Genomic DNA, 248,849 nt, shown 5'->3' with positions numbered 1-248,849 from the left:
AACTTACTTTTTAAGGCTTTTTTTCTGTCAGTGCAGCTCTGTTCTCAAGGTTTTTAAATAGGTTTGTTTTAAAGCTGGGCCTAAACAGAACCTCTGGATCTGAACCCTCTCCCTGCACTCTGAATTCAAGGAATGTTTGGGTCCAGGTCTCCACTCCAGAGCCAGCTCCTACTTCTCTCATGAGCTAAACCAAAACCCCAGGTCCAGATGACCTCCAGACTCTGGGCAAGTTCAGTTCCGGATCTGGCGGGGGATTTCCTGGCTTGGGCTATGTCTAACTTTATTTTGATTAAAAGGAAAGTCTGGGGGGAAGTCTCTTACAATGTGAATGTCTTTGTTTTGCTTGCCTGTCTTTGTTACAGACAGATGCTTAACACACTAAGGCAAGATACTTAAGCAGGTCCCATTGAAGTTTATGGAACCAGTTGTGTGTTCAAGCAACTTGCTGAACCAGGGCCTAAAGTGGTGATTTTCAAGCCATGGTCTATCTGTGATCTGCCAGGCCCTTCCTGCTGGTCCTAGGTATCTCCTATGGTATTTATAAGGACCCTACCCTCTTTGTATTTATGCACCAGGAACGATTACAAAGAAGCCAAATTGCACTGGTGGTTGGAGGGTGTGGAGGGAGATGGGTCTATGGGAGAATCTCGTCTCTCTGCTGCATGAGACGTTTATATATTTCCCCAGCCCTAAAGCACACCCAGTTCTTTCAGGCAGGCTTTCTGGCAGTCTTTGTTGGTTTTTAACAGTTATGGCCTTTGCTGTATATTAATTTTAAAAACGCTGTTGGTTTTGTACCCTTTTTTTAAACGAAAGTCACATATTGTTGTGCATGATACATCATAAAAAATGAGTTTCTTTAACCTTTGGATAACAAATGCAACTGGAGAAGAGACTCCGTCGGGCTGTGGGGCAGGGACTGTGGGGGTAATTGGATAAAGCTGTGATCAGGGTTGAACTGGCTGTCTGAATTCAGGGCCCCAACCCTGGTTCAGTTGGCTCAGATGTGTGAATTTAGAACAAAAGCACCCAGTATTAATTTCCTCCTTTCATGATTCCTGCTGTACCACCTCAGAACTGGAAGTTGTTTGACAGTCACTTTGCTCAGGAAACATGTCTTTCTGTTTTTAAATGCATGTAAGGATTTAACATAAAACCAAATAGAAGCCGAGTGTCTTCACAGCTGCTACATAACCTACTTGCTGCAGTTCAAAGTGCCATCATTTCTGTCTGTCACTGTTAGCATAAACCTCCTTTAAATGGAATGCCCTTAACTTTGTTACTGCTAATGCCTGAGAGGTCTAAACCCAAATGAGAGAGAGAAGGTCATTTACTCTTTACCGTTTACCTTTCTGCACTTTGCTGAGCTTGGAAGGAGAGGTTAGTGGTTGGAGTGGGGGATTGGGTGCCAGGACTCCTGGGTTCTATTCCCTGCTTTGCCACAGGAATCACTGTGAGACCTTAGGAAAGTTACTTCACTTCTCTGGGCCTTCATCTCCCCATTTGCAAAAGCGGGGACCATGATATCATCTACCTCACAGGGATGTTGTGAGGCTAAACTTAACCTTTGTGAAGTGACTTGAGATTTGCTATCGAAGCGCAAACTGTCTTCTAATAAAGAATTGAACAGTGAAACTAGACCGGCCTATTTCACTTGCCGTTTATAGTCTGTTAGTGGATGAGAATCAGATGTGGGAGACAGCAAGGTAGTGTTAGCATTTCCAACCCAATCCCACAGTCCTTGCTTTACGCTCACGTCCCTGAGAAGCACAGTGCAATGAAGGTTTGCTCTGAAGGGGGCTGTTTCACTCTGACCCTCCTCCCCTTTTCTCCTCTCTTTTATTGGAAAGCTTTTAAATGAATGGATACCTACTTTAAAGTGTTAAAGAACCCCAGCCTTTGACCATAAGCCAAGTGACCGAGGAAATTCCTATTGAACAATGTCAGATGAAGTCCATGTAAGGCTGAGCCTTTCCCTAAGGAGCTAGGTCTCCTGGTCGCTCAGGGGCAAGCCATCTCCTTGCTCCTTGGTATTTCCCCTACTCCCCACTATGTTGCTTGGACTGCCAAAGACACTATTTCACGTCTTTGCTCTCAGTCAGCAGCATGGTGCAAATCTTAAAGCCTGGAGGGGTCTAGCAGGGCACCTCCCAAGTAGATGCAAGCAAAGCTGCTGTGATCAGTTTAAGATCCATGGAGATAGTTGAGGTGACTTTTCTGTAGTAAAGTGGTATGTGGTGTTTGTAGAGTGGAGTGAATGGATAATGAAAATGTTAGGGTCCCTGGCCCCTTGTAGGAACGAAGGAGCAGATGCTTGTCTCCTGGTTCTTGCCAGTCCCATAACGAGAGCTGTAGCATGGGGAAAGGCAGTGTATGAACTGAGCAGCCCACCAGAAACACAGTTGAGGTGCTACTATTTTCTCACCGCGGCATGCGGGTTCAGCACGCTGCCCCTCTGCTCTGCAGGGTGGGGAAGGAATGGAATTGGAATGGACCTAGAGCAAGGTGATTGGTGGTAGTGCTCCCACCCTATGTGGGGCAGAGTGGAGCAGATATGGTCCCCAACCAACCCTTGCTGCCAGGGGGCTAGGGTGACTGCTGCCTCCACCAAGTGCGCTCTATCAATAGCGGAAGAGGGTGGTAGTGGAAGAATTGGTGGCTGCTGGTAATCTCACTCCCCTTGAGGGCAGGGGTGCTTGAGAAGAGAGGCAGCAAGCAGAGCGAAAGGATGACATGACACAACTCTTGCAGAGCAGGGTCTGATCTAGCATACGCCTTGACAGCAGCCCCCGTTCCTCCATAGCAGAGAAATAACGTAAGTCATTAGTGTCTTTGGATGGGGACAGTGGTGATAAATGTAAACCAGCTTTCAGTACCTCTGCCCATGGCTACTCCTATCCTCTTCCGTCTCCCCCCCCTCTGCTGGGCTCACTGCCTCTGATGACCCATTTGCCAAGAACACCCACTCTCCCTCCTCTGTTGCTCCAGCCTCCACTCCCATCTGCCTGTTCTCTGTTTCTCAGGCCAAAAGCCTGGTGAGGAACTAGTAGCAGCAGAGATGGATGTCATCAGGATCACAGGCTGGAACTCATGATAAGGCAGGGCTCTTGGGTGGATCCCATCCTAATCCCAATCTTGCCTCCCAGCTACAGGAAACACTTCCATTCCCCCCACTCCACCCCATCCCATCCCACCCCTCCCCTCCGGCCATGGACTCCACCAAAAATCCTAGAAAATCACACCACTACCAGTTTCTTAAAAACTGGCAATTCCATTTTGCCCCGTGGACTGCTGTAAAGTCTTGTTGGCATAAATTTATTTAAACAGTAACGATAAAGAAGCCTGAAAGATCACAAATTTGTTTGCCCCACTTCACAGGAAGATTTATTCAAGTCAATTAAGCTAACATAGCTATCACATTAAAAAAGCCTGCAAATCTGTCCTCCCCTCTTAAAAAATATAAATAAAACTGACTTTGGGTCTTTGGGGAGAACTGTATTCTGGCTCCAGACTTTATCTTCAAAATGTCCTTAAGTTTTCAGTCTGCCACGCAATCAACATTTAGATGAATAGGAAATGAATGTGCAGGTGTCTGTTGTTTTCACATTCAGCTTGTATTTGTACGTGCTGTCTCTTTGTAGGTGTGTGCATTATTCCTGTCTAATGCCTGAAGCCAGGGGTGGTTGTTCAGTAATGCCCATTAGGACTGTATGGAGAATGAAGCACTCTTGGGACTGAGTCATAAAATTACTTCTGTCGGGGGGCTGTGTGGCTGCAGGTGGGCAATGGGATGGATACACAGCTCCTTTCGCCTGCCGTTGGCTGGCTCCGACTCCATTAAAGATGATGACCAAAAGTTACCGTCTGACAGGTGGTCAGTAACCTGTGCAACTTCCGTGTTGATCTGTTTGGTTCCTCTTGGGCTAGGTCTCCACAGCACCATGACTGCCACGAGCATGGCCTCTCCGAGAAAGGGGCCAGTTAATAGAGACAGAATTTTCACCTCACATGGCAGGGCAGTGTGTAGGGGAAGCGTTGTGCCTCTGCCACCCGTGCCTGTCCTGTGCATAGAGAGTACTGAATTCTCTAGGACTGTTGATCTGGCACCTTTCACCAGCACTAACTAATTCACTTGGGAGCCACATACACACGTGTGTTCATTTTGCTGTGGTTCGCTGCCTGCACGGAGATCTATCTGTGAAGGATTCTTACACTCCTCTGTGCCTGTATCTTGTAATGAATAAACGTTATTGTGTACTAGGGGCCAGGATCTCCTGGCTTCCACACAACTCTTCTGATCACTGTGTAATGTACAGCCTGATACTTTTTTCTACACAAACTGCATATAGTACGGTGGGTTCTGCTGAGGTTTTCTAATGAATAGACACAAACCAGCCTCTTGCTGCACATGTGGCTTTAACTGCAGTGATATGTGGTCTGAAATAAATTCTGAAATCTGTTTTTGTTTCCCCTCCCCCGCCAGTTGTGAACTTGAGTAGCAAACTCCTGGTGTCTGTGATGTTCATGCACTGTGTGTCTAGCAGAGTGAATTGTTCTGTTCCAAGCTGGGTTCTCTTAAGTTATAGCTTGATGGTTTTGTTTTTGAACTGAAACATGAAACCATTTTACACTTTGCATATTTTGTACAGTAAAATTCTGAAAATAAACTGAAACCAGAAATTCTGTGCTCCTACGTAGTCTTCCTTTGATTATTTCAGCCTGGGAAACGTCTTCCCCCCCCTCTGAGCGTTCTTTACACCTCGAGAGTGGTACCCTGTAAACAAGTGCCATAGCCTTTTCAGGCTAAACCTCCAATCACCCTCATTGCCCGATTCTAGGCCTCTTCCATCTGTCTTGCCACAACAGGGGGCGTGCTCATTTATCACTCTTGAACAATGAGACCTGTAGGAGGCTGTGCTGAATGCCTTAAATCTCAGATTTGTGGGAGGAAATGCAGGAGGAGGGTCTGGAGCTAATTGGCAGTGGGGGAAAGGAGTTAGAATTCAGTAAGTAAAACTACCTGCTCCCTTTTATTTACTTTGAGCTCACGCCACCCTGCACACAACCAAATCATGAAGTACCAGAGCTGTTCCTCAAACTCGCTGGGACTCCTGAGTGGAGTCTCACCTCCACAAGAGTCCGAGGGGGCTGGGGAAGCAGCAGTTCTTTGGGGTGGTGCCTTTGGTGTCTACAAACTTCAGGCCGTGTTATATTCAAACAGACAAACCAACATAGCTCTCAGGCACTTTATCATCAATAAAGCAAAAAGGCATTGTTACCACCACTCTGGTTACATGACCCAGCTAAAAGAGACTCAGCTCTCGTCTGTTGCCAGAATCAAGATGGGGAACAGCCTTCCAGCATGTCTGGTCACCAGCTCGACTTGTACAATTTTCTTGCAGACTGTAGGAACAAGAGTGTGGAGTGATTCCATGGGCACTGCAAACAGTGGTGCCGATGCGCTAGGCCTCCCAGCTTCATCCCCACAAGCTGTGCCCCCACCGCAGGCCAAGCATTTGCCAGGCTGCCGTCAGCACTGCTGTAGAAACGGTTGGAAAAATCCACAGGATGCTGCCGTGCTATGAAAAATACAATGCAACAGTTGCAGAGATAAGAGCAGTTAGTGGATAAACATTAGTGCAGAGAGCCTCAGAAGGGGATTTCTCCTCCTGGGATTACCAAACAAGGTTACAAAGCATTAATCTCAAACCAGTAGGAAACAGGAAGGGTGGTGGGGGAGCACTTGGCACTGCTCAACACCACTCCCCCCCCCTCCACCCTCCCAGCTTCCTGATCCTTTCCCCTTTGATTGGTGTATCACTCTGGGAGGTGCCATTTGTGGTGCCCAGCGCTGGGAGTTGCCTAAGGATCAGTCCCTGGTGATCTGAAAGAAATAGTAGAGGGACTGCAGTGAAAAATAAATTACAGGCACAAATGAGAGCAAGCTACTCTATCCCTCCAATAAATAATAAACCTCAGATTTACCTGGTGGTGCTCTAGTCACTGCTGGCCACTCCTTATGCCCTGAGAGGAACTGCTGGACTGGATCAATCCCAGTGTCCATCTACTATCCTGTCTCTGGTAGTTGCTAGCAGCAGGTGCTTGAGGAAGGGGTGAGATCCCCACAGCAGGCTGAGGTGGGACAATCTACCCCTCATGTTACCCACTGATCATGATGGAGTCCCTAGTCATGCCCTCTGGCCCTGCTCCCCACCCTCCTGGCTCAAGGAGCAGAGGTGGTGGAAGGCACTGGCTTGCCTGGAGGTGCCTGCTCCTACTGGCCTCTGCCTGGCTGAATCCTGTGTCTGAATCATAAGGGGAAGCCATGAGTTCATTGGAAATATGGGGCTGAGGCTACAGCTCCCGTTCACCCAAACTCCCATCAAAGTCACGAGGGTTTAGCTTTGAGGGTGTGCCCTACGCACAGGATCCAGCCCCACGACTGGTAACTTATAAAGCTCTGCCAGGCTTGTTTATCACCATTTGGGGAGTTTAAAGTGCCTTACCTCGCAGCTGGAGCTGCCGGCTGGGATTGCTTCAGGAGCACGGACCTCTGGCTGCCCTTGCCCATGGTGCCCTCAGCATGCAGGGAGGAGAGTTTCAGGGGCTGTCCTTGGGCAGGGCGGAGCCAGCTGTTGGAATAGTTTCTTGACTCTGAATGAGACCAGTTGGTCCACTGATGCATTGGGACTAGACCCAAAATCCATGGCCGGTCAGAAAGCGGCGACTCTGGAGAGCTGTGCGGGGAAGTGTGGGGTGGGGGGTCCCATCACTCACTGGGGGAAAAGCTGCGTGGGGGCAGGGTCCACCGATTTTACATGAGCTGGGTGTACAGCATGGGTACTCTGAAGCACTGCAGGGAGTGATGGCGCCAGGGCCGGCTCCAGGCACCAGCTTAACAAGCAGGTGCTTGGGGTGGCCAATGGAGAGGGGCGGTACCTGCGGCAATTCGGGGGCGGCAGGTCCCTCACTCCCTCTACGAGAGAAGGACCTGCCGCTGAACTGCCGCCGCCGCCGATCGCGGCTTTTTTTTTTCCCAATTGCTGCCGCCGATTGCGATCGCGGCTTTTTTTGCTTGGGGTGGCAGAAATGCTGGAGCCGGCCCTGGATGGTGCTAGCAAACATGGCTGCTGCATGTCCCTCTGTCCTAGGGTCTGAAATTAATGGCTTGTCATTTTCAGCTGGCAAAACACCTTGTGTTGGCTGGGTAGAGGGGTAAGGTTTCAAGGCCACAGAACCAACCTTCCGGCTTATGTCACTGGCCTTTATTGCTGGCATTGAGCTACCCTGGCACTCGCTCCAGAATCCGAACCAGCAGTGAGATTTCTCTGGGGGGTGGGAAGAGCCTAAGCTTGGGGCCGGTCACAGGCATGTGTGCTGAGTATTTGGGCCCTGAAGCACTGGAAGGGGTGGGGTACCTTGGGGAATAGGATCCCTCTGCAGCAGGTTATGTCACATTAGGTATGCAGGAAGGGCAGACCTGTTGTTGGGATTGGCCAGCAGAGCGTGGTGTTGAAAGATTGATCTGAGTTTATCTTGGACTAGGAAGGCACTGGGCTTGGGTTACAGCCCTTTCTGGTACTGACAGATAAGCCAATGGGGGTGTGTGTCTTGCCTCTTGTCATGTGTGCATGCACACACACACCCCTTTGTCTGCTACACAGGTGCACACGTGTACACAGCATGTTCGTGGGAGGGGGAGGATGGTGTGATTGTGTGTGTGCGTGAGAGAGAGAATCCTGCTTGTGCATATTCTCTCTCTATCAGCAGGGCCATCCCTAGGGGGGTGCAGGACCCAGGATAAATCAGCCTCCCCGCTAGTCTCCTCCCTGTCCACCCAGATCGCCCTCCCACCTGCCTGCTGCTCGCCTCCCTGCTAGTCTCCTCACTGTCTGCCCAGAGCACCCGCCCCTCTGCCTGCCGCCGCCTCCTCCCCGTCTGTCCGGCGGGCCTCTGCCCCGTCCGCCCACCTGCTGCTCTCCTTCTCGTCGCCTGCCTGCCAGCCTCCTCACGCCCCTCCTCACCTGAATATCGGGGGGAAATAGTGTCCCGATCGTACATCGGTTGGGACAAAGGGCTAAATATCAGGACAGTTCCGATTTTATCAAAGTGCGCCCCCCCCCCCAAAGCACGGGGCCTGAGGCAGTTGCCCCAATTTGCCCCATCCAAGGGATGGCACTGATTATCAGTTACTTTTACAGAGGCACCAATGTCTGTTTCAGGTCCCATGCCCCATACCTATCTCATAGAGCCTTGATTCATGTATACCTGTTGGCCTGCAGTAGTAGATTATCAATAATGCTGAGGTGCTGCCCTAGCATGGCAGGAAGGGGCGTTTGTCCAGGTTTCCCGGCTTTCTGAGAGTAATGGCAGCCCTGTGAAGAGGGCTTTCTCCAGGCACCCAATAGATACTGGTCCCTAATCAAGTGGGTCTATCAGGAAATACCATCTCCTCCCTCCTATGTGCTTGTACCGTCATTGGCCTTAAATCATAATCCCCGACCTGTGGGAAATTCTTTCCCAATCCCACATATGGCAATTGGTTAGACCCTGAGTCTGTGAGCAAGAACCAGCCAGGCAAGCCCCTGAGAGACAGAATACTAGGTGCCACCTCAGAGCCCCACCCCATCCAATGTCCCTTTGCCAGTTATGGCTGTACATAATACTTGAGAAGGAAATTAAAAAAAAAAACCCAAACCCTCCCATGTTACATTTGGGGAGAAATTCCAATTCATGCTTCAGGGTTTAATTGAAACCCTGAAGCATGAGCTTTTAGGAACACAAGACACTTGTTGCTTGTTCCATTTGCTATACATGGAGATCAGCCAGAGACCATGACCCTGAATTACTTTTATTTAGTTTAAGGGAAACAAGAAGGAAAAGGCAAGTCAGTAAGAGAGAGCACTGTGTGTGTGTGTGTTCGTTCTTCTATCGATGCACAGTGCAGTGCACCATGGGTAGGTATCTCACTGTGCAACTCATCGTCCAGCGCACCATGTTTTAGGAAGTTCTGGCGATACATGCTGGGGCAGAAATGAGTCACGCAGGGGTTGACTGGTACTGCAGGGTCAAGTTCCCATAATGCAACTTTCTCAGCCCCATAACGCCATCTCTATCTCATGACTTTTGCACCGAATTTGAATATCCCATGAATCCAAGCAGGACTAGTCGCTGTCCATCATCTCTGACAGAAGCATGGAGCCTGCACAGCTCTGCACTATTATCATGAGCGTTGCAAACACAGGGTGCACGATCCACTGGTAGTTGCAGCACCACAACAAGAGCCATGGGGAACATGATGATTTCCTTGAGGGCGGACTGCTGTGGGACATAGCAAGAACCAGTTCAAGATTTTTGGTGGTGGTCATGAAGCAGCTGCAAATCATGGAGCACCACTTCTGTGCCTGAGAAATGAGCTCTGACATTGTAATGCAGGCTTGGGATGACGAGCAGTGGCTGCAGAACTTTTGGATGTGCAAAGCCACATGAGCAGCGTGTGAGCCGCCTGTTTGGGGAGACTGGCCCCTGCCCCCTCCCGTTCTGCCCAATGCCCCACACCTTCCCTGCCTCTTCTACCCCCCTTCCCCACCAGAGCCCAGACCCCCTCCAACTGCAGCTGCTGGTCCCCCAGCCCCGGGTTGCCCGAACACTCCTAGCCCCGGAGCACTGGGCGGGCGGTGTGGCCCCAGTGCCCCCAAGCCCAGTACTCCTAGCCCTGGAGTGCTAGGCAGCACAAGCACTGGCCCCAGCCACCCCGAGTCCCAGCCCCAGCCTGGGCCACAGGGGAAGAGCAGAAAGCAGGAGGGGTCTGGAGGTGGAGCATAGGTGGGGCCACACCTCGCTGTATGGGGAGGCTCAGCCTCTTGTGGCTTGTGAGGCCTACCACCCATGCAAGGCCACATTCCTGGATCTGTGTGCAGAACTCACCCCGGCCCTCCTGCACAGGGACACCAGAATGAGATCTGCACCGACAGTGGAGATGCTAGTGGCAGTCGCATGTGTCAACTTGCAATATCGTATTTCTACCAGTCCATGGGAAATCAGTTTGGAGTTGGAAAATCCACTGTGGTGGCTGTTGTCATACAAGTATGCAGAGCCATTCATCATCTCCAGCTTTGCAGGACTGTGACTCTCGGCAACATGCAAGACATAATGAAGGGATTTGCAGCAATGGGGTTCCCAAACTGTGGTGGGGTGATAGATGGCACACATATCCCTATTTTGGCACCAGCCCACCTTGCCAAAGAATATACCAACAGAAATGGCTACTTTTCGATGGTTTTGCAAGCATTGATGGATCACCGGGGACATTTCACTGACATCAGCATTGGCTGGTCAGAGAAGGTGCATAATGCTTGCATCTTTAAGAACATAGGACTGTTCAGAAATCTACAAGTAGAGACTTTCTTTCCTGACCACTGGATTATGATGGACAATGTTGAAATGCTAATAGTGATCCTGGAGGACCCAGCCTACTCCTTACTCCCCTGGCTCATGAAGCTGTACACTGATCACCTCAACAGCACCAAGGAGCAATTTAACTATTGGCTCAGCAAATGCAGAATGACAGTTGAATGTGCTTTTGGTAGATTGAAGGGATGCTGATGTTGTTTACTCACAAGCTTGGATCTCAATGAGAAAAATATCCCAATCGCTGTAGCTGCCTGCTGTGTTGTGCATAATATCTGTGAGGCAAAGGGGGAAAAGTTGCTGACGTGGTGGAGGTGGAGTGTCTGCTGAGTTTGAACAGCCAGGCACAAGGGCTATCAGAAAAGCTCAATGTGGAGTTGTACAGCTCAGGAAGGCTTTGAAAGAGCACTTTATCAGCAAGCTGCAGTAACGTGTTGTGATGGGCTGTGCTCTAACTGGCCCTGTACTTTGGGGCTCTGTTAGGAATTGTGTAGTGCTTGGTGCACATTTCTGAGTGTAGCACTGACAATGCACCTATTAGTTTTGTGGTGCATGCTGTACATTAATGGTTAGTAGCAATTGGACGTCAAACATAGTGAATGTCAGTGAAAATGAGGTAGGATCAGAGGGTAAAATAGGGAAAGAACAAGTTAAAAATTACTTAGACAAATTAGATGTCTTCAAGTCACCAGGGCCTGATGAAATACATCCTAGATTACTTAAGGAGCTGACTGAGGAGATATGTGAGCCATTAGCGATTATCTTTGAAAAGTCATGGAAAATGGGAGAGAATCCAGAAGACTGGAAAAGGGCAAATATAGTGCCCATCTATAAAATGGGAAATAAGGACAAACTGGGGAATTACAGACCAGCCAGTTTAACTTCAGTATCCAGAAAGATAATGGAGCAAATAATTAAGCAATCAATTTGCAAACACCTAGAAGATAATAAGGTGATAAATAACTGTCAGCATGGATTTGTCAAGAACAAGTCATGTCAAACCAACCTAATAGCTTTCTTTGACAGGGTAACAAGCCCTGTGGATAGGGGGAAGCAGTAGATGTGGTATAGCTTGACTTTAGTAAGGCTTTTGATACTGTCTTGCATGCCCTTCTCATAAACAAACTAGGGAAATACAGCCTAGATGGAGCTATTATAAGGTGGGTGTATAAGTGGTTGGAAAACTGTTCCCAGAGAGTAGTTATCAGTGGTTCACAGTCAAACTGGAAGGGCATGTTGAGTGGGGTCCTGCAGGGATCAGTTCTGGGTCTGGTTCTGTTCAATGTCTTCATCAATTATTTAGAAAATGACATAGAGAGTACACTTATAAAGTTTGCAGATGATACCAAGCTGGGAGTGGTTGCAAGTGCTTTGGAGGATGGGATTAAAATTCAAAATGATCTGGACTAACTGGAGAAGTGGTCTGAATAGGATGAAGTTCAGTAAGGACAAATTGCAAAGTCCTCCACTTAGGAAGGAACAATCAGTTACACACATACAAAATAGGAAATGACTGCCTAGGAAGGAGTACTATAGAAAGGGATCTGGGGAGCAAAGTGGATCACAATCTAAATAAGACTGTTGCAAAAAAAGCAAACATCATTCTGGGATGTATTAGCAGGAGTGCTGTTAGCAAGACACAAGAAATAATTCTTCTGCTCTACTCTGCGCTGATTAGGCCTCAACTGGAATATTGTGTCCAGTTCTGGATGCCACATTTCAGAAAAGATGTGGACAAATTGGAGAAAGTCCAGAGAAAAGCAACAAAAATGAGTAAAGGTCTAGAAAACATGGCCTATGAGGGAAGATTGAAAAAATTGGGTTTGTTTAATCTGGAGAGGAGAAGACTGAGAGGGGACATGATAACAGTTTTCAAGTACATAGAGGGAGGAGGGAGAAAAATTGTTCTTTTTAACCTCTGACAATAGGACAAGAGGCAATGGACTTAAATTGCAGCAGGGGCGGTTTAAGTTGGACATCAGGAAAAACTTCCTAACTGTCCAACATTGGAGATTTTTAAGAGCAGGTTGGACAAACACCTGTCAGGGATGTTCTAGATAATACATAGTCCTGCCATGAGTGCAGAGGACTGGCCTAGATGACCTTGCGAGGTCCCTTCCAGTCCTATGGTTCTATGATTATCACACTGTGTTTGTCATTGATCCTCTAAGTTGCATCACATTGTACAGTACCAATAATTGGGTACTTTTACTGCTGCCAGGCATCCTGAAGCATATGTTGGGAACTGATAAAGAAGAATTATTTCCCAAAAAACACAGTTTTATTGAATGATGAAAACACTTCAAAAAACACGTTGTGCTAGTTAAAAGCAAATACGTTAAAACCTTAATAAATTTATGGAAAATAGCTTAAAGAAGAGGAAGGAACATTCTTGTCCATTTTAGCTACTCATACATCAACCGTGGCTCTCCCAGGTCAGTGTATGTGAAGCTGTGCTTGTCCTTACTGTCTCCTGGAGTGGAGTGGTAGGAGTAGGGCTTGCAGCCCCTGATGCCATGTGGAATATTTGAGAGGGGTGATGTAGGGAGGCACTAGACTGGGGGGGGGGGGGGGGAGGGCTGGCTTGGGGACAGGGGGGAACCACCCCCCAGCACTCACTGGCGGCACAGCTGGGACCGGGCCGCTGCACTTCCCACTGCCGGTGAGTGCAGGCCCAGCCCTGCTGCAGTCCTCAGGGGCGGGGCTGGGGCAGGGCGGGGAAGGTGTGGAGCAGGGGCAGCGGATTTGGGGAAGGGGTGGAGTGGGGGCAGGGCTGGGGCAGGGGCCATGGGGAAGAGGTGGAGCAGGGGCTGGAGCAGCATGCAGCTGTGCAAGGCACCAGGGAATTTGGTGCCCCAAATTTCCTGGTGCCCTATGCAGCTGCGTACTTTGCATATGGGTAGAGACGGCCCTGCCTGGGATTGTTGGATCTGTAGGTCCTCAAGAGTCTGCTGCCTCTGTGTTTGCTGCCAGAGAAGCACCATTATGTCCTGGTGCATCTCCCTTTCCTTTTCCTGCTGGGACTCCTGGGCTGCTCTCCTGTCTGCTCTTTCCCTCTCCATACGGCTGCAATATTCACCCACCAGGCCCTCTGCTCACGGTCCAATGCCGCACTGGCTTGCGAGCTCTTTCAGAACGTGTCATCCCGAGTCCTCTTCTCTCTCATCTGTATCTGAGGCATTCTGTGGGTGTGGATAGGGAACCCTTCAAGGCTGCAATGGCAGCAGCTGCAGATAAAACACGCAGCGGCAGAGGTACCATTGTCAGTATAGTCACAATGGAGAGTGACAGTTAAGGTTCAGAACTCCCTTCCCTTGCTCCCCTGAAGTTTTAAATAAGACATGCCCATTGACATGTCTACTTTGGAGTCCTTGTGCCTGGCACCACTCAGCACCAGCCATTACCTCTTCTATGAAAAGTCAATAGCTATGTCCTGTTAAATTGAAAGGCACCAGCAGTACATCATTGAAATGGGAAATACATTCACACATAGGTGGCGACTCAGTGGGTGCTCTGGGGCTGGAGCACCAACAGAAAAAATTAGCGGGTGCTTAGCACCCACCAGCAGCCCAGCTCTCCCCTCCCCACTCCCCACAGCGCCTCTCGCTCGATTGGCTGTTTGCCTCCCCGGCCTTTGGATAGGCCTGCTGCAGTTCCTTCACTTTCATGCGCCACTGCTGCTGGTCCCTGTCATAGCCAGTCTCCTGCAGCCCTCATGCAATCTGCTCGTAGCTGTTAATGTTTCTATGGCTGGTCCCTAGCACAGCATCTTCTCCTCACAGGCCCAGGAGATCCAACATCTACTGTCTACTCCAGGCCAGAGCATGTATGGAGCGTGTAGCCGGCATGGTAAGCTGGGTGGCTGCATACAACACAGGAGAGCTGCTAGGTGTGCTTGCCACGCTGGACAATCAGGAAAAAGCATTAAAAAAATTCATGCGGTTTTAAAGTGTATGGGGGGAGGGGGCTTCCAGTCTACATGAGCCCTGGGCAGTGGAGTTCACAGTTGTGACCAGAGTGGTCAGTGCCGGGCATTGTGAAAGAGCTGCTGGAGGACTGTTAGGGTCAACATAAGTAACACAGTGTCTGTACTCGCACTGCATTGATCTCAGAACATCAAGCATAGCTCAATCCCACTCAGGGAATGGTGTTATTGCGTCGCCGTAACGGGGCGCTTACATTGGTGGGAGACACATGTAAGTGTAGACACGTGCACAAGTAAGTTGGTGCAAGGTAGCTTAGGTTGATTTAACTTTGTAGTGTAGACTACTCTACCAAATTAAGTGTAGAAACCAAAGGTGGTGGGTAGCATAGGCTGGGGAAGGCTATGGGTGGTGGGTAGCATAGGCTGGGGAAGGCTCCCCAAACAGCCTGGTGTGGCCCTGCCCACATTCTGCTCCCAGGCCCCCTCCTGCCTGTTTCCAGTTCTCTTCCTGCTCTTCCATGACGGAGAGCCTGGGGCAGGCTGGGCCTGGTGCTCACAAGGCCCGGGGCTGGAGGGGGCTGGTGCCACACCTCTAGCCCAGCACTGGGGTTGAAGGTGCTGGGACTGTGCCTCCTGCCCAGTGCTGGGGTTGCGGGGTGCTCCAGCTGCACTGCCCGCCCGGCACACTGGGGCTGGGGGCACTCCGGGCCTGGGATTGGGGACGCACGGGGGGGCCGGTGCCCACAGGGTGTGTGCTTGTGCTTTGGGCTGTGGCGGGGAGGGACGCGGCCTCTTGATAGCCTCCCCCAATGGCTCATTCACCGGCCGCCCATAGTAGCAACATAAACGTGCAGAGCACTTAAAACAAAGACATGACGGTTGTATTGCTACATGTACAACGCTACTCTTTAAGCCCTAATATTTTTCCTCCTTCTTTTACAAGGCGATAATCTGACTCCCAAGTGGATACATGCTTGTTCTCTGATTGAATTTTCATTTTTTACTGCTAGTAAAGGTAACCTCAGTGAAAAGTGGGCAGGGGGCTTCCTGGTAAAGTGCCTTTAATCATCTCAACAGTCTTTCAGCTTGCTCAGAAAATGTTTTATGGCCAGCACAGAACTGCTTAGCATGTTGGAACAGCATGAGCAGTACAGACGTACAACTTAAAAGAGAGGGGTGTGTGTGTGTGTTTTGGAGAGACAAGGTGGGGAAGCTGTAAATCTTTTGATTTGGTTTTTGCAAAGACCAGCCTTGAGTCCCTGGGCACTGAAAATACTAGGCCCAATATTTATACCAACTGTGTTGTTCTGTAACGATTCAGGGGGTGGCCATAACTAGTTTGCTGCTGCTTTGGAGTGCTGTCAGTAATGTGGTTTTGTATGAGGTTTTTTAAAAAAAAGAAATTCTGACTAATATGATTATTGGTTGCAGCTCAGTAACCTGGCTGCCTAATTGTGTGTGTTTCTATGGAAATAACTGGATGGGGGCCTATGACATTTTGGATTCAAAGCTTAAAACAAAACCTAGGAGCAGGTGGCAATGTGGTGTTTGGATTCATTCTCTGGCCACTGTTCAGCCACCCCCAGATAAAGACATTATTGGAGTACAAACTAGAGCTACGTCGCATCTTTAGTTACTGCAGGAAACAATCTGGGAAGAAACTCTGCTTTGCAACTGACCAGGGCTTTGGGACAACTGGAAAAGATCCTTCCCCATAGAATCCATCCCAGGTTTTACTCGCTGGGGCAGGTCTAGTCTATGGGAGTTTAGTGGGTGCCCATGCAGTGCGGATGGGAGCAGTAAAGCTCCCTCGTGATGGAGTCTGTCGGGGCCTGACAGTGGCTGTGCGTTCAACGGCCTGAATAGAATTTCACAGCAAAGGGAGCTCAGCGTGAACCAAGCTCACTAAGTGCCGTGCTCTAGGGAGCTTGCAGTGAGCTGGGACATTGCCCTGCACCATCTTGTCCCCCCCAAAGCAAAAGGGGATGTGAGTCCTGTTTGCCCTGGACTCTCCCCTAAGGAGGGGGAAGCTCTATTCTCTGCAAGTTGGCTCCTTGGGAGCAGCCATCTCCTCTCCCTGCTCTCAGCTGGGACTGAGTAATGAGTCCCAGACCCGCTTAGAGCAGTGGTCCTCAAACTTTTGAGGGTCATGCCTCCCCTTACCTCTGTCCCCATCCCCCCAGAGCTGGGGCTGGGAGCAGGGCCGCAGCTCCGGGGGGAGGGGAGGACTCAGACAGGGGTAAGGGGGCTGAGGCTGGGATTGCAGCTGGGGGTATGTCTGGGGTCAGGAGCAGGGATGAAGCTGCGGTCAGAGACCTAGGCTGAGGGCAGGAGCGGTGCCACAGCTGAGACCTGGGCCAGGTGTAGAGCCGTGCCAAGGCTGGGGACAGGGCTAGGCGCAAGGCCGGGAGCTGGGGCCATGGCTGGGGGTGGGGCTGGAGCTGGGTGGGGGCTGGCCCAGGCCCGATGCATCCTCCCCCCCAAAAGTTCCTTCACGCCCCAGCACACCCCATAGTTTGGGGACCTCTGATTTAGAGACAGTTCCCCTGCTTGAAGTGGATGGGGAGGCGGCAGCAGCAGCTCTGTGGGTGCTTCCCGGACCGGTAGGTTTGTGAGCAGCAGTGTGGTCACCTGGCAGTGACAGAGCACGGAGATGAGATGAGGTAGTAGGGACAGTTTCTAGCCCTGTCCTTAAATGGACGTTGACAGCAGATATTGGAGGGCAGGAGAAAAGGGAGAGGGAGGAGCAGGAGAAAATGGGCATCGGGAGAACTCAGGAGAGAAAGCAAGGGACAGAGGGAGATAGATGGCGAGAGAGAGGAAAAAGAAGAGGAAGGAGGCAAGGGATAGCCTGATTTCCTCCTCACACTGGTTTTCCCCTGGTGTAAGTCCATTGACTTCCTCCTCACTTACACTGGTGTGAGTGAGAGAAGAGTCAGGCCCAGAGCGAGAAGAAAGCATGGAGGTAGGCTACAGGAGGGAAGCTGAGACACTAGGGAAGGCTCTCTGCTTTCATCACACGAGCCACTTGTAATCTGGCTCCAGACACAGGTCTGTGAGCAGCAGGGAACCCCCGGAGCTTTTTATAAAGTTTGTCTTCACCTCTTCAGCCTTGTATTGAACATCTCCCGGGAGCTAGCTGAGCAAAGTGAGCCTGATTCTCCCCCCATCTCGTGCCTTGTAGCCTCATTTCAATCTGTGCAAAATGGGCGGAAGGAACCCTGAGTCACGTACACCACGTGGTAGTGTCTTACATCCGCTCTGCATAGATGCCAGTGGTGACAGGTGGCAGGCAGGCCCAGCACCAGCAGTGGAACACTAGATGCTTGTGGTATTAAGAGTATCAAAGCTCTGTGCCAAGCTCTGTGTGCACAGAGAGCAATCGGCTCTCCCACCGCGTGCTACCTGTTGGCCCAGTTCTCCAACTTCTACAGCCTCAAGAAGCCAGGCTCCTGTGTGAGGATGGCTGTGGAGTGAGCCTCCAGTAATAGCCAAAGCTAGCATGAAACGAAAATAATTGTAGCGATTCTGGCCTAATTTCAGAGGGCTGTGGGAGTAGGTGGCAGGATCAGATACATTTCAGTCCAACTGATTATTTCCAGAAATAAGTTCAGGCTTGATAACAAACCACAGAATCATTTTTTAGGCATGGTGTGTGCGGACAGTCAGCAAAGCACCCTGTATCCTGACTGAGCATGTCTGGCTGAGCAGCATAGCTCTGGCGAGGAAATCCTCAAGGGTGTCTTGAATACTTTATCCAGACATAGAAAAGGGACAGTTAAATCTCATGGCCATCATCCCTAGAGGCATCCTCCTGCACATCCAGAGGGTTACTGAGTCTTAAACTACTAGATAAACCATATGTTCCAATGTGTTTCTCTCCCTTTCATTTGGAAGCTGTCACTTAAATGGTTTGAGATCACCCAGCGTCTGGCTCGCTCAACCATTTTGATCCCTTCTCTTACAGCCATCTGAGGTGAACTGCAAAAGCAAGAGCAGTGGGCTTGTGCCCTTTTTTGCTTCTTTCTGATGGATAAAGAGGGCCTGACCAGCATGTTGGTTTTTAAAGATATTTTTTGCTTGTGTGCTACAGTGACAGTTCAGATCTTGCCTAGCCCAGAAGTCTCTATGGGAGAACCAGTGAAATGATGATGATAGAGTAAAAGTTGAATGCCTGAGGAGGGCTAGTTCTCTGAAAACATCTTCTCAATGTGCAGCGGCAGTCAAAAAAGCCAACAGAAAGTTAGGAACCATTAGGAAAGGGATAGATAATAAGACACTAAATATCCTAACGCCGCTATGTAAATCCATGGTATACCTTGAATACTGCGTGCAGATCTGGTCACCCCATCTCAAAAATGATATATTAGAACTGGAAAGGGTACAAAAAGGGGCAACAAAATTTATTAAGGGCATGGAACAGCTTCCCTATGAGGAGAGATTAATAAGACTGGGACTTTTCAACTTGGAAAAGAGATGACTGAGGGGTGATACGATACAGGTCTATAAAATCATGACTGGTGCGGAGAAAGTAAATAATGAAGTGTTATTTACTCCTTCTCACAACACAAGAACCAGGGACCACCCAATGAAATTAATAGGCAGCAGGTTTAAAACAAACAAAAGAAAGGACTTCTTCACACAACGCACAGTCATCCTGTAGACCTCTTTGCCAGGGATGCTGTGAAGGCCAAAACTGTAGCAGGGTTCAAAAAAGAACTAGATAAGTTCCTTAGCCAGGATGGGCAGGGATGAAACCCCAAGCTCTGGGTGTCCCTAAGCCTCTGTTTGCCACAAGCTGGGACTCTGGGAGTGGACGACAGGGAATGGATCACTGGATGATTACCTCTTCTGTTCATTCCCTCTGGAGCACCTGGCACTGGCCATTGTCGGCAGACAGGATACTGGGCTAGATGGACCATTGGTCTGACCCAGTATGGCCGTTCTTATGTTCTTAAGTGACTATTAGTCAGAGGGTTTAAAACAATATGGGGCATTTCCTGGCGAATGGCTCTTCTGCACCAGTTACAGCTTGAGGTGTAGAGGGGGAGGGGCACATTAAAGTGGCTTTAAAGCACTTTTATGTCTCGTCTATCCTGTGTCTATCAGGCTGGTCCTTAGGTGCAATTTAGAGCCACTTCCGGGCTTCTCTAAGCCACACGTGCTGGTAATGACTCTTAAGAGACTGCTGCAGCAGCCAGGGCTTGGCAAGATGTGGCGGCCTTCCGGACACATCCTTTCCCCCTATATCTGGGGACAGGGGATGGGGTGGCATAGGAACAGCCATGCTGGCCCTATGCCACCTGGGGAGTCCCCCACTATCTTTGGGTAGCAAGAAGGTAGTTTTGTAACTGCTTTGCACTGGCTGATGAACACAAAGGGACATCCATGGGGGTGGGGGAGTGTCAGGGCCTGGCCCTTCGTTTCTATTTATTTTTATTACCATCTGTTTAATGTAAATAACTAATCAACATTTTGGAGAAAGGGACTCTCTGCTAAGATGTAAGTGCTAACAAGTTGCATCCTGCGAGATAGCCAGCATTCAGAAAGGCCAACATTAAAAAACATTTTTTTGCTGGTCCCCTTTATAACTCATTGACTTTTTATTTTTAACTGAATCAGTGGCCCATGAAAGAAGCTAGATTGACGGCCCTCGGGACTGAATATGTCTCTTTCTCTCCTAGTGAATATGGGCCAGGTAGTGATGGATTAACCGCCAACACCCTCCCCCATCATGCTGCCCTCACAATGGTGCCTCCAGGCTAACAGGGAGGAACCAACTCGAGGAGTGGGAAGTCAATCTCCAGGACTCATTCAGTCTCTGCTGAGACTGACAACAAAGAGGCCAACTAGTGCCAACTATGGTGGCTTTTGGGATGTATGTCCCCGTGCTCTGGGAATGGGAGCAACACCAGGAATCTCATTTCTTGTAAGCCAAGAAGCCTTTGGTTTATAATGACTGAGAGGGGTTGCATTCAAACCAGCGAACTAGAAGTAAAAGGCACCATCCCCCATCAATCACTGAGCACCCTTCCTTCCATGGTTATTGCTATTCATTAGCAAAGTTGAGTGGTAGCTGTTTAATGCCTGACCAGTGACTGTAAGATGTAGTAGTCATAGGTCCCAAGAGACTATGGTCCACCAGTTGTAGCACAGAACCCCCAACATCCCACCAGTCACAGCAGGGAACACGGTAACATTCTAATCACCCCTTTTTCCCCAAAAGAGCTATTGCCCCATTCTGTAAAATCATAGCAGAAAAGGTACTGAAAAGAGACAGAAAACTACTGAGCATTTGGGACATTCCAAATGAATGAAAAAAACGCATTCGAATAAGCTTTCCCTCCTGCTTTCTTCATTGCCAGAACTGCCTCCTTCTCCCCTCCCTTAAAATTTTACTTATTTTTTAAAAAGGCAAAAAACGGAAGAGAATTAAATAGCTGTAGCTTTTTAATTAAGAGGTAAAGTTAAAAAGCTCCCAGATGATCTATGGGTGAAGAGAAGCAGAGAAAGCCATGTTTGAAGAATGGGGAGGGAGAAAGGATAGTACCAAAAGCAACTTCACAGGCCACAGGGATGACAGTTGCATATTTAACTTTTTATTTTATAATACAAAGAAAAGCTTTCTAGTCCAATTTATGAAGCACTGAAACCCCACAGCACAGGATACAACATCACCCACCAATTTCTGCATGGAACATATCCATGTTCTAAGTGTCTCTTTTCCCAAAATAAATATTGCCTGATGCTTTAAAATGCCTTTTTGTATCAGTGTAGCCTTACCAATATTGCTGCACCAGTGCAAGACACATGGTAGGTGGGGCTTGCACAAATGCAACTCACCCCATTTTACACTAGCACAGTGCATCTATGGGAGAGGTTTGCACCAGTGTAGCTAGTGATGCAAATATACCTAATGTAGCCAGGTCCTTAGAGCAGAAAAGACACTGAAAAGAGGCATGCAGAAAGCTAGTGAGCATTTGGGATGTCCCATTAGTGATAATGACCAGGAAAGGATAAAATAACTAATTTGTTTTTCTTCATGTTCACATAAATTAATTATACTTTCAGATTACAAATCTGTGTCTGTTTCAGTGTCTACTCATGTTGGAATTACCCTTCCATGAGCCAGTTCAGACCAATCGAAGAGCTGCTCAGTGTAGCTGATGTCACCCAAACAGCTCCTGAGAACGGATCATAATTTCAAAGAGAGAGAAGCAGATCAGGAAAATGTATAAATAACTAAAATGTGTTTTATAACAGGGATTATAATGCGGGTTGCAGCTAATGTTGTGAACGGTGAGGACAAAAATGCATGGGGTCTTTATTCCCTTGTAATCTGCAAACCCTTCTGATTAGCCAGGAAGGGTGAAACCCTGCTTGCCTTACTCATGTGTGTAGCCCCAAGGTGAAGGCAAAGCCGGCAGTCTTCCCACATGAGGATGCAAGCGGGATCTGTCCCTTAGTGGTGAACTGAGAAGAGAGACTGAAAAATGTTGGCTTTACCCTTTCCTGCACTTTACAATGCATAAAGATGTCCTCACACTTAAATAAAAATCCTGCTTGCTATTTACACGAGGTGTCCCAGGTCCTCACATCCCTCTCTGTGCTGGAGGATCTTAGGGTGACCAGACAGCAAGTGTGAAAAATCAGGACTGGGGTGGGAGGTTAATAGGAGCCTATATAAGAAAATCGGGACTGTCCCTATAAAATCGGGACATCTGGTCACCCTAGAGGATCTTGGGCAGAACTCTGGAGAGTCTGAACCATAAGGTTATCACTGGTGGTTGTAGACAGAGCTGTGACTCCCCCTCACCTCAACCAATGGGAGAAGGGTTAAGACTTAGCACCCCCTTTCCGGAAGCAGTAAGAAAGCAGGAGACAGCTCACAGCACAGCCTAGAGTGACATCATCCTTCAAATCCTCCAAAGCTCTCACCAAGTCTTCTAGAACAGAAAGGGAAGTGAGCGCTTGATGTTCCAAATGTAAATACATAGAAAATCCCCACCCCCACAACGCACATATTTTAAACCTTTGGGACAGAAGCAGGAAAGGGCAGGTTTATAGCTATATGTAGATATAGATAGCACTATAAAATTTTGCTTTGCAGTTCACTTAGACAGAGGCAGTTTCTGGAGTGTAAACCTTCGCTCTTGTTGGGCTAATTCACATTAATACAGTGACCTAATGAGTCCTGATTCTCATCTCACCTCCACCAGCTTTACATCGGTGTTAAGTCCATTGACTTCAATAGTTACTTCTGATTTGCCCCAGTGTAAACAAGATCAGAAGGCTGTGTATCTCTAGTAAGAGAGAAGAAACAGACCCTAACTAAGCTAATGAGGCAAGACAATTTGAGGATTAATTCCTACGGGTAAGAATGTCCTCAGATCGTCCTTCTGTTGCACTAAAACCTAATAAAGCAGGACAATTGAAATCTGCAGATGAGGGAAATCCATGAGCCCTAAAGATGTCAAGTTGGTTTATGTATGGATTTCTCACAGACGGCCCTGCATTCTGCAAGATCAAGTTTCTGACCCCTATTGTGAGTGACCCTTTGACTGCAGATGAATGCTGTGATGTCCTTTAGAGTCTGCAGCCAAAAGAGGCTGCACCCTTAGTACTAAGGGATGTGTGAACAATTTATGTGGAGTATAACTTTCAAATCCAGTCCCACAACTACTTAAAAGCCAGACAATTTGATCCTTTCACTGATGGTTACCACACCAAAATTATTCATCCAATGAGCTTGTCTAGTGAAGCTGAACAGACCGGTCCCCGTCTGGCAATTTGTTCACTGGAAAAGATGCAATGCAGGAATAAGGTTCAGAGAACTCTAGGGTTGTACAGTCATGCAGAATGGGAGGGCTTGTGGGTGGATTAGTATGAACGTTTCTTTTGATTTCCACGTATGGCGGGGTGTGCCCCGTATGTAATTTCAAGTTGTGTATTTCATGTGATCTCAATGCACAACAACAAATCAGCTAAGGATCCTTTAAAAGAAGAGATAGGCCTAAGACAGAGAGTTTAGATCCAGATTCAGATGTGGATGCAAACTTCCCCAAAATTCAGGTAGTTCGTATATGGTGCTCTGGTTCCACCCATCATACAGATGGATCAGAGTGGCAGAGTTCAGATCTGGATTATCTCAAAGCTCTGGGGTCAGGAATCAATGTTTCATTTTAGTCCATTGTTTCTGTACCTCAGAGTTTGGATTCAGACCTTGATTTGAACTCCTCAGGATCTTTCAGACCTGATGTTCTGACCCATCCGTATTTCTACTCTTTCACCAACCTTGCCTGAGTTTGGAGCCTGCAGTGACACACCAATCCAGGCAGGTTTCATGGGTTTGGGTGCAATTGTTTTGCACAGCTCTGCACGAAGGGAATGTTCTTTCATTATACGGATAATTGAGACTTTAATTACCACGGCATTTATGATGTCATCAGTGAAGTAGTACCAGACACCCAAAGCAGAGTTTGTGGGATATTGTGGTCTTTGCTGTGCTGTTTAGCTGAGCAGCTGTGAAGGATGTTTTGTTTAATGTGATGGGCAGTATTTTTCAGTGACCTTCCTGGTATCTTACAATGAGATTAGGTCTTAAAATATAAGAGGCCAATTAGCATGGAAATAGAAATTAGCTCCCCACGCCCTTTGGTGACATGGAGAAAGGCCCCCTACCATTTTCCCAGGAGTAACTCACAGAAACGTCAGGGGAAATTCCCGGCAGATTTCTGTTGTCCGTACTGGTGAGGCCTGATTTTCAGCAGTGCTGAGCATCTGCAGCTGTTGTTGATGTCACTGAGGGCTGTGGGTGTGCAGAACCTCTGGAAACCAGGCCAAGGAGTGTTTTTGGTGTTGGGAGCAGGAGGGATGGGAAAGGAGGAGGAGACGGGTATTCTGTGACCGTTGGAAACAGTCTTCATAAGGCCGAGTAGGCGGGACAGCCATTTAGGAGGCACGGCAACCTGCCCCAAGTGAAAAATGCTCACTGTCCGGAAGACAAACTGTACAGGGTCAAATCTAATCATCATCGTCATTGTCGTCGTCATCGTCATCGTCATCATCTTCGTCGTCATCATCATTGTCATCATCGTCATCGTCGTCATCATCTTCCGTGTTTATCTTCCCAGAGAGCACATCCTCTATCCAGTCTTCCAGCTCCTCAGCTGTGGGCAGGTCATCATCATCCTTGATTTCCATCCAAATACTGTCTGCCTGAAGGAACAGATAACACAGCAAGAAATCAGAGCACCTCCCTACCAGGGGCTGGCTGGTGGTAGGATTACTTCACCTCTCCAAGGAGGGGGTAGGATTAGCTCATTTCTCTAACTAGGTGCGGTGGGATTAGCTCATATGTCAAGCAGGGGCTGGCAGGATTAGCCCCCCCTTTCTAACAGGGGGACTCAGTACTGCTTTACTAAGGCCTGGGCAACATTTAAAATTTAGGTCAGCATAGCTACATCACTCAAGGTTGTGACAAATCCACCCGCTGTAGCCTGGCCCCTGGTGTAGATTCAGCGAGGGTGACAGAAGACCTTGCTTCTGTTGCTTGGGATGGTGGTGATCCTACACTAACAGAAAGACCCCTTCCATCGTTGTAGGCTGTGCCTATACTACTGGTTTATGACGGTATAGTCCCTGTAGTGGAGACATGGCCAAAGATTGTAATAGCTGTACTGCATGGAACTGATCATGTTCTTAAACTGACGGTTAGGAACTGGGCAGGTAATAGCATGCATTTTGATCACATTTTTCTCATTATTGGACCAGCTAGCTAATTATATTAACCAATAGTCCATAGGGAAGTAGCTCCGCTGGTTTTAGCCCATTTCACAAATTAGTTTCATATTCCTCTCCTTGTCTCCAACTATCTCCATGGATTTGTTCCACTGGATTTTCCAGACCTCATCATCTTTACTCATCTCCCTGAGCCTTCCACTCTTCTCCTGCCAGCACTCTCTCCGGCCTATCACACAGTCTGGAGGGACACTCTTGGGGTTACAGCAGCTCCTGCCATCTGGAAGAGCCTTTTCCCATAACACCTCTTTGCCTCACTGACTCCACAGTTCATTCCAAATCTGCAGAAAATACTGCCCATCCCCCTGGTCTGTATGTGTTAAACTCTTCTCTCTGCTCATATCATTTAAAGCTGCAAACCACTGTGGATTTCTGTCGGTATGAAAGACACTGTACAAAATAAAGTTGTGGAGTAGTGAGAGGAGGCATAGTCTAGTGGAAGGGGACTCAGGTGACCTGGGATCTATTCCCTGTTTAGCCACAGATTCCTTGCATGACTATGGAGTTTCCCTAGCTGTAAAGCGGAGATAATGACACTATTCGTTCATGCTTTGAAAGGCACTGGAGCAATGAAATCTCCAAAGCAAAGTCTTTCCTTGCCTGAGGGACCTAATTTGCTTGGGGTCCTGATGTATGTTTTGATAAAATGTCTGGTCACATTTCCGCCTCTAGGGAGGGATTAGATCCCCAAGTATTTCCTTTATCAAACAGGAAGCTATCAAAAGAGATACAGAGCTTGATCCTGATGCCCTGCGAGTAGTCCCATTGAATTCAATGGCACTGTTTGGGTGAATGAGGGCTACTCCTGTGAGTAAAGACAGCTGAATCAGACTCATTGCATGTGTGGCAAATATAGCTGCAGTATATTGCAATGCACAGTGGCAGGACTGATACACCGCCACAGTGAGAATAGGCAGTGGGAACCTGGAACAGAATGGTATTTTTATTGGCGGATTTCTAGAGAAGTGATGGGAACAGAGAGGCTACTCCCTCTGAAGTCAATGGAAATGGTGTTACTCCGTTTTATATCAGTGCATCTCAGTGGATTTACAACACTGTCAAACTGGAGCATTGCAGTGCTGAATCAGGCCCAACATTTTTCTTTTTTTATACCGCACCAAAATGCACCTTCCTTAAAACTTCCTTCTAGATAAATGGAAAACATACTGTGACAGTGTACCCCATAAGGCTTTATGGGGAGGGGGTGCTTATAAATGTATGTATGACATAACTGGAATATGTTTTGTGCTGCCTGTGCCATGTAACATATCTCCGTAAGGGTTATGATCTACTATATCTATTCATCCTATTTGTACATATATATCATTTTCTACTCGAGGTTAAGAATATGGGCTGTATGCTTGCCTGATTTCTAAGTAAGCTTTGTGAGGCATTTGGTCAGCTTCTTTAGGAAGGAATTCGCCAGGTTAAGTACCTGATCAGGAGACACTTGGGGAACAATGCATCTTGGAATGCTCCAATCCACATGAGAAGTCTTCCTGGAGACATGCAAGATGCCATGTGGACAATGGCGTCGGCCTGCAAAGACTGAGTCATGCAGGGGCATGTGACTTGCCCAGGTGACTCCAAAACTCCATCTTGGAGCTGGGCTTTGCATAGGAGGGAGGTCTCCACCCACAAGAGAGAGTCTACTTAAACCTGTGGGAGACCCCTCCATTTTGTCTTCAGCTGGCTAAAGAAGGAGCCTCTCCACCCCCCCCCAGGATACTTGAAGGAGACTGAAACAAAGGACAGTAACTGCAGGGGGTGTGAGTGATAGCTGGACCCAGGCTAAAAGGAGATTAGCCTGTAAAAGGGAGCACTCTGGAACTGGTGAGGAAATTATCTGTATTCAGTTTGATTAGGCATAGATCTGCGCATTTTATTTTATTTTGCTTGGTGACTTACTTTGTTCTGTCTGTTACTACTTTGAACCACTTAAATCCTACTGTCTGTATTTAATAAAATCACTTTTTATTTAGTAATTCACTCAGAGTATGTATTAATACCTGGGGGAGCAAACAACTGTGCATATCTCTCTATCAGTGTTATAGAGGGTGAACAATTTATGAGTTTGCCCTGCATAAGCTTTATGCAGGGTAAAACGGATTTATCTGGGTTTAGACCCCATTGGGAGTTGGGCATCTGAGTGCTAAAGACTAGCACACTACTGTAAGCTGTTTTCAGGTAAACTTGCAGCTCTGGGACAAGTGATTCAGACCCTGGATCTGTGTCTGGAGCCAAACAGGAGTGTCTGGCTCAGCAAGACAGGGTGCTGGAGTCCTGAGCTGGCAGGGAAAACAGGAGCAGGGGTAGTCTTTGCACATTGGGTGGCAGCTCCCAAGGGGGTTTCTGTGATCCAACCTGTCACACATACTTAGGAGAATGAACTAAAACTCTTATAACCCCTATGGTCAACAATCTAGCTTGTTTACAAAGAAAACTATAGCAAAGCTGTGGTCAAATGATGGGATTCACCTCTTCTGAAAGATCTCTAGATACATAGGCACCGACTTCTACGCTTTTCCCTGGGTGCTCGACCCCTTCCGCCCCCGCCCCCACTCCACCCCTTCCATGAGGCCCCGCCCCTTCCCACCCCTTCCCTGCCTCCATTCCAACCCCTCCCCAAAATCCCCACCCCAACTCCGCCCCCTCCTTGCCTCTATTCCAACCACTTCCCCAAATCCCCACCCCGGCCCCACCTCTTCTCCTGAGTGCGCCACATTCCTGCTCCTCCCCCGTCCCTCCCAGCATGCCGCCAAACAACTGTCCTTCCCAGGGCAGGAAGCGCTGGGAGGTAGGCAGAGGAGCTGGGACACGGCGCGCTCAGGAGGGGAGGAGGAGGTGGGGCGGGGGTTGAGGGGAGCTTGGCTGCCAGTGTGTGCAGAGCACCCACTAATTTTTCCCCGTGGCTGCTCCAGCCCTAGAGCACCCATGGACTCAGTGCCTATGTCTAGATAACCTCTGGATAGTAAATATGTTCCAATGGGTAACCGGCATTCATGGCCAATATCTCATTATGTGTCATGTTCTTGCTACCAACTGGTCTACTCCCATAAATTTCCATTGGTGTCTATTTAATATAACTTTAAAATTACTTAAAAGGCAAACAACTGCTGCAAATTCATTAACAGGACACATCTGGGACTAGTATCCAGGGCGCTGGATCCAGGGCATTGGGTTCTATTCCTACGTGACCTAGTGGGCAATCTTATGTAAGACATTTCATCTCTCCATGCTTCTGGTTTCCTTCCTTCCCCTGCCTTGTTTATTTAAGCCTGGTCCACAGTAGAAAATTAGGTTGGTTTAACTACATCAGTCAGGGGTGTGAAAAACCCACCCACGCTTGTCTATGCTGAAGCGCTACAGCGGCAAAGCTGCAGCGACACAGCTGAGCCACTGTGGTGCTCTAAGAGTAGACAAGCCCTTAGTCTGTAAGCTCTTCAGGGCAGGGTCCGTCCCTTAATATGTGTACATACAGGGCCTAGCAAAACATGGCCCCAGTTTCTGATTAGGGCCTCTATCCACTGCTTTAATATTGTTAAATGGCTTGGCTTAAACCTCATCTAAACTGTTGTGACCTCCACCCCTCATTTAAGGTTGCTCAGAGACAGATAAACAGCCCCATCTAAGACAAAGGGTATGCGAGCCCACTCAATGATTTGGATTTTGTGGGTGGAGAGCTCCATAAGGGATTGTTTGTGCATGTGTGTGAGCTAGTCTACACTTAAAATGCTTCAGCAGAGCTGCTGCAGTGATTCAGTGTAGACACAACCTATGCTGACAGGAGGGATTCTCCTGTCAGCATGGGTAACCCACCTCCCTGACAGAAAATGTATTCTGTTGACCTAGCACTGTCTACACTGGGGGTTAGGTCTGTATAGCTGCGTCTTTCAGGCATGTGGATTTTAGCGATATAAATCCCTAGTGTAGGCCAGGCCTCTGTGCGGGTGGGTGGGTAGGTGGTACAAAATGAACACAAGCCGAGAGACAACAGAAGAGAGAGACAGAAGCAAGACAGAAGTAAAGTGAGAAAGTCAAGCAGACACTGCCTGAAAGAACAGTAATGTGGCCCTGAAACAAATCTAAGAGAAAAGCTTTTTGGACACAGAGTTCTGGCTGGAAAGGCAGGCTTGGAACAGTGAACAAAGAAACCGTCTACTGCTATGTGATTCCTCCTGTGTTCAGAGAAACAGGACTTTGTCCATTCTTTGTAAATAAACAAGGCTGCGCCAAAGAAAACATCAGCCCCCATCACCAATTTCTAATTCCATGTGGAACACACACAGGGCCTCAAACTTTGATTAGCCACTTGGGTCAGAAGGGGTAACAATATAAATAATCATAATAGTAAATCAGCCACATCTGGTAATCTGTGTAGGTGCTTGATAACTTCTGACCCAAACTTTGCTGTTTTTCTACATTTCCAACTTTTCCACTGACTCCAGTAGGAGCAGGAGCAGGCCTGGAGTTACTTAATAATACTACTGGTTTGCCCTTCTACAGCACCATCCATCCACAGATCTCACAGCACTTGTCAAATAGGAGCAAATGAAATCTTGTAGTATCCCTCCGATACACATGGGTTTCATTATCCCTGCTGTAGAGAAGAGGAAACTGAAGGGTGAACTGATTTGCTCAAGGTCACAGAGGAAGTAGATGGCAGAGCCAGGAATAGACCCCCAAGGGTTGGATCCTTAGCTGGCATAAATTGTCATATCCCATTGAAGTCCCTCTTGACTCTCCTCTGAGGTCAAATTAACATTCAGATTTTTTATTAACAAAATTTCAAACACAAAAAGGATCGTTAAACCCAGACTCCATGTTATGAGTATTTACATAGTTGAGGGAATTCTGATTCCCAAGCTGCTGCGTTTCCAGACAGCTCCTTTTTATGGTTATAAAAGGTTACATTGCACAGCATCCAGCCATGAAAAGAAGAAGCCTGTAAATCTGGAGTATGTCTTAGAAGTTCTCAGATAATCTCGACGTTTCTGTCAGAATGAGGAAAATGTTTTTTTTTTTCCCTCCATTGTCTTGCCATTTGGCATGTTACGTGCATTTTATTTTCCTGACTGTTCCTTATGGTTAGTTGTTGCTTGGAAGCAGGACTGGGTCCCTCACCTGACTGTCAGTACATACATAGGGAGTTTGCAACCCGACATTAGTCCCACACAAGCCTGGTACAACACAGTGGAAATAATAGCTTTTTAATGGCAAGATTTACTGCTCATAAAACCCAGGCAGGTAGCACAATGGCAAAGTCTGAGTCACCCAGAGCCTGATCCTGGGATGTGCTGAGCACCCTGGACTCCAATGCGAGTTAGGACTCAGCACCTCTCAGCAACTGCACTGGTTACATGGGTATGTTTTGAGTTGATTTGCACTCTCCATGGTAACACAATGGCATGACTTAGAAACAGTTGCCAACCTGGGAGGAAAATTCCATGTGTTTGTGAAGTGCAATAGGACGGGGCTGCTTAGCTTTTGTTTTACTGTGCATGCATGTGAAACAGAGTAAGAGTTGAATTATACTCCCCAGATTGTGTGCATGGGTGGGGAGGGACTCGGGGAACCTCCCTCACTCCTCTGGTCTAGTTCACCCTCCCCAGGGCTAGGCTCACTGTGGCTCTCGTCACTAGGAAACATGAAGCGGGGATGGCTGGTCAGTGCTGCCGGCAGTACTGGAGGCCCAGCCTGTGTTTCTGGGCAGGGTGAAGCCAGGACTGTGACTCTTCTGCGCTGGGATGGCTGCATGGTGGAATGTATTGGATATACCTGTTGAACAGGTATGACAAGGGCTTCTCCTACCTAAGCAGTGAGAAGAATTAAGTCTTTCTTCCTCCTCTACCCCATTGCAGCTCGAGCCATGCAGGAGCCCTCACTGGTTTTGTGATCGAGCAGTGTCATGGCTAGAAAAGGGCCTTTGGTTTTAGACTACGGGGGTGTGCAGTTGGGAAGGAACGGCTACACTCACAGTTTGCGTAAGGCCTGGGGGAAAGTGAGGCGTAATTAAATTCCATTAAAAGACCTCAGAGAGAATATGCTAGTGTGCTTATTGTCAGCCAGGTGCCTATGTAAGAACAGCACCTGCTTATGGACCAGTTCTGCTCCCTGTACATTAAACCCAGTGCTGTGGTCTAAGTACATGAGTTCACCCTCATCTGCTTCACGGTGGTGAAGACTGATACATCCACTGGCACTGTGCTATGCCTGTGATCAAATTCTCCGTAGTGCCACTGAACACAATGGTCTCACAGTGGGCTGGAAGCCTAGAGGAAGCCCTGATATTCAATATTCTTTCCACGAAGTTCCCACCATTGTCAATTTATATTGCATCCTTCGGGTTTCTTACTGTATTTTTAATCTGTGCAGCTGCTCACTGTTGTCTGTTAGTGACTGTCTTTCCTCACACAGTCAAACTGTGCCCTTCTGGTTTTACCATGCAGCTACCCTCTTCCTTCTTTCAGTCCCTAAGCTATCTTTTGCTGCTCTGTTTCTCTGCTGAGACCTATAGAATTCCATGCAAATAAGACCCTACTGTGAGTGACTGACTAGGAAAGACCCCAGGGGAAGTGATGAAAACCTCATTGTACGAGTCATTTAAAATTAAGTTGGATAAAGCACTGGGGAACAGTCTGTAGGGAACAATTGCGCATTGGCCAGAGGTAGCCTACAAGTGACTCAGTAGTAGAACTGGGCCCAAACTGAAACTGGATCTGAACATTCCTGCACTTTGAAGTGTTGAAAATCCAGATCTAAAGGTAAATTTTGTGGCTTAACATTTGCTCTGCTCACCGGGGTGAAATTCTGGTCCCACTGACGTCAACAGCAAAACTTCTATTGACTTCACCGGGGCCAGGATTTTGCCCTAAGTCTTGTCCTTCTTAGCATCTCAGATTCTTACTGGATTTGCTGTGTTTGTCATACTCACATCTGTGACATTTACCACCCCGATTTGTGGCTTGAATAGGTCAATCTTGAAGATCTTCTCCCAATAGGTGATGAGCTGCAGCAATTGGGGGGGAAAAAAGGAAGCTAAGACAAAGGTATTTAAACAACCACTTCATATTAACACAGCCAGCTGGCTATTGAAGAACAAGCCATCCAGTGATCAGTCTGGTCCTGGAAATCAGAGATGAGCTGTCTTGTGTGGCAGTGTAAAGAGCTAACCAGTGGGCTGTCCCAAAAGCATCCATCTAATGGTGGCAACACCAGATCAGTTTCTTCTCCAGCACTGTCATGCAGATTTGACTGGGAGGTGTATCCTAGCTGGTTAGTTCCCAGTTTGCCATGTTATGTCTCAACTTCTCCCACATTTTCTCTTCTCTTCCTATACATTCTCTGTGTGCTCTGGTAGGATGAGTGCACACACACACACATACACACACACACCCCCACACCAACAGCCAAGGAGGGAAATGATCCTCTGCCACTCACCAGAGGAAAGTCATCAGGATCGATCCACACAATGCTTAGGTCAGGATTGTTGGTGTTCTCCTTGGCGACTTGCTTCAGAGTCTCCAGGAACTCAAAGCCATCTGAAATGATATATATGAACCTCCTAGTCTCTCAAACAAGCACCCCGATACACGCTCCTTGTTTTGTTGCAATGTCCAGGCTAAAGAGGGCGTACAAGGCTCCTTTTTATTTAAAAAGTTTCTAGCTAACCTCTGTTCCTTGTGATGATGGCTGCTACATGACACTTCTCTAGCAGCCTTCCTCCGAGCATATCAAAATGAATGAAATATCAATTAAGCCTCGTAATCCCTCTGTGAAGTGGGGCATTTGCATTATCCCCATTTTACAGATGGGGAAACTGAGGCACAGAGCAAGTGAAGGGTGGGATTTTCACTAATGCCTGAGTGATTTAGGACCACAAATTCCATTGACTTGTGCTCCTGAATCACTAAGGCACTTTTGAAAATCTCATCCTAAGTGCTTCACCCAAGATCACACAACAAGTCACTGGCAGAATTGGGACAAAAAAACTAACGGTCCTGAATCCTGTTCTCTGCTCACTCAGCTTGTGCAATAGGACTCTAGGAACTGCCATCTGAAACTAACTAATAGTTCATGCAGAATATTATTTTATCTCCAACAGCTGCCAGAGTCAAAAGCTTCTGAGGAAGATGTAAGCCCCTCACGAATCGCTTGTCTGTGCCACACTTACCAGAGAGAGGGGTAAATTTCTTCCTGACCCGAGCTGGTGACCAATTTAAGGCTTGGAGCATGAGGATTGATAATCCTTGCAATTTAATCCTAACTGGTGTAGTTGCTGAGGCTATTCTTATTCACTGGCTAAAAGTTCACACAAGCATCCTGACTCCAGATCCCTGTCTCCCTTTTCCCACTTTGTGTATGGGGTTCTCGCTGCTCGATGGAGGCAGGCCCTGCTGAACTGGTCTGACAGGCTTGCCAACTGCCAGACTGCATTTGCTTTGGAAACTTTCTCATGCCAGGTAAGGTATGGTAACTGAACTGCAAAGCAGCAGACACACCTTCCTTCTGGGCGACGCTTCCTTGTGGCTGCACTTGTGAAGGGGAGAGAGACTTCCCTTTAGAATCAGCACAGATCCTGGGATGCTCAGTGCAGGGATTGGGATTGGGAAGGGATTGGGAGGAGGAGAAGGTGTCTCCAAGATGTGGAGTCAGTTTAACAGAGTGTAAGCTGATGTAACACACACTGTGGGGCTGGGAGGCAGGAGTCTTGCAGGAAAAGCAACTAGCAAGAAGGGGTGAGGTGGTGTAAGTCCTTGGGGCTGAGAAGAGGGCCTATGTGTGAGGCTCATACCAGGTAACCATAATTCAAGTCAAAGCGGATCCTAGGTACAATAGATTTCCAGCTAGGTGTGGGGAGAGACAGGAGTTATGTGGAGGTGGGGAAGGGCCTCCTACCCGGGTCGTCTTCTTCGGCGAAGGCCACAATGTGAATTCCATCCAGGTCATCCTCCTGTGGACAAGAAAGCTGTTACTGACTGGTCAGGAGAGAGGAGGAGAGAGCATTGAGAGGGGGAGGGGCAGCTCGAGCGCAGGTTGCTGTTGGAGATGAGGAAAAACGGGGTGCCATGAGGAGAAGTATCTGGATGAGGAAGAGAGGGGCACTGTTAAGAGCGTCTGAGACTGAGTCATGATGTGACATTAGAGGGTGGGGCTTAGGTGGGGTGGAGATGTGGAGGTGATGGGTACCCCAAAGAAGAGTTTGGCTGGGGTTGCTGTGGAGTAACACACAGCATTGGATGGGATCTGCTGTGAAAGATGAGGAGGAGGCCACCACGCCAAGCGATAGGTTTGGAAGCGGGGAGAGAAGAAGGAGGAAGAGAGCACTTTGTAAGGCTTGGACGCAGTTGCTAAGAGAGATAAGGATGCTCCTGCAGGCCTGGCAGTGGTGGAGAGGCATTGTTCCTGTAGAAGACCTAGTGCCCCATGGGTGCTGTAGACAGCCAGCTGAGTACAGGGTCTTTCTACACTAGCTGGAGCCTGAACTCTCCAAAATGCTTCCCTGCTGCCAGTGCTCAGTGTGCAGGGCCATGGCCACGCCCCACCCCCCACAGACATGCCCCTTCTGGCATCAGCTGGTGTCCCTCCTCCTCCAATAATGGGAGCAATGAAGAGGCTCAAATGAGTCTCTGTAAGAGGTGAAGAGCACGAGGTTTTGGAGGGGGGTCACTGTGAGTAGTGAGGGGATCAGACGCGGTGGGTGAGAGGTAAGGGGATCAGACGGGGCGGGTGAGAGGTGAGGGGGATCAGACATGGTTGGTGAGAGGGGAAGGGGCTCAGATGGGGTGGATGAGGGGGGAGGGGGATCAGACATGGTAGTTGAGAGAGGAGGGGGCTCAGATGGGGCGGGTGAGCAGTGAGGGGCTCAGACGGGGCGGGTGAGCGGTGAGGGGCTCATACGGGGCGGGTGAGCGGTGAGGGGATCAAATGGGGGGGTGAGAGGGGAGGGGATCAGACGGGGTGGGTGAGCAGTGAGGGGGTCAGAAGGGTGGGTGAGAGGGGAGGGGATCAGACGGGGTGGGTGAGAGGGGAGGGGGTCAGATGGGGCGGATGAGAGGAGAGGGGAGGGGGCTCAGATGGGGTGGGTGAGCAGTGAGGGGATCAGACGAGGCAGGTGAGCGGTCAGGGGATCAAACGGGGCGGGTGAGAGGGGAGGGGGATCAGCCGGGGCGGGGGAGAGATGAGGGGGCTCAGATGGGGCGAGTGAGAGGGGAGGGAGCTCAGACGGGGCGGGTAAGCGGTGGGGGGATCAGATGGGGTCAGTGAGAGGTGAGGGGGCTCAGATGGGGTGGGTGAGAGGGGAGGGGGCTCAAATGGGGCAGATGAGCAGTGAGGGGCTCAGACAGGGTCGGTGAGAGGGGAGAGGCCTCAGATGGGGCGGGTGAGCAGTGAGGGGCTCAGACGGTGCGGATGAGCGGTGGGGGGATCAGACGGGGCGGATGAGTGGTGAGGGGATCAGATGGGGCGGATGAGAGGGGAGGGGGCTCAGATGGGGCAGGTGAGATGTGAGGGGCTCAGACAGGGTCGGTGAGAGGGGAGGGGGCTCAGACAGGGCGGGTGGGAAGGGAGGGGCCTCAGACGGGGCGGGTGAGAAGGGAGGGGCCTCAGACGGGGCGGGGGAGAGGGGAAGGGGCTCAGACCGGGCAGGTGAGCGGTGAGGGGATCGGACGGGTTTGGTGAGAGGTGAGGGGGATCAGATGGGGCAGGTGAGAGGGGAAGGGGCTCAGATGGGGCGGGTGAAAGGTGACGGGATCAGACGGGGTCAGTGAGAGGTGAGGGGGCTCAGATGGGTGTCTTTGTGAGATCTGACAGACTTAGATGAGGCTGATGTGAGAGGCTTGGGTGATTTGCTCCATGAAAGCTGTGGGGGTGCGAGTAGGGCTTGGCTAATGACATTGGCAAAAGCCAATGTATCAACCAGGCTGTTTATTGTGCACCTGCTACGAAAGTCGTCTTGGAATTATCCCACGTTAAAGCCTCAGTTTCTTCATCCTCTGCCGATCCCAGTTTTCATTTCAATTGATTTTAATGCAAGAAAAAATTCCCATCTAAATGCTAATTTCTTTTCCCCTTTGAGCCCAGAGGTGACAAAAACACTATCCAAAACTAAAAAGAACAACAACAACACAATAAAACAAGCTAAAGGATTAAATGGAAAACATTATCTTTAAAAACAAGAGATGGTGTCGGGCCTGTCCTAGCTTCTTTGGGGAATCCCATTTTTACAGGGATACTTAGGGCAGATTTGCTACAGAAATCAGACCACAAACAGATTGTGTAGCCTGCAGTTTTGTTTTTCCTTTACATTTGCCAGCAAGATCATTGCACAACATACTAAAAAAAAAATCTCTCTCTCCTTAGACAAATGGAGCCAGATTCTGATCTCAGCTGCACTTGTGTAAACCTCGAGTAATTCCAGTGATGCCACTGTGACTATTCTGAATTTACACCTCGGTAACTGAGATCAGAATCTAGCCCCTGATCTCTTGAGTATAAAAATCTCCTTACCTTAATGGATGAAAACCCTGTATTTTAACACTGTGGTTATTAGCAAACTTTCCAGCACTGACTATCCATGCTTTTTTCAAGACTATATTATGACATATTTAATATTAAATCAAAATCACTGTGGGTGAAATCCTGGTCCCATTGAAGTCAATGATAAAACAAAATGACCATTAACATCACTGGAGCCAGGATTTAACCCAATATATGAAAACCATATTTAAAAAATAACTGAAAACCCTGGGTCCAACAAGACATAAAGACTGAACGACTCAATCGTCAAGGTTTCGTTGCATCATTTCTTTCCTTATTGTCTCAAGGACTAATTCTGCAATCAGTTCTTTTGAAAATCAGGCCCAAGGTGTCTCAAATTGGGCAGCCAAGCAGACACTGTTGAAAATGTTGGCCCTGAGCTCTTTGGAGAAATAATCGTATCTTCTTCAATGTCTGTAAAGCACCATGGGTGGCAACGCCATGAATGAATAATATTAAGTGAATTTGTCAGAATGCTGGACACAATTGGAGCTCCTGACTGGCTTTTAATGTCACACCCATGCCTATTAGAGCTGAGTCATTTGTAGCAAATAACTCATTCTATGAATGTCACCACTTTTCCCCCGTTCACAGAACATGGAATTCTTGCCTATGTTCTTACATTTCAAATTGCTGGTGAATTTCTTCAGACTCTTTTAACTGCAGTTCATTCAAACTGTGGCTATTACAATCAATGTACAATTTGTTCTGTAACTCATGTGACTAACCTAACAATCCCAGCCTGAATTTCGAATTGGATATCTATTGTAACATTCACAATTCATGCTGTGTAAGTTCCATAAGTCATCCAGAAACAATACTACATGGCTGATCTATCTAATTAACCCTGTGAACACTACAGGTGAATAGAGGATTCCTTACCCAAGGATGTTGAATATGAGTATATTGTAGTCACCATTATAGGCTCAATAAGAGTTACATCTTGAACCAGCTAGAGTGGTTACTTAACACTGAAGTGAGAATATCTTCTCCTCTTCTGTACTCTAGACCCAGCTGCTCCAAGAAGCAATTATTTAAGGTGCTGGGAAATTGCTTCTTTAAATCTTGACCCAGAGTGCCATTTGACCAGTTTACGCGAGGAGATGAATTGTTATAGTTATTATGTTTTGATTTTCCTCAGCACTGTGCATTCAGCACCATTGTCCCTGATTCTGGCCCCGATTCAGCAGTCTATCTCCAAACAGCAAAGCACTTAAGCATGTGATTAAACTGTACACACTGGAAGCTATGGATGAAGCTGCATAATCATCCAATGTGCTCGTAAAGCTGCAGAGGCTTTGGGGGATAATGCTGCTGTCTAATCATCACAGCTTGGAGCTTTTCTCTAGCAATTCACGAGCCAGAGCAGATTTGTTTCTCATTCAAAGATTTCAGGGGACTAAAGGCTTCCCTCCCTTGCATGCTTACCCAGGTCTCAAACATGTCTTCTGGGCGCAGCTTCCTCAGGGTGGCTCTGGAAAGAAGAAAAGCACCTTCTCTTAGGATGCAGGCAGGTTATTCACATTGCTGGTGTGAATGGAAAAAGCAATCATGGAGCGGATACCTACCAGTGGGATTCACCTCTCTAGGCCCCTTCTGAGTGTGGACAGAAGGGTCAAATTCTGCTCTCATTTCATAGATTCATAGATGCCAAGGCCAGAAGGGACCATTGTGACCATCTAGTCTGACCTCCTGTATAACACAGGCCATAGAACTGCCCCAAAATGATACCCAGAGCAGATCTTTTAGAAAAAACATCCAATCTTGATTTTAAAATTGTCAGTGATGGCAATTCCACCACGACCTTTGGTGCATTGTTCCAATGGTTAATTACCCTCACTGTTAAAAAATTATGCCCTATTACCAGTCTGAATTTGTCTAGCTTCAGCTTCCCTCCATTGGATCGTGTTATTCCCTTCTCTGCCAGATTGATGGGCCCATTATTAAATATTTGGTCCCCATGTAGATACTTAAAGTCTACAATCAAATCACCCCTTAACCTTCTCTTTGTTAAGCTAAACAGACTGAACTCCTGGAGTCTATCGCTATCAGGCATGTTTCCGATACTTTAATCGTTCTTGTGGCTCTTTTCTGAACCCTCTCCAATCTGTCAACATCCTTATTGAATTGTGAGCACCAGAACTGTTTCGGGAACTATTTCAGCAGCAGTTACACTGGTGCCAAATACAGAGGTGAAATAACCTCTCTACTCCTACTCGAGATTCCTGGTTCTGCATCCAAGGATCACATTCGCTCTTTTGGCCACTGTACCGCACTGGGAACTCATGTTCAGCTGTCTTTCCACCATGAACTCCAAATTCTCTTCAGAGTCCCCACTTCCCAGGATAGACTCCCCCATCCTGTACGTGTGGCCTACATTCTTTTTCCTAAATGAATATATTTACACTGAACCATATTAAAACACATATTGTTTGCTTGAGCCCAGTTTACCAAGCAATCCAGATTGCTCTGTCTCAGTGACCTGTCCTCTTCATTATTTACCACTCCCCCAATTTTTGTGTCATCTGCAAACTTTATAAGTGATGAGTTTATATTTTCTTCCACGGGGTTAATAAATATGTCAAATAGTGTAGCACCAAGAACCAATCCCTCAGGACCCCACTGGAAACACCCATTTGATGATTCCCTGTGCACAATTACATTTTTAGAACTATTAGCTAGCCAGCTTTTAATCCATTCAATGTGTGCCATGTTAATTTAATATGTTTCTAATTTTTTAATAAAAATGACATGTGGTATCAAGGCAAACACTTTACAGAAGTCTAAGTATATTACATCAACACTATTACCTTTATCACCTAAATTTGTAATCTCATCACCATTATACTGGTACAACTCTGTTGTTACACCCTACTGGAGACACTTTGGAGATATGGTTCCAAACACCATGGGTTGTCCCATATGTGTGTAACTGACAGCATAATGTGGCCCATAAGCTTTTTGAGAAGACAAGGTATAGTTCTACAACAATCCAGGGCCATTTACACTCACACTTCCCAAATGAGCCACAATCTCCATTCACTTCTGCTGGTTTTACCTCAGTGTAACTCAACTGACTTCCATGGAGTTACTCCAGATTTACAGAAGAATTATGACCTATGGGTTTTATGTGAGTAATTGAGAGCAGAATTTGACCGAATATATCTACACTAGAGATAGCGGAACCCCCAAAGAACTGGGAGGTTAGATTCAAATAAACACCCTAAATTTTGGATGCTTATTCAAAATGTCTGAACTGCTTGGGGCTGTAAAAGAACTGGAGATCCTGAGAGAGCAAACGCCCTAATGAGAAGTCAGGTATATCAATTAAGGTTAAAAAATACCTTTCAGTCAATGTTGCTAAGCTGATTTACAGCAGCTGAGGATCTGGCCCCATACGAATAGTCTCTCTGATGGAATTTGGACACTAACCACTCAGAAGTAGGAAGCACAGCGACATGAAAGTGGGTATGGTCTAGTGGTTAAAGCAGAGTGGGCCAAATTCTGTTTTCAGTTAAATGGATGTAAAAATCCAAAGAAACATCTCTCAGTGGAATTACTACATAATTTACACTGGTGCAATTGGGAGCAGAATTCGGTCTGGTCTGGAAACCGAGAGTCAAATCTCCTGGCTTCCATTCCCAGCTCTGCACTAATCTGCTGGTGATCTTGGGCAAGTCACATCACTGCTCTATAGATCAGTTTCCTGAGCCATGCGCTGGAGATCGTACTGTCCTGCTGTAGCATGCAGGTGTAGTGTGAAGCTGAATTTATGAACCTTTACAAAGCCTTTGTATTTGGAGTTGAAGAATCAGGGTTCTAATTATGACTCCCCCAAGTGTGTGTGAGATTAGGCTAAGAATTATATACTCATAGAATCGTAAAACTGGAAGGGACCTCAAGAGGTCATCTAGTCCAGTCCCCTGCACTCATGGCAGGACTAAGTATTATCTAGACCATCCCAGACAGGTGTTCTTTAAAATCTCCTATGATGGAGATTCCACGACCTCCCTAGGCAATTTATTCTAGTGCTTAACCACTTTGACAGTTAGGAAGTTTTTCCTAATGTCCAACCTTCCTTGCTGCAATTTAAGCCCATTGCTTCTTGTCCTATCCTCAGAGGTTAAGGAGAATAATTTTTCTCCCTCCTCCTTATAACAACCTTTTATGTACTTGAACACTGTTATCATGTCCCCTCTCAGTCTTCTCGTCTCCCGACTAAACAAACCCAGCTTTTTCAATCTTCCCTCATAAGTCATGTTTTCTAGATCTTTAATCATTTTTGTTGCTCTTCTCTGGACTTTCTCCAATTTGTCCACATCTTTCCTGAAATGTGACACTCAGAACTGGACATAATACTCCTGCTGAGGGCTAATCAGCGCAGAGTGGAGTGGAAGAATTACTTCTTGTGTCTTGCTAACAACTCTCTTGCTAATACATCTCAGAATGATGTTTGCTTTTTTTGCAACAGAGTTACACTGTTGACTCATATTAAGCTTGTGATCCATTATGACCCCCCAGATCCCTTTCTGCAGTACTCCTTCCTAGGCAGTCATTTCCCATTTTGTATCTGTGCTACTGATTGTTCCTTCCTAAGTGGAGTACTTTGCATTCGTCCTTATTGAATTTCATCCAATTCATCACCATTTCTCCAGTTTGTCCAGATCATTCTGCATTTTAATCCTATCCTCCAAAGCACTTGCAACCCCTTCCAGCTTGGTATCGTCCACAAACTTGATAAGTGTACTCTCCATGCCATTGTCTAAATCACTGATGAAGACATTGAACAGAACTGGACCCAGAACTGATCCCTGCGGAACCCCACTCATTATGCCCTTCCAGCATGATTGTGAACCACTGATAACTACTCCCTGGGAATGGTTTTCCAACCAGTTTTGCACCCTCCTTATAGTTGCTCCATCTAGGTTGTATTTCCCTAGTTCGTTTATGAGAAGGGCATGCGAGACAGACTCAAAATCCTTACTTAAATCAAGCTATACCACATCTACTGCGTCCCCCATCCACAAGGCTTGTTACCCGTTCAAAGAAAGCTATTAGGTTGGTTTGTCTTGATTTGTTCTTGACAAATCCATGCTGACTGTTACTTATCACCTTATTATCTTCTAGGTGTTTGCAAACTGATTATTTAATTATTTGCTCCACTATCTTTCCAGGTTAGGGTGACCAGACCGCAAGTATGAAAAATCGGGACAGGGGTTCGGAGTGTGGTGTGGTGGTAATAGGAGCCTATATAAGAAAAAGACCCCAAAATCGGGACTATCCCTATAAAATTGGGACATCTGGTCACCATATTCCAGGTACTGACTGGTCTGTAATTCCCCAGATTGTCCTTATTTCCCTTTTTATAGATGGGTACTATATTTGCCCTTTTCCAATCCTCTGGAATCTCTCCTGTCTTCCATGACTTTTCGAAGATAATTGCTAATGGCTCAGATACCTCAGATATTCTAGGATGCATTTCATCAGGCCCTGGAGACTTGAAGACATCTAACTATGCCTGTTGCCTGCAGCACATGGATTCACTACAGACTCTCTCTGCTATTCCTTTCCCGCTCTTCTTTTGGGGTTTGAACCTCCACATCCCTGTTTCCTAGCCCACTTTCTCTTTTCTCTCACTGCTTAGGTGAAATCACAGCAGCATGCTCTGGGATGGTGGTGAAGTTGTGATTCAGCAACTCTTCACCACAGGGTGGAGTGCGTACCTAATGAAGATGTGCTGCAAGGTGGAGGAAAGCCCTTGAAGAGTCATCATAGCACATGAGAGGGAGTGGTTGCTTCTGTACATTTGATAGCTTTCTACAATGCCATGGCACCAATACAAAACAGTGATTCCAGGACCTGGCTAGTTCCCGAGTGGAGAACTCCAGACAACAAAATGTCTGAGGGACTTGTAGATGTCAGGTAGCAGGCACTAATGTAATACGTTCTTTCTCCCACATGGCCCCTCAATCCATTGCCACACTCCCTTTCTGAACTCTGTCCAACCTGCCTCTCTGTTGCCTGTTGCTGACTTGACCACTGAGAAACGAGTGAATGGCAGGTGGGTTGGATAGAAGGAGACGTGCATAGGAGTCGAGCAGGGAAATGGCAGGAACATACAGGAGGCTGTAGCTGGGAGATGTAGGGAACCAGCAAAAGGCCAGGTTAGAGTACTTCTGAGGGGTTGAGAGATGGCAAGCTGGGAGGAGTGAGAAATGAATCTTCAGCTGGGAGGGGGCTGTATTCCATCTGTTGGCGAGGAAGTGATATACTCCTCATCAGTTGTCTAAAGAGCTCAACTGCTGACTTAACCTCATGTTCCATACAGGGCTGGTCATTTCCATTTCCAGCTAAATGCACCTCCCAGTTTTGGCTTATGTAGTTGTATGCCCCAGGTCCAGAAGCAGGACAGGAAGAGCTTGTCTGTTGTGAGGGACTCAAAATGAGCTGCCAGGAACACATCACTGGGACCTGAAGATTTTCCTCATGACACAATAGGCTCTTGATAGGCTGGATGTTCACAGATATATGATTTCATTAAACCCCTTTTACCTCCCCCCCGCCCCAATCCTGGGTGCAGATGGCGTCAGTCGTCCCCTGCCTCCCACCAAACCTGCCGTATCATCTTGCAATCTGTGAGGGTCAGAGATTTTCCTTTGCCTTTTCATTGCTGATGGTTAGCAGCAGATGGAGAACCTCAGGGCCTGGTGTTTGGCTGAGTGTTTAATCAGCCTCCTGTTCCTGCTGTTTAATGGAAAGAATGTGTTGAAAAAGACAGGAAGAGCTGGGGGCCAAAGCTTCCCACATCAGTCCAAGAAGAGCAGGACACTGATGATGGGGATGAACCTACCTGATGGACAGGAGCTTTCTTCAACATTCCAGAGGAAAGTGAAACCATCTCCGAGTTCTTTGCCCACAGATCCAGGGGAAATTCCCTCCTGACTCTAAACCTCACAATGAGTTTAACCTCATGTGCATGAGCAAAAATCACCAATCTAATCCCATTTATGACCCATGAGACCGTTGGTGACCATGTTTTCCTTGAATCCTTTCTTGATCCTTGATAGCCTATTGGATAAATTTGGATATGTATAACTGTTGGGAAAAGCAATTTATATGTGCGGGGTGATGCCCTGTCTGAACTCCATTGCACTTTATTTTTAAATGCATAGGTGCATACATAGATTTAACCCCTGAGATGGGAATAACCTCGTTAGGCATGTCCAGAATCTTGGGCTACCGGGTTTTTTTTTTATTCCTGCCCCATCCCTAGTTGAATATAAAAGCTGGTCTGGAGCATCCACAATTTGCATTGACTTGAGTGGAAACTTCTCCAGACCCGGCCCAGTATAACCACATATGAAGTAGCTTCCTTCATCAGCCCACTCAGACCAAGCACACAGTACAGTATTATTCCTCTTATCCCACCTCAAATAATGCACCGTGGTCTTAGCTCAGTACACGTGCTGATGGGTCATTTCTAACATCAGGAGCAGAAGATAGTCAGGGGTGGGGTGGGGTTGGACTGCATTTAGTGCTGCCTTGACAGCCCTGGAGAACGAGGCCTTCTATTTCTCCACAAAGGAAGGAACTGCATGAGCAGTGCATGCTTTCCACACTCTGCTATCAGTATGTCTCAATCTGGACCTAGAGCAGTGGTTCTCAGCCTATTTACCATTGTGGGCTGCATAGGCAGGTCTATGTGTTATGTGGGCCACATCCACACAATATATATACTACCTGTATATCTACATGGGCCACAGCTGTGTGCTGATTGGGCTGCAAGCGGCCCATGGGTCGCGGATTGAGAACCACTGCCGTAGAGGAACCACCTCTGTGAAGAAGAGGGGAGTTCAATCTCCATTTAATCCTTAGTTCAGAATGCCTGGTTGTGAGGCACTGTAACCTGTACACTAGGAATTAGGCACAGTCTCACAAAATTAATGTCACATAGGCCACTGGGCAGCTAACAGATAGTAGTAACCTTCACTTACTATTGAGATGATTTGGACTGGCACCAGCAACCCTGAGGTGACATGCTTCCTAGGCAAGTCCCAACTGCCCAAGCCCCCAGTCCCTGAACAGCAGGCTATGTACCTTTTGTGCTCCTTCACAAACTCAACCAGCTCCTCTTCCGTGTAAGGCTTGTCGGGGACATGAACTGGCTCATCCATGAATGGCTCGTAGAAATCCACCTCATTCAGCTTCAGAGCTAGTTTCTTTGCAACCTATGGCAATCACAGAAGTTACAGGTGAATAGGTCTGACATACCCACCGGGGTTAGCAAATGTCTTCCCTATTGCAGAGGAGTGGTGAGTGTGGTGTCCTCTGAGCACACCTTGTAATGGGCATCTGTCGCACACATAGCCCAATCCTTCCCTTGTCAATACTGCTTTCTACAGTAATGACCTCAAACACTGTGTCAGAACTGGGCCCACACATCTCACCCTTTGGTTTTCAAATCCAAACCAGGATCTGCATCTGAATTGCAAAAATGGCCTTTATCCTTATAATAGGGACAAATTAAAACCTGGAGTAATCAAAATCCTGATCTGGAACCAAATTTTAGATATGGGACCATCTCTAGATCTTAGAAGCACTATTGCAAGCTGTTGCGTTTGCAGTGATGAACAGGTTTTTGATAAGCAGAATATTCATTTGTGTTTTATAACCCTTTTCCCATCCACACGTCTCTAAGGCCTTGGCTACACTTGCGAGTTACAGTGCTGTAAAGTCTCCGCTGTAACTCACTCCCCGTCCACACTGGCAAGGCATTTGCAGCGCTGTATCTCCATGTTTGCAGCGCTGCATGTACTCCACCTCCCCGAGAGGAATACCGTGTATTATGCCGCCGCTGCGGCGCCAGTGTGGCTGCCCAATGCGCTGTGACTGGCCTTCAGAAGTATTCTGCAGTATCCCACAATGCCTGTTCTAGCCACTCTGGTCATCAGTTCAAACTTTACTGCCCTGGCCTCAGGTAACCAACCATGTGACCCTCCCTTAAAATTCCCCAGGAATTTTAAAATCCCCTTCCTGTTTGCTCAGCCCTGCGTGGCGTGGAGTGCTATCAGCGAATCTTTCCAGGTGACAATGCCTCCACGCGCCAAGCGAGCCCCAGCACGGAGCAATGGCGAGTTGCTGGACCTCATCAGTGTTTGGGGGGAGGAAGCTGTCCAGTCCCAGCTGCGCTCCAGCTGTAGGAATTACGATACCTTCGGGAAGGTATCAAAGGACATGATGAAAAGGGGCCATGACCGGGACGCCCTGCAGTGCAGGATTAAAGTGAAGGAGCTGCGGAGTGCCTCCCACAAAGCCCGCGATGCAAACGGCCACTGGGTGCTCCCCCCGCAACCTGCCGATTCTACAAAGAGCTGGATGCGATACTTGGGGTTAACCCCACCTCCACTCTGAGCACCACCATGGACACTTCAGAGCCGGGGTGGGAGGAGGAGGAGGAGGAAAACAGGAGTGAGGGTGGTGGAGTGGATGGAGACACCCCGGAATCCCTGGAGGCATGCAGCCAGGAGCTCTTCTCGAGCCAGGAGGAAGGTAGCCAGTTGCAGCGGCTGGTACTTGGTGGAGAACAAACAGAAGAGCAGGTTCCCAGTAAGCGTTTTTTTTTTTCGGGAAGGAATTTTTTCGGTGTGGGCTCTCTGGGAGAGGAGGGTTAGGCATGCATGCCTAGATACCGAATAGTGCATTGATGTGATTTATCACATCGCGGTAATCGGCCTCGGTAATCTCTTCGAATGTCTCATCCAGAACGTGTGCAATGCGCTTGCGCAGGTTTATCGGGAGAGCCACTGTGGTCCTTGTCCCAGCCAGGCTAACGTGTCCGCACCACTGTGCCGTTAAGGGCAGGGGGACCATTGCTGCACACGGACAAGCTGCATATGGGCCAGGGCAGAAGCCGCATTGCAGTAGAAGACCCTCCCTTGCTTCCCAGGTCACCCTCAGCAGTGAGATATTGTCCAGGACGAACTCCTGTGGAAAACGTTGGGACAGTGTTCAGTGTAGGTGCCCCCTGAAGCTGTTGGCTCTCCCCTAGGCACAGAAACCTAGAGGACAGTGCAGCCCTGAAACAATCAGTCCCCCTTACTCACCATTTTGAGGCTCCCGTGGGTTATGTGTGCTCTGTTTGGGACGGGAAAATTATGCTATTGTGTAGACCCTGTGTATTTTCTACTCCTTAAGTGCGAGGGGAATCATTACTCTGTCTGGTATAAACAATGGTGCCTCTGTTAAATGTTGCATTTTGCCTATACAGCTGCATCAACCTTGAGACCTCAGCCGTCCCTCTTATCGCCTGCTCAGAGACTGCAAAGACTCAGGAAGAGACCGCGAAAAAGCAAAGAAGACATGCTGCAAGAAGTGATGCGGCAATCTATTAAAGAGAACGAGAAAGCACAGGACTGGAGGGAGAGAGAAAGCAGGATCCGCCAGGAAAACGCAGCGCACCAGCGGCAAAGCACTGATAGGCTCATAAGCATCCTGGAGCGCCAAGCAGACGCTATCCAGGAGCTGGTAGCCATGCAGAAAGAGGAGCAGTACCGCAAACGCCACCCCCCCCCATACAGCCCTTGTCCCAAAACTCTTTCCCTTGTGCCCCACTGTCACCTCCAACCCACTTTCCCCAACTTCCATGTTCTTCATGCCACCCGCTGCCTCCAACACCAGTATCTTCACCACCCAGCCCTGAAAACCACGACCCTTACCCTCTGCACTCAACCCCCATCACCATGCAGTATAGCTGTCCTGAAGTGCAGCACTCACTGCACAGCACACCAGACAGGACATACGCGAATCTGTGATTGTACCGTTCCCCACTCCACCCCCTTGCCCTTTCTGATTCCCAAGCAGTTGTGTTTCTTTTCAATAAATAAATTTTCTTTTCAATACATGGATTTTTTGGCTTTGAAAACATTCTTTATTATTGCATAAAATAAAGATTCCTTAGCCCAGGAAATCAACAGGCACTGCAAATCTGCTTAGCAAACACTGATTCCTAAAGATTGGAACTACTGCACTTCACTCCCGTGCAGGGCACCAGATATCACTGCTGGTTTTCAGCCTCAAATTGCTCTCTCAAGGCATCCCTAATCCTTGCAGCCCTGCGCTGGGCCCCTGTAATAGCCCTGCTCTCTGGCTGTGCAAATTCAGCCTCTAGGTGTTCAACCTCGGAGGTCCATGCCTGAGTGAAGCTTTCACCCTTCCCTTCACAAATATTATGGAGGGCACAGCACGCGGATATAACCACGGGGATGCTGTGTTCAGCCAAGTCCAGCTTCCCATACAGAGATCGCCAGCGGCCCTTTAAACGGCCAAAGGCACACTCCACAGTCATTCGGCACTGGCTCAGCCTGTAGTTGAACCGTTCCTTGCTGCTGTCAAGGCTCCCTGTGTAGGGTTTCATGAGCCATGGCATGAACGGGTAAGCGGGATCTCCAAGGATCACAATGGGCATTTAAACTTCCTCTACCGTGATCTTCCGCTCTGGAAAAAAGGTCCCGGCTTGCAGCTTCCTGAACAGCCAAGTGTTCCGAAAGCTGCGTGTGTCATGCACCTTTCCTGGCCAGCCTGTGTTAATGTCAATGAAATGCCCACGGTGATCCACAGGCGCCTGGAGAACCATAGAGAAATACCCCTTCCGATTAATGTACTCGGATGCTAGGTGGGGTGGTGCCAGAATAGGAATGTGCGTCCCATCTATTGCCCCTCCACAGTTAGGGAACCCCATTTGTGCAAAGCCATCCACTATTTCCTGCACGTTACCCAGAGTCATGGTTCTTCTGAGTAGGATGCGATTAATGGCCTTGCAAACTTGCATCAACACGATTCCAACGGTTGACTTTCCCACTCCAAACTGGTTGGCGACCAACTGGTAGCAGTCTGGAGTTGCCAGCTTCTAGATTGCAATAGCCACCCGCTTCTCCACTGGCAGGGCAGCTCTCAATCTCGTGTGCTTGCGCCGCAGGGTGGGGGCGAGCTCCTCACACAGTCCCATGAAAGTGGCTTTTCTCATCCGAAAGTTCTGCAGCCACTGCTCGTCATCCCAGACTTCCATGACGATGTGATCCCACCACTCAGTGCTTGTTTCCCGAGCCCAAAAGCAGCGTTCCACGGTGCTGAGCATGTCCGTGAATGCCGCAAGCAGTTTCGTGTCATACGCGTTACGTGGCTCGATAGCATTGTCGGACTCCTCACCCTCACTCTCACTATCACTTTAGATCTTAAGGAATAGTTTAACAGCCAAATGTGACGTGCTGGCGAGACTCAGCAGCATACGCCTCAGCAGTTCGGACTCCATTTCCCACAGACAGATCGCGCTGCACAGAAACCGTTGAAAGATGGCGCCAAAGGTGGACGGAAACAAAGGGATTTCTGGGATGCGAAGCGATGCATCATGGGGTGTTGGGACAGGACCCAGAATCCCCCACACCCACAGCCCCTTCCCACAACCCACGGCGCCAGAATGGGAAGATTTCAGAGTATATATATCTCCTCAATATATGTTCCATTCTATATGCATCCGAAGAAGTGGGCTGTAGTTCACGAAAGCTTATGCTCTAATAAATTTGTTAGTCTCTAAGGTGCCACAAGTACTCCTGTTCTTCTTAGAATGGGAAGAGGTGCTCTGTGGGATAGCTGCCAATAATGCACTGCTCCCAATGGCACTGCAATTGCCGCAAATGTGGCCACGACAGTGCGCTGGCAGCTGTCAATGTGGACAGACAGCAGCGCTTTCCCTACTCAGCTGTACGAAGACAGGTTTAACTCACAGCGCTGTACATGTGCAAGTGTAGCCAAGGCCTAAGTGCTGTACAACCATCAATTTCTTCAAACACCCACTGGGAGGCAGGTAATTTAATTATTACTATCTTCATTTTGCAGATGGAGACCTGCTGCACAGAGAGATGAAGACACTTGTCTAAAATTTCATAGTGACTCATGTGCTGAGCTGCAGACAGAACATAGTAATCCTGATTCCCAGGTCTGTCTCTAGAGACTGCACTTCTCAATGCCAGCAGGTGCATGACCTGCCTATCCACAAGGAGGCAAAATTTCCATGTGCTTCTCATCCTCTAGCTGATAAATGTTCCCTTTCTTGGGGTGGGCCTCATAGAATATCAGGGTTGGAAGGGACCTCAGGAGGTCATCTAGTCCAACCCCCTGCTCAAAGCAGGACCAATTCCCAACTAAATCATCCCAGCCAGGGCTTTGTCAAGCCGGGCCTTAAAAACCTCCGAGGAAGGAGATTCCATCACCTCCCTAGGTAACGCATTCCAGTGCTTCACCACCCTCCTAGTGAAATAGTGTTTCCTAATATCCAACCTGGACCTCCCCCACTGCAACTTGAGACCACTGTTTTTTGTTCTGTCATCTGCCATCACTGAGAACAGCCGAGCTCCATCCTCTTTGGAACCCCCCTTCAGGTAGTTGAAAGCAGCTATCAAATCCCCCTTCATTCTTCTCTTCTGGAGACTAAACAATCCCAGTTCCCTCAGCCTCTCCTTATAAGTCATGTGCTCCAGACCCCTAATCATTTTTGTTGCCCTCCGCTGGACTCTTTCCAATTTTTCCACATCCTTCTTGTAGTGTGGGGCCCAAAACTGGACACAGTACTCCAGATGAGGCCTCACCAATGTCGAATAAAGGGGAATGATCACGTTCCTCGATCTGCTGGCAATGCCCCTACTTATACAGCCCAAAATGCTGTTAGCCTTCTTGGCAACAAGAGCACACTGTTGACTCATATCCAGCTTCTCATCCACTCTGACCCCTAGGTCCTTTTCTGCAGAACTGCTACCTAGCCATTTGGTCCCTAGTCTGTAGCAGTGCATGGGATTCTTCCGTCCTAAGTGCAGGACTCTGCACTTGTCTTTGTTGAACCTCATCAGGTTTTTTTTGGCCCAATCCTCTAATTTGTCTAGGTCCCTCTGTATCCGATCTCTACCCTCCAGTGTATCTACCACGCCTCCCAGTTTAGTGTCATCTGGAAACTTGCTGAGAGTGCAGTCCACACCATCTTCCAGATCATTAATAAAGATAACAAAACCGACCCCAGGACCGACCCTTGGGGCACTCCGCTTGAAATCGGCTGCCAACTAGACATGGAGCCATTGATCACTACCCGTTGAGCGCGACGATCTAGCCAGCTTTCTATCCACCTTACAGTCCATTCATCCAGCCCATACTTCTTTAACTTGGCAGCAAGAATACTGTGGGAGACCATATCAAAAGCTTTGCTAAAGTCAAGGAATAACACATCCAGTGCTTTCCCCTCATCCACAGAGCCAGTTATCTCATCACAGAAGGCAATTAGGTTAGTCAGGCACGACTTCCCCTTGGTGAATCCATGCTGACTGTTCCTGATCACTTTCCTCTCCTCTAAGTGTTTCATAATTGATTCCTTGAGGACCTGCTCCATGATTTTTCCAGGGACTGAGGTGAGGCTGACTGGCCTGTAGTTCCCCGGATCCTCCTTCTTCCCTTTTTTAAAGATCCTCTCCACAGCTGAGTCTATTTTACCTGCCAACTTACTGTGTAACACTTACTGCACCTTCTTGTCTAATATTGCTCCCCATGTGTGAGGCTATTCACAGTTGCCCCAGAGTCCTGTATTATTCCTCGTCTGCCCCAGCCCATTAACTTGCTTCCCCTTTCAGCTCGTCTCTTTCCAAGGCTATTGCCTTCTGTCCCCGTCGCTCCTTCAGTACTCACTCTGCCCCATCTCCCTTCATCCCTTGTTATGCTAGCCTGCCCCCGTACCACAACCTATTCCTGCTAGAGAGGCACCGGGGCAGGAGTGATTCCACTCACCCACCTTCTGCTTCCTGCTCCCAATGGATCCTCACTGGCTGGGAGAGGAGGAAGAGAGACAATCTCCCTGTCCTCAGTGACAGTCTCACAGCTAACCCCGGGAAATGCCACTTGGTCCCTGCAGCCCTGCTGAATGGGGAAGTTCATTTCAGCAGGGCTAAGGAAATGCATGACAGAGTGGGAGGGCCAGAGACATGTGTCATGTCCAATGTATGACACTTGGCGATACTGAACAGAGGGAAATGGGGGTGTGGGTGCAAAGCCCCCACGTTTGCTGCCCCAGTCACCCCAGTATACTGCTGTGTGCAAGTCTGGAGTAGAAATTACTGGAGAATTGGGATGGTCTACTTTTTTCACATACACTAGAATTAATCACCGAATTATAGCTAAAGTGTTCACTTTACACATGCAACCCAGAATCAAGCCCCCCTCCCCCCACCCTCCCCGTGAGCAGGTTACACTTGTTTTATATACTCATTGAATGCCAAATTGGTTCAAGCTACATGACGTCACAGCTGTTTTCTGACTAATTTACACCTGATGTATAATGTACACCGCTGAATTTAGGTCAGAGACTTCTAGCAGAATTGTCTCTTTGGGACAAATTCATCCCTGGTCTAACCCCACTGAAGCCAACAGTCTCTGGAACCTGGTGCTTTGTGTTTAGACAACGACCTAGATCAGAGCGGTCACTGCTTTGTTTGGCTGGGGATAGAAGCCCCTCTTGTTTTCCAGTAAGAAGAGCATTTTCTTTGCCAAGGCCAAGTAATGCATCAGGGCTCAGGACGGAATTTAGAGTCAGGTTCTCAAAACCCTGACTGAAAACTCCCAATCTGCTGAGCTTTGGGAAAGTCCTGATCTTAACTTCATTGATTTCAGTCATTGTTAGCCTAATCCTGAACTCTAAGTTGAATTGCACTTTGGCTGTGCAGAAAGGAGACTGTGAGCTCTCAGGAGGGAGTTTCCGGATGCTTACCCCTTTGTCAAAGGTAGCAAAGAATTTGATGTATGGTTGGAAGTGTTCCGCTGCCTCTTCAAATGCCTTGTAATCTGAAAGGAGAAATGACAGAAAAGGGCATTAAAGAAAAGATTCCAAAGGTATCTGACCAAACTGTGCTCTACACAAACCCAGTGGAACTTGTCAGTCAGGATCCTGAGGACTCAAGTTAATACGCAGCAGGGAAGGGAGGACTTTCTTATAGCTAAGGAATGTGCCTTGAGGTCAGGAAACTGGGGTCTATTCCTGGCTCAGCTGCTGTGTGGCCTTACCCAAGTCAATTGACCACTCTGTGCCTCAGTCTCTCCATCGATAAAATGGGGATAATGGTGCTTACCCACCCCTCAGGCAGGTTGTGAAGCTAAGGTCATTGCTGTTTGTGAAGCGTTTTGAGATCCTTGGGCAAAAGGAGCTGGGGCAATGCAAAGTTTTGCTATTATAACATGTTGCAGATAATAACAGTACCGAGCCTTTTTCATCTTTATTGGACGTACAAACAAGAACTATTTGGTGCTGATTTATTGTTTGTATAAATGTTTGCAGGTTCCCAAGGTATCTTTGTAGAAGGGTAGCCCATGGAAACTACAGATCCCAGCAGGCAATGCTGCAATGCAAATACTTTTCCAAGCAGCCCTACGGAGCAAGGTAATTTCCTGGTCCCAACTCCTACCGATGACAAGAGTGCCCGCAGCCACCCTCCCACACCCAAAGCTGCAGCTCAGTCTGAGAAATGTACCATCAGCTGGAAAGTCCTGTTCAGCTGAACTAGTGGTAATGATTTCAGTGAGTTCCTGGATGTCCATGCAAGCTCCCTTAGCCCTCACTGTGGGGGTGAGGGGAGTTTCCGCTATGACAGCTGATATCAGCTCCCCAACTGGGGTCAGGAGCAGCTTCCTCACTACAGTATAAGCATTGCACAGATAGGTGCTTTGTTTTGGAGGGTTTTCATCATCCTCTGAAACATCTGGCATGGACCATTATTACAGACAGGATACAGGACTAGCTGGACGACTTGTGGCAGGGAGATAGGAAACCAGAGTAGATGGGTCAATGGTTTGTTCCGAAACAGCCGCTCCTACGACCCTACAGTGGGATTAGGATTGGAACACCTATGCTTTTGCTGTACAGTTTTTTGCTGTTTTATTTAACATGTGAATAAGCTCAAACAAAGAGAGCAGATCAAAATTTCCAGGTGCTCTCAGCTCACCTCCACCTGTTGACAGAGATTTTGATCCTCTCTGGCACACCTTCCCCTCTTAAGATCCCTGATCAGGAATCCCCCACCTTGTTCCTAGAGCCCAACCAGACTACAGCAAGGAACAGGTCAATCTCACGTTCAGAGTCTTCTCCTTTGAAGTAGCCAATGAGTTTGATCTCGTCCTCAATGCGGTCGAAGGCCTGTAGCTCCAGCTTGCTGTTGATGATTTCCACTGGGTCCTCCAGCAACTGCCATGACAAATGTATTTGATAAGCAATCCTACTTTTGCAGCACCAGCCTTCTACAGGCTACTTTTACAGAGGGCCTAAAGGGGAGGTCTTAGCATGCTTCCCTGTTGCCAGAAGCCTTACCCAACCCCGACAGTTCCCAACCCAGCCCTGAGGCAAGGAACCCGCAGTCGAGTTGGCTGAGAGCACCCTCAAAGGGAGCTGTCAGTAAGGAAGGCTGGACCAGGGAAGTGAATGGTTGACAGAGAGAAGGTGGACAGGGAGAATTTGGGACCTGGCCACAGAATGGGGCATCTCCAGGGGCTTTGTATGATGGTCAGATAGCTGGGTGAGGAATAGGTCTGCTGTGGGAAGACAGAAGAAGCAATCAGCAGCCCAAAGGATCACAGAGAACCTGGTGGGGTGGGGGAATGAGTGCTAGGAGGCAGGATGGTGGGTGTCTTTGGGTTGGGGGGAATGAGTGATCAGCAGCTGAGAGAGGCTGGAGGGGTGGTTGGGAGAGTAGCTGTTGATGAGGTTGAGTGTTGACACTTAAGATAGGCCAAGAAAGATTTTAAGGTTTGCCTGGGAGCAAGACTCCCATAGTGTTGCAGTTAAGATAACAATATCTAACAAAGACTGGAATTTTACTGTGCAGTAACCCTTCGCTTATTTTGAATGCTATTTTTAAGATCTATTCTTACAGTGTGCTAGCCACAAGATGTGTAACGGATGAAATTATCCAAAAAAGGGCATAGTCACTGACTAGCCACCAGGTGATGATACAGTTGGAAAGTTGCAATGTAACAAGGAACCTTGGAAATCAGGTAAGGAGATGTATGTACCAGAAAGAGAAATTAGATAAAGACCAGAATGACACACAATAAGGGTAACAAGGGTGTGATTGCTCCTAAATCAGAGGGGGAAGTAAGATCATCTGCAGACTGGATGTCAGATGTTAGAAACTACAGGGAAGGTCTTCCACAGCTATTGGTAATTGTATGCCTCCCTGTGTATATACTGTTTTTCTTAACTGTTTGATTAATAAATACAATCAAAGCTGACTTATCAGAGGTCTGTTATTATTAAACTCATCTGAACTGGAGAGAACACTTCTCACTAAATATATAATCACAGTTAAAATTCCTACCAATTATTGGTTATTGATTATTGACTGTAGCGGGGTGGTAACCCCGCTCCGGTCCAGAGGGGGCTGTGGCTGGAGAAAGCAGCCTTTAGGCTGAGCTGATTGGGGGAAGTGGCTGCAGCTGCGGCCACGCCCCAAACAGACTCATCTGGCCCTATAAAGGCCAGGGCAGCCAGATGCTTAGCAGTCTCTCTCTGCACTCAGAGAGAGAAGGGCCTGGCTGCAGCAAGCTAGGGATAGTATACCTGAGTGGAGCAGGGCTGGGGAGCTCTAGCCTGGAAAGCCCCAGGCTGTGGCCTAGTGGAAGGCCAAGGGGTACTGGGGGTTGCAGAGGGCAGTCCAGGGCAGCAGGTCCAAACCCCCCTTGCCAGTGATGTGTGGTCTGTCCTGCAGTCTGCCCCAGGGAGCGGGGGCTAGTTGGTGACTGGCAGTGGGCTAGTGCTGAGGCAAGGTGGGGATAGTGGGTGGGGGTTCCCCTGGGAGGGGAGACCTAGTGTGTGGGTACTGCCAGGGGGGCAGCACCCAGAGCAAGGGGCACTGGGGTCCTGGGAGGGACATGGGAGCTGAGAAGGAGAGGACAGGTGGATCACCATCCTGTAGAGGGTGCTCCAGAGGCTGGAGAGCTAATTCCCTGGATGACCAGCAGGAGGCGCCTGCAGGCGTGAGTCTGCTCCTTTACATTGACAAACTATTGATTATCAACATGAGGTTATTTGAATTCCTTTAGTGCAAATGGTTGAGGCTAAAGGGGGAAGACATTGTAAACAAATAAATGATGCTGGGTGACAATGTAATTTCAAAGGCAAGTCAGAGTTAGGCCTAACACTACCAGAGACTTCTGGAAAGTTTGGATCTGAATCTGAATTTTTATGGCTGACCCTATCTGTGCAGTGGGTTATATCAAATCAAGTTCTGAGGGAAGAAGGGGTTCCAGACCTGTCTGCAGCTCAAACCCAAGTCTAATGCATACCTCAGCCTTTGATTTCTTAAGCTGCCACAGACAAGGAAAGGATTGGTCTGATTGCCCTCTCAATGACACTGGTGTAAATCAGAAGTGACTGCACTGGAAATCATAGAATACCAGGGTTGGAAGGGTCATCTAGTCCAACCCTCTGCTCAAAGCAGGACCAATCCCTAGACAGATTTTTGCCACAGATCCCTAAATGCCCCCCTAAAGGATTGAACTCACAACCCTGGGTTTAACAGGCTAATGCTCAAAGCACTGAGCTATCCCTCCCCCCTTTATCTACTGAGAGAGATCAGTATAAAAGCTGTATGAGAGAGAATTGGGCCCATTTTCTTAAGGGACAATTCTGCTCACACACTAGATATTTTCTGTCATTCTTGTCCCTTGTTTGTTTGGGATTTTCTTTATTACAAGGCACCTCTTGAGAGAAGAGAAGATCTTTGTTCTCTTTTGTCACTGCATATGTTTTATATGCACATGTCAAAATACATCAAACAAAACATCATACCAAGCGACTTGTGCTACATAATGACGCTTGGGTGTACATCATGTGTGTTTGCTATCTCCTACTAGAAAGTAGCTGGAAAACCAGAACAGCTCCAGTGTTTGTTACTATAGGACCCTCTAGTGGTTGTCCGACAGAGGATATGAACCCTATAACAGCTATTGATGATAGCAAAGTGCTGGGGGGCCACAAAGTCGTTGCCATAGAATCATTATCACACCAAAGCAGAGACCCTGTCCCTACCCTGAGCCCAGCCCTGGAGCAATATCGGAAGTAGCATCCTTCTGGTGGGAAGCCAATATGCAGCATTGTTCCCTGCAAGCCTGTACTGATTAGAGTGACCAGACAGCAAATGTGAAAAATGGGGACGGGGGTGGGAGGTAATAGGAGCCTATATAAGAAAAAGACCCAAAAATCAGGACTGTCCCTATAAAATCGGGACATCTGGTCACCCTAGTACTGACTCAGTAACCCAGCATAATGCTGACGGATGTGCCATCTTCCAGATGAGAAGCTGAGGACAAGTGGGATGCACATATTGTGGGCCTGATTCTTGCCTAATTTACTTAATGTAAATTAAAAGTAGCTTCACTACCATCCATGCAGTAAGCTGTTATAAACCAGGCCCTGCACCATATCTCTTGCCACCAACTTCTGGTCTCCTGTAACTTACCCTGGTTTTAGGCAGAGATGGAGTTTTTCCTGCTATCCCAGAAAATTAGCTGCCAGCCCCCATTACAGTTTTATCTTTAAACAGGGCCTGCGGTTCAACTGTTTCCCCAACTGAAGTCAGGTCCCTCGTCTGTGACATACAAAAGGGTGTGGGGTAATTAAGTCATGTTTTCAGACAAGAAGGAGTTGCAAATAGGGCTGAAGCTCATTTGTGGCAAATATTTGCAAAAACATTTTGGAAGTATTTGCCCAGTTCTGATCTTATCTGTGCTTACGTCCAGGAGGAATTCAACCAAGACATCTGCAGCCAGTTCCCCGTCAAATTCAATCATACGCTCCTCTTTGAAGATATAGAGGCTTCCTTCTTCATCCAAGCCTGGAAGAAGGGGATGAAGAGACGCAACATGGTCAGTATGCTACAGAAAGGGTTAATGGTGCATTCTGGGAAAATATGGTTAGCAGCCCAGCTGCGTGTGCCTACTTGCCAGTGAAAGTTCCCTGTGGGAAACAAATCTGATCTATCCGCTGAGAGACGTCACAACTAGGGACAGGCCGGATCTGGAACCTTGGATCAGTTTTCTCTCAAACTTTGAGAAAGTTCAGTTTCTGATTCAGATGTGAGCTTCATGACTTGGGCTTCTTTCGCTTTAAAGTGCAAGAATTTTGCTAAGCAAATAATACAAATAAATAATCTTGGGCTCTAACTGGTGTTCCAAAACCAAACACCCCAGAACTTTCAGAAAATTGGTTTGGATTCAGATCTGGGATCTAGACTTCATGGTTGTGGGTGGATCCCTAGAGATGGTTGTGCCAAGTCTGTATAAAATAAGAACTAAGCAATAAGCCAAAGTGAGTCTCAAACTCTCTAAGACTCACCTCGGCCTAGCTTATGTTTGTGTGGCACCATGTATATAGATGGATTCCAAAGTGCTTCACAGACTAGATATAAAAATATCACCCACCCCTGAAATGCAGCCACTTCTGGGGTGGAATGCAGCAACCTTACACCTCTTATAGTAGGTCATCAGTTTGAATCCATTTTAGGGATGGCAATATTTCACAACTAGAGAGGCAAGCCCCTGTAGGGGTGATCACAAGTAGTCTAGGGGGCAGGGGACAGAGAAGAACACTGGGGGTGAAGAAAGTAGCATGACTCCAGATCTACCATTCCCAATATAAGTATGCTCCCACAACCATGAAGTAATGCAATGACTGGCTTCTTGAGAGCCCGTCCCGTTCCCTCTCCTCCCATAGTAGCCCCTAATGTAGAGAACCATAGGAGTGCTCACTTGTATAGAACTGCAGGCTCAAGAAGCAGGCTACAGAATCTAGCTATTCTCCTCTGCTCTTGTAACATTCAACTGAGCTGCAACCTGCCACCAGTGAATGCTCCTATCCGAAGCAGTTTGTAGCCTCCTGCTAAGTGGGGTGCAGGAAGGAGAGCCACAAAAAAAACCCAAAACCACCACCATGCTCAGAGGCAGAGAAAAAAGAGTTTGAAAAGAAAGAACAAGAGAGAGAAAATGGACAGGAAAAAAAAAGTCTAACAGTGCCTGAGCATAGTCATAAGTGGATGGGTGCCCATCTTCTTTGGGGGAGGGGAGGATCTTCCAGGAAGAGCTTGGGATGTATTAAGGGACTGGATGATTTCCTGGGGACTGGTGATATGCTACGGAAAGTTTCAGCTCTACATCACTACTTCAAATCTGGCTCAGTGCAGGACTGACTGCACACCACTGTGATATACCAGGGTATAGTCTGGATCAGTGGGGGGCTGTCACCCCTGCCCTGCAACCTGGGGTGCCTTACAATGCCTTGCTGAAGTAGCTCCTATCTGGGCTGCTCACAAACAGCCTTCCACATGCAAGCCACACCCTGGCTCTCACCAGCCTGGGTTATACTGCAGGGTGACCCCCACACGCCCCAGTCCTGCATTTCCCCCCAGAAATGGATGTTCTGTACTGCCCAGCCCCCTCCTGGACAGGACAAATATATTAAGTCCATTAGTCCTTTAAGGGAATTGGAGGGTTGTTACCCTCTGACAACGCTCTGTTAAATGAATTGTGAGTCTCCATCCAGCCATCACAAATAGCAAGGACTGGCTTCTTTGTTGGCAGTCTCAGCAAGGGAAGCTAAAAGGGGGAAAGGATCATGGATCCTGAACTCCCCTCTGGCCCTTACACAGTGAATGATTCCCTTAGAGCTGGGTGGGGCAGCATGCATGTGGAAAGCTGTCACTACCGTTCTGTCCTGTGGATAATGAGTTGGTTGCCCTCTCCAGGGCTGTCAGTGTGGTACCTTTCCCATGTGCTCTGTGTATGTTTTCAGAGATTTTAGAGATGAAACTTACCCAGCTTTTTGGCAACTTTTGCATCTTTCTTGGAATCCACAAACCCGAAGCCGAAACCTTTAGTTTCCAGGACCTGGGCAGCCAGCTGTAGGAGAACCCAGACAGGAACATAAATGCCATGAACATAGGCCACCCAAATACCCCGAGAGAACCTACTTCAATACCAAAATAAACCCCCATCTGACCGCACACCCCTAGTTGGCACCTACCGCACCATACTGGAACCCTAAGGGGTATCATCAAACAATTACAACCCATACTCAATGGGAACTCCATCCTGAAAGAAATCTTTCCTGACCCCTGTCTTCTGGCCTTCAAACAATGCCCCCCAACCTCGCCAAGCTCATCATAAGCAAGCTCCCCACAGACCAGGACACATCAATTCAAAGCGGCACGAGACCCTGCCAGAAAACGGATACAAAACCTGCAGACATATCTCCACTGCATCTGTTACAATGATCAACAATCCCCACAACTCATCTTTCAAGCTCCAGGGGTCCTACACATGTGGTTTACTTCATCCGTGCACTAAATGTATGGTGATGAGATATCCCAATTTTATATGGACAGTCCTGACATTCAGGGCTTTGTCTTGTATAGGCGCCTATTACCCCCCACCTCCTGTCCCGATTTTTCACCCTTGCCATTTGGTCACCCTATCTAAATGCCCAATAACAATTATGTGGGTGAAATGAGGACAATATGCTCTTGATGAACTCACACAGGAAAATGCTAAAAGACAAAAACACCCTATCACCTGTGGGTGAGCACTCTGTGTCTGACCTCTCAGGCCTCATCCGCAAAGGAACCCTGCACAGCACCTTCAAAAGATGAGCCTGGGAGCCTAAATTCATAACTCTGCTAAATACTAAAAATCATGGCCTCAATAAAGACACTGGATTTATGGTTTATTACAACGATCTGTAACCCACTAACTCCCCCTTTTTGTCCTATGACTACAGGACACTTCACCTTGAATGGTCCCTTAGAATATGTGTTAATTACTTATGCCAAACAGTCTGTTCAATCTTGTATTTAGCTGTGACGATCTAAGCACCTCTTCCAGGTGGGAGGAAGAGCTCTGTGTGGCTCAAAAGTATGTCCTTCTCACCAACAGCAGTTGGTCTAATACAAGATATTACCTCACCCGCCTTGTCTTTCAAATGAACACCAAAAGACAGTTAAAAGTCATCAGGACCAACCAGGACAGCACCATAGTGACAAGTGACCCACATTCTGCTTTCTGGGCAGAATTGATGTGTGGATCATATCACTTGCCATTTCTTGGCTGAGGTATGCTACCCATAGGGCACAGTGACTGGATCTCATCCCACTCGCTCACAGACCTGGGTTGGCTTAAGATAGTATCTGCTGCTAACTACTCTCAGATAGTCAGGTGTTGGGAGAAGGCTCACAGCCCGAATCAGGGAGGCACCGTTGAAAAAAGATCCATTTGCATTGATATAAAACACATAGTCCCCAGCCTATAGCACCACGCAGAGGGGAACCCACTTATTTTAACCCATACATTTCTACTCACAGTAAGCAGCAGATAACAATCGGAAACTTGGGGGCCAAGCTCACTGCAAAGACAAACTCTGCCCAAGTCATTGCTTTGCTCAGGACACATGTAGGGGAAACAGAGATGCAGAGAGATGAAATGACTTGCCTAAGGTCACATAGTAGTCAGTGGCAGAGCTGGGGCATGAGCTGAGAAGAACCCTGAAATACAGACCAGTGCCTTATCTCCTAGAATAGCTTGTATGGCTGTCTGCCTCTCTTGCTGCTCCTCTTGGTCACTAGGGGTTTTTCTTTTCATCTCCACTCTCTGCCCCCTTTGTCACTGTCTCTCCTGAATGAACCAGAAGCTCAGGAGTGTTCAACGCAAACATGCTTCAGCCGTTTGGGAGAGATATGGTGCTGTGGGAAGCAGAGAGCTATGATGTCACTGGATCCAGATTAGCCAGTCAGGCTGTTTCAATTAACTTCAGAGGCCAGCTGGATACTGGCAACAAGACAAACAAAATCCCAGTACAAATTGGCTGAGATAGCACAGGAAATGGCTTCTAATGACTAAGCATAGCTCGCTCCACTGCATGGCCACCTCCAGTCCCACCCAGTCCCAGCTCCCAAGTGACAAGCCTTTTTGACTCTGCCACAGAGAATGCCCCAGACCCTACCAGTGCCAATGACACGAAGAGGCTGCAAAGCAGCTGGAAAGCCCTGCCCCTGGAGAATACTTCTGGTGCATGGGCCTCTTTGCCTTCACAAGAGCTGCTGCTTCAGGGTGCGTGCTGAGGGCAGATCCGTGTGTATGTGTGTGTGTGGCAGAGGGTATGCCAGGGGAAGGAGGAGGCATGGCCAGGAATGTGTCACAAGGCAGCTCACCGCCACAAAACCCCACAGCTCTTTTTTCTGCATACTGGTATTTGAGGAACATTATGACCCAAGGAACGGAGCTCCATGGCTTGTAGGAAAGGGATGCCCCTATTAGGACATGGCTACATTTGGACGCCACCACAAGACTGGATGGAGAAAGAAAACCTTCAGGCATATTGTGGCATGATTTATGAGTGATGCAAGGCCCATTTCAGGGCCTAGCATTGTGGGCATCCTGTGCTCTCCACACCCCGCCTCCCGGCTAGTTTGAATGTCACACAATAGCTCTGAGCTGCTGCCGCCCTTAGAAGTGCAGCATGCTAACCTCCCTCCTATAAATAGCCTGTGTCTGAACCCAAGGGTGACAGGAGATTAAGAAAGATAAACGCTGGCTACAGAACCCGAGTCTCTCATTAGGGATGTGTGGTTAAGTCATCACCATTCATTGGCAGCAGTTAAACCCTTTGCCAAAATTTTAGGGCAAAACGAGGCACTTTAATGGCTAAGCTGTTAGATGCTTTGCTTGGACAATGGGAAATACAATTATTTGTGAAATTTTCCTTCTCTTCTCCCCTTCCACAAAGTAAGTGCTCCCATGCCTGCACCCCACTTCCTTACTCTTATGCTCTCCTTTCCCCCACAAAATATGTCCTCGACTACCACCCCACTCTTACAATCAGACTCCCCCTTGCTCCAAAGGACATCCCCTCCCCACACCCTGCCTTCTCACTCCCTTAACCCTAACAATGTGCCCCCAGGTCCATCCCCCCACCCCTCACACCTATGCTTCCCATTCCCCCAAAGCATATGTTCCCAGGCCTGCTCCAGTTTCTTCACCCCCAGTCCTCCCTAGGGTGACCAGATGTCCCGATTTTATAGGGACCGTCCTGATTTTTGAGTCTTTTTCTTATATAGGCTCCTATTACCCCACACCCCCATCCTGATTTTTCACACTTGCTGTCTGGTCACCCTAGTCCTCCCCTTTGTAGTGTAGCTAGTCATATAACTATTCTGATTTTGTTTCCTCTTTACAACTTCCTGGGGTTTGTCCTTGGTGAAGGAAGCTGCCATTTTGTGAGGCAGAGTTGATGCAGCATGTTACAAAGGAGACACTCACTGGGCTCTCTTTCATGGAGACTTTATTTTTGTTCTTTCTTGTTTTGTTGTTTTCCTTATTTAAGACAGATAGCAGACTGAAAGTTTATGGTTACCATTTGTATACAGAAAAACATAAAGAATTCTGTCATAGTGGAGTATATCCTTAGGGCACTTAATTCTTATTTCCCTTATTCTACCTTCCGCTATACTGGCTGAGAACATTGGTCTCACTAGCCAGGTGCCCCACCTCCTACCCTACTGGTTCAGACCATTTGTCCATGTAAACCCGCATTAGGCATCTGGTAGTAGCAATTGATAATTCAGAGGAAGATTAAACCCTCTTTTAGGGTACTTAGCCAGCTAAGCAGAGGTCTGTGGCGGATGAAATCCCTTCCTGTTCCATGTTATGAGGGGCTGCCTATCCAGAGAACCTCTTTGCTGAACACAGGAATGGTGAGCACTGGAGTGTATGAGGTTCCTGAGCAATACTCAGTATTGTAAGCAGATTGCCACAGTGAGGACGTTTGATAGACCAATAACAGTTTCTTCAGGCCCCGAGTCCAGCACTCGAGCCCCTGCCTGCCCTGTGACCAGAGGAGAGCACTGAGATAAAATATGTTCAGCCCAAGAAACTAAGACTATGGCTATTATCAGCCAAACACTCCTTGGCCCCACACACTGGGATCTGGGCTGGTGTGTCTAAAGGCCTTTAACTGGGCTCTGAAATGTGTCTCCATCTTTTGAGGTGTAAACACCTGCTATGTGCACATGGACGGGGGGTGTGTGTGAGGGGGTGTGGGTGAGCGAGGGTGTTTGCGTGATGGGATTGTGAATAGGCACATGTGTACATGAGCGTTCGGGTATAAGAGTGGTTGGGTGAATGGGGTTGAGTTTTTGTGGGGGCATGGCACAGGCAGCGGGGTGAGTGCGACTGTGAGCATGGGTGGTTGGGGTAAGTGTGTGTAGGAAAATGTGGGAGATGGGATCAGAGCCTCTGTGGTAGGACAGTGTGTGTGTATGTGTGTGTGTGAGAGAGAGAGAGATAGTGTGTGCATATGTGTTTGTTAGAGTTTGTGAGGGGGAAAGTATGGCTGGAGGTGTGTATGTGTGATAGGAATTCTGTGTGTGCATGTGTGTTTGGAGCTGGGTCTATTAGGGTATGTGTTGTGTGTGGGGGAATAGTTCTGGACGTGTCTCTCTCTGTGGGTATGTGTGTTTGGCAGTGTTTCTGTGAGGGTATGTATTAATATGCCAGTGTGCGAGCACTGAGCAGGGAGTTATGCAGGCAAACAGACTGCTCTGCTGGGACAGTCACACTGAGATAACGTCAGGTATGCTGTACAGCATGTGCCCATGTGCGGCACTCCAGAGTCCCGCACTGGGGAATCTCTCCGTAATGCCAGCTACACAGGAACTGACCAGCCTGACTGCCCTTGCCCTAACCCCAGCTGGTTGGGGGAGTCTGATGCATTGCCTAGGTATGGCCTTCTCCGTGCCACTGCATTTGATCCACCATCAAATATCAGAGCACAGAGAATGCCAGAGACACAGCACCTTGGCTGGCTGCCCCTGCTTTATACAGTATCTGGCATTTATGTATCCACTTACAGTATTTTCTGATTCCAGTGGGATTTGAATACAGATAATGTTTCTAACTTCGACAATCCTTTTGGCTCAGGACCGTGGGAGGGAGGGGGCTCTAATGCGCGAACACAGCCATCTCTGCCCTGCCTTTTAAAAGCAGATCCCTTGAAGGTTTGGCCCACCCGAGCCCTTGTCATGGTGTCTGCTTCAACAGCGAGAAATTTGGCTATAACAGCTGCATGGTCAGGGGGAGGAAAAAGGCTGTCTTGGAAGAACTGGACTTAACTGTCTTTAAATAATGGTTTGAGGATGTCAGTAACTCAGCCAGAAGTTAGGGATCTATTACAGGATTGGGAGGCATAGGCGCCGACTCTGTGGGTGCTCCGGGGCTGGAGCACCCATGGGGAAAAATTGGTGGGTGCTCTGCTCCCATTGGCAGCTCCCCACCCTGCCCCCCTGCCCCAGCTCAGGTCCGCCTACTCCCCTGAGTGCGCTGCGTCTCCGCTTTTCCCCCTGGCTCCCAGCACTTGCGCGGTGAAACAGCTGTTTTGCACGGGAAGTGCTGGGAGGTAGGGGGGAAGAGTGGGAACACAGCGCACTCGGGGAAGAGGTGGGGCCGGGGCGGGAATTTGGGGAAAGGGTCCAATAGGGGCAGGGAGGGGGCCGAGTTGCGGGGGGACTTTGAGGAAGGGGTTGGAATGGGGGTAGGAGGGGGCAGGGCAGGGGTGGAGTTGGGGCAGGGCTGGGGGGGCTCGAGCACCCACCGGTGCCGGGAAAAGTTGGCGCCTATGTTGGGAGGGTGAAGTTCTGAGACCTGTGATGTGCAGGAGGCCAGACTGAGATGATCATGATGGTCCCTTCTGGCTTTAAAGTCTATGAGTCTGAATCACTGACAGCTGGAATAACAGCAACATGAATCTCTGTCTCACGCAGGGAGAGGAAACATCTCCTTTCCAGAGCTGTTGGGGCCTAAGGGAGAGCTCTCTGTACCTACTTGGGCTTAGGCTTTGGAGCTGAAAGCTTTTGGGTGATTAATAAGGCCCTCAAGGCTGTTTCCAAAATCTCAGGATGTATAATAGCAAAAGTGAGGTTGGGTAGACTAGAGAAGGGGCAGAGAGGCATCCTGTCTGGGCAGACTGTGAGGAAGGCAGTTCTTGAGCTCTGCAGCTGACCATTCTCCCTTCACTTCGCAGAGAGGGATGATTATAATTCTGATGGAAATATTAATGCTCATGCTGAGGCTTGTATTTTATGTCAGTTTTTTTCGCAAATGGCAGAGAAGCCAAGGGAAGGTGGGGGAAGCCCTGGGGAAATCTCAGCTTTGTCTGCTTCCCATTGTAGGGTGGCAGCTTGTTTTGTGGCCTGAACTTCCCTTGGCCTCATGCCTGGCAGGGCCACACTAACTGTAATGCTAGCATTTCTCAGCTCCCCCCGACCGGCAGGGATGGACAGGGGTGATGAATTTGGACCTTCGGGGGAGTGTGATGGGGTGTTCACCCTACACTTACCCTGGAGGGGTTAATGGAGGCCAGCTGGGCCAATTAGCCTGCAAGCTGGGAGATTGAAGGCTGAGAGGAAAGCCCTAATTAGGGGAAGCTCACCTGTGTGGGAACAGGCCTGGCTTTTATAAAGCCAGGGAACTGATAGCAGAGAGGCTGCAGGGAAGTGTCTGTAGTCACTCCTTGGGAGGGATGTTTGATGTTATAGCAGCAGTTAGCCTATGGTTACTCTCTGGGAGAAGGGAGTTGTGATGAGGCTGGCAAGCACAGAGAATAGTGGAGAGCCAGAAGGTAAGGAAAGGCACAGGGAAAAGGGAACAGACCTTGGCTGCTGACTAGAGGCTCCCTGAGCTGGAACCTGGAGTAGAGGGCCTGGGTTCCCCGGTCAGCCACTAGAGAAGTGGCAGTGAATGGGAAGACTGCTGGTAATAAAAGACTTTGGTAACCCAGAAGGGGGAAACATGCAGTGACCTGACTGGAGGGTCAAGTCATGAAGAAGGAGCACTTGGAGTTGCAGAGAGAGTAGCAACAGAGAGCAGAAGGGGACCCCTGACCTGGAACAAGTGGACTCCCCAGAGTGGCCAGGAGGAGGTGCCACATGTGGTAAGTAGACCCTGTGAGAGGGAGTTGGCATTAATAGCTTCCTGCTAAGTAAGGACAGTTTCTTTTCTAGTCTGCATAGCTGGAAGAATAAGAGACTGGAAAAGAAGGAGAGAGAATGAAGGGAAACCTCTGCAAGGTGCTGCATTCTTCCTTTTACATTTCCCTGTTGTTCCTGCCCTTCCGGTGGCTCCTCTATGCTAAGGTGACTTAAGGGAATACAAATTTAAGGCAATGCTACTCAACTGTCTCAGGTCCAATAATCTGAATCCTCTTCCCCCTCTTCTCTCCCCCTCCCCCCTTTTCTTTTCAAGACCTCTGTACAGCTACAAGTGCACGCAGCCTCTGGGAGCAAAATCTACATCTCAGCCATGGGAGTCAACTGGAAGGCCCAGATGTGCTTCCAGCAGGGCACATTTGATAACCATGAGCTTTGGGATTGAGGATGGTAGGACGTTTCCCATTTTTAGCCTCCAGCCCATTTTAGAGTACAGGTTTATTAAACAAACTGATGCTTTGTCCTAAATGAAAGGCCAGCGAGAAATTCATTTTTTTTTTTTTTTTTTTTTTTAGGCTAGAAAGGGCCATTATGATCATCTAGTCCAGTGGTCACCTACGGGTCGATTTGTGATCGACTGGTTGATCCTGGAGAATCTCCCAGTCAATCATGAGCTCTGACAGTGTAGCGGGGCTAAGGCAGGCTCCCTGCCTGCCCTGGCCCTACGCCACTCCCAGAAGTGGCCAGCACGCCCCAGGGGTCTCAGCACATGCAAGCCTGCTGCTCCTGCCTGCAGGCGCTGCTCTTGCCTGCAGCTCCCATTGTCCGGGAATGGGGAACTGTGGCTAATGGGAGCTGTAGGGGCAGTGCCTGAAGAGAGGGGCAACATGCCCCTCCAGGGGCCGTAGGGACATGTTGGGCCCCTTCCTGGAATGGTATGGGGCTGGGGCAGGCAGGGAGCCTGCCTTAGCCCCACTGTGCTGCTGACTGGGAGCTGCTTGAAGAAAGTGCTGCCTGGTGGGAGCCCTCACCCCAACATCCAGCCCTGAGTCCCTCCCACACCCAAAGTCCTTCCCAGACCCTGCACCCCCTCTTGCCTGCTGCACCCCAACATTGCCCCAGCCCAGAGCCCTCTCCTGCACCCCTACCACAGGCTCAGCCCGGAGCCCCATCCCACACCGTGAACCCCTCAGCCCCAACCCAGAGCCCGCACCCTCTCCCAAACCCCACTCTCTGCCCCAGCCTGGTGAAAGGGAGGGAGGGGGGGATGAAGTGGGCAGGGCTTTGGGGAAGGGGTGGGGCCTCAGGTAAGGGGTGGGGTAAATCCTGGGTTGCCCTCAAATTCAAAAAGCGATCTTGGGCATTAAAAGGTTGGAGACCACTGCTCTGAGCTAAAGCATATGTTGATGGTCAGGAACTGGCTGTCAATGAGTGTCGAAAATGCTGGGAAATTGTTTGGAGCAGTGGCCAAAGACCTGGGTGTTTAGTCAAATGTTTTGAGTCCATGTGCAGCCTTGCAGGATAATAGACTGTCTCCCTCCCTGCACTTCCACCCAGTGATTAGCGTCCCCTGCCTTTAGCACTAGAGGTGACCTGTTGGGCAGAAGGAAACCCTCTTTCCCCTTCCAGCTGCAGCAATAGCTGGGTGGTGGTGCCCAGTTGCCTCTCTATTGCATCTGTTACCATAGCTCTGGTAGTGGCGCTCTGGGCTGTTGAGAACTTGTGCACCAGACAGCCCCACAGGCTTCTGAGATCTGAGTCTTGGAGTGTGTTGGTAGGGGTGAACATAGGTGGTGGGGCTCAGCTGAGTGTAGGGTGACCAGATGTCCCGATTTTATAGGGACAGTCCTGATTTTTGGGTCTTTTTCTTCTTGTATAGGCTCCTATTGCCCCCCACCCCGTCCCGATTTTTCACATTTGCTGTCTGGTCATCCTAGCTGAGTGGCTACTGGGGATCATACCCTCCGGCACTGGGACCAGAGGGGAGCCGACTTATCACCCAGTCTCCCCCTTTCTCCATTAGAACCAGATGGGGAGGCCATTCAGCACCGAGGCTCCCCTCCAGAAGGCTGCTGCCCCTCAAATCAGAAAGCAGGCCTTGAAAGACAAAACGCCAACATCAAAAAGTCACACTCTGGCTGAGCCCCTTCTCTGGCTGTCCCCCCACTGGAAGGTGGATTTCTCAGCTAGTGATCCTGGCATGCAGCTTTGTGGGCATTAATTACACACAGTGGAGTATCTCTGCACAGTGGGAACTTAATAGGCTCTTTAGATGCCTGACAAAAGGTTGAACATTATTAGGTTTGTATTTTTATCTGAACTGGGCGTTCCTAATTTGAAGTGTGCTCTCAGCCAAGGCACAAGTTTCCAACCATGAGCTAAAGGGACACTGATTGGGGTCCAGTCATGTCTCCGCATGATTCCCACACAGCTCCCTGGCATTTCATTTAACCACTGCTCAATGGCATCACCAGGAAGGTTATTTTGCTGACTGAGCTGGGCAGCCGACCCACTGAACAGCCATGTGGAGCTGGGCATGTCACTTATCTATGCTGGCCTGCCCCTCTGTTTGCAGTATTTGAAACTAGAACTGCCCTAACACTGTGCAACTGGCCCACAAAACTAAACTCCCCTCTGAAGAGAACTGAGGCAAGAAGGCACAGATGGGGAGGGGGGGGGGGAAAGAAGGTGTAAAATCAGTGGTGATGAGGCCATTTCTAATCCCTGTTTCCTCTGCCCTGCTTTGTCTAAGCATAAGAGCGTCTCCTTTTAAACTTCAGGCCTGATTCCATCATTAATGCACAGGTCCATGCTGAGGGCAGTGCAGTCACCCTGGTTCAGTGGGAGCTCAGGGAGCGCAATCCCTCCTCCAGCACCTCAGTGTCTGGGGGCTGGTGCATAAAGCACCATCCCCTTGGTCAGTGCAGCTTACCCTCTCTATTCTCCATGCTTGGCTGGTGCTGAGCAGGGCTCAGGGCTGTGACCCTCTGCCAGGTACAATTTGGGTTTTTGTGTTGATACCTGAAATGGTTCCAAGACAGATTCCTGGATCTGAAACTCCTGTAGACTTGGGAGAATTCACATCTGGATCTGAACTCTTCAGCTGCGTCTGGCATTTCTTGCCCAATTTGGGGAGGCTTAGCCTCTTGTACCTGCAGCCCATGCATGGCACAGATACATGTCTGTCTTTAACCTGTACACAACACCAGTGAAATTCATAAAATCAGAAAGGCTGAGCACTTAAAAACTGGACAGTAACTGACTGCAAATCACCAGGGTCAATCATCACTGGGATCTTCTGAACAAAAGGAGCTCTCCACCATGATTATAGCTGTTTCCATTAGTTCACACTGACTCAACAGACGTTCTAGGCTTCATTGACACAATGACAATTCTCAAATCTTGTTATATAGATGCTATAAGGGAGGACAATAAAAAGATGAAGTAATCCATATGGCTTAATAGGCTTGCATGGCAGCCTCAGAGTGTGCTTGCTGTCCAGTTGGGCAAACAGCACAGCTACCTACCCGGTGTTAGGATCACCTGGGGCTCCGTAGCAGCCCTGGCTTTGCATAGTGTTTGGATACTAGCCCAAGCCCTTCTCCCTTAGGGCTCTGTAGAGTCTCCATGTAGCAGCTGCATAGTGTTGGTTATATCCAAGGACCAGTTGATTGTTGAACTTTCTTGGAAAGAAGAGTTGTTCCCTGCTCCCAGAACAAACAGCTGTCATTTCTACTTTCATAATGCTTTAGCCAACAAGGAACTCTCACTGATGGCTTCTTGATGACATCTGGCCATGAACAGCTGGAGTACCAGAGGGTGATCTTAGCACACACTCTCCCTTTCAAACACAGGAATGGGGGCAAAGCATGGAGTTTTGTATTACTAACCCCTCACACCTAGTCAAAACTCCCTGCTGAGACTTGGTAAGGGTGCTTCCTCTTTTAAAGAGGGAAGATAGTCAAGTAGGTAGGGCACAGACCAAGGTGTGGGTAGACTTGTGTTCTATTCCTGACTCTGCCACTGACTTGCTGTGTGACCTTGGACAAGTCATTTGGCTGCTCTGGGCCTCATTTCACACAACTGCAAAATGGGAAGAATGATGCTTATCTGCTCTCTCTCTCTCTTTTTTTTTTTTTTTTTAAAGTGCTTTGAGCTGTACAGACACACAGCTCTAGGTGTTATTACTGCACATCAGTGCTCCTTCTCTGCTATGCAGTAGCTGGTGGATAGAAAGCAGCACATATGGCCCACAAGGCCAGGGTATTGGAGCATGATCTCTCTCTCCTCCCCCCCCCCCTTTTTTTTTCTTCTTTTTTTTTTTTTCCCCTTCATGAATTTAGTGCTGATGGACTTGCTGGCAGCCATGGACTCCGAAAGCTTCTCTTTATCCCCAGAACAGATATGGCAAATGGAGCCGTGCAAGCTTCCTCCATGCACCCTGCCCAACACATGTGCCTTATCTGTGCCATGGAGGAACTGTCCTTAGGAGTTAGAAGCATGTTCAATCTCTGTAGCCCATTCAGTCTTTGGCCTCTCTTGCTCATGCTGCAAGCAAGAGGGCCAATCAGTGCTAATTAACCTGGCTTGTGTACTGTGGATACCTGTCCACTGGGTGCTGGACTGAGGTCCCCATCTCATGAGCATATTTTCAGTGAAGAAGGATGACATCCTTTTCAGTCAATCAAGGAGACGGACCAAATGTACAACATGGGTGCCTAGAGAGAGTGGGTAGTTTTATGTGCACTAATACTGGACTACAGTTGTGCAAAACTAGATCCCCAAGCTCTAGCACCTTTGAATATCTGGGGTGAATCAGATTCAAAGCTGAAGTCACCCCTATAATTTCCATGTCAAAGCGAGAAGGCTCTTGTGGTGATCTGCGGAGTGTATGTACAACTTATGAATTCTGACAGGTTTCAGAGTAGCAGCCGTGTTAGTCTGTATCTGCAAAAAGAACAGGAGTACTTGTGGCACCTTAGAGACTAACACATTTATTAGAGCATAAGCTTTCGTGGACTACAGCCCACTTCTTCGGATGCATATGCTTATGCTCTAATAAATGTGTTAGTCTCTAAGGTGCCACAAGTACTCCTGTTCTTTTTATGAATTCTGGTTAATGTTATGAAATTGCTGTATTACTGAATGCCTCAATGTGTAGTGACTCAAATATGGGCCAACAGGGTCCCTGACACATCAGCATCGTGACCGCTCCCTCACTTGGACAAAGCTACAGAACAAACAAGAGGTTGTTAAACTTAATGCCTGTGCTCAGGCTGAACAGTGGGTATGCTGAGGGGGCTATCCGATCACCTCCCAGCTCATACCAGAAGTAGGTCTGGAGAGTGAAAAATCCCCAAACAGGCAAACAAAGAAACCAGGTGGTAGTGCTAGTTTTTAAAAACTCGGAATTCACAGAAAAGCTTAGGTGGGGGAGAGGAACAGAGGGGAAAGTCTTGGAAAGGACGCCTCTGCTCTGCTACAACTGCAGGACCAGCTGAGGAAGAAGGAAGCTGGCTGCAGAGGTTAGAGAGAAGACTCCTTGATTTGGAGAAGCCACGTGCAGTCACGAGAGGGGAGGGCAGATTCTGGACTCCTTAGAGGACTTTGACCTAAGCCCCAAAATCGCTCAAGAATGGTGAGGAAACTGAGGCAGGGAAATACTTCCAGGAGTTTATTAACTTGTCTAGCTAGCACAAGAGATATACAGATCTAATGTGGAGAATAATTGGTTTTGGAACCCTTTGCAAAGCCTCTGTTATGTGCTTCTACTGTCACATGTCCCTGAAGAGATGAACTGTAAAACCAGAGATGCCCATAAGGTTGGAGTGATTAACTCTGGGAATGCTTGGAGGGGATCAGCACTAGTCCTGGGGGCCTATGGCAGCAGGGCTGCAGAACCCGTTTCCATGAAGGAGTAGCAGACAATCTGTGTCCAGGAAGTGTGCCAGAGGCCGAGGAAAGAAACCGTGCTGGAGCTTACCCAGACTCAGACGAGCTTAAAAGCACACCGGTCCAGTGTATGAAGCCTGGTGAGTGTCTAGCAGTGGGAGCAAAGCCAGGGCTATGACAGGCCTATTTTCTATTTCAGATGCATCTGAGTTCTCGCACGAATCATCTGTTCTCAAGGGAATTCAGCCCAAATTGGTGGATCTATCCTGAGAATAGCTGATCTCACAAAATTTCCACTGTCCTGGCCCCAAATCTCATGAGAACAGCTGGTGAGATTTCAGTGCCATCTAACCCAAACACAAACTCTTGTCCCATTTGGGCCTTAAACCTGACCCCTGACTGCCATGTTAATCCTAATCCAGTGCTAGATGCAAAAGCTGCCTTTTCATCTCTAAGAACATTGGTCCTTATGTGCTAGGAGAGAGAGAATTCGATCTCAGGAGCTGATCTCCCCAGGTACGGAGGAGGAATAGCCCATTATCTAGAGTATTTCAGAACTGGCCAAGTATGTTATGAGCAGAGGCATTCTAAAGCAGCCTGTGTTGGCTGTTGTGAGAGGCAGAATACCAGTGTGCTGCTAGACCTCTTCTGGAATGGGAAGCACCAGCATGTTCCTCTTCTATTAACTTCAACAAGACTAATTTGTGCTAGGGCAATGCTTCATGAAACTTCAGCCTGCGGGTGCTGCTGCTTTGATACTTAAAATGGTCAGGCTAGCTCAGCCTCTTTTTATTAAGGATCTTGCACACGCCCACATGGCAAGGAACAAAGGAGGGGAGCAGGGATGTAGGCCATGTCTGATTGCAAGTTGCCTGGTCAGTATTTGAGAACCTGAATTCCTTTGCTAAAACCTTCCATTTTAGAAGCAAAGCCCCTAATCCCATAGATTATTATTGTCCCTAGAGATGGATGCTGTCCCACTGGAAGGAGGAATGATTCAATTTATATTTGCTGCAGAGATGGGTCCAGAGGCAGGTGTCTCAAAGGGGAGGGGGACTGAAAACACAAGAGCAGAGGAGGCAATGGGGAGGAGAAACAGGAGGAAGTGAGGTTGGGATGCCAAGGAGAAGGAGGGGGGGAAGGGAGAGTGCCAAAGGAAAGGGCAGGAGAGGGGATGTTTCTCCCTTCAGCTTCATTGTCTTGCACTTTGCCTATTTAGAGTGAGATCATCAGGGAACTTTTCTGCTGACTTATCTGTGAAGCACCTAGTGTAACCCAGTGATCAGTGTGTGTTGTGGCCCCAGGCCAGAGAGGACAGGGGTCTGGTCCAGCCTTGCTCTTTCACTTAGGCTGTAGACACTAATATTTTTAGCTCTGAAAGTCTCTGCTTCAATCCCCAGGATCAGCCAAGATGGCGGCTCTTATAGTAGCACACCATGGGTGGTGTACAATAACAATTAATGTGGTGGGAGGGGGAAGGGGAGAGCAAGAGAGAAAAGCCCTTTAGCCAGGGCTTAGAAACAGCTGGCACACACCCCTACCGTCACCACTCTGCTGCCATTTTGCAACACTCCCTTCCAGCCCCTAGTGGCACCATTCCACAATCAGAGAGAGTGGCACAAAATCAGAAATGCAGCTGCCTGAGGCTGGCAGAAGAGCCCCAGCTGCTGCTCCCCTACCAGGTGCCACACTGGCAGCCACTGCCATGGGGGAGCTGTGGGAGCCATAGTTCCTTTCCTGCCAGGCAGCAAATGCAGGAGCAGGTCCAAGGAACTACAGCTGCTGAGGAATACCTCCTCCCTGCCTGCACCTGGAAGGAGTAGCAGTTGCCAGAGAACAGGAGTTCACCCCTTTGCAAGCCAGAGTAGGACTCCAGTGCAGGATCCCAGACCCAGCGAGGAAGCCCAGCACACTCCAGACTCCAGCGCCGGACCCCAGTGCACAGCAGGGTGGGACCCTAAAGAGGGACCTGAAGATACAATGAGCAATCCCCATGCACCATCATTGTCAGTTATGGCATTACTCTTCTTTGCTCTCTGACTGTTTAAAGTGTGCCCATGCCCATAGTATCTGAGCACAGGGGCTTTGAGTGGTCGGGGTTTGGGTTGTGGGTGGCGCTGAGATCACCACTGCCGGTTTGACTCCTGCACTTCTAATAAAACAAAAGCGAACTGTGGAGGCTCCAATATACACTTATTGTCTTACTCCAGGCTCTGTCAGCCTCTGGGTCACTTGTTCCAGCCACAGTTACCTCTACATGTTCTACTCCAACAAGTCAATGGCTTGTTGACAAGGCACATTCTCTCACCACCCTGAAAATGAACGTGTCAGAGTGGACATATGTGATCACACTGTGCCGATGTCTTTGCAGGTACACATGAGGCTGCACTGCAGCTAGGGTGAGCAGATGTCCTGATTTTATAGGGACAATCCCCTTATTACCCCCACCTCCTCTCCCAATATTTCACACTTGCTATCTGGTCACACTAGCTGTGGCTTCCTTGAAAATGTATTACTCTCCAGTCTGCTCATTGTGGCCACGTTTCAGCAAAGCACTTAAACCTGTGCTTAACTTTAATGAGGTTAAGCTTACTTGCTTTTCTGAAGCAGGGTCTGTCTCTGCCCACCCCATCCCTGTGACACTATCTCATCTCCTTCCCTGTACACTCCTCCTCCTCCACCACAACGTCGTACGAGAAGTTGCTCTCATGCCTCAGAGTGCCCTACAGCAGGGGCTGTTAGAGAACCCTGTTTCCCCACTTCCCCCAACCAAGAACTCAAAACTAGCACAGGTTGAAACATAGATTTTCCATCTTACAAAAAAATTTGGCAATTTTTTTTTTTAAATCTCCAAGATGGACAAAAAGCCAACATTTTTTGCACATAGAAATTCGGGGGGTAAGGGGGAATTATTTAGCTAAACTCAGAATGTTTCATTTGACTTCAACCCTTCATTTAAATCTATTATATAAAATGTTGAAACAAAAAGCCATTTAGAAATGAAAAATTGAAACTTTCCATCCTGAAAAGGTCACAAGGGGAAGTGTTGACCTTTTCAAAACATTTTTTCTAATCTGTTTCCAAATGAAATTTTGCTGAAATTGAGCCCATTTCATGAAAAATTTCAGGTTAGTCAAATGGTATTTTCTGATGGAAAAATGTTGGAACAAAAACTTTCCAACAATCTCCGCTAAGAATGTCATGGCAGTGTGCCGCCAGGCCCCATCAACCTGTGGACACCAAAGCATTCTATGAACAGACAAACCCCACCAACGCACTTCATTCAGGCCAACAGGCAGATTCTTAGGAGTACATTTTAAGTGAGTTTTATTTTGGTAGCACCTTGAATGATAGTTCTATCCATCTGTGGTACTTCTATGGCCCCATAACAGTAGTGTCTGAGCACCACATGCACCTTAATGTATTTATCTCCACAACATCCCTGTCAAGTGCTATTATCTGCATATTACAGCTGGGGAACTGAGGCACAGAGAGAGTAAGTGACATGCCCAAGGTCACACAGGAAGTCTGTGGCAGAGCTGGGAATTGAACCCAGGTCTCCAGAGTCCAAAGCTAATCATATCCTAACCACTGGACTGTCCCTTGCAGGGGAGGGGGGGAATTCTCACATACACATTTAATAAGATAGCTAGTGACAGACTTTCATGGACAGATTTTTGGCAGGGAATAGCACCTGTAATATATAATAGATACCTTCTGTCAAGCCTCCATAAATATGTATTTAGTAATCGATTGCCATTTATGTAGCACATAACTATCCTATTAAATAACAATGCAATTATAGCATCAGTACAAACCTCTCGGCTAGAGATCTTCAGTTAAGTTACTCAGCTGATCACCCAGCTTTGCCGAGAACTCTACCTCCTCTTTCACCTGGGGCAAGTAATAGTTTTGATGGGCGAATAAAATCTCCTTAGTTTTTCTGTCACCTTCATTGTTAAGTTGTATGGGTAATTCTGAAGCTGGATTAACATGCTGTCAGGATAAGGAACCCTCAGCGGGTCTCTCTATTTTTCTAGCTTTCAATTGCCATGCTATTAGGATGCAACGCATTTAAACCCCAGGTCTGGGAAGCAAAGTGTAACTGTCCCTTCTTCTCTCCTTACTTTTTCTGAGCTGAGATTAGGGGAGCCTCCTCAACCCAGGTGGAAAATGAATCTCTAAATACACTTGCCTCCCCTCCTTAAATTCAGGTGCCCCCCACCCCAATATGACCCAGTAGTTTACAGGCACCTTTATGAGCAGGAGCCAGTGCTACAAATTTACCATGTAATTTTTACTGCATTTCCCTTTACAAAGGATCAGTTAATTAGAACCTCTCCTTGCTGGGAAATTAATCGCATATTCTCCAGCTCAGAAACCGATAGTTATATTGAAGAAACTAACAAGAAGCTACAGAAAGACTCCAAGCAGACAACTGAATGTCAGGGGAGCACAAAGGATTAAGCATTGGCAGGGACTGAGAGCTTTTTTAAAAAGGCAGCTAAGTATTGTCTTTGCAGCACTGTTTAGTAAGGGCTCCTCTGCTGAGCCCTCCTAGTGGGCTAGAAAATTGGGTTCAAGTCCAAAATATGGACAGGTGAAACAGCTTGGATAAAATATGAAGTGACCTGAAAATTTGCCCAGCATTCAAACTGGAGCCTCAACTCTTTCCAGAGAGTTGAGAAAGCTCAATCATCTTGTTTTCTGTTGGTTCTGTAGAAAAAGGTTTCTTGGTTTTGGATGGATGCAGAAATTCTAACAGCAGCACCAGAAAACCTATTCTCATGAGATTTCCAGACCCAAGGGTTTCAGCTGAATTCAACACCCAATACTTTGGGGATCTGTCCCACCTGAACCTTTTGAGTCCTTTCCCCTGGCTAGTCCAGATGGCCCCAAACTGCACTGCAGTAGTAAACCCTGACTGAAACAGCTGTGCAGCCAGACATGCACCAGCACTTACCTCCAGTACCATTTCTGTCATCTGGAACTGCTTCTGAGAGACTTTATCAGAGCCCACAGGCTCATGGAAGAGCAGGCAGAGCACGTCATACTTCTTCAGGGCCTGCTTGTAGTTCTTCTCGTTCAGGTCAAACACCCGATCCTTCCCATCGTAGGTGGGGAAGTCCAGTCCCTCTTCAGCCCTGCAGCAGAAGAACAGGTAAAAACCTGACAGTAGCCAGCAAGCTGTCTTCATTGGGAGACAGCGTGGGGTGTCTTTGCTTATATCTCTGAGAAGGGAAGGGAAAAGAGCCAGAAGAAACCAAAGGCTCAGGGTGAAGTTTGAACTGAGTGTAAGTTTCCTCTGCCTTCCTAATGATCAGTCCAGGCCAGTGGGAAGCAGCAAACTTTGCAGTCCTGGGCTGAAGACAAAGAGACAGACAGGAGAAGCTGCGAGGCCAAGCCCTGGATACCTTACATAGCTCTGCCCAGTTCCTGTGTCATTAGGAACTCCATTTTTAGGAAGCAGTTGTTTCAGGCTAAAAATAAACCCTGCAATGAATAAAAAGGACAGATATGACACCATTGAGGGACTTGCTGGCACTCCGCATCATCTAAGCGAGGGAGAGGGAGTGGAGGAGATTGAGATTAGGAACAGGAAGGCTTTATCAAGGGACAGGGTACAGTTATATGGGGCATCAAGACACAATCCACCTTATTAGGACTTTAAAAAATAGACAGTTCTCAGTACTGTGTGGTTCATGCCTAGATATCACAGTAGTTAGGCTTTAGATCAAGGGATTGATCAATCAATCTCCGAATATAAATGCAATTAAATGTTTCATGATAGTGATTCTCATTCACGCTGCAAGGAAGAATTCCATCTCCCCAGTCTCCAGGGAGTAGAGACAAGCGAGGACCTTGGGAGTTTTCTCCTCCTTCTGGGGATTAAGCAAGGATCATCACTGAGATTCAGATAGGCCACACACCTGACTTGTTTAGTTTCCTCCAATCTCCACAGAGATCCATGGTCATTGGTAGAGCTTGGTCCTTCCTGTCTCTATGTACCTGTGATCCTGGAACAAATGGAAACTGATCTTGCCATTTCTGACACCCAGAGTAGTTAACATGCATCCAGACCCAGGCATTATTGAGATGTGGCTAAAGCATCCCGATGTCAAACGATATGAGCGGCAGGTCTTACTGCCCACACTCTGTGTCCAGCAGCTGGGAGCTTTGGGCAGAGGTCAGTGATCTCGTCAGGACACTGGACAGAGGCCGGATGTCTTTGCTGATCCTCCTCAACTTCTGGTATCAGGGGGTAGCCGTGTTAATCTGTATCTACAAAAACAACAAGGAGTCTGGTGGCACCTTAAAGACTAACAGGGAGTCCCTGCTCTCCATGTGTCAGTATATAATGCCTGCATCTGTAACTTTCACTCTATGCATCTGAAGAAGTGAGGTTTTTAACCCACGAAAGCTTATGCCCAAATAAATCTGTTAGTCTTTAAGGAGCCACCAGACTCCTTGTTGTTTCTCAACTTCTGGGAGGCTGTTGATCACCAGGTGTTGCTCACACAGCTACACAATCCAGCAAGGGTGGGTGGAATCACTGTCGAGTGGTTCCCCTCATCCCTTTCTCTTCCTTGCCAGCAGGTGAAGCTGGCTGACTGCTCCTTTTCCCCAGAGACACTCAGTTGTGGGGTCCCTCATGGCTTAGTCCTGCTATCTCTTTTCTCTTCCAGCTACATGACGCTACTGAGAGAGACAGTGTGAGAGGCTGTGGGTTGGTAATGCCCCCCTCTTTGTGTCTTCCTCTCCTCTGACCCAGACAGCACTGCTGGCACACTCCCCCCCAGTGTCTGGCAGTAATTGGAAGCTGGAATAAAGCCAGCTGGCTGCAGCTCATCCCAGACAAGATGGTGGTGATGCTGATCTGCAGGGAGAAGTGTTTTAAGGGCCTGGCAAAATACAGTTCAACTGGGCATCAGAGGGGGGTTTACAACCCTTGTTCTTACTAGACTCCCCACTGCTCCCAGGTTCCTAGACTCACAGTTTGCTTCAGTCACCCACACAGCACTCCTTCCCCTACAGTGGTAGAGACTGTGTCCCTTCCTATTAGATACAGATCTCACCTCAACCATCCATGCCTTCGTAGCCTCTTGGCTACTCTACAGCAATAGGGTCCACATGAGGCTAAACGTGGAATTCACCTAGAAGCTCCATCTGGTGAGCTTCCTCTCTTCTGAGTGACCAGGATACTCTCCCTGCACTGACTCTGTTGTGCCTGTCAGATGAAATTCAAGGTGCTGGTTACCAAATGCAAAGACCTAGAAGGTAGAGGCCCTTGTTATCTTAAAAGCCTCCTCGCTAGTTCCTACCTCCCATACAACCGAAATTCGCCTGGAACTTGACATCCCAAGCCTGAAACTTGAGGGAGCTGAATACAAGGTGTTCTTTGTGACAGGCCTGCACCTCTGACATTACATCCTACTGAACCATATACTAGCACAAACCTGGCCGTTTTTAGAAGGAGCTGTAAGACTCCTCTCCTAGCTAATGAAACTCCTAACTGAGTGGACACATTAAAGTGATCATTCACTGGATACTTAGGCTGTAAAATTAGAACTCGGTTTGTCAGCTCCTCAGGGTATGGAACAGGTTGTTTATTTGTCTTTAACAAACCATATCCATTTCTGATGCTGTGTAAACCCCCATCAGTAACAGGATGAGTTTTAAAGCACACATAAACTAAACTGCATCATAAAATGAAACACTCGCTGGAATTTGTGTCCTTTGACTTGCCAAAATCAGGTTCCCAAAGCCTGCCCTCCTTTTATTTCAGTAGGTCACAGATCTTTAGAGAATAGTCCACTTTCAGATTTCTCGAGCTATTTTTAAGTTGTTTCTCTTCCAGAACAACTTTCTTTCTGAGCTGTTTAAAAATAGACGCAACCCCATTCTCTTTTACATTTTTAAATGACGTTAGTTCTGGTGAAAGGTGCTGGTTTATTAGCTCTGGAGAATGAACACCTCTGTTTATCTTCAGTGTGTATGTGTATATATAATGTATAATACACACACAGAGAGAGCATGGGTAGCAGCAGGGAAAGCTTCTCTCACTAGTGTGCCTCCGTGGAGGGACCTTCTGTAGCAGTGCCATTGTCAATGGTCCATTCATTTCTTAACCTTTCCACTGAGCGTGTCAGTGAGGCCGTGGGGCCATTTAGTGCCATTTATGATGGTCGTTTTTTGAGATTCTTTTCTAAATGTGCTCAACTAAAACTCTGGACACCTATCCACTAGTTCAGATTGGTAGAATCAACATGTCTCTTTGGAGGTGGAGTTTATGAATTACAATTAGCCAGGAGTGAATCTCCAGAAGGTTTGGAAGTTCAGACAAGCTCCCCAAATTCTTAATGATTGTCTGAACAAATCTGACTCCCGTGAGTCTACAAAGATGGGATGGAAATGTCAGCAGAACCGACTTTTCCTTGGTATTTTGTAAAGCTGGGCCTGTACCAAAACCCTGGATCCCAATTGTCCTGGTTGATGGGAGCCATCAAGATTCCAAACCACCATTAATGGCTCACACTTTGCATAATTACAATAGGCTCTCAGAGTTATATTTCATATTTCTAGTTTCAGATACATTATATTCACTCATTAGCATATATTTATAAGATCATATAGAGTGCAACTTCACACCCAACGTCCCTGAACTTTTGTGGAAGTTTGGCTGTAGTCCTTGTCTCTACATTGAGTCAAGTCAAAAATCCTGTGACCTTTGGGATATTCACAATCTCCGTGAAATTTTGTAATTTGACCTGACCTCTGTTATTTTAACTCTTCTACTTCCATGCCCAGCTGGCAACAGGACAAAGAGAGCAATGCAAAAATGAAAAAGTTAAGCTAACTGGTTTGAACTTCCAAAAAGGATTGTTTCAGGTAAGCTGGATGGCTCAGGGTACTGGTAAAGCAATACAGACAGAAGCAGAAAGCTAGTCTAATGGCTAGGTCACATAGTCTGTCTCTCTGTTCCCCACCTGTACAATGGGGATAACAGTACTGCCCTGCCTCAGCGAAGTCCCCAGACTATGAAGTCCTCAGATACTATGGTACTGGAAGTCATATACCTGGTGCCATCATTTTACATGCTGCGTTACAGAGATTAAACCACCATCCTTGCCCTGCTAACCATCACACCAGCCTTCCATCTGAAGGCTGTCCAGGGCAGGGAACCATGTAAAATGAGGTGCTAGGTCTCTGGTCCAGGTCCTTCTGAACAGGTGTCACCATCACTAAAACCACCATTGTAACTGGCACCAAATCTTCATGGAACAATTCACAAAAGAAGACAGAGACCTGAGGGAGGAGACGGGTGGGGGAATAAGAGCGTTCGCTGGGCCCCAACCCACTAGAGTGCTTTTTGGTGTAGTTTAGTGTATGTTCTCTGGGTGAAATCCTCTCTTGGTTGAAGTCAATGGCAAAGCCCCCATGGATTTCCATGGAGCCAGGATTTCTTCCTATGTCTTTTCTCTAGTTATGTCACTCTAGAATCTAAAGAGGCCAGTCTTCTCATCCCTCCTGTCCCCAGCCCTGCAGACATACACAGGGCAGGGCGCCTGCTGGGAAAGTGTAATACATAAACACAAGTTGTGTCTCTTCTCACCGCGTGGCTATTAGGAAGGAGTTTGGAATGTAAATTCTCTCAGCTTCCCCCCACTCCACACTGACATTCTCCCCTTCATTTCCCTGCTGGTCAGCACTGCAAATGAGCTCTCCAGCTACATCAGATACAAATGGCTCCAACGAATCTGGCTGGCTTTTTTCCGAGGCTTTGGGATTTAAAGTTCTGCCTTAGCTAATCTTGTTACAAGCCTCTCTAAGACCTTGTATGTTTTCCAAGATAGGAGTATTCAGAAAATGTGCCTTTTGCCACAAGCTGGCCTCATTACAGGGATGCTAGATAGTCAAGCAAGGTCATGGTTTGTAATAACTCACAGAATATTACTATTATTAGCACAGAAGCCTTAGAGAACCATTGAGACCTTATGGGAAACTGAGAAAAACATTCTCATTTCAAAGGCAGTTTTGCAGCTTGAGTCTCCACTGCCTTGCACCTTCCCTTGCATCATTTAGCTCTGCGCAAGCTGAATGTTAAAGGCTCCCAGTCAGAGCACTTTGCACTGGTGTCCATGATGACAAGTGCAAGGCAGCGAAGAATCAGGCCCATCGTATTTGCTGTTATATAGGGCTTGAGATATTTGCAACTTCCATCTGGCATCTGGAGGCACTTCATAAACTTGAATTATTTAAGCTTCACAACTGGCTCCCGTTTACTAATGGGGAAACTGATGCACAGAAAAGGGAAGGGACTTGTCCAGAGTCGCACAAAAATTGTAGCGGGAGAGCCAAGAAGAGAAGCCGTGTGACTAACTGTTGTCTCAGTTCACTGGCTGAACTAAAAATTTAAATAAATGTATTTGGGGCAGACCCGAAACTGAAAAATTCTGATTTTTTTTCAGTGAACCAAAGAAGTAGGAAAAAATAATCATTTGTTTGACCCAAAATGAAACATTTCATTTAGTTTTTGGCTATTTTTACCCTTTAGAAAAAGTGAATAAGCTGGAAGTAAATTTTGAAATGCTCAGTCATTCCAAATCAAAAACCTGAACCATTCCACTTAGAAAATGTCAAAATGAAACATCTTACTTTTTTTTCTGAATTTTTTTAACTGAGACAATTTGGCAAATTTACCATGGAGTCATGAAGTGTTTTGGTTGACCTGACTGCAATTTTTTTTTTTTTTGGCAAAACAAAGTTTTATCAGAAAAATTTCACCCAGCTCTACCCAGAAGCCCTCACTGCCTCTCTCTTGCTCTATGCATTAGACCAGATAGGGTCCTTACTGTACAGGCATTTAATAAGCAAAATTGTTACTTTAGAAATCTTGCCCTCCAGAGCTGTCAACATGTCACACGATTCGGGTGGCTGCATCTGCTTATCCTAAGCAGATACTCTGGAATTGTTTCAATGTCCCACCCAAATGGGATATACTTCAAGGGACTGGAGATGTCCCACTAGGGCAGGGTACTACCCCTAAGTCAGGACAGGGTGGCTACCCCAAAAAACCTTCAGTGGCAGCACTGCTCCCTGCTGCGGTGATGAGATGATGCTCTGTACTTTGTCATTGCTCAGTCAATATCACTGGATCCCTCACACAGAAATACTTCCACCTTCACACAGTATGATGAAAATCTTAACTGGGACTCCTGGTCACACCTTCCAAGCAGTGAAGTACAGCAAGAGACTTGCACCGTGCCACCTCATGCTGACTTGGGGCAGGAGAACTGAAAAAAATGGATCTGGAAATCTCACAGGAAAGACCCATAGGGCGCAGTTCAAGTTACCAGCAATTACAGCACAGTCTGTTCACAGACCTGTGTTCAGAATTCTCCCCTCCTCCTCCCCCTATGTGCTGTTGCCTGCAAAGATTATCCTTGCTAGAGGAGTAGTAGTCGGTGCCAGACCTGGTGGGTTGACCTGTGATGTACATGCTGCATCCCTACAGTGTCACACTTACAGTTTTTTTTCTCCTGCTGATGATAGCTCATCTCAATTGATTGGCCTCTTACAGTTGGTATGGCTACTCCCACCTTTTCATGTTCGCTGTATGTATAAATATCTTCTTTCTGGGGTTCCAGTCTATGCATCCGATGAAATGCGCTGGAGCCCATGAAAGCTTATGCTCAAATAAATTTGTTAGGTGCCACAAGTACTCCTCTACTTACAGTGTGTGACCACTACGGCTTGTGCAGAGCTGGGAATGGGTGCAAAGATTATGCATCCTGGTCCACTGGGCATCAGCTTTTCAGGCACGCATGAATTAGGCCTTCTTTTGGCAGATGTATGAGTTTTGGATAGTTTGGAAAAGATCCTCAGGCAAGCATCTAGACTTTTGGCTCTTTAGCTAATCCAGACCTGGAGAGGTTTCATTGACACATGACCCTTGCTTGTACTATCCTCCTCCGCCAGAAGTCATAGTGAGCCAGGGGTTCTTTGAATGCCCAATAGACCTCCTCTGACCATATCACGTTCAATTCAATGCCATGCATCACAAGTTCAAAGCTAGTCTAATTGCAAGAAAGGTTTCTGGCCATGTTTTTGTTTTTTGGGGAGCTGAGAGCAAGAGGAGGCAATTCATTTATTTAGAGTTGCTAACATCTGGCTCTGAACAAACTCTGTTCATCCCATGAAAACCTTTCCAGGTTGCTTCTTGCTATATCCAGGAGTGCATAATTTACTTTACTTTGCTCTGTTCACAATCACCTCCCTCCTCCCCCATTTAAATTACCTGGCAGTAGTGACAGTGTCGTGTGATTTTACCATCAAGTCATGCTGCTTTGGCTCGTCACTTTACACACGGGCACTGGCCATAGGGCCAGATTCTCTGCTGATGAAAATTAGCACAGCTCCATTGACTTCAAGTCACAGGATTCTGAAATCAGGGGTGCTGGAACAATGTGTATAGTGGGGGAGCTGAGAGCCATGAACCCAACTGTAAACCTTGGATATGATGGAAACCACTTCAAGCCAGAGGTGTGGCAGCACCCCAGGTTCTGATTTTTATCTGAATGTATGGTTTTAACTTAGTGATGTAAATCAGCATAGCCCTTTAATGGGAGCTCTGCTGAATTACACCAGCTGCGGATCTGGCCCTAGCAGCTGCAATATTGGCATCATTGGGCTGCTTTTCTCCTCTCGCTTCCTTTCCCCTCCCAGTGCACTGGCTTCTGTGCTGCCTTTTGAAATTTACATTGTGCCGTGACGTGAGCAGCCCAGGAACATGTTGTTGGTTGAATGCACCGGGCACATTCTGGCAAGCACAGCGAAGTGTTGGAGTGACCTCGTTCATCAGAGGGCATTTCATTCCATTTTGCTGATGATCTGCACAAGCTTAGAACTCTTCTTCACTTTACAGGGGGAACGAAAAGGATTTTCTGCTCTTGAGTTTCCCTTCTCTGTTAACCTCTCTCTCCCTCCTTCGCCTGGACTTCTAAAAAATCATGATTTTTGGCCATTATTTTTGAACGTTTGGTGCTAGCAAGAGTGGGGCCCTTTTCCCTGTTGGGGTGTGCTGGCTTTGGGGCTGCTTTGTACTGTTGGAGCAGAACCTGCTCAACACTTCACATGATAAGATCTTGTTTACAGCTGTTTATAACTTTGCCAAACTGTAACCGTTTCTGCTGAAATTTTCCATGCTGGGCATCTGCCGCAGGCTGAATGGGTTTGGAAAATTTCAGCCAAAATAGTACAGCTTTTCTGAGAGAGAGCCTAGGGGAAAATACGTTGTTTTGTCTATGTTAAAAAATTATTGAGACTTCTTTTAAAAATGTTCTTGCCCCCCCCCCCCAACCTGCTTTGGAGCAGGGACTTGAAATTTGGCAGTGGGGTGACATACGCACAAAGCAGCTGTGTTAAGATTGCACAGACAACCTTCATTCTGGCATTTCCTAGCTTTTGAGTGCTTGACTTTGCAGTCTTAACTATGTTCTTTTAGTGGGTTTGTGTGTAGTATCATTGAAGCCAAAATCTGATTTCTAGCTCAGTTCATACTGAATCGGTGCAGCGTGAGCTGTGACCTCTGATCTCGGAGCAGTTCACCTAAATTCAATCAGAGAGGTTACAATGTAAAGGAGTGAGAGGGCGACTAGGTTCAATATTCACTGGTCCTGAGTCTCCTCCGTCGTGCACCTTGTATTACCGTTTATACGTAGGGTGACCAGATGTCCCAATTGTTGGGTCTTTTTCTTATATAGGCTCCTATTACCCCCCTCATCCCGATTTTCACATTTGCTGTCTGGTCACCCTATTTATACATGTGCAATGTGAGTGAAGGTGAACATAAAACATTACCAGTCAGAATTCTCCACTCGCTCAGAGCAGTGGTCGTGTTTTACACTCATTTCTCTGAATAGGAGGAAATGACTAAACAAGGTGCAAAAGCAGTGAAGAATCAGGCTGTTTGGGCCAGAGGCTGGGGTAGGGATGAACTACACAGAGCATAGCCAAGGGGATGGAGTGGAAAGGTGGCTAAAAGCTCACGGGTGCTTTCCTCCCATCTTGCTGTGGCTTCTGTGCAGGGTTGGTGGCCCCCTTCCTGACCGCTGCTCTATCTTATGCTGGTTGCAAAGGAGCTGAAGCCACAGCCAAGAATTGGTATGGCTTGGGGGCATCTTAGCCATGGCCTCTTTCCTCTGACCACACTTCCTTTTCCCGCAGTACTGGCAGCAGAGACGGGTTATGCATAACAGACTGTACAGCGGCTCAGTGTCACTGCAGAATCACCTGTGCACTAGGGTGATCTCCCAAGGCAGTTAAACCAGCTATTGAGCCTAAGGCTGCAAATGTTGGCTGGCTGTATTCCTGGAGATTTCATCACCTGACATAAGCTTTAATTAAAAAATAATCATTAATTCCTGGGGACTCCAGGCCACTCCTGGAGGGTTGGCTACTCTAATTGAGCTGGATTGCACAGGCGCTGGTGGTGTAAAGGAGACACACCTCACCAGTGATCCTGGCCCTGTTTTTTGCTAAGCAAGTCTTAAGAGAAAAGAAAAGAGGGAAAAATAAATAGAAGAAAGTGAAAGCATAATAGCAGCTAATAGGAGAACTCATGCTGTGCAGTAACTGATGCCCATTGCTGTAGCGTAGTAAGCAGTCCCTTCTGTGACTGCCAAATCCAGGCCAGGATTCAGGTGCTCCTGAAAGCACAAGCGTGTTAGTCTGTTTTGGAGACAGAGTGCTAGAGAGACCCATAGGATCTGCTTGTGTCCAGCAGTCTCCATTCCCTTTATGTTCATTGCAACCCAATCCTGTGGCTTCTCTACCCTGGGGATGCTGCCAGAGATAGTAGGAGAGCGGGGGATATTAAACTGTAATATATATTTGTTTTTCTTTCTAATGAGACACCTGTCACTAAACAGCACATCAAGGTTGCAGGCTTTTTGAGGCTTCCATAAAGGGTTTCTTGGTTTGTTGGTATTTATAACACTTGCCTCTCATGCACCGTGCCAGCTTGGAGAGGTCAGCTATCTGCTGAACAAAGGGAAACAATGCCACTCAAAGGACAGGGTGTTCTGCTCTTTCAATTTACATGTTGCAAGTGGCCTCCCAGCTGTCAGCAGATCTGCCAATAGATCACTTGTGTCTGGGGGGCACTGAAGAATTGTGAGGGAATGCCCAGGACAGCAGGCATCAGGCAAGTGAGGCTGTAACTTCTAGTGCACACGCTGTGAAGTCATACCTCTTTCTAGCAGTATAGGCTAAACTTCGATTTACTGAAACTCCTGTTTTCCAATCTCTAGGTTATTAACCAGTTCTCTTCCCTGGAGTTACTCTCCGAACTCCTAAGTAGAACTGTCCAGGAGGTTAGGATACTTTGGTGGTGGGGGGTACAAGTCAGAGAGGTGTGGTGATGGGTTTGGGGCACCACTCATCGCTGGCTCAGACTCCTCTGTTCCACAGCACATACCCAGAGTCTCTCAGTCCAGCTCTGCAAATCCAGCTGTTCCATCTGCCTTCAGAGCATGAGTCTTAGTTGGGTGGAGCTTCTAAGCTCTGCAGGACTGAAACAAAGCTCCTGTGGAGCTCGTAAAACTTTGCAGGAGTGGGACCGCAGAGGAGGTATGAATCAATTTGCCCTAAAGTGAAAATTCTCTCAAGCAAACGTCAAATAAGAAGGTGGGTTAAGGATCTCAGATGAGCTGGAATATGTAGCTGCTTGGGAACCAGTTTGTACTGAGTGGGAGGAGAAATAGATCATTTTGTTTTGCTAAACATAATTGAATCCCATTCTCCCTATGTCTGTTTTTTGCTTTCTTTTCCATTTTGGTCTAATATAGGAGGAAAGATTCCAGGGGAATTATGCAGTTTTCCTATTATCTGTAATATCTAGGACATTTTGAATAACCTATATTCAGTGCCTGGTTTGCTCTGAAGTGATCTGTTGGTCTTTTTATATTACATTAGTAAATACTTGTGGACTTATATGAGCACAAACAACGGTGAGTTCAATTTTTCAGATGTATTAGTTCCTGTGTCTAAGTGATTTATAGGTGTAATAGTGTACGTAGGCATCTAGGGGCTAGGTTTTTAAACACATTGACCTCTCTTTTTGACTCTCCGTTATTTTCAGGCACGGTTTAGGTTATATAAGTACCAGATTGTGTCCGCAAATCAGGCACTTTAAACAACGAAAGGACTCGGGCCCTAATTCAGCAAAGCCCTTAAGCACATGCTTAATTTTAAGGCTGTACCTTAAGTCCCATTGAAGTCAATGGGACTTAAGTACATGCATTAAGTGTTTGGTGAATCAAGACTCAAACTGCATCTGCAATTATATGTACCTGAGCAATTGCACTTGTAATTATTTTTGTTTGCAAAATTGTTAGAAAAAGGGAAGCCCAGTTAAGGTTCACCTCTGATCAGAGCCAAAATAACCTAAACTGTGCCTGCAAATAATTGTAGGTGCAAAACTGTCCTTGCAATTATTTGTACCATCAAATTGTGGCGGGGAGACCACATCTGAATAATCTGTTCCTGAAAATCTAAGTTCCTTGGGGAAGTTGGTGGTGGAAACTGAATAACCCAGATCTCAGAGAAAAGAAAGGTCAGTGGTTGGGAAGTCTTAGCACTCTGATGTTCTGAGGGACTTCCCCTAAGTGGACCCTTCTGTACCAAATGCTATTCTCTGCCTTTGTATCAGTGACCAACTGCTCCTCTATGGCTATCCAATGACAGAACCCTGACTTGGGCTGCCAGAATATGAGTGAGCACAGATGGAGAGTTTAATATTATAAGAAAAAAAATCAGAAAGCAACACCTCGCCTTTTTCCAGCCTTATTTTGCAGCAGATACAAACACATTGTAGGGTATTGGCCTTCTCATAGATATTGGCTTATAAAGTCCTAATCCAGCAAAATGCTTAAATATATGCTTAACTTAGAGTCCCTTTGGACTGCTCGTGCACTGAATGTTAAGCACATATTTAAGTGCTTTGCTGGATCAGAGATCAGCTTCTGAAAGTCCTTCAAGAATATACCAGATAGAGTTGGTCAAAATTATTTATTTCAATTAATACTCGTGAATTCACCCTTTTTTTAATTAGCAACTGATTCATGAACTGATCCTGTCTCATGCCAGTGTTCAGAAATATTTATCCAATAGTTAGTGGTGGCACAAACTGCCCTTTCCCCTTGAACAATTCAGTTAAGTTCAAGAGACCAGGTGGATTTTAACCATTTATTGAAAACCACAATAGAACCCAAATGAATGAACCTAGGCTACAGTACAGCATGTAAAATAAGCAATCTCACTCCCTGATGGGTGGTCCGGGGAGGCGTAGCAGTTGCGGGCAGATGCAGTGGTGCTGGAACAATTTTTATAGTGGGGGTGCTGCAGGCGGAAACCATGTATTTGGGTACTTCTTCAAGCCAGTGGGTACGGCAGCACCCCTAGTTACAGTACCTATGGGCAGATGAACCTTCCTCTCTGTCCCATGTCTGTCATCTTTCCACACTGAGCAGCTCTTAACATATATGGGGGCAGGGGGTGTTAAGTTACACAAGCGCTTTGTGATGGTCACATGAAACATACACAGCTTGCCTAGACATATCTAACCACAGCTTTTCCTGATGCTGAACTCGAATATGTATTTTGACATTAAGCAAAACGCATGCTACAATGGTGATGAGATGAACATTAAAACAAGAAGGGAAAAAGTGTCACAGCCCCAGGACAGAGGAATGTCTAAGGATGCGGCCTTACTAAGTACTACTAGTTATTTGTAATGAATCAAGTCCCATCTGGGGTGCCATTTTGTAACAAATTATGGCTGCATCCTCTTACAGACACCAAGGGCACAGTGGAGATCCAGCTCAGGACCTTCACCACCAAAAGCATAAGCCTCTAAGGCAGCTAGCCCAATTGTGAGTAATTAGAAAACTGTTATCGCTGCTGGGACCAGCCACTAGAGGGAGCCATGATCAGACAGAGAAGGCTAGTCTACTGTATATTTGTAGTGTGTGATTGGTCTCCTTAAGTCATGTGGTATTGTTTCTGCTGCTTGAATAGATGACTGAAACTTTAAATATATTAGTACCATGGCCCAGGACCCTGTTTTGCCAGGAGCTGTACAAACACAGAACAAAAGTCAGTCCCTGCCTCAGTGAGCTCATAATCTAAGTAAATGGTAGAAAATGAACTGGGAATCACAAAAAAATGGACTTCCTGGTATGAATAATCATTGGTGCACATCTGTGGTGCTTTAAAGGTGCATGCACATTTTCACTAACACTGAACAGCAACCCAAATGCTCATAAATTACAAACAATGAGATCACAAATAATACCAAATTAAACTTGTTATATTTTTCCATACACAAAAAGCTACAGATACTTCCAGTCTGAATTTCCTTTAGTTTAGATTTGGAGAACCACAAAACTAAAAAAAAGAGTAAAGTCTCCATGAGAGAGACTGTGTGTATTTCCTTTGACAGTCTGTGCGGGATTTATCACAAAATGGCTGCCTGTCTCTGCAGACAGCATAGTACTTAAAGATATAAAGGTGCAGTACACAAAGAGTAAAGGCATAACAGTTGCATGGATAAATGCACCACAGAGCTCACGGCTTTTTTCAAAGGTGTATCATTTTTTTATGTTGTTGCTCCTTCTGATACCATTGTCCTTTACTCATACCAGTGTCATAACAAAGCCAGGTAGTAGCAGACATAGACTCATAGACTCATAGACTTTAAGGTCAGAAGGGACCATTATGATCATCTGGTCTGACCCCCTGCATGATGCAGGCCGCAAGACCCTTCCCTGGACTCTGCCGTTGAAGTCCCCAATCCTGTGTTTTAGTGACTTCAATCGGCTGAGACCCTCCTGCTAGTGATCCCTGCCCCATGCTACGGAGGAAGGCGAAAAACCTCCAGAGGCTCAGCCAATCTACCCTGGAGGAAAATTCCTTCCCGACCCCAAATATGGCGATCAGTAATACCCCGAGCATATAGGCAAGAGTCTCTAGCCTGACCCTTGTTGGCCATTATGCTATTCATGTACCATTGCTTGGTCTTCCTTGGCTACTATGTTTTACCATTAAACCATTCCCTCCATAAACTTATCCAACTTAATCTTAAAACCAGACAGGTCCGTCACCCCCACCGTTTCCCTCGGAAGGCCGTTCCAATATTTCACCCCTCTGACGGTCAGAAACCTTCGTCTAATTTCAAGCCTGAACTTCCCCACGGCCAGTTTATATCCATTCGTTCTCGTGTCCACATTAGTACTAAGCTGGAATAATTCCTCTCCCTCCCTTGTATTAACCCCTCTGATATATTTGAAGATAGCAATCATATCCCCCCTCAGCCTTCGCTTTGTCAGACTAAACAACCCAAGCTCCTCTAGTCTCTTTTCATACGACAGGTTTTCCATTCCTCTGATCATCTTAGTCGCCCTTCTCTGCACCCGTTCCAGTTTGAGTTCATCTTTTTTAAACATGGGAGACCAGAACTGCACACAGTACTCCAAATGAGGTCTCACCAGCGCCTTATACAACAGAAGCAGGACCTCCCTATCCCTACTAGATATACCTCGCCTAATACACCCCAAGACCGCATTGGCTTTTTTCACCGCCACGTCACATTGTCGACTCATAGTCATCCTGCGGTCCACAAGGACCCCTAGGTCCTTCTCCTCTTCCGTTACTTCTAACCAATGCGTCCCCATCTTGTAACTAAAATTGTTATTATTCGTCCCCAAGTGCATCACCTTACACTTTTTACTATTAAATTTCATCCTATTTCTGATACTCCAATTCACAAGCTCATTCAAGTCTCCCTGCAGAATATCCCTGTCCTCCTCCGAGTTTGCAACTCCTCCCACCTTCGTATCATCCGCAAACTTTATCAGCCCACTCTTGCAATCGGTCCCGAGGTCAGTTATAAATAGATTAAATAAAATGGGTCCCAAAACTGAACCTTGAGGCACTCCACTAGTAACCTCCCTCCAGCCCGACAATTCACCCTTTAATACGACCCGCTGCATTCTCCCCATTAACCAATTCCTTATCCACCTCTGGATTTTCATTTCGATCCCCATGTTTTTCATTTTAACCAATAATTCCTCATGGGGTACTGTATCAAACGCTTTACTGAAATCTAGGTATATTAGGTCCACCGCATTTCCCTTATCTAATAAGTCCGTTACTTTCTCAAAGAAGGAGATCAGATTCGTTTGGCACGATCTGCCCTTCGTAAAACCATGCTGTAATTTATCGCATTTGCCATTAACCTCAAGGTCCTCAACTAGTTTCTCTTTCAGAATCTTCTCCAGCACCTTGCACACTACTGATGTTAAACTAACAGGCCTATAGTTACCCGGGTCACTTTTTTTCCCTTTCTTGAAAATAGGAACCACATTGGCTATTCTTCAGTCTAACGGGACCACCCCCGAGTTTACAGATTCATTAAATATAATTGCTAATGAGCCTGCTATTTCCCGCGCCAATTCCTTCAAATAGGGGGCCTTGCAGGTTGGCTTCCTAGTGCAGGAGATATCAGTGATATAATGTGTCTGGGTATATTCCATGTAGGGTGATCAGACAGCAAATGTGAAAAATTGGGACAGGGGTGGGGGGTGATAGGAGCCTATATAAGAAAAAGACCCAAAAATTGGGACTGTCCCTATAAAATTGGGACATCTGGTCCTCCTAATTCCATGCGTAACTTGCTTTATTTACATACATACACCAGTCCTGGGACAGAGGTGGTCACAAACAACATGAAGGGCAATCCCTTCTTCCAGGAATCCCAGTCCAACACCAATGCCTGGTTCCCAGGAAGTCTCAGGTATTGACACTAATGAGCAACCAACATGAGAGAAGACTCTCCTGCTGCCCACACAGCTCCCTCTACACAGAACCTTTTATAACCCAAAACTAACAACACAAACATTCCTTCCAAGACCAAGAAGTTAGAAGACTATGTGTAACAGTGTGACCTGGCAGAGCTAGGTCTAGGGGTAGGTGAGCATGGCAGTTGCCCTGGGCACAGACTTCCAGGGGGCACTCTACCACTGGGCTACTTGGCTTTTGCATGGATGCACACACTCTGTTGATTGACTGGCGGAGGGTTTTTGTTTTGTTTTTTGCTCAGCTGCTCAGGGTGGGGACAAAATGGCTGACAAAATGGCTATGGCTGCTCCTGCCCCCTCTTGACACCTGCCATAACATAGTATTTAACCAGCCATCTGAGAAAAAGAGATGGGCCAGAACAAAACCTGGATCCAGATACCTCCAAACATAGGTGCTGGAACTAGGGGTGCTGCTGCACCCCCTGGCTTGAAGTGATTTCCATTATATACAGGGTTTACAGTTTGGTTCAATGGCTCTCAGCACCCCCCATACCAATTGTTCCAGCACCCCTGCCTCCAAACTTTAGAAGAACGTGGATCAGATATGAAACTTCTCCCTCTGCAGTAGAAACCCATCACTTTGATGATGACATACATCGTTTGTTTGGCATGTAGAAAACAGGTACCCTTTTTGTGTGTGAAGGGGCGAGGGACAGAGAGAGGGAAGTACAGCTAAAGCACTGGGGAAGGAGGAGGATAGGTAGGTCCCTGTTCACTGACATCTTTTTCTTCAGATGCTGGTTCTAACTGTGAGGAAAAATATCCTGTTCTGAATTTACTGCTCATTACTTTTACTGAATCACCTGATGTTATGGGACAGTGTACAAACAGGGACTGATCAGTTTTCACTGTGCCCTTCAGAATCTTTCATACTTTGACCAAGTCCTTGCTAACTGTGCCCTTTGCTAAACTAAACAAACCTGCACAGCACACACAGCTCTTGCTCCTGGCAACTGTTCTTTTCTTTAGCTATTGGTCTCTATCTGGTGGACAAAGGAGAAAATTGCTTCTGCCTTTACAAGCTGCAGACAAAGCTTGCTGAGAGCAAAGCCTTGGAGGTGCAGTGTGCTGTTTGCAGGGGAGAAAGGGAGCCTTTCCTATGGAGCAACAGAGAGTCCTGTGGCACCTTTAAGACTAACAGAAGTATTGGAGCATAAGCTTTCGCAAGACTTGCGTCTGATGAAGTGGGCATTCACCCATGAAAGCTTATGCTCCAATACTTCTGTTAGTCTTAAAGGTGCCACAGGACTCTCTGTTGCTTTTTACAGATTCAGACTAACACGGCTACCCCTCTGATCCTTTCCTATGGAGCTGCTTCTGCTTGTCACTAGATGGCGATAATGCACAATAATCTGAATGCAAACAAATACTCTGCTGAACTATTAGATCCCAGCCAAAATAATTAACATTAAAAAGAAAAAAAGCCTCTCTTAATAAGTCAGGAAGATTTTAATAGGGGCCAATGGGTGCTCAACACTTTTGGAAATCAGACTCACTTACATGTTCAAATAGAGACTTAGGGGCCTAACTTTAAGCACCTACTTGTGAAAGTCTTGACCAGTATGTGAATGGACCCTTGTGTTATGCTGGAGCATTAGGATCAGTAAGATCTTCAAGGGAAGAGCACCCCCTGCTGAGTTACCAATACTATTTCATTCAGTACTTGCATTTTCATAGGAAGTCTCCCATTCAAATAATGGTCGGACGCCACATCTGCTTAACTTACATAATACCCAAAAGGATCACAGTCCAAGGTAGTGAGGATACAGCCCTAAGATGCTCTTTGGCCAGGTTTAAAGTTATTTCACCTGCCTTTCCTCTGTTGTTGTTCTGTGCAGTGTAGATATAATGATACTTCATCCTTCTCCATCTCAAAGCACTTTACAAACATTAATGAATTTAGACTAAAAACATCCCTGGAAGTTTCTATGGATAAGACTATCCAGAGTTATAATAGTTCATGCTAACAAAAAGTATTCAGTGTGGCTAACTCTTGCAATTTTATCATGAGTCTCAACAGTCTATGTTTTTTCTTAAAGCCCCAGCTCCTGGAGTCATGTGATTTGTGAGAATCTCAGTTTTCCATTTTTAAAAATGATGTTTCTAGCCCTTGTGGTTTCAAAGAAAAGTTGAATATGTGACCCAACTGCATCCTAAGGGCTCAGAAACCAGAAGGCAAAGAAAAGAAAGCCCAAATATATTATTTTGTAAAAAATCTCTGACCTTAAAAAAAAAAAAAAAATTATGCCCTTAGCTCTGATGGTGTAAACCCAGAGTAAAGCCAGGCAAGTAACTCTGAATTTGTAACTGAGAGCAGAATCTGGCACCTCACACACCAGTCTCTGGCTATTTAAATAACAATGGCGTTTGTGCTGGTGTAGGTGCTGCAATGCTGCCCTATGAATCCACTGCTGCTAGCAGCTGCCGCGCAGCAGCCGTCTCCCCCTATCAATATCCTTTCCCCTGAGCTGGAAGGACTAAGGGATAATTTAGTTTTTATGCTAGTTTGGACTTTTGCTGATTACCAGCTGAGCCTGATTACACAGTCCATGTGGTCCTTCTGGGATACGGACTAGGCAGCACTGAGGAGACGCTGCGACTGCTGTTGAGACCATTTATTTCATTTTGGATTCTAAGATGAATCATTCTTTATCTCCCGTCCCCCCATGCACCCAGCCTCAGATGGTTAAGGGCCTTGGTTCTCATGAGTACTCTAAATTGGATTCTTGCAAGGCTGAAATGCAAAATTGCTGGTACAGATGTGACAGATCTGAACTCCTGTGACATCCGTGCCTTGGCATGACACTTAAGTGGGGTGAAAAACTTACTTTCAGACAGAGTTGGGCACAAGCGGCAAAGTCTAGATCCTAACTTTAGGGTGCTTGGATGAGGAAGACACAAAATTCAGGTCTGGCTCTAGATTGGCACTTCCATGGAATTCAGTGGATCCGGGCTTTGGCTTTGGGCTCATGGAAAGTTTTAAGTCTAAGGCTATGTCTATACTACGCATCTTTTAGCAACACGGCTGTGCCATTAAAAGGTGCACCGTGTAGCTGCTCTTTGTCGGCGGGAGAGAACTCTCCTGCTGACAAAATAAATCCACCCCCAATGCGAGGCGGTAGCTTTGTTGGCAGGAGAGCTCTTCGCCAACAAAACTCTGTCCACACCAGCACTTTTTGTCGGTAAAACGTTTGTCATTCGGGAGGGAGGGTTTCACACCCCTGAACTACAAAAGTTTTACCAAGGAAAGTGCAGTGTAGACAAAGCCTAATTAACAAATGATGTTCTCCCTCCTGTCTAGAGCTCCTTTGTGGCATGTTTCTAGCATGCCCAGCCAGCCAGGAGTGTGAACAATGCTGCAGCCGCTGTACATCAGGAACCAGGGTAAGAGCAGGGATATAAAGTTTAAACCATAATGTGACACTGTACCTTGGGGGAGCATCCTGTAACCCCCATATTCCTCATCTATATATAAGTGTAATACTGCATATAAAGCAGGCCGTGTGAGGTATCGGGAAAGTTATGATTTGCTGAAACTGACTGTTCCATCTAAATATATATATATATCATTAATGCATATGAAGTTAAGAGAATTGTGTTGTGTGTTCGTCACTAAAACATGCTGTGGGTTTGGGAAACGCCCAGATACTGCTCCCCAAAGACAATAAACAGGGGGATAACCAATGCCCAGGCAGGTGTCGAACAACCATCAACAGCCATTATCCAGCAAGGGAGCTACTTAACAATGCAATGACTCACTTGTCCAAGGCCATTGTGAGAGACAGCCGAGGCTGGAGAGTTAAGAGGGCACAGCAGTCCCACAGTCCTAGGTTGCACCCCAAGGATCCTGTTACACACAGTTCTCTTTCTTAGATAATGTGACGGATCCCCGGGGTCAGGGCCGGCTCTGGCTTTTTTGCCGCCCCCCCCCGTGGGGGGGGCAGCCGGAGCCCCGGGGGGAGGGCAGTGAGCCCCGGCAGGGGCTACGCTCTCCCCCCGGCGGCCGGGGGGGGAGGGCGGCCGGAGCCCTGGGAGGAGGGCGGCGAGCTCTCCCCCCGGTGGCCAGGGGGGAGGGCGGCCGGAGCCCTGGGAGGAGGGCGGCGAGCCCCGCCGGCGGCCGGGGGGAGAGCGCCAGGGGGGAGGGCAGCCGGAGCCCTGGGAGGAGGGTGGCGAGCCCCAGCGGGGGCTCCGCTCTCCCCCCGGCGGCCAGAGCGCAGGGGTCAGGGTGGCGAGAGGGCGGTGAGCCCCAGCCAGGGCTCGCCGCTCTCCCCCCCGGCGGCAGGGGGAGGGCGCCGGGGGGAGGGCGGCCAGAGCGCTGGGGGGAGGGCGGCGAGCCCGGCCGTGGCCCCGCTCTCCCCGGGGGCCGGAGCGCCGCCCCCCTCCAGGTGCCGCCGCAAGCACAAGCTTGGTGGGCTGGTGCCTGGAGCCGGCCCTGCCCGGGGTGCAGCCTGAGACTGTGGGACCACTGAGCCTCCTTAACTCTCTCCAGCCTGGGCTGTCTCTCATAGTGCCTTGCTAGTGACCAGCATAAAGCCCCTCCAGGCGCTATCACTCAGCACAACCTCATGTGGAGCCCCACACCCAGATAGATTGCATGAATGCTCCCAGAGCCACTCATGAATCACACAGAGAAAGGCACCAGACAAATCCCCGCAGCTCCCAGGTACCTCAGGAATATACCATCTTGCATTGCTCAAGATGGGCAGTGCAAATTTATCAATTGGTTCACCACTTCATCAATGGAAAGTGGTTATACACCAGCCTTTGCAAAACCTGAACTTTGCCACACACTTTATACAAACTCACTGGTAAAGATAAACAGTTAAACAAATGTATTGATTACAAAAGATAGATTTTAAGTGATAGGCAAAAAGTCAGAGTTAGTTACCAAAATAAAATAAAATAAAATATAAGCACGCAGTCTAAACTCTCAACCCTATTAGACTGGGCAACATCTAGATTAATCAGTTTCTCACCCCATTGGATATTGCAGTTCTTAATATACAGGTTTGTTCCTTAAACCTAAGCCAATCTCCTCTGCTGGAGTCCTGTCTTCTTCTCAGTGTCTTAGTTGCTTGCAGCATAGGTGGTGGGAGGAGAAAAGGCCTAGTATGTGTCTACTCTGTCTGTTTTATACCCTCAACCCATGTATTTGGAAAACAGCAATGCCCCAGACATGCCTGGACTTATGAGTCTCCCAGCAAGGTTGAGCAATTCCCCTGGTGTGGCCTCATGCAGGTGAGTCATTGCATTGTAGCTCCCTTGCTGGACAGTGGTTGTTGATGGGTTGATTGATACCCCACCCAGGTGTTGGTTACTTTCTTTGCTGTTGTCTCTGTGGAGTTAATATCTGGCTGATGCCCCAACTTACAGCATGTTTTAATGACCACCATACAACACAATTCTAATAACTTCATATGCTTTAATGATACACATATATGGATAGAGAAATGACTTTCAGCAGATCATAACCTTTCCTCTGATACCTTACAAGGCATGCTTTATATGTAAGATCACGATTCTATGAAAATGAGGAATATGGGGGTTACAGCACGCTCCATCAGGTATAGAATGTCACAGATAGGGCGAGGGTTTTTTTTAGCATGGCTTCAGCATTGTCTCATAAATGAAATTCTGTCCTTACAAACTCACTGAAACCAGTCTGTTGAGCACAAATATCAGATAAGTAAAGTGGCCATGAGTTGCCATCCAAGCTCATGGGCAACTCGCCTGAGTGAAGGGACAGAAAGATTTGCTTGTCTGCTTGGAATTCTTTCAGACGGATCAAGGCTCCCTCATGAAAGCTAATTAACTTTGTGTGAAGGAGAAGAATATCTGCTGTAGCGAGAGGCAGCTTAGAAATATGCAGGACACAAATAAATAGATACATAGACAGATCTCAGGGGTGTTCCCTGTGGTAAATATTGCCACCCCATGCAGCACCTTTGGGTCCATTGTTTTAAATGAGTGGTTTATATATGATTATGTTCTACTCCATGGGGGTGGGCTACCACAGCTCCTCCAGGAACGAAAAACAGTGTGTGGTGATTAAGGCAAATCAGCCGGCTTGTAATCCCCATAGGGAGGTAGCCTCTTTCCTGGTAAGGGTCACTTATACTAGTTCAAAACAGATTCTCCAGACACCAATAAAGAAAGAACTTTTGAATAAATAGCCTGAGTTTAAACTGATTCCGGGCCTTCTTATGGATCCAGCAAAAGGACAGGACTTTCTCTCCAAAAGGGGGTCCCCAATCTTTGTGGTAGGGTTGATAAGACTTGACCTATTAGGGCCCCATAAGTCTGATGGGTGACCCCGGTAAGCTGTTAGCATGCATATAGAAACTTTTATTGGTTTTAATATGCTTTTTTCTGTATCACTTTCACCTTTAGAATTAAGGTGCTTGCTTAGAAAGATCTGTATGGTAACTTATGGCAATTACTCTGTTCATAGTCCTTGTAGAGAAAGCAAAGCACAGATACTGGCCTGTTTAGGCAGTCTGGCTTGCTGGGAATATCACAATGTAGTCGGGGAATTGTGTCTCCTGGAAAAACCCTGGTCAGGAGGGAGGGAGACATGGGTCTCCATCCAAGAGAGGTGATGCCTGAGAGCCAGAAACCTTGAAGTGGGTGCCCTTGGTGGACCTTGGAGGGGGAACACAGGGGCAGTTACCCTGAAACTGAGACACTTCCTACCAGTTTCATCACATATTGCCCCTGAAGTAAACTCCCAGTGTGAGCTTTGACCACATTAAGTATCTTTGCAGCAGCATCAGTAACTACTGCCAACTGTGCTGGGATTTTCTTTGTAGATAGGGTTTCCTTGTGCATACTGCCATGAGCCTGGGTAGCCATTGGCGTAAAAAAGTGAATACATGTCATTGGTGACGAGCCAGAACGGGAAACCCAAATCTGAACCACCCTCCTGCTAAACTTTGGGAAAGTTCAGCTTTGTACTTTGCAGCTTGGACCCATCTCTCTGTTGAACCATCCCCCTGTGCCTCTTGATTATTGCTCATGCTCCATTCATGCTTATTCCAGCACAACCATTATCAGCCTGTCACAGTCACAGTAAAATTGCCCCCCATGGGGTCCCCCGGGATAAGCAGTTTAGCATTGTATGTTGCTAGCGCTTGTATATGTAGTGGAGTGTATTGTGGGAAGGGTTGAAGGTGTGAGTGTGGAATGAAACATTCCTTTGCAGGTTATGAGAGGCCGTAGAGGGAGGAAGGGAGAAAGGAACGGGTTAACTCGATGCTCCAGCTAGGTCCGAAGATAAGAAGCTAACTCCAGCTGCCCCAAGGCCAGTGCACACAAACAGACTCTCCAATGCCAAAAAGCCGGGAGCTCATATCTCAGTTCTGACCAGCTGTGAAAAAAGAAAAAGAATTGAGCTGAACAAAACTGCAGGGGCCATGAGTTGCGAGCTGGTGAGATGCGAAGGTCAGTGAGTTGGAAAACAACAGTCTTGCGTCCCTGAAGCCGGTGTGTTTTGGGAAAGTTGAGGAAGCTGCGGAAAGCTGTTTGGGACTGGTACAAAGAGCACGGAGGACAGAGGTTCCTGAATGAAACACCCCCAGAAGAACCCAGGGCTTAAAACCCTCCCAAGAGCTGAAGCAAGTTGGAGATCAACAGCGGACCCTGTACAGCCTGTGCACAGGACAGAACTCTTGTCCACCCTTCCCCCTCTTCTTCTTACGTTACACCCGGGCTCGGCCAGCCTTGGGTTGTGCATGTGTGAGTATGAAAGTGGGTTAGGGCACGGGCACTAACGCTTTCTTTCTTCCCCTGAGTGACATGGGGAGCACCCAGCACTCACTGCTGTTATTTTATTAATAAAGCTTTAACATTTAGTCACTTGGTGTGCTCCTTCATCTCCCCCCTAACAATCCTGCGGCCTCAGCCTGATCACCTGACGCCTCAGGCAGATTGGTAACAGAAATTTGTCACAAGCCAACTCCACAAATCTATCTACTCTTTGAGAAATAGCCTTTGTAGCCGTGCCGGTTGGAAAGCCTGTGAAGAACGGAATTCTTCTCTTTGCCATTGGCTTCTCCTCCAACATACAGGAGATGCTTCGCAGTGGAAGCCACATCAGTAGATGCATCAAACTGAATTGCAAAGAAACAGCTGCTGTGAACTAGAGTCATGATTGGTTCTGATACTTCCACAGTCCTGGCAGAGATTATTCTTGATAGTGTGTCATTTGGCAAAAGTACCAAGTCCAGCTGCCTTCTTTTCTTGTCACCAAACTGCTTTCAAACCATTTCATAGGCTGCTGGAAGATCTAACCTTTCCCATTATTATGAGCTTTTTCCAGGCTTTTCAATGCACAGACACACAATAAGACACCTCAAAGCTTTTGTGTTAAGGGCTGAGACTGACTGCACATTCTTTTTGTTGCCTCAAGCTTGCATGACAAAAAATCCACAAGACTTGTTTTTTTATATCAACATATTCTAACTCCAGATGTTGCTGAAGATTTGCTAGTTTGAAGTTTTCATTGGCCAGTGCTTTATAACAGATGACTCAGTGGAGGAGAGGCTTATCTGGGGAATCAAGCCATGGAAAAGCCATTTCTATATGTGTTGACCCACAGAAGTGGGCAAAAAATTTCTGATGAAACATTTTTCCATAGGAAAATGCCATTTCATCTAAATAAAAACTTTTAATGGGAAAACATGTTGTAGTGTATTGAGGACTGTGTTGGAATTGCAAACTATCAATTTAAGAGTGAGGGGGAGGGAGAGAAGTTCTTATACCTGCTTGCAGGCTAGGGAGTGCTGTAGCAAAGCATGTGATCAGACTCATTCAGGAAAGAACCAGCCTTGAAAATGGCGGGCTGAGTTGTGCCTCTCTGCCTTAAAGAGCAGCCTGCTTTGTCTCTCTCTGTTTTGGGGTTCTTGTGTGTTATTGTTCTGAATTCTAAGCAATAAAGTAGAGTTAAGTTGCAGTCTTCCAGCAAGAGTATTTATGTTGCTATGTAATTACTCTGTGTATATGCCAGAAACATAACAGGTGTAAATTTTTCAAAACATTTTGCTTAAAAAAAATCAAAATGAAGCATTTTGATAATGTCAAAATGGAATGTTTTGACATTTTCGGAGCATTCCATTTCAAATGACTTTTCATTTTGAAATTATTTCTGAAAAATTATTTCTGTTATTATGACACTCTACACCCCAGGGGAGTGTCATGTAATTGCCATATTCATCATTTGTATATAATTGTGATATTTCTCATTTGTATATAATTGTGATATTTCATATAAAGCGTGCCATGTGAGGTATTGGGAAAGGTTATGATCTGCTGAAAGCCATTGTTCTATCTAAATATGTATATCATTAGTGCATATGAAGTTATGAGATTTTGTTCTATGGTTGTCTGTAAAATATGCTGTGAGTCATGGAATTGCCCAGATATTAGATACCCACAGACAAGGAAAAGGTAGCTAACCAATGCCCAGGCCGGTGTCAAACAACTATCAACAGCCATTGTCCAGCAAGGGAGCTACAATTCATTGACTCACTTGCACAAGGCCCCACCAGGGGAATTGCTCCACCTTGCCTGGTGGTGACTCAGCAATGTCAACAGACATGCCTGGACTTAGGTTGTCCAAGCACATGGGACTAAGGGTATATAACATGGGGCCCCATGCTTTGCCTTTGCTCCTCCTCCGACCTATGCTGCAAGCAACAAGGACACTCAGGAGACTGAAGACTCCAACAGAGGAGACTGGCCCAGGTTTTGAGGCTGAAACCCATGTACTATGAACTGCAATATCCAGTGGGGTGAGAAAAACTGTTTCTCTTTACCAGTGAGTTTGTATAAAGTGTGTGGCAAATCTCGGGTTTTGCAAAGGCTGGTGTAAAACCACTTTCCTTTGATGAAGTGATGAACCAATTGATACATTTGCACTGCCCATCTTGAGCAGAGTATTCCTGAGGTACAAGGCTTGGAGCTGGGGAATTTGGCTGCTGCCTTTCTCTGTGTGATCCATGAGTGCAATCTAGCTGGGTGTGGGGCTCCACATGCGGTTGTGCTGCGTGATAACAGCACCTGCAGGAGTTTGCTGCCTGTCACTAGGAAAGCATTGAGAGAGACAGCCCAGGCTGGAGAGTTAAGGGGACACAGCCATCCCACAGTCCCAGGCTGCACCCTGGGGATCCTGTCAGTTATATTACAAATTATAATATAAAAACTTTTAAAAGTTTAAATTGAAGCTAAGCGTTTCCAAATTCCCAAAATGAATTTTTTCACCCAAAATTTCATTTCTTTTCAGAAATTTTGAAATTCAATGTTTTGTTCTAGTTTGGCATGGAAATAAATTTTGAAACTGTGGAATTTCCCACAAAATGGAAATGTGGGTTCCCACACAGCTCTGTTGATCTACTTTTTAACTATTCCTTTTCTTAGTCTATTTTCCCCTTGTAACTAGATTCTGTTGTTCTGGCTAGTGTGTAAGTGCAACATTGCCCTCTGTGGGATGGAATCAGAACTGCTCAACTGTCCATCATATGCCCTCTACTGCTAACAGCTAAAGGAATTCTTCCTTTCAAGTGTCTGGGGTCTGTGCTGTTTCTGAAGAAAAATCTGAGTTCTATCCCAGCTTCCATCTACACTTGTTAATGGTCACGGTGTCCCATATAGCAACGACTGTGGACCTGTTACAGCCTACTAGAAAGGCTAGTTTGTGACTTGATTGTTTAATTTAGCTAACTGTGTGCATGTAATGTATGTAGAGTGCTGTGCATTTAAAGTAATGGCTAGTCCACATAGAAGATAACTATAACTGTAACCTACTACTGCTGTCTGCTAATGAAGTACTCCTTTAACTCAAGGCAGTGATAGAGGTCTGTGCTTGGTAGTGAAAGCCCTGGGTTCTGGTTCAAACCCAGCTGTTGACCACTGGGGGAGTGGGTTGTTACATTTGCTAACTAGGTAACTGCCTGTGAAAAATTACTAACTGGTTGCATAACTGGCCATTTGCTGGAATAATTACCTGAAGTGCATGTGCAAGTGAGGTAACTGCACGCATATTAGATGTTTAGTTTTGAAACCTGTCTCTGTATGCCTGGAAAGTGCTCAGCAAGCAGTTGTGAGCAGAGGCAGTGCTCCTTCTCCATGCAGAAGTGCTCCCCTACCCAACTGGATTCTTGCTCTGAACATCTCTTTCCCCCCCTTCCCCCCCCCCCGGAAAAACATTTAATTTCTTATTCTGCATTCCCTACACTCAGAATACCTGGGAAAGAAAAAGTGACATCTCTCTCCCTCAGGGCCAGCATTTTGAATGCATGTGGCTGTGAGGAAATATAGATCTACCTGCTGCTGGACACAGCTCTCAGGTTTTCTTCCTACATACCTCAGACAAAAGCTTAGAATGTTCAAGGCTCGCAGTAGCATTTTGACCCCGAGGAAGAGCCATTTTCTGGCGTAGCTCACCTTTTCCCTCATACAGGTATTGTATTCACTAGGGTAGACTGAGACTTCCAGGGATATATGATCAAATGAACTGATTGTTCATGGACCTTAATCAAGAGTCCTGTCTGAAGGATCAGTTCCTGATTCCATCGATCTGCGGCCACTGTTAATATTTCAGATCTGCCAAGTTCTGCCCTCATTCTTCATTTTGGGATTCATTTTTAGGCAGTTTTGAAAGTCTCTCCGGCTCATACATCTCTCAGTTGTGGTCCCATTAAATTTAGCAGGGCTGGGTGGCTGTAAATGGGGCCAGAAATAGACCTCACTCTTAAGACGAAGAAAGTTGCCGTGAGACCTACAAAATCATACTTGGAATTGTCTGAAACCTCCTTCAATGACACAGATAATGAGAACATCCAGCATGGCAGTGCCATGAGGTGCATATCCTGGGTGCCTCACCATGTTCTGTGGCCACAGCAAACGCAGTCTGAATCTGAATTACAGGGCATCCCTTTTAAATACAAGAAGAAGGGGGCATTTGGTAAAATTGAGAGGTGGTAAATCTGAACCTGACAAAAGGAAAGACTTTTTCTTTCCTGCACAATTAGTCTGTGCCACTCAATGCCACAAGATATCACTGAAGCCAAGAGTTTAATAGCAGGAGTCCAACAGGGATTAGACATTTGTGTAGCTAGCAATATCCAGAGTTCTATTAGGATATATTAATAATAAACAAAATTTTTGGTGGAGACATCAACCCATATGCCTCAGGCTTAAATTGGCCACTCACCAGTGGGATTAGGAGGAGACTTTCCCTAAGGGCAGTTTATCCCATAGCTGCCTACTGCAGGGTTTCTAGTACCTTCCTCTGAAGCAGCTGCTTCTGGCCACTGCCAGAGACAGGAGACTGGAGTGGATGGACCCCCAGAAGGCTCCAGACTGGCAAGTCCTGTGTTTGGACTAAAACAACAACCAAAAAAAGAGTTTTGAAACATATAGATCCTCATGATTTGAGGCGTAAGCCAACCTCTAATAAAGAGGCATTAGGAAGGAACAGCTTACTCTATAGCTGAAGGGTCTCAACCCTCTTCCTCTGAAGCATCTGGTACTGGTCACTCTGAGACTGGATACTGGACTACGTGAATCACTGGTCTGATCTGGGCTGGCAATCCCCATGTTTGTTGTTCCTTCTGGCACAAACCGAGACAGCTCTGAATATTTCAAAGTTAAGAGCAGAATCTTGGAAATCCTTAGAGTTCATGTTTTGTACTGATTTGTTGTTGTTCATTTGAGACTTGACTCAACTCAGCCTTCTTGTTGGCGTTTTTAAACCACAGAGCTGAATGAAAATGAAATAATGTTTTTATTATTAAAAGAATAAACTAAAATAAAGATGTGGGGGAGCCTTCTTAGGTAGATGTCAAGTTGATGTGTATATATGTACAAGAGGATCACAAAAAGCCACCATGGCTAAACAACAGAGTAAAAGGGGAGGTTAGAAACAAAACAACATCTTTTAAAAATTGGAAGTCAGATCTGTGGTGATGTATCCCATAATGCTTTATGGGAATATGACATAACTGGAGTATGTTTTATGCTACATGTGCCATGTAACATATCTATATAAAGGTTATGATCTACTGAATCTATAAATCCTATTTGTATGCATGTATCACTTTTGTATTCAAGGTAATGAATATTGGCCGTGTACGAACTTGATTTCTAAATAACATTAGTAGAGCATTTGGTCAGTTCCTGGAGAAAGGAATCCACAAAGTTAAGTGCCCAATCAAGAAGTACTTAAGGAACAATGCATCTTGGAATGCTCCAATCCACATAAGAAGTCTTCCTGGAGACATTCAAGATACCATGTGGGCAATGGTTTCTGTCTGTAAAAACTGTGAGTCATGCATGGACATGTGACTTGCCCAGGTGACTCCAGAACTCCATCTTGGAGCTGGACTTTGCATAGGAGAGAGGAGGGGGTCTCCACCCACAAGAGAAATTTCAGAGTAACAGCCGTGTTAGTCTGCCTCCAGCTTCCATCCAGGACACACCACACGATCCATTGTCTACAGCCAAGCTCTAAGATATAACCGCATTTGCTCCAATCCCTCGGATAGAGACAAGCACCTACAAGATCTCTATCAAGCATTCTTAAAACTACAATACCCACCTGCTGAAGTGAAAAAACAGATTGACAGAGCCAGACGAGTACCCAGAAGTCACCTCCTACAAGACAGGCCCAACAAAGAAAATAACAGAACACCACTAGCTGTCACCTTCAGCCCCCAACTAAAACCTCTCCAGCGCATCATCAGAGATCTACAACCTATCCTGAAAGATGATCCTTTACTCTCACAGATCTTGGGAGACAGACCTGTCCTCGCTTACAGACAACCCCCCAACCTAAAGCAAATACTCACCAGCAACCACACATCACTGAACAAAACCACTAACCCAGGAACCTATCCTTGTAACAAACCCCGATGCCAACTCTGTCCACATATCTATTCAAGTGACATCATCATAGGACCTAATCACATCAGCCATACCATCAGGGGCTCGTTCACCTGCACATCTACCAATGTGATCTATGCCATCATGTGCCAGCAATGCCCCTCTGCCATGTACATTGGCCAAACCGGACAGTCTCTACGCAAAAGAATTAATGGACACAAATCTGACATCAGGAATCAAAATACTCAAAAACCAGTGGGAGAACACTTTAACCTGTCTGGTCATTCAGTGACAGACCTGCGGGTGGCTATATTACAACAGAAAAACTTCAAAAACAGACTCCAAAGAGAGACTGCAGAGCTAGAATTGATATGCAAACTAGACACAATCAACTCCGGTTTGAATAAGGACTGGGAATGGCTGAGCCATTACAAATGTTGACTATCTCCCCTTGTAAGTACTCTCACACTTCTTATCACACTGTCTGTACTCGGCTAGCTTGATTATCACTTCAAAAGTTTTTTTTTTTTTTTTTTTTTTTTTCTCTTAATTAATTGGCCTCTCAGAGTTAGTAAGACAACTCCCACCTGTTTATGCTCTCTGTATGTGTGTATATATATCTCCTCATTATATGTTCCATTCTATATGCATCCGAAGAAGTGGGCTGTAGTCCACGAAAGCTTATGCTCTAATAAATTTGTTAGTCTCTAAGGTGCCACAAGTACTCCTGTTCCACAAGAGAAAGTCTATTTAAGCCCCTGGGAGACCCCTCCATTTTCTCTTCAGCTGGCTCAAGAGAGAGCCTCTCCACCCCCCAGGATACCCGAAAGAAACTGGAACAAAGGACAGTAAAGGGGGTGTGAGTGATTGCTGGACCCAGATTAGCAGGATACTAGTCTGTAAAAGGAAGCTTACTGGGACTGGTGAGATCTTATCTGTATTCAGTTTCTTACTGTATTAGACATAGACTTACGTGTCTTATTTTATTTTACTTGGGCTTGGTCTACACTAAACCCCCAAATCGAACTAAGGTACGCAACTTCAGCTACGTGAATAACGTAGCTGAAGTCGACATACCTTAGTTCGAACTTACCGCCGTCCAGACGCGGCAGGCAGGCTCCCCCGTCGACTCCGCGTACTCCTCGCGGCGAGCAGGATTACCGGAGTCGACGGGGAGCACTTCTGAGTTCGATTTATCGCGTCCAGACTAGACGCGATAAATCGAACCCAGAAGTTCGATTGCCTGCCGCCGAACCAGCGCGGTAAGTATAGACAAGCCCTTGGTAATTCACTTTGTTCTGTCTGTTACTACTTGAAATCACTTAAATCCTACTGTCTGTATTTAATAAAATATATTTTATTTATTAATTAACCCAGAGTATGTATTAATACCTGGGAGGGGGCAAACAGCTGTGCATATCTCTCTATCAGTGTTATAGAGGGCAAACAATTTATGAGTTTACCCTGTATAAGTTTTATACAGGGTAAAACGGATTTATTTGGGTTTAGACCCCATTGGGAGTTGAGCATCTGAGTGTTAAAGACAAGCACACTTCTGTAAGCTGCTTTCAGTTAACTATGCAGCTTTGGGCAAGTAATTCAGACCCTGGGGCTGTGTTGGAGCAGACGGGCGTGTCTGGCTCAGCAAGACAGGGTGCTGGGGCCCCGAGCTGGCAGGGAAAGCAGGGGCAGAAGTAGTCTTGGCACATCAGGTGGCAGCTCCCAAGGGGGTTTCTGTGATCCAACCTGTCACAAGATCCTAGTGAGGTAAATAGGAAGAAGCATAAACTCTGGCAAGACAAGTGTAAAAATATAATTTGTCAGGCCAGGAAAGAATGTGAAGAGTAACTACCAAAAGACACAAAAACTAACAGCTAATTTTGTATAAGTACATCAGAAGCAGGAAGCCTTCTAAGTAATCAGTGAGGTCACTGGGCAATGAAGGTGCTAAAGGGGAGCCCTCAAGGGAAACAAGGCCTTTGTGGGGAATCTACATGAATTATTTGCATTGGTGTTCACTGCAGAGGATGTGAGGAAGATTTCCACACCTGAGCCAGTCTTTTTAGGTGACAAATCTGAAGAAGTGCCCCAGATTGAGGTGTCAATAGAGGAGGTTTTGGAACAAATTGATAAATCAAACAGTAATAAGTCACCATGATCAGATGGTATTCACCCAAGAGTTCTGAAGGAACTCAGATATAAAATTGCAGGACTACTAACAGTAATGTGTAACCTATCACTTAAATCAGCCTCTGTACCAGATGACTGGAGGGTAGCTAATGTAACATGATTTTTTTTTAAAAGACTCCAGAGGTAGTCCAGGCAATTACAGGCTAGTAAGACTAGCTTCAGTACCAGACAAATTGGTTGGAACTACAGTAAAGAACAGAGTTATTGGACACATAGATGAACATGATTTGTTGGGGAAGAGTCAACATGGCTTTTGTAAATGGAAATCATGCCTCACCAATCTATCAGAATTCTTTGAGGGGGTCAACAAACATGTGGACAAGGGTGATCCAGTAGATATAATGTATTTGAACTTTCAGAACGCCTTTGACAAGGTTCCATACCAAAGGCTTTTAAATTAAGCCGTCATGGGATAAGAGGGAAGGTCCTCTCATGGATCAGTATCTGGTTAAAAGACAGGAAACAAAGGAATAAATGGTAATTTTTCACAGTGGCAAAAGATAAATAGCAGGGTTCCCCAAAGATCTGTACTGGGACCTGTGCTATTCAACGTATTCATAAATGATCTGAAAAAAGGGGTAAACAGTAAGGTGGCAAATTTTGCAAATGATGCAAAATTACTCAAGATAGCTAAGTCCAAAGCTGATTGTGAAGAGTTACAAAAGGATCTCACACAGGGATCTCACAAAACTGGGTGACTGGGCAAGGAAATGGCAGATGAAATTCAATGTTGATAAATGAAAAGTAATGCACTTTGGAAGACAAAATTCCAACTACGTGTATAAAATGATGGGGTTTAAATTAGCTATTATCACTCAAGAAAGAAATCTTGGATTTATTGTGGATAGTTCGTTGAAAACATCTTCTCAATGTACAGCAGTAGTCAAAAAAACTAACAATGTTAGGAACCATTAGGAAAGGGATAGATAATATGCCAGAAAATATCATAATGCCACAACATAAATATGTGATATGCCCACACCTTTAATACCACGTGGAGTTCTGGTTGCCCTATTTCAAAAAAGATATAGTAGAATTGGAAAACATACAGAGAAGGGCAATAAAAATGATTAGGGGTATGGAACAGCTTCCATATGAGGAGAGATTAAAAAGACTGGGACTGTGCACTTAAAAAAGAGGTGACTAAGGGGGAATATGATAGGGATCTATAAAATCATGACTGTTGTGGAGAAAGTGAATAAGGAAGTGTTATTTACCCCTTTACATAACACAAGAACCAGGAGCCACCCAATGAAATGAATAATAAGTTTAAAACAAACAAAAGGAAGTAATTCTTCACACAACACAGAGTCAACCTGTAGACCTCATTGCCAGGGGATGTTGTGAAGGCCAAATGTATAACTGAATCCAAAGAAGAATTAGATACGATCATGGAAGATAGGTCCATCAATGACAATTAGCCAAGCTGGTCAGGGAGCCAACCCCATGCTTTGGGGTCTCTAAACCGGTGACTGCTAGAAGATGGGACTGGACAACATGGGATGGATCATTCGATAAATTGCCCTGTTCTATTCATTCCCTCTGAAGCAGCTGGCACTAGCCACTTTTGGAAGACAGGATACTGGGCTAGATGGACTATTGGTCTGACCCAGTATGGCTGTTCTTATGTTCTTATGTTTTTATATTCTGTCTTTCTTTGTGTGTTGGTACATATGGTCTCAATGGATATGGAGTGGAAGCGGTCCTATTTTGTAGGTCCCCAGTGCTCAGGTTTGTGTTTGTGTACTGGGAGAGTTAATGAGAACAGACTGCCTTTCTTTCCCTCCACTCCCCAATCCCATCTGTTCAAACAAAAGGCTGAAAGGGAGAGAGAGCTGAGACCCTGCTGGTCAAGAGGGGAGGGATAATAACACATATCCTTGGGCTACATTTCAGCACATGCAACCCTTTCATGCTGTGCTAAAGCTTTTATTCAGGAAGAGAAAGGGCGGCTAATACAGAGTAAGTTGTGTTTTTGTTTTGTTTCGTTTTGTTTTTTGTAAAGGATGCATCGAGCCTGGAGGATGCTACATTCCTTTCCATTCACATAACATTTATGAAGCTGGAATATCAAGCAAGAAGTCTAAAACATCATTGTTATAGAGAGAGCCATTGGGGTAGAATGTGCAGCATATGCAGGAGGGACAGGGATGGCTTATAAAGTCAATTTTCACTGTGTTTGCACATGGTAACAGTTCCAGAGCCATGTAATTAACAACACATCAAAAGGGTGTGAAGGAAGACATATTCCTCCCTACCTTGGGGATTCAGTGGGTACTTTGCAATTCATCATAACCCCCATTCACATATTTATCATCACGGTCATGCCAAACAACTCATTTGAAGATCAAAACAGCTTTCCCTGGGACTGTTACAGCAAGAGCAAGGAGAGAGATGGCACCTAGAATCCCGAAGTGGAGATAGCGTGCAATAGAAGGAAATAATGCTGGGAGGGTTAGCTGGCTCTCTGCTCTATGCCAGCAGTTACAGAGAAGTCGTAATGGTTTACAGGAGAAAAATGGTCTCAAATGCCATTAGTTTAATGCTTCATAATGTTGTCGTATCTGTTTTAAATGCAATCACAGAACTCAGGGGACACCAAGGATTAAAATAAAAGAGAAGGAAAAGAGTTTCCAGAAATGTAATGATGGAGAAGGAGACTGGGGATCTTTGTAGGATGGGGAAATGAGATTCAGTTATTTCTTTTGTTGAGTATGCAACATACAAGAAATTAAGTAATGACAGTGAAGGGACACTCGCTGTAAAAATGATTACTCCCTGTTTGTAATAAATAAATAAAAATAATAAAGCCAGAGTGGCTGGAGTGGGTGGAGATTTACAAAACATAAGGCCTAATCCTGCTCCTGTTAGAGGCCAAGAATTCAAAAAAATATGAGCCTAAAGCTAGGCTCCTAAGTCCATGTTTATGCATCTGCCGCATTTTCATTTGTTGAGCACCCAACTGCTCTCACTGAAGTTAATGGGAACTGTTGAGTGCACAGTGCTTTTAAAATCAAGCAGGTGCATAAATATTAAAGTTGGGCTCCAGTTTGTGAAATCGTGGCCACAGTTAATTGCCACTCTCCCATTGATTTTAACAGGAGCAGGGCTGAAGTCCTAGAAGTCAAAGAAATGTTTTCACAAAATTATTTTAGAAAATGTAAATGAGAGCTGGTGATTGCTTTGTTTGTTTCAGCTAGAGAAGTAGAGAGATCCAGAAAGTGAAAATGACCAGAAACAGCAAATGAAATTGTTGAGGTTGACCTGTCCATGCCAAGTGATGTGCAAAAAACAAGCAAGAAACAAAAATGTGAAATCCAAATGAGAGATTTAGGGCTGGTCTACACTACGGGGGAGGGGGGGAGGGGGGGATTCAATCCAAGATACGCAACTTCAGCTACGTGAACAGCGTAGCTGAAGTCGAAGTATTTTGGATCGAATTACCTGGAGTCCAGACGGCGCAGGATTGACGGCCGCGGCTCCCCTGTCGACTGCGCTACTGCCGCTTGCTCTGGTGGAGTTCCGGAGTCGACGGTGAGCGCGTTCGGGGATCGATATATCGCGTCTTAATGAGACGCGATATATCGATCCCAGATAAATCAATTGCTACCCGCCGATACGGCAGGTAGTGAAGACGTACCCTTAGAATTCATTTTTAACCAATCTCAGGAGTTATTAGCAACACAGGTGTAGGAATCTCCAATGTAGGAAATTCTCCACTGCCTGGCATCTTGTGTTGTCACTTACATCTGTGCCGAATGACTGCAAAGTGGGTGTAAAATGCTGCCAAACCAGAATTGTTCACTCACAGTGTTATACCTTGAATTTTTCACAGCTGTAAATAATTAAACAATGTGTGAGGCAATGGGAGAATCAGGCCCACCATACTTATCTTGACCATGCTCCTTTAATTTTCATCCTAATGCAAGAGAGTAACTATAGTTCCTTCAGATTGCAGAGGCTAATCTAATACTGGAGATTTGTTTTACCAAATGCCTCCTCCTCCTCCCTCTCTCCAAACATAATCAGATGGAGGATCCATCTAATATGGAAAGTGCACGGGATGGCACTTGTCTTGTATATCATTCAAATGCAGACCCCATGAGCCTAGGCTTACCATGTGTGTGATTGATATATTATCCCTACATGCCTTAGCTGAATTCATCTGTCAAGCAACCAGGAGAGGTGACTTCTGGGGATTAATGATCTGGTGGGTGATGTGTGGGGGTTGAAAGGAGAAGGGATGAAAGTGGTGATGGTGGCAGTGGGGAGTGCACTGAAGGAATAGAGGCCTGAATATTACGGTGAATAGCAATACCGGTGGATGGCTATGCTAAAAAATCCTCTATTGGCTTTCCACAACAGCTGCTTTTATAAAATAGTAGTACAGAATTACAGGCGGTGCAGGTTGCGATGCCTATGGTTATAGTTGCCTGATATTCGCCACTATAAAACCCTGTTTCCAGTTGGTTATTATCACTGTGCCAGACTTTAACAATTTGAGTTGAAATTTTCCATGCCTGGTGATATTCTTGTTTAAAGTTTTAGGTAAAATTGTTCAGCCATTTCTCAGAACAAGATTAGGGGGAAAAATACCTTGTTTTGCCCATGTTAAAAATTCCTTAAAATTGTTTTGTTGAACTTTGCTGGTAGGGTTGCCAATTTTGGCTGGACATATTCCTGGAGGTTTCATCACATGACATAATCTTTAATTAAAGAGTCATCTTTAATTCCTGGAGACTCCAGGCCAATCCTGGAGGATTGGCAACCCTATTGCTGGGGGAGAGGGAGATGGAAGGAGATTGCACTGGTATTAGGGATGGGATTTTTGCTTAGGGTTATGAGCCACTGAAAATCTCAGTTTGCACGTGCTCAGTGGAGACTTGTTAGCACTTGGCGCCTAAATTCTCCAAAGATTCTGTCAGCACTGAGCATTCTCTATCACCTCCCAGCTCCTGTCAGCCAGCTGGATGGTGTGTGTGCTACTCCACCAAGAAGAATTGAGCATACCCCCGCCCAGGACTGCAGGAATGGAGTAGGACTGTACTGGCTGCTTGATGCGGGGGGGGGGGGGGGGGGGGCGCTGCTGTGGCTCCAGGCACTTGGACTGAGAGCACAGGAGAATGTCTCCTCTGTGCTCTCAGTGCTCCCCCAATGGCACCTAGGCAACATGGAGGGAAAGGACTTCACAAGTGGCCACTAACTGTAGGTTCCTCATTTTCTGGATGACTTGAGACCCAGGGGTGTGAATGGCAGAACTGCAGCCGAGGTCATTGGGGACTCTGCTCTGAACATATAAAGTGATGTAAACATTAAAGGTATGTCTACACTGCAAAGAAAAACCCGTGGCACTGAGTCGCAGAGCCTGGGTCATTTGACTCAGACTTGCGGGACTAAAAATAGCAGTGTAGACGTTCCCACTCAGGCTGGAGCCTGAGCTCTGAGACCCTCCCTCCTCCCCAGGTTTCAGAGCCCAGGCTCCAGCCTGAGCAGAAATGTCTACACCACTATTCTCAGCCCTGCAGCCCAAGCCCTGTGAGCCTGAATCAACTGACCCAGGCTCTGAGACGTGGCACTGTGAGTTTTTCTTGGCTGTATGGGCACACCCTGATACTCTGAAAAGTCAGGCCCGAGGTTGCTCAGATTGGGCCCCCCAAATTAGTGGACCCTTTTGACAATTTTGGCTTTTATCTCTGTGCCTCAGTTCCCTTTCTGTAAAATGTGGATAATAATAGCACTTCACTGCACCAGGGTGTTGTCAAAATCAATTAATTAATGGTTGTAAATAACTAAGATCCAACAATGAGAGCACCATAGAAAAAGAAAGGAATAATTCCATATTCAGAGCAGGGGCTGGATTTCAGTGCTTAATTTGTAATGAAGGAGGAGCCAGGGCTCAAGCAATTCTTTTACTTTCCTAACTGATTCAGCAAGCCCAGAGCACAAACGCAGCACTGGTTGGATGGTAGGCTGTAAGTAATGCAGGGGGTGACATACACCAAATATGAGGATGAAAAGGAATAGTGAGTAGCTCCCCATTCAAAGATTGTGATGTCTGATTCACTGTGTTGTATGGCTCTGCTTTGTTTTCTGTCTCTCACTGTGGAGAGAGTCTCCAAGTGGGAAGATTCTCTGCTGCCCATCTCACGCTCTTCCTCTTTCCATTACTGCCCATTGTGCTAGGCGCACACAGACACAGAAAAGACACTGTCTGCCCCAAAACCAATTGGAGGGTGGAATAAGGGAAGGATTATTAGGCCCATGTTAAAGATGGGGAACTAAGGCATGGAGATGCTCCCCATTGGCTGCAGAACCAAGGGGAGCTAAGGCTTGTTTGTGTTGGTAAACTCAGAAGATTCAGAGACACACAAGGAGAAGAATGCATAGTAGGGCTGTTCGTATATAGACACTTCCCTGATTGTAACAGTGTTATAACTTTAACTTGGCAGAAATTCCCCTGTTGAAGGCACTGTTGTTTTCAATGCAATTATCTTTTACAAGGTTCTTCCAGTCCACCTAACCATCCTTATCTTAATGAGTCTTTCCTTTTAGAAGAAGCATTTCTATAATGTTGCATAAACTCAGTTTCCTTTCAGTTTGTTTCATATGTATCCACATCCAGATTAAAGTACAATAATTAAATGAGCTTCATCTGAGCAGGAAGGAGATGGATGCTATTAACAACTTGTTTATGCTAAAATGGAAGGCAGGTTTCCCTTTGCTGCTTCACCAACATGCCTTAACCCTGCCCTGGAGTGACTATATCTGAAGGGAAATGGGGATGCTCCACCATGCATTTTGTGCTTGGTGTGTCTGCTGAGATTCCCAGTTAGTGCCAATTGTAAAGGTGGTTTTTATGCGGTGTACACCTGTCTCACTAGGAACTATAGTGAACCCCAGCAACTCATTCCATGCAGGCCATCAACCATACTTCTGAGGGTAATGTATTTCAGACAGTACCAACCAGGGCTTGATTTGAATTGGTTCCACCTGCAGCCTCTTCTGCCTTTCAGTGCTTGAATGTTGTGCTCTGCTTTAATAACTATATCGCTGGTAGGACATGGCCCTTGGATCCAAACTGTAAGTGCTTTTGCCTCTCATAATGCTACTTTATTAAATACAGTCCCTTTAAATAGTGTATTTTCCATTTAATATGGTGCTGCTACAGTGTGGATGTTTTTTTACTGATTCATAGATTCCAAGGCCAGAAGGGACCATTGTGATCATCTGACCTCCTGCACAACTAGGGCCATACCAAATTCATGGTCCATTTTGGTAAATTTCACAGTCATAGCATTTAAAAAATCTTGAATTTCACATTTTTAGATATTTAAATCTTAAATTTCATGGCATTGTAATTGTGGGAGTCCCGATCCAAAAGAGGGTCACACGGGCGTCACAGTATTCCCACCATTCCTTCTGCACGGCCTTCAGAGCTGGATGGCCAGAGAGTGGTGGCTGCTGGTCAGGAACCCAGCTCTTAAGGCAGTGCTGCTGCCAGCAGCAGCAGAGAAGTAAGGATGGCAATACCATACCATGCCACCCTTACTTCTGCACTGCTGCTGGTGGTGGTGCTTCCTTCAGAGCTGGGCAGCTGGAGAGCTGAGGCTGCTGGCTGGGTGCCTGGCTCTGAAGGCAGTGCCATCAGCAGCAGCAGTGCAGAAGTATGGTGGCAATCCCATATTATGCCACCCTTCTGCACTGCTACTGGCAGCAGCACTGCCTTCTGGGCTGGGTGCTTGGCCAACAGCCACCAATCTCTGGGTGCCCAGCTCTGAAGACAGCACAGAAGTAAGGGTGGCAGTATCATGGCACCGCTACAATAGCCAGATTTCATGGAGGAGACCAGATTTCATGGTCCGTGATGTGTTTTTCATGGCCGTGAATTTGGCAGGGCCATATGCACAAGCCACAGAAATTCCCCAAAATAATTCCTGTTTGAACTATGGCCGATCTTTTAGAAAAACATCGAATCTTGATTTAAAAATTGCTAGTGATGGAGAATCCGCCATCACCGTTGGTAAATTATTCCAATGGTTAATTACCCTCACCGTTAAAAATGTGCGCCTTATTTCCAGTCTGAATTTGTATAGCTTCAACTTCCAGCCATTGGATCATGTTATACCTCTCTCTGCTAGATTGAAGAGCCCATTATTAAATATTTATTCCCTGTGTAGGTACTTTTAGATGTGATCAAATTACCCCTTAACCTTCTCTTTATTAAGCTAAATAGGCTGAGCTCCTTGATTTCATCACTACAAGGCATGTTTAATACTTTAATCATTCTCCTGGCTCTTCTCTGAACCCTCTTCAATGTCTTGAATTATGGACACCAGAACTGAACACAGTATTCCAGCAGCAGTCCTACCAGTGCCAACTACAGAAGTAAAATAACCTCTCTACTCCTATTTAAGATTCCCCTGTTTATACATCCCAGGATCACATTAGCCCTTTTGGCCACAGCATCAGATTGAGAGCTCATGTTCAGCTGATTATCCACCACAACCTCAAATCTTTTTCAGAGTCCCTGCTTTCCAGGATACAGTCCCCCATCCTGCAAAGATGGCTACATTCTTTGTCCTTAGATGTATAACTTTATATTTGGCTGTAATAAAATGCATATTGGTTGCTTGCGCCCAGCTAATCAAGCAGGTAAATTATTAACAAGTATGTTACTGACACGCAGGTAGGCAGAGTTTGTGTGTCTCAAAATCACACAGAAAGGAGATTATGAGTGTTTGGAGATCAAGAATGAATTGCAGTTCAGCTGTTCATTGGTGCTTTAGCGGTAACACAGAAGACGATCCAGTGGGATAAGGTTATCTCTAGAGGTCTGGGTTCAAATCCTGGGTTTTGTCACAAGGGAAACTTAGTTGGGAAGTCTTGTACCAGTCTGCTGTGTACATGTCACAAAAACATCATACAGTTCAACATATTTGGCGGTCTCTGCTCAGGAAAGACCTGGGAACTGAATTAGTAAGGGGGCTGAAGGTCTGGATGGGGTGCCTTGGCAGAGCTATGTGAGGAACTGAGGCACTGCAGGGCAGAAATGAGGTGCATCAGCAGAGCTATGTGAGGGGCTCCAAGAATGGAATATCAGGGGAGGTACTGTACAGGTCCCCAGTATAAAGCTGAATAGCAAAGAGTAGGCTTTGAGGAAGAGGGTCTGATGTCCATGTATAGGATGGTGATTTTTGCCTCCCAAGTTTATCTCTGAACCAGTGGGCCCAGCTATTTTCTTTGTCTCCTTGTCAAGAAAGAACCTCCCCAAAACTGCTCTTGGACGGACAACACGTAACTGCGCAGCAATGGCTGGCTCACATTAGAGATGGGCCCTGGCCACAAAGCTTGGGCCTGGATTTCCCAAAGCCTGGAGTGTTCATACTGGGCAGTTCAGTTTAGGCCCAGGTCAGGCTAAGGCTAGCCTCCTGCAATGTCATCCTGACAGGTGCCCATCTCTCCAGTGAGGCTACCACCAAATAAAACATGGAAGCATAAGGCAGACCCAATCTGAGCAGTTTGGAATATTGGGCAGGCTCAGGAGGGACAATTCAGTCCCCTCCACAGCCTGGTGATAGTTCATTTGGCCTGTTCCCTTTCTCACATCCTTTCTTTCACTCACATCTTCTCTTTTCCTTTCTCCATCTTGAGTTCAGTTTGGGGCAAAAGTTTGGTAGGTTCCTATTAGGAGGAGGCTGAATTAAAACCCTGGATCACCACCCCACTCTGGAGAGTTCAAAATCCAGATGTGAATTTTTTAGCTTGAGCCTATCTCTAGATTTTTTTTATCTGAACCAGTTTACCCAACCCTAGTTTTGTTTTGGATAATTCAGACAAAGTCAGAAACTGTGACAGTAAAAAATAGAATCTAGTGCTATAGAATGTAAGGTCTACTGGGAGTTCTGCCTGAGTAAAGACTCAATAAGAATGTCAGGACTGGATATTTAGGACCAGATTCTGATGAGGGCCCAATCATAATTGGGGCCTTTGGGTGCTATAGCATCCTCCTCCTCCTCTCAATTACTCTGCTGTAAATTGCAAGTAACTCTGGCGACATCAGTGGAGCTGCTTCGGATTTACACCTGTGTAACTGGTATCAGAACCTGAACCTTAGTCTTTAGGGGAATAAACCAGTGTCTTAATTTAATTAATTCAATTGATTAATGTTTGCTTCAGCCCCCATTGCTGGATGATGGCAGCAAAGTCCCCACAGCTGAAAAGTAAGGTCACACTTGGCTTGCCGCATTGATTCCAATGGGAACTCTTCATGCTGAGAGCTTTCACACTTGGGCCTTGAGACTGCAGCTTGAGGGAAACCACCGTCTGGCAAGGACACGATTTCTGCTATGTCCAGTACAGATTTGTGGCTATTCCTGTCGGAACTGATCCTTGGAAAATTTTGAAGCTTGTGTTTAAAACAGGGATGGATCCTGCAGTCCTTTACCAGGCAAAAGTCTGATTGATGTCTGTGGGAGTTTAGCTTGAGTAGGCAGTGAAAGCTTGGACTTTTCCCACTGTGTCTGCACAAGGAAATCCCTCCAAACTCAGCTCTTCCCAAGGTCATAGCCCCATAGCCCATCTCTACTCTTTCTTTCTTTCTTTCTTTCTTTCTCCAAACATAACTAGGTCAGATTGTTTATCTGGTTCATAAACCTTTGTTGTCCTTTGGCCCCCGAGGCTGCAGTCTTTCACCACTTATATGTGCAGGAGGATTTAGAAACAGACTGACAGCTCATTGAAAGAGTAAACTGGGGATAAAATCAAATCCTTTGTACTCAGACAGAATGTCCCTCTCTATATGGACACCATTAATATTAACAGAGAGTCCTGTGGCACCTTTAAGACTAACAGATGTATTGGAGCATAAGCTTTCATGGGTGAATGCCCACTTCGTCGGATGCATCCGACGAAGTGGGCATTCACCCACGAAAGCTTATGCTCCAATACATCTGTTAGTCTTAAAGGTGCCACAGGACTCTCTATTGCTTTTTACAGATCCAGACTAACACGGCTACCTCTCTGATACTTGACACCATTAATATTGCCATCCACTCCCTTCAGCAGTCTTTAATGTCTAATTAATGACTCCCTGTGGCTCCATCCTACATGGCATCAGTCTCCTCCTGATTTGAATTTCCTGTAATGACTACTTGTAATTCCCAAGATGACTGTTATCTGTGGCCATCCTGAGCATCTTCTCTCCTCTCTCATATACCTCCATCAAGACCCACCCACTCAAACCCTTCCCCTTCCTTATGCTTCACACTACTTTCCCTTCCAGTCTTCATCTCCTGCCTTCTCATATACTTACTCCCACTCACATACCTTCCTCCCTACAGATCCCTCCCTTCATATACACATTCCTCTCCCCCTCACACATGCCATCCATCACTCACACACTTCCCCTGCCACCCTCTACACCCCTCCCTTCACGTACATGTCTTCTCCCCCTAGGGTGACCAGATGTCCCGATTTTGTAGGGACAGTCCTGATTTTTGGGTCTTTTTCTTATATAGGCTCCTATTACCCCCACCTCCACCCCCTGTCCCGATTTTTCACACTTGCTGTCTGGTCACCCTATCTCCCCCTACATACACCTGCCCCCTACATCCCTCCGTTCACATACATATACCTCTCCCCCTCACACATCCCCAACCCTACACTTTCCCCCCTCCCCTACATCCCTCCCTTCACATACACATATATATACACACACCTCTCCCTCTCACACATACTCCACCTCTCATTTTACAGAATGGGACACTGACTGGGTTAAATGACTTGCCCAAGTCCACACAGGAGGTGAGTGGCAGAGCCAGCAAGAGCATCTAGGAACCCTGATGCCCAGGCATGCCTTCTCACCACAAGACAACTCTATTTAAATAAAGCACCCAATCTATGCCCACTTCATTTTGTCCTGGGATGATCCCTGTCTCTGCAGAGCTTCTCCCACAGGGTATCAGCCCAAAGGTGGATTAAGGCAGGGTATTTGAATCCTGGGGCTCCAGAGACAGTGTTCTGAGGGGAACCAGATGTAGACAAGACCTTCCCCAAACTAGTTCCTGGAGAGAAAATTGTGGGGAAGTCACTAGGAAGAAGAGCTTATCATATGGAGGGCTGAGGGAAAGTTCAAAGAGGTGGGGAGCTGAGAGAAGGGCCTGTTGAGTGGCCCAGTTTTGTTTCGTTTTGGGTTTTTCTTGGGGCAGGAGGGTGTGAAAGTTTGGCGGATGTGAACCCTGTTCAGTTTTAAGCCTGTGCTGTTCAAGCTCAGTATCTGAGTTCATTTCTATCTCTAATACTGACATTTCTCTCTCAGGTGGCTGCTGCTGCCTATTTTAGGGTGGGGCTGAGGGCTGGTGTGACTCATGTTTTCAGGCTCTTATCGGCATCAGGATAATGTTCTGCCTTTCTTTTCTGTCATGTGGCATCCTGCCTCCCTCCCCTCCTTCCCTCCCTCCGCCATCTCCCAGAGGAGGCGACAGACGGTCCTGTAATTTGGTTCCATTCGCTCGACTGGAGCAACACCTGCCCCCCTCCCAGGAGACGGGAGGGTCTCATCCCAAACCATACAAGAAGCCAAAGACAAATCTGAGGCCCACATGCAAATAAAACAGGATAAAACAGCATGGCCATTTTGGACAGAAAGGAGAAATCCAGCACCGGGAAAGAGGCAGGGGAAACAAAATCACTTCGGTAGGAAGAAACAAAAACTGCAGGAGAGTGCCTTTTTCTTTTGGGGTGATTATGATTGTGGTTATTGAACTTTCCTCCCTTAAGGAATAAAACAAGAGCATTGAAAAATAATGGCTGATATTAGATTATATCTATCCACACTAAAAGGGCTAGGTTACTTGGGTTACAGGATAGATAGATAGATTCCAAGGCCAGAAGGGACCACTGCGATCATCTAGTCTGATACACTGTATGACACAGGCCATAGAACTTCCCCCAAATAATTCCCAGAGCAGATCATTTAGAAAAAGATCCAATCTTGATTTAAAAATGGTCAGTGATGAAGAATCCAACAGGATCCTTGCTAAATTGACCCATGGTTAATTACTCTCTCTGTTAAAAATGTATGCCTTATTTCAAATACGCCATAGATAGATAAATAGATAGACTTAGACATTTCTTCATAACAATACACTGAAAAAGTGTCATTTCTTTGTTGAAGATCACACACAAAAAATAGAAAATCATTTCCTTCCTCCTTTTGTAGGAATAATGCAAGATATCAAATCACTTCAAACACCTTCACTATTTCCCCCATTCTGAGCACTGGCTACATAACATTATCCAACCTGAAGGCGCTATTTCTTGGTCAATAACTAAGTTATTTATGAATAAACATAGCATGTACCATGCTTAAAGGTTAGAGGCATGTTTCATGTCTGGAAATAGTTTACCTCATGTATGCCCGTCTGTTAGCAGCATAACTCATGTCTGCATGTTTTGTAGAATGCTCTATGCTTCTGACCCTGCAATCTCTTATGCACATGAGCATTATACACTGCACAGTGCATATGTAAGGAGCCCTTACTTATGCAAATTGGCCCTTTGAAGTCAGTAAGCTTACCTGTGTAAGTGACACTTGTGGATAAAGTGGTACAGATTTGTGCCCTATATCTTTATGTTAGTCCATTGTCTGTGTGCAGTAGTTTGAGCTCTGTCATTATGTTAGTAGCAGGATCCATTTCTGTGTTTCAGTAGAATGCCTTGTGTTTGGTGTTTGTTGCATGCTTCATGTCTGATGTTATTCATATGCACTTGTCAATATATTAGCACAGCATTCTTTGTCATATATTGGAAGTACTATGCCCCCGTTGCTATATGTTAGTGATATGGCTTATCTCTTTATATTAATGGCATGCTGGATATCCGTTAGTGGAATGCCCCAGGTCTGTACATTGGAGGCATTTCCCATGTATGTATGTTAGTGGTATTTTCCAGGTCTCTGTCTTATACTTTATATCAGTATTAATTAGAGAAGGACCTAGGCCATGTTGTTCCGGGCCAGATTTAGGTCTAGATTCAGAACTAAACTTTCCCGAGTTTTGAGCATGTTCATACCCATGGTTGCAGCATGGGATCACGTCTAACATTAAATGCAAAAAAACACATTAGTGCAACATTAAGGTTACAGGTTTAAACATTAAAAAGTCAGCAATATTCATTTTAAGTTTGCACTCTGCCTGCTGGTGGGCTTGCACAAAATGATATAGTCCTTAACATGGGACCACATCCTGTAAGTCGAATAATAATACATTTTGCTACTAACTTAGGTACAGTGTATCCAAGATCACCTATGAGCTGAGGATGGTATCTGTCTCATAATGCATAAGCACAAGGGGGTAGAGTTAAGGTTGTTTATTTGATCTTCATTTTGGCATTTCCTGGCTTTTGCATGTTTAACCATGCAGATTTCACATTGCACTAACTTTGTTTCTTGTGTTTATTTCCTCAATGATGATGATTTTGATTTTTAAGAAAAAGAAAGAAGTGGGGAGCAAAAGACTTAGTTGTTTATAATTAACTGGCATCAGCTATCAACTGACAACTGGAATTATCTCACTACGCAAGAGGATAAATGGACACAAGTCAGATATCAGGAATGGCAATATACAAAAACCTGTAGGAGAACACTTCAACCTCCCAGGCCACACAATAGCAGATGTAAAGGTAGCCATCTTACAGCAAAAAAACTTCAGGACCAGTCTCCAAAGAGAAACTGCTGAGCTCCAGTTCATTTGTAAATTTGACACCATCAGATCAGGATTAAACAAAGACTGTGAATGGCTATCCAACTACAGAAGCAGTTTCTCCTCCCTTGGTGTTCACACCTCAACTGCTAGCAGAGCACCTCACCCTCCCTGATTGAACTAACCTCGTTATCTCCACACTGATTTATACCTGCCTCTGGAAATTTCCATTACTTGCATCTGAAGAAGTGAGGTTCTTACCCACGAAAGCTTATGCTCCAATACTTCTGTTAGTCTCAAAGGTGCCACAGGACCCTCTGTTGCTTTTTACAGATTCAGACTAACACGGCTACCCCTCTGATACTTAGGATCTGATCCTGTTACTACCCCTCACCCCTCATTGACTTCAGTTAAAGCAGGAACTGGTCCACTTAGAGGCACCAGTCAGCCAAGGATTGATTTCTGTCTGTTAGTACTGCAGCCTATTTACACTGGTGGACTTACTACTGATTTACACCTGTGTAACTGAGAGTAGAATCTGGCCCTAATGTGCATTTCCACACTTGTCTACGGACCTTGTAAGTATGTGTGAATTAAGGCAGTGCCAGGGCTTGCTGAATGGAAATGTTCATAACTTCAAATCTGCTCAGTCAATTGTTATCACACTTGGCATAATGGATCAATCTCTGTGTGGTCTACAGGAAACAAGCCAGATTTGAAGAAAACTGGAGCAAAAGTTTTAAAATTACATGATCATTTAAAGTTGTAACATTTTGAAAAGGGTGCATCTGGCTGCAATATCTGTATATGCTGCACAGTGCATATGAAAATATGCGCCTTTAGAGTTAACATCTTCTACTGTACCTTCTCAGTGTACAGTTGTTCAGCTGGTCAGGACTGTGGTTAATCAAATCTTTTTTTTTCCCTTCAAACTAAGCAAAGCCTCTATTCATCAGTGAAGATTGTGGGCCTGATGATGGACATCATTACTACGGTGAAGGTTAAAGATGTGTCCTATAGTCAATGGGACTACTCATAGTGTAAAGCACTGTAGGTAAAATTCACCCCATGCAGAGGAGCCAGACAAGAGCTTAATTGTCAGTTAAGTGGTGCTTAGGCCTTGTCCGGTCCTCTGCACAGTGAGATTTTCACCCCGGTAATATACCTTTACAGAATCAGGTCTACGTTAATGCCACGTTTCAAATGTCAGTCATTTTAGCTGTAGCCCTGTCCAAATAAGTGGGGTTGGAGTTTTTATAAACAAGAAAATTGTATTTTTATTTCACTGAACCCGAATCAGAATTGGCAGAAGGGATTTTAATTAAACTTAAAAAAACTAAACACCTCACATTCAGGCAGGGACAAAGCATGTAAAATACCAGCCTCATAGATGAATGCGTCAGAAACAATTTGTAAAAACAGGTGGTTCTAAAGGTTTGATTTGACTTCACAGCCTGAACTTTAAAGTGTGCTACCCAGAGGCCCAGTGGAATGAGCAGGGGATGAAAGAAATGTCCTGCAGCTCATACACAGTTAGGCACCGATCCTGCAACTGAATCTGTTGAGCCCAGTTGTAGGATCAGGGCCTTATTTGAGGGATTTCTTTATTATCAGGTAAATTATTATCTTTAGTATCAGACAGAAACTGTCCCTTTTTATGCTACCTGTTGAGACTCTTTCATAGACAACTTTAGAAGGCTTCAAAAACCTCGTGCAAATACTGGCTGTGCATCCTTTCTAATTTCCATTTTATGGAAAAAACAAAGAAAAATAATTAGGAAAAACCAGCTTTATTTGATACTTTTATTTATATGCAAAACAGCGCACCATTCATGAGAGATATGAAAAACGCGTCAGATAGAAACCAGATTTATCTATTTTCACTACAAAATATTGCATTATATAAAGCAACAAAGACACACAAAAAAACCCTGAAAAAGATTAAAATCTTTGGATCGCAGACTTCTTTTTTCTTTTTTCTTGTCTCTAAAACGCGCTCCTTGTTTTGAGAGATTCACAGCAGAGAACATGAAACATTTTCAGGTTATAGAATTTTTTTGGTTGTTACAAAGGAAAGTAGTCCTGGATTTTTTTTTATTTTTATTTTTATTTTTATTTTTTTTTTTTTTTTTTTTTTTAGGAAAAAAGTCATTTCCTAAAAAAATACCACACACATACATACGCACGCACACATACACACACACACACACACACACACACGCACGCACACACAGACAAAAAACTACTTCCCTTATAAACTGTTTGTAAAGTACTTTTCAGACATAACTATAATTCAGAATAACAACAAGTATTTTAAAAAAAAAACCTCTAGTGAAGTGCTAGTGTTGATCCCACACAAAAAAGAAAAATCCTTCAAGAACAAATGTCTTAATATATAAAATATACTTAGAAACAGGGCGGAAGGGAAGGTTGTCATATACAAGTGCAATATAATTGGAGCAAAAAACAAATAACCACTGTATTGATCCCAACAAACACTTGAAAAGTTAGACATAATATTCCACAGGAGAAAGTGTAAACACTCGACTATATAAACCAATTGGCACAAAGTATCCAAAGTAAAATTGCCACCACTCAGAAAAATAAATAGGTCTTGAAAAAAATAAATTGTCTACTCCTTCTAACTTAAATAAAAAATAGTTATTTTTAACTGCACCCATGGGTCACATGTTTAAGGTCACAAGTAGATGTTTTTGGATATATAAAGGGGCACTTGACAGCCTGAAAAACAATCTGATTTTACATTTTCCTTCTAAAACTGGACTTTCTATATTTGTGTCACCAGACTGCTCTTCCACATTGCGGTATAGGTGGGAAATGATTTTAAAAAAGAAAACCTTGCAAAATATTCAGTATATTTTTATATACCCCCAGAAGACTTTGGAAATGCATCTGCCCTTTCCCTTTTTATGTTCTTTATAGCTTCCTTTTACCTTCTGAGTCGTTAATGTCCTCATTCAGCAAAGCACTTAAGCTTGCAGAACTTAGGCCCGTTTTAAAGTCCCCTTGACCTGGCAAGTGCTTAAGTGCTTTGCTGAATTGGAGGCTAATTGTAAAAGATCTCGTGTGAAAAACAAACTCGTCTCTTGCATTTTGTGTAGGGCACTGTGCGATTTTCATGGAGGAGAAATAAAAAACTCTCTAATTTCGGAGCTTTTGTCCCCTAGAAGCCATCAGAGCTCTGAGCTCTCCTTCAATAAGAAAGGGAGGACAATGAAATGTTACCTGCGAAGTCTGGAGTGATTTCCAAAGGAGCTAGCCCTGCAGGAGACAGCGAGTTGGCCTATTGATATGAATGATCTTGGCTGGTTATCACGCCCTACCGCTGTCTTGGAAAACGCAGATGCATCTGCAATGTCTGACCCGAAAGACTCTGGGGGAACCCCCCAAAGCTGTCCCGAAAGATTCAGATACACCCCAGGGTGTGCCAGGAAGCGCTCAGAGGGCCCCCAGGATGCCCACTCCCTTCCCCAGGTGGAATATGTTGCAAGTGTCTCCCCTTCTCAGTATCACCTCCCGGCAGTGCGCGTCGCCTCCTTCTTCTCCATCAGTGCTTCCGCGGTCCCTCTCTCCCGCGGCCCAGCCCCTACACGTCCAGCACGTGGTTGAGATAGGAGATGTAGCAGATGGCCAGGCGCAGGATCTCGATCTTGGAGAGTTTTTTGTCCGGGGGCAGGGTGGGCAGCAGTTTGCGCAGTTCGGCAAAGGCCAGGTTGAAGGCTTCCACCCGGATCCGCTCGCGAGTGGCGTGGGCCGAGCGGTACTTGGCCGTGGCCCTCCTCCGGCGCCGCTTTTCCTCGCGGCTCAGCTGCTGGGGGTGCAGGGCCGCCCGGCCGCCCCCCTTGCCCTCGCCGCCGCCCTCCTCCACCGGCTCCGGGTCCGAGACGCAGCAGCCTAGCAGCCCCTTGGCGTCGGTCCCCGCCAGGGACTCCGGGTCCGAGGGAGCCGAGGAGGGGTGATCGGAATCCGCCGCTTGGTCCGGGCTGAGCATCATTTTGGTGGGGTGGGGAAATGACCCTTCAGTGACACGGACAGGGGAAGGGGCGGGGGAGAAGAGGGGAGGGATAAGGGAAGGAGGAAGGCACAAAATAGAAAAGTCCACACTGTTACTGTTACAAGGCAAAGCCCCTTTCCCCTGGGCGAGGGTCTGGGAGCCCGGCCCAGCCCCGCCCCGCACGCGGAGCTCATCTGTCAGTACCAATCCGGGCTGGAATGACACTCCCTGGCCTTGAAAGTGTGCTCTTGACACGCGCTGGTGTACCCTGCTGGAGTCGTTCTAGCCAAGGCACGGGAGTGACTCCAGACTGACACCGTTGCAAGGGAGAACAATTTAGCCCAAGGAGAAAGAGACACCAGATCAAACCAGGAGACCCGCTAGAGATAGGGCCTGTTGATAACAACGAGACAACAATGCGTTTGGGCACAAAGGCAGGTTGGGTCTAACCAAACTAGACTGGGGTTCGATTCTCTCACTTGTGTCAGTTTTAGCTTTGTGTCATTGACTTCAGTGGTGTTACTGCAGAGTAGAACCATGCCCTCGAGCCTCTGATTATATCTCCCTTTACCTGGCTTTGAAAAATAACATTACATAATTATAATAAATAATTATAAATATTAATTACTTAATAATAATTACCAATGTCCTTCCCCTTGCCTGAGCCTCCTCCCTACTTCTCTCAAGGGGTTGTAAATCCCAACTAACTGGTTCTGAACAAAACAACCCCCATCTCGGTAAAATACAAAATACAAAAGATAAACATTAGATCTTACCTAGGTTATAACAGGGAGATTTCTATAGAGGAATCAAATCCATTCTTTTATTAAGTGGAAAGGGTTACTACCAATGATCACAGGAATAATAATAACAACAACAATAAACCATACTGTATAATTTACAATCTAACAGCTGTCAACAGCTTTTACAGAATATTCTTCCTCTGATCATTTTCCTAGTTTGTTTACTTGTGGAAACAGGCCCAGGGAGCAATAACAAAATAAAAGAATAATAAAACAATAATTCAGCTACTCTCCAAATATTAAATAGATTTTTCATTTCTAAATACAGTATTTCCCCTCTAACAATTGTCTGTTAAACTTTTTTTTCTTAACACGGAAATGGAATCCAATATGGATTTGATGGCTTAAAATAGAAAGACATATAACTCAAGACCTCTTAACCATAACAAGGCCAGTGTGGAAGTATGGGGGAGATACAATCAAACCTATAGGATCTAATGTATCTCCTCTATTCTATTCTTCCTACAATGCGGGGCTGCTTTCTCATGCTAATTTTCTTGAATCTATAGCGTCAGAGTAACTGATTGGATGGGGATATTTCTGGATTCCAGGTTATTAAAGATGGTTTTAAAAAAAACTTTCACATTTCTTTTCATTCTCTCTCTCCCTCCTTCTAAAATATATAAATAAATGAATGAATTTAGACGTGCCTTTCAAAAGAAAATTGAATCGTATCTTCTTGCAGCTTCACGGAACACCATCTGTCATGTAGACAGCAATACAAATCCAGGAACTCATATGGACATGCCGGCATGTAATAAAACAATACATCAGGCAACTAGAGAATAACCTTGGACACAAATGTGGGGTGGGGGAGGGAATACATCATCCTACCACAAAAATTAGGATTACAAAATATTTCAATGTAAAGTTTATGATCTTAACTACTGTGTGCATTTAATAATTCATTATTATTATTATTATTATTACTCAGAACCAGTTTGCAAAAAAAAATCTTCAAAACGAAAGACTGCATGATTCAGAACACATTAAAGATTTTAAATAAAATAATCAGGATAATTAATAATAAAGGGTGAGGTGTCAGGTAAGCTTTCAGCCTGTTTGAAATGCTTTTCACATTGAGGGGCTTCGTTTGAGGGAAGGCTGAGTGGGAATACAGAGTCTAAAATACAGATCTCTCTGTAGCTAGTTGTTTTATTACAACACCTCCACACGGATTAAAAATCTATCAATATGCCAGCGAATGTGTCAAGAAAACAAACAGTGGAGCTGCAGGAAGCTGTGTAGAGAGCAAAGGAAACAAACATGAAACGATTACAAAACAGAAAAAAAGGGGGAAAGAAAAACAGCAACATTTCTTCATTGAGAAGAGACTCGGAGATCACTGGAACTTTCCGAATTGCTTATTGCTATTTTAAAATGCTGATTATTTTACTAATGAGGTTCTGAAAGCAAGAATACGAAACAAAATAACAAGCCACTACGCAGGTTAAATATCAGAGATCTTCTGAAAAATATTAATAGCGCCTTTCAGCTGAGAGGTTGATTGGAAAGAACGGATAGATAAATAGCTTTAGAAATTTACAGCGTGGCAACATATAAAACGGGAAATTATAGCATTAGTTATAGGAGAAAGTTGCTGTAAGGTTTGTCCATACAGCGTATTGAATTCCCTTTCTTTCCGATTTGGATTGATCTCAAACAATATCCAGCGTCTATGTTGGCAATCTGAACAAAGAGAGATTTCAAATAAAACGATTCCAATTTCACCTGCAAAAGAATATAAGTTAAAGAGAGCTTACCTTGCCTGAGTCTTTGCAACAGTCTTTCTTAAAGCCCCCTTTCCCCCACCCTGGTGCTTTTACAGTTCGAAACTCCAGGAGAGGAACATTAAAAAGAAAAATCAAAATCAAAAATAAAAATAAATTAAAAGCAGCGAGTTGTTCTATCTGAATTGGAAAAGGCAGATCTCATTCCTTGTGATGGCCTCGCAAGTCCAGAAATGGAAGATGTTATCTAATTTTTGGAGAGTATAAATAACAACGTAGGTAATTTAAGACGTATTAGAAATACATTTCCCCAGCAGAGTCTTTTTTTCTCCCAGAGATCTATAATATATCAGTAGCCGGTGTGTTTCGCGGGGGGTGGGAGGGAAGAATGTGTTGAAAAGTGCCGTTTTCCCCTTCTCTTCCTCCTCCCGGGTCTCGATAAATAACAAAAGAGATGCAGAGATAAACACAATCAAGATATTTTCCCCCTCTCCTTCCTAATAGCAGCACAATCGATAAAGATGATGGTCGGGATAAGATTTAATGTATGTTGTACTCCTTGGCTTACCCCTGTAAAGAGAGAATGATATGCAGGTCTCTGATATGATCTGGCTCAGAAGTGAGATTGTTTGGTAGAGATAGGCTTTGTTCAGCTGATGTCTCTTCTATTCCCAGGCACACAGTACTGTAAATCAGGAATAATGATGCGTCCCCTTCTTCTTTTTATGTATGTATTTATTTACTGGGGTAGAGGGAAATAAATGTTTAGTTTTCTTCCAGTCCTTGAAGATCAGATTTAAAATATACCCGGTATCCTTCTGTCCCAACTCCTTCTTTATCTCTTTTATTTATATATATATATATATAAAAACATTGCCAGTGGCTTGGAAATGCTGCAAGAGATGATGTTGGTGAAAAAGTGCAAGTCCCCGCTTGTAGTGATAGCGAAGCAAAGAAAAGCTGGGGAAAGTGGCAAAGGGAGAGAAACAGAGAGATGCTGTGGATTCTCTCCTGGTACCAAAGGGTTGAGCCTGGAGATGGTGGAAGAGATAAAGGCATAGGGAAAGAGGGATGGCATTCCCTCCCCCCCCCCCTTAAATTGATATTTAATGGGAAATCCTATTGGACAGAAACCTGGACACGAGTCGCTTAATTGGAGTTGACATCTGTCACAGTGTGGGAGTTTTCACAGCCCAAATATTTTCAGCAGAGCAGATTCTCACTGAATCCGTGCCACAAATTATAACAGTCGAAAGCAGCCCGTGATAGAAACCTTAGCCTCTGGATATGCAGGCTCTGGCCATGTTTGCTCCCTCGCTCCCAAAATATTGGCTACCCACTCATCTAGAAAAACACCACTGGCATTTTGCATGGAAGTTAATAAAGAAGCTTTAGACACCAATCTGCACCATATACATTATACACTATGCTCAGTGAGACTCCTCAGAGTGTTCTCCAGCACATTTCTTTAGTGCTAGCCCAAATGTCCAATACACCTGGAGGCACACCCAGCCTGGCTGGTATTGCAGGGGGGAGGGGGGGAGGAGGAAGGGACATGGTGGCCCCAGGGTTGTTCAACAAAGCAGCTAATAGCCTGGGACAGCAGTTTGCAACCTTTTTCCATTTGCAGAGCCCTAAACAATTTTGAATGGAGGTGGGGACCCCTTTGGAAATCTTAGATGTAGTGTGTACCACTCCACCCCCCAGGGATCTGCAGACCACTGGTTGAAAACCACTGGTCTGGAGGACGCTTAGCCCCCCAGCCAGGCGAGACAATGGGTTGCGGGGCATAGGGCTCTATGCTGGGCCAACAGCTTTTTTAGCACTGAAATGAGCCACAGCTTGGTTTTAGAGAGGTGCATGGTACCGCCTGCACCAGGGAAGACCTCCAGAGCAGGACCCCTGGTACATTTTCTACTGCCAGCATCTTGGGATGAATCTATTGCCAAGAAGCATTTCTTTGGTGGGAAGTGGGAGGCTCTGTGGTCGTGGAGCCAGACCTTTTGAGGTCTGCCCCGACTCTGCTGTTGACTGGGTGGGTGGCCTTGGGCAAAGCACTTCTCCTCTCTGGCCTTGGGGTTCCGCAACTGTGCAAGGGGGAGACTGTTGCAGGGGGTGTTGAGAGCCCCAAGTAGTAATGCGCTTGCCCAACACCCTGGGATTAATTCAGGACCCATGTAAAGTGCTTTGAGATCTTTGCCTGGAGGACACGAGCACAGGGCAAAGCCTCAGTAAAGGTTTTTAATAATAATAACAACATTATGTTGACTGGGACTGAATAATTTGCCTGCTCTGTGGGGTTTCTAAGAATAAGAAATATTCCTACAATAAATGCAATGCCTCAGTCACCGTGGGTGTACATTGGCACAGAGCCATTCCAGTCAATGTGGGAGGACATCTCTGCAAGGTGCGTCTTTGGAAAGGGGCATTGCTCCCGGTCATGGGGTGGACTGGGTCCGGAAGCCCCCTGCTGGAGGCCTTGCAGCCCTGCCTCACCCTACCCCACAAAAGGGCAGTAGAAAGGTCCTCCAAGCTGCCTAGAGCGGCTGTGTGAGACGCAGCTAATCAGGGCCCAGCAGGCTAGTATAAGAAGAGCTGCAGGGATAGCATGAGTCTGAACTTGCTAGAGTTAGAGGAGGATGGATGGTGTTGCTGGGACTCCATCAGGACAAGGCCTTGAGGTAAGTGTGAAGAATGAACAGAGGATGTGGGGAAGTGGGTCAGGGAATTGTAGAAGTGATACAGTTTATTTAAAGGGATTTGGTGGATGGCTGCTATCTATAGGGTCCCTGGGCTGGGACCTGGAGTAGAAGGTGGGCCTGGGTCCTCCTCACTAGCCATTGGGAAAGTGGGCTGGACTTTGATACATCCCTGAAGGGGAAACTGAATTCTTTTAGTGGCCCAGGTGAAGGGCTGGAAAGGCCCAGAGAGGCAAAGTCTCCAGTGAGGGAGCCCTGGGGGATGTGGTCTCGCATGAGGGCCAGGATTTCTGGAAGAGCAGGGACTACTTGAGAGAGCCCAGAAGGGGCTGAGACAGTTCAAACCAAATTACTGTGATAGGCCCTGCTGGACTGATTAAGGAGTGAGCTCAGGAATAGGGCTGCAGATAAAGAGACATTACTGAGGGCTTTGAGATAGGCCTGGTTGCACTTGTGTCCTGGAAAGGGTTTGATTGTGGTTAACATAAGAATGGCCGTACTGGATCAGACCAAAGGTCCATCCAGCCCAGTATCCTGTCTACTGACATTGGCCAAGGCCAGGTGCCCTGGAGGGAGCGAACCTAACAGGTAATGATCAACTGATCTCTCTCCTGCCATCCATCTCCACCCTCTGACAAACAGAGGCTAGGGACACCATTCCTTACCCATCCTGGCTAATAGCCATTAATGGACTTAACCTCCATGAATTTATCTAGTTCTCTTTTAAACCCTGTTATAGTCCTAGCCTTCACAACCTCCTCAGGCAAAGAGTTCCACAGGTTGACTGTGTGCTGTGTGAAGAAGAACTTCCTTTGATTTGTTTTAAACCTGCTGCCCATTCATTTCATTTGGTGGCCTCTAGTTCTTAAATTATGGGAACAAGTAAATAACTTTTCCTTATTCACTTTCTCCACACCACTCATTATTTTATATACCTCTATCATATCCCCCTTAGTCTCCTCTTTTCCAAGCTGGAAAGTTCTAGCTTCTTTAATCTCTCCTTATATGGGACCTGTTCCAACCCCCTAATCATTTTAGTTGCCCTTCTCTGAACCTTTTCTAATGCCAGTATATCTTTTTTGAGATGAGGAGACCACATCTGTATGCAGTATTCAAGATGTGGGTGTACAATGGATTTATATAAGGCAATAAGATATTCTCCGTCTTATTCTCTATCCCTTTCTTAATGATTCCTAACATCCTGTTGGCTTTTTTGACTGCCGCTGCACACTGCATGGATGACTTCAGAGAACTATCCACGATGACTCCAAGATCTTTCCTGATTAGTTGTAGCTAAATTAGCCCCCATCATATTGTATGTATAGTTGGGGTTATTTTTTCCAATGTGCATTACTTTAAATTTATCCACATTAAATTTCATTTGCCATTTTGTTGCCCAATCACTTAGTGTTGTGAGATCTTTTTGAAGTTCTTCAGTCTGCTTTGGTCTTAACTATCTTGAGTAGTTTAGAGTCCTCTGCAAACTTTGCCATCTCACTGTTTACCCCTTTCTCCAGATCATTTATGAATAAGTTGAATAGGACTGGTCCTAGGACTGACCCTTGGGGAACACCACTAGTTACCCCTCTCCATTCTGAAAATTTACCATTTATTCCTACCCTTTGTTCCCTGTCTTTTAACAAGTTCTCAATCCATGAAAGGCTCTTCCCTCTTATGTGATGACAACTTAATTTACATAAGAGCCTTTGGTGAGGGACCTTGTCAAAGGCTTTCTGGAAATCTAAGTACACTATGTCCACTGGATCCCCCTTCTCCACATGTTTGATCCCTTCAAAGAACTCTAATAGATTAATAAGACATGATTTCTCTTTACAGAAACCATGTTGACTTTTGCCCAACAATTGATGTTCTTTGATGTATCTGACAATGTTATTCTTTACTATTGTTTCAACTAATTTGCCTGGTACTGATGTTAGACTTACTGGTCTGTAATTGCCGGGATCACCTCTAGAGCCCATTTTAAATATTGGCATTATATTGGCTATTTTCCAGTCATTGGGTACAGAAGCTGATTTGAAGGACAGGTTACAAACTGTAGTTAATAGTTCTGCAATTTCACATTTGAGTTCATTCAGAACTCTTGGGTGAATGCCATCTGGTCTCGGTGACTTGTTACTGTTAAGTTTATTAATTCCAAAACCTCCTCTAATGACACTTCAATCTGTGACAATTCCTCAGATTTGTGCCCTACAAAGGACAGCTCAGGTTTGGGAATCTCTCGAACATCCTCTGCCGTGAAGACTGAAGCAAAGAATTCATTTAGTTTCTCCGCAATGACTTTATCATCTTTAAGTGCTCCTTTTTCATCTTGATTGTCCAGGGGCCTCACTGGAGGTTTAGCAGGCTTCCTGCTTCTGATGTACTTAAAACACTTTATTACCTTTGAGTTTTTGGCTAGCTGTTCTTCAAACTCCTTTCTGGCTTTTCTTATTACATTTTTACACTTAATTTGGCAGTGTTTATGCTCCTTTCTATTTACCTCACTAGGATTTGACTTCCACTTTTTAAAAGATGCCCTTTTTATCTCTCACTGCTTCTTTTACATGGTTAAGCCACGGTGGTTCTTTTTTAGTTCTTTTACTGTGTTTTTTTTTTAATTTGGGGTATACATTTCAGTTGGGCCTCTATTATGGTGTTTTTGAAAAGTGTCCATGCAGCTTGCAGGGATTTCACTCTAGTCATTGTACCTTTTAATTTCTGTTTAGCCTCCTCATTTTTGCATAGCTCCCCTTTCTGAAATTAAATGCCCCAGTGTTGGGCTGCTGAGGTGTTCTTCCCACCACAGGAATGTTAAATGTTGTTATAAGATGGTCACTGTTTCCAAGCAGTCCTGTTATAGTTACCTCTTGGACCAGATCTTGCGCTCCACTCAGGACTAAATCGAGAATTGCCTCTCCCCTTGTGGGTTCCTGCACCAGCTGCTCCAAGAAGCTGTCATTTAAAGTATCGAGAAATTTTGTGTCTTCATTTTTTTTTCTCTCATGTACTGACTGTGTGACTTGGCTGGAGGGCTGAGTCACTGAAGACTCACCACAAACTAAGAGACAAGAGGCATGTGCACTGAAATGGGGGTACTTGTGGGAGGTGAGTGCACCCCATTACACTCCCCCTTCCACGTTGAGTCATGAGGTATCAGCAGGCAACCAGGGCCTTCTGTTTTGGTGCGCTAACCATCCATAACAGCTCTGGATTCCTGGAGCTGCTCTTTGGTCTCACCGTTCCAATGGAGCTGTACTGCTAGAACCCCCTGGTGGTGGCTGCCCTTAAAGGGAAATCCTCACTCTAGAAGAAAGGCTGCAGAAATGCAATATAGCCTCTGGCTGGGAATCTCTAAAATGTATGTCTCTGAGCCTTGATCCTCCTGACCCACTCACTCACACGCGCTGACTTTTGTTTTTGCCGGTGGGTACTCCTCTCTGCCCCCTCTCCTCTGTGACACAAGTGGGCAGGGCTTTGGGGGAAGAGGCTGGACAGGGCCTTAGGTTGGAGTACAGGTGGGGCAGGGCCGGAGTACAGGCTCTGGGGCCCACAAAAGATTAATCTGTCCTTGTGGGTGCTGGGTACCCCCTATTTTTTTGGGTGTATACTTGGGCTCTGGAGCACCCCTGAGTTGGCGCCTGTACAGTCACTCCTCTCCTGGCCCTCTAATTGCCAAGCCCACCACTCAGAACCTGGGGTCTATGGACAGCCCTCTGCAGAATCTGAGGAAAGGGAAAACTGTTGCTGTGAAGACTATTTTCTACCTATGAAGAAGAGATACAAGTACAGATCTCAGCAGCAGGGTTGAGCTCCAAAATATTAGGACTGGATCATCCTTTTTGCATCTGCAAGCAGAGGGAACCAAAATTCTCCCTCAGGAGGGCATGGAACTGGGTAGCTGAAGCTGTGTAGTAACATTCCCCCATTCCTCACAGCTTGCAGATGCTCCTCCACAGGGGCTCTGTAAAGATCAGGCTCCACATGGGTGGAAGATCCAACGTCCCTCTCCATGGCTTTGCCTCCTTCCAATGCAGCCAGATGTCCCAGTGCACATTAATGCAGATCAGTCACATATTCCTGTTTGCCCCATGGATTTGGAGGGTGAGGAGAATCTGGCGAAGTGTGGCCAGTCCTCTTCCCCCAGATCACATGCCCTGCCTATTCCCTGCTCACCTGTTATCTGGCTCCTCCTGCCCAGGGACTTCTAATGGGGGGAAGAGGGGAGAGCACATGCTGTGGAGGCAGCTTTCCCAAACTACAGCTCCTTCCTGGCTCAGATCTGAGGGGAGGTTGCATTGCTGTGCTCATGGAAATGCGGGGGAGTCCCTTTAACACAGAGAAGGGGACAACAGAGAAGAAAGCAGGAGGGAGGTGGTTTCCACAAGTAGGTCCATGAAGCTAGTCACTTGCACAGTGCATGCAGTGTGGAAGTGCTGATCTTTGATGCTGACACTGTCATTTCAAAATAGGTTTTATTTTTTATTTTTTCCTTTTCCTTAACTGGGTGCAGGAGGATGGCTCAGCCACTTCATCATGTGGGTCACTCAGTAGCTAGCAGACAAATTCTGACACCACATAAAATGCTGTTTATTACTGTTTGATTACACCCTCAATATATCCTACTCCATACCAAAATCCAGAGGGCCCCGCTCCATGGAGATTAGACTAACAATCCAGTCGTGCAGCTCCTAACCCAACTGAACAGCCCCACTTGAAGTCAGTGGAACTTGTCACAACAGTAAGGGCTGAAGGGTCTGACCCTAGATATTTTCAGATTTAAGGAACTGGACTGATCCCCTTGGAGGCTAAAGTTCTGTTTATTCTCAGAACAGATACAGCAGCAAGGCAAGCTTCCCTTCCACACACCCTGGCAATGTGCCTTGCTCCTGCCATGGAAGAAGCCAGTTTTAGAAATGGATGGGGAATCTCGGTGACCCATTCACTCCTTGACCTTTCTGCCGAGGTGGCAAACACGGGTACCAATTTTAGCGCTATTTATGATGGCAGGTTTTGTAACACTTTTCTACGGGGAAATGGGCTGACAGCCAACAACACATTCACTTTTTATTTGTTTCATTTGCTTAGTTGTGTTTTTGCTTTAGATTCTGTGTGCCCATCAATCTCTGGGGGCAACAGTGGTATTAATACCTTTGTTTAAAAAAATACATTGTGATAAGGTTGGGAGAAGTAATATCTTTTATTGGCTCAACTTCTGTTGGTGAGAGACCTGCTTTTGAGCTTACACAGAGCTCTTCTTCAGGTCTGGGAAAGGTCCTCCCAGCATCACAGCTAAATGTAAGGTGGAACAAATTGTTTAGCATAAGTAGTTAGCACATATTGTAAGGGACTAGTCAAGGTTGTGTGGCCTGTTAACACCTCCAGTCATAACATCAAAAAAGGGAGTTAGTAGGTTACAGGTTGTTGTAATGAGCCATAAATCCAGTGTCTTCATTGAGACCATGATTTTTAGTGTCTAGCAAAGTTAGGAATTTAAGCTCCCAGGCTCGTCTTTTGGAGGCTTCCTTTGAGGATGAGGACTGATAGATCAGATGCAGAGTGGTTGCTTTGTGAAAAGTGTTCAGCCGCAGGTGATAGGGTGTCTTTGTCTTTTATCATTTTCTTGTAGGTTCATTCAAGAGCATAGTGATTGTCTGCTTTCACCCCCATAGCTGTTGGGGGCTTTTAGTGCACTGGAGAAAGTACACCACATGTTATGAAAGGCATGTGTAGGACCCTTGGATCTTGAAAGGTGTGTTTTGGGGAGTGTTGATCATCATAGACAGTAGAGATGTCTGCAGGTTTTGTATCTGTTCTGGCAGGCTCTGGTGCTGCTTTGAGTTGGCATGTCCTGGTCTGTGGGATCCTGCTTCTGATGAGCTTGGCAAGGCTGGGAGGTTGTCTGAAGGCCAGAAGACGGGGTTCAGGAAAGATTTCTTTCAGGATGGAGTTCCTATTGAATATGGGTTGTACTTGTTTGATACCCCTTATGGGTTCCAGTGTGGGAAGGTAGATGACAACTAGGGGTGTGCAGTCAGAGGGGGTTTTATTTCTGTATTGAAGTGGGTTATCCTGGGGATTTGGATAGACATCATGGAACAGGCTATCTCAGACAGGTGGTGAAAGGGTTCATGTGGGCCCAAGAGGCCAATTAACACACCTGGTTACAACCTGAGGGGGACCAGACCCAATTAAAGATGAAATCCAGCTGGGGAGAAGCTGGGTGGTATTATAAAGAGGAAATCTGGAGAAGGAAGAATACTAAGTCGTTTACTTGTTAGTAGAGATCTGAGGGGAACCAGGCAAGGAGGAAGCTTGGAGTGGGGTGGGAAGGGAAGATGTCTGAAAGACCTAGGATTGAAGCAAGCTCCTATGGTTGACCCTGGCACTAGGGAAGCAACCAGACCTCTGGGGAGAAGTCCTGGGAGGTGCTGATAATTACACAGAGCCCAGGAAGGGGGTTGGGGGGGAAAAAGGCCTGAAGGTAGGAAGAAGTCTGTGGAGGCAGTGGCAAGGTATCTGATGGAGTAGACCTTGGCTATTCGTCCTAGGGTCCCTGGGCTCTGGAGATGATATCCCTATCTTATGGGTTTAGACCAGTGGCTCTCAACCTTTCCAGACTACTGCACCCCTTTCAAGAGTCTGATTTGTCTTGTGTACCGCCAAGTTACACCTCACTTAAACTACTTGCTTACACAATCAGACACAAAAATACAGATGTCACAGCACACTATTACTGAAAAATTGTTTCCTTTCTCATTTTTACCATATCCTAAAATAAATGGATTGGAATATAAATATTGTACTTGCATTTCAGTGTACAGTGTGTGTGTGTATATATAGAGCTGTATAAACAAGTCATTGTATGAAATTTTAGTTCAATAGGGCTTTTTATATAGCCTGTTGTAAAACTAGGCAAATATCTAGAGGAGTTGATGTGCCTCCTGGAAGACCTCTATGTACATGTACCCCTGCTTGAAAACCACTGGCTTAGACCGTGGCACCTCACCATAGTAACTGAACACCTTCCGTGTACAATCAATAGAGCAGTGTCTAGAGGACTTCATGGAGTCTGTCACTTCTCCCTTCTTCGGGCCAAAACTCTGCTTGCGTTTTTATTTGGAATTGTTACATGTTAGTTTAGTTCTTGCTGTTTAGGCTGATTGTGTGTCTGTCTCTCTTGACATTTAAACACCTCCTTCCTGACTCTTTGATCCAATCAGGAAAGAAATTTCTGTTCCATGGAAACTTTCAAGGTTTTGAATTATCATCCAGTCAACTCTAGAAGTGACTGAAAGCCAAGTGCACTCCATGGATGATAATCGGACATGCCACTCCCAAGAGTTCAAATCTAGGGGCTGCTAGCCAGTAAGCCACTTGATCTCAAGTGCTTGCCTGATCCATAATGAAGAGTTGTCTCTCTTAGAAGTCAAGAGCCAAAGCATATACAGTGGTATAGATCAGAACAAACATTATGAATCGTACCCAGAAATAAATTGACAGTGTAATCTACAGAGCAGTTATTCTATGCTCCATTAAGCGAGCAGACTGCCATATTCTGCACTAGCAGAGGGTTCCAAATGGCTTTTAAGGGTGGCCAAATCAATCCACAAGACCTCCAAGGCCACTCAAAACAATTACATGGGCAAGTGCAATGCATGTGCAGTGGGGATTCATAATCCCGAGCACTGTGGGAACACGTTTTGGCAAGATCTAAGAAAATTCATTGAACAGAATGTTTTGCAGCACTCAGTGAGAACAGGTGAGATGAAGGTGCCATCTGTGAAGTTGTTTTTGTGATGTGGACACCTGTCACACTGGGAACTGGATCCAGACTCAAACTCATTTCACACAGGTCACCTGCAATCGCTTTCAGTATTACTGCCCTGAGTTACCTTTGAACTAGCAAAGGCTTGAGGGTGCAGGGTATAACTGAGGGCAGAAATATGCCTGTGGAAACTTCCTTATGGATGACAAGGCAAAACAATGAAAGAACCCAGCTTGACTCTCAGATTCCAGGTCAGCCATTAGAGGGGGAGGGGGGAACCCAACCCATCAGTTTTCACTTGCACCATGAGCAAAACTGATCTGGAGTCATGGAGAGATTGAACATGGAAACCCACAGTGCCACTTTTATAGCATAACTTGTCAGAACAGAGCCACATTTTAAGGCTTTACTCACCAGCACATTCTCTATATGTTGAAGGGGCAGCTTAGGATGTCTTGGAACATTCACTCTCTTTTTATAGCATCTGCCTTTCAAGTTGCTGGTATATGCTGCCCATTGAAATAGATGGAGTTTGGCTGTATTGGATGTGTTCCTTGGAAAATAAATGGTCAAGCATATTAAAACACTGAGCCATGAAAATCATATTTTTTTTTCAAACAACTATCTGCAGTGGACTTATTCCAGTGGCTGTGGTTTATTGAAGTTTGGGTGACTTTTTTTTTTCTACTAGTCACAGGCCTCTGCTCAGAGGGAACAAGGCTATTTTTATAATTACCCATGTGTATTTGGGCTGTATCTTTTTTTTTTATTTTTTGCTTTCTACTATTTCAGGGGTCTCCTGAAATAGTAGAAAGCAAAAAATAAAAAAATCTTTTCCCTAGGTCAAAAGAGTAGGGCTAGCGGTCAGTCACACTTCTAGCAGCCACTACAAAGTGCCAGGGCAGTGCAGTCATAACCATTAATATTAGTTCTTATATTGCTCTTTACATCTTCAAAGCCCCCTACAAACAAGAATTCAGTAAGCCACACAACAGTCCTGTAGGTGAAGTATCCTGGGAGGTAGATGACTGTTGCAGATTCATACATCTCGGTGGGAGGATAGATTAATTAGCTCCTCTGCCCCAAAAGGACCAAAGCTAAGCCTTGGCTTTAAGCTGCTTCTGGTCTGACCAGGACAAAGGTATAATTGTCACCCTTTCCCTCCCCAATCCTAGTCCAAAAATGAGATTTGGAGAATGCCCACCTACATGTGTGGCACCTATAAATGAGTTTGGTGATTGTCGTGATGGCCACTAGGTCCTACTGCAGCCTGGATACTATTGTGATGCTCACATTAGGAATCTAGAGTGAGAGCTATTTCAATTGGACAAATGCACAGAAGACTACTGGTAAATATGTTTGCAGATGAAACTGGCAAGATCACTGGGCTGCTCTTTGGGGGATCTATAGTTCATTGGCATTTGGTTGGGTGATGTTTGTCATGGGTTTGCCCCTCCCCTCACAGGGCACCACCTGATGTATGGGGATACCACTCAGCCTGCCTGTTCCACCAACCTGGGCTCCCTCACCCTGTCCTACTAAGCCAGGCCCTGAAGCCTCCTCTAGCACACATGCAGGTAAGGCCACACCCAATTGCAGAAAGACAGACACTGAGATCAGCTCTGCGTGGGAAGACTCAGCTTGGGGATTGGCCAGCACTCAAGTACACACCCCCTCTGGAATGTAAACCCAAAATTATATTGTCTCGCACTGTACAGAAATCTGTATGGCATAAGCTCATGAAAATCACCCCCTCCCTCAATGTGGAGGAAGATATGTACAGTTTTTGCCTCCCAATTATGAATTGCACAAACTCATTTATAGAAAACAAGTTTATTAGCTACAAAGGATAGATTAAGTGATTAGAAGGAATAGCAAGCAGATTATTGAGCAAATAAAGCAAACATGCAAATTAAACTTAATATACTAAAGAAACTGGCTACAAGTAGCAATTTATCACCCTAACTGTTGTTTAAAGTGGGTTGCAGAGATTCTTGAGACAAACTGCTCTTACATACAGCTTAGAGCTCCAGATATTCTTTTCACAGGCCAGACACCTTCTAGCCTGGGTCCAGTCCTTTCCTCCCCAGATCAGTCTTAGGTGTTTTCAGCAGTCATCTTGGGCAGTGATTCAGTGAAGAACCAACCTAGATTAACTAACTTCCCTGCCTTAAATAGGATTTACATAGGGTGGGAATCCTCTGTTTCCCAGTTTGGTCCCTCCCTCCCTCTTAGTGGAAAAATACTAGTAGGCCAAGATGGGGTCCAGTACCATGTGACATGATCACATGACCCTGAAGTGTCAAAGCAGCATCCCAGGGAAGATGGGAGATTAGCCTCTTCAGAGTCCTATTGTTCTCCCTAATGGCCCAACCAGGCTGATTGCCTACTGTCTGGTGGGCGTTCCCCAGGTGCAAACCCACTTATAATTGTTAGTCAATATTCCTAACTTCAAATACAGAAATGATACATGCATACAAATAAGATAATCATAGTCACTACATCATAACCTTTCCAATGATACCTCACATGATCCATCTTGCATAAAACATCTCTTAGATATGCCATATTGAGATATTATGATATATATGAAGAATATGGGGCATATTCTCAATGTTTTCATCTGCAAAAACATTTATGAACAATTAGTGTTGTCACCATCAATGAGTGCAAGTGGTGGAAAGCACAGATAACTTGTAAAATATTTCTGTATTTAGAGAAAGATGAGCGCACACTTAAGCCGTGCTAAGGCAGCCTCCAGAACCCAAAGCTAGAGGCCTGATTCACTAAGTCCAGCTAATAAACTAGACTGATAGGGCCCTTGGACTGCACCCTCTGCAGATAGTCCTTATATTGCACACACGTTTACTAAACAGTTTGGGTGACTGACAGCGGCGGTGAAGAAAGTTGTATAGAACTGGCACTGACAGGCTTAATGCAATGAGCTAGAAAAGGGTAAGCGAATGTAACCTTTGCAAAGAGCATTAGCTTATAGTAAATAGTTCATATAAACACTGTGAATAACTAGTGAATGGTTGGTATATGGAGCACGACAAACAGTGGAAGCCAGTGGATTTCAATCCATGCACTTGGCAGATAGATGAAATAATACGTGCTGGCATATGTGGCTCCCAAACACTCATGTCTGGAGGCCTGGCACTCAGGCACTTAAATGGGCCACAGGTGATCTGTCTATAATCTTTGTAACTAGTGTACATGCCTGTTCCACACATGCAATTATGTGGTGTCAGTGTGACAAAGAAAATGGAATGTACAAGTCTTCTAGGCAGCCATAAATCTGCCTTCTGTCTGTCACTCCCCCACAGTCAGGATGGAACATGGCTATTTTTAAATCTGAGGTCTCTGTATATGTAGCCAAGTGGAATGCTCTTTCTGTGTGCAAAAGAGTAAGAAAACATCTAAAATGTTCTTCAATTCCCTAAGCAGCCATTTCTTTCTATTGCTCCTGCTCCCTGAAACGCTTCCTTCCCTGTCACACTGAAGAAATCAAGGCCACAGTGAAAAGCACTACACCTGTTTATCAAGCTTTGGTCATCCAGTCAGAGAACAGAAACCATACTATGACTTAATGACATAATTTCCATACTGGATGAAACTAGTGCTCCATCCCATCCAGCATTCGGTCTCCAACAATGACCTGTACTAGATGCTTCACAGGCAGGTGCAAAAAACCTCACAGGAGGCAGTTTTGGCAGGATTAGTATGTTTTCTTAAATGAAAATCTATATAATAAGATTCCAGGATTGGCACCTGTCTGTGTGTCACTTTGAAGTCCAGAATGACTGAGTCAGTGTGAAGCAATGGAAAGAACGACAAGTGGGGCTGAGTGCTTTTTTTTGTTTTGTTTTGTTTTTGTTCAGAATATCACCAGGTTCAGTCAGCACTGGGATTCATGGTCTGTTAGCATCCAATTTTTAAGTTCTCAGCAATTTTGACTTAATGAATTACACCCATGCGACGGCAAGGCATGTATCTCTGCCATGCCCAGAGTTCTAGACCAGTGTGATATCAGAGGTAACTCAACCAATCACCACTGTTATTCTACAGCTAATTTAAATGCAACCATTTCTTTGGTTGTCTGATGCAGACTACACACATGGTGGATTACTTGATCCAACTGCAATGTTTTCTCAAAACCACAAGCACACACAATAACCCCAAACACACACAGCCCCCCACTACAGCACAAACCCCTCATTCACCCTCTGCACAATCCATACAACTCTCCCACACATCCTTCCTCCCAGGCACAAATCAGAGCAACCACCCACATGACAGCACAACCACCCACACAATAACACAGCCAACACACACACAAATCTCGCAACACAGCCAGACAACCAGCACATACAACAACCCCAAACACACACAGCCTCCTCATTCACCACCTGCACAAATCAACACAACCTCCCAGCACAATACCCACCCTCATTCATAGGGGCTGACTCTGTGGGTGCTTTGGGGCTCAAGCACACACTGGGGGGGCTAAGGGGGGAATAGTGGGTGTTCGGCATCTACCAGCCACAGCTGTTGGGTGCCGCCCCCAATGAGCTGATGAGGGAGGCACTGCTGATCGGCTGTTTGGCAGCTGCGGGAGATGCGTGGGGAAGGGTGGAGAGCAGTGTGGGGTGGGTAAGTGGGGGCAGGAAGAGGCAGAGCGAGGGTGGGGGTTTCAGGGGAGGGGGCAGAGCAGGGGCAGGTCCTCAGAGTAGAGCGGGAATGCAGCACCCCTCAGAGACAAATAAAAGTTGGCATCTATGCTCATACTTCACATAAAACCACAAACTTAAGCCACAAGGTTGTGGGTCATCACTACTAGTGAATAACCATATAAGACAAAGAAATCCTAGATAATACTAAGTTTGCATAAAGGAGTCAGTGATCACCTAGCAATAGATACATTCATAAACATCCTAGGCATGGATATGTCATAGGCCATTTTTTCTAATTGCATAACCTAGATCAGGGGTAGGCAGCCTAGGGCATGCGAGCCGAAGGCGGCATGCAAGCTGATTTTCAGTGGCACTCACACGGCCCGGGTCCTGGCCACCAGTCCACAGGGCTCTGCATTTTAATTTAATTTTAAATGAAGCTTCTTAAACATTTTAAAAACATTATTTACTTTATATACAACAATAGTTTAGTTATATATTATAGACTTATAGAAAGAGACCTTCTAAAAATGTTAAGGAGTCTGGTGGCACCTTAAAGACTAACAGATTTATGTCCAAATAAATCGGTTAGTCTTTAAGGTGCCACCAGACTCCTTGTTGTTTTTGTAGATACAGACTAAGACGGCTACCCCCTGATATCTAAAAACGTTAAAATGTATCACTGGCACACACAACTTAAATTAGAGTGAATAAATGAAGACTTGGCACACCACTTCTGAAAGGTTGCCGACCCCTGACCTAGTTGTTATGAATATTTTAATCAGCTGTGACAGACAGAGAGGTGGCTAGTTAGGAGGGAGATCACTGCTTGCCACATTCTACTCCAAAGGTGGTAACATTTTCAGTCTGCTGCCTATATCTACTATCTGTAGGGCACTCTGGGTGAAAGGTGGGTGTGTGGTTCAGTGGCTAGAATGGAGGGGGAGACAGTGAATCAAGAACATGTGTGTTCTATACCTGGATGTAATACAGACTCAGAGTTTGGCCTTGGGCCATTTATTTCACCTGTCTGAATCTCAGCTGTGCCCTCTGTAAAATGGTGATAATGCCCACCTACCTTACAGGAGGTAATGTGAGGCTAATGTCCCTAAAGCTCTTTGAGATCCATGGATGTAAGCCACTCTAGAAGCGCAACTGATGATTTATTAGTATTATTCCTAATTAAGTGACTGTAAAGGAAGTTCTAATTCTCCTCCCCTCAGTGCTCCCTCGCTTGCGGTACTTCCATCCTTGCTCCCTGTGATTCACTTGCAAACAGAAGACTAAGACTAATTGCTTGATTAATAATTAAAGAGCATATAAAAATCCAAAGAATTTTAATACATCCCAAGAGCAGACTGAGTTTTGCTGCAGCACAGAACATAAGGGGCCCGGACTGACCAATTTATTTCCACTTATTTAGGTCTGACCAGATGTAATTGGCTTTGTTCTGCCTCTTGCGGGTTCTCTGGTCACTCTTGATAGGCACAGATAAATTGTTTCACAGCCGCTGCCCTACTCACGATTACCTTTATTGTAATGTACAGATGTCTCGTAAGCATAACGAGGACATGCATGTTTCTTTGCCCTCTCTGGAGCACGCAAGGGAAGAATAAAGGAGAGTCCAGTCCATTCCTCCATCCAGGAACATTGCCCACCAGTTAGTGTGTTAGGGGGCTGCTGGCAGCAGCTAGTCTGTTCTTGCCTGTGTAGGAAGTAGCTTATACCTCCTGAATCACTTTCTTCACCCTATCCTCCAAGAAACTCTTCCTGCTGTCTGACAAGCCACTCCCTTCTCATATGGCTTCCCACCATTGCCTTGACTCTGTCTCTGGTAAAATCTTTGTCCAGGCCTTAATTGCCTCAGCTACTGCAACTCCCTCTTCCCCAGCCTCCCCAGACTTCACCTTTCCAGCTTCCAGCATGTGCAGAAGGCAGCTGTCCACATCTCTTACCTCCTTTGGCATCTCCACAGGCTGTTGTCCATCCATGTTGTGGCCTAAGTCAAAGGCTCCTCAGGCTGATGTGGTTAAGACGCATCCGTTTCATAGCCAGTGGTACCCAAGGGAATAATGTGGCCTGTATTACCTCTGCTCACGTTTGGCTGCCCTAATCCAGTTGCTCCCGTATCCATTTTTGCAGATAAGTGAACTAGAGTCAGCTGTTCAGTGTGAGATTGAGCATGACTCAACCTCACAGCCTTCAAGAGTGTAATTAAGTACCTTCACCCAGCCACTGCACCTGTGTGTCACAGGCTAATGCAAAATTGCCCTCCTGGTTTTTAAGAGTCTCCTTGGACTTAATCCAGCCAGTCTCATGGATCTTTTTTCCCTTTGCACTCCCTCTGTTTGCACAGCAACGGCTTCTTCTCTGCCTCTGCACATCATTTCTTCGCTACAGGCTCCAGAGCTGCTGCCTCCTTCCCACAGATCCGTCCATCTGGAACCACCTCCCCACGTTGCTAGCTCATCAACTTTCCATCGCGTTTGAAACCTCAGCTCTAAATACCCATCTTTCTTCTTGCTTGTACCTCTTAAATAAGAGCGTCGGGATGGGGAGAGAGTGCTACCGATAATTGAGAAACACTCAATTAATTCCTTAACTTTTTCAGGTAGGCCTCCCTTTATTTGCAGCCAAAACTTTTCATGACCCCCTCCTTACATCGACTACAAATGTAGAAGCAAACCTATGAGTGATAACAATGGTAAGCCTATATAATTTAGTTGTCTTTTTTTCTAGAGGCTGACAAAGAATACTTGACCTTGAAGGATGAGGAGATAGGGGGATTGGGAAAATGAGTTTTTGATTTGCTTTCGATTGTAAGAACATTTACAACTCCCCATGGCCCCACTGATTGCCTTTTGTGACCCCGCCATGGATCATGACACACCAGTCGAGCGACACTGAACTAATGAATTCAGTTTAATAATATGCTAACATGGGTGCTTTTCATTCATAGATTTCAAAAGGTGAATAAGTAGCATTAGTTTCACTTGACAGATGGGGGGAAATGGGGTATGGATGAGTTACTCTGAGCCCTCGGGCAAGCCAGTTATGTCTAACAGAGTAGGGATGGGAATATGACTTTCTTATACCCCCACCCAGCACTTGGATAACAGAAATCACTCATGCTCTGGTGGGAGACGCTCCTCTCCCAGCTCCCCGCAGCAGGCGGGGTGGGATAGAGTTGTTAGGATGGATGCTGTACAAAATATAGTTATGTTAGATTACTGGGCCCCTTGGTGTAGCCACTGATTGGTCCCTGTGGCTAGGGAATGTTCTCATGGGATTTCAGGCCCAATCATGTGCAGTGCTGGTGGTATTCTTCACAGGATGGACACCTGTCCCACTGAGCCTGCAGCCACAGCTCAGCAAAAATCAGCCCCTTCCCCAAGAAACCTGCTGAGCAGTCTCTAGATTAACAACCTTGATTTAACTGCTGGCCAGGGCTGGATTTGAACTGGTGCTCTAGTAACAAGAGGCAGGGCGCAGGGCTGGGTGAAGTTGCCACAGCCGCTCCGCTTCATTTTTTAGATGTGTGTTTTCCCTCCCCATGTTTCTCCTCCCTGTCATTCATTTAAAATGTGTACATTGACCTCTGCACTGCAGTGCTCCATGCACTGGCTGCCAGCTCCCTGACAACCACCCCTCCACAGTATCCAGGGGAGTATAATGTGGCCTGATTCTCTGCTTGCTTAAACCCAGAGAAGTCAGGAGTACGTCTCTGGGGTTGTACCGATGGAAAATCCATGTGCCTGAGAAGGAATCCAGCTCTCAGAGTATAGATGTGGCCACACAATACAATGACCTTTAAGATCTAATGAGAACTCCCTGCTTTCTTGATGGATTTAGCTTTTCATGCCCATCTCCATACTTTATACATTGTAAGTGAAACATGCATCTGTTTTTCATTCGTAGCTTTTCATCTCAAGGAAAATTGCAGGATGGGTTACAGCAGCAGGGAGAGTGTGGGCTGCAGCTAATAAATGGCCATGTGTTAGTGTTGTATAGACTTGAGGGGATAGAGGGATGTATTCCCAGGCTGTAATTTTACTGCAGGATTAACATCATCACATAACATTTGACAAGTTTTCTTCTTCTTTTCTCCACACAAGCTCTTTGAGATACTCAGCCCCCAGACAAAGGAGGATATCGCTTGTATGGGCCAGTGAGAGATGGAAAGGGAGGATGAGAGGAGAGGCAAGGAGACAAGAGAAGATAGAATGGCTGTAGAGAGTGAGAGGCGAAAGGAGGGAAGGCAGAAGGGAGGTGATGAGATGAAGAAAGAGGGACTGAAAAGGCAAGAGATGCAGAGATAGATGGGGCAGGGAGAAAGAGGAGTCCTTGAATCACAGAATGATGGAAGGACTCTGGGGTACTTCTAGGGTGGCCAGACAGCAAATGTGAAAAATCGGGACGGGGTGGGGGGATAATAGAAGCCTATATAAGAAAGATCCAAAAATCGGGACATCTGGTCACCCTACCTCTCTCTCCTCATTAGTTAATGTTTGTAGAATGCTTTTGGAATTTTAAATATTAAAATAAACTTCCATTTATACAGCAGTTTTTATCTTGGAGGCTGCCACCTTTTGACTAACTGACTCTACAAGCTTCCCAGTAGGAATAAGTTTATCCACTGCTGAAATGCAGCTACCTCTAGGGTGGAGCAAAGTAGCTGTTTAACAGCACACAGCAACATCACATACCAGCTTAGGACAGGGAATGAAGTAAAAAACCATATCCAGCTGAAAGTGAAACTTATGGAAGCAGAATGTAATTACCCAAAAGGAATTTGGCCAGGACACTGAGGTTAAGAAGTCTGCTCTCATGAAAAGTGCCAGGGGATCTTTAATGACCATAAATAGTCAAGGCCTTAGTGGCATGCCTCACCCAAAAGCTGGTGAAGCCATTAGGAAAACACTGATGGTGTTGAATAGATGAAGGATGGGGTTTTCAGAAGTGCGTAAGTGACTTAGGAGCACAAGTCTCATTGAGAGCCAGGGAGGCCATGTCTACACGACAAAATTCAGTCGACCTATCTTAGGGCAGCTTACAGCCACCACAGTAATCACATCGCTTGTGCATGTCTATGCTTTGCTCCTGGTGTCGGCGGTGCGGGTCCTCACCAGGAGCGCTCATATCGATTGTATTGTCAGGGTGGAGCATTGTGTGACAGCTCCTAAAAGCCAGTAACAGTCGATGTAAGCAATGCAGTGTCTACACTGACACTGCATTGACCTAACTACATCGACCTTGACTCTACACCACTCGTGCAGGTGAAGTTAAGGCGGCGTCATGGGGAGTTATGTCAGCAGGAACGAAATGTACATGTAAACACTTCCATTGTTGGGTCGATGCAAGGCAGCTTACGTTGATCTAACTCTGTAGTATAGACCAGGCCTGAGACTTTTGCTCTCAAGTCACTTAAGTGCGTTTGAAAATCTCACACAAAAAAATGATGTGTGGCCTTCAGTATGGCAGCCGCGGTGCCATGGTCTCATAGGCCTGCTTGGGGCTTCCTCTTGCTGCTCTTCAGAAGCCTTTCCTGTGGTGTAGTCCTGCAAGAGACAAAGGGGAATGCAGTCCAGCTGTGCTGAGATGCCTCAGTCCCTCTGCTTACACAAGGCACTAAGGAACCACAGGAGAGGCTGCCATTCTAGGACAGCACTGGGATCAGCCTGTGTCTAGGAGGCTTATGCATTTGTAACAGCCATATCACTCATCCAGCAGCCAGGAAAAGCAATCGCTGCAAACGTAATGACATAATGTCAGGCAAACTATGTAAATATGGTTTGGGCTAGATTCATAATCCCGCACCGCAAGCTGCATTTTTTTCATGGGAGCTGCAGCCAGGTTTCCTGGATAATCATAATAGTTTCTGACACGAAAGCGTCTTCTCCTGTTTCATGACTTATTTCCCCTGTATCATTTAAATGTATTAAAACACTGTTAGTGCAGAAAGAAAGCATCATGTTAGCATAATATCTAATCAGAACTAGCCTGCCTGGCCCCGCAGGGTTTATTTATTTATTTTGTGTCTGTTCACTCTGTTTTCTTGTTAGATTGGAGGGCCCTTCTTTGACATACTCATTTGTTCTGCTGTGTAATGGAATAGGATCTTTCAGAGCTGCTGACATCTGCTTCGTTCCTGAGATCTGCAGAAGCCAGCCGGCAAAGCAATAATAATAATGCTAGGAAGCAAGAGAACAAAGTTAAACAGGAGGAGGAGGAGATTTAAAAAAAAAAAAAAAAAAGTAGGAAATTGGCTGTCAAACCGTGTTGTGATCCATTGCATGTGTGTGTCAAATGTGTTTTGTCTGGGCTTGATTCTCTTAGTCACACCTTCTTTACAATGGTGTAACTGTATTGCCATCAATTAATGTACTCCTGATTTACATTTGTATAGTGTAAGTGAGAAGAGACTCATGCTATGTGTGTTTGTACAGTACGGGGATTGCATTCTGTTCTCACTGAAATGCAACGTCATTTTTCTGGGTCTGATTCAGTACTGGGTTGTCCAACTTTATCCTGGTGGAATGCCACTGAAATAAATGGAGCTGCACTGATGTAAAACTGAAGTAATGCAATGGTGAATCAGGCTCATTGACTTCACTGGAGTTGTGCCATAGTCATACTAGTATAATGATGAGGAAAAATCATGCCCTGTGTGAATAATAATAAACCCTTGCATTTCTATAGCACCTTTAATCTGTAAAATAGGGACAATTCTTCCCACGGCTCAGGAGTGTTGTGAGGGGAAATTCATTAATGTTGTGATACTTCAGTGATGGGGCCAATAAGTGCCTAGATGGAGCAAATGGTGGATAGCAGTAACCTTATTTTAAAGATGGGGAAGCTGGGGCTCAGAGGCGGAAATTGACCTGCCCATGACCACACAATGAGAAAGCTGGAGAATATGACTAGAACCCAGGAATCCTGCCTGGCTCCTGGTCTAACCACTAGATGGGGGTGGGAGGGGTATAATGACATTGGTCTGGTAGGGTTAGAGACGGTAGGGTAGGGTTAGGTTTGCAAGGAAAAGACCTGTTTGTTTGCGGGAAAGGCTCTGGGATAAAAATGTAGATTTTTAGAGCCTGTTGTGGAAGAGAGAAAAGATGACTATGCCCAGTCATAAGAGCAGTGAGTCAGATCCTGACCCCCTAAGAAAACATAAAAATGGCCATAATGGGTCAGACCAATGGTCCATCTAGCCCAGTATCCTGTCTTCCGACTCTGAAGCCAATGCCAGGTGCTTCAGAGGGAATGAACAGAACAGGGCAAGTATCGAGTCATCCATCTCCTGCCGTCCACTCTCCTCTTCTGGCAGTTAGAGGCTTAGGACATGTAGAACATGGGGTTGGATCCCTGACCATTTTGGCTAATAGCTGATAATGGATCTATCCTTCATGAACTTATCTACTACTTTTTTGAACAAAAAGAAGAACAGGAGTACTTGTGGCACCTTAGAGACTAACAAATTTATTAGAGCATAAGCTTTCGTGGACTACAGCCCACTTCTTCGGATGCATATAGAATGGAACATATAATGAGGAGATATATATACACACATGTACATTGGCCAAACCGGACAGTCTCTACGCAAAAGAATTAATGGACACAAATCTGACATCAGGAATCAAAATACTCAAAAACCAGTGGGAGAACACTTTAACCTGTCTGGTCATTCAGTGACAGACCTGCGGGTGGCTATATTACAACAGAAAAACTTCAAAAACAGACTCCAAAGAGAGACTGCAGAGCTAGAATTGATATGCAAACTAGACACAATTAACTCCGGTTTGAATAAGGACTGGGAATGGCTGAGCCATTACAAACGTTGACTATCTCCCCTTGTAAGTACTCTCACACTTCTTATCACACTGTCTGTACTCGGCTAGCTTGATTATCACTTCAAAAGTTTTTTTTTTTTTTTTTTTTTTCTCTTAATTAATTGGCCTCTCAGAGTTAGTAAGACAACTCCCACCTGTTTATGCTCTCTGTATGTGTGTATATATATCTCCTCATTATATGTTCCATTCTATATGCATCCGAAGAAGTGGGCTGTAGTCCACGAAAGCTTATGCTCTAATAAATTTGTTAGTCTCTAAGGTGCCACAAGTACTCCTGTTCTTCTTTTTGCGGATACAGACTAACACGGCTGTTACTCTGAAACTTGTCATTTTTGAACAAAGTTATACTTTTGGCCTTCACAACATCCCCGGCAATGAGTTCCACAGGTTCACTGTGCATTGTGAGAAGTCCTTCCTTAGGTTTGTTTTCAACCTGCTGCCTATTTCATTGGGTGACCCCTGTTCTTGTGTTATGTGATGGGGGTAAATAACATGTTCTTATTTACTTTCTCCACACTAGTCATGATTTTATAGACCTGCATCATATCCCCCCTTAGTCATCTTTTCTATGCTAAGAAGTCCCAGTCTTTTTAATCTCTCCTCATATGGAAGCTGCTCCATACCCCTCGTCATTTTTGTTGCCCTTCTCTGCACCTTTTCCAGTTCTAATATCTCTTTTGAGATGGGGCTGACCAGAACTGTGTGTGGTATTCCAGGTGTGGATGTACCATGGGTTTATACTGTGGCATTATGATATTTTGTCTTATCAATCCTTTTCCTAACACTCTGTTCGCTTTTTTGACTGCTGCTGCACATGGAGTGTGCATCAACTATCCCTATTGATCCCAAGACCTCTTTCTTGAGTTGCAACAGCTAATTTAGACCCCATCATTTTGTATGTAGACATGGGATTATGTTTTCCAGTGCACATTACTTTGCATTTATCAATACTGAATTTCATCTAGTCACCCAGTTTTGTGAGATCCCTTTGTAACTCTCTTTGCAATCAGCTTTAGACGTCACTATCTTGAGTAATTTTGTATTGTTGGAAAATTTTGCCACCTCACTGTTTACCACTTCTGTTGGCATGGCTATGTCCGGGGTTGTTTGAGCTGTGATTTTTGACCAACAGAGCTGTTCTGGTAGAAGCCCCTAGTGTAGACACAATTATACCGGCAAAATTGTGGTGTGTTTTGTTTTGTTTTCCAGTACAGCTTATTTAGCTCAGCAGGGGTGGAATGAGCTATACCAGCAAAAGTGCCATTTTTGCTGGTATGAGTTGTGGCCACCACACTAAGTGAGCTCTGCTTGTATAACATACAGGTATAGCTATACTAGTGAAGCACTCCTAGTGTAAACCTGGCCTAAGGATCCAGATCGGAACTTCACCGCTGACTTGTATGTCTAGGGTCAGAAAGAAAACACTCTGGGTTAAAACTGTTGATCTTGGAGAAAGTGCAGGGAAATACTGGTCCTCCTAATCTTTATCCTCTGGCTCAGGAGAAGAGAGTAGAAGTAAGAACAAAGAGAGGTTTTTCAAGGGTGACATTGTTTTTTTTTTTTTTAAGGCCACGCTTTACACACCGATACATGGCAGACAGGTGAAAATACACATCTTCTGGGAAGTGAAACCTGGGCGTTAGCTGCTGACTGGCATCTGGGAGGAAAGCATGATGCTGAGTGTTGGGGGAAGTAAACTCAGGAGGTGCACATGCAGGATCAGCTTCACGTCTGTTTTGTTGGCAGAACTTCAGCAGGCTGCTTCACACGCTAGATCAGCTCATGTGTCACCAACTGCTTCCTCCAGCACTGCTGATATTTCAGGTCACAGATCTATAGTGGCCTTGATGCATCAATACATGGAGTGGTGATAGGCACCTAGTGGGATTTTTGAAAAGTGCCATTTCAGAGTTAGAACAAAAACAATAAGGAGTCCTTGTGGCACCTTAGACGAACAAATTTATTTGGGCATAAGCTTTCGTGGGCTAGAACCCACTTCGTCAGATGCATGAAGTGAAAAATACAGGAGCAGGTATAAATACATAAAAGATAGGGGTTGCTTTACCAAGTGTGAGGTCCGTCTAATGAGAAGTCAATTAACAGCAAGATACCCAGGGAGGAAAAATCTCTTTTGAAGTGGTAAGAGAGTGGCCCATTACAGATAGTTGACAAGAAGGTGTGAGTAACAATAGGGGAAAATTAGTATTGGGGAAATTAAGTTTAGATTTTGTAATGACCCAACTAATCCCAGTCTTTATTCAGGCCTAGTCTGATGGTATCCAGTTTGCAAATTAATTCCAGTTCTGCAGCTTTACGTTGGAGTCTGGTTTTGAAGTTTTTGTTGTTGAAGAATTGCCACTTTTAGGTCTGTTATTGAGTGACCAGAGAGATTGAAGTGTTCTCCTACTGGTTTTTTAATTTTGATTCCTGATGTCAGATTTGTGTCCATTTATTCTTTTGCATAGAGACTGTCCGGTTTGGCCAATGTACATGGCAGAGGGGCATTGCTGGCACATGATGGCATATATCACATTGGTAGATGTGCAGGTGAACGAGCCCCAGATGGCGTGGCTGATGTGGTTAGGTCCTATGACGGTGTCCCTTGAATAGATATGTGGACAGAGTTGGCACCGGGGTTTGTAGCAAGAATAGATTCCTGGGTTGGTGTTTTTGTTGTGTGATGTGCGGTTGCTGGTGAGTATTTGCTTCAGGTTGGGGGGCTGTCTGTAGGTAAGGACAGGTCTGTCTTCCAAGGTCTGTGAGAGTGAGGGATCATCCTTCAGGATAGGTTGTAGATCCTTGATGATGCGCTGGAGAGGCTTTAGTTGGGGGCTGCAGGTGACAGCTAGTGGCGTTCTGTTACTTTCTTTCTTGGTCCTGTCTTGTAGTAGGTGGCAGCTCTTTGCTCTTGTCCCCTTACGCTCCTACTCTACTTGTGCTACATTGATGACATTTTCATCATCTGGACCCATGGGAAGGAGGCCCTTGAGGCATTCCACCAAGATTTCAACGATTTCCACCCTACCATCAACCTCAGGAGACAGCCTTGGCACACAGCAGCTGTGGATGGTGCAAGTGTTTCCAAGTAGCATGGGAGAAGGTCTGATGATAAGGGGGTTGAAAAAGGGTAGCAAGAAAATACTGAGTTTGGTTAAAAACAACAAATAGATGAGTAATTTTCATCTTCATTACGTGATGTTAGTCTTCATTACTTGATTTTTCATTGGCAGTAACTGAGAGCAACAGACACTGGGAATTGAAACAAGGCTATTTGGCAATGAGGATGACTGAGGAAAAACATTATTTCTTTATAGCAGGCGCTTAAAAAATACTGATCTGTGTTATGGGCCTGCTTCCGCTCCCAGTGAAATCAATGGCAAAACTCCCATTGACTTAAGTGGAAACAGGATTGATCCCTGTTTGCTTATGCTCCAGCAGTGTATGTAGTTTAAAGGAAAATCCCAGTGAGAATCTTTCATTACCCAACTAAGTTTAATGGCCACAATTTTCAAACCTGTGTGAATAAAGTTAAGCTCCTAAATTCATATTTAGGCACCTAAGTCAAAGTTTTTTGGTTTGATTTCCAGAAGTGCTGAGCACCTGCAGCTCTTAGTAGGATGTATGGGTGCTGAGCACTTCTGCCAAAAAAAAAAAAAAAATCAGACCGTCTTTATTTTGGTGCCTAAATACAGATTTGGGATCTTAACTGTAGGTACCCAGGTTTAAAAAAAAAAAAAATTGGATTGTCTGTAGGAGACACAGGTGAGCACAATTTTGCTTCCTTCCCTCAAACACACAAACAAACAAGACTTCACTTAACTGTCAGCAGCACCCAAAGGACTGATTTGTTGTACATCCATGTTGCATTGTTACAGGGTATCGATTTCTGCTGCTGTGTTTCAGAAAACTCCCAGCATAACGCAACTATGAATTACACGAAAATGGATGTTCAGACCTTCTTTTACTGGGCAGGATAAAGCAAACTGAGTTGGCTAAACAAGCCACCAATAAATCAAACAGGCCAAATTCTGTCCTCAGTTCCAGGCAGCTCCTGTAGCTCCAGAGGTGTCTCTGAGAGTGGAAGTGGGCCCACAGTCATGTAATGGGATTTAGAACCAAGAAATGTCCTGTCTGGGGAAGTCCTATCATGATAGGCAGGTGATCAAAACACAGCAGCATGGAAGTTGCCTCCAGTCACATTTTCTCTGTTAGGATAATTCTCAGCATTCTCTGTGAGAGGGATGGACTTACAACTTACGAGCATTTAAAGTGCATTCCAAAATATCAAACATATCCAATTTGATGACAACGTCAAAACCTCTGTTTCCCCCTAACAGGAAGGTATCAATTCTCCAATGCTGCCAGTGCAGTGTGTGTCTGCACCTCCCACTACGTGGTGCAAGCTGCCTAATGCACAACCCATCCCTTATGTTCCATCACTTGTTGGAGATACGAGATGGAACCTTGAAGGATTCTTAATGGAACTACAGATACCCAACCAGTCCAATTCTATGTGGAGCAGGGACCCAGGTTTCTAGGATACTCTTCTGGAAAAAATCTCACAAGAGTTAATCTTAATAGTTAAACTTATTGGGTTATTAGAGAACCAAAAACTAACCAATCTCCACCTCCCAAACAGAATAATAAGGCACGGCAAATAAACAGACTAGACGCCTCTTAAGGTCTCTTCCAGCCCTATCTTTCTATGTTTCTATGGCCATGCTCCTTTCTTCCACCACAAATCAGCCATTCTGTCAGCCATATACAAAGGGGAAAAACAGATTAATAGGGTGACATTCCAATGCCACTGAAATAGTGGCAGACTCCCATTGGTTTCAATGGGACCAGGTCTTCACCCATAGTTTTTAAGGCTACAAAGGACTATTCTGATCATCTAGACTGACTTCCTGCACAACATAGGCCATAGAATTTCACCCAATGATTCCTATGTCTAGCACAGTGACTTGTGGTTGAACAAGAGAAAACATCAAGCAGCAGAGGTGATAACTTCTTAAGAAAGGTCCTCAACCTATCTCTTTCTGGATGCATCTATCACTTTTTAAAGGGCTGATCCAAATCAATGGGGAAAAATTCTATTGAATTTAATGGGAGATGGTTTGGGCCCTAGATCAGCTATATGGTCTCTCAGCCTTACTGGACCAATTCCATCCGCAGTGTGACTCCTTGGAAGCTAATGTCATTAGACTGGGAATTAATTTGGCCCTTATTTTCAAGGTAACACTCAGATAAGTGTAGTGACATTTCTCAACTTCTTCCTGCCATCTGGAGAAGGACTAAGGTTGAGTGAACAACCTGATGAGAGAGATTAGATTACATTGTGATCTCAGTTACATCAGTGTAAATCAGGAATAACACTACAGAAGTCAAGGGAATTAATCCAGATTTTCACTGGTGTAGCTGAACAGAATTTGGCCATCCATTTTACCACTCTTAGAAAAAGACAGGAAATAATATTTTAAATAAATATGATTAAAAACAGTAAAATTTTAGTGTCAGAATCCTGACAAAAACCATCAGGACGATTAGGTCAGGCCTGAGGCTGAGAGTAGTGGAGGAGTTCGTAGTTTAAATCCAGGCTGACGTCAATACCAAGGATCCGTCCAAATTGGGTTCAGGGTTCTGGTCCTGAGGCAAGTTCTAAATCAAGCTGAGGTTGAAGCCAGGAGTTCAAACGCAGGAATGGTTGTGGCAGCTACAGAAGATCCACATTGTTGCCCAGACACTTCCTAAAATGTCCTTTAGTTTGATGGTGAATGCTGGGCTTTTCTAGTGCCAGTGGTCACTGTTCTATTTGTAGTCTTGCTTGGCCTTGTCCAGATGTGCCTTGAATTCTTCTTGAACCTCATGGATTTCACTTACCCAGGCTGTGGGACTGGTAGAGGAGACAGGCATGGCCAGGTGGAGATGGAGGCACAAGCCACAGTTTGTGTGGAACTGATTCTGCATGGTGGAAATATGACTGGCATTGCTCCTGGGTGGTACATGATGTGAAACTGAAGTGTTGTGAAGAACAGAACCCAGCAAAACTGCCTTTGATTCAGCGCCTTGGCTTGGCAGAAGTACTGTAAGTTTTTTATCTGTGTAGGCCATTACTGGGTACCAAGCACCCTCCAGGTAGTGGCACCACTCTTCGAGGGCCGCTTTGATGGCTGGAATCTCCTGATCAAGAATTTCCTTATAGAATTCTGTTCAGCTGGAGTGAGCTTTTGTGAATAGCAGGTGCAAGGGAGGAGGTGATGGTGGGGACCATGTGTTAGGGAGAATATGGCCCAGTTGCTGCACTGGAGGTGTCAGTCTCAATGACAAAAGGGTCACGCGGGGTTGGGATTGGCCAGGATTAGGATGCTGGTAAAGGTAATCTTATACCAGTTGAATGCTTGTTGGGCCTCTGGAGACTGTGAAGATGGTGTTTTTGCAGAGAAGCAAAGTCAGTGGGGTGAGTGGCCCTGAAAATCCAGAGATGAACTGCCTATCAAAGTTAGTAAATTCCAGGAAGCATTGTAGCTCCTTGATGGTTTGTGGTGGGGGGTGGTGGCTGATACCCAGGTCAGTATCGCCTCCACCTTCTTGGGGTCCATTCAAAGGCCCTTGGGGGAGAGGAACCCCATGGAGCACTGATTGAAGCTGCACTTTTCCAGCATATCATACAGGCAACATGGCGGAGCCATTCCAGGATGGAATGGACATGTTGGGTGTGTCGCTCCAGATCCTCAGACAAAATGAGGCTATCATCTAGGTAGACTATGATGCACTAGTTTAGGATGTCATGGAAGACCTTATTCACAAAGTGCTGGAACATTGCAGGGGCATTCACGAGGCCAGACAGCATTACCAGGTAGTCACAGTGGGCATACAGGGTTCAAAAAGCTGTCTGCATTCATCCCCAGCTTGGATCCAAACCAGACTGTAGTCCCCCACAGGTCAAGTTTTGTGAATATCTGGGTCAAGTGTACATGGTCCATTAGTTCCAGAATGAACAGAAGGGGGTACCGAATCCTGAAGGCTACCTGATTGAGAGCCTGGCACTCCATGCATAGATGTGGGGTTCTATCTTTCTTTTTAATGAAAAGAACCAGGGCTCCAGGAGGAGAGGTAGATGATCAGATGAAACCCTGGGCCAGATTCTCTTGGAGACAGAATGTAGAACTGCCAGCTCAGGTTCCAACATTACATGACTACAGCCAACTGGCACTGTCACCACTAGTTGCATCTCGTTTGCGCAGTCATAATCCTGGTGTGGTGGTAGGGGGTCAGCATTCTTCTCAACGTCACTGTAGCTCCTGTACTTGAAGGGTAGAGCTGAAGTCAACTCTGGTGGTGGTCCTACCTGACCCAGTGCCCAGAGGGGAACATCTTGGTTGTGGGGTTTGTCAGGCACTGTGTGTAGGCAGACTCGCTTGCAGAATTCTGAGCAGAAGCCAGCCTTACGCTCATGCTGAAGGATGTGCGGATCATGAGTCGCCAGCCACGAAATGCTGAAGATTATGGGAAAGTGTGGTCAGTGAATCCTCCCAAACAAAGGGCTTCTTGATGGTCCCAAATGGCACCTATCCGACGCCCTGTGTCCTGTGTCACTGGCCCTGACAGTAGGAGTCAGCCATATACAGTTTCCACTAAGTCAGGGACCATCTTCAGTTGTACCACAATACCCAGGGCTAGGGTTGGCATCTATAAAGCTGTCCGCTGCCCCAGGATCCACCAGTTCCCACTATGGGGGAATTTGAGGCAGCTCACTTGGGACACAGAAGCCGACCCAGACTTTGAGGTGCAGGGAGTGCTGACCGTGCGTGGGTCATGTTTCAGTGAGGCATGAGGAGACATTACTTTGGGGCTCACCCAGACCAACCCTCTCTACTGGGCCTGGGTGTGGTCATTTCCCAAACTGGGTTGTGCAAAATGTTGTGACAGGCACAGGGCCGGCTCCAGGGTTTTTGCTGCCCGAAGCAGCAAAAAAAAAAAAAAAAAGTTGCGATCTGCGGCACTCCGGTTCTACCGCCGCCGCTTCAGTCTTCAGTGGCAATTCGGCGGCTGGTCCTTCGCTCCGAGAGGGAGTGAGGGACGTGCCGCCCCTCTCCGTTGGCCGCCCCAAGCATCTGCTTGCTGGGCTGGTGCCTGGAGCCGGCCCTGGACAGGCAGTTGGAGACAGCGTGGCCAGATCCTCCACAATAGAAACACAGCCCATCGTGGGTGGTATCCAGCAGATGGTTCCGGGTCTGGGCTGGAGATAGGTATCAAGGGGTGCCTGTCAGGTGATGGCCCAGATCCCTTCCTTTCCCCTTGTCACTTGCATAGCCTATTGTCAATGAGTATGGTAAGTTGGTCAGGGCCCATCCTTAATCTCCTCACATAGTCTTAGGGTTGCCCGCAGTCCCTTATTACAAGGGACAGCCCTTATTTTTTCATCTCTGTACAACAAGTTCAGGAGATGCTGAGTTCTGCAAAAAAGCAGCAAGAAATACCTGGGACGAATGTAGGTGAGCACTGCTTATTAGTAGTAGTAGCAGTGATGATGATGATGATGATATTGGAGAGGTGACATGGGGGTGCTAAGAAAACAGTCCCTTAGTTTTGAAATACAATGTTGGCAACCCTACGTAGTCCCCACTGGAATTGGTAGAGCCGGGCCTCCTCATTCCACTTGGTGTTGGAGACTAGTCATCAAAAGTGGGCTGTGTAGGTGCAGGCCAGCATGGTGGGCAGAGGTGACATGGGGGGAGGAGGGGATGTGGGATCACGTGCCTCCCCCCGATTGCTTGGCCACATGGTGTGGCTGGGCCCCCTCCCTGCAGGGCAGCTGAGCCTGCAAGCTGTGCTGGGCAGGGACAGGCAGAGGCAGGAGGAATAGCTGGAAACTGCAGGGAGGGGCCACTGCTTTAACTATGCCAGATGAGGCAGGAGGAACAGGTGGGAGCTGCAGAGAGGGGCTGCTGCTTTCTGAGAGGGGGAGACTATCTGTGGGGGTGGTGACTCGAGCTGTTCCGGGGTTGTGCACCCCCCTATCAGCAGGCATAAGTTGTCTCTGATGCCTTCCAGTCAGTTAGCATTGGCTTGCTCACTCAAGTAGGTGCAAGGCTCAGCCCCACACCTCTCCCATCAGGATGCTAGTAGCGAGTCCTACTTTTGCTCAGTCGGTGTGGTAGGACTTGGGGCGGAGCAGATAAAACAAGCAGCATTGATTCAGAAACCCTCTGAATTTTTGACAGTCCCCATTAAAACATTCTGGGAGGGAAACCGGTGGTCTTGGATCTGGGTGCGTGACTTCAGCACATGCCCAGAGGGGAGTGTTCACATCCCATAGCCGGGCCACCTGTCCTCATAACACCTGTTATCTGGCATGCTGTGCCAGCTGGGCCCACAGTGCCATGTTTCCATCATGGAGCTGGGCTGATTGCCTGTGCAGCTCTTGTTTTCTGTTGCAAACTGCATACTTGGGCTCACAGTGCAGGGAGCTCCTCATATGGGAGGTCAACTCATTCAGTCATCTCCAGCACCCTCTGGGGCATGCTGTGTATGGAGTGGCCCACTGCCTCCATGCTCCCAGGATAGCCCTTCACCACGAGCCAGGGTGGTACAGGCAAACTGTCAGGACCCTGAAAAAGGCAGTCAAGACTAATGGTTGGAGCATGGTCAAACCTGAGCAGAGGAGTTTGTCGTCAAGTTCCAGGCCAGGATCAATCTCAAGGATCAGAGTTCAAGTCAGGTTTCAGGGTCCAGTTCTGGAGGCAAGGTCCAAATCTAGCTGAGGTCAAAGCCAGGAGTTTGATAGCAGAAAGATGGAATGGTCATAGCAGCTACAGAAAATCCAAACTGTTGCCTGGATGCTTCTTGGAATGTCACTTGGGTTTATATAGGATGGGGAGTCAATCAGGAGCCATGAAGCTACCGCCTGTTGGACCCTTGAGGCAGGACTTCCTGAGGTCTATATTTTCAGTGAGTTGTGGGTAGTGGAGCGTGAACTGCCTTCTGTTGCTGCTGGGTGGAAGTGAAGAGGTGTTCACTGACTAGAAGATCTGCAGGCCTGGGTTTGAGACCTGCTGGGCCTTGTACATTGACTCTGAAAATAAGTCAGGCATTAACACCCTGTGGAGAACTGCAGAGCTGTTCTGCTGATTCACCCTGTGATGAGGCATACTTGCCCCACACTGGAGAAGAAGGGGTTAACCCCACATTGTGGGTGGAGGAAGCCACACAACCTCACCACTGCTGGGTATGCTCAAACTGGAGCCTCAGTATAAAAGGGAGCAACCCAGCCCAGCTGGGGCTGACTGCCGGGGAGAGAGGATGTACATCGCAGGCTCCCTCCCGGGAGCTGCTGGAGCCCCAGATAGCAGAGGCCAAGTGCTCCAAGACCCACGCGGATATCCAGCTGCCCGTGGAAGTCCAAGAGGGGATGGAGTCTTTGGGAGCTTTGTAAGCTGACTACCCCAGAGGCCCAGGAGGCTTGTGGTCCTCAATGCTGGAAAACAGGGTAGGTAGTGACCCAGGGGAACTAGACATTTGGTCCAGTTGTGGAACTGTGACAAAGGCAGCATGTTTTGGATCCTCACTGTCCTAGTGGTGAATCCATTTGCCACTATCAGGGCCCTGAGTTGGGACCCGGTGGAGCAGGGAGTGCCTAGGTTCGCCTACCCCAGCAGCCACCTAGCCATGGGTGACAGCCCATTTCCCCACTGGCTGCTAGGCCACACATCCCTGCAGAAGAGGACAGCCATACTGGCTTTGGCCACCAGACCACGCAGCCCTGCAAGGGAGGGCAGTCGTATTGACTCTCATCACGAGGACATACTGCCCTGAGGCTAAGGGTGGTCATTGGGATCAATCTGGCTACAAAATGCCTTTAGTAGTCTGGGAGCATAATATAATACGATCTCATTCTGTGGGCTGATTAGTGATAGAATGGTAAGGGAAGTGTCATGTGAGTCATAAAAATTTACAGAATCATAATTTCAATGATGGGGGGACTCACTATCCTCTCATGTCCAGGTTCTCTGGTTGGTGGAAATTTTGATAAGTATTTTCAGAAATGGGTCAAGTTGGGTATCATTCAAAGGCCCTTTCTCCCACAACCACAATGGTATCACACATGGCAAACCTAGAACAATTATGTAGATATGCATTCAATAAAATGTTTAAAAATCAACTTTTTTTAAATTATACTTTAACACTGGGAAGCATTGCTTACATAAAAAAGACATTGAGCTTTGGTAATCCTATGGAAGTTAGCCTTGACATGTAAGACTGAACACAATTATTTATCAAAATCATCATCAGTGTCATCTCCGTCTAGGGCACCACTGCTGGCACATTATCACATTGATCCTTGTCCGTGCCGCACTCACACATCTCCGTACAAGGCAGGCTGCTGGCCAAACATTTGCAGGGCAGTGAGCATCTGGTCTTTGCACATGAGTATTTGATTAGCTGAAGGATTGATTTGGGAGCACATGATATTTTACACATAACTGGTGTGATCAGTCCATCCTCCAAGGACCATCTGTGCCTGAGAGGGGCAGGTAGTTTTGGATGCGTGCAATCATCCTGGAGCCATTCCACTGCATGATAATTCACCCTCTTGATAGCAGGTATAACTGCACTCCTTGTCAATGGCAATTATTCTCCATTTGTCAGCTTCTTGGAAAACCACCACCAATGTAGCGCTCCAAGTGTCATCATGTCGGTCTTCAAATGGTAAATTCAGCATATGAACACCCCCAGTGCAATTATGACCTCATCAGTGAATCAGTGACTGTCTCAGCCATTCTGAGCATCTTCAGAGCAAGGAGAGAGTCTTTGGAGGCTGAATCAAATGCCTTCCAGGAAGATAATCTGGTCTTTCCAGCCAACCTTCCAGAAGCATCGCATCCTGAAAGGGAGTGGAAACTTGGCAGTGCAGCGGCTTGTAATGGCCTGAGTGATAGGAACTCATCTCTGAGGAATATACAACTACGCTGTTCCCCAGCAGCAGGCACAAAAACAAAATCTTGTGGAAGTTTTGGGCAGCGTCTCACACAGCGCACTGGAACATCTGGGTCTTGTGCAAAAATCTGGAGTTTAGTGGCGCCTCTTTGTGTGGCATGCAAGACAGTTTTGGTGTCAGCCTCATCATGGGAATGATGAAGAAACTCCACTGAACGGTGCGAGGCAACAACTTCATTATGTCATATAACAACAGAATTCTTCGAGCAATGCTTCACATGCTGGAGCATTTTTCCTGCAAGATATGTGGTTATCTCCTCCTTCGTGTGCCTACAAGACAGTAGCTTCTTTGCTGTGATCTTGGACATGTTTGTAGAGTTAATGATTTTTGTATGGGACAGGTGTGATACCATGGAGTCTATTCTTTCTGGTAACATTTTTAATTGATTCATCTGCATACATGTCAAACATGGGGTGGACTTTGTCACAGGTCCAGTATTTCCTCTGTAGCCTCATGATGAAGTGTTCAGCCAAATCTCAGCAGGTGCTAACAGTTTCTGGTGTGTTGAGAACTTGTACTTCAGCCATACCCTCTGTGATTGCTACACTGAAAGGCCTCTGCTGGCATAGGTACCTCTCACAATGTCAGTAGGTGGTGGCTTAGCAACATCACGGAATATCTGCATTAGTTTCCTTTTCACCTAGGGGACATACTTTTTTCTGTTGCATTTGAATATCAATTGTGGTACCCTGGAGAACTCTTACTTTCCCAAAATCTCAGCTAGATCAGCACACTTGAGATCTGGACACAACCAGGAGACCAACAAACAATGACCTGTCTGTGGTTAGCTCTGTAATACTCCCTGCCACCTTCACTCTGACTTTCTTCTTTGCATTTGTAAGTATAGGCCTGTCTTAGGGTTTTGTTAAAAAATTAAGGGAAACCTCTGGAAAGGGAGAGGGCATGTTACTCCTGAGGGCATTCTGCCCCAAAAAATTCTGCACACAATATTTTAAAATTCTGCAAATTTTATTTGTCAAATAAATGTGGAGGCTCCAGCATGGCAGTGAGGCACACAGGCCACTGGCTGTACAGAGGTGGGAGATCACCCTGCAGCTTCCTCCCTCCCCCCACAGGAGACAGACTCCAGTGGTGAGGCTGCACCCAACCCTAACACAGCGCAAACGACCGGGGCTGCCCCAGGAAATATCCCAGTGCTCTGCTCCTCTGTGTGGGCAGGCAGGCGCAGCAAGCAGGGCCGGCTCTAGGCACCAGCAAAACAAGCTGGTGCTTGGGGCGGCACATTTTTAGGGGCGGCATGGCCGGCTCCAGAATGCCGCCCCTAAAAATGTGCCCCGGCCGCCCTAGCTCACCTCCGCTGCTGCTGCCACGGCACGCGAAACAGCTGATTTGCGCGCTGCTACTCGCCCTCCCTCCCAGGCTCTCAAACCTGGGGGGGCGGGGGGGAGATCCCGAGCAGCCGTTTCGCGCGCCGCTGCTCCCCCTCCCTCCCAGGCTTGGGAGCCAGGGAGGGAGGGGGAGAAGCGGCGCCTGCGCTGCGGCCACTCGGAGTCTCCCTCCCTCCCAGGCTCTCAAACCTGGGAGGGAGGGGGAGACTCCGAGTGGCCGCAGCGCGGCGCCGCTTCTCCCCCTCTCTCCTAGGCTTGAGAGCCTGGGGGGAGGAGGCAGGGCTGGGGATTTGGGGAAGGGGCGGAGTTGAGGCGGGGCCAGGGGTGGGATAATTAAAGAACCGGACGGCCAAAATTGTTTTTGCTTTGGGCGGCCAAAATCCTAGAGCCGGCCCTGGCAGCAAGGCAGGATCCAAGTGTGGGGGGACCCAGCTGTGGGTTGAGAGGGTTCTGTGTGGGGCAGCCTAGGTGTGGGCAGCTCAGTGGGGGATCTGGGTGTGTGTGGGGGGATCTGGATGCATAGGAGCTTGTGGGGGCGGGCGGTTCTGGGTGCAACGGTAATGGGTCCAGGTGAAGGTGGCTGGGGCTCAGCCGGGGATGTCTGTGTATTGGGGAAATAGAGCTCAGCGGGGGGGTCTAGGTGTGTGGGGTCCAGATGCTGGGGGAGTGGGGCTCAATAGGGATCCAGGTACAGCTGGTTGGGGCTCGGTGAGGTGGGGATCTGGGTGGCTCATGGGGTGGTCCAGGTGCAAGGGGAGTGGGGTCCATTGCAGGGGTTCTGAGTGCAGGGGGTGAGGCTCGGCGGGAAGGTCTGGGTACGAGGGAGTCTGGATGTATGGGAGTTGGGCAGATGGTGATGCAGCCCCCTGTACAGGGATCCCTTCCCATGCAGCTTAGGAGTGATGGGCGCAGGAAGGGGGAGTTTACAGAGCTTCCTGCAGCTGGGGTAGAAATCTAGGGGTGGCTCTGACACAGCCTTGGATGCTGTGCAGCAAAAGAGGAAGTCCTATCCTCCCCAGCCCAGCCAGGCTTAGCAGCTGAGCCTGGCACAGGGTAGGCACCGCCAGCTGGGTCTTCCCCAATCCTGCCTCCTGTCCCACAGTCATTTACCCCTCTGCTGGCTGCCATGGGCACCTGAACCATACTGCTGGGGAGGGCTACAAGACTGATCTTGTGGCTTCCCTTTGCATCCTAATCAGAAAGTCATTTTTCTGCTGGGAAGCAAAGAAATCTGTGGGGGGACATAAATTCTGTGCATGTGCAGTGGTGCAGAATTCCCTCAGGAGTAATGGCATGTGTATAATCCCCTGATGTGTGTGGGGTGAAGCATGGGGGAATGATGTCTGTTCACATACTCCTTGCTTTCTTAAAGTGGAGGTTGAGTATCTGGGTTTAAGTAAAGTTATTTAGCCACTTAATTCCCATTGATTTCAACCTTAAATACCTTTGAGGATCCGGGCTTCAGCCACCTTCTTAGGAGCTGCTCTCAGTGAAGCTGCATCTTAGACAATAGTCAGACCCCCTTCTAGACCTGGGAAGTCACTTCCTAATGTCAGAAGGGAGGAAAAGGGAAGGAGGAGTCCCTCTCTCCCATTTAGATGGGTAAAATCAATCTTGGGGAGGAGCCTAGTGCTGGCCACACCCAATTAATATCGTTTAAAAGTGTTAAGTCTTATCTATCCACACCCGTGTTTAAAAACATTATGTCATGTTTAAAAATGTGTTAACTAATGAATTATTTTCCTAGTCTAGCTAGGGCCTCCGAATACAACGCACCTCAGTCACCAGCACTTCCTGCAGTATCCTAGGTTTTCACTGCAGGTATCCCATAATGATCAGGCCCAGCCATGCATAGGTATGATTGTAATAAGCAGTAACAGATGTGCTCAACCTTTGTATGTTGGCTAATGAGAAACCTCCTGAATCAAAAAGTTAAGTAAAAACCTGTTGGAAGAAAGCTGAAGAGTCATTTTCCAGCTGTCTTAATGCCACAAAGCTATCTGGATTCCAGCTGCCAGGGCATACACGCAGATACAGCATGGCTCCCTTAGGATAAGCCTACAGCTCCTGGCTTTTTGTACCCTCATGTCACTGCTTTGTCCCTATTCCTGTTACAAAATGAGAATCAGCTGCATTAAACAGGAATTTTGCTTTCTCCATATAGTCCTCCTTGCCCCCTCCTGTACTCTAGACACTTGTTCTTCAGTCTGTTTGGGGTTTCATGCTTCCCTGTCTGTAATGGGTGTTGCCATGAGTGCAGGACCAGAAACGGGAAGAGAGGAGGTGGGAGTTAGCAGTGGAATGAGAAGATCCCAGGACACTATCACTTTAAGGGCCCAGGATCAGAAGCCCTCTATGTCGGCTGGGGCAGGGCTCCCCTCTCTCCTGGCCAACTGGGAGGAGCTATCAGAAGAAGGGTAATAAATATATACATGCCACATGCCCTCTCAGAACATGAAGCCAGAAGGCTAGGTTTCTGCTGAGTGGAATAAGGTCTCTGTGGAGGCAGGAGGGCAGCAGATAGGTATGAACTGTGGGGTTGTTGTGATGGACCCTGTGTTTGGGACACGGAGGACTTTTTGAATTAGTCTGAGCTACTGGCCCAATTTCAGGGTGATAACCCTGAGAGAGACTACACGGCGCTCCTATGATAGGAGGCCAGCTTCTCTGGTGCCGTGTGGCTGTGTTGCACTTCACCTCTGGAGAAACCTGATCCCCCTAAACCAGCCTAAGGAGCTCCAGAATGTCACAATGATCCTTTGGTGGCCCAGAGCTGGTATAGGAGCTCTTACGTGACTTTCCCTCCCTGCTGCTGGCATAGCAGGGAAAAGGGGACATGGTACGACACACCTGTGCCAGACTGACCCTCAGCTGCAGTTCTGGCTCCTTTTTACAGCTGGAGTGATGTAGAGCAACCTCCAAGCTACTCTGACAGGTTGCAGGAAGTGCCAAAGCAGAGCAGTGGATTGGCTGCTAAGCTAGTAGTAATGAGAGCTGGATTTTTAATCCTGGCTCTGCTACAGACCTACTGTGGGAGTCACTTCACCTCTCAGTTTCCCCCATCTGTAAAATGGGTCTAATGACACTGATGTTTCTTTGTAAAGTGCTGTGATCACTACAGATTAAAAGTGCTATAGGAGACCTGAGTATGGTTACTAGAGGCTGCAGGAGGAGTGCAATGGTGGGTTTAAGATACTTACATATAGGGTGACCAGACAGCAAGTGTGAAAAATCCGGACGGGGGTGGGGGTAATAGGAGCTTATATAAGAGAGTCCCAAATATCGGGACTGTCCCTATAAAATCAGGACATCTGGTCACCCTACTTACACACCACCTCATCTCCTTCAGTTCAGCCACACCCCAGGATTTGGCACAAGATTTTTATAGTAGTTTTCTCATTTTTCTCTCTCTCGCAGCCTGCATTTCACCTTTCCCTCATAAGGGGGCAGATCTTCAACTGGTGTAAATTATTATAGACCCATTTACTTCAGTAGAGTTGAGTCTCTTTTCTTTCCCTCTCATGATTCCTCCCTCTCTTCTTCCACGTTCTTTGTCTTTTTTCCTTTTCTCTGTCTTTCTTTCCCTTCCCTCATGATCCCTCTCTTTCTCTGTCTCTCAGTCCCTCTCTCCTCTTCTTCTCTTCCCCCCCCCCCCCCCCCCGAGACAGGTCTAGTGGTCTGGTTGCCATCTGCTGCCTGTGTGTGTTTTTATGAGGTTGAGATCAGATGGCATCTAATCGATCGTCATGGTCTCCATGGTTACCAGGGTGACAGAGTAGTTGGGAGAGACACATATTCCAGCCTGGGGCTGTCAGACCATTCCTGAGAGGAATAAAAGAAAAAAAAATCAAACCTCTTCCATCACATTTTACACATTTACATCTTCCTCGGATCTGGGAAAACACAGCCCATGCTTGTTTTACACTGTTACCCATTGGCTTGCCTCCAGGATATACAGACTGACTTTCCCCTATGCAATGCACAGGGACAAAGGTGAAGTATATCTCTGGTAATAGAACAGAATCTATTTCCCCGTCACTGCTCAGAAGGACTGCATTTTTTGATCACCGTCACAACCATAATTATTTTTATTCCTCTAAATTGGGAGGTTTAATCTCTTGAAATGACTAGAGACAACTACATCTTCTGGGAAAAGCATTGTAACCCATTATTATTAGCAGAGACTTTCCCAGTGCTCCCAAGCCTAAAAATCCTTAGCCCTTATTGTGCCAGATCAATCAGTCTGGCTATGACTCTTATTTGATAGAGAGCAGAATTAATGGTAAGGATGAAATATGGCATTGTGTAAGTCCTTCATCTTTAAAAGCACACTCAGCTGGTCAGGGTGACACCTCTGTCCAAGACACCTAACATGCCCAGGTATGGTTGTTGAGGTTGGCACTAATGGCAGACAGCTTTGGGGGGAGATTTGTGGCTGGGGCGATATGATGAGAAGGGGAAGTAGAACACAGGAACTGAAAGTGTTTAGCCATAGCATTGAATACAATCTGGACTGAATGTGGGGTCTTAACTCAGGGAACAACACTTTGGGAAGCCCCCAAGGAATAATAAGCCTGCCACATCAAAGACCTTGTTTATCATTTCTCACCATTACGATTGCTGCTGATGCTGCAGTGGTGGCAGCGAAGCCGAAGGTGGGAGTGCTAGTGTAGACAAGATGCTCGCGGTCACTCAATTACCTAGACTTGTGCTAGGCAAGGTTAGAAGACACAGTGGCTAAAATGCTGGCAGCCAGTCTACATGAGAGCTTTCACTGTTGTTACCATTACTGAATCTGTGCCAGTGGTAGCAGCAGTTGGAAATTTTAAGGGAAGAAAAAATGTGTAAATGCAGCCAAAGGGATTGGAAAGCACAAGGTATATGCCTGTGATGGCCTGAGGGACCGTTAACATCCGAGCAGAGAAAAGGGGAGAGAGCTCTAGAAATTTAAAACTCATTCTACTCCCAATAAACATAAAATGCAACTCCACCCTTGCCACGTATAGGAGTAGATCAGTGTAGTACAAAGGAAACAGTACGTATAACTTATTTTCCCTGTTCTTAATGAACCAGGTTTTCACTTGGACCATTTGAGTCTCACCTTGCTTTGAGATGCCACCACTGCAGTACTGCATTGAAGGGAAGACACCAGGAGAAATAGGTCCCAATCGTGGATCATGCTGTTTAAGCTCCAACGCACCACCCAGACACTGGGCTGTGGTCAGTGGGAGCACAGGGAAAGCAGGTGGACCGTGAGGAGTGGCAGGAAAAGGAGACAGAAGATTACACTGGTAGGACGAGAACCTTGGACCAAAGTGGTGCAAAGGGAGCTTAAACCATATCTCAGTGAGGAAGTCTCCCCACATGACCCTCACCCCATTGCAGGGGGCAATGGGAGATGAGCATTCCAAGGCAAAGAGGGGTATGTGATGGGGCCAGAAGGGGCAGGGCTGGATTGTGTTGTGCTCTGCTGATACCTAGCCAGGGGAACAATCCTTCAAGGATAGTTCTAACTGGAGCGAGTTAGAGCCACTTCCTGGATGGCTCAAGATTGGGGGAGTCATAATGGTGGTGTAGTGCAACCTCTGCTGCCTCCTTCTCCCTTGGGTGCAGCAAGGGTAGCTGAGCATTCTGGTCCATATTAGAGCTGGGTGAAAACCAGTGATATTTTTTGTGAAAAAATTGTGCCTTTTTTCCATTGAAAAGATCTCAAAATTTGAGCTATTTGAACCCTCTCTAGTTCACACATTGTCCTGCTTCAATATTTCTAGAACAGAGAAGCATTTCTAGTATTTTTTTCTGTTTAGACTCTTATCGTGGACCCATCAGTGTAGTGTTCCAGCATCTAATCTGGCGGGTGGGAAATCCTTAGAGCCCTCTACACCCTGGCACCTCAGAACTTCCTCATACAAAAAAATCCTGGGCCCTTCTATACTGTTGCGCTACATAAATGTTAACTGATTAAAGCCACTCAAACGCAACCCATTAAGGGAATGAGACTCAGAGCACGTGAGAGAGCTTTGTTAGCACACCCGTCCCAGAGAAAGATACTTAGTGGCTGATGATTTTCTTTTGCAAGGGATTATTTACGTTACAGCCGTTTTCCACTTGAATGGCAGCCTTGTGCACTGGAAAAAAATGTAAACACAACAGCATCTTTTTGAATGCAGTGTGGTGCTGATGCATGACTGTACGTGCTCCATAATATATTAATACACAGTGGCTAGCCAATCCCGCTGGAGCATTCAATCATGCCATATTATAATGGAATTTAATGGAGTTGACAGCTAAGACCTAGTTGCCAGAGACATGCGAAAGACCTTTGCAGTGAGGATCTCCAATTAATAAGAGGGGCTATAGATTTTTGGAGAACCTCATAAAGCAAAATCTAGACATTGATCATGGCATTCGAGAATATTAGATGTGTAAATCTAATAATCTCCTTTATTTATTTGCACGTCTTTAATATTAGAGGCGCAGGTTTCCCTGAGGCCAAAATGCAATTTCTCTCTTCCCTTTCTCAGCAGGAGCTTTTCATCTCCGATTCACTGGATTTGGAATTGAACATTTAATAAGCAATAGAGAATCCCTGCCTCTTTTCCTCAGGACTGAAAACTCAACTCTCCTGTTTATGTAGACAGTGTCATTTGCCTGCAGGACAACTGGCTTGGAGTGTGGGGGTGGGAAGAGCAGAACTCTGAACCCCACCCCCCATGAAGGATCTATATGCACCCCTCCCCTTTCCTCAGAACACAGGTCTGCAGCACTTCCTCTGCCCCGTACACTGAGAAGGCTGGGGTGCAGGCTGGACCAGCACAGAAGCAGAGGGAGGGACAGAAGATTTACAGGTATGCAGCTCCATCCACCATCCTCCCAAAACCCTGTGGAGCGAGGAGGTGCAGTAGCCATTGGTTTGATTGCCAAATGGCTCCACTATCACCTAGTCACCTCCCCGGTGCCCAGCATTCTTACTCTAGGTATGTATTAAGGCCATGTTGAATATTTGAATTTATTTAACCAAATAAATCATCTGGTGAAAATACTCTCACCTGCCTCCTAACCCCTGACATACACTGTGAAAGAGGTTACTAGTATTTGGCACTCAGATCACCACTGTGCTGCTCCAGTTTTATGCTGGTGCCAGTCCATTAATTTAATTGGAATTGCACTGGTGTAAAACTGGAGTGACGCCGTGGTGAATCAGACCTCTTCTTTGGTCCCTAGTCCCATAGGCGCTTAGGGCCAAATTCTCCAAGATGTAGAAGTGTCTAAAGATGCTGTTAGACACTTAGTGGGATTTTCCCCAGCATCTAGGCACATAGCTCTCGTTGATTTTTTTTCAATGGAATTTAGGTACTTTCAGAAATCTCAATAGGTGCCTATCTGCATCTTTAGGTGCCTAAATACCTTTCAAAATCTGCCCCTTACAACCTAAGTCAGATTTGATGGGCCTGATTGGGTTCTCACTAACACAGGTTTTGTCCCACTGTAACTCCACTGATTTCATTGACTTTATTCCTAATTTCCATTGAGATCAGAATCAAGACCCAACTATTCGCTCACCTGGTAAACTATAGGCTTGAGTTTTGCCCCAGTGTGAAATCAAGAGCTGAAGTAAAATTGGTGTGAGAAGAATTGGGCTTAGTGGCCAAGTTCCTCCCTGGTGTAACATTATAGACATTAATGGAATTACACCAGAGAAGAATTTGGCCCAGTGTCTCTAGGTACACAGCAGCTACACCGAAATCTTGCTGATAGTTTGAACAGAGATGATAGAATCACAGAAACAAAAATGAATTATTAGGTGGTTAAGTTTTATGCCCAGCAATGGGAGGTTATTTTCATGTCAGGTAAATCAACTCCGTTTGTCTTCCATTTACTCGTGTACAGGCACGTTTTCCCCAGGACAGTGATCTTGGGTTTGGAATGATATAGGCCATTTGTCCATGTCACGGCAGCTGTTACTCTATGGTGTCAGCTCACCCGCCTTCAGTAAATTGAGTTTGTCAGTGCTCAGCCACACAGCTGAGCGAAATAGTGTGTGATGCCTCAGCTCTCCTGGGAGAAAGAAGTTGGCATAAGCCATATCATAATGGGATTCAGAAACAAAGAAGCGTGAATGAAGTGCTAATTGAATTCATAAAGACATTAACAAAGGAATTAAAATGGCAGAAGCTTCCTTTCCCCCTCAAGATTCATATAAATAACCAAAAATGTATTAATAAACATTGAAGTCTAAACTATTTTCAATCCAGCTTGAAGGACTGCGTTAGCATTGGAACTTTGAAATATCTATCCTACAGTCCTTATCTTTTACTATATATTAGCAATGAGAAGCTGTAACCCATCGGATTCTTTCCTGCCCCCTACCTGTTCTTTCTTCCTTTGCAGGGTTGTTGTAGCCATGTTGGTCCCAGCATATAGGAGAGACAAGATGGGTCAGGTAATATCTTTTATTGGACCAATGTCTGTTGGTGAAAGAGACCTGCTTTTGAGATACACAGGATTCTTCTTCAGGTCTGTGGAGCTCAAAATCTTGTCTCTTTAACCAAAAGAAGTTGGTCCAGTAAAAGATATTACCTCACCCACCTTGTCTCTCTTTCTTTCTGGCTTTCCTCCTATCCCTTTGTTTTCACGTTAGAATGAAACTATCTTGTTCTATATTGCAAGTTTTTAATGGAAAATGCATATGTTAAAATGGACAATGTCAGTTTAAAACTCACACATATTCTAAAAAAATCTTACTTCCTCACTAATGACACCTCAGAATATTTAAATATGGAATAATTTTAAAATCTTAAACTGGAAAAAAAAATCTATTTACTTTTGCTGCATATCTTTGTTTGGACAAAGAAAATATACTCATAATCAGTTGCAATTTCTCCCCTAGTCAGTTTCTTGTCAATGTCATCTAGCACAATGCTTCAATGTCTACATTGCTAATATTGAAGCGGGGGTGTTTATTTGTTTTAAAATCTGTTTCCAATGGATTTTTTTTCATGGAAATATTGTTGTTAGTCTTAGATTTTATTAAAAAGTTATTTTTACAAAACCTATATTTTTGGGTCAAATTTGAGATGACTGTCCCTTAAATGCTCCCTTTTTAGTTTGAGTGTTTGGATCAATGTATTATACTTCTCTATGTGTGTCTTTCTGTAGATGTGTGTAAGCATGTGTGGTGCAGTAGTAACCGCTATAGATAAAGATGAATTTGTTTGGAACATTTGGGCTGCAACCATTCACCCTTTTTGGAGAACAAGGACAATGAAAAATATACAATTTCCCCATTTTATAAAAAAAATTGTGCAGCTTTTATTTTATTTTTTTACAGCTCTGGCACCAGAGCAGTTAGGGGGAGCAAGTTGAAATTAGGCCGGGGCACATTCACCTCTGAGGAGAAGTCTGAGTTTTGTGGTGGAAAATTGACCTTGGTTTGCTCAGGTTATGACCAGCTCTTCATTTGTAATGAAAGAGGTGCCAGGGCTCAAGCAATTAGGTGCCGGGAGTCAAGCAATATTTTTACATTCATAACTGATGCAGCAAGCCCAAAGGTCCCAGAGCTATGAACTGCTAAGCCTAGAGGTGCCGGGGCTCAGCCCTGGCACAAATTAAGCACTGGTTATGACCTCTTGACAAGCACACACTTTGCACATGCACTGTAAATGTTTAATGACTAAAGTCCCAGTGCTACTCCCACTGAAGTCAACTCCCATTGACCTCAGTGGTGCAGGATCAAGGCCTAAATTAGGAAGGTGCAGCGCGATGGAAGGCTGAGCTGTGCATGTATGCATGGCCAATCTAGCTGCCTATTGAAATTTACTGAGGGCACACATTGAGTGAGCAGGGCTCCTCACCTCATTCATTACTCACCTACAGCTTGACTCCTATTGATTTCAATAGGCTTTGCATCAGGCACCTTCTACGGTGTTTAAAGCAATACCCCCAACAAGCCCTTCACTCATTCCTGGTGAAATTCCCTCCCATGTAGGGGGCCAGGCCAGCACCACTGAGCTCCACTTAAGTCCTGAAAAAAGCGGGTAAGTAGAGCACTGGTTTTGTGCTGGCCCTCTGCACCTCACTGCTCCACCAGGACAACTCGACTGAGCCACACTCGGATGGCTCTAGGCACCAGTGCACCAAGCGCATGCCTGGGGTGCCAAGCCGCGGGGGGCAGCCTGCCGATCGCCGTGAGGGTGGCAGTCAGGCTGCTTTCGGCAGCATGCCTGCAGGAGGTCCGCCGATTCTATGGTTTCGGCGGCAATTCAGTGGCGGGTACGCCAAAGCCGCAGGACCGGGGACCTCCCGCAGGCATGCCGCCGAAGGCAACCTCACTGCTGTGCTTGGGGCGGCAAAATACATAGAGCCACCCCTGGCCACACTAAGTATGAGTGAGTGGAGCACTCAGATTTGGTACCATTTTGCACTCACTTGGCATAGGGAGAAGTGATACAATGGGGAATCAGCAGGCCTGGCTCCAGGGTTTTTGTCGCCCCAAGCGGTGGGCGGGGAGGGAGAGGGGGGGGGAAAGGCGCGATCGCAATTGTGATTGGCGGCACTCTGGCGGCAGCTCCACCGCGCCGCTTTCTTCTTCGGCGGGAATTTGGCGGCAGGTGCTTCCCTCTGAGAGGGACCCACCACCGAATTGCCGCGAACAGCCTGACATGCCGCCCCTTCCCCTTGGCCGCCCCAAGCACCTGCTTGCTGGGCTGGTGCCTGGAGCCGGCCCTGGGAATCAGGCTCAATTTCTGGAGTGCTATCAAAAGCCACGATTATATTTGCCTAAGTATTTCCTTAAGGATGCCATGGATTCAGTTGCTCAGAACTTTCTAAAACTTTGGCTGAAATTTTCCAGGTGTGGTCTCTTCCCCTAAGGTATTTTTTTTTTATGTGAACAAAGCCATCCAGACAGTTTGGAGTATGAAGAGACTGAAGAAAAATCATGTTTTCCTATTTAAAAGGGAATTCTTGCAACTCTCTTTGGAATAGCTTTTGTGCTGAAATGGCTGGGTGAAGAAAGGTGCAGTTTGCCCAGGTAATAACCTTTCCTGATGGGGGCTGGCTTTGAGCCTTCCACTGAAAGTTGGGTTTGTTTTGTCCAGGAGGATGTGGAAATTACGGTTCATGCATGCGCAGTCATCGGGGAGTGATTGTTTAGCACTTCTTACCAATGGTTTGCATGAGGGAATGCCGCAGGGCCAATGCCTGTGTGGTTAACATACAGACATAATGTGCAGAGAAGAAATACCTAATCCACTGCACAGTGTGTAGAAAAAGCCCAGTGCAGTAACAGGCTCACTGAGGAACCCTTACTCACAATGAGTAGTGCCTCACTACATTAATAAGCTCTTTGAGCCAAATCCTCAGCTGATAAATCCACATCATTACTAATGGAGCTATGCTGATCGACACCAACGGAGGACCTGGCCCATTAGATACAGCGGGACTGCTCATGGAGCAAGGTACTATTCAGTGTGAGTAAAGATCTCAGGATCTGACCCAGAAGGTGGCAGAGCTCCCCAACCCTGTCTCACCCAGCACTCGGGCCTATCCAGATGCCAACTGTAACTTGATTTCAATGGGAGTTTTGAGTGTGCAAGCATTGCTGTATCACAGCCGCTAACTGCATCCTCCCAAGTTATTTTTTGTTGCTTCCCAGTCTCTCCTTTCCTCTGCTCAGGAAAATGAGGTCAATTTCTAGCAGAAGGGAAACATGCCTGAGCTGTCACTTAAGTGCAGCTGAATGAGGTGTGGGGGCAGCCCCAGCTAAAGCCTTGTTTCTAAATAAATGAAATGTGTAGCCTCTCTATGGTCAGCTGAGAGGGAGAAGTCTATTTCAGAACTGATAGCAGGTGCTACTAAGCTTTTTCCATTTTCCAGCTCTGCAACCTCAGGAACCTCTTTAATCCAGATCTGCAGCCAAGCTCCACTCACTAGCAGTGAGAATCACACCCAGTGTTTTGGATTCATTTTCAGGCAGAATTTTCCTTTTTAAGTCTCTCTCTTTGTGGTCCCATGCTTGTTTCAATAAGACATTTGTAAATCTCATTCTCACTTTTCAAAATATGCAGTCATTTTAAGGGGTGCTTAATGCCAAGAATTTAGGCTCTATTTTTAATGCGGGGAAGGGGAAATAAATATCAGAAGAAAACTAATATAATCAGAAATGCTGTGGTGGATTTTCTTATTGTACATGAAAATGTTCTTCATTTGAGCTAAATATTCCCTCTGGCAGAGCTGAAATGCTAAACATTGAACTAGTGCATGAAAATCTGAGAGTGAAACTGACTAGAAACACAACCTGAAAATGACCTGTAAGCTCAGTGAAGTGCAAAATGTAAATCAACAGCATAAAGAATGTTAGCTCAGGTAAATGACTGCAGTTACTATGCTCCAAGGTGTCAGTCATAATAATATAGCAGGGAAACTTTAGAAGCTATAGATGTGTATATACATAGAATTTAAATTCTATGTATATCTACAGATATTAAACATAGATATTATTTTTGTCTTGATGGGGGTTTCTTTGAATTGTCATGGTTTGGGAAAAACACACACAGGTCCCATTCCAACTGCTTTCTGATTACTGCTATCTTGCTGAAACACTGTCAATTAGAGTTTGAAATGGGTTGACTCAGCGCAGTGCCTACCAAAGACAAAATTGGTTTCAGTCACTGCTGTTTTTCTTCCAAAAATACAACCCCCCCTAATCTCCTTTTTCCCCCTTCACACATATTAAGTAGAGAGTATTCTCAGATAGGCGTTTAGCTGATTTTTAATGACAGAAACCTCATTTGCAAATTCGTTAGAAACTCTTTAGTAAAGCAGCCTTGTAAAACAGATGATTAATATTGGTAAGCTCCTCATTTGCATATTAATTAGTCTCAGTACTCAACTAATTAAAACTGTTTGTAGACTTTCTGAATTCCAGATTGTTGCTACTGCTGCTGTGTAAGTGCATTTAGCACAGCTAATGCAGGCCACTGATCTCACCACCCAGCCATCCTAAGCAGCGGTAGCAACATTCAAAGTACTTGAAGCTATAAAGGAGGCACTTGCAGAATTTACTTTGAGAGCCCCAGACTAATGTTTGAAAGGGCAGGGTGTAATAACTAAGCACTACTCTCGATTGCTCTGTGATGTTCTCTGGTAGCAAGACTGTGGCCAATTCAGAGGACACAAGCATGCATGGGAGGAGATGAGATGAGCTACTCGTTGACTCACCGCGTTGGTAATATTTGTCTTTTCTAGAACAGCATGTTCAAATCCCAGTAAAATCAGCTCAGCCGGTCATCTTCTCCAGACAGATCATCTGAGATGAATTCTGATCTCATTTACACTGGTGGGACTCTCTGCAGTTACTCCTCCCCTAACATGGAGAATCAGGACGGTTGAGTCCAAAGACAGTTCAGTCAGTGAGTGTTGCACTTTTGGATGAGACTTTACATACTGAATCCCTGTATGCTCTTCACGGATGTTAAAGATCCCAGGACACTTTGTTAGCATAGGGGCTGTTCCTGTTAACTTTCCTCTTCTGGTTCTGGCTGTGTGGATGCAATGCAGTGGCGGCATGATGCCTGCATTTATTCCTTTAGTTCTGACATGCCACTTTAGTGCTCAGAGATTGAACAGTTTCAGAACTCTTAGAATAACAAAGCCCATTCATAACATAGAGCCAGCCAGCTCTGCAGCTCCTCCCACTGTGACAAGGACCCGCCTCTTCACCTCTTTTTTTCTGCTGATGACATGCAGCTTCCTCCCCTTACATACTGGCCCACAGGCACCTACCCATCTGTTTTTCAGACAGCACAGCTGCTAATGGCAGACCAGCTGGCTAGCAATTCTTCTGTGTCTTCCTGCCTACTCTCCTAGCTCCTCCTGCTGCTCTGGCTTCTTCTGGGCCTGCTTCCTGGCTCCCTTTTTTCTGCCTCTTCCCTTCCCATGCCTCTATTTACCCCGCCCACCGCCAGCTGCTATTGGGTTCCTCTGTAGCATCCCTGTTGCAGTAGAGGAATCAGATGAAATAAACATACGTAAAGGAGATTCTTCAATGAAGCTGCTGGACATAGACAGACCCTGTGGTTCTCTCTGGCTCTCTAGCTCCTGCACTAACACAGCCTGTGCTCTTTAGTGTTGCCAACAGGATTTCCTTAAACCTGGTTTGGACTCAGCAGTCATGGATGGGACCATAGGTGCCGACTCTGTGGGTGCTCTGGGGCTAGAGCACCCACGGGGAAAAATCGGTGGGTGCTCTGCACCCACTGGCAGCTCCCCAACCCGCCCCAGCTCACCTCCACTCCCGCTCCATCGCCTCCCCTGAGTGCACTGCTGAGTCCTGCTTCTCCCCCTCCCTCCCTCCCTCCCTCCCAGCGCTTGCGCCGTAAAACAGCTGCGGTGGGAGGGAGGAGAGGAGGAACGCGGTGGTCTCGGGGAAGAGGCAGGGGTCCAATAGAGGCAGGGAGGGGGCAGAGTTGGGATGGGAGCAGGGGGGGCACAAGCACCCACCGGTGCCAAGGAAAGTTGGCGCCTGTGGATGGGACCGCTGACTACTCTATTTCCCCTCCTTCACTCCTGTAGAAATTCAGAAATTGAGAGGGTAAGTGCTTTGGAATAAAAGGTTCTCTGAATATACATTTGTTTACTCAAAATACTTTGCACAGCAATGACAAATGGAATTCCTGCACACACACACAATGCAAATGGTCTTTCATTGCGCCAAGTGCCCATAGCAGTTTGACACATTTTCTCATGCTCCATTATTCTCACCAGGCCAGGTCGCCGTGCCATATGTTGACCTGTCCTGAACATGTGCCCATGTTGGCTGTGCATCCAGCCTGGCTAGACTCTACTCTGATTCAAAAGCTGCTTGTTTTGACAGAGTTGGAGACTGGAATTCTGGATCAAAACCTCCAGGGCATTAGGGCAGCATTGCACAATTCCACCAGCACCGAGCAGCCCTAATCTTAACTGGAAGATTAACTGGTGTGAGGTGATTGTTGTGGCATGGAGTGTAGCTGAGGCAACTCCTAAATCACACCCATCCCTACAGCTGCTGTAAGGAGTATGGCTGCAGAAAAGAGGGTATGTCCAAGGTATACCTGTGCTCAGCAATCCTTGACTGCCATATTGGCCCCTTTAGGCTTTAATGTAGCCTTTAGGCCAGGGGTCGGCAACGTTTGGCACGCAGCTTGCCAGGGTAAGCACCCTGGTGGGCCGGGCCAGTTTTATTTACCTGCTGATGCGGCAGGTTCGGCCGATCGCGGCCCCCACTGGCCGCGGTTCGCTGGCCCAGGCCAATAGGGGCGGCGGGAAGCAGCACGGGCGAGCGATGTGCTGGCCACGGCTTCTCGCCACCCCCATTGGCCCGGGACGGCGAACCGTGGCCAGCGGGGGCCGCGATCGGCCAAACCTGCCACGTCAGCAGGTAAATAAAACTGGCTCGGCCTGCCAGGGTGCTTACCCTAGCGAGCCGCGTGCCAAACATTGCCGACCCCTGCTTTAGGCTGATTCATATACTGTGTGCTGGGTAATAACATGAGAAGACTCCATATTTCTAAAACAAAACTGGCTCTTTGTTAAGAGAACTATTTACAGAAGTGCTGCAACTGCCACTAGCATTTTAGCAACGTGCACCCAGACTAACCTTCTCCAAACTGTTCCCTCCAGCAGCCAGTCTCCTCCCTCCGAGTGCCATACAATTTTTGTTGTCATGTCTTTGTGCAAGTGTTTGCTGACTTCCTGGGGCCAGAGGTTACCAGTACAATGCCCCCATTAGAACACCCCCACTAGCACATAGCCCACGGCCAGCCCATGAAGCCTGTTAGGCCTCATATTCTATGAAGTGTGCAGGTCTTCCAACCAGTCTCCTGCTTCTTTTTTCTGTTATTGCTATTGGTGGGGAACTTGCTTCCACCCTGATGCTGTCTCCATTCAATTGAGTGGCATCCTGTTGGTCCTCTGGGTTGTTCATATACCTCATTTCTTCCGACTCTCCTACGTCAGACCAGCTGATGGATGTGGTTCTTTTTAAGTCCTCCAGATCCTGGCCTTAGCCCCATGTATCCAGGTATCCTAGTTGTCTGCTGCTACTCCATAGTTGTTGTTGGTTTCATCTCCACCACTGTCCTGAGTCTATAGCTACCTCATACAACCCGTGTCCCACTGCAGCTTGGACTGTTGCCTTTTGTCATTGCTTTATGTGGCTAGGATAGGAACTGGTAAGAGAGAGTGAGGCTGATGTTGCGCAACTCTCCCTCACTTTAATCCAATTCACGCACAAGTCTCGACATCATATCATATATCACATCATATCAAGTCCTGTGGCGATGGGAGAGCGACGAAGCAGCAGGTGTGGATACACTAGGAGCTGTAGCCGCGGACCTGCACATAGGCAGCTCAGGCATAATGGTCGTTCCTCACTGACTGAAGCAGCAGTGGAGCTCGGCATCTTCTTGAGCGACTGAGCAGCCCTATTCAGGATTGCACTGCTCACCTCCGTAGAATGAGGAGGGGGCTAGAAAAGGTGCCCTAAACATTGCCTGCTTCACCTTACCCTGGCCAGCATACCGCGGCTGGCGGGGTCCCATAAAAGCGGTCGAACAAAAACAAAACTTAGAGTGACACCGATCACTATTGGCACATGGAATGTGCGCACGTTACTGGACAACATCACGGCAGACAGACCGGAGAGAAGAACAGCACTTGTCGCTAGAGAGCTCGCACGCTACAACATTGACATTGCAGCCCTTAGCGAAACTCGCCTTGCTAATGAAGGACAGCTATCCAAGTCAGGCGGTGGCTATACATTCTTCTGGAGTGGCTGCAGCAGTGATGAGCGTTGCGAATCTGGAGCTGGCTTTGCCATCAAGAATCATCTTGTTCGGAAACTTGTCAGTTCCCCCAAGGGTATGAATGACCGGCTCATGACAATGCAGCTTCTGCTTCAAAAAGGAAAACAAGCTACTTTGATCAGCGCATATGCTCCTACAATGACCAACCCAGAGGATGTGAAGGATAAATTCTATGAAGAACTAGATACTCTGCTATTGTCAGTGCACCGCACAGAAAGCTGATTCTGCTTGGCGATTTTAACGCAAGAGTCGTATGCGATGCCGCAGCCTGGGAAGGAGTCATCAGGAAAAATGGAGTGGGATAGTGTAACAGCAATGGTCTGTTACTGCTGAAAACGTGTGCAGCACATGACCTTCTGATCAGCAATACGGTCTTCCACCTTCCTACCCGTAACAGGACTTCATGGATGCATCCCCGTTCCAAGCACTGGCATTTGATTGATTATGTCATCATCAGGAGAAGGGACAGACAGGATGTCAGGGTTACAAAAGCTATGTGTGGCGCTGACTGTTGGACGGATCATAAGTTCATAGTATCCAAAATGAAGCTCCGTATCATGCCGAAGAGACGACCACAAGGCTGTAAGGCTCTCAAAAGGATCAACGTGTCGAAGCTGAAGAACAGCCGCATCACTGAAAATCTAGCGGAAGACCTAGGGAATGAGCTTGCTGATCTTCGTATTGAGGATGACGCTGAGAAAGACTGGGAGCGATTCCGCAACACTGTCCATACAGCTGCATCGAAGGTATTGGGGCCCTCCACATGCAGGCAGCAAGACTGGTTTGACAAAAATGATGCAGAAATCCAGGTCTTACTTGCTGAGAAGCACCGCCTGCATCGTGCATATCAAAACGATCCATCCTCGGCGGCAAAGAAGACCGCCTTTATCAACGCTCGCAGAACAGTACAGAACTGATTGCGCAAAATGCGGGACTTGTGGCTGAGCGCCAAAGCAGATGAAATACAGGCATATGCGGACAGGAACGACTATAAGCAGTTTTATGAAGCCCTTAACACACACTATGGTCCACAATCTTCTGGGAGCTTTCCCCTCCTGAACTCTGATGGTACTGTGCTCCTTACAGAGAAGACACAGATTCTCCAGAGATGGGCTGAATACTTTGAAGCAATTCTCAATCGCCCCTCAGTCATCAATGATGAGGTCATTGACAAGATGCCCCAGGTTGCAGTCAGTGACTCCATGGATGCTTCACCAGAAGAGGATGAAATGAAGAAAGCTATCAATCAGCTGTCAAGTGGCAAAGCCCCAGGGTCAGATGCCATACCAGCAGAGGTGTACAAAGTCGGTGGACCTGTGCTGCTACAGAAACTCACTGAGCTGTTTCAGTCCTTCTGGAAGCAGGGAACCATTCCACAGGAATTTAGAGACGCATCCATCTTGCACCTCTATAAGAGGAAGGGCAATCGCCAGGTATGCAACAATCACCGTGGAGTCTCCCCGCTTTCTACAGCGGGGAAAGTTCTTGCACAGGTTCTGTTGAACCGATTGATCACTCACCTGGAGAAGGGCTTACTGCCAGAATCACAGTGTGGCTTCCGCAAGGGACGTGGGACTATTGACATGATCTTCGCTGTGTGTCAGCTACAGGAGAAATGTCAAGAGCAGAATCGTGAACTCTACACAACTTTTGTGGACCTCACGAAAGCATTTGACTCTGTCAGTCGCCAGGGCCTGTGGAGGATCATGTCGAAATTTGGCTGTCCAGACAAATTTATACGAATGGTACGTCAATTTCATCACGGTACGATGGCTCGTGTCCTGGATGATGGTGAAACATCTGAGGCCTTCCCAGTCACCAACAGCGTCAAGCAAGGGTGTGTTTTAGCACCCACTTTGTTCAGCATGATATTCTCTGCCACTTTGACTGATGCCTTTCAACACTGCACTGAAGGAGTAGGCCTGAAGTATAGAACTGATGGGAAACTATTCAATCTGAGGCGACTGCGTGTCATCACCAAGGTGAAGGAAACTGTACTTCGAGACTTTCTCTTTGCCGATGATTGTGCTCTGAATGCTAGTACAGAGCCAGAAATGCAAGCCAGTATGGACAAGTTTTCAACTGCATGCAATAACTTCGGTCTCATCATTAACATCAAGAAGATCGAGGTCATGCACCAGCCAGCTCCCCATGCTCCGTACTCAGAACTGTCCATCACTGTAAATGGACAGAGACTTCAGATAGTGGACCACTTCACGTACCTGGGCAGTACCCTTTCCCGAGCAGTGTCAATCGATGATGAAGTAAACTGCAGAATTGCTAAAGCCAGCTCTGCATTTGGCCGATTGCGCTTCAACGTTTGGGAATGACGAGGGATCACCCTACCAATGAAGCTGAAGGTCACTGAGCAGTGGTGCTTCCAACTCTGCTGTACGCCTGCGAGACGTGGACTGTCTATCGGAGTCATGCACGAAGGCTCAATCACTTCCACATTTCCTGTCTGCGAAAGCTTCTAAAAATCAGATGGCAGGACAAAGTGCCCGATACTGATGTCCTTACTAGAGCCAGTCTGCCGTCAGTTCACACATTGCTGATGAGAGCCCAGAACAGGTGGGCCGGATATTTGTGAGAATGTCAGATGAATGCATTCCTAAACAGCTCTTCTACGGAGAACTCACTCAGGGAAAGCGCTCCCATGGAGGACAAATAAGCGATTCAAGGACACGCTGAAGACCTCTTTGAAGTCCTTCGAGATCAACACTGCCACATGGGAAACCTTCGCACTGAACCGTCCAGCATGGCACAGCCTCATTCACACAGGCAGTAATACCTCTGAGGCGAGGCGTATTGCTGAGGCTGAAAAAAAGCATGAGCTGCGCAAATCCAGAGCTGCTCGTACATCATCGACCGTGCCATTACATGTCTGCCCGACGTCTGACAGGACGTTCCACGCCCGAATCGGACTGATCAGTCATCTTTGGATGCACAAAGCCCGGTCATCGAAAAAATGAGTTGTTGAGGTCTTCATTGATAACGATGGACAAACATCATGTGGCTATTCAACACTTGGACCCAGACCTGCTCCCCTGTCCAGAGTGGCCTCAGGTGTAGTAAGCTGCCTACTTAGTTTGGCATCCTCTTAACTGCTTCTGTCCATTGTTCCCCCACTGGACTGCAACAAACTACAGAATCAGAGGACCTTGAATGCTTATGGATTAAAGTTCTAACTGATGTGCATCTGATACAGATCACCACATCTCATTAGAGAACACGCTCCTGACACGTGTGTCCATAATGTGTAAGGATTAGAGGCTAAAATTAGACACAATGTCAATCAACATGGTTTCATGGAAGATAGGTCTTGTCATATAAACCTTTTTTTCTTTTTTTTGACAAGATTACGGTCTAGTAAGTTGAAGATAACTGTGTCGCTATAAAGCAACAGAGAGTCCTGTGGCACCTTTAAGACTAACAGTCTGTGTCGATATAGTATACTTGCATTTCTCCCAGGCAACTGACTTTGTACCACATAACATTTTATTTAAAACCTTGTATTACAGGGAACTTGCATTATATGAAAATATTTGCAGGGGTGCTGCAAGTGGAGCTAACATTCAAGCCCTGTGCAGACAGACTGATTTCCTTGTACCTCCTCCAACCTCCATGCCAGTTGCTGCAGAAGCTGCTCCAATTTACACCAAGGGACAGGTCCCGTGTACAGCTGGCCCAATGCAAAAGCAGATTAAAGCCACCTTTGTGATTCTCACAATCTTCTGACCCAAGCGTTCCTCACCTGGGCCGCAGGAGCTGACCCTCTGAAATCAACGAAAATCCTTAATGCTGTTCATTTGAACCTCAGTTCCCAGAATGTACTTCCTGCTCACGGCTCTTTCTTATCAGCATTAGAAAGAATGTGTGCTCTGGGAACAGAGTTATGAGCTTTAATTTTGGAGGATGTTCCCCAGTGTTTCCCTAGAGCCTGATTCTCCTCTCACTTACACCAGTGTAAATCAGAAGTAAATCCATGGAATTCAATGGAGTTCCACTAGTATGAGTGAGAGGAAAATCAAGCACTCAAACCTGAATTTTCAGAACTGTTCACTAACTTTGTGTGCCCTGACTTCTGGGTGCCCAGCCCGGAGGTACTTTGTATTTGATTTTCAGAGTGACTTAGGCCCTATGGCTCCCGCTGACTTCAGCTGAAATTCTGGGTGCTCAGCATGACCCAGAACAAGGCCCAGTAGCTCTCAGGTTGGGCACCCAAAACTGCAGCCATGTAAACTCACTGGACCCTTCTGCATGATCCCAATGGCCTGATTGCCCACTACCTTGCACTTGTTTCATCATTTACACCCTTGCCAAGTGAGTGCAAAGTGCTCAGTGTCCATTCAAGGGAAGAAGTTGCATGGCACAGGGCACTGGGAGATGGAGACTTTCATCTCTACATTGTGGCTCAGCAACACCCCAGGTCTGTGATAACTAAAAGTCATTACCATCTGATCACTGTTCTCTGGCCCCTGTATGAAATGAGTCTAGTCTAGGCTTTAGTCTAGTTCCTAGTGGATAGCTGTCCATGTGAACAGAAACCAGCACAACTACTGCATGATTGTCAGCAAACTCGGCTGAAAGGTCAAGGACTGAGTGGGCCATGAGGACTGAACTCCCCTCTAGCCACCAGAGATGTCACCTCAAGGTGAATATTATGGCACATTGTTATGGCAGGGAGTAAAGAAGAGCTGGCTGAATAACTCATGAATAATATCCATGGTGAAATCTGGCAATTCCTGGGTAATTATGTGGGAATAAATGTTTCCATTCTTCATGCAACCCTGGTGTGATGGAAGTTTGGGAGGCAGCTCTGGAGAAACAGAGAACTTGACTTTCTAGGCCTGTCATTCTGATACCTATTGCTGCATGAAGTACAGCACTACAAGCCTGCAGACAAAAAAGTGGACTAAGCAATTCTCTGCATGTGGCTCAGACCCTGTAGTCCAGAAAGAAAAACAGATGATGCTCACGGCTGGTACAAGCTACACATCATTCCAATTCAGGGACTGCTATCTTTGTCATTATTTGATAGGCATCATTACAGGGTATATTTCAAAGAGGTGTTATATCTTGTATAGAGGTGAGTGCCTTTGTTTGAATACTTCTTCCTGCTGCCTGGCAAGAGAAATATGTTTGGATGCATAAAGAATTTTGATAATTGAAATGCAGCATGTTAATACACTGATCAAAGCAATGAACATTTCCAGGGTAGGTCACATCTGTTCACCAGGGAAGGATCTTGCCAAGATGTAAACTTTTAATGCCTTGTCTATACAAAGGGACTTTTGTAGGATTTCCCACCATTGCTAGGTCTGGCTCCACCAGAGTTAGCAATCTCTGGAACCTTAGTATAGGTGAGCTATTGGCTGCTGAACTTTACCTATTAAGCACTGTATCAATAAGGCCTATGCAGAGCCAAGTTAGACCAACTGGTGTTTAAGGGTACATCTACACAGCAAATTAAGGTGTAACTGTAGTGTGGATAGGAAGGTAACAACAGTAGGGAATATATGGCAGCATGGGCTTCAACACGGACTAACAGCCCTAGAGAGAGCCTGCCAGGGACTCTGGGTACATACTCAAGCGGCTAGCCTGCACCGAAGTGCATTGTCACTACTACAGTATTACTACTTGTGCTAGCTAGATTAAAGATAGCATGGTTATGCTTGCCTGTACTTCCATCATACTTTCATTTGTAGTGAAGACCTATCCTAAAAAGCCATCAGCCTCTTTGCACTATGGTTTCTGGTGCTGCTGTCACCAGTGGAAATAAATGAGTGGTAGCAGCTTAGACGAGGCTAAAGAGGGACCATGATTTTGTGGTTAATACACATGACTAGACATTAGTGAGTGCTGGGTACATTTGCTGGCTATGTTTCTGATTCATTAGATGGTCTGGGACAGGTCACTTAAGGACTGATCCTGCACTAAAGAAGACATTTTGCCATTGAATTCACTGAGTGCAGGATCAAGCCCTTAATCCTTCTTGATGTCTCACTTCCCCATGCTGAACAATAAGGAGAATACTGCTCATAGATGCACTCTGCTGCGGGGGGCTGTATTTAGGATGAAATGTAAAACAAAGGTCCTGATCTCGTGTGGTCATTAAAACTCCTCTCTGGCACTTTTCAGAAGAGTAGGAGTGTTTACCCCAATGTCCTGGTGTAGCTACATTTTGCCTACCAAGAAAGTGCTTTGGGATCTTCAGGGAGGAAAGATGCTCTATGGGAATTGATACGTTATGGTCAGAATAAAGCTCAGCAATATATATTATGTATCCACTGTTTTATTAGAAAATGGAGCAGATCTTGAGGGCCTTACTTAATTTATACTCAGCCCTTATTCAGGCAAAATTCCATTGAGAAACGACTGAGTAAAAACCAAGGAAGGTGCTCAGGATATGACCCTTTAATAATACGTAGCACTTTGACAGTGTTTTATACCCAAAGACCCCAAAGCTTTTTAACAGCCTGATCCAAAGCCCATTGAAATCAAGGCAACTGAAGTCTTGTCATTAATTTCAATGGGCTCTAAAACATGAGTGTAGGAAGCCTCTCAAAACTCCTGGAGGCAGGCAAATATTATTAATCTCATTTTCTGGCTGGGGAAACTGAGGCACAAAGGTGCAATGACTTGCTAGGGACTCTGAGTTTGCTGCTAAGTACATACAGTATTAATAAATGACAGTTAACTTGTTGACTAATAAAAACCCTCTCACTAAATCAATGTGAAATGTGCTACACCTTATAGCTAAACATCAGATAAAGAGCCCATAGGAGAAACTTTTCAATTTAAAAAACAAAGAAACAAAAACTGATTTGGTTGTACATGAATTAAGCATTGACTTATTTTAAGTGAATCCAAAGAGTTCTTCTGACTATTCTCCCTTTCCCTTCCCTCCTTCCATGTCTGTGTAGCTGTTATGCTTTATTCACAGATAATTGGAAATAGAATGTAAACTCACTGACTGACTCCAACTGAAACTCAGAAGAAATCCGTGACTAATGAGCGTTTATTTAAAGAAGTCTTGCTTTTCTGTGATGAGGATGGGTGGCAGGTGCACACTGCCCGAAGTCAGCAAAAGAGAATGGAAATCTCTTCTGGATTCAATCAAAAACACCTTTGAACTTGGAGAAGGTTTGAAATCCAGGAACTGAATTCCCCAGCTGCTCCCTATGTCTGTATTGGGCTGAACCAAACACCCAGATGTGAATACTGTAGACTTCAAGGGCATTCAAAATCTGGATGTTGATCTGAATTTTGCTGCTTGAGGCCATCTCTAAATAATAGGAATATACCTTCCTTTATCTATCCATCTGTGTAGACTTTTACACCATATTAATCATCTGTTAGCTATCTCTGTCATAGAATCATAGAAATATCAGGATTGGAAGGGACCTCAGGTAGTCACCTAGTCCAACCCCCTGCTCAAAGCAGGACCAATCCACAGACAGATTTTTGCCCCAGATCCCTAAGTGGCCCCCTCAAGGATTGAATTCACAACCCTGGGTTTAGCAGGCCAATGCTCAAACCACTAAGCTATCCCTCCCCTTGCCATCTGCTATGATTTATGATTTAACTTTGTAAGAGAGTTGGCATACTGTTAATAGAATATGCTGTCTAAAATAAAGTTGCATTGTACAGTATTGTGGTTTTTGTCTCATCACTTCCAGGCTGTTTTCCATGCACAAGGGGCAAACATTTAAAGCTGTGGCTTCAATAGCGTTTCCCACAAAGTCTCCCACTATTTTACTTTCCATGGTGCAGCTTCAGTGGTGAACGCACTAGTGTAGACTGCTGATAGTTTTACCACTGTGTTCTCTAATCCTGCTCAGAGCAGGTCTAGATGATTTGTTGACAAAAAAACCCATCCATCCCTTATCTACACTAGTGCTCCCACCATTGCTTGTACTGATAGAACAGTGAAACAATATTCCTCTCAAAATATACTTAGTCTAATGTCAACGAGGCCTAAAAGTCTGAATGCACTTTTATTGTTGATCCCGAAAAAAATAACAAAACAGAAAAGAACAGGAGAAAAGTCTCCTACAGAGAGCATGGTGTGTGTGTCTCTGCTAGAACATGCTGCAGGAACTCTGCCTCACAAAATAGCAGTTGCACTGCAGGCAGCAGACTCCTTGCAATCTAATAGTGCAGTACATATAAATAAATAACACAACTCAGTCAGTTTCCTGTGATCTTTGTATTCAGTAAAGCAAACATGTAAAATAAATCTGAGACCATCTTAAATGGGAAAGTCCTTGTTTAGGCAATCAATCTATCACTAAAGGGACACTGTCAAATCCTGTTCGGATTTACTACTGACATCATGGATTATTAAACCCAACATTTTTTTTAGGGATCTAGGTCCTGGTTCTCCTCTCACTTACTCACTTTGCACCAGTGTAACTCCATGGGTCAGATCCTCAATCCCTGCTTTATGCTGTTTAGGCTCTACACCACCTATACTGGTGCCCCTGGCTGTTGGAGGGGATCTGACCAGAGCATGTTGAGCTCTGGCAATTCCTGACCAGTGAAATGGGATTATTTTTGCTGTTCTTCTCTAAACACCCTCCAATTTGTCAATATCTTTCTGACAATGCGGTGCCCTGTACTGACTGCAGTATTTCAGCTATGATCACAGCAGAGCCATATACAGAAGGATTATTATTTCCACACTTTGCTTTGGCAGTATATGTATATTGTTTTGCTACTCTGATGCAATCAGTTAACTCATGGTCACTGGCTCCACGTTTCCCTACTATTTTTACATTCTCACCCAGTTCTTCCCCATGGGAAAGCATGGGAGCCAGGATGAATCTCTGATTAAAATCGCTACTCACCAGATCATAAAATGGTCTGTGAGGAAACAAGCAGGTTAACATCTGCCAATAAACTGAGCTCTTCTGCAGTCACTGCTAGGTCAGGGGAGTAACCCAGCCACAGTGAACTCTGTGGCATCTCTTCACCTTCTGCTTTCCTGGGTATGCCTTCATCCCTACAATCCTTTGTACCCTCAGCACAATTCACTCCAATAACTGCAGTCATTAAAGGCGTCTGACATACACTCTCAGACTTATGCAGACTCCTCTTTTCTCTGTGCCTCAGGTGTCAAGGCCAATGAACCAGTCATAAATGCCAAATCCTCTTAGAATATCATGCACTGAAGTCAGACCCAATGGCAAATCTATGACATAGTCAGTAGCAAGGCATATTAATATTGTTGAAGCCTGAAGGTGCACTCATACCATCAAAACTCAATGGAGCTCTTATCATCCTATGGCTGTTCAGTGACCTATATGAAATTAGTTAGCAGTGTTACACTAGTTCCTAATAGATATTAAATATTTCCATGTCATAAAAAAGCCACCATCCACTAGTGCTACTTGACACCTGGATTGGCAGTCTCCCTCAGTGACTGAATGGGTGATGAAGAATGAACGATCTTGTGACTTGGTCAGCGGGACCCTGCAGGTGGTGGGAGTAGGAGAAGGAAGCTCATGTTGTTGCTGCTTGACTTGTATATTTTGGGGGAATAAAGAGAGAACTTTATTCTCTGGGGCTATCAATCTGATCCCTTTCACTAAAATCACTCAAAGTACAAACAGAGGCTCCTTCCTGCCCTCCAGTGGTTCAGATTGGTGGATTTATGCCCGTCTATGTTACTGTCTAAAGCAGACGAGGGCAAACTATGGTGCCCACGGGACCGTCCTGCCGGGCCCCCGAGCTCCTGGCCCGGGAGGCTAGCCCTGGTCCCCTCCCCCGCAGCCTTAGCTCACTCGCTCCACTGCTGGCACAATGCTCTGGGCGGCGGGGCTGTGAGCTCCTGGGTCAGTGCAGCTGCAGAGCCCGGCCTGACCCAGTCTCTGTGCTGCGCGGTGGTGGTGTGGCCCGGCTCCAGATGGGTGGCGCGGCTATAGCGCCACCAGCCACTGGTGCTCCAGGCAGCGCGATAAGGGGACACAGAGCGGGGGGGGGATAGAGGGCAGGGGAGTTTGGGGAGGTGGTCAGGGGGCAGGGATATGGATAGGGGTTGGGGCGGTCAGGAGGGAACAGAGGGTTGAATGGGGACAGGGGTCCCGGGGGGCAGTCAGGAAGGAAGGGGGATTGGATGGGGCGGCAGGGGGCGGGATTCTGAGGGCAGATAGGGAGAAGGAATGGTTGGATGGGACAGGAGGACTGGGGGGGCTGTCAGGAATGAGAGGAGGGGTTGGATGGGGTGGCGGGGGTCCAGGGGCAGTCAGGGGACAGGGAGCGGGGGTGTATGGATGGAGCAGGGGTCCCGGGAGGGCTGTCAGGGAACAGGCGGGGTTGGATAGGGCAGGAGTCCCGGGTGGGAGGGGCGGGCACAGATAGGAAGTGGGGGCCAGGCCACAACCCCCTCCCCTAACTGTCCCTCCATACAATTTATGAAACCCGATGCAGCCCTCAGGCCAAAAAGTTTGCCCACCCCTGGTCTAAAGGGATGGTAGCTCAGCACTTGCTTACAATCCTCAAGGTTTAGAGGGCAGGGATAGTTCAAGTGGTTTGAGCATTGGCCTGCTAAACCTAGTGTTGTGAGTTCAATCCTTCAGGGGGCCATTTAGGGATCTGGGGCAAAAATCTGTCTGGGGATTGGTCCTCCTTTGAGCAGGGGGTTGGACTAGATGACCTCCTGAGGTCCCTTCCAACCCTTATATTCTATGAGGTTGCAGATTTGAGTTTCATATAGCAAGGCTACCTCCAGTTCATGCAGTCACAAAACTGGTACTTGATCCATAGGGTTAGGGAGGTCAGGCAGTCAGATGTGATGCTAGCAACACTCCTTCCTTGTGTACTGTTGGCTATGTAAGCCTGATGAGTCATCTATGATTCCCTAGACTTTGATGTTCCTGTTCATTTTATATTTATGTTATGTATGTCCACTACTGAATTAAGGCCCAGGCCATCACCCCTTTCTCTTTAATTCCTCCCCTACTCTCAGCTGTAGTTAGGTGTTTTAGACAGCCGCTGTGCTGAAAGGACTAGACACATCTTATAGGACCTCTGCTCCCCCTTGTGGATAAGAATAGAACTTCTGGAATTCTTTGTTCCAAAAAAATCCCAGATTTATAAATCTGGAGCAAAAACAAATACAGTTCTTCCCCCTTCACAAAAGTGATTTACACATCTCATTCTATTTCAGTTGTGTAATTCTTTTTTTGGCAACCAAACCTACACTTCATGGGTCTGTGTTATTCAGAGGACACATGCCTCAGGGAAACATTCAAAAACTGATTATTTCATCTAAGCCACATCATACTGGCACATGCTGTTTTTTCCCTTCTGTTTCCTTTCCCATCAATGCAAATGCCAACATCTATGACATGAAAATCTCTTTTATAATCATACTTATCCTCCTGGCCAATACACTCAGTTATGCTGATTCCTGCAACAGCACTATTGTTAACCTGGGAGTGATTTTAATAGTCCCAAACACTTGACAGTGACTATTAAATGAGTTATATTGGATATGCTTGTTAACAAAGATGAGCCTGAGCGGCAAAGCTCAGATTTGGTTTTGTATTCTGACTTTCCCAAAGTTCAGTGATGTTCAGACCTGGGGTTTTGGTTTGGTCCAATATAGAGGTTCAGGCCTAAATCCAGATCTTAACTTCACCAAAATTCTGGTGAGACCAATTGTAGAAATGGGGCCAGCTAGAAATTCTGACCCAGACTGAATTGCCACTACCTTAGAGTGGATTGCAAGTTGTCTGCAAGCCCAATAGAATGTGGAGGTCTCAGCTGAGACTTCAAGGCCTCCTGAAGTTGTGTTTTATACAGAAGAGTTATGGGTAATATGAATAGTGTTCGGGACATGACGCTCAAGGTCACTTTCCCAGCCCATTGCTCTAAACATGTCATCCCTATACTCACACACATTTTGAATCTCTCTGTTGGCTCCCACTTCTTCACCACATCAAATACAAGCTTTTTGCCCTTACCTTTAAGGCCCTTCACAACACACTTTATCCTCTCCTGCCACTTTACTCCATTGATGATGCCAGCAATGGGTGTTTGTTCTCCTGCACATTTCCTTCTGTGCTCTCCCTGAACTAGTTATAAAATCACTACCCTGTTCTTATTCAAATCCTTTCCAACCCACTGCTATCCTGATGTTTATGGAAAACTACCAGCTGATATCAATTAGGCAAAGGGCCACTAGGGACTTCTTATATTCATCTCATTTACTTATTTATATTGTAACATTGATCATAAATAAAAAAATCAATTGAGTCAAAACAATCTAACTGTGCACACAAGCACACAAGAGTCTATGCACCCATGTGTTTCATGTCACTGTTTTCCTTGTCCTCTGATGTCTCTACCCTCTGTTTGCCAGAAGCTGGGAATGGGCAACAGGGGATGGATCGCTTGATTACCTCTTCTGTTCATTCCCTCTGGGGCACCTGGCATTGGCCACTGTCAGAAGACAGGATACTGGGCTAGATGGGCCTTTTGTCAGACCCAGTATGGCTGTTCTTATGTTCTCTCTCCCACATTCTTCTTGTTGATTCAGGTATTAAATTTGATTGTAAACTCTTCAGGGCAAGAGCTCTGTTTGTAGAACATCCTACACTTTTAGACCTTGATCCTCCGGACACTCCAGTAACAATAATGATAATTACTGTAATCATAAATAATACATTGGGTGGTTTAAACATACCCTTGAGGACAGACGGGTGTCCACGATTTTCAGAGCACAGCCAGTTGCTTTCCATAAGGTGCATGAGTGTCCCCAGAGAAAGGTTTTTGAAATTTTCTTTCATTATATAAAAACTGAGATTGCTGAGATCCAAGAAAGGGTGAAGCTTCCTGTTTTCTTGGGTATCGGGAATCACCTGAAATTCTCTTCCCTCTTTTTCCAGTGGTGCAGGATCAATTGGCTTTCTTTGCCAGGAGGGATTGGATTTTGTGCAGTGTCTCTTCCTGATATTGTAAAATGAGAGCCTTCTCCTGAAGACGATTTTGTAGTCCCCTCTATATAACGCTGGTAGCCCTTTTTATCTGAGATAACCATGGGTCCTTGGGGATCAGAGGCTCCTAGACTTCTTCTGACAGGGAGATCCTCCAAGATGTACACTGATTAGATAAAGAAATGCTCTACTGCAAGCTGTGTACATTCCTGATTAGTAACCCCTTCTTCTGAAGAAGTCCCTGTGTCTCTGTTCCTCAGCTGGGGGCACCATATGATAAGAGTGTCCAGTGGAGTAGCATCTTCCACCACTAGGCTGTTGTGGGGAGATTGAGAGGATTAGCCATTGGTAGCCTTAGGATATGTCCACAGACCAGTCAGAGTATCATCTGGGTATGTCTCAATCAGTTTCTCAGGCATTGGTGCATCTCAGTCCCTCCTGTTCTCTGCCTGTGACACACAATAGTTAAGTCCCCTGAGGGCTGCACTACTTTGGTTTAATTCCAGTTGTTGGGTTTAGTGTGCAGATGGCTGAGTGGAATAGTGGCATGTGATAGACAGGAGGGGTGTCTGAAGAAGCTAGTCCTGCTTAGGTTAGCATCAGGGGATGGTAAGCCTTTAGGTGAGACCAACATGCATTTTAGGACTGTCTGTTGATTTTCAAAGATATGTAACCCTTTAATGTGTTTTGTTAAGAAAAAAAAAAAAGTGTCTGTGGGTAAGAAATTGCTTAGCTAAGCCTGTATTCCTTGCTTGCCTGCCATGCTGTCACTGAAAGGGTTAATTGAGGAACTAGAGCTCCCACAGCCAAGTGGACTCTGGGGAAATGTGTCTAAGCCACTGGGGGGTTCAGGAGGGCTGGGATACTGGTTCCATGGTCTAATGGTGTGTATACACAGCAGCTAGACACCGATGGCTGGCCCTTGCCAGCAAACTGGGGCTCGCAGGGCTCAGGCTGTTTCATTGCTGGGTAAACTGCCACGTCAGCTACAGGTGTCTAGTTGTTGTGTAGACGTACCCTAAATTGGATTGACTGTATGGTCACACTGCCCAAGAGGGGTGTCAGACATGGGTCTGCACCTGGGTGTGTGCCCAAGAGACCCAGAGCTAGGAACAGTGACTTCCCAGTCACTATCCAGATCTGGAAGGCTGGCTTAGAAGCATGTGAGTCCAGGATTTGGGTCCATTTACAAGACTGGTGTTAGTCCAGAAAGGAAGGTCAGGCCAGGCTGTAACATCATTCACATTCCAGCGAGAAATTGATCTTCCTAGAGCCTCATTTAAAATTGAAAAGTACCTCCAAAGGAATTGTTTGTCGTGCTGTCTGCAAAAAATGCAAATTGTACATCAGAGAAACAAAAAGGCCTTAGTGGATTGTTTGGCGGAACAGTAATTAGCCATATGCTAGGCTTCCATAGCATTATGGGGTAAGCCTGCTGCAATACAGATGATTAGTCTGGTTAGAAAACTTTCATGTACAGTAAGAGAAAGCCAGCACAGGAAGGTACCATGACAGGTATTACCACTTCACTGATGACATTCCAGACTGCTGATGTCATGCTGCTGCGGAACATGTACTACAAGGAAGCCAGAACTCCAGCACTGTTTTTCCCCTAAGAGGGGTTCGGGGGGTTGGATCACAGAAACGCCCTTGGGACTGCCATCTGATGTGTTGAGACTACCTCTGAGCCTGTTTTCTCTGCCAGCTTGGGACTCCAGAGCCTTGCCTGGTTTGAGCCAGACACGCTTGCCTGCTGCAAACACACACCCAGGTCTGAACCACGTCCCCTAAAAGCTGCAGGCTTAACTGAAAACAGCTTAAGAAGTGTTCCTGTCTCCAGCACTCAGATACCCAGCTCCCAATGGGGTCCAAACCCCAAATAAATGTGTTTTACCCTGTATAAAGCTTATACAGGATGAACTCAAAGTGTTCGCCCTCTGTAACACTGATTGAGAGATATGCACAGCTGTTTGCTCCCCGCCCTGGTATTAATACGTACTCTGGGTTAATTAATACGTAAAAAGTGATTTTATTAAATACAAAAAGTAGGATTTAAGTGGTTCGAGGTGATAGCAGACAGAACAAAGTGAATTACCAAGCAAAATAAAATAAAACACACAAGTCTAAACCTAATACAGTAAGAAGCTGAATACAGATAAAATCTCACCCTCAGAGATGTTCTAATAAGCCTCTTTTACAGACTAGCCTCCTTCTAGTCTGGGTCCAGCAATCACTCACATCCCTGTGGTTAGTGTCCTTTGTTCCAGTTTCTTTTAGGTATCCTTTGGGAGTGGAGAGGTTATCTCTTGAACCAGCTGAAGACAAAATGGAGGGGTCTCCCAGGGGTTTAAATAGACTTTCTCCTGAGGGTGGACACCTCTCCCTCACCCTGTGTAGGATCCCAGCTACAAGACGGAGTTTTGGAGTCACATGGGCAAGTCACATGTCCATGCATCACTCAGAACTTACAAGTAGCAGCCATTGTTCACATGCTACCTTGAACGTCCTGGAGCCTTCCAAGATCCATTGTCCGTTAAGTGTTTCTTGATTGGGCACTTAACTTGCAAATTCCTTTCTAAAGAAGCTGCCCAAATGCCTTATTAAGGCTACTTCAAATCAAACAAGTATACAGCCAATATTCATAACTTTGAATACAAAAATGACACATGCATACAAATAGGATGAATATATTCAGTAGATCATAACCTTTGCAGAGATTTTACATGGCATATATAGAATAAAACATATTCCAGGTATGTCATATTTACATTCCATAAAGCATTATGGGGTGCAATGTCACAAGAGCAACCTCAGAGCTATTTAGAATGGATACTGTAAACTGGGAAACAAAATTCTGATGGTTTGGAATGGTCTCCCAGCTTTAATAAGGTGGTTTTACCTATTTTCTTAGAGAGAGGTGAACTTGTAAAATGCATCTGGCAAGGTAGATACATACGTGCATATCTAGTAATTTATGGAACTGAGACCTGAGCTTACAGCCTTTCCTCATGGGAGTTATGCTAGTGAGTTCAATGGATTGCTCACATGAATAAGGGCTGCAGTTGGACCTTCATATGGGAATTCTTGTTTAGCTGCCAGAACTGTACATATTTTTTCTGTGACAATTTTCCTAATAAGCCAGAAATGAGGGCACTATTGGTCTTTCAGTTGGTAAAGAGTTGTGTGTGCACACTAATTAATTTTTGCCGGTTTGTGGTAGCACGGTGAGTTGGTACTATTCCTCAGTGGCTGCCTCCTTACACTCCTGAGGCTAAGCTTTCAGTTAAAAAAAAGTCTCTAGCCATTATGGTTGTGAAGATAAGTTTCAAAATGTGAACCAAATGTAATCATAAGTGTAAATTGTTGCCAGTCAACTCAATGGGGGGTTCACTAAGAAATGTAATGGTGGCATTTTAAAAGTTAATATTTTAACTATTCCATTGCTGATCAAAGCATGAAAGAAAGAAGAGGGGGCAATCATATTATGGTCTGCCCAACCTGACCAATCTCTCCATTTCTTTTTGCATATAGTGGTAATGTCATAAGTGGTAGGAAATGGAAGTAGCAGTAGATATCTATACTCCTGCATGCTGCTGAAGTGCTCTCCACAACCACCCCTTTAAACTGGAGTGCAAGACATCACAAAGGCCTATTGGAAGAGACCAGAGTCACTCCAGATTTAGGGGTGAGGCAGTGAGTTTAGGATTTGGGTAAGAGTGAGAGCATGGGTTAGTGGATCCCTCCCCTATTCTGACTAGCCTACTCTAAAAAGGCCCCTTTTCCCCCCACACTAACACACTCTTCAGAACCCACTGATTTTTGTAACATTCAAAAAACTGGAAAAGCCTGATTTTAGTGGACATAAGGTTTTTCAGCTTTTACATTCTTCACCTGAATTAATAATTTTTTCCCCCACAAAAATTCATAAGATTTTGACCAGAGTGCACATGGGGGGGGGGGGGGGGGGGGAGAGAGGGGCAAAAGGCCTGGCCATTACAGGGTGAGGGGCTGGTTGGGTGTCCACATTGGCAACATAAGCTGCCAAGTGGAAGCTGCTGTTGCTACCACAGGAAAAAAGTCTCATAGAATAACAAACACCAAAACCTTGGTATCCTCATGTTCTTGGAGTTTTCTTGTGAAGGTCAGGGGAAAATATACTGTAATAAATTCATGGTCTCTGATAGTTTGCAGTTTTCTTGATGTTGCACACTATGCAGAGAACATCCTCAACTTTGAGGCAACACTGGGGATACAACTCAGGTCCTCCTGCTACAAAAACTGGATTTGTCTCACTACTTGAGCTAAGTAAATACTTAAACCCGACACACTTGTAATTCTGTTGCCAAGGCTGTGGGATATGCAAACACTTTGCCTGATCATTACAGAATCCCAGCATGCTGCTTTTGGGCTGATAGTTTCTCTGTAGCCTTCAGACAAAGCTGATTTTTTTTCTGGAAGCCTGGGTGCAGAACTGGCCTAGCACGTTCAGAGTAAATCCTGCACAGACACCCCCGCAATCTAGGCAGGCTTTGAAGCTGGGTGCTAGACACTTCACGTGCACAGCGCGACACTCCCAGTAGCCAGCCTGCTCGGGACGTCCAACGCCCCCATCGCGCTCAGCCCACGGTACCCGCCCTCTACTACCCTTCTGAGCGCTCGCGCCGGCGCAAACGCTGCTACTTCCCCTACCCCGCCCACGTCTACTCTCGCCCCGCCCTTGTACCCCGCAAGCCCCGCCCCTTCCTTCAGCCTCTATGGCCGCAAAGGTGCGTGCCCGTAGGTCAAGAACGGCCGTACTGCGCATGCACCGTCTCCTCGAGTTCATCAATCGCCTGTTGCCCCTACGTCACCGGTTTCTCTCGCTCTTACCTCCCTCCCCGCGCGAGAACACGCATGCGCAGGGTGTCTCCTAGCGCCGAGGTGTCGTGTCTGTTGCCCGGTCAGAGCCGTTGGCTGTTGCCCGCCCGGGCGGGGATGCGCTGCCCGCGGTCGTGGGGCAGGGGCTGGCCGGGCCCCCGGTGCTACTCCTGGGCGTGCGCGGGCCCGGCCCGGCATGGAGGTGGAGGAGGCCTTCGCGCTGGTGGGGCAGATGGGGCCCTACCAGGTGTATCTGTGCGCGCTGCTGGCCGTGCTGCTGCAGGTGGGGCCCGGCCCGGCGCCTCCGAGCGCGACTAGGCGGCCGGGGCCTGGGGGCGGGCGAGGTGAGGGGCTCTGGGGGTGTGAGAGGAGGTGTTTGGGGGGCTGCCGAGGGGGCTGTGCTTTGGGGTGGGCGAGTGAGAGGGGGCTGTGTGGAGGGTGTCCTGTGCCGGGGGGGGCGTGAGGGGAGTGCGCCCTGGGGGTGTCCTGTGCTGGGGGGGCAAGTGAGGGGGGTGCGCCCTTGGGGGGAGGAGCGGGTGAGAGGATGTCTGTGTGAGACGGCGGGTGAGGTCGTCTGTGGGGGGGGGTCTGTGCCTGGGAGGGTCGTGCCTGGGGAGGGGTGGATGAAGGACCCGTGCATTGAGATGCGTGTTTTTATGCTTGCACATTTCTGTAATTCAGTGAAATTAGGAGAGTTGAGTCTTCAATCTTTCCTTCTCCCCTTAAAATGAACAAAAATTATATAGCAAAACTCACTGCACTATTATGGTTACAATTTTATGTACTCAAAATTAATGATTTCTTCCTTGGCTATAGCCTGGCTGCATTGCACAGATGGACTATTCTGCATTTACTAGTCATGTTTTTGAGTCTAACTTTAATACACAGTGATTTCACGTCTGTCTCTATGTAGGTGTGGACAACTCAGGTAAATTTTTATGGAAATTGCACAGCTCTATCTGTGTGTGTATATATAGTGTGGCCCAGTGACAGTGGTTATAGAAATTATAATCTGACTTCTGAATGTTTAAAATTCTTTGCCACATTAATGTATGTCTTTATATCTATATTTGATGTCTTTTACAGTATCTCTTAAAAAAATCTTTAAAATAGTTATCTTTAAATTCAGGTGTTTTGAGATATCAGAGCTGAAAACATGATGTACCTGTAGATAGGAAAAGCTGGACTCCGGTTTCTTTTTCTACTGATTTAAAAGATATTAAACCTTTAAGTATCTTTGGTTGCAGGACTGACTAGATGTGGGTCAGTAATCCCCCAGGTAGAATAGGAGTCTGGATCAAATCTGCAATGGGAAGGAGGGATAGCAGGGGAATTGTCATTTTTGTGATATTTAAATTTTTTTAACACAGTTAGTGGAAAGGTACTAGTCCTGAATCAGAGGGAATAATGAGCAAAGTGCAAGGGAGTGGGTGAAAGGTACTTGATATATGCAGTTTATTTTATAGTTGAAGAGAGTTTGTTGTTAAAATATATCTAATAGACACACAATATGGGGGTTATGACTCTTTTCATTAACCCTCTTCTCTCTCTCACACATGCACGTTTTCAGAATATAAATTCCTTCAAGCCACTGCATGAGATAATTTTGGTATAAAGCTACATCTTTTCCCTTCTTCACAGCCATTCCAAATTTTCTATACAACCAATGAAACAAGCTTCTATTTTTTTTAGACTCAACTAATAAGGTCAGCCTTAAATGCTAGAAGCTATTGATACTTTTCCGGGGAAGGAAGGTGGAGCATGTTTTGTTGTTGTTCAACACCTTCATTTTCCAAATCTCAAATACCTTTAGTCTTAAATCTACAGTGTTACCTTTTCTCCTGCCTCTGGCAGTACATGTTTCACCTGATACTTGCTGAGAACAACTAGGCTTATTGTGAATTGTTGATAAGGCAATTGAAATGGCAACAAAGCAGTGTTGAAGGTGTTGTTGTCTGTCTTTTTAAAGACAGTTGGACTGGATCTCTTGGCTACAGTAATAGTCAAATGTATGAGACTATATCATTCAAATCTAATGTAAATTCATCAATACTTCATTATAAGGGCTGATTAATGTGTTTTTAATTAATGAAATGCAACTACAGTAAAAAGTGCTAACGGCTGGAATGGTAGGAGTCATGGATGTAAAAGCATCCAGGATGGAACACTTTATAGAAATAATTATAGGTTTTAGGGGTATTGTATGGGTCATTTGCTGCGCCATTGCAACTTCCTGAGCTTCCTTTGCATTGCAGAGGAGCTGCACAAAAGGGGGACTAATGGATAGGCCACCTCTCAAGACTCTATGGTTCAAAGCAGTGCTTTGGAGCTGGGCTCGGGCTCCGCTCCAGCTCCAGGCAAAAACCTGCAGCTCCACTGCTCCAGAGCTGCTCCGCGCTCTAGCTCCAGGCTCCGCTCCAAAGTCCTGGTTCAAGGCTTTCCTACGACCAGGGATTTATCATATGTAAAGGGCAGGGACTGAGGGGGAAGAGGAGCACAGAGAATGTTTATCAGTTTGATTTGTTTGGGTGGCATGTACTGCCTGGAAATTGATGCCCCAGACACATGCTTTCTGAGATTAACTAGGGGTGGACCTGAGGCTTCTGCAAGAAGGAGTTGCATGTGTAGCAGTTTGTCTGTCTGTATTACAAAGGCTTGCTGGTATAGCTATATCGGCAAGTCTCCTAGTGTAGATACAGCTTATAACAGCAAGAGAGTTCTTTTGCCAACATAGTATATACCAGGTCCCCAAACAAAATAAGTCAAAAAAAGGACTTTTTTTGCTGATATAACTAAAGGTACAACTACACTTAAGTTAACTTAAGTGTAGAAGTCGACATCCAGCTGCCACAGTAGTTAAGTCGGTCGTGCATGTCCTCACCATGCTCGTGTTGGTGGAATGCGTCCTCACTAGCAACGTTTGCATTGATGCACAGAGCAGTTGCACCAGGGGTATTTATCCCACGGTGCAACTAGCTGCAGGGGGCTTGGGGAAGGGTTTGCAACTCCTCATGGGACCAAAACATTGTCGCAGTGGGTAATGGGAACATGGCTTTGGCCTCCCATGATGCAGTTTTTTCCCTCCCTCCCTCCTCTGATATCAACGGCAAACAACTTTCTTGTGCCTTCTTTTGAAAGCCTGGTTTAGCCGTGCTTATGCCATAGCCCAAGAAGCATGGACCCTGCTCAGCTGTGCACTCTTACTGTGAGCATTACAAACACCTCGCTCCTTATCCTGCATTATTTCTGGAGCCGAGACAGGAGCGGCTGTATGTAACGTTGTGATGTCATTCAAGCAGCCTTGCTGTAAGCCATAGAACTAAACAGTTCCTGGTTGCTGCTGGAGAGTCATGCTGCAGCTGAACACGGTGGAGCGCTGTTTCTGGTAGGGAGAAATAAAGCACTGACAGGTAGGATAGGACAAGAAGCAATGGGCTTAAATTGCAGCAAGGTAGGTTTAGGTTGGACATTAGGAAAAACTTCCTAACTGTCAGAGTGGTTAAGCACTGGAATAAATTGCCTAGGGCGGTTGTGAAATCTCCATCATTGAAGATTTTTAAGAGCAGGTTAGACAAACACCTATCAGGGATGGTCTAGATCGGTGGTTCTCACTAGGGCCGCCGCTTGTTCAGGGAAAGTCTCTGGCGGGCTGGACCGGTTTGTTTACCTGCCACGTCCGCAGGTTTGGCTGATCACGGCTCCCACAGGCTGCGGTTCGCCGCTCCAGGCCAATCGGGGCTGCAGGAAGCGGCGCAGGCTTTCCCTGAACAAGTGGTGGCCCTAGTTTGAGAACCACTGGTCTAGATAATACTTAATCCTGCCATGAGTGCAGGGGACTGGACTAGATGACCTCTTGAGGTCCCTTCCAGTCCTATTCTGTGATTCCTGTGTAGTCCAGGCTGGAGTGCATTTGGGGCATTGAGTTGCCATGATCAGCTGGGCTGATGAGCTCTCCATGCAGATCACACAGGAAATGGGAATTCAAAAGTTCCCGGGGCTTCAACTGAGGAGGGACTGTTTCCTGTGTACCTGGCTGCTGTACAGCGGAGTAGAAATCTCCAGAGCGGTCACAGTGGAGCATTGTGAGACACTTCCTGGAAGCCACAATGCTGCTTCTACACAGCCTCTCTTTCGACCCATCAACATCTAATTAAGTGCTATGCCTCTTGTGGAGGTGGAGTAATTAAATCAACATTACAGGCAAGTTAGGTCAGCAGAAATGACCTGGTAGTATAGATATATACATTATTAGGTGGCTTCCATCAACCTAAGTTTGTATTGTAGACCTGACCTAAGTCTACACTAGGGCTTATGGGGGGTGGGGGTGGAATGAAACCCTACCCAACATAGCTATGTTAGCAAAAGTTTAAATGTAGACCAGGCCTAAAAAAATACCCGAATTCATATAGATCGTTTTTGTTCCAAACTGGAAACTGACCAATAAGACCATGAAATCTGCTTCTACCCAGGAAAGGGACCACAGTGCTTGAAACATTTATCAGGTGCCATGCCAGCATGGAAGTTGGAGGCTTCCCGGGCCATCCAGGAGCAATACTCGGAGAAGCTCTTTCTCCTTCATCCCCAAGGTACTAAGAATGAGGATGAGTAGACAGAGGGTATTGCTGCTGCACCCTGTGGTGAGGGCCCCAATTCTAATAATTTGGTTTTTAAAAAAAACCCAAAAAACCACAACTTAAAGGTGATCAAGAGAGGACTTGTTAAAACAAACCAAAAATATTGTCCTTCTTTTTTACTACTTTATGATAAAGAAGGTGTAATTTTTTTTCTTAAAAGGGTTTTTGTGAGTGTTCACTTTTACAACAGTAATATTAGAAATGCCAACTCTAGTCTTTCTTGGTTTTATTGGAGGATATCCAGGTTGTCTTGGAGTTTGTTTATGATGAGAACAGACACCTTGGTATCGGGAGCAGAGGTGATAAGATATTTTTGTTAGATATTGACTTAATTTCCAAAATATTAATTTGTTAACTTCAAAACTTTGTTAACAAAATAGTTTTAAACAGTCTGACTAAAAATCCATTGCCCTCTGTAACGCTTCCTGAAGTGGCTCAAGAGTGAGAATATTAACCTCAGGGCAGATTGTTAGGAACCAGGGCACAAACCCAAAATTGGTTGTGAATTCTATAGTTAGATTTTACCAACCAATTATCAAGTGTAAACTCCTCAGATTCTATAACAGCTTTAGCATGGAGTCAGAGAGGTCCCTTGCATACTCTAATCTATGTTGCCTCCAGGTGAGTGTACCTTTGTGATGGTCCCTTATACCAAAAATCACAGCAATATTGAGGTTACTCCCCATCTTAAAGAACCTGTCACTCTTCCTCAGGTCAGTTGCACTTAGATTTCACACCAGAGACAACGCTTGTAGTCAGTCCTATAATAAATTATATAAAGATATATTATCAAGGAAATGCATCTTGGAGTTATTTACAAGGTTTAAGCAGGTATGTGTAGATAAGATTGTAATTTATTTGTGTAGGATTCAAAAGGTAATAAAATCTTCTATAATCAGCAAGCTCTATGTGCCTTTTAGGGCTAACCCTAATCAGCTGGGTATCTGTCGCTTATGCCTAGAAACACTTTGCCCCCCCACAGTTCAAATAGCATAGAGATACCTAATTCCTTTTATACGGGGTTTTAATCACCCTGCTGCCATGTGCTCTGAGCTGCGAATTCAGCTGATAGGAGGAATCCACTTTCATGACTCATCTTCACAGGCAGGGAAGGAGGATGGAGACAGCAGAAAAAAACAAATGTCTTTTGTCCTCTTTAAGATCCCACAATGGTCCACCTGATGTCAATGAACCTTTCCTGTTGGGAAGGACATAATGTCTTCTGTTGAACATCAGCCTTTCACACTAATTAATGTTCTTTCCCGTCTGCTGATTTACGGTCACAGAGGCTCACAATGCAATGGCTCAAATATTACCTTACAGTATGGGATACAGATGTTATAAATGAAACTATTGCATACAGCAACTCCCAAGCATTCAGTAAAGCCTAAATACTGAACAGTCTTATAATTCTAATGCCTATTTTAATAATACTAACACACAAGTGAGCCAGGCTGATTCCAACTGTGCATTTGTCAGGGTTCAGTTGAGGACTTGGGGACTTGGGCATGAGCTGGCACCTGGTCTCCCAGGGTCACACCCCCTCAATTGGTCAGCTTGCACTTTTTTGGCTCTTATGGTGATGTCATTTCACAGGTTTGCTAGTCATCAGAATTTTCTGAGCTAGACAGGATCTGAATTTCTAATGTGCTTAACACTAAAAACAACAACCTCATCCATCATAAAGAAGAAAAAAGAGCATATGGCTATTTTCGCCTTTTGATGGTCACCTATTAAATAAATCAGTGCTTTATCTGTGGTGAAACAATAGCCTCAATCTGTGGAGCAAATTCAAATGTTATAGGACTATAAGGCAGAATGTAAACTAAATGGCATAATTTTGACTTATTATATTTATAGGGTGAATACCAAATTGAAAATAAAAGGCCTGGTTCTCTACTACCTTGCACAATCATTTACCCATTGCAAAATTAATGTAAAACATTAGTGTTCTGATTGTGTAACATCACATCCCAAGCATTCAAAATTAAAGTGAGGTCCCCCCAAATCATGATAAAACAGAAATTTGGCTTTTATTTGTCTTCTGGATTTTTTACCTTTAGTGTTGGTCTGGTTCATGTTTTCAAGCTTTTCTCTACAACTATGAGGGCCAGGAACTGTTTTTAAATGAAAGGTAAGAATCTCACTTAATTTCAGAAGCTAAAGCTTCAAGAAAACACTAAATGTCTACAGGCTTATGACAAAATTGAGTTGGCAACATTGCTGTTGGCAACAAAGCTCTGAGGAGCTTTGGGTTAAGACAGTCTTCTAACAGCGAGTCCAATAAGCTGTAATATAGAAATATGTTCTGTCTTGAATAGCAGCAAGATATATCCCCAATATTTCATGTACTTTTTAATTTAAAGGACCTATTTTAAAAATAGGCTTTTAAAAATTGTTCTTCTCCATGTATGCTGTTAGCTGTAGAAAGCTTGCAGCTGAAATCTTTCCGTATCAAAATATCTATCTCCTCCCATTGTACACTTGTATCTATCTATTTTTGGATTGAGTGCTCTGTGGACTAGATTCCTTTTAAAGGAAAAATGAGTATTGTGCTTCCATTCCCCAAACCAAATGCATCAAAATATTTTACTAATTTAAGGATGCTGGCTGTTAACTTGGTAATAAATGAATTTCGGGCTTATAAGAACCCTTGAATTCTCAAGTGTTATTTAGACCAGGATAGCATTATTTGGTGCTTATTTAAATAAGATCACACAATCCAGCAGACCTAGGAGATATATCTGGCAATGCCAAAAACAACTTTTTAAAATCTTCCCTTATTTTTTCTGATTTCTGGTTGTGGGATTTCTGTTTTTACGTAAGTCTTAGAACAGTAGTTTTCAACCTGCAGTCTGGACACCTTGAATTTGTTGACTGGTGGTCTGTGGATCTTCTTCTGTCAATGGGGAAACACTACAGCTTACATCGGTATAAGTTATGTCGTTCAGGGGTGTGACTAGCCATCCCCCTGAGCAACGCAAGTTACACCAACCTAAGCACCGCTGTGGACAGGGCTGTGTCGGCAGGAGGGCTTCTCTCGCTGACATAGCTACCACCACTCGGGGGGCTGGACTAATTAAGTTGATGGGAGAACTCTGTCCCATCTTCACTAGCAGCACTACACTGGTGCAGCTGCCCCACTGTAGCATAGCCATAGCCTCAGTCTTCAAGCAGCAGTGTTCCCTGCTATAGGCCAGACTAGGACACTTTGGATTTTCAGTGGGCTTTTTAACTAACTAAATAAAAAGCATCTCTCTGATCCCTGACTCATGTCTTTGTCAGGTTGCATGAGTGTGTGGGTGTGTGTATTAATCTAAATAAATCAATTGATCAGGTTTGTAGAAGACACCAGTGCTGGGAATGTAGCAAATAGGAGGACACAATCAAACTGCAATGAGATCTGGAGAGATTTGATTGGTGATGGAGGGTGTCTGCTGTAGGCAGTGGGGGGGATATGTGGTTCAAATAGTAAAATGTGCCTCCCAAGGGGACAAAGTGAACACTACAGGCATAGAATCATGAGGCGGAAAAGAATGTAATCTAGTTCCATTAAAATGCGTTTTCATTTTGTTTTCTTGATACTCTTCTAAGTACTCTTTCATGTATCCAAGCCCTGTATTTGCCATAGTTGTCACTGGGATCTTAAGGTTGGGGGGAAAGGAGGTACCCATGAAGAGGGTTTCTCAACAAGTGATCCACGCTCTAAAAGCATGCGAACCACTCGTCTGGAATCATGATACTTGAGTATGTGATGTTAGATATTGGGGACTAGTCAAAACACCTTGTAGTCATAAGAGAATCTAAAAAGACAGGAAGGGCATTTTAATACTGACTTGAAATCTCTGTGGATTAAATGTTGCTTTTTTGGTGTTGGTTTAACATCTTTGATTGTTGTCTGTTTTGTTTCAGCTCTATGTAGCCACTGAAGCAATCCTCATTGCGCTAGTAGGGGCGACACCTCCCTACCACTGGGACCTCGAAGAGCTCTCAGCTAATCAAAGCCATAGCAACCAGTCAACTAATGAAGAGAGAGCCTTTGGGGAATGGCTTCTGACAGCCAATGGGAGTGAAGTTCATAAGCACGTGCACTTCAGCAGCAGCTTCACATCAATAGCTTCCGAGGTAATAAATAATGAAATGGGTTTCTGAGCCCACTATGAGATTAATGCATCTCATGGAGGGAAAGTGGGAGAAGTAGAGGAACTGGTTGTACAGTTATCTTGTCTTGGTTTCCAAACCAATGAGTGTTCTGATTAGCAAAAAGTAGGTGCTGTAGTCCAACTAGAGAACAAGTTGTCTGTTCAAATGTATGCATGGAAACAACAAATCAGCCTTGTTCTGCTATATAGACCTTGCTCATTTGGGTCTCCTCCAAAACTTCAATAACTTTCTCATATGGGAGTTGTACATTACACTGTTGCATGTTTCTAGAAGTGGATTGGAACTGAGAAAAAAGATCAGTGGCATTAGTGTTCAAACTTCTGCATGATGGCTGTGTTCTTCTTACGTCATTTTTGCCATTCTCATGATGGGGCTTAATTCATAAAGAGTGCTATGTTTAAATGTACCCCAGGCAGCCTGCATGCAGCATGAGAACCCATGAGGAGGTTGCTCTGCAGCTCCTCCATAGCAGGAGCTATTTGAGGTATTCCAGAGTGAGGTTTAGGGTTTATAGGTTTAGGATTATAAGTTTTTGCAAGTATCCCTCCCATGATTCCCATGTAATTCGCCATATAAACTACTCTAGTCTGTACTGGGGTGGGGATTTAGACCGTGCATGAGATGCTGTGGAGCTAGGCCTTAGATACACAGTAACGCTAAATTAGCATATGTAGTTGCCCATTCTGACCTGAATTTAGACCTGTGCAGTTTGACCATACATTTATAAGCACTAACAGTTGACTAATGTCCAGAGGTATTAATTTAGCTTGGAAATGTATGTTTTAAAAAAACTCAGACGTCATTGGTTATGAGTAAGGCTACGTTTTAGTCATGGGTATTTTTAGTACAAGTCATGGACAGGTCACTGGCAGTAAACAAAAATTCATGGCCCGTGACCTGTCCATGACTTGTACTATATACCCCTGACTAAATCTTGGGTGCTCTGGGGGCGGGGAGGGGAGGGGGGAGGCGCTACAGGTACTTTGGGGGGGGGGTGGCCTGGGACCCCACTAGTGCTGGGTGTGGGGTTTGGCAGGGCTGGCAGATTCCCTACCTGGCTCTACACAGCTCCCTGGAAGCGGAGATATGTCCCTCAGCTCCTAGGCAGAGGTGCACCCAGGGGTCTCTGTGCGCTGTGGGGATGGCGCCTGCATGCAGAGGCAGCATACAGAGCTGCCTGGCCACCCCTCAGCCTATGAGCCAAGGGAGGGACATGTCGCCATTTCTGGGGAGTCCCCCGAGATAAGCACTGCCCGGAGCCCACACCCCCTGCTGCACCCCAACCCCCTGCCCCAGCCCTGAGCCCCCTCCTACCCCCAAACTTCTGCTGCTGCTGGGGGGGAGGGGCGCGGTGGCCCGAGACTGCCCCAGCTGCGGCTGGTTCAGGTGCTGCCCAAGCTGCTCAGATGACCCCGAGCCAGCCGCATCAGCTGCCGCACAAGTCACTGAATCCATGACAGATTCTCAGCCTTAGTTACAAGCATGTTAATAAAAACTGCCAGTTTTAGCACACTCCCAACTAACTCTGTTTAGAGACACTTTCTATGCTGCTCCATTCTGTAGTATAGAACAAAAAGAATGAAGAGTAAAAAAAAAATATAATCTTCTTAACTCTAAATTTAAAATGTGATTGTGTATAATAACTTTAGTACATAACTTAAGAAAATTTAAATTGGCTATAACATTTTAAAATCTTCTGTAGACACAACTTTTTTTTTCAAATGTAACACATCTTCTTAAGGTTAAAAACAAGGGTGAAGAATTCAACTACGTCTGTGTATGTGGCACCAACCAATGTCATCAGGGACTTAGATTCTCCATAGAATTTTTCACATGGCTTCATTCTATAAATAAGAGATGTAAGCAAAGAACAAATAAAAAATAATTAGGGAAGTACCTACACAAAAAGTTTGTATCTGAACATTCTCATATTTTGGAAAGGTTCAGAATTGGGTCTGAACTTTGCAGCACAGATTCATCTTTTTAAAAATTCTGCATCCGACTAAGATAAATCTAAACTACAGCATGTTTCGGGTCTGCTAGAGGTGTAGTGCTTATTTGGCGGAAGATCACCTCGTGCTATTCTAAAGTTTTAGCCTAGATTTTTCAAAAGTGATGCGATTTTTTTCTGGGTGCCCAACTTGCAATCTCTTAAAGGAGCCTGATTTATAGAGATGAACAAGTACACTGTGAAAGTCATCCTTCTTTAGGCGTGTCATAATGAGCAGTGAAAATACCACTTCTCAAAATCTAGACCCTTGTTGACAAGTTCTGAATGATCATGTTTCTCGTGAGATATTGGACACCGTGCCATACTAGAAATTGGAGCTTTAAACTATTGGAATGGGGAGATTTTCAGACTTCGGTGTGGGATGCAGTACTTGTCCTATTGCATGGAAGGTTCTGCTGTAGTAGGCTTTAAAGTTATGTGGTAGCTAAAAGGTATTAGTTATAATTTTCCTTTTTAAGTTCTGTTCAATTGAACGCCTAATAACTGTGGTACCTGGCTTTACGGGTGGAAAGAATAGTCCTATTTAAAATACTGTCAAATGTACAAAAACTTCCTACAAAAAAATTTCTGTAAAATATGTTTTAATAATTCATGATGGAGTGGTCTAAAGACATTATCTGCATTTATTTGGGATGATCTGCACAATTGTCTTTACAACTCATGAGTAACTTTAATGTGGCCGTCACAAATTCATAGTGGGAAAAAAATCGAATAACGCACAGACTAAGTATTATTTCATGAACTGATGTGATGTAATGGGCCTTATACAGGGAAAAAAGTAGTAAGTCTTGACTACATTAAAATGAAGTTCTTCTAACCATTTGGGTGAATTTAGAGAGCAAATTGCTGTCCGCTGTACCTGAATTATTCCCTGAGCTCGGACTGATTCAGAAGGCATCAAGTATCACTCAGACACATGATTATCGGGCTTAATTAACATTTATATCAAGAATTACACTATGATTCTTGTGATATTGCAGAAAAAAACCTGATAATTGAAATTAATGTGTATATGTTATCGGAGTCCTGTTCTCTAGATGTTTCTACATACTGTGGAAAAAACATTTGAAAAATGCATGGCAATAATTAACTTTCAAAGCTAATTTTCTCAAGCATCTGGATTCCTTATGGCCAGTTACTAACTATAACCGCATGCACATATCACCCATTAAGTGATAATTCAGAATGACACATACAGTAAGACGAATCAAGTTATTTTCATGGTGTTCCTGAAATATTCTGTAGGCTTTGATTACATGTTTTTGCTGCTTTTGATGAGGCTGTTCATTACGGGGCTTCAAACCAGTTTTTTAAGCTCTGCTAGAAAAACCATATGTAACGGTGTTTGGAGCATCTGGGTAGTAAAAGAGGGAAGGGAATTCAGAAGGTCAGTGCACGGATGTTTCAAGAGTGGGGAAAAATGGCACAATCGTGTCAGGGAAAGGATCTGGATGTTATTGGGAAATGAACACAGCAGCAATGAACAGGGAAAGGTAAGCAAGATAGGTTGTAGTGGAGAGAACACAAGAAAACATAGTATCATTGAACAGTATGGAACTGTAGTAGAGTTGGCCGAGGTTCGGCCCTCAGTGGGGCTGTGTGGTATCCCACCGCCTCGCTACAGTCCGCCGTCCGTCCGGGTCCGGCGGCAGTCTGGAACAACAGACACAGTTAGGGGCTCAGGCCCATAAGCAGGGGCTGAGCCAAGAGGTCGGAACCCAGGCCCTTATGCAAGGGCTGAGGCAAAGTCTATAGCAGGCCAGGCCCTAGGTCAGGGTGGGGCAGCAGTTAAATAGGCAATCAGAAACCCAGGCCTTTAAGCAGGGGCTGGGTCAGTTGGTGGCAGCCCAGGCCCTAGGTCAGGGCGAGGCAGCAAACCAATAGTCAAGCAGGTACCCAGCCTCTCTAGGCCAGGGGAAAAGGGGGAGTCTGCCACCCAAGGAGTGGGTGGCAGGGGGGGACACAGGCCCTCCCACTCCACTGCGTCCCAGCCCGGGGCCCTAGCAGCAACGGACGTTCGCTGCTGTCAGTGGGAATCCTGGCCGCAACATACTGACATCGGCTCTGGCAGTGCAGCAGCCAGACTGGGGTCGGCTGCCCCCGGGCTACTTCCACACTCCCCCTCGTATGGTACCTGGGCTGTCTTAGTGTCATCGGTGCTCTCCACCAGCATTGGCTCCTCGGGGTTGCTGGCACGGGGCAGGCTTGGCCAGTCCTCCTCGGGGTTGCTGGCACGGGGCAGGCTCGATCGTCCCGGTGAGTCAGCAGGCCAGTCGCGGCCTGCGACTGTTTCCCAAGCGGGAGCTCAGCCACGGACGTCTGCTCTCTCCACCAGCCTGGGCTCCACTGAGCTCTGCAGGCGGGCTTTTATACTTCTGGGGCGGGCGCAGGACCCAGGTGGCTCCGCCCACGTTGGTATTAGGGGAGGTTCGGCCCTCAGCGGGGCTGTGGGGTATCCCACTGCCTTGCTACAGGAATGCTATTAGGTTCATTCTGGAATTCTTTTGTGTTGGAGGTTATTGCCTTGTAGAGGCTGCAGTATATAGACCTGTTACAAAAATGAAACTGGATCTGATTTGTAGGGCTGGGTTTGTTCTTGGAATTGAAGAGACTTGGATGTTATCTAGTAGAAATGTTCATAATAACAAAATGAATTGTAAAGTTGACCGAGGTAATCTTTTTACTCTGATGAAGGGTTCAGGAACTAGGGAACCTATGAGGTGAATATGAGCAGAACAGTTTCTTGCTAAGGATAATGAAACATTTCATCTTCACTTTCAAGGCTTTGTACAGCTCTCCCCCAGTGTTTCCCTTCTTAGCTGGCAGTGTCAGCCTTGATGCCACGTTTCCTTCTCCCAGTTCTTCATTAATGCCTCTTTCCATGCTACATCCTGTTTTTGGAATAAACTCCTAATGTCACCTAATGCTCTAGGTCAGGGGTCGGCAACGTTCGGCACGCGGCTCGCCAGGGTAAGCACCCTAGCGGGCCGGGCCAGTTTATTTACCTGCTGATGCGGCAGGTTCGGCCGATCGCGGCCCCCACTTGCCGCGGTTTGCCGTCCCAGGCCAATGGGGGTGGCGGGAAGCGGCGCAGGCTGAGGAATGTGCTGGCTGCGGTTTCCCGCCGCTCCCATTGGCCCGGGACGGCGAACCGTGGCCAGTGGGGGCCACGATCGGCCAAACCTGCTGCGTCAGCAGGTAAATAAACTGGCCCGGCCCGCTAGGGTGCTTACCCTGGCGAGCCGCATGCTGAACGTTGCCGACCCCTGACCTAGGTCCCCCACCTTCTCATTCAAATCCTTTCTAGAGTCTCACTGCTTGTATTGCTAACCCCAAGAACTCAATCATGAGTTAGCCTCCCCGAAAATCATATTTTTGTTTGTTTTTGTTACATTTTTGTTCTGAGTGTTTAGGGTGCACTTGGGTCATGTTTGGGGGTAGGGGGCTTATGGACCATGACTATACCTTGACCAAGAAATTTGAACCTTCACAAAAAAGAATTGACTACGCCTTGCCTAGATTAACAGCTCTGGAGACTCGTGTTATCCACAATACAGGTACAATAGATACAGTGCTAGGGAAAGTTTTCCCCCTTTCCCAACCCCAAACTGCCTGCTCTCCTTTTTTAAAAAAAAAAAAAAAAAAAAAAGCCAGTGCGTCCACAGGCAGAAAAGTAGAAGCCAACCAAATGGATCTCACTTACAAGGTAGGTCATGATGAGGAGAGCTAGGGTCATCTTTGGACCCAAATTGTGACCCTTAACTCTGTGTATGTTGCCTAGATGCAATGGTCATGTACATACGGGTATGGAGATGAAAGGTACATAGGTAAAAAAAAACAACAAAGCCAACAAAAAATAATGTTCCCTTGAGGAACCTAACCTTCTCAGATGTGAAAGGCATTACTGTTTTGGAGGAGGGGAGGAATTGTACAATGGGCCAAAGTCTTTAGAGTGTTTGGGGTGATATTTTGGTGACTAAAGTGGAGGTTGAGCTGGATTTTTGTTTTTAAAAGATTTTTAATCCCCAAGCTGTTCACTTCTTGGACTTTGACTAAAGCTTTTTTTTCTTCTCCTTAGTGGTTTTTAATTGGGAACACATCATACAAAGTCAGTGTTGCCAGTTCGTTTTTCTTCAGTGGTGTCTTTGTTGGAGTGATCTCTTTTGGCCAGCTCTCAGATCGCTTTGGGAGGAAAAAAGTCTATCTCACAGGTAACCCACTGCAGTCCTCACAAAACGACTGGAGAGAAATGTCATTGTCTTGTTAGTGCCTCAACGTCTGTCTCAGAAGACACAGTAGCAGTTATCCAAGTTTTGTGGAAAGCCAAGGCATAGAGATGAATTTTGCATCTTCCGTTACACACAAGGAGCCCAAGTTGGGGGCAAGTAATCCATATTTGTGTGCTCAGATCAGTACTTAAATGCCTGAAGTGTTTAAGCAACCAGTTGTGAAGATGGGACCCCCAACACGTGCTTAAATTTAAAAGTTGGGCCCACATTGTTTGCCATGATGTTCATGATCCCTGAATGTTCCACAAAATGAAACTAAAATTTCAGAGTATCAGAAATTAATTATTTCATTAACCTCTCTCTTAATTGTCAAGGCTCCTAAAAGTTCTAGATGAGTTTGTCATCACTTCTTAAATCATGCATGCTAGATATTTGTGAACTTAGCAAAGTTTTAAAACCCTTGGACCTTATGTACCATTTTCATACCATACATTTGTTAGGGGAATTTCATGTACAGGACTGTAGTGAGTCGGTGTGGCTCCCCTCCTGCCCAGAAGAGGGAGCCCACGTGCCGGCACCAGAGTGGGTGGGACCACCACCGCCTGTCCCCGCCCCCCGGAAGTCAAGGGGCGGGACAGGAAGTATAAAGGCCGGCCGCCAGAGCTCAGTTGGCGGCCAGCCACCACAGGGAGCAGACGTGCGGCCGGGAGCTCCCGGCCAGGAGACCGTCGAAGACCCTAGCTGGCCTGAGCTACCCCGGGCCCGCTACGAGGAGGAGCCGTCGGAGCCCGTTCACGCCCGCCACTGGGAGAACCCCTGGGAACCGAACCCCGCTAACCCTGAGGGTGAGACTGGACCCGAACCCCTCAGCCCCTGCTGCTATCCAGAGGAGCCGCCTGAGGACCATTGGCCGGACTTCCCGGCAGAGCTACCAGACTTGCCGCCGAGCCCGGGCCGAGAGGAGCCCATGCAGGTGGACTGGCCCGATCCCGGCGCAACGACCGAGGTAGGCTGTGAGGGGGATCACGGAAGTAGCCCGGGGGTAGCCGACCCCGGTCCGGCTGCAACTGAGTGTGAGCCTATGTCAGTGTGTTGCGGTCTGGATACCCCACTGACCAGCAGCGGCGGCAACCGCTGTTAGGGCCCCGGGCTGGAACGCAGTGGAGTGGGTGGGCCTGCGTTCCCCCCTGCCACCCTCCGTACGGGTGGCAGGCTTCCCCCTCACCCAACGCTCGGCTACAGAAGCCTGGGCCTTGAACTATTTGCCTGCTCAGCCCCTGCAACAAGGGCCTGAACTTAACTGTGTTTGCCCCGCCCTGATCCAGGGCCTGGGCTCTGAACTATTTGCTCGCTCAGCTCCCTGCAACAAGGGCCTGAGCTAACTGTGTTTGCCCCGCCCTGATCCAGGGCCTGGGCTCGGAACTATTTGCTCGCTCAGCTCCCTGCAACAAGGGCCTGAGCTAACTGTGTTTGCCCCGCCCTGATCCAGGGCCTGGGCTCTGAACTATTTGCTCGCTCAGCTCCCTGCAACAAGGGCCTGAGCTTAACTGTGTTTGCCCCGCCCTGATCCAGGGCCTGGCCTCTGAACTATTTGCTCGCTCAGCCCCTGCAACAAGGGCCTGAGCCTAACTGTGTTTGCCCCGCCCTGATCCAGGGCCTGGGCTTTGAACTATTTACCCGCTCAGCCCCTGCCATAAGGACCTGAGCCTAACTGTGTTTGCCCTGCCCTGATCCAGGGCCTGGGCTCTGAACTATTTGCCCGCTCAGCCCAGCAAGCAAGGGTCTGAGCTAACTGTGTTTGCCCCGCCCTGATCCAGGGCCTGGGCTCCTGAGCTTTAACTGTGGTTGCTCCGACTCTGCACCAAAGAGCCGGAGTTTCAGGACTAACTGACTGCTTATTCCCAGAGTAGTGAGTCGGTGTGGCTCCCCTCCTGCCCGGAAGGGTCGAGCCCCGGCTAGGACCTACTACATTTGGCGCCCAACGTGGGGCACGAGCCCCTGCCCCTGTGAGAAGGGGCTAGAGGGGGAGTGGCCGTTGCCCCCCCCCCATTCTAAGGAATGGATATGGAGCGGCTGTTTCAGCTGCTCGCGGAGAGCCAGGAGCGGCAGCAGACGGCCCAGCTGCAGCAGCAACAGCAACAGCAGGCCGCTCAGCTCGCACAGCAACAGCAGCGAGATGCCGCCCAACTCCAGTTGCAGCAGGAACAGCACACAGCCCAGCTCGAGCAACAGCAACAGCTGGTGCGGCAGTTGGGAGTCCAGCTGCAGCAGCTGCTGGTCACGCTCCCTCGCCCCGCACCGGGGCCGGCAGGGGAGGCTGCGGAGATGCCGCGGTTAGCTGCCCCCCTTCGCTTGACTAAGATGAGCCCAGACGACGACCCGGAGGCATTCCTGGTCACGTTCGAGCGGGTAGCCCTCGTCGCCGGGTGGCCCAGGGACCAGTGGGCTACTCTCTTAGCCCCCTACCTGACGGGGGCGGCCCAGGTGGCCTATCGGGGATTGGCGGCTGAGGAAGCACGGGACTACGACCTGGTGAAGGCCGCGATATTGGACGCCCTCGACGTCAGTCCCGAGACTTTCCGACAAAGGTTTCGGGGCCAGACTTACCCCACCGGGGCCCGACCGCGGGTAGTGGCCCAAACCTTAAAAGAAGCTTGCCGACGGTGGCTACAGCCCGGCACCCGGACGGCGGAGGAGGTAACCGAGCAGGTGGTGTTGGAACAGTTCGTGCACACCCTACCCTCCCGAGGGCGCGCCTGGGTGCTTCGCCACCGGCCGACGACGCTGGCCCAGGCCGTGTCGCTAATGGAGGACTTTCTAGCCGCCGAAGATGCAGTAGGGCCCACCTTCTGCCGCCCCGGGCCCGAACCAGCCCGCGGCGAAAAGAAAGGGGAACCCCTGAGCGGACCGCGACCCCCCGCACCGAGGCCCGACCCCCGCCGCGAGATCCGGACCCGGCACGCGGACCCGACTCCTCGGACCGGACCAGTGGCCCCGGGCCAGGGGCCCCCAAGGGCTCGGCGAAGCCCCCCCCGGAGCCCAAGCCGAGAAGGCCCCCGGAGCAGACGACCTGAACTCGGACCCTGCTTCAGTTGTGGGAAGATGGGACACCTCCGCCGAGACTGTCCGGAGATGGATTGCAGCTATGGGCAAGTGTGGGCGGGCCACACTCGAGCCAGGCCAGCCATGAACCCCAAGCTGACCGTCCCGGCAGCCGTCGGAGGACGGACTACGCGGGCCTTGATCGACTCGGGTTGTGGCCAGACGTTGGTCCGTAAGGACCTGGTACCGCCGGGTGATACCCGCCTCGGATGTATTCATCTACAATGCATCCATGGGGATGTCCGACCATACCCCAGCGCCCGGGTCCCCCTAACCATCGCGGGGATCACCCGACACCTGGTGGTTGGGGTAGCTCCCCATCTTGCATACCCTGTGATCCTCGGTCGGGACTGGCCGGCCTTTGAGGAAGTCCTACGGTCCACGCCGGCCCTGGAGGCTGATCGGTTGGGGTCCTCCTCCGAGACCCCCGAGCAGGGTCCAGCGACCGAGATAGACAACACGGACGCAGCGGGACCGCTGCCGGAGCCGGCCCCTCAGCCCCGCTTCGATACCGATTTCTGTCGGGACCAGCGAGAGGATCCCACCCTTAGCCGCTTCTACGAGCAGCTCGCGGCAGTAGACGGGAAGGTTGTGGACCCCCAGCGGGCCACCCTGTGGCCCCATTTTGAGCTACGCCGGGACCGGCTCTACCGCCTGGACCGTGACCCCCGCACCCAGGAACCACAAACCCAACTGTTAGTGCCCCTGTGTCACCGGCGGGCGGTAATGAAGTTGGCCCACGATGTGCCAGCCGCCGGGCACCTGGGGCGAGAGAAGACCCTCGCTCGAATCCTGGCGCGCTTCTTTTGGCCAGGAATCTCTCAGGAGGTGAAAGAATATTGCGCCTCCTGCCCAGAGTGTCAGAGGGTCGCCCCGCCCGGGATCCCCAAGGCACCCCTGGTCCCCATGCCAGTGATGGAGACGCCCTTTGAACGGGTCGCCATGGACCTCGTGGGCCCCCTCCCGAAAAGTGCCGCGGGGTTTCAATACATCCTGGTCTTGGTGGACTATGCCTCTCGGTTCCCCGAAGCCATCCCCCTGCGAAGTATTACCGCCCGGTCTATCGCGGGGGAATTGCTGAAAATCTTCGCCCGAGTAGGACTGCCTAGAGAGATACTGACCGACCAAGGAACGAACTTCACGTCCCAATTGTTGCGACAGGTCTGTGCCCTCTTAGGCATCAAACAACTCCGGACGTCCGTGTACCACCCGCAGACGGACGGGTTGGTGGAGCGGTTTAACCGCACTTTGAAAAGCATGTTGCGGAAATTCCCCGCAGAGGACCTCCGCCACTGGGACCAATTCCTTCCACCCTTGCTGCTAGCCATCCGAGAAGTCCCGCAGACCTCAACAAAATTTTCCCCTTTCGAGCTGCTGTACGGACGCAGACCGCGGGGCCTCTTAGACCTGATGAGAGAGACCTGGGAACAGTCAGCGTCCCCAGCCCAGGGCCTCCTGAAATATGTCATCCAGTTACAGGAGTACCTTGCCCAGGCCGGAGCCCTGGCCCGCGAAAATTTAAAGACGGCGCAGGAACGGCAGAAACGGACCTACGATCAGGGAGCCCAAGTCCGGGAGTTCCAACCAGGAGACCGTGTCCTACTCCTCCTCCCGTCTAGTGAGTCAAAATTGTTAGCCCGGTGGCAGGGACCTTACGAAGTCGTGCGTAAGGTCGGTCCCGTCACCTACGAGGTGCGGCAACCGGACAAGCGGAAGGAAACCCAGCGGTATCACGTCAACCTGCTGAAACGGTGGCAGGACCGGGAGGGCCTCTTAATCAACCCATGCCCGCCCGAGCCGGAATTGGGACCCCAGGTACCCTCGACGGATGACCCCCCGGCACCCCAATTAGGACAATCGCTCACGGAAGAGCAATGTAAACAGACTAACTGCCTGCTGCAAACCTTCAAGCGAACCTTCACGGCCGTACCGGGCCACACGTCCCTGGTCAAACACTCCATCCAGACCGAGCCGGGAAAGGTGGTTCGAGAGACGACCCGGCCCCTGCCCTATCGGATGCGGGGTGCGGTCGAGGAGGAAGTAAGAGCCATGCTGGCTCTGGGCGTCATCGAACCGTCCCAGAGCGAGTGGCGTAGTCCGGTGGTCCTGGTGCCCAAGCCGGACGGTACCCGCCGCTTCTGCATCGACTTTCGGAGGGTAAACGCCATCTCGCGCTTCGATGCCTACCCGATGCCCCGTGTAGACGAGTTACTGGGCCGCCTGGGGGAGGCCCAGTATATCACCACCTTAGATCTTAGCAAAGGCTACTGGCAGATCCCCCTCGAGGAGACCTCAAAAGAGAAGACCGCCTTTGCCACTCCAACGGGGCTGTACCAATTCACACGGATGCCATTCGGTCTCCATGGAGCCCCAGCCACCTTCCAGCGGCTGATGGACCAACTTCTGCAGCCCCATCAGGACTATGCGGCGGCGTACATAGACGACGTGGTCATCTATAGCCGCAGCTGGGAGGATCATCTGCCCCGGGTTGCGGCGGTCCTAAGGTCCCTACGACAGGCGGGCCTGACCGCCAACCCCAAAAAGTGCCGGATTGCCTGGCAAGAGACCAACTATCTCGGCTATACCGTCGGGGGCGGGCAGGTCAAGCCCCTCGTCGGGAAAGTCCAGGCCCTCCTGGACTGTCCCACCCCATCAACCAAACGGCACGTTCGGCAGTTCCTGGGCCTCGTTGGGTATTACAGACGGTTCATCCCCCAGTTCGCGACCATCGCAGCACCCTTAACTGGGCTTCTGACGAAGGACAGCCCCCGGCAGGTACGATGGTCCCCCGAATGTGAAGCGGCCTTCCGGACACTGCAGAAGTGCCTCTGCCAGGAGCCGGTTCTCTATAGCCCAGACTTTAAACGCCCATTCATCCTGCAGACCGACGCCTCCGGCGTAGGATTAGGGGCAGTCCTGTCCCAAGAAGTGGAGGGAAAGGACCACCCCGTAGTATATCTCAGCCGGAAGCTGTTCCCCCGGGAGAGGAATTACGCCGTGGTGGAAAAAGAGGCCCTCGCGGTGAAGTGGGCCTGCGATGCCCTGCGCTTCTACCTCCTCGGGGCCCCGTTCACCCTCGTCACAGACCACGCCCCCCTCCGGTGGCTAATGCGGATGAAAGATAATAATGCCCGCATTATGCGGTGGTACCTCGCCTTACAACCCTACGCATTTACGGTCCAGCATCGAGCAGGTAAGGACCATACGAATGCGGACTTCCTATCCCGCATGGGGGAGATGGCAGGACCTGGCCCCGACAGGCGGGAGCCAGTCTTAAGGGGGGGGGTGTGTAGTGAGTCGGTGTGGCTCCCCTCCTGCCCAGAAGAGGGAGCCCACGTGCCGGCACCAGAGTGGGTGGGACCACCACCGCCTGTCCCCGCCCCCCGGAAGTCAAGGGGCGGGACAGGAAGTATAAAGGCCGGCCGCCAGAGCTCAGTTGGCGGCCAGCCACCACAGGGAGCAGACGTGCGGCCGGGAGCTCCCGGCCAGGAGACCGTCGAAGACCCTAGCTGGCCTGAGCTACCCCGGGCCCGCTACGAGGAGGAGCCGTCGGAGCCCGTTCACGCCCGCCACTGGGAGAACCCCTGGGAACCGAACCCCGCTAACCCTGAGGGTGAGACTGGACCCGAACCCCTCAGCCCCTGCTGCTATCCAGAGGAGCCGCCTGAGGACCATTGGCCGGACTTCCCGGCAGAGCTACCAGACTTGCCGCCGAGCCCGGGCCGAGAGGAGCCCATGCAGGTGGACTGGCCCGATCCCGGCGCAACGACCGAGGTAGGCTGTGAGGGGGATCACGGAAGTAGCCCGGGGGTAGCCGACCCCGGTCCGGCTGCAACTGAGTGTGAGCCTATGTCAGTGTGTTGCGGTCTGGATACCCCACTGACCAGCAGCGGCGGCAACCGCTGTTAGGGCCCCGGGCTGGAACGCAGTGGAGTGGGTGGGCCTGCGTTCCCCCCTGCCACCCTCCGTACGGGTGGCAGGCTTCCCCCTCACCCAACGCTCGGCTACAGAAGCCTGGGCCTTGAACTATTTGCCTGCTCAGCCCCTGCAACAAGGGCCTGAACTTAACTGTGTTTGCCCCGCCCTGATCCAGGGCCTGGGCTCTGAACTATTTGCTCGCTCAGCTCCCTGCAACAAGGGCCTGAGCTAACTGTGTTTGCCCCGCCCTGATCCAGGGCCTGGGCTCTGAACTATTTGCTCGCTCAGCTCCCTGCAACAAGGGCCTGAGCTTAACTGTGTTTGCCCCGCCCTGATCCAGGGCCTGGCCTCTGAACTATTTGCTCGCTCAGCCCCTGCAAACAAGGGCCTGAGCTTAACTGTGTTTGCCCCGCCCTGATCCAGGGCCTGGGCTTTGAACTGTTTGCTCGCTCAGCCCCTGCAACAAGGGCCTGAGCCTAACTGTGTTTGCCCCGCCCTGATCCAGGGCCTGGGCTTTGAACTATTTACCCGCTCAGCCCCTGCCATAAGGACCTGAGCCTAACTGTGTTTGCCCTGCCCTGATCCAGGGCCTGGGCTCTGAACTATTTGCCCGCTCAGCCCAGCAAGCAAGGGTCTGAGCTAACTGTGTTTGCCCCGCCCTGATCCAGGGCCTGGGCTCCTGAGCTTTAACTGTGGTTGCTCCGACTCTGCACCAAAGAGCCGGAGTTTCAGGACTAACTGACTGCTTATTCCCAGAGTAGTGAGTCGGTGTGGCTCCCCTCCTGCCCGGAAGGGTCGAGCCCCGGCTAGGACCTACTACAAGGACATATATTAAAATTTAACTTTCTTTTTAAAAAGCATGACATATTTTTAAGTCTTGTATTAACTCAGTGCTGGTAAAAGGTGTCTGACCCCGAACACTGAAACCCTCTAGTAACAGAACAGATAACAGCAGTGCAAACTTCCTCCACACTGTTTTCTGACAACAAGGAGGAGGTATGACCTGGAGAGAGAACTTTTCATGGCCTGTTCAGTCCTGGGCTTCTCTGTTGAAACTGCTAACAGGATATCCTGGTTACTGTCAAATGTGATGGTGGCTTTTCTGAAGAGAAAAACTGCTCTCTATGAACTGATGTGGGGTACTAGTGCAGTAAATCCTGTGAAGACCACCACCTTTCTTAGGCAATCTCCTTTAAGAGATTGCCCCAGTGTGCTTACTACAATTCTGCCCCATCATCTACATTAAGCAACAGACTCTTGTAGGTCTTGAATATGATTTGATTAGAACAGGTTTCACTGAATGTCAAGTAATGCTCATGCTAAATGCAGTCTTTCTCATTCAGGTATTTTTCTGAAATTAAATCTTGTGCTTTGTCTTCCAGGTTTTGCCCTTGACATCCTGTTTGCCATTGCAAATGGATTCTCCCCCTCATACGAGTTCTTTGCAGTCTCTCGCTTCTTGGTGGGGGTGATGAATGGAGGGATGTCTCTGGTGGCCTTTGTTCTACTGAATGAATGTGTGGGCACTGCCTATTGGGCATTAGCAGGTACAGTTTCAGTTGCAACACTTTTATAGAAAACTGTTAAGCTCTAGAGATCTCAGTTTAAGCACTTGGGTCAAGAAATGCCAAATGTAATGTTGCAAACTCTGTTCCCTTGTGCATATGCATGATCATACAGTCTCTGAGCCTTGCTACATTCAATGTACACCTTAGATGAACACAGTAAATGACTTTGGGCCACTTCAGATTTCTGCACCACTTAGACTGAACACTGGCAAATGCACATTAGTTGAGGCACTCTCCTCTGCACACTATGTAGCTGAACAAACCACACATGTATGCATGATCTTGCATTCCTTCACTTAGAACTTTGGACCCAGGAATGCACTTCTCAAGGGGAGCTGTTTGACTGCCAAATTTCAATTCCTTCCTCCCTCATGCAGTTTTGGTGTAGCAGGACTCAAAAAAGCCCACAAGATTTTTTTTTTTTTAAATAAAAAAGATTCTCTTCCCCCCCCCCCCTTTTTTTTTTTTTTTTGTATTCTCCTTATACTCAAAAGTGGCCGGACCACTTTTGCTTAAACTACCCCCCTCCCCAAAAAAATCATCCTGTGGTAAAAATCAGCATAAAAACTTAAAATAGAAGAGAGGCAAGGTGGATGAGGTAATATCTTTTCTTTGACCAACATCTGCTGGTGGACGAGACAAGTTTTTGAGATTCTCAGAAGTCTTCAGGTCTGGAAAAGGTAACAGAAATTTGTCCTACAAAAGATATTAACTCACTCATCCACCTTGTCTCTCTCAGATCCGGGGACCAACGTGGCTGCAACAACACTGCAAAGAACATATAATAAAAACATTTAGACACCTTTAATTGTAGTTGTTACTGCATGACAGCTTGCATGCTAGCATAGTGCCTGCAAATTACACTGCTCCAAGGTCTGGAACTTGACACATTTACGCTTTGCCTAATGCCAGGAAAGTGCTTGGCTGAGGGATCAGTGACCGTTTTAAAGCTTAATATCTCATGAACCATGAAGATGAGTTTATAATGTTTTATGTTGTTGGAAATGTCATCTTTCCAATAATTAGTAGTAGTTATTTTCGAGTGTGGGAGATTGCAACAAACCACGTGGGGGTTATAAGAGCTAATTGTTTTATACTGTTTTCAAATTGATGGGTGAAAAGTGCTGTAGGAAGGCCAAATAATTATTTTTGTAGCATTTTTCTTTTGTCCTGTTCTTTTTCTGTTTGTTAATCTTTTTAACAGTTCTTCCCTGTTAACGATCTGTTTTCTGTGATTTTTTGAGTCAAGTAGCCTTTTTGTGCATACTTCCTGCCTTCCTAGTAAAGTTCTGGTCTCTCTGATCACACATAGTGGGGATGAGCAATGTTGTGAAATGGTTTGTAACTTTTTTTTCCCCCTATATGTCTCCAATGTGTTAGGATCGATTGGTGGCCTGTTCTTTGCAGTGGGAATTGCCCAGTATGCTATGTTAGGGTACTTCATTCGCTCCTGGAGGACTCTGGCAGTTGTGGTTAACCTGGAGGGAACAGTAGTCTTTCTCCTCTCTCTGTAAGTTATTGTTTTTAAAATTATTTCATTGGCCTTTATCAAAAGAGTAGGAATTGAGAAAGTAGGTCAAAGAGTTCTCCAAGGATCAAATGGAGCACTAGGGAGAAGATAGTGGTACTTCTCTCATACACCACATAGAAATCTCACGTCTCTCTTACATTGCAGTGCTGACATATCTGCAAACTTGAGTGGCCTAGATATGCCATATTTTTATTACTCTGAATTTTATTCTTACTCTCTAGTATGATGATTAAGACAGCTTACTCTGCACTTTTCATATACATGAATATGCTGGATTTACACATTTACTACAAGATGCTGCATATATGTAACTACATGATCACCTGCTATTTCTCAGTTTCAAGGGCAGTATCATAATGCATGCACACAAGGGACAGTATTGAGGTTGTGCATACAATCTTAAAGGTGACCTGCAAAAGGGAAAAATTCAGTTTGGTGCCATTTTTTTTATTACATAAAGGTTTTTATTAAAAGCACTATTTTTTTCTGTTTGTCTTTCATGTTTTGGATCTTGTGACTAGTTGTCCATTCGTCATAGCCTTCCAGCCAAGACAACATGAGCAAAAATTTAGCATTTGAAAGTGACATTTTAAATAAAAGAAACCTTTATTAGAGATTCAACACATTCACCCTTTCAGTTGAGGTGTTACAATATAAATCCCAATGAGAACTTTGCTCTTCCCTTAGTGAAGAGTCTGACTTGACATTCCTGATATTTCTAGGTTAAAAATCTTTAGTTAAAAACACCCTAACCTTTCATCTTGTCTTTCTGAAGCAAAATAAATAAAAAATAAAAATGCTTTACTCTCAGGACTCCAAAGCTCTACTCAAAACTACCTCTCTACAGTAAGTGCAGTTTCCGTACCAAAGCTCAGTCCTCTGGTTGTTTGACTCTAGAGCTGTTCAAAAAAAGATTGCAAGGATGTTCTGTGTTAGGAAAGGAACATTTTCTCCTATCTAACTTTTTATGCAAAGGTGGCTGGATCACTTTTGCTCACATTAGATATGTGTTTAAAAAAATCAGCTTTGGATAGAGATCACAACCTGGAAAGGTGAAAGCTTCAGGAAGTTATAAGCTATTGAAAACAAGGGGCACAGGAGGATTTTTATAGGCATGAATCTCAGCTGTATGAATCAGATTCTGCCAATAGGGAGTGATAGAGCTGTTTTGCAGTGGCTATTCTGATGCCTGCAGGAGAGAATTTTGGACAGTGTTGGGGCGATGATGCGAGACAGCTAAACCAGTATAGTTTTTCATAACCAGCAGCTGCCTCTGTACTGTAACTGCTTAATCCATACATCCTTAATTCTGTATTTCTCTAATGCAGACTCCTAACATTTTAGTGGAATTTTAATATACAGAGCAAAATTGTTGCATGTTAGATACCCAGAAAATTGTGAAATAAAGGTGCTCTTATTCGCCCCACTTTTTATTAAAGTGTAGTTTACCTGCAGCTACAGATGAATTCTAAACCTGAGGTGTTGTTTGAAAAAACATGCTTTACGTTGAAATGTCCTTCAGCTTTATTCCAAATAGGCAAATCCAATCATCTATAAGAGTAGGGCCCTAAAGCCTTAATGAAATCTCTGTTTCAGATTCATTCCTGAATCCCCCCGCTGGTTATACTCACAAGGTCGGCTGAGAGAAGCAGAAAATGCCCTCTATCTCATTGCAAAGAGGAACTGCAAGCAGAAATGTACTTTTTCACTAAAGCTCCCAGCTGACAGGAGTCACAGAGAGACCGGCAGTTTCTTGGACCTGTTCCGATACAAGATCCTTTTGGGGCGCACTTTGATCATGATGTTCATCTGGTACTTGCAATTCTTTTTAAGTTCAGCTCTTTTTAAAGTATTTGAAAAACCGTGTTGTTGAGAGACAGCTTGTCATGCTTTGTGTCTTTATTACTAAGGGCATTGTGCATGGAACAGGATCTTTGTTTGAGTTCCTTAACTCTTGGTGCTTATTCTTCACCTGATGTCATTTTAATAATCTAGGCCTGAGGTACTTCATCTTGACACTTCTATGATCCTTTTCATCCAAGAATCTCAAAAGTAGTTGAGAACTGTGTCTTTCCCTACAGCCCTTAAAATTGCTAAGATTGGTCATGTCCTAGTTCTTTGGCCCAAGGTTCTGGGGTTTTTAGTCTGATTCTTTTTTAGTGCCCAAATTTTTTGGTTCCTTTGGATAGTAAGCCAGTTTTATTCTAGTATTCAAGATACTGACCTGTTCAGAGAGCTGCTTTAAAAAATAAATATCTAGTACTTTTCATAAAAGGATCTTAAAATTCTTTACAAAATCACTGGTCCTGCAAAGATTTACACCCTTAAGGTTAAACATGTGTACATCCTTTGCAGGATCTGGCTTAAAGTTGGGTAAGATCAAATTTTCAAATGGAAAAGCTGGGGGGGGGGGGGTGTTACATGACATAATGGCATTTTCAGGAATAAAATCCAGGTCTCCAATTCTCAGTCCCCTGTACAAACCACTAGCTAATACTTTTTCTATTTTTAAAATAGAAAATCTTCCTTTTGTAATACTGTCATGACAGCAACCAGTTGTGGTGTCTGTCTTTTCTGTCTTAGAGGTTTATACCTCTGCCCATCATCATGATATCAGAGTACCTTCCATGTAAAATTAAGTGGACTTCATGGAGTCTTTGGCACTACCCCCTTTTCAGGGTAGTAATTCTGATTTGAAGTAGGGTTTTGTTTTTGACATCTTAGATTTCATTAACCTTTTTTAGGTTGACTTTTGTTAGAGTAGATTTTTATTGGTTGGGGTTTCTCGGGGCTGGGGTTTCTAACTTCAGGTGAGGAATAATCAGCAAAAGGAGACGTTTTTATATTTAAGATGTTTTAATGCAATATTCTGTGATAAATAAGGGAAGTAAAGTAAGTTATTAAACAGTTTTTTGAAACTTTCTATATAATAATACAGTGTCATCTGCTCTGTTAGAGATCTGGGGAGCCACTAACAAACAAAGTTTGTAAGGCCAGTTTGTTTTGTAAGCAGAAAAGGAAAAAAGCTGATTTATGAATGTGATGTCTAGATAGACTGGTGATTGGTGCTTTAGAAATTCAGGTAGAACTGTTTCAAACATTATCAAATAGTATGTGTATAAACATGGACAGTCCGATGCAATAGATTCCTAAGAATAAATTATTTCCCTTGCTTGTGGGGATTCCACCCCAGTAATGGTAGGTGCACTTTCTGGTAGCATTTAATGTTCCTGCAATCCTGCAGTGTCTTGAATTCACTGCAGATTAAATGATTCTCCTTTTGCCTGGCAAACACACTGCAGTGCACAGCTGGCCACAGTGAGGATGGCATTGGCATCCAGAGAGTTCTGAAGGCAGCCCCATCTTGACTTCTACCAGCCAAATGAACATTACTCCATCGTCCTACAGCTACTGAGTGTGTAACTGAACTTTCTTTTGCAAGGCCCTCTGAAGTAGGTACAGTTTCAAAAGCCATGGCAGGAGGAGGTAGGTGGGGTCCCCTAGATTAACAGTGTCATTTGGAGGGAAAGATCTCCCTGCTTGTCTGTGAAGGTACAGGTATGATCTCTGAAAAACCCTGGCATCATGTACCTAGCCAGTACATCCCACATTGGTGTCCATGGACCTGCCTCAGTAGTCCAGCTGCATAACAATGCAAATTTGCAGTTGATGTACTCATTTGCTCCTTGTGGAAGATAGATTATGGACATGAGAGTCCCATCGATAGCCCCGGAGCAGTTTGAAAAGCCCATTCTTTCAAAACCGGCAATTATTTCAGGAACACTATTTATGCCAGCCATCTTTGGGTAAAAGTGCCCGATCGCCTTACAAACTTACATAACCACAGCCCCCACAGTTGACTTGCCAACACCAAACTGGTTGGCCACGGGCCCATAGCAGTCTGGGGTAAACAGCTGGCTATAATGACCTGCTTTTGGACTGGTATGGCTTCTGTCGTGTGTGTTCTGGTGCGGGAATGTCTGTCCAAGCTGTTCGCACAGGTCTAGGAACATGTGCTAAAAGCGGAAGTTCTGGAGCCATTGCTGGTCATCCCAAGTCTGTATGGTGTTGAGATCCCACCAGGCTGTGCTTGTTCTGCTCCAGAAATGTTGCCTACATACAGGGATTCTGCGGCAGCAGGTGTAAGCTGCATCAACTGGGTTGCAGGTGACATGGCTGTGCCCCTTTCTGAGAGCTGCCTTCTGTAGGATAGATACTGCTGCTGAATTGTCCACTAGCATTTTATAACTGCTCTGCCTGAATCCTGAAATAGCAGTGAAACCCCAAGCAGGCAAAGGCTTTCCACTGGTGCTGGATCCCTGGTCATAGCATGGAGGGCACAGACTTGAAATGGCTCAGCTGAATGTGTTTGTGGGCTAAGAACACTTCTGATGGACAGACAAGTTGTCCCACACTACATCAGGAACCAAGCTCTAAAGTGGCTACGTTTGCAAGAATGCCAAGTAACCTGGGATACACCCTCAGAAGACAGTCTCTCACTCATGTCTGCATATCCGTGTGAACACACCGGCACAGATATGAGGCATGCATAACAATGCAAAGTGGAGGTTCAAAGGCAAACTTGGAAAAAATGGGTTTGCAAGTGCACGTCAAGCAGACCCAGGTGTACAATGCAGTGTATGTACCCTAAAGGAATGATGAGTGTCACCGGCTGGTGGGGGAAGTGAAATGAGACATGTGGGACATACCAGGGTACAGTCCAGACCAGTGGGGGGCTGTCACCCCTGCCCTGAAACGTTGGGTGACTTACAAAGCCTTGCTGAAGTAGCTCCCGCCTTGGCCACTCACAAACAGCCTTCCAGCATGAAAGCCAAACCCTGAGTGTCTGTGTCTTTAACTGCTGTCTGCCAGTCACACCTAGATTACACTCTGGCTCTTGCCAGTCCTGGTTATGCTGCAGGATGACCCCAACACCCCCCCCAGTCCCAGATTTCCCGCAGAAGTGTATGTCCTGTACCGCTCAGCCCTCTTCTTGACAGTTCAAATATTTTAAGTTCGTTGTTCCCGAAGAAGCTAGGATATTATTCCCTTTATCTCAAATAGTTATTCAGACTATTCAATTTAAACACATTGGATTAAATAAAACAGTAAAACAAGTTTATTAACTACAAAGAGAGGTAAGTGATTACAAGTAATGAGGCATAAACATCAGAAATAGTTACACAGAAAATAAAACATTTACTGTCTGTGACTTTTACTAAAAATATCTGTGATTGTAAAGAATTAGTTCCAGGAATGGGTAAAAGTGGGAACTGTAAAGGCTGATGTCTGTACCTTTATCAAGTCATAATGTATTTGTTTCATATTCATACTGTGGTTGGATTTAAAAAGTTCTGGATAACTTTTTTTTTTTTATTTATACACAACATTCTTAATTTCATTCTTAAAGTAAAATGTCAGGGGCTGGATCTCTGCAGAAAGGAATAATTCCCCTCTGCCTAAAGCATTGCTCAGGCAATTGTATTTGAAGAGCTTTTTCCTTCCTTTGAAATAACAAGTAGTGACTGTGCTGGAGGAAGGAGATTGGTGCAACTAGTGCCTCTACTCCAATCTGGCCTAGAAAAATCTTAGTCTTTTATATTTGTTTTTCTTTCTCATCTTCTCTCTCTCTCTCCTCTCTCCCCTTCCCCACTCCTTTCCCCCAGGTTTGTGTGCAGCTTGGTATATTATGGTCTGACTCTCAATGCAGGTGACTTAGGTGGAAGTATTTATGCCAATTTGGCTCTCTCTGGGCTGATAGAGATACCTGCCTACCCAATCTGTATCTACTTGATTAACCAAAAATGGTGAGTATTGAATAGAATGAAGCCCAATATATAATTTTTTGCCAGAGGTAATTTTCCTGGGCACCAGTTTGCCCTTCGCTTATTCTCAGTTTCGTCCTGTTACAGGAAGTATTAACAATCCCAATTTACTCTGTCCTCCTGGGGGAATGAATTATGTAAAAAAAAAATTATTTTTTCATGGAAAGAGAAATTAATCTTTCCTAACCACTCCCAAGCAGTAAATAATATTCTAGTTCTGGCACACAAATTACAGAATTCTCCTCGAGAGCTTCAGTTTAGAGTCTAGCTGCTCTGACTCTCTACTAACACACAGGATGGCATTGTTCAGACTTTTGGTCTTGTGACACCATAGTAAAGAATCCCATAATACTTTCTAAGCCACTCCAAGATGAATTCTTTTGGAACTAGAGTGCTGTCTTGGGGGCAGCTCCCATGTTGGGGTATGTGCGTTGCGCCTTATAGGGCTGACTGCTAGGGTTGCCAGTTTTGGTTGGCTGTATTCCTGGAGGTTTTATCACATGACATAATCTTTAATTAAAGATTAATCTTTAATTCCTGGAAACTCCAGGACAATCCTGGAGGATTGACAACCTTACTGAACGCTGGGCCATCTAGCCTGTGTTTGATCTGCAATACTCCATTCTTTCTCTCTTTCAGTAGAGGTCATCTCCGAACTTTATTAATAGGTAGCTTTTCTCCCTTTTTCTTATGTGTTTGAGGAACAGCTCCTCCTGCATGTACCCACTTCCCAGCCCCCCCCACCGGGAGACCAATTAAAAAGCTAGGAATAGTCAGCCAGTCTACCTGGAGATTTCTTAGTGATTTGCAAGCTGCACTACTTAGTGCATCCTTGACAGGCTCATGCACTGACCATACTATGAGAGGACCAGAGGTTTCTATTTGAAAATTTAAAGAGTGAGAAAACAAAGACTCTGCAGGAGATTGTTTTCAGTAATTTATGCCATGTGAATAGAGTGGTGTTGAGTGAATTTAGATTGCTCAGTGCATTGAAGTTCTTGGATGAAAAGTGGAGTAGAAATGCTAAGCATTATCCTTTTTGGGGACCCCATTAGGTTTGGCCGAAAACGGACACTGGCAGCATTCCTGTTCCTGGGAGGTCTGGCCTGTCTTATTGTCATGTTTCTTCCGGAAAAGAAAGGTAAATGTCTTTTTTGGGTTTTTTGTTTTTTAAGGAGTTTATAGTAGTAGTATATAACACCCTCTAACCCAGAATCTAAGGGATTTCACAAATGTTAGGTTCATAACATTGACATGATGTAGGTAATGATTATCTCCATTGTACAACTGGGGAAACTGAGGCATAGTAAGGGGGAAGTGGTTTTGTGATAAGTTGGGGAAAGAGTTTGGAATGGAACCCATTTCCAGGCTACCAGTCCTATGCTGTTAATCACAATACCAACATATTGCTGCCTCTGCTTTATACGAGACATTTCTTAGGAATTGGGGAAATGTACCTTACGCCAAGGGTGGGCAAACTTTTTGGCTCGAGGGCCACATCTGGGTATAGAAATTATATGGCAGGTCATGAATGCTCACAAAATTGGGGTTGGGGTGCAAGAGGGGGTGAGGACTCTGGCTGGGGGTGCAGGCTCTGGGGTGGAGCTAGAAATGAGGAGTTTGGGGTGCAGGAGGGGGCTCTGGGCTGGGACCGAGGTGTTCAGAGGGCGGAAGGGGGGATCAGGGCGGGGGGTTGGAGCACGGGTGGGTGGGGTGAGGGCTCTGGCTGTGGGTGCAGGCTCTGGGGTGGGGCTGGGGATGAGGGGTTTGGGATGTAGGAGGGTGCTCCAGGCTGGGACCGAGGGGGTTCAGAGTGCGGAGGGGGGTTGGGGGGCTCAGGTGCAGGCTCGGGGTAGTGCTTACCTCAAGCATTTCCCAGAAGCAACGGCATGTCTCCCCTCCAGCTCCTACATGCAGGCCCGGCCCAGTGGCCCTGCTGCATGCTGCCCCATCCACAGGCGCCGCCTCTGCAGCTCTCATTGGCTGCAGTTCCCAGCCAATGGGAGCTGCAGGGGTAGCGTGTGGAGTGGAGTCCCCTGGCTGTCCCTAAACGTAGGCGCCAGAGGGGGAGACATGCTGCTGCTTCCGAGAGCTGCTTGAGGTAAGCGCCACCCTGAGCCTGCTCCCTAGCTGGAGTGCAGTTATTTTTTGTACATAATTCTACATTTGTAAGTTACACTTTCACGATAAAGAGATTGCAGGACGGTACTTGTATGAAGTGAATTGAAACATACTATTTCTTTTGTTTATCATTTTTATAGTGCAAATATTTGTAATAAAAATAATAAAGTGAGCGCTGTATACTGTTGCAATAGAAATCAATATATTTGAAAATGTAGAAAAACATACAAAAATATTTAATACATTTCAATTGGTATTCTGTTTAACAGTGCGATTAATCATGATTAATTTTTTTAATCACCATTAATTTTTTTGAGCTAATTGCGTGAGTTAACTGCAATTAATTGACAGCCCTAAATTTTAATTTATTTCAGGAAACCATATAAAGGTCCAGTGCTAGCTTGTTTTTCAACTGTTGTACACAGATACGGAAACAGAAAATATTAGTAAGAGAAAAGACTTCTTCCTTTCAAAGCAAGGCACATAAAATTAATGATACTTCATACTTGTACTTACATAGTACTAGTTATGAGAGGGCCTCAAAAGTCTTTAGACTGTTGAACCTAGCAGGATTTTTAAAAGGATTAAACATTTATATGGATGAACACCTATAGTTACACTAGACGGTGGTGAATATAATTGTTAATTTTAAAGGGGTAGAACTCAAATTTCAGGGTATAAGTCAATCACTAACTGCCTGGGCTGAAATAGAAACAGGTTATTTTTTGTCATTATCCTTTATATAGGATTTTAACACTTTCCTCTGAAGCATCTGGTACTGGCCACTGTCAAACAGGATACTGGGCTAGGTGGACCACTGGTCTGATCCTATATGGCAGTTCCTATCTTTTTTTCTAATGAGGCAATTTTAGATCACCCATCACATAGGAACCAAAGTCCCACCGAAAGTCACCTAGATACTAAGTCACTTAAGCACTTTTGAAAAATTTTCTGTTGTTCTTTCCACCAGCTTACCAATAGTACAAATGCTACTCTTCAGCATTTATTGCTGTTACCCCAACAGTACATTCAGAAAATGTTTAGAAATTGTCATAAAAATTTGCAAACCAGTCACCTTATCTTTTACTTCTAATGCGTATTATAACAATTTAAAAACAGAATTTAAGTAAAAAATTGAACTTCACTGTTTTTCATAATTTGATCAGTGAGACAAACTGACTTCTTTGCTTTTTTCTGGCTCTCATGCTGTGGTGCTGGGGACTGTAGTCATTTAAACAAACTATTTCTACTGGATTTCTTAATTTAAAGGGAAACACCTGGACTGACATTAGATGTTAAATTATTCTCCCTCCTCCTCCCCCCTTCCAACCAAAAAATTGTAGGCCAGATATGAAAGTCTCTTTTCAATGTAAAGGGTGTTCAAAGGAAGAAGTTTTTCCTCTTTATACAATCTAACTGTACAGCTAAAGAAAATGGGTGCATTTTCCCTCCACATCTTACAAAATCAGGTGACTTTTTTGCTACTGCTGCCCGAAGGATGGATTTCTTGAATTCTCTTGAGCTTTGAGAGCCCTACTGAAACCACATATAATCAATGTATGCACCTCTGACAGATATGGTCAGCATAACAAACTCTTCATCACATTCCCTTTCATTCCATTTGTAACTGAAGTGATTACTAAAGGACATTTCTGTATGCTATGGATCCTTACAAAGGTCACATTTTCTTTATCAGCCACAGGAGTGTTTGCAGTTGTGAACAGCCGTTCTTTGTCTTTACTGGGGAAACTGACAATCAGTGCAGCATTTAACATTGTTTATATCTACACGTCAGAGCTTTATCCTACAGTGATCAGGTAATCTGAATTCACTTTGTGGTGGTGGTTTCTCTTGCCCATTTCTCTAATCCTTATTACTTCCACTTTTATTTTTGTCCTGTTAACAGAACCTTCTCATAGAGACTTTCCTTTAATTGACTAACCACACAAGTTTTTCCTTTATAGGGCCTTATAGCAGTAGCACCTGAAATCCTCTAGCTGCTATGTAAACATAAGACAACTCCATTAAGTATTCAGGCTAGTGTAGCCAGTGATGTTGGGGCTTATACCTTCAGGAGGCTGCAATTGTTTAGAGCAACTTGGTCATTCACAAATATACTTGAGCAGCTCTGACATTTGATCTACTAGGGAGTAGTGGAGCCACATACCCTTTGTAGGAGAGTGGACAGATGAATGTAGCATATAGATGCACTTTGTACTGGCGGTTCCCCTAGGTACAGCCATTGGTAGCCAGCCAGCCAGTCTAGCTAGTACCAGCACACCTGTAGTGTAGACACACAAATCTGATATGGGTGTGATTTGGATTAGTGCCATTTATCCCCAATTTCAAGAAAGGTTAATGTGCACTAGTCCAAATCACAGTTTACAGTGATTTTGTCTCTACTGTGGCAGCTACACTAATGCCTGAAATTCTGTTTGTGAATGAGGGTCTCTGTTCTTCAGCACTGTGTACAGTTCCACTACTGGAATGCTTTTGGCAGCATTCCAATACCTCCCTTGCCAACAAACTTTGTCATAGGCATAGTACAATGACCAAGAATTTTCTTATTGCTGACATCTTTTAAAAATTCCTTAATTCCTCTCCTGCAAATACCATTGATTAATACCTGTATTTTTCTTTAGGAATGTTGGAATGGGTTCCTGCTCCATGTTTTCCCGGGTTGGTGGGATTATTGCTCCCTTCATCCCTTCACTGGTTTGTCTGCACTTATATTTTTATTTCTATCTTGCTTAGCTCTGATGTATCAGATGTTTGCAGGGATGGGGGAAATAGGACAAACTGTGTATGATTCAAGATCTGTAAAATATAATCAACATGGAGGATATGTCAATATAGTATCATGCTTCTCCATACGTGGTGAAGGACAGCAGGATGTAGCCCTTATGTAGGCAAAACTCCCACTATTTGTTTCAGTCTGTGTTTTATCCATGTAAGGATTTCATGAACTTTCAGATGCTCAGATACTATGGTGGTGAGCCTCTCCTAAAATCCTGGGTAGGCAAATATCTTAATGGAGAAGAGAGAGGCAGCCTCAACTGGCTTCGCTCTCACTAGATACATGCAAATTAAAATTCATAGCTAAGTGTCATGTCTCTAGATGTGGATATTCATGTAGAGAGACCTGAGATACTTAAAATCCCTGAGCCTGAATCTCGCAAGAGGCTCTGAACAGAATGAGAAATCAGGGTCTGGGGAATTACATATATTATGTATGGTATAATGACCTGAGGTACTCATATAAAAATAAATGGCCAGATTTTCTCATGGCAGAAAGGAACTGGAAATTGTCAACTCTGACCAAGTGAAAATTCCCTTTGTAGGGTGGAGCTTTCTTGCTTCTGCATCCCCTCCTACCTGACTCAGGCAAAGGCGTCTATCAGGAAGGCAGGGTATGTTGAGGGTATTCTGACTATCTGGCCTTTGGGAGTCAATTGATAGCTGGTGTAGACTAGCAGCCCCTACCCTACTCCAGGATAGGCTCAGGCCAGTGCAGATCTGCCTGAGGAAGTGTCACAGGCTCCCTGACATGGGTGGTGGTGATCAGGTGAGGATATGGGGGCACTCCATTCTGTTGTGTCCGACAGGAACTTGGCATTGCAGAGAATCTGAACAAACGATCTTAAACAAATAATCAATTTGAGACTTCATCACACTTAAACATATGTCAGCTTTGTATAAACATGGGAACAAATAAATGTTGAATTGGGGAAAAAACTTGTTTGTTTTGGGAGTTCCCCCAACACATTTGTAAATAGGGTTTGTCTTTTTGTTGGGAGAGAAAGTTATGAGGTTGTATATATTGGTGATAAAACATTGTGCCTTTATGCCTGGTCATAGTCTAATATTGTGTTAACTTTTCCTATCTTGATTTAGAATTTTTTCACAATTGAAAGTGAGTGAAAGACTTAAAACAAAAAAAAAAACAATTAACAGTCACATTAAATTTTCAAAATGAACTTGCCTGGCTTCTCAATTTGCCTGAAACTGTACATTCAAATTTCTGGAGTTCCATTTTAGGCAACTCACACTTTTGCTTCCCCAAACTTGGTTTTGCATTTGACATCTACTCAATTTGTGTGCACAAATCAGCATCTGTGTCAAAATTTCATAGCCAAGAGCTTGAATGCATGAATTTAGCAGGCACTTATTTAAAATTTTCCTTCCAAAACCTGTGGATCCAGAGGTATTGATAAGATTGGTTCCAAGCATTTCTGAAATCTTCTGTTCCAATATTTATGTATCATTAAGGCTACATTTTAGTCACATGTATTTTTAGTAAAAGTCATGGACAGGTCACAGGTAGTAAACAAAAATTCACGGCCATGACCTGTCCATGATTTTTACTGTATACCCCTAACTAAAACTTGGGGGAGAGGGGGTGCTTGGGGGAGGGGAGGGGCACGTGGCCTGGGGCACCCGCTGGTGCTGGGGGGAGGCCATGTTGCTGGTGCTCGGGGGGGATTGGCAGGGCTCGCACGCTCCCTACCGGGCCCCGCATGTCCCCGACACTCCGGCCATGGGGCTCCAATCACTGTTCCCGCCACAGGCACTGGCTCCGTAGGTGCAGCTCCCATTGGCTGAGAAACGCAGTCAATGGGAGCTGTGGGGGCGGGGCCTGCGGGTGCAGGCAGCGCACGGAGCCTCCTGACCCCTCCTCTGCCTATGCTAGTGGCAGCCGGGGAGCCGCCCCACCCCTGAGGCAAGCGCATCCCCTAGCCCGTAGCCCCCTCCCACACACCCAAACTGCTGCTATTGGCCTAGGGGCTGCCCAGCTCGGATAGCTCCTGAGCCAGCACCAGCTGCTGCAGAAGTCACGGAATCTGTGACTTCCATGACCTCTGTGACAGATATGCAGCCTTATGTATCATACCTGTGATGGATTCCCCCTGGGCTGCTACCTGGAACTGGGGTGCCATTGAGCCCACCTGACCCATCAGCCTGGGTTCCCTTTACACTGTACTGCTGTCACCAGCCTGTCAAGCCCTCTTCCAAGCTTCAGTCTGCCCCTTCACTGGCACACATACAAGTAGGGACACACCCAGCTGCAGAAACATACAGATGCTGTGCTCAGTTCTGCATGAGAAGGCTTCAGCTAAGGAACTGCCCAATTATTCAACTGCACACGCCCCCTCTGGACGGTAAACCCAAAATTATAACATCTTGTGCTACACAGGGAACTGTACAGCGTAAGCTCATGAAATTCGCCCCCTCCCTCAATGTGGAGAGGAATATAAACAGCTTCTGCCCCCCTGGTTATGACTCTCACACATACTGGTTTTAGACCAAGCAAATATAAGTTTATTAACTACAAAAGATAGATTTTAAGTGATTATAAGGGATAGCAAACAGATCAAAGCTTAATATACTAAAGAGATTGGATATGAGTAGCAAATTCTCACCCTAATTGTTGATTCAGGTGGTTTGCAGAGATTCTTAAGGGGCCAGCTGTCATTGCTTTCAGCTTAAAAAACCCAGGTATTCCTTTCACAGGCTAGAAATCCCTCTAGCCTGGGTCAAACCCTTCTCTCCTAGTCCAGTCCTTGTTTCTCAGGTGTTTCCAAGTGTCTCTTTTGGGTGGAAAACAGAGGGTCCTGTGGCACCTGTTGCTTTTTACAGATTCAGACTAACATGGCTACCCCTCTGATCCTTTGGGTGGGGAGTCAGCGAAGAACCCTGATGATGTCACTCTCCTGCCTTAAATAGCTTTTGCATATGGCGGGAACCTGTTGTCTCCAAGCTTGGTTCCCATGCCTGGTCAGTGGAAAAACAGTAGTATTCCAAGATGGAGTCCAATACCAGGTGACTTGGTCACATGTCTTTGTAGGCTCACAGCATCCATGACTCAGAGGCTGTTTGTAGCATCCTCAGGAAGGCTCCCTGGTGGGAGATTAGCTTCTTATACCATCTATTGTTCTCCATAATGGCCCTTCCCAGCCAGCCATCTAGGCTGAGTGCATTCTGCCTAGTGGGCGTTCCCCAGGTGTAAACCCATTTGTAATAGATGCATAAACAATATTCCTAACTTCAGATGCCAAAATGATACATGAATACAAATATTATAATCTATTCAGTAAATCATAATCTTTTAAATGATATCACATGACCTTTCTTGCATAAAATACATCATGGTTATGCCATTATTATATAATAATATCTCTATGAAGAATATGGGGTGTAGTGTCACAATACCTACCTCACAGGGTGGCTGAAAATTAAGTGCTTGAATATGTAAAATGCCATATTGGTCCTTTCCTTAACTATCTCTGCTCTTAATTTCCAGAAATCTGTGCAGTGGTCTCTTCCATACATCGTGTTTGGAGTGACTGGCCTGTTGTCGGGGTTCCTGAGTTTGTTATTGCCAGAAACACTAAACTGCCCTTTGCTAGAGACGGTATCGGACTTGCAGGTGTGCTCATACTGGAGACTGGGGGATGAAGCTATGTCATTGCAAGCACTAGGTGGCTCCCGGGTACATCATTTTTCTTAATACTTCTCTATCATTGTAGTGCGTTGATTACAGCTGTCAACTTTAGAGGTGCCAAACTAGATGGTGCTTAGTCTGTGGATGACAGGCCCCAGGGGGACATAGGGGATAGTTTAGTGATCTTACCATCATATTTGAAATACTCTCTGCAAGTGCAGGCTCAGATCCTAGCTAGGTCAACTCATCCCTTCAAGCTATGCTTGGTGAGAAAGTTACAACTTTTTCTTTTAGGGTAACGGACCCTAACACAGTGATCTCTGCCTCTGTCACCTCTGCAGCAAGGGTCGTGCAAGGCTGGTCTGTAAGACCTTTCAAAAAGGCACAGGATGCAGCAGCTAGTTTGTGAGGGAGGGTTGTGCCTGTATTATATAATCTGTGCAGGCTTCCACTTTGTTTTTGAATGCAATTTAAGGTGCTGGTTCTACCATATAAAGCCTTAAATTGGTTAGAACCTGGTTAACTGTGATGTCTGCCTCACACTTGACATAGTAGCTGAGATTAGTTGAGATGCATGATCTAACAGCTCCCAGGCTTAATAATGAGGAGACTTGGAGGCAAAGTATTTTCAGTGAGGTTTACTTTACTGCTGAGTTTGCTTCCCTCTGTTCATTCATCAGGTTTTGTTGACCTTCCAGTCATGTCTTGAGGTGTGAGAGTTCTTCCATCTATTTTTTTTCTCCTGGGGAGGGAGAAGTAAATGAGAGTGGAAAGAGTTATTAAGTTTGGGGAGGGATCTTAGGTTTTTGAACACTAGTCCAAAACCTATAAGTATTGTAGGGTTTATAAAGATTATAGATTGACTTGGAGCACTAGAAGGGTACATCTTGTCACATTAAATGAAATGAAAAAATACCCAAAGTCTTTAGGAACACACTTCCCCAGATATACATCTGATATGAATCCAGATAAAACAAAGGAGCCAGTTTCGTGTCTGTAGTGATGCTGTCTACTTCAGTGAAGTTACACCCAGGATGCCCTCTGACACATACATTTTTAAGACAATCACAGATAAAACATATGGAAAATTGAAAGCTGTTAAACATTAACCCTGTCTGATAAAGGTGATAGAAAGGCCTAGTGGAGCTGCCATAAGACTTATAACGAGCATTAGGATTTCTGGATGACTAATTCAGAGTTTCTCTTGTGGAATCCATTGTCGTTTCTGACCACCTTCAACACAGCATACATTGTCTCTTCAAAGTGGCGTACGTCCCTCTAACTGCACTCAGGAATATGACATTCACCTTGGACAGCCCAGCTCTTCTGGAATGATATTGGGAATGCACAAATATCCCTTCTTTGACCGTTATTACTACTCAAACTGTTCAGAATTCCTCTGAATTTCTACCTTTGCCTTTAACACGTTCTGCTGGATACCCACTGATGTCTAGTGTACATTTAAACTTTGCCAACATATCTATGTCATAGAATCGTAGACTTGATTAGTGGAGTGATTTTTTTCTGACTTAGCTGTGTTAGCAAAAGCCCTAGTGTTGTATCATCAGTATAGTGTTATTCCCCCGTTATACCATCAAAGCCATTTTGCTAGAATTGCTTTTTTTCGCCCTCCTGGTATAGATGCACTTTATACCAACTCTTGCTGGTATAAACTGCATCTATACTCGGAGGATTTGCTGGTACAACTATACTGGCAAACCCCTTAATTTATAGACAAGGACTGGGTGTAGCCACTTTATATGATCCATAAGAGCTGAAATGTTTGGATAATCTCCCACTGTGCTCAAAGATTTGTGGAGAAAATCTGACTGCGTCCAATGTTGTTAGTCTGGGTTGGGCAAAGTAAGAAGACTTGTGTGATTCTATGCCAATACATATGTTAATGTTTCCCCTCTTCTCTTGGAGCAGTTGCTTTGTGGGCTTAAAGGTCTGTAAGTTACATACACTGAGTGTGATAATTCTCCATGCTAAGGAAGACCCATAAATCATTGTGATAGTATAAAACTGTAACGCACAGGTTGGTGGCTGCCTTCTATCCCAGAGGGCTTTGTTGCAGGGGTGCTTTGTTTATTAGGTTCGAAAGCACTTTAGACAATATGAAAGACAGATTTTGCAAGCTGAACAGGATTGGGCTGGGTCAGTTGCTTTCCCTGCATGTCTCATCCAAGTAAAGGATATTTTAGGAAGTGGTATTTGATTTTTGTCATAAATAAACTAGGGAAATTCAACCTAGATGGAGCTACTATAAGGTGAGTGCATAACTGGTTGGAAAACCGTTCCCAGGGAGTAATCATCAGTGGTTCACAGTCAGGCTGGAAGCGCATAATGAGTGGGGTCCCGCAGGGATCAGCTCTGGGTCTGGTTCTGTTCAATATCTTCATCAATTATTTAGATAATGGCATAGAGAGTACCCTTTGTAAAGTTTGCGGATGATACCAAGCTGGGAGGGGTTGCAAGTCCTTTAGAGGATAGGATTAAAATTCAAAATGGTCTGAAGTAAATGGACGTATGCAAAGTCCTCCACTTAGGAAGGAACAGTCAGTTGCACACATGCAAAATGGGAAATGACTGCCTAGGAAGGAGTACTGTGGAAAGAGATCTGAGGGTCATAGTGGACCACAAGCTAACTGTGAGTCAATAATGTACTACTGTGGCAAAAAAAGTGAACAGCATTCTGGGATGTATTAGCCGGCGTGTTGTAAGCAAGACACAAGAAGTAATTCTTCCGCTCTACTTTGCGCTGATTAGGCCTCAGCTGGAGTATTATGTCCAGTTCTGGGCGCCACATTTCAGGAAAGATGTGGACAAATTGGAGACAGTCCAGAGATGAACAGCAAAAATGATTAAAGGTCTAGAAAACATGGCCTATGAGGGAAGATTGAAAAAATTGGGTTTGTTTAGACTGAGAGGGGACATAGTTTTCTAGTACATAAAAGGTTGTTACAAGGAGGAGGGAGAAAAATTGTTCTTTTTAACCTCTGAGGATAGGACAAGAAGCAATGGGCTTAAATTGCAGCAAGGGCGGTTTACGTTGGACGTTAGGAAAAACTTCCTAACTGCCATGGTGATTAAGCACTGGAATAAATTGCCTAGGGAGGTTGTGGAATCTCCATCATTGGAGGTTTTTAAGAGCAGGTTGGACAAACACCTGTTGGGGATGGTCTGGAGATAATACTTAGTCCTGCCATGAGTGCCGGGGACTAGACTAAATGACCTCTCGAGGTCCCTTTCAGTCCTATGATTCTATTCTTTTTCACAACTTATCACTCATTCTTTTAGTCAGTGCAGAGCACAGTTCCCTACCAAGGTGTTAGAGGTGCTTATTGCTGGAAATGCTCTGTCTGAAAGAATGTTGTTTAGCCAAACAAAATTTAAAATGTATGTATTTTCACACTTGCACCACTTTTAAGCTTTTTTGGGGGGGAAACAGTTCCCCTCTTATATGTAATTAGTGCAAGTATGGAAAATTCCTTTGCTTGGAGGATAAGAATGATCTTGTGGCCAAAGTACAGCATTTGGAGTAAGGAGATCTAGCTTCAGCTCTCATTTAGCAAATTGTCTCTGCAGTTCCCTTCTCTGCCCCTAGATAGTCACCTGACTTGGATCGCAAGCCACAAACTTTTCAAGTAGTGAAAATAGCTTGCAGGAATGTATGTGGCACACCCTTGTATTGTAGAATGCAAAAGTACAGAATAGTCTTTTGTCCCACAGTTCCTCCCTTTCCAACAGTTTCAGCACCTGCAGAGCCTCTTTCCCTTTGTGTCATGCACAATCAGTTTTTTCCTGTTTTTGTTTTTTCCAATAGTTAGTAGCTTGTTCTATAAACTTTCTGGGCCCATGAGTGTCTCTTTGCCTGCGTTTAGGCTTTTTATATTGTTGGCCAGTTTGAACTTCGTTTGTTTATCTCCATGGCAGGTAATCCTGGCAAATGGCTTTATTTTTTTTAAGGCAAAGCTTGTGTAGGAAGATGTCTACTCATGATAAATAAGGATGAAGAGGCATTTGCCCCCAAACTCTGCTGCCTGAGCCTCTGCTTCTAGTACATCACAGAGAGACAGGGAGTAGATAATGTTTAACCCCGCAGCTCACAGAGAGCCGAGAAGGTAGAATGCCAGATCAAGCCATCCTAGTCAGTTCATTTGTCCTGTATGCAACCTCCTTAGTCTGCTAAAGGGAGCACAGGAGTTCATGTTGGATAAAAGCCCATCATTTTCTAAGAGGGTTCCAAGAAGTATGAAGCCAAAATCCTCAGATTCAAGAGGATCTGACCTTGGGAGGTCTCATTTCTCTGTATTTTAGTTTCCCCTATGTAAAATGGGCAAAATCCTCCCCACCTCTCAGTAGAGTTGTAATGCTTCCTATTTGTAAAGAGCACTTCGAGATGCTCTGAAGGTGCTGTAAAAGTACATTTTTTCAACGTTAACTGTTGAATGTGTTAACAATTTTCATTTTTTTTCTAGTCTGCAGACAAAGATAGCTCTGCAGGGAGTGAAAGTGAAGATGAAGAATTCTATGATGCTGATGAAGAGACCCAAATGATCAAGTAACAAGAGGAAGCTTTCCTTTTTATGCCTTTTTTTAACTTGTCCAGCCAGATCCACCTGTAAGAATAAAACTGGAACCGTCTGTGGGTGAATTATAACAGGGCAAGTGCCTCTGCCTTTCCAGCGTTGGGAGATGAATTCGAGTACTGTTCAGATGCATTACAGTGGTTTGACTGGTGACCACTGCTGATTTTTTTTTTATTATTTTTTTTCTTACTCATGAGAACCATTCAAATGTTTGTGGCTCAAAATTATGATTGCAGGCTAGGTTTGAGGCCAAAGATGCTGGGGAGGTATTTGACGTATTTCTGAAACTTGAACTTGAGAATTGATCCAACTTGCAGACAGACTACCGCTGCATGTGTTCACATTTTTCCTTCAAGGTGGGCTCATGTTGATTTTGAAGCAGCTGAAATCCATAAACTTGAAAGGTTTCAACTAGGTTTCTTCAGATGGATGAAATCTAAAGAGTTAAACTGGACACACAAGGTACTACAGGCCAGTATGATGGGAACAAATTCCTGAAATCCTCTCTTAAGTTACCTACAGCACACTGGGAAGAATGAACTATGGATTCTCTACCAGTTCTGCATCCGCTCACTGGAATGGAATTTCATACCTCAAGTGGTTAGGGAACACCAACAAAAGATAGCTGTACTCAGTGTTGTTCTAGGGTGGATGGCTAGAGGAACCATCAGAAGTTGGAGGGACCAACTAATAGGAAAGGGCAGATGGACTTAAATAAAACAGAAATCCCCATTATTGCTGATCTCTTCTCCCCCATCTGTCTCCTCTGCCTCGCCCCTCTCAAAACTTCCTTTTTTTCCTCTTATTTTGGTTCTTTCTCTCACAGGTTTGTCATGACAGTCTGTAAATCTCAGGACCGCTCTGAATTTCTGTTGCGTATTCTGTTTGATTTTGTTCCTCTCATCTTTTCTCACTTTGCCATGTAAACTGAAGGACTTGTTTTTCCATGGTATATAGTGAATGTCTTATGGGAGGTAATTTTACTTAGCTAGGTTTTGCATTATTGTGGCTATCCATGATGGTGGCTATGGAGAAAAATGAGATCTGCAGTGGTACAGAGTACTGAAATTGCCTGTCCAGGCTGCTGCTAGTGTCTTGGGGATCATTGCAAGAGGATTTGAGTATTTATTTAAATTTCTATATATATAGATAAAGTTCTTTGGAAGTTTCCCTTCACCTTGCTGAGGGAGAACTGTATTCTTTTGTTTACACTAAACTTTTTTTAAAGTATACTGAAATAGAAGGATGTTGAGTGTTGAAGTTTTGCCAACTAATAGATGTGGCCTTTGGGTACGGATTCAATATTCCTGGTTAGTGTTGACTTTATACTCCTAGCTCTCTATCCTCCTAGCTCTTCTATATCATTTTTTGAAGTTTATGGGATCATATTTCATATTAAAAGTGTAAAGGTTTATTCTATTGGAAAATAATACAGGGATCAGATGATTGGGGAGAAGGGTGTTTACTGAACATATTCCAGAGTCAGAGCAAAAAACTGTTATTCCAGAAGGAAGCAGAAGATCGGATCTGAAACTTACAGCAGGCTATCTAAACTTTGTCCAGTCAAGAGCTGCATAGGCAACTTTCGAGGAGCCCAAGAGTTGTAGCTCTGTTACTTAGGTGGAATGTCATCAGGGCCGGCTCCAGGCACCAGCGAACGAAGCAGGTGCTTGGGGCGGCCAATACAAAGGGGCGGCACCTCCAGGTCTTTGGCGGGAATTCAGCAGCAGATCCCTCAGTCCCTCTCTTCCTCTTTGAGCTGCCACCGAAGAGGAAGAGAGGGAGTGAAGGGCCCGCCGTCGAAGAATGAAGCGGCGCGATTGAACTGCCGCCGATCGGCTTTTTTTTTTTTTTTTTTTTTTTTTTTTTTTTTTTTGCCGCTTGGGGTGGCAGAAAAGCTGGAGCTGGCCTTGAATGTCATGCTGCCATCCTCATCTTCAGTGCAGAGAGGAAGCCCACAAAGACTACATGTTCCATAGCATGCAGTTCTCCATCTTGTTCTGAACAGATTGATACACTGGGCTATGAGCACGAGGGCGAGCTATAGTGGGGTTCAGTAGTCTCTGCAGGCAGCACTTCAGGCTGGAAGATGAAGAGGACTGCTGACTGCATTGTAGACATCAGTGGGACATATTTGACCAGCAGCCCACACTTTGGTCTCTCTTGACTCTTGCACAGCTCCTGTGGATGTGATAGCAAAATTAATAGAACTTTTTAAAACGAATTTGGATGTTTTCAGCCTTATTTATACATAGGGAAATGACTGAGTGGAGTTCTTGGAGTTACAATTAAGTTTGTGTTTTGTGCTTTTTTTTCTAGTTTAACATTTGACACTTTAAAATATGGGGATTATAAGGAACATGGGAGGAAGGTTTTTTCTTTTCATTAGGCTCTTGATGATTTTTTTCCTCAAAGGTTCTAAATGTGCAATAGCTCTTACTGAAGTTAATGCTGCAGTACCTAGGACTATATTGATGCTGTCACAAACCCTATATTTCTTAGGGGATCAATCTCCACAGTGGAATCACTGCCTCTTTCTGGCTTTGAGCAGTGGAAATAGGGACTCCCTTGTGAGACTGACTAGCGCTCTTGGCCTTGTTGGGTATTTGGTTTTATCTACATTATGGATTTCTAAAAGTCCCAAACCTGAAAAGGGATCCATCCACGTAACTTTCCATTGTTGCTCCATGTGGTTGCAGTGGTTCAGGTGGGTGGATTTCTTTGTAGGATCATGGTCAAAATTTGTGATGGTCCCTAATTTACGGTCAAATTTACCTCCATTTCATACAAGTGCTCTTATACATATAATTGCAAAACCAAGGATGAAGAAATTTTTATGTGAAATAAATTAATTGCACTTTTTTTGGAGACCCTTATACCCACAGAGGCTG

The 248,849-nt window shown here is 46.2% G+C and overlaps 3 protein-coding genes and 1 long non-coding RNA gene across 7 annotated transcripts; 2 read left to right on the top strand and 2 right to left on the bottom strand.

Moving 5' to 3' along the window:
* Window positions 1-20,912: 20,912 nt before the first annotated feature.
* Window positions 20,913-78,008, bottom strand: CASQ2 (calsequestrin 2). Of its 2 annotated transcripts, none has more exons than XM_054043362.1 (11): window positions 77,570-78,006; window positions 59,557-59,641; window positions 57,482-57,582; window positions 53,825-53,936; window positions 52,470-52,543; window positions 44,771-44,901; window positions 38,102-38,147; window positions 34,034-34,088; window positions 32,576-32,676; window positions 32,070-32,144; window positions 20,913-24,553 (listed from the first exon to the last, which is right to left on the bottom strand). In XM_054043362.1, the coding sequence occupies exons 1-11, from the start codon at window positions 77,801-77,803 to the stop codon at window positions 24,359-24,361; spliced, it is 1,209 nt and encodes a 402-aa protein (XP_053899337.1). In that variant the 5' UTR covers window positions 77,804-78,006; the 3' UTR covers window positions 20,913-24,358. The 2 variants fall into 2 exon arrangements, with proteins under 2 accessions (XP_053899337.1, XP_053899347.1); XM_054043372.1 differs by lacking the exon at window positions 20,913-24,553 and adding an exon at window positions 29,894-30,129 and having other exon boundaries at window positions 77,570-78,008.
* A 10,187-nt stretch (window positions 78,009-88,195) lies between these two features.
* Window positions 88,196-191,675, top strand: LOC128845111 (uncharacterized). Its single transcript, XR_008446621.1, has 2 exons — window positions 88,196-88,293; window positions 190,947-191,675. It is a non-coding gene; the product is annotated as an uncharacterized LOC128845111 (long non-coding RNA).
* On the bottom strand, window positions 126,121-131,034 carry NHLH2 (nescient helix-loop-helix 2). The gene is made up of 2 exons (XM_054043342.1): window positions 130,873-131,034; window positions 126,121-128,329 (listed from the first exon to the last, which is right to left on the bottom strand). Exon 2 carries the CDS (start codon window positions 128,304-128,306, stop codon window positions 127,899-127,901), a length of 408 nt encoding a protein of 135 aa, XP_053899317.1. The 5' UTR covers window positions 128,307-128,329; window positions 130,873-131,034; the 3' UTR covers window positions 126,121-127,898.
* A 10,204-nt stretch (window positions 191,676-201,879) lies between the features above and the next one.
* Window positions 201,880-247,363, top strand: SLC22A15 (solute carrier family 22 member 15). 3 transcript variants are annotated; one of them, XM_054043325.1, is made up of 12 exons: window positions 201,880-202,104; window positions 210,368-210,580; window positions 216,709-216,841; window positions 225,262-225,426; window positions 226,828-226,957; window positions 228,575-228,790; window positions 232,645-232,785; window positions 233,859-233,944; window positions 236,621-236,741; window positions 237,567-237,639; window positions 241,226-241,351; window positions 245,848-247,363. In XM_054043325.1, the coding sequence occupies exons 1-12, from the start codon at window positions 202,018-202,020 to the stop codon at window positions 245,932-245,934; spliced, it is 1,578 nt and encodes a 525-aa protein (XP_053899300.1). In that variant the 5' UTR covers window positions 201,880-202,017; the 3' UTR covers window positions 245,935-247,363. The 3 variants fall into 3 exon arrangements, with proteins under 3 accessions (XP_053899300.1, XP_053899291.1, XP_053899306.1); XM_054043316.1 differs by having other exon boundaries at window positions 241,226-241,414; XM_054043331.1 differs by lacking the exons at window positions 241,226-241,351; window positions 245,848-247,363 and adding an exon at window positions 238,266-239,071.
* Window positions 247,364-248,849: the final 1,486 nt, after the last annotated feature.

The sequence above is a fragment of the Malaclemys terrapin genome, chromosome 1 (assembly GCF_027887155.1).
Source record: "Malaclemys terrapin pileata isolate rMalTer1 chromosome 1, rMalTer1.hap1, whole genome shotgun sequence".
NCBI lineage: Eukaryota > Metazoa > Chordata > Testudines > Emydidae > Malaclemys > Malaclemys terrapin.
Note: the sequence above shows the minus strand (reverse complement) of the source record. Positions and strands in the feature narration are given on the sequence as shown.

Bases quoted from the DNA above. Each gene is read 5' to 3' on its own strand.
- CASQ2 (XM_054043362.1), bottom strand. From the start codon at position 77,803: ATGAAGACAGCTTGCTGGCTACTGTCAGGTTTTTACCTGTTCTTCTGC. The intron at 59,642-77,569 runs GTAAGTGCTGGT...GTTCTCCTACAG, and splicing joins TGACAGAAATGGTACTGGAG to CTGGCTGCCCAGGTCCTGGA. The intron at 38,148-44,770 runs GTACATAGCCTG...TCTTCTTTCCAG, and splicing joins TTTGTGAAGGAGCACAAAAG to AGCCACCCTGAGGAAGCTGC.
- NHLH2 (XM_054043342.1), bottom strand. From the start codon at position 128,306: ATGATGCTCAGCCCGGACCAAGCGGCGGATTCCGATCACCCCTCCTCG.
- SLC22A15 (XM_054043316.1), top strand. From the start codon at position 202,018: ATGGAGGTGGAGGAGGCCTTCGCGCTGGTGGGGCAGATGGGGCCCTAC. The intron at 216,842-225,261 runs GTAACCCACTGC...TTTGTCTTCCAG, and splicing joins GAAAAAAGTCTATCTCACAG to GTTTTGCCCTTGACATCCTG. The intron at 225,427-226,827 runs GTACAGTTTCAG...CCAATGTGTTAG, and splicing joins TGCCTATTGGGCATTAGCAG to GATCGATTGGTGGCCTGTTC.